Source organism: Zeugodacus cucurbitae, chromosome 4, assembly GCF_028554725.1.
Source record: "Zeugodacus cucurbitae isolate PBARC_wt_2022May chromosome 4, idZeuCucr1.2, whole genome shotgun sequence".
Lineage (NCBI taxonomy): Eukaryota > Metazoa > Arthropoda > Insecta > Diptera > Tephritidae > Zeugodacus > Zeugodacus cucurbitae.
In genome coordinates, this window is record NC_071669.1 from 4,917,524 (window position 1) to 5,205,881 (window position 288,358).

The window sequence follows — 288,358 nt, forward strand, 5'->3', positions numbered from 1 at the left end:
CAGTCAGTAACACGACTTCATTAAAAATTAAATACATTTTATTTTAATTTTTTGATTTAATTAAAAAAAAAAATATTAATAAAAAAAAATATTTTAAAAAAATATATTTGAAAAAATAATTAATTAATTAAAATAATAATTAATTAATTAAATTAATTTAAAAAAATATTTTTTTTAATATTTCCAAAATTGTAACTGGTTATTTTTGGACCAGTTGATAACTAGTTCAATTTTACTATAATAGATATAACTTTTTAGATATAACTTAAATTCAACACTTAATTTAATAAATTTGTATTTCCTGCAGTGATATGTGTATGTCTCTTTTAAATCATATGCGCATGTTATTTACTTCAACTTCAACCCAAACAGCAAAACTGTTATATAAATAATTTATTTCATGCACGACAACACCTATTGTAACTACTTTAACGTTGTTAGCGAAGAACAATGTGCAACAAAATAATAAAGCAAATAATTCAGGCGTGCAAACCAAATGCATTAAAGTATACTTAGTGCAGTTGAAACAAAAGTTGAAACTAGTATGCACATACATCTTTGTTTAGGTACAGTGCAGCGTGGATATATGTAACTTTTGAAAAACTGTAGTATTTATTTAATATAATAAACTAAAAATGCACATAAATACTAGAAATTGTTAAAAACTTAAAGTAAGTTAAAGCACCAACACTTTCAAACATTCAACAGTGCACCACTGCGTATGAGTAACCCCAACTTGAGCGCATTTTCTTGTATATATATTTTTTACTAATAACACAAGTAGCTCATTGCAATATTTTATTGCACTTAAGCGCCTTATATAATTACCATAATTAATTTCAAATCGCCTGCAGTTATTTGGCGCAAAATTATACATTCATCACTGAAAGCATGCGGTTGGTCCAATCGCTTAAGCTGCCTTTGCAGCATTTTAGAATATGCATGTTGGCTTTTAAATGAACGTATGTGTGTGCTGCTGCGTATAAATTCACATCTGCATATGCGTAAAATCCATTGCAATTGTATTAAGTACTTAGGTTATTAAATTTTGTTAGCTTTTTAAGTACAACTGCAGGCAGTTGCCGAAACTGCTGGCTACTGCTGCTAACTAGCACACACACATTCAAGCATATGCACTTATATATAAAGTGAAATGAAAATGTTCCGCTATGCGAATCTGATTTGCACTAATGCATTTCATTGTGCCGAAATGCGAATGCTATCTCCTGAATGGTTGGCTGCTATTTGAGTATTTTGCTATTGTTCGTGTATGTTTATATATTTATAGCGTAATGTTTATGTCCCTCTAATGTTAAAATACAATTCAATAAGTTTATTATTTGCATTATCAGTAAGAATTGTTGCAAGATTAAAACATATGAGGTGTGTTCAAAAAATAACGGGAATTTCGAAAATTCCAAAACGCTTGCATAAGTGCATAATATGGAATGGGGACTATTTTGAAGGCGATTATAAGTTTTCAAAAATTCAAAAATTCCCGTTATTTTTTGAACGCAACTTGCAATTATACGTCTGACTTGAATACTTTAAATTTCTCGTTATAAGTGTACTTATAAAGATATATTATAGTTATTAAACAACATTTTAACTGGAAACAAAGATTTTATTGTTATAGTGAACTTTTGTTTTTTTTTTATACACTCGCAAGAAATGTTGCTAAAGAGAGTATTATAGTTTTGTTCACCGTTATGGTTGTTTGTAACACCCAAAACTAAACGAGTTAGATATAGGGTTATATATACCAAAGTGATCAGGGTGAAGAGTGGAGTTCAAATCCGAATGTCTGTCTGTCCGTCCGACCGTCCGTCTGTGCAAGCTGTAACTTGAGCAAAAATTAAGATATCTTGATGAAACTTGGCACTTATTTATTTCTTGGCACCATAGGAAGGTTGCTTTCGAAAATGAGCAAAATCGGACCACTGCCACGCCCACAAAATGGCGAAAACCGAAAACACATAAAGTGCCATAACTAAGCCATAAATAAAGCAAAATTTGGTATGAGGGATCGTACTATTAAGGGGCATATTTGGATGGATAGTAATTTTTTTGAGGAAGTGGGCGTGGCCCCGCCCCCTACTAAGTTTTTTGTATATATCTCGCAAACCAATAGCGCTATATAAACCAAACTTTCTGCAGTCGTTTTTTTTAGCCACTTCCTAATACAGTCCAAAAATGAAAGAAATCGGATCATAACCACGCCCACCTCCCATACAAAAGTTAGGTTGAAAATTACTAAAAGTGGGTTAACTCACTAACGAAAAACGGCAGAAACACTAAGTTTCACATAAGAAATGGCAGATGGAAGCTGCACGCAGATTTTTTTACAAAATGGAAAATGGGCGTGGCGTCGCCCACTTATGGGTCAAAAACCATATCTCAGGAACTACTCGACCGATTTCAATGAAACTTGGTTTATAATAGTTTCCTTACATCTCAATGATATGTTGTGAAAATAGGCTAAATCGCTTCACAACCACGCCTACTTCCTATATACCAGAACTTTGAAGATGATCTGAATAGTTTACTTTACAATATATAAAGTAAGTATGTACTAGTGAAGATATCGGTGCAGAACTTTGCACAAATAATATGTTAATAGTGTGGCAGCCCCATTCTAAAAATCACCGAAATCGGACCATAGGTTTTTAAGACCCCATATATCGAACACGAGGACCTCGGTGCTTCTAACCTAATATTATGGTTTCCAACTTTCAATGGACGTTATACAATATATATGACGAATATGTGGGTCAAATTGTGTATTATATAATATAAATAAAGTTAAATAAATAAATTGCGAGAGTATAAAATGTTCGGTTACACCCGAACTTTGCCCTTCCTTACTTGTTTAATAAATATTTAAAAAAAAATATGAATTTTTTAAATTTTATTTTTCACAGTTTCCCGCTAAGGAATGTCTTAAGTGTTGTTAAAATTAACTTTTTCCACAAAAAAACATTTTTTCCTCAAAAACTGTAAATACACGCACACATCAAAATTCAACGTACAACAACAACAAACTGCATGCAAAAGTTGTCATTTTACAGCCAAATGAGCGCGTAATAAATCTCAATAAGTCATAAACTGAATTTATGACTCTACTCTACATGTCCAATCGAGTCTGTATACTTGACAATCGACATGCCTTAAAAGGCACGCACAGCGCGCAATTTGCTTCGACAAGCTGAACCAAATGAAATTGAAACTTTCAAATTTACATATAGTTGCTTATGACAGCCGAAGTATGCGTGTGAAAAGTTTGCCATTATTAAAAATGAAAAAGTTTGCGTGTCCCATAAATGACCTTCACCCATAAAAACGTGTCGCCAGTGCTGACAGTTGAAAGGCTTTAATGTCATTTGTGTGTTGAACACACGAAAACACACAAACACACACATATACAAACTTGTAAAGCACGTAAATTCCGTTTTTAATATGCACATTGTGTTTGGCGAGGCGACATGCCACCCCATGTTGCATGCAACGTATGTTAATGAGCCAAGTTGATTGTAGCTTTGACGCAGCTTTTGCGCGCTGTACTTTTTGAGTGTGAGTGCGGCAGTAGAAATTTGCTGGTTGTGTAACGGTTGCAGCAGGGAATTCGTCACAACACTTCGGTGGTAATGAACCAGCATTAACTGCATTAGTAGCGGCTTCATCAATGCTGACTGACTGGCATGCTGGTGTGTTGGCTATGGGCAGCTATAAATTAGTAAAAGTGTTGCGTTTGTGCGCCTAAGCATATGCTACGCATAAATTTGTGCTCTACTACACAAAATATACTTTATGGCAACAGAAACTTTTTCCCGAACACTCTTTATTGAATAGTAGTGAGTGTACATCTGATAAAGTCGTGTAGATATGAGAAGGTCAAGATAGTTATGACCTGAAGAGTTGTCTGTTAAGCAATAATAATCTGTAAAAATAATAGAAGAGGTCACAATGTCAGCTGAAATTCTAAAACCAGATGTTTCTGACAACAAAAAACTTTGCACATGCAATCTCACTAACATAAGCATTGAAGCAGTGAAAACCGAGGAAATGGTCAAAGCCAAAAAGCATGTTTCTAACTATAATAACTGAATATTTGAAAAAAAAACACATATTAATACACATTTAGTTTCATTTTTATTCCTCTGTATGAACGATGTGTGTTCAAAAAATAACGGGAATTTTTGAAATTTCCAATTTTCCAAAATTTAAAATTTTCAATTTTTTTTAATTTCACAACTTTCGACGTGTTTTTATGAGCTTGGCGATTATCTTTTGTTAAAAACTCAAATTTCGTTGCTTGTTCGTGAATTCTTGGCCAAAAATAATATTGTAATGATACCCCTGCCTCCATATTCGTCAGAAATGACTCCGTGTGACTTTTTCCTATTTCCCAAAATAAAGAGAACCTTAAAGTGCCGTCGATCTAAAAGTGTACGAGAAATCACTGAGCCAAACCCGATCCCAAAAATCGAATTTCATGCGTGTGTTTCGATTGGGGACTATTTTAAAGACGACAACATTAATGTAGACGAACGAAGAAATAATTTAAAAAAATAAAATAAAACTTTCAAATATCTAAAATTCCCGTTATTTTTTGAACACACCTCATATGTGAGAATATGCACTCGGCTGGTGACTATTTTCAAGGAGACAACATTATTATAGACGAAATCAAAAAACAATTTTCAAAAAAAAATTTCAAAAATCGAAAATTCCCGTTATTTTTTGAACACACCTCTTATGTGAGAATATGCATTCGACTGGGGACTATTTTAAAGACGACAACATTAATGTAGACGAACGAAGAAATAATTTAAAAAAATAAAATAAAACTTTCAAATATCTAAAATTCCCGTTATTTTTTGAACACACCTCATATGTGAGAATATGCGTTCGGCTGAGGACTATTTTCAAGAAGGCAACATTATTATAGACGAAATCAAAAAACAATTTTCAAAAAAAAAATTTGAAAAATCGAAAATTCCCGTTATTTTTTGAACACACCTCTTATGTGAGAATATGCATTCGACTGGGGACTATTTTAGAGACGACAACATTAATGTAGACGAACGAAGAAATAATTAAAAAAAAAAAATTCACAAAACGAAAATTCCCGTTATTTTTTGAACACACCTCTTATGTGAGAATATGCACACGGCTGGTGACTATTTTAAAGACGACAACATTATTATAGACGAAATCAAAAAACAATTTTCAAAAATAAAATAAAATTTGAAAAAACCGAAATTTCCCGTTATTTTTTGAACACACCTCTTAGGTGAGAATATGCACACGGCTGGTGACTATTTTAAAGACGACAACATTAATGTAGACGAACGAATAAATAATTTAAAAAAATAAAATTAAATTAAAAAATCGAAATTCCCGTTATTTTTTGAACACACCTCATATGTGACAATATGCATTCGAACAAATGCAAACTGCTGTTGTTGCGGTTATGGCAAAATCTGGCAACACCAATGTGCTGCCAATTGTTATAATGTTCATTGCAATGAATACGAGCATTGACACATAAGCGAATTCACAAATTTTGATATACTACGAGTATACAGCAAATACAAACAAACATATGTGTGTACAACTGTCAGTGTGTTATATGCGCTCACACTCTCATTTACACAGTGTACCATAAATGTGGTCATAAAAACTTGTCGCATGTCAGCGGCAGCAATATCAATTGGTATTTTTCACTTTTCACTGGATTTTTTGGCGATTTGTAAATATGTTTTTTCCCCTCAATGGGGGTATACATGTTCGATTGCGTATACGCCATGTTGTACCCAGGCAATGTACTGCAGTCGCGCGCTGCGTTTTGTTTGCTGTTTGCTTTCAGCATGCATATGTGCGATGTTTCACGCTTTAACTTCATTGCTTTTGCCTTTTTGTGGTTGATAAATCTGTGGCATTTGCTTTTTTTTTTGTTTTTCTCTTTTGTTTTGTTGATTTTGCGCTGAAATTTGTGACCAATTGTGGTGGCTGCATGGTGTTGAATGCTCATAATTCAGTCGATTGCACTTGCAATGCTTGTTGCGGTCGCAATAAGTAAAATACAGTTTTAATTGCATTTGACCGGGATTGTGTGTGCGCCATTAGTGTTGTTAGTACGAAGTGTGAATTTTGTGGGTAACAATTATAGATTGCGCATGATGTATGTGCTTCGTACATATGTATGTGTGTATGTATGTGGGTAGTTTTCAATTATGAAGCTGTTGCTGAAAGCAAATAAATATTATTTTTGTGTGAATTTTATTGGCGATTGAAGTATTATTAAATAATTGGGAATTAATGCTACCAAAGAAGTTGAGAGAAATAATTAGAATTAAAGATCAATAACATCTATAACATTTATTCGGCATAAAGTACACTAGAATAACGAAAGTCGGGGCTGGAGTAGTTCCTGAACCAATTTCACTCCTTTTTAGCACTAAGCTACATTATATCCAAGACTCACGTAATTTTGCTAAGATATTTGAACAATTCACCGATATATATATATACAATATAAAACCCATCGGATGTTTGAAAATCCTAATATTAGGTATATGGAAGCTAGGGGAATACCCGATTTCACCGATTTTTGCCAAAGATCCAGATTTTTAGAAAAAGATTCTGTCTGAATTTCCTTAAAACTATTATTTCCGGTAATAAATTTTCCATTGGCACTGAGGTCTTCAAGTTCGATAACTGGGTCCATGAAATTTTATAGTGCGGTTTCGAAAAATTTTAGTGAATGATGCTACACATCAATTTCGTTTAGCCTTAGAACTATAAAAGTGATGTAAAGAATATATATTCGTACGAGTAATAGAGATGCATTATTGTAGTTTATATCCAATTTCAAGACAGTAATATAACGGTAATGGTCGGCAAAAATCTCTCGCCCCAATTGGTGCCGGCTGGTAATAGATACCACAGTGTCGCAACTGGGGTAGGAACTAACCGGTAACGGACTGCCCCTGTCACAGATGTGAGGTTTCTAGCTAAGGTACAGCCACATTATTGAGTGTTTGTTGCTCCTCAATATCACAGCATTCGACGATGAAGTCGTAACTTGGGTGGGGGTCTTTAAATAGCCCAGTTTTTAATGGAGCTTTCGGATAACTGACTAATAAGATAGCTTTGCTTGCGTAACGGGAGCTATGCTCAAGTGGACAGACATTCCCCTATACTCGTTGATCTAAATATGAGCAAATCCAAACACAAACAGGTAAACCAGAGGAGTCCGGTTCTACCTTAATAAAGCCGGAAGGAACGGAATGTTCCCAAAAAAGATCAACGTTTGCAACGGGCTCTAAGACCGTCAGCACGAAGGCAGAAGCTAAGCTTGGTCAGAATGCTAAGGCTGGCACCAGTGCTGAAACTACAGCTAAGCCAAGTTCCAGCAAGTCAAAAACAACAACGGTAGCCGGAGCCAGGCCTACCAACCAGAGGCAGAAGGCAAAGGAAGATGCTGGTGCATCGATCAAAGAATGGCCTGCCTTTAAGGTGGAAGAGCCGTCGAAAGCGAAGTATGCAGAGAGGAAGAGTGCTGCATGCATATTACGAAGGGCATACTTGCATCCACCAACAAGGGAGGAGCTCACAAATGAGCTCCAGGAAACCTTAGCAGGAGCGAAGGCGGTTCTACCCAACTTCAGTTTGGAGCCGCCAGCAGGTGCAACAAAGAGGCAGAAGTCAGCTGAAGAGGCTGAGCCATCAGCTAAGCGGCCGAAATCAAGGGGTCATCTAAAGCGACCATAATCGTCTACAGCATTTGTTTAAATCAGCTTCAAATGCATGGAGACCCAAAAAAATACGCCTAATTTTACCTAATGTTTTTATAAATAACTTTTCGGATAAACATTTTTGCAAAGAATAGGTATAAAGGACAGCGGAAGAGAATCATTTTATACAAAAATATTTTGTGTGACATTACTGCCATTATTCTAATAAATTTATTTAAATAGGATTCTTACACTCATAAACTGCTTACGAAGTCTCCTGAAAAATAAACCAAATATTTCGACTATCTGAATCTGGATCACTTGTGATAATACGAGGGCTGCTATATATATTTCTGGCCTAATAATGAAAATAGGAATATTTATCAACGAAAATGGTTTTATTGTTTTTCAAAATATTCTCCATCAAGATTTGTTCACTTTTACATGCGACCAAACCAATTTTCGAAGCACTTTTTTTGAGCCTTTTTTTGAGCGATTGTCAAATTGTGCGGGATCCAACGAGAACAAACCTTTTTACGGCCAGGTGTTCATGCAATATCGAACGTATGCTGGTGGGAGAAATGCATAGGCATGCCTCTATCTGAAGGTATGTTACATGACGGTCTTGCATTATTAGTTCACGTACGGCATCGATGTTTTCTATCACAACGGCTGTTTTTGGACGACTTACACGAAATTCGTCTTTGAGCGAGCGTCGGCCACGATTGAATTCGTTGTACCAGTTTTTCACAGTGCTATAGGATGGTGCTTCATAGCCATACAAAGATTTTAGTTCATCGCTGCACTCTTGTCTCGATAATCCATGTCGAAAGTTATGAAAAATGATCGCCCGAAAATGTTCACGAGTTAATTCCATTTTTTGGCTGAGATAATTTTTTTAATTCCCTGTAAATAAAACAATTCACGATTAAATGACAAAACGTTCTGAGTGATGTTATGCTAAAAAATGTAAAAATTTCCAATGGAAATGTCAGATTGCACCTGACAACACTTAGTGTTGCCTAGGCCAGAAATATATATAGCAGCCCTTGTAATAGATTCAGTAAAAGCAGAAAATAATTCTCATATTTCGAGTGAATTTTAATTTTTCAAATTCTAGAAAATCATTTTAATTTTCTTTGCCTCCAATTAAAATTTTCCACAAAAATCCATTTGAAAGAATATAATCACTAACCCCACTCTCCCGTTTAACCTCTCAGTTAGACTCACATGTAATTAGTCCCACACATACTCACACTAACACCAAAAATAAAATGAAGAATTATCTCCTAAACAAAGCCAATGCCAAAGCAATCAACAGCAAATACTCACTAAACGCAGCACTTCGTATGCAAAGCTGGCATTAACACACACACACTGACACCCCAACAATGCTTGCCACTAACTAAATGCCAGCCGGGCATGCCTAAAGTGGCTAAGCGCTTGAATGTTGAATGTTTAGTGTGTGCTTGTAAATTTACGCCTTTTAGCTTAACATTTTGCTGGCGACCGAAGGCGCCGGCTGCCACCCACACAAATCACTTACGGCCGGACTTGGCGGTGGAAGCGGCACATTTGGACAATGCGGCCTTGTTGTTGTTTTGGCCCCTTTTATATGTTCTCGCAAGTGCTTAATCAGTTTTCGAAAATGCGATGCTGCTCTTTCTAAATATATCCATGTGTATGTATGTGTGTGTGTGTTTGTGTTGTATGCAATGGTGCATTCATTTAATCGTTTGCTCGTTTATTCATTCATTCATTTTGGCACTTTTGGGCTAACGCCTACGACGTTTCAAGTGTCAAATGCACACAAGCAGCCGCACGATAGCGGTAATACGTATTACTGCGAATTGCAGTACTGAAGGAAGCAAAGAGGGTTGCGGCAGCTGCTGCACTCCACGCAGTTTACAACCCAATGACTGCGCCAAGCAACACCCGCAGCGCAAAATTACAGTACATCGAACTTTATGCTATGCTAGCAGCTAGTAGCTAACAACTGGTCAATGCACATTACAACAACTACAACAACTAGCTTGCTTAAAATTGCAGCGACTGCTGCTAACAACAGCTTTTCAATGCTTCCGCCTCACGCTTTCGCCTACCAATTGCTGCTGCCATTACTTACAGCAAGCAGCTCCCAGCAGTCTTTCAACAAGCATTCCAATGCAATGAAACAATAAAGCGCTTTCCGACGCGCTGGTCAGCTGCTCACTTGCTCGCTCGCTCGCTCCGTCGTCCACACACAATTCGTTTACACGCGCGCAACTGCATTTCATTTTCCACTTCATTGGTTTTATTAAGGTTTTCGGACACGATTTGCCGCCGCCGACGCCACCGCCACTCTTGCTGGCGCTACACACAGTCAGCCAATATGCAAAATTAATGGCAAATATGCGAGAAACTTAGTTGTAGTCTGCAAAGTCAAGTAAAGCAAAGGGCGTCCGTTAAACTTTGTCCTTGCAGTTTGTGCAATTTGTTATTAATTGAAATTTTCGGTGACATTTGCGCGCCGATTACAAATCAAAAGGCATTGAAATCAACACTGTGCATAGTTGTAAAGTTTTCAAAGTTCGAGTCGCTTTGTTCATTCAAATTATGCAGGAATGTCAGTGTCAACAGCATGTTGGACGCAGCGTGACCTACAGACAGAGTTGATTTTTTGAGGAGATATATATACTTTGAATTATATTAACATTCTTCTAATGAAGGACTTCATATTAAATATATTTGAAAATATAGTAGAGATTTGCTCAGTATGTAGGTGGTTCGATAGGTACTTAAATCCAGCTCCCGATGGTCCTGCTGTCGCAAGAGGAATATACATATAGGTGGATGGAATTTTTGTTCGTTTCATGATCGTCGAAGTTACATGGATCCATTGGTAAGCAATTGACTTTACCCGGTAAATCTACTCTGAGGCGAAGGCTTTTCTCAGTTGCCCCTTTCATGATCGTCGAAGTTACATGGATCCATTGGTACACACCCCACAAACCAAGAATCAGTGGAAACAATAGACTTCAGCCGGTAAATCTACTCTGAGACGAAGGCTGTTCTAAGTTGCCCCTTTCATGATCGTCGAAGTTACATGGATCCATTGGTACACACCCCACAAACCAAAAATCAGTGGAAGCAATAGACTTCACACGGTAAATCTACTCTGAGGCGAATGCTGTTCTATCAGTTGCCCCCTTTCATGACCGCGAAAGGTACATGGATCCATTGGTACAGATCTCAACGACTAAGGAATAGGCAGACGAAGACTCTTCTATCGGTTGCCTCGTTTCATGACCTCAAAAATTAAGGAAAAGTCGAAACAATGGAATTCACCCGGTAAATCTACTCCGAAACAGACGAATACTGTTGTATCGGCCGGAAAAGTGATTACCGCCGTTGACTAGAATTCACAAGGTATATCGACATCGACGGCTCCCACCTTCGACAACGCCACGGCCAAGTTGACGAACGAACTACACCACATTCTCCAAATTTCAAGCCTAGATACTATTTTTTTTTGTTTCCAAACTTATAAATATCACACGTCTCTCTTCACAAATTTGCGGCGAATATAAAGATTATCGCCGTCACCGAGGTCGAGATCTTTAAGATATATATATTTGGACGAGTTAAAGATCGTTTCTCTTTAGTAGGTTAAAAACGTAGGCTTCGTAAATCGTTGACTTTGGACGACTTCTACTTCTTCTTTGGTACCATAACCGTGACTCGGTCTGGGCCGGGAACACAAAACCTCGCCAGTTACCTCTATACTTTGCGATGTCACGCCAACAAACAAGTCCTATGAACTTGGTCCATCGATTGGATGAGAGTTCCCTTGCTTCCATTGTCCACTTATAAGTTTCGAATCGAAGGAGGTTTTCACTGGAGCACTGCCTTCCATACGTACGATATGGTTCAACGAGTGGATGAATTTGTATGCACTTAACTATATCCATGTCGCCGTAGAGCTCATACAATTTATGGTTCGGTTGGTCACCCGGACGGCTTCAAAGATATTGGAAAACGGTATACTTTATTTTAACATTACCTGCATTAGGGACCAAGGATTAAGGACTTTAATTCGACAAAATTCACTTTTGTATATTACTGAGTGTTGGAAATGGCCTCGAGTCTCCACAATATGGTCGCATTGTGACCAGCGCCAAGTATGCTAAATAATGCCGACACTTTTGCGGAAAAATGTTATTGAACGCAAGTCTCGTGGCATGGCAGTTAATAGCCTTGTCAGCAATAGTAGAAAGAAAGGATATAAACAATTTTAAGTCAGTGCTAGTGTTACTTGTTTCCACAGAAGTTAAATGAAATTGTAATTTGAGAAGCTTTCTTCTTAAATAAAAATAAAAGAACAAAGACAATTTAAGCAAAAGCTCACAAGCGAACAGGAAAAAATTTAACAATTCACACATATTTAATTACATACGTAAGCGCGTTAAGCATTAAGCTGCTGAGGAACTGAGAAAGTGTATTTTTCTCAATTTTCCCTGCTTCACAAGACAGCGTTGGCAGACATACAGCTTTTGGCTTATTAAACGTATACTCATGCTGGCTTTCTTCCTGGCGTCTTGCATCATTTCTTTAACTTGCTTTCAAGTGAAACGCTTTCTTAGCGCTTGTCTGTAGAATGTAGAATGCTTGTCTGTGGGGAGAAAATGAAATTGAAACCATTTTGTGCAGCTCATTCGTAAGCATTTACATAGAGAAAGAAGAAACCAACTGCGAAAATTGAACGCACACACACACACGCGCGTGCTGTCTCTGCAATTGTGTGCGTTCAATAATGCGTTTCATTTTCGACAGTGGCAGCATTGTCTGCTCCACTCAGCGCAACTCAACTCAACTCGACTCAACGCAACGTAGCGCCGCTCAGTTCCAGTTCAGTGTACTCGACGTTGCCTCTGGCGTTGGTGAAATTTCGCCAAATTCATACATGCTTATATGGAGGAGACTGCGCTAGTGGCTGCTGGCACAACAATGGCGCTCCCAGTGGCGCAGAAAGTGAAAGGAATTTCTGAATGAAATGACTGCGCTCATGAATTGCGCAAGAGCGTTGTTATATTTTCTGCTTAAATACACAATTAACTTGCGAAGCACTGTGTTATGCTGTGCAGCAGTTGAAGTGAAAATGAATGCGTTGAAAATTTCGCCAATTCAATTAGGAGTTTAAGAAATTCGCTTAACAAGCATTTTTGCTTGCTGCTACCAGCTTGCAGTCTTGTAATTTATGTAATTAATACTCGTAGTAATGCTTTGGTGTAAATTGCGAAAATGCAAAAAGGAAGAGCGGAGAAGAAGAGCAGATGTAAGATTTATGCACTTCCGAATGAAATTATCAGGTTAAATTGAGAGAGGTGATGTTCTTAGTAATTGATCCATACTTTCAGTACAAAGTGTATAGCTATATACGGTTTCCTCATATACGGTAACTAGAGTCTTGAAAAGCTGTACTCCGATTTCTACCACTTTTAGACGAGAGACTTTGATTTGCAGCTTTATTAGGTCTACAACTTTGCTTCCGCCGTTTTCTAATCGATGTCTCTAGGGTCAAGCACTGGTCGATTAAATCGATAAAATCGTTTTATATCGATCTTGGACTTTTGTGTCAACATTAACCCCACAAAATATTTGTAGAGATCTGTTTGCATCCCAAACTTATTCTCAACTGAAAATGTCACTTTTTGAGCTGAATTTTCGACATTTGCGGGAAATTTTGCTTTCTTTTTTAATTCCAAGAAAAGTGCGGCTGAGGCTCATCGACATTTGTAACTGTTTTTATACAAAAAAAAACTTAAATTTACAAATATAAAAAAAATGTTTTTTTTAGTTTAAAATTCTGTCATATAGGCAATGTACCTGGTTGTGACGGATTTTGCTACGCTTGACCCCAAATTTGACCTCACGTGACCCCCATCATTGTCTAGGGTGTTACTTTTTATGACCTCTAGGATGACATCCCTTAAACGCTAACATGATCTCGTTTGACCTTTACCATTAGCTTGACCTCGCTTGACCTTGAAGTTGAAGTGTAAATTAACCAACCGTAACTCATGGATTAAACTCATTTGAAGACTAGTTAGTTTTTGCACACTTAATCGCTAGCTTAACCTCTATTGACCTTGTGAAGACCGACTACCTACTTGCTTGACCTCGCGTGACCTCTGTGTTATTTGAAGTCTGCTCTTTTGTTAAAACATGTATAAACGAAAGCAACAACAACGATATGCAGTTGAATCAGTAACCAAAAAACTGTGAATACCTCATTGAAGTGGTATAACTCCTTTCTACACTGTTACCTAGTGTTTATGCCTGTTGTATGTTCGATTCGCTACTCTCAAAAAATTGAGAAATCGAAAGGCAGCTAATAATTTTATAAATGACCTCACCATATATTGTAGGTCTAACCACTATCTACATCTAGCCTAACAAAATCTAACTAAGTAACAACTCATTGGTTTTAGCTGCATTAGCCTTAAGCTTTGGAAAAATAAATTTTGATTGAAGAGACCTTGCAGGAATTCAACACTAAGAAAATTATATCCTCATTAGAGACCAAGCTATCGCTTCTAGCGACACTTTGCTCACTCACTCACTTAACCCTGACCTTCACATTTGTCAAGCAGATAAGAGCACATGAGAGTATATGAAAAATATTTGAGCACGTGCAACAAGAACAACAACCGAAGATGCCTCTAGGCAGTACGCACAAATTTACTCAAAAGCAAGCAGCAAAAAAGAAACGAAAATCAGTGCCTAATAATTACTTACCACATCAAGCCAGCTCCCTGCAGCTACAATGAAAGCATATGAGAATGGAAAAACCATAAGTCAAAGCAAAGGAAAAAACACAATTCATAACAACAAAAGCTTAATTAAGCAACAAACGCAGGCACTTTGGTGTAAATGAAGATGCCACACTGGAGGCGCGCAGAAGCGCCACACTTGAGCGCTTATATGAATACTCTTATGTATATGTATGTATGTATATAATTGTGTTTATCAGCAAAGTCACGTTAGACGCAAGTGTCCTGCGGCAATTTGTCACACCAGCGAAAGCGCTCATTGTCGGCCACAGGCGCACTTACACACACACACACACACTTACATACCTATATCACTTCTCTACAGCTCGCACGCCTCATTTCTCTGTGGCATTTGTCTTAATTTGCGGCGCATAAGCACATAAGTACAACTGTCAACATATGCAGCTGTTTGCTCACACACACACAGACACACACTCATACATAGATGTGTGTCTTTGTTGTGGTTTATCAAGCTGCAAAGACCGCATTGTTCGCTGTTCTTCTGTTTCGCTATGCGCTGTGCCACTATTCTCAAGTGTTTGTTGTCTACCGACACTTTTACTTTTGTAAGCCTGCGCTTATGCGCGTAGTTTCAATTGCTGTTGGCATTGTTAATCCTCTGATGACGCTAACAACTTCTGGTTGCTTACTACATGGCTACAGCAGCTATGCTGGCCGTCATTCTGTAACGTGTCAGCCGCCTCTTCCTTGTGTGTCTCTCATTCTCACTGTGTGTCTACTTTGGCATGCTTTCACAGTTGGTGACGCCCGTTGCATAATGTGCTACAACAACAGTAACAGCAACAATGAGATGAACAGCTGTCACTTGTTCTTGCAAAAGGATCTTTCCTAGTCTCTTACTTTCTTCCATGTAATACATATAATGAAGACCACACTCATTTTTATATTATACATATAAATCCAGCGAAAAGCCGGAAGCTCAGTGGTTGCTTTCGCAGTTCGCTATTATGATAATTATATGCTCACTGTCACTACTGTGTCGGTGCGTCTATCTACTTTGCCGTCTTACCAGCTCCTTCGTTCTACACTCTATGTATATGAGTGTGTCTGTATGTATTTATTCTTAATTGGTAGTCTTGCATATGTATTTGCCTAATTATTTTTTTCACATTTGCCTCAACCTCTCGAGGCACTTTTCGCTGCAGCTTTTTCTAAAGACATAATGACAATGTGTCAACTTCTTATATTTGCCGCTTGAGACTCTTATTGCTGTTTGAGTTAGTAGTTCTTATACATTTTCAATGCTTTGAGTTGTTTCTTCGTTGCTTATTAAAAGTTCTCTTAGAAATATTTAAGCTTAAGAAATATATTTGTCCTTACCATTATTTATTTAGCATAAAAAATAAGAAACAAGTAAGGAAGAACTAAGTTTAGGTTTAACCGTCAACCGTCCAGCATATTCGGCATAAAGTCCACTTGGATAACGAAAATCATCAAAATAGTATATGAGAGCCGTGGTAACTCCTGAACCAATTTCACTCAATCTCACCACCAAGCTACTTTATATCCAAGACTATATGCTCACTTTCTTTGTCTAAGATATCTCACATATTAACCGATATATACGTTATGAAGTCCACCGGAAGTTTGAAAATCCGTATATCAGATTAATAAATACATTTATGGGGGCTAGAGAAAGTATTAACCCGACAATCTATCCCCTAATGTTGGCACAGAGACACAGAATATTAGAATATCTGAGAGATTTACCAATGCTTTCAGTAAACACACCAAAAACACTTAGGTCCTCATATTCGATATCTGGGACCTTGAAATATATATATAGTCCGATGACGACGATTTTTAGACGGGAGAAAGCTTTTCAAAATTTTTCACTGGTGCTTAGCTTATCTATGTATATATTGCAAAGTGAACGAATTAGATGTACTTCAAAATTATGGTATAAGGAAAGTAGGCGTTAAGAACAACACCAATTATGGCTCTGAATGCCATCTTACACGTCGCACCTGTTGATATCGCCGGTAGATGCACTGCGGCAAAGGTTGCTGTCAGACTCAGAGATGCTGGGTACATGATCGGTCCCAAGCAGGGGCATTCTGAAATTCTCCGTCGGTTCGATTGCATCCCCGACTACTTGGACCACTGCACCGCGGAACCTTCCCCTAGAAGTTTCTTCTCTGTACATGTACCTACGAGGGATATGTGGGAAGGTAGAAGTCAATGTAGGAGAAGTGCAGTCAGCTTTTTCACGGATAGATCGAAGCTAAGGGGAAAGGTGGATGGGGGAGTTTTCTGCAGAAAGCTCTCTATCAATACCAGTTTTAGGCTACCTGACCACTGTAGTGTCTTCCAAGCAGAGGTCGCTGCGATTAAAGTGGCAGTGGACGCACTGCCCCGTATGGTGACCGTTTTTAGAGACAGCAGGGCGGCAATACTGGCATTGGATTCGATGACAGTATGCTCTGTGCTAGTTAAGGAGTGTCTTAGCTTCTAGCTATTTTGCGATCCGACTAGTGTGGGTACCCAGTCACAGCGGGATCGTTGTTAACTGTATAGCGGACAAGCTTGCTAGGAAGGGGACCCTAGCTACATTGACGTCGGAATGGGAGCGCATTGGACATGCAGACTACGCATAAGCTCGTCAAACGCTGGTCAACTACCAGTACTTGTGCAGTGGCGAGGTCTTTTTGGCCCTCTGTGGAGCGTAAGCGGTCCGTTCAACTGCTTTCTCTGGACAAGGTCCATCTCAGCGTCATCATGAGTTTACTTACTGGACATTGTCCAATGGGTACCCATGCGATGAGACTTGGGATCGTGACAGATGCAAGTTGCCAAAGCTGTATGGAGGAAGGCGAGATGGAATCATCTAAGCATTTCCTTCTACATTGTCCAGCTTTTGCCAGACTGAGGTTGAAACAACTCGGAAGGTCCTTTTTCGGCGATCCCAGCGAATTGGCTAGAATCGATATTAGCCGTCTTAAGAAATTTGTAACGGATTCCAAGCGTTTTGCTGAATCCTAAAGATCTTTGATCCACAGCTAGTTTTATTGGTACCGCCAGGCTGTCTAAGTGAGATCTTCAGTTTTTACAGAGATCTGCCTACAAACCTAACCTAACCTAACCTAAAGTAGGCGGTGTTATAAACCGATTTCGCCCACTTTCAAACTGTATTTTTAGTTTAGTTTGTCAGTTAAGAACCTAATTGGGTCGAGTAGTTCAGGAAACCTATAAGTAGGCGGCGGCACGGCCATCGTTCATCGTTATAACAATCAGCTTTTCTGTACTATCTTTATTGTTTCTGGTGTTTTTCCTTACTGAATTAGTCGTAGTTTTAATCCGATTTCATCCATTTTCAGGCTGCATAAAGAAATACCAAGAGAAATGACTCCAGAAAGTATGTTTGATATAGCATTATCAGTTTATAAGCTATATACAAACATACTCAATAGAGAACGTGACCATGTCTACTTTCTCAAAACATTCTATCCAAATATGTCCCTCCTCTGTACCATATCTTACTTTCATTACTTTAATTATGGCTTATATAGATATTTATTCATTTGTGGGCATGGCAGTGGTCCGATTTGATTCGAGTTCCATCTACAACTTCAACCAACTTAATTTGAATTTTCTTAATGGCTCTGTGCAACATGTTGCGAGTGTAAAAATATGACCCACAAACTACATTACAACAAAATTATATAGCGTACAAAAGAACTTACTCAGTTCCTGATTAGTTCCCCAACTTTAATGTGCAATTCATGGCAACCACTAACAAGTTTAAAATGTGCATATTTTCATTAGTTTCTCACTTTTACAGGCATTATGTCACTTGCACTTGACTGACAGACTCTTGCTTGGCTCTACTTGTCTGTTTTATGTGCTCTACACAGCACATTCTTCAGCAACCACTCGCCAGCTGCTGGTTTAGTGTCAGCGATTAAATGCTATTTTATCTTCATTGTTGTTCGTGTACTTTACTTAAATAGTAACAGTAAAATAAATTAGTGGAATTAGTGTCATCATGTCATGGCTTGATAGTTGGATTTTTAATGAGTGGATAAAATGTTGCGCATACGCCATGGTGTTTTTGAACAATTTTGAGTTTTGTGATGGAAAAATTCTGTATAATGATTTTATATGTTTGGAAATGAATGTTACTACATTTAATAAGACAATTTTATTTGTTTGTCTTATAGAAAATAAATAATTCTGTAAATTTCTCACGTTGAAACCCACTACTAATATGGGAGTATCTGCAACCCATGATTTACCAATCGCTCAGTATTTAATACTTTTATCTCCTTTCATTTAATTAACACAAAAATAATAAGCGCAACTTGCCTTTAACACGACAAGCGGTCAAGTCGACGTCACTTAACTGGCATACGCACTCAGTGGTGACCGCCTGAGTCAGTGCTAAGTCAGCGCTAAGTTGCCCAACTGACAAGCTGTCACAACAAATACGTCAAAGGAGCGCGAGCACGAAAATAGCAGCTGCTGAAGAAGAAATATAAATAAAACTCGGCGCCTGTTACTTATCCCACACACTAGTGTTATAAATCTCTTCCTTCCATCATCACCCCCGCTGTGCGCCTTTGCGCGGCGCTAAATAAATATAGCAGCAGTTGAGTGCGGATATGACGCAGCTAAAGCGTGAAATGCAGCTATGAAGCGCTCAGCGTTGCGCTTTGTGCCTTTGACACACAAGTTGCTAGCGCCCACACACAAAAATACAAATATAGCCAAGCTGTGCAGTCTAAGAAGTGCATACAGCGCGCGCCTTGCAACTTCAACATTCTTGATTTTTTTTTTAGTTTTTTTTTGTGCGTCAAAATGTTTTTGCATTGCCACTTAGTTACTTTGTAGCAATGCGCCTGCAGTCAGCCACTGGAAAGTTCGGTGCGCTATTGTAGTCAATTCGCAGATGTTACGAGTGCGTCCGTGCTTTTGTATGTGCATGTGTGTGTGTTTGTCACACAAAATGTATTGTATGTTCATTCATTGTTTATTTCTTTGTTGCAACCACATCTTTTCTGGCTTTTGTTTGGATTTCAAAGCCGCTGCACTTGTGGTATTCGACGACTTGCGAAATTCTGTGGATGGAAATTTATTTTAACTGTATTTTTTTTGATACTTCAACCAAAGGTTTTCATCGTTCTAATTTCTTGAGTATACTATATGTAAAGTATATATATTTGGATATAGTTATTTAGGCATACATGTGTGTTCAAAAAATAACGGGAATTTTCAAATTTCCATTTTATAATTTTTTTTATTATTTTTTATTGTGTTGATATACATGCTCCTGAAGTATTATACAAAAATTAAAAAAAAAAAAAAATTTTTTTTTGTTCAAAAAATAACGGGAATTTTTAAAAATTCAATTGTAATTTTTTTTATTTTTTATTGTGTTTATATATATACATACATGCCCCTGAAGTACGAAAAATGTTTCAGCTGATTTTTTTTTTTTTAATTCCCGTTATTTTTTGAACAGGCCACGCATATGGTCTTGCCACATTTCAATAACTGCGTTCTAATTTCTGGAGTATACTCATATATGCAAATTGTATATCTTTATATATTTAGTTAATTAGACATACAGGTTTGTTCAAAAAATAATGGGAATTTTAAAATTTCCAATTTATCAATTTGTTTTATTATCTTTTATTGTATTGATACATATGTATATGAACATGCCCCTGAAGCACGAAAAATTGTTTCAGCTGATTTTTATTTTTTTTCAAAAATTCCCGTTATTTTTTGAACATACCTCGTGTATAGTCTTGCCATATTTAAATTACTGCGTTCTAATTTTTTGAATATTCCCATATATGAAAAGTTCACACATATCCAAAAATACCCAGTTATATGTGTTCAAAAAATAACGGGAATTTTCAATTTCCAGTTTATCATTTTTTTTTATTATTTTTTATTATCTTGATATACATGCCCCAAAATTACGAAAAATGTTTCAGCTGATTTTTATTTTTTTTTCAAAAATTCCCGTTATTTTTTGAACATACCTCATATATAGTCTTAGCTTGCCACATTTTAATTACTGCGTTCTAATTTTTTCAGTATTCCCATATATGCAAATTGTATCATATATCTGGATATATTTAGTTATTTAGGCATACCTGTTTGTTCAAAAATAACGGGAATTTTTAAATTTCCAATTTATCAATTTTTTTTATTATTTTTTATTGTGTTGATATAATTGCCTCTGAAGTACGAAAAATGTTTCAGCTGATTTTTATTTTTTTTTTTTAAATTCCCGTTATTTTTTGAACAGACCTCGTATATGGTCTTGTCACATTTTAATTACTGCGTTGTTTTATTGAAGTAACGACACTTTAGCTCACTTTAATGATTAATATTTCTTATTAAAATTTGAAATGTCATCATGTAGACTCTGTGGTGTCAATTTAAGTATACATTCTTTCGATGAGATTCTACTATATATCATAAGAAATCTGTTTTTGTCTGAAATCTGTTATGTTAGAATTTGTCAACATCTTCTTCCAAACATACAAAAGTTTCATAAAAATGTGCCTTACTCTTTTCAATAATATGAACCTCTTCTTTATGGTAGGAAGGTCAAGTTTTGTAGCAATTTCGAAAAAAAAACTGCAACGAAAGTCTCATGAATTGCATACAAAGTCAAATACACATATGTACATATATGCAAATGTGCGATCACAACTCTAAATGTATTAACCCCACATACGCACTAGCATTTGTACACCAACACTGCTGTGTGTGTGTCTTTTCACATTTCAATTATTCAAAATGTGCCCAGCTCCCCAACTGATTGCACACCAACACACATGCACGCTTATTATCAGCAGCAAACAACGGGTTTTGCACAGTAAATCTACAATTTTTCCATGTCTACCCATCTACAATCTACACTACGTTACTTAGTATAAACTTATTTATGCCTGCATGTGTACTCTGACATTTCAATATGTCACTCATACGCAGCGGTGTACCTTACTTCATTTGTGTTTTGTGTGCTTTGCCTTTATACTTTACGGGTTTGTTTTCTCAACAGCATTGTATCGACTAGTTTCTATGCCTGCATTGTATATGCTGTAACGACCCTGGTGGGGGCTAATATTTCCTCAGTGTGTGCTCAGTCACTGGCAAATAGTATACGAGTACTGGGCTGTATAAGTTACTCCCTTGACACTTTTGATAAATTTAAAATTTTAAAGTGCGACTGCTGTGACACTGCCAACTGAGGGAGCGCGCATCAATAGTAACGACTATAAGCCAGTTCATCCCTTGATGACAGCAGTCAGTGGGTGATTTGTGCGCCGCTGAAGGTCTGCAGTGGATGTTGAGAGTTGAAAAAGATTAAAGTTGACCGGCAGCTTAACAGATTTGAATAAAAAGCTGAAATGATTTAATTTGGTAAATGTATTGAGGCTTTATGTTCCATTTAGAAACTACGGAAATATATATATTGTACAGCAGAGTGCTTAAACAGGCTCTGCTTCGCAGCTCTTAGGACCAGTCGTACTTCAGTGACTCTTAAACCGACTTTCAATAAACTCGTAACAGCTTAAATATGAAACACAAAATCATAAACGGAAATTGAATAATCAGCAGTCGTAATTTTGAGTGGCTGCAATTAATATGAATTATATAATGCACACTTAAGCAACAAGTAAGCATGAGGGCATCATTGTTGCGACGAAATACGAGGGCTGCTATATATATTTCTGGCCTAGGCAACACTAAGTGTTGCCAGGTGCAATCTGACATTTCCATTGGAAAGTTTGGTATTTTTTAGCATAACATCACTCAGAACGTTTTGTCATTTATTCGTGAATTGTTTTATTTACAGGGAATTAAAAAATTCATCTCGGCCAAAAAATGGAATTAACTCGTGAACATTTTCGGGCGATCATTTTTCACAACTTTCGACATGGATTATCGCGACAAGAGTGCATCGATGAACTAAAATCTTTGTATGGCTATGAAGCACCATTCTATAGCACTGTGAAAAACTGGTACAACGAATTCAATCGTGGCCGACGCTCGCTCAAAAACGAATTCCGTGAAGGTCGTCCAAAAATAGCTGTTGTGCCAGAAAACATCGATGCCGTACGTGAACTGATAATGCAAGACCGTCATGTAACATACCTTCAGATATTGGCATGCCTATGCATTTCTCCCACCAGCATACATTCGATATTGCATGAACACCTGACCGTAAAAAAGGTTTGTTCTCGTTGGATCCCGCACAACTTGACAATCGCTCAAAAAAAGGCTCAAAAAAGGCTCAAAAAAAGTGTTCGAAAATTGGTTTGAGCGCATGCAAAAGTGTATAAATCTTGATAGAGAATATTTTGAAAAACAATAAAACCATTTTCGTTGATAAATATTCCTATTTTCCTTATTAGGCCAGAAATATATATAGCAGCCCTCGTACAAGTACCTCAAGGCTTGAGTTTTGGTATGTATATGCTATTGGCCGCTTATCTGTGAAGCAACAGTGAACGTGAAGCAATATTAGTAGGCTTGCCAGCAGTAAGCATCAACCAGCAACCAGCAGCCAATAGCAAACAACAAAATTTCTCATTAATAATTGATTGATATGATTGATTGTTGTGGCACATCAGGTTTTAAACGCACACACACATATTTACAAACGCTGCTACTTACTCTATATTGTACGAATTAGTTTCATATTAAGGTGAAACGCAAAGCATGCACAGTTAGAAAGTCTGTACACATACACACTTCTCTGCCTGTGAAGTACGCTGCACACCATGTCGTATACGTTATCCACTTTTGCCTATCACCAGTATCAGTTTCACAACTAAACAACAAAGAGACACACCATAAAATCCAGCAACATAAATGGCTTTTCAGTGGTTATGTAGTAGAGTGTAGCGGGTTGAGCAGACGAAGAAACTGTCGCATAATCAGCGCCATAAATGTGGAATTATGCTTTGCTATTGTTGTTAGTGATAATTATATTGTGTTGTTGACATATTTATGCGTGTGTTTATGTTAATATACGTGCTTATGCCGCACATATTTGATAAATGAACCTAATCGTACGCTTGTTGTAACAGCCATTGAGACGTGTAAGCAAGCATTTGTTTGTTTGTCTGTTGTCTGAATGTTGCTTGGCTGATATGAATATTCCAATTACGTTCGAGAATTTGTTGTTTGAGAAACGCTTGTTACATACATACCTCAGTCAAATAATTATATGTGCATGAACTTTTTGCAAAAAAAAATAAAGTTTACAAAATTGCAAAATATTTCTGAGTATGCAGGTTTGTTATTATTAATGTATACGATATAAAAAAAAAAAAAAAAATTAACAAATTTCAAAATATTTTTTAAACTATAAAACAAAATTTAAGTTTAGGCTAATAGTAAATATTTATATGTGCTTTTACTAATTTTACCAGTAAAGCCTATACATTTGTGTTTAACTGATATAACGTTATAAAAAAAAAAATAAAAAATTAACAAATTTCAAAATATTTTTTAAACTATAAAATAGAATTGAAGTTTAGGCTAATAGTAAATATTTATATGTGCAGTTTACTATTTTTACCAGTAAAGCCTATACATTTGAGTTTAACTGAAAGAAATGTTTATTTTAATAGTCAGTAGAATTGTGCTTATATTTTAAAACTAAATTAAGCCGCTTAATCAGAGAATTAACTACTGACTGTAGAATAGTTATGTAAATATTGGCAAATTCTTGCTTTATGGCTAATTTAAGGTGACGTACTCTCTCAAACTGCTTTCCCTTTTGGAAAACAGCAGCAGAGAGGTTCCCCCAGAGATCATCAATAGGATTTAGGTGCGATGTAATACCGGAATTTTCCGGCCGGTTAAAGATGTTCTTCGTGTGGATTGAAGCGTTATCCTTTCGATATGTCCAGTTATATGCCATACATATTGCCAGCAAAACATTATTAACTCGCTGTCCAAAAGATCTACTTTGATATTAGCATTCATTTGAGTGAATATAAAACATGTAGATAGCTTTCCACAGCAGCAGAATGCAGCCCATGAAATCAAGGTACCGCTTCCAAAACATCGCTTGTAGTAGGACCATCGTTCCTGGTGCGAATCTCTCCAATATTTCTTGCAATGACCTGGGCCGACCAAATTTAATTTATTTTCGTCACTAAAGACTGTATTCTATCACTCATCGGCATAGAATTGGTATTTATTTGCAAACCTGAAATGTGCTTTATTGTGTCTTTCTTTAGCGTTGGTTTAGGTGCCATGGAGGTGTGTTTCAGAAACTGATTTTTATGAATAATTGGAAACATTTATTTATTGTGATTTTCTGCCTTAACCAGGTTCATATTTGATCGCTGCTTATCAAGTCCGCAACTACTAGCCGTCGAACCATCCTTTCGCACCGCTCATCAATGTTGTTTTTCGTCCGCTGCGTCGCACTATACCATAATTAGTGGGGTTTTTAAGAAATTTTGAGATACAGTTCCGATGTCGCTTTGGTCTAGAGCCATTTTGGAACCGCTTTCATGCATTCCTATGATTATTACTTGTTCCTCGGATGATAAACTAGTACCACGAAGCATTTTAAACTTAAATTTAAATAAATGTAACCAAATTTTTAATAATTCATTAAGTTAAGTAATGCACCCACAATAATTTTGAAAACAAATTATAGCAAAAGAGTAAGAAAGATCCACTAAACTAATTTTGCACATATAAATATTTACTATGCAATACCCAATTCACAAGCACATTCTTAATGTAACTGTACAACGAACGAGAAAAGTATGAAACAATTTTCGTTGCATAGTAACGGTAATATATCAACCTTTTATTCCACATTTACCGAAATCCAAAAAATAACAGTGAATAAGAAATATAAACAAAAGCAGAAATGCACATATAATTATTTGACTGGGGTAAATAATTTAAAACTGAGTTTTCAATATTTATTTTCTTTAATCGCTCAAGCCAATTAGATCATTTAACTATAGACTGATTGTCAAATCACTCACTTAATTACCTTATCTGTATACGAATCGTAGTCTGGAAATAATCACTTAGTCCTTTGGCTTTTCTTCCATTACTTCTAACTGGCTAATTATATATATGTAGGTATATTAGTTCCTGCTACTCCTGCAACGAGTATAGTATAGTGACTAATTAATAGCTTTGAATTATTGACTTTACCTCATGAAATTATTTGCAAATAAGTGTCTTCTTTCAAGCAGTTGCATTGTGAATGATATTTATGATGAGAAATTCAATAAAATCAATACAAACAAAAGAAATCCATAATTACATAACGATAGAAATATATGAAAACAAGTAAGGAAGAGCTAAGTTCGGGTGTGACCGAACATTTTATACTCTCGCAATTTATTTATTTAACTTAATTAATATTATATAATACACAATTTGACCCACATATTCGTCTAGTAATACCATATACTAAAGGACTAAAGTCCATTGAAAGTTGGAAACCCTAATATTAGGTATATGGTAGTTTGGTGAAATTATGACCCGATTTCACTCATTTTTGGCACGGAGACATATTATTAGAAGAAAAATATTCCCTATAAATTTCTTCAAAATATCTGAGAGGCTTACCTATATTTTCGGTAAAAAAAAAATAAAATTAGAAGCACTGAGGTCCTCATGTTCGATATAAGGGACCTTGAAAACCTATGATCCGATTTCCTATATCTTCACTAGTGCTTGTTTTATATATTGCAAATTAAACGACTTTAAAATTCTAGTTTATAGGAAGTAGGCGTGGGTCGAGTAGCCTCGGAGACTACTCGGTTTTTGACCAATAAGTGGGCGAGACCACACCCATTTCAAATTTTGTATACCAATTTAATGCAGCTCTTCTATATCTTCTTTATAATGAAATTTAAGGTTTTTGGTGTTTTTCCTTACTGAATTAAAGTATTTTTATTCATTTTCAACATAACCTTTGTACGGGAGGTGGGCGTGGTTATAATCCGATTTCCGATTGTATAAAGTAGTATCTAAAAGAAATGACTCTAGAAAATTTGGTTGATATAACTTTAGTAGTTTACGAGATATGTACAAAAAACTTAGTAGAAGGCGGGGCCAAGCCCACATCCCCAAAAAAGTTACATACAAATATGCCCCTTCCTAGTGCGATCCTTTGTGTTTCATTTCATAGCTTTATATATGTCTTAGTTATGGCACTTTATGTGTTTTCGGTTTTCGCCATTTTGTGGGCGTGGCAGTGGTCCGATTTTGGCCATCTTCGAAAGCAACCTTCCTATGGTGCCAAGAAACACGTGTACCATGCTTTATCAATATAGCTTAATTATACCCTGAACAGACAGGGTATATTAAGTTCGTCACGATGTTTGTAACACCCAGAAGGAAGCGTCGTAAACCCTATAAAGTATATATATAAATGATCAGTATGTTGAGCTGAGTCGATTTAGCCATGCCCGTCTGTCTGTCTGTACATATACGAACTAGTCCTTCAGTTTTTAAGATATCGTTTAGAAATTTTGCAGATGTTATTTTCTCTTCAAGAAACTGCTCATTTGTCGGAACTGCCGATATCGGACCACTATATCATATAGCTGCCATACAAACTGAACTATCGGAATCAAGGGCGTGTATGGAAAACTTCCGCATTTTACTACATATCCTCACGAAATTTGGTGTGAGTTATTGTTCATAGAAATAATTTAATCTCCGAAAAAATTGTTCAGATCGGTTCACTATAGCATATAGCTGCCATACAAACCGAGCGATCGGAATCAATGGCTTGTATGGAAAATTTTCGCATTTGACGTGATATCTTCACGAAATTTGACATGGATTACTGCTTAAGGTAATAATATAATCTCCGAAGAAATTATTCAGATCGGTTAAATATATAACCTTAATGTTTCTAGCAAACAACCCGGCTAAAAAGATTTAGTAAAATGTTTTCTTTTTTTTACTTACTTTTCCTTACGTCTTTAGATTTGCTTAAACACATAGTTACTAAAAGAAATGCACCTGTGAAGGGTATATTAGCTTCGGTACAGCCGAAGTTAACGTTTTTTCTTGTTTTTACTCAAGTTTCAGCTTGCATAAACGGACGGACGGACAGACAGACATTCGGATTTGAACTCCATTCGACATCCTGATCACTTTGGTATATATAACTTTATTTCTAACTTGTTTAGTTTTGGGTGTTACAAACAACCGTTATGTGAACAAAACTATAATACTCTCTTAGCAACTTTAATTGCGAGAGCATAAAAAGAAATAAGTGTCTATAATTGAAGCAGTCAATTAGTTCTTTGGCTCTTAATTACAAGCAGTCGGCAATTTATATTTTCCTCATTGTGCAGCAACTCCTACCTGCTGTATTTATATACAGATTACACTCCACACGAATTGTTAACGATGAAGGCTCTTAAAGAATAGCAAATATAAGAGAATGCCAAAAAAATAAGAAAAATTCTCGAAAAGCCGCAATTAAGACCAACGAAATTTGTTTTTCTTCTCATTACTCGTAAGAACTCAACAAAGGTAATTAAAAATCTGAAAAATCAAGTTGAGAGCCATCAATAGCGCTGTTGTAGACAATTCACAACAGTTAAGTGTAGAAATGGAAATGAATTTGGTGCTACTGATAATAAAGTGCGTACTGCAAAATGCAATCGGAGTATTTTATTATACTTTTATTTCTTCAAATGCAATTCAAAAGCACTGTCTCGTGTGCATCCACAAATTTATCGCAAGTTATTTGCATATTTTCACAATTTTCAATTTCATTTTAATAAGTTTCTAGAGACTATATACCAGAAATGACTATCAAAATGCGCAAGTAAGCGCAAAGTAATAAAGTGTGGCGAAATATAAAATCGCTTGCAACAATTTTCTTTTTATTGCAACGAATTGAAGAACGTTTCAAACGCAGCGCACTGCTTTTCTGTATGCATTTCAGCTGGGATTTCACTATGTAAATGTGTGACAAATTCTACGCTATTTGCATATATGAGCGGATAGTAGCCTTTGATATTTGCTTAGTTGCAGCAAAAAGAAATATTATTACAGTATAAGTATTGGTAATAAAATTTTCTATGCGTTTTCATATGAAATTGCACTTTGGCTGTTGTAAGCGCAGTAAGTTTGCATTAAATATTTTTGTAGATTAATATTTTTGATGATCTTATAAAAAATATGAAATATTGGAAATATCAACTCATGATTTTTTAAGGGTACTTATATGATTTTTTGTATAAAAGTGTTTAAAATTTGAAATAAAGTTACTATAATTTTATAAAGTAACTAGGAGACCCGACCACACGTTTTGTGGCTAAGATATACAATCAATCTTAGTTTCGATGACGATACAAAGTTCATTACAAAGTCGAGGTTGATTTATGTTATACAGCATGATGACAACTGGTGCTACTTTTAAATGTAAAATTAAGTGGTGATATTCCAGGCAATTCCAATGATTATAAAAATCCTTTGGCATAGTTGGCTACGTCATCCCAATTTGTATCTGTGTCAGCTCTCCTGTAACGAAATTCTAAATTGTCCAATTTCCGACCAATATTGCTCGTTCACTCAGCCAATTATGGTTATTATATTGTTGTTTTACGTCCGGAAAGAGACAGAAGAGACAGAAATCTGTTTGAAATGTTATTAATCCATCGAGGTGTCAACAGTGACCTTACCATTACCAATATCTACCAACTGCTACTACAATTGCAGTTTGATCTTGTTGCAAAAACGCTTATATGTATAAATAAGCAATTTATTATGCGCCGTACTTCCCAAATTATCAACTTGCATATCTGGAGAATCTTCGCTATAGCGCTATTTTTGGCGATTTTGCAAACTGGTGTTTCGTTGATTTGCAATTTTGGAGTCATTTCAATGCCGAATGTACAGTTTGTGTGACTACTAACAGTTTGCCAAGTTGCCCCTATTCCCGTTATGCTTTGATGGTGAAAATGAGTGAAATTGGTTCAGGAATTACCACGGTCCTCATATACAATATATGATGATTTTCATTATTCTATTCTTCTTCATGAATATATGGGTCAGTATTGTGTGTTATATCTTAATAAAATTACATCAATAATTTCCGAGAGTATAAAATGTCCGGATTTTCCGTTAATTCGAGTACTCACTTAGAGGTATTTTTTCCAGCGAAATTATTTAAGTATTCGAACAATGCAGTACAATTAATTAAATTATGAAATTATTTGTTAAAAGTGGAAAACCAACAGGACCATTAAAATGTTGACTTAAAAGAAGTAATATGCTTAATAGCATATTCATGTTATATGAGATCAAAATATTATATATATATATAAAGCTATTTAAAAACTTGATTAATAGGCGTTCGCTTCATTGAAATCCGAAGTATATATTTGATGGCTTCTTCCTGAAGTTCATTCAATACAATAAGATTGGGGAAATTCATATTGTTCTTCTTTGGCGCTCTCATAACAGTCACTATTTCCTTCGATATCTGTCTCCCTAACACTCTGCAGAGTGTATCAGCTAAATTCTTCCAAAATGGATCAATTCAGGAAATTCATCACTGCGGAATGTTTTTTTTTTTTGGTAGTTACAGCTCATATTTTTATACTCTCGCAACAAATGTTGCTAAAGAGAGTATTATAGTTTTGTTCACATAACGGTTGTTTGTAACACCCAAAACTAAACAAGTTAGATATAGGCTTATATATACCAAAATGATCAGGGTGAAGAGTGGAGTTCAAATCCGAATGTCTGTCTGTCCGTCCGTCATACTTATTTCTTGGCACCATAGGAAGGTTGCTTTCGAAAATGAGCAAAATCGGACCACTGCCACGCCCACAAAATGGCGAAAACCGAAAACACATAAAGTGCCATAACTAAGCCATAAATAAAGCTATGGAAAATTTGGTATGAAGGATCGCACTATGAAGAGGCATATTTGGATGTAATTTTTTTGGGGAAGTGGGCGTGGCCCCGCCCCCTACTAAGTTTTTTGTACATATCTCGCAAACCAATAGAGCTATATAAACCAAACTTTCTGCAGTCGTTTTTTTTAGCCATTTCCTAATGCAGTCCAAAAATGAAATAAATCGGATCATAACCACGCCCACCTCCCATACAAAAGTTAGGTTGAAAATTACTAAAAGTGGGTTAACTCACTAACGAAAAACGGCAGAAACACTAAATTTCACATAAGAAATGGCAGATGGAAGCTGCACTCAGATTTTTTTACAAAATGGAAAATGGGCATGGCGTCGCCCACTTATGGGTCAAAAACCATATCTCAGGAACTACTCGACCGATTTCAATGAAACTTGGTTTGTAATAGTTTCCTTACATCCCAATGATATGTTGTGAAAATAGGCCAAATCGCTTCACAACCACGCCTACTTCCTATATACCAGAACTTTGAAGACGATCTGAATCGTTTACTTTACAATATATAAAGTAAGCACTAGTGAAGATATCGGTGCAGAACTTTGCACAAATACTACGTTTATAGTGTGGCAGCCCTATTCTAAAAATCGCCGAAATCGGACCATAGGTTTTTAAGGCCCCATATATCGAACACAAGGACCTCGGTGCTTCTAACCTAATATTATGGTTTCCAACTTTCAATGGACTTTATATAATATATATGACGAATATGTGGGTCAAATTGTGTATTATATTATATAAATTAAGTTAAATAAATAAATTGCGAGAGTATAAAATGTTCGGTTACACCCAAACTTAGCCCTTCCTTACTTGTTTTAATTAATTTCTTTACACAATTCCTACTTTTTTTGTGCTGATCAATAATTTTAAGCTTCTCTTTCAAATACAGTATTTTTCTTCTACTCAATTTTACACTTTGTATTTGCTTTCACATTTAGTTGGAAACGAAAGTAAGAGAAAATGTAAATGAACATTTATATATTCACCGTTTCTTTCGAATTTCTTAAATTTTTTTTATTTCAGTTTTTACCACGATTTTATTTAATTTTGAACTCGTTCTGGTTTTGACTTCTTCATGACAAAAAATCTGCTTGTTCGTTATAAGCGGTTTTAAACGGTTAAAACGAATATTCGATCAATCGGAAAACTACTGTAAATAATGAATTTAAAATTTGTTTACACTTTTATATGTCTGTGCATACACAGTTATATACATACATAAATACAATGTACTTTACATATTTTTTTAATAAAATGATTAATGTGCCTTCTGCTCGCAGCACATCCGAAAACATTTACACATTTGCATACCATCAACTGTACTCCTTATTGTGCACTTTTTTATACGCTCTGTAACCTGTGCCGCCGTTTAACGTTGAAACCAACAAAAACATGCTCCAATATATGCTGGCGTTGTCATTTGTTATGCGCTTATGGCTGAAAATTTGTGTGCTAATGGCATTATAATATGTGACAAAATGAAAACTACAAAATGTAAAGGATGAATTTGGTATTTCTTTCAAATTATACGTTTACCGATATTTTCTTAATAAATATAAATAATAAAACATATAAAAATAAATAGTATGAGAAAAGATATGAAAAAGAGTATTAAGGGGTTACGTCACCCTGAATGCATGAAAATCGGATGGTTTTTTAGGAATTTTTTTTGACAAAACTATTTGAGGACTTCTTTACATTTATTGCTACTTTAATACATAGCTTAAGCTTTATAAATATTAAAAAAAAAAAAATTTTATCAAAAATGGCAGAGATATAAGCATTGGTGTAGATCAATATTGCCAGAGCACTCCTTGATGGTGTACATGATTGGCATTTCAATTTTTATATAAAATAAGTAAAATGATATTAGGTCTACAACTTTGCTTCCGCCGTATTCCGTGACGAAAGAACTCCTCATCTTTCGAGTCGTTCCAAGTATCAATCCAATTGTTGACTTCTTCATAAGAACTGAAGTGCTCGTAAGCTAGACCGTGTACCATCAAACGGAACAAGTGGTAGTCAGATGGAGCAACGTCTGGAGAATACGGCGGGTGGGGTAAGATTTCCCATTTCAGCGTCTCCAAATATTTTTTTACCACTTTTGCGACGTGAGCCGAGCATTGTCATGCTGGAGTATGACTTTATCGTGTCTTTCCTCGTACTGTGGCCGTTTTTCTTTTAGTGCTCGGCTCAAACGCATCAATTGCGTTCGGTATCGATCTGCTGTGATGGTTTCACTTGGCTTTAGCAACAAATTCAGCATCTTCGAAAATCTTCTCCCTTCCACCACCATGCCGATCTTCGATTTCATAAGCACCATTCTTAAAACGTTGAAATCATTCGCGACATGTTCTTTCACTTAGGACAGCCTCGCCGTACGTATCCGAAAGCATTCGATGAGCCTCAGCCGCACTTTTCTTGGAATTAAAAAGGAAAAGCAAAAATTTCCGCAAATGTCGAGAATTCGGCTCAAAAAGTGACATTTTCACTTGAGAGTAAGTTTGCGATGCAAGCAGATTTCTACAAATATTTTGTTGGGTTAATATTGACACAAATGTCCAAGCTCGATATAAAACGATTTAATCGATTTAATCGACCAATGCTTGACCCTAGAGACATTCCCGCAAATGTCGAAAATTCGGCTCAAAAAGTGACATTTTCACTTGAGAATAAGTTTAGGATGCAAACAGATCTCTACAAATATTTTGTTAATGTTGACACAAATGTCTAATATCGATATAAAACGATTTAATCGACCAGTGCTTGACCATTTTTTAATGTATTTCTTAAAAAGTAATAAATTTTGAACAGAGTGACGAAGCCGTTTTTTTTTAAACAATTTTTTACGGAAAAAACAATTTTTTTAAACTAAATACTAATAATAAATTAGCAACAACCACATGAAAGTCTTCAACAGACTTCAACAAAATATATAGCAAATAAGCTTTGATTGTAGTTGTGCAGCTGGAACTTATTTATATGTGACCTGGTCTACGAAAAGGGAGCTAACGAGCAAAAACTAGTTTTTTGTGTTAAAAATAAACAACATCTCATCTTCCATCCGAATCAACTAAAAAGTGAAAATTGATTTTTTGACACCTAAGCCCCCTTTCCGTAGACCAGGTCACATATAATAAGTAAACTCTACTTTACCGATTTTTGATCTCAAATGTTTTTCTTTCGTCAACTATTCCGTGCCTTAAATTGCCATTCGTGCATATTTCCTGCACTTTAAACATTTTTTGAACATATTTGCATTGACACAATTTCGTTGCTGTCAGCTACTTTTACTCTCCCTAACTATGTTATTTTTTTTTTCACTGAAAAAGGTTGTATATCTGCATAGGTGCAGCAGTATATTCATGTGAGCGTGTGTGTATAAGCGAAACTACTCAATTCGTTTTCGTTTGCCAACCATACATTTTCAGCGATTTATTTGCTGCAGGGAGCACACATATCACCAGCGCGCAGACAAACTGGCTGAATTGTGGGGAAGCAAGCAGAAAATGGTGATGGTTTATAGGAGGGAGGTGCATATAAGTGCTCATGTGTGTATGGATGTGTTGTATGTATGTTTTTTTAACTCAACAGTATCATATTGCAGCATTGGTTTTGTACAGTGAAATTAAAAAAAAATATTCGATTCAAATTAATCCATTTGAATATATAAATGCATTGAAGCTGCATATTAACATTTATCAAAAAAATATATTCATACTATATATAAACGTATGCAAGTGCATCAATACTTCTTTTGTAAATACTTAATTGAAATCGCCTCGCGCTTATTGCAATTAATTGAATTAAACGAGTGACAAATATTGACAATTAATAGCTGGCAAACATAATTATGCCATAAAGTTTCTGCAGCAAAATATAAAATAAAAAAATACAATTTCCAGCTGTGCAAAGCGTCAATGACCAAGGCATTTTCGTCGCCGAAACTCAGAATCAGAAACTAGAGTCAGCAGACGCGGCGACGCCACAAACACGACTGTCGCCAACAGTAAGCGTACCAGCGAACCTAACAGGTAGATATCGGTATTGGCCAAATGCCCGCATTTTACACACCCACAGCCAACTACAACTGCATACAAAATGCATGAATACGTAGCAATAAATGGATTTTCTACATAATATCCGCTGCTCACTGCCAATTTTCGGCTTTTATGATGATTTTTATGACATTTTCTGAGGCGCAACTTGGCATACTTTTAGGCGTTGTGTATTGATGTTGGTTCTGAATAAGTTTGAGGGTGGTTTGAAGATGTTAGTGCTGCAAATTATTATTCATTCTACTGGTTGAAGTATTTTAAAGCACAAAAATAATATTGAAATTGAGATAACTTTTTATTATGCGCTGAAGCGAGTAGCATACCTTTAGGCGAAGCTGGTATAGTATAGTTATACGCTTATTGCATAAATAGCGCTATAATTAAGAAGTATCATTGCATTTTTAAGCACGCAAAATTATATGCAATTTGATCACCATGCGCCAAATCTTGGAAAATACCCGTGAAAAGAGGATCGACACACACCATCTCTTTGTCGATTTTAAAGCTGCTTTCGACAGCATGAAAAGGAGTTCTGTCTATGCCGCTAAGTCTGAATTTGGTATCCGTGCTAAATTAATACGGCTGCGTACGCTGACGTTGCGCAACACCAAAAGCTCCGTCAGCATCGGGAAGGACCTCTCCGAGCCGTTCGATACCAAACGCGGTTTCACACAAGGTGACTCACTATCGTGTGACTTCTTTAACTTGAAGCTGGAGAAAATAATACGAACTGCAGAGCTAAATAGAGAAGGTACAATCTTCTATAAGAGTGTACAGCTGCTGGCGTACGCCGATGATATTGATATCAACGGAAGCAACAACCGTGCCGTTAGTTCTGCTTTTTCCCGCCTGGATAAGGAAGCGAAGAGTATGGGTCTGGTGGTGAACGAGGACAAGACGAAATATCTCCTGTCGTCAAACAAACAGTCAGCGCATTCGCATCTTGGCTCCCACGTCACTGTTGACAGTCATTACTTTGAAGTCGTAGATAATTTTGTGACACCAACAGTGTCAGCATCGAAATCCAACGCAGAATCACTCTTGCCAACAGGTGCTACTTTGGACTGAGTAGGCAATTGAACAGTAAAGTCCTTTCTCGACGAACCAAAATCAAACTCAACAAGTCGCTTATCATTCCCGTCCTGCTTTATGGTGCAGAAGCGTGGACGGTGTCAACATCCGATGAGACGGCACTAGGAGTTTTCGAGAGAAAGGTTTTGCGGAAGATTTATGGTCCCTTAAACATTGGCAACGGCGAATACCGCAGACGATGGAACGATGAGCTGTATGTGTTATTCGACGACATAGACCTAGTCCAGCGAATAAAAAGACAGCGGCTATGCTGGCTAGGTCATGTTGTTCGAATGGATGAAAGTACTCCAGCTCTGAAAGTATTCGATGCAGTACCCGCTGGTGGAAGCCGAGGAAGAGGGAAACCTCCACTCCGATGGAAGGACCAGGTGGAGAGGGACCTGGCTTCGCTTGGTATAACCAATTGGGGTCAAACTGGACTCGGCTTTAACCGCGTAAGCGGTGTCTACGCCATTCAAGAAGAAGAATTTTATTTTCATGCAAGTATTCAAACCAAAATCCATATATCAACAACCTTCAGCTGATTTGCAAACACTAACTCAGAGTATTCATATGTAGTTACAAACTATTTCATTAGTTCATGACTACAACTGTAACCCGCAGCATTTGGAAAAAGCACTCACATTGAATTACTCAAACAATTTTCAACTAGTCAATAGTAAATTTTGCCGTTCAAATATTTTTCTTGGCAACGAGTGGGTGGACTCTACCGCTTTGCATCTTCTCTTCAACTGTTGCTAGTGAACTGAATAAAACTGAATCGATTTCATTTGCTGTGGTTTTAATCTGGTCGAAGGTGGATTACAGTAATTGGCAGTAAATGTCACATTAGACCACAATTAATTGTACAAGAGACATGGGTAAAAAGCGAGCAAGCAAGCAAATCAAATTTCAAATGTTAACAAGTAAAAATCTACGTTTGCAAGTATATATGTACTTATATATACACTGTAGAATTTTAATTTTTTTTTCAATTACACTCTTACTCCTCTATATATTTTCCAGCATCTCACCTAGTGGACCGGCTATTGTTTAACTGCAATTCAACAAGCGCGCACTGGCTTTGACACACTTACTTTGGCATACATATACATACATACAGACATGCATACTCAGGCACCGTTATGCAATTACAATTTGATTACACAATGTTGGCAACCTTGATTCACTGTCATATGCTGGGTGAAATGCGGTACCTTCGTTCTACAATTGTATATTTGTATATCGTAAACTTGTTCAGAGCAGGTCAGTGTGACAGCAGTCGGTCTGTTGGCAGCACACAAAGAAGGTAGAAAAAAACTTATTTGCGAATGTAATCGCTTAATCACATACCTGCTGTCCGTCAGCGTTGGCAGTGCTGTGCCTGCCATGTAGTTCTATAAGTATATATTTAGGTGAAAGCGCTTAATTATCGTTAGCGCATACGCTTTCACGCCGCCATTACAGAAAATCGCTAATGACAAGCAAATAAAGAGGTTAAAGAAAATTATAAAAGCACTTGAAACCACTTGGTACTGAGCTAAAATGACAAAATAAGCTTATATATGTACTATAAGTGTATATCTAACTATAATTATATACAACTCTTTTAAAGGTTTTCGAAAAAACCGTGTATTCACTTACCTTTTAATCACAGAGTAAGCGATAAATACACAAAGCATCAATACCCTTTAACAAATATACACATATCTTCAACCCAAAACCCAAAAACAAACCACTTCAGTGAGCAAGACAACCCCAACACCAGCAGCTAATTAAATACGAATATGCATACGGGGGCGTATGAGTAACTAACTTCACTGGCTGGTGCATGAGTGTGTGCGCGCTGCTAGACAATCAAGTGTCCTCACATTTCTCCCTTAATATGCACATATAAACACTTAAGTGCGCAACGAAGTGTCAACAATAAAAGCAAAGGCAAGGCAAGACAAAGCAAATACAAGAGCAAACCGGAAATAAAACAATGAACGTAAAACAAAGGAACCATAAAGCTATCAAAAGAAACACCAGCTGCCCATTGCTGAAGGCTGAAGGAGAAAAAAACTAAAAAAATAAAACAAAAAATATACAGAAATAATACAACAAAATTACAAAAAATACAAAAACAAAAACAAATAAAAATTACAAAAAAAAAATACGAAAAAAAGAAGAGAAACATAAAAACGTTTCACTTGCTTTTTATTGTTTTTGGTCACTGAAGTGTATTTGCTTATTTGTTGTGATCGCATTAAAGCGTTTAAGCGCAAATTCAATATGTCATACAATGACAGAGTAGCAGTATTTCGAAATATTTCGACGGCTTGGGCAGCTAATGCAGTCACTAAGCAACTGTTGGGTCAACAGAGAACCGTTGACTGTGAAGGAAATTTCATTAAAATTGACTTGGCGAGTGTTATTAGCAATAATATATTATGGAATTACAATAGTACAAGTAAGCTTGATATACGAGTAGTGTTCAAAAAATAACGGGAATTTTCAAATTTTCAATTATCAATTTTTTTATTATTTATTATGTTGATAGACATGTCCCTGAAGCTCGATAAAATTTTCAGCAGTGTTCACTGCTTACTTTGTCTGTAAAAGCTTCGTTGCTTGTTCATGAATTCTTGGCCAAAAATAATACTCGTACTGTAATGATTCCCCCTACGCCATATTCGCCAGGCCTTTTAAGGACCGTCGTTTGACAAGCAAACACATTTGAGAAATCGCTGAAAGTAAAAGTTATCTCACAAATCGAGTTTGAGAAGTGTTTGGCCGATTGGAAGAAGCGCTGGCATAAGTGCTTCTTATCGAATGGGGACTATTTTAAAGGCTACAACATTAATGAAGACGAAAAATAAATATTTTTTCAAAACAAAAAATTCCCGTTATTTTTTTAACACACTGTTGATCACATCTTCTTCTTGACTGGCTAAGACACCGCTTACGCGGTTATAGCCGAGTCCACAGCAGCGCGCCACGCACATCTCCTTTTGGGTACTGCATCGAAAACTTTCAGAGCTGGGGTACTTTTGTTCATTCGAACAACATGACCCAGCCAGCGTAGCCGCTGTCTTTTTATTCGCTGGACTTTGTCTATGCCGTCGAACAACACATACAGCTCATCATTCCATCTTCTGCGGTATTCGCCGTTGCCAATGTTTAAGGGACCATAAATCTTCCGCAAAACCTTTCGCTCGAAAACTCCTAGTGCCGTCTCATCGAATGTTGACACCGTCCACGCTTCTGCACCATAAAGCAGGACGGGAATGATGAGAGACTTGTAGAGTTCGATTTTGGTACGTCCGGAGAAGACTTTATTTTTCTATTATCTACTCAGTCCAAAGTAGCACCTGTTGGAAAGAGTGATTCTGCGTTGTATTTCGAGGCTGACACTGTTGGTGTTATTGATGCTGGTTCCCAAGTAGACGAAATTATCTACAACTTCAAAGTTATGACTGTCAACAGTGACGTGGGAGCCAAGACCCGAGTGCGCTGACTGTTTGTTTGATGACAGGAGATATTTCGTCTTGTCCTCGCTCACCAGCAGACCCATACGCTTCGCATCCTTATCCATGCGGGAAAAAGCCGAACTAACGGCGCGGGTGTTGTTTCCAATGATATCGATATCATCGGCGTACGACAATAGCTGTACACTCTTATAAAAAATAGTACCTTCTCTGTTTAGCTCTGCGGCTCGAACTATTTTTTCCAGCATCAGGTTAAAGAAGTCACACGATAGCGAGTCACCTTGTCTGAAACCTCGTTTGGTATCGAACGTCTCGGAGAGGTCCTTCCCGATCCTGACGAAGCTTTTGGTGTTGCTCAACGTCAGCTTACACAGCCGTATTAGTTTTGCGGGAATACCAAATTCAGATATCGCGGCATAAAGGCAGCTCCTTTTCGTGCTGTCGAAAGCAGCTTTAAAGTCGGCAAATATATGGGGTGTCGATCCTCTTCTCGCGGGTCTTCTCCAAAATTTGGGGCATGGTGAATATCTGGTCGGTTGTTGATTTTCCAGGTCTAAAGCCACACTGATAAGGTCCAATCAGTTTGTTACCGGTGGGCTTTAGTCTTTCACACAGTACACTCAATAGAACCTTATAAGCGATGTTAAGGAGGCTTATCCCACGATAGTTGGCGCAGATTGTGGGGTCTCCCTTTTTGTGGATTGGGCAGAGTACAGTGAGATCACATATCACATACAACATAACCTTTTTAGTATTTTAGTTTTTGTTTTAATTGGAACTGGAGATGATATACTTTATATACATATTATTTTTAGAAAACAGGATTCTTCAATGAGTCTATCTCATCTATATATTCAAATGAACTATGAACATCGTTATGTATATACAAATTGTGTACAAAATCTAAATTGTCAAAAAAATGAATTTAGTAAATAGAATGAACATTTTCATTAAATCCACAGTAAAGTAAATTATTTTGTCATTTAAATAAAATTCTGTGGCTAAGAAGTCTTTTATGTAAAGGATTACAATGCGATTATTTATTTTCTAGCATTTAAAATATTTCTGAATAAATTTGAGTGCAAAGCAAATGAAGCAATAAGCCACAAAAATAGAAATATTGTGTGTAATTTTTACTATTATGACGTCTACTGATTGCTAACTAAATAACAAAAATGATTGATAAACTTTTCATACATTTACATACATAGCAACAAAACTATACACATAATATAGTACACATGTACACTTGATATACGAGTAATGCAACAAAAAATCACTACAACAAACATAGCAAAGTACTGATTTGATGACTGGGCGTCTGCTTGTGGGCTGCACTGGTGTTGGTGCTTGGCGTGAATGACGAGTTGGCATCCGTTATGGGATTACACTTCCGGCATTGTTATTTACACAAAATTCGTATACGTTTTTATTTAGTGTAAAGCTAGCCGGCTGACAGGTAAATATGTTTGTATATACATACAGCTTGATAGCCTTAATACAGTGGCTATAGCAGATTTGGTCTTATTTAGCCATGTTGTTTATATGAGTTTGTACATTGAAACTCAAACACTCCTCTTTCATGCATATTTGCGTATACGTGTGTAAATGCAATTTTGTGACACAGATATTATCAACGAAAATCAAATAAGCAAACACTGTGAATAGAGTTTGTTGAATGGGAATATATGCAGACTTGTAGCTATGTCCGAATTAATATTTGTAAAACTATATGAGCTTTAGTCTGGTCAATGTACATATAAAATAAATGCTTAGGCTGACGTTGAGCACAACAAACAGCTCCGTCAAAGTCGGGAAGGAACTCTCTGGGTCGCTAAATACAGACGAGGTTTCAGACAAGTTTAGAATCTCTCTAGTGGGTATTCTTCAATATATTTCTGGTAAAAGTAATACGTGCCGCTAATTTTTGGGGTTATATACAGTTAGAATTTTCAAAAGTCGATTTTTTTTTATTTCATTTTCTTAATGTACATATATTTAAGAATACACACAGAAAATTTCATATCGTTCCGGTGAATATTTCCAAAGTTACAAGCAAATGAAAAATTTGAAAAGGCGTTTCAGAGTGTTTGGAAGTACAAGGTCCAAACTTTAAACGCGTTTTTCTCAAAATGGTGTTTCCAAAGCCGGTGACCAACATTTAGAAAACGGCTAGACTGATTAGTCTCAAATTTTAACACGACCTTCTTAAATATATTTTTTAGTAATTAATCGTAGATTTTTTCTCTCCGATAAATATTTTTTTTTTATAAACAATTTAAGGCCGAAATTTCGGTGAAAAATCGATTTTTGTTTTTTTGAGAAACCGCCATTTTGTCAAAAAATTTTATTTTTCTTATTCCTTCGATTAATTACCAGATTTAACATTATTTTAACGAAATCTGTTTGGTTTTTTCATTTCGGATGATCCAGTTCCGAGATATAGTGGTCACCGCAAAACGTCTTTTTTGAGAGGAGCTCCTGGAGATCAGCTGTAGCTCTTAATATTTAATATTTAAATATTCAAATAAATATTTTTACAGTACTAAGTCTTAAAATCAGTTAAAAGATACCATAATATGTGTATAAATTTTTGGATCAATAAATTAAAAAGTTTTCTCAGAAAAAATTCTGGAAAATTCACTTTTTTTCGGCCGTCTAACTGTATTTAACCCCTTAAATCGCAGAGACACTATCTATTCAAAATAAACAATTAAACCGCGATAAACAGATGTCATTCGTTGGATGGGACAGTTTGTTCCCCAGCTAGAAAAGGCGAAAAAAAATAAGCGAAAGAGGTTGGTCTTGGGGTAAAAGAGAGCACGGCAAAGTACTTGAAGGCCACACACACAAATACGTTACAGTGGACAACTATAAATTTTAAAAAGTGAAGTGCTTCGTCTATCTCGTAATCAGCATACAAATAAATCTGCTCCTGGAGATCAAGCGTAGTTTAAGGGGTTATATACAGTTAGGATTTTCAAAAAATCGATTTTTTTTTTGCGTTTTCTTAATATATATACTATATATATCTGACTATAAACACACAAAATTTCAAGTCGATCCGACGAATATTTTCGAAGTTATAGACACATTAGTGAAAGCGCGCCGACTACATGTAAAGTGCTTTCAAAACTTTAAACTCGTTTTTCTCGAAACGGTGTTTTCAAAGTGGGTGAGCAAGATTTCTCAAAAACGGCTGAACCGATCGGTCTTAAATTTTTACACAAGCTTCTTAACTATATTTTTTAGTACTTAATCGAAGAATTTCCCCATCCGATGAAAATTTATAAACAATTAAAGACTCGAATTTTGGTCAAAAATCGAACCTTTTGCTTTGAGTAGCCGCCATTTTGTCAAAAAATTTTTGTTTGCTAATTCCGATCAATCGCAAGATTATTTATTATATTAATGATATTTATTTGGTTTTTGCCTTTTAGATGTTCCAGTCCAAAGATATCGTGCCCACCGCAAGAGGCCTTTTTTTGCGGACCTCTGCAAAATTGGCAATATCAACGTTCCCGATAATTATTTTTGGCAATAAAAAATATGTGAATATAGTTTAAGGTTGTCATAATATACCTGTCAAGTTTCAAATCAATAAACCAAATAGATTGCTTAGAAAAAATTCTTGAAAAATGCCTTTTTTCGACCTCTCTATAACTGTATATAACCCCCTCTTGCCAAGAGATGATACTTTGGGATCGGTAGGCAATCGAGAAGCCGAATCCCGCAACCGACGTACCTAAATTACCCCGTTCTATTATACGGCACAGAAACATGGACGATCACAAACCGAGCTGAGAAGGTACTTGCAGCTAAAGAACTGAAGTTCTCCGCAAGATCTCTGGAGCCGACCGCATAAGCAAAGAGTATCGGAGAAGATGGAACCATAAACTGCATGTGCTATACGGCCACATGGATATATGTAGTTAAAGGCATAAAAATCAACTGAACGCCTTGATTGGGCTATGTAGTATGTAAGGAAGACTATGCCTCAGTGAAAAGTTCCTTCGATTAGAAACTCATGGGTGGAAAATGGAAGCAAAGGCGACCACGCATGCAACCAAGTGTATAGAGACCTGTCTGACTTTGCAAATGATATAGGTTTTTATTCTCGACCCACGGTTATAGTGAGAAAAAGAAGAAGAAAATCCAAGATCTATTAATATAAATTTTGCATCTCTTGGTGGTTTATGCGGTCTTCTTTCTTTTCACTTTCCTTTCACAACGAAAGTCCAGTAACCATCAAGCTTCAAGTTTCGAATGAGTACCGATCTTTTATTGTCTCAACTTAAAACCGATAACAAACGACTTCTGTCGACCATATTTAAACAAATTTAACGTTTGTGGCCCGCCTGTTGTAGATTTCTTATTTTTTGTACGCTTTCTCGGTTTCTGCCTAGTTGTACTTCTTGGCTTACTTTCATTTTACATTCACATTTTTTGTGATTTCTTTTAGTCTCGGTAGATAAGCAGTTTTAAAGTTTGCATATCTGTGTGTGCAAATAAATTTAAAGACATATGTATGCCGGAGTATTTACTTAAAATGAAACTGTGTACCTTCACATTGTCTTCTGCTTATATGAGTCTGAGTATTTACACTTTGACACTAACACCACACATATCGTTTGCGAAATCTCACCACAATGCGTTAGCGCCACTGTTGCTTTTTGCTATTTATTTTATTTTTTATATATTTTTTATTTCGAGTGTATTCCATTTCCTTGCCATCGTTTGTGAGTGTTTGTTGGCAACTCAATTTTCGTTGTGCCATAAGCCCTGATCCGGTCTCTCGAATTTACATACAAATTTTCGTTTTTATTATTTTCTGTTTCTGCTTGTGGTTTTTATTTGACAACAAAATACGCAAAACTGCAAATGTGTGTGTGTGTGTGTGTGTTGTAGGTGAATGCATTATGCCAGATTTTAGCTACTTGATTTATTTTTATTAAATTTTTTAAACAGTAGCTGCATTTATGTAGTTTATGGTAGGAGCTTCACTACGCTTGGGTTTGCCTTAACACTTTACTTAGCAAAAGTGCTTTGAATCGAAAAATGAATATAAAATTTGATAATAAACAGAAGAGTCTGTAGGGATTGCTCTTTAAAAGCTTATTTTGATAAGAAATCTCCAAAATTGATATGGGTGCAACACGGCGTATGAGTAACATTTTCTGCATTTTTACAAAAGAGATTGTTTTGCGATAGATTATTAAAATCTACTGAATCCATCCAGAAGCGCGGTCAATTCTGCCGTTTTGGTGATAAAACGAATATTAATGAAAATTTTTTTTTCGAAAAAAAAAAAGACATTGCGTATGAGTAACTTTTACTAGATTTTTATGAGGTGTATTTTTTATGACGAGATTCGTATTAGGGCTCTTAAAATTATTCGATTAACCTGAAAACCGATTATTCGAATATCCGGTTTGTAACCGTTCGTATGAATATTAACCGGTTAGTACTATTCGGTTAGTCGCAATGTTCCGACTATTCAAATAGTCGTTCTACTGCGGTTATTCGAATATTTATACTGTCACTATTCGAATAAATGAAAATTGTTTGCAGTCTAAAAGCCTTTGATTTTCCGTCTTCCAGCCACTTTATCAGAATCAGAGAGGACGTTCTCCATAGCTGGAAACATTGTGACACCACGTAGAAGGTGCTTGCAAGCAAAAAATGTTAACCTTTTAACATTCCTATATCAAAATAGACGTTTTATGAGAAATAGTGATATAATACATTCGCCCAGTTGAAATAGTTAAAAACTAGTTTGCCATTACTTAATGGTTCCCGTGAAATCATTCTTATTTTTTGTATTTTAAAGCGAGTTTTTTGTTAGTTTTAATGTTTCACTTTTTTCAATAAAAATAAGAAAATTAATGAACTTGCACTATTCGAATAGTCGACAACGAATGGTTAACCGAATAGTCGAAAATGAACGGTTAATCGAATAGTCGATGACTGAAGACTATCCGAATAGTGCAAACCGAATAGTATTATTCGAATAATGCCCTATTCGGTTAATTCGGTTACTCGATTAGTCGAATACCAAGAGCTCCAATTCGTATATAAAAACTATTGAAATGTATTGGATATTCAAAAGAGCCTTGGAGACTCACTGCTATATTTTGCGAAGATTTTTAACATACTTTCCGGCGCTTTACCAATATTGAGGTCTAGCAGATATGGATGGGCGACATAATTATTTTCGAAAAAGGTTTCCAAGTCCAATTTTAGTGTTCGTAAGCAAAATTTTGAACACACTCAGTCCTCTTTATAAGCGCAAGATTAATTTTGAGCCCTAAAATCTGTAATTTCAAACCTTCAGGTTCCATACACAGTGGAACTTCTCTAACTCGAATTACCATAATCCACAAAAAAACTACGAGTTAGAGAGACTTCGACTTATAGAAACTTTCAAATTATAAATTTTGTATTATGTCCTGGTCGAAAAGTTCGATTTATGGAAGAAAATGTGTATGAAATTTGACTTCTAAACGCTATTAGCAGTCCAAAAGTTCGAGTTATGAAGATCTTCGAGTTATAGAAGTTCAAGTTATGGAAGTTCCTCTGTATTTCTCTTCAGCTTTCTCAAACCTCCACTACATATTTAAAATCCAAAAACAAAAAATACTTTACACTATACTTTTAATGTTTCAATATATATTTACTTTTTATTTATACTCATTTTACTTAATAAATACTAAACTTACAATAATTTTTTTTTTTTTGTAAATGAAACTGTTTTTTTTTCTCTCACTTTTAATTGAAATTTATCAGTTAAAACGTACAGACTTGAAATAGCATTTGCACTGTATAATAAATTCTCACATACACAAGAGAGTGTAAGACAATAATTAAATTGTTAAATATATTAAATACGCACTATAAATGTTGTTGTTGTTTAAAATTTAACATAAATAATTGTAGTATGCACTACATACATATATAGATATCTTATATAAATATGAGTTTTCCATACACATATACATGTACAAATATATGTAGACCTATACAGTTATATAAACATATATATTGATGATAAATCATTTTCAATGAGTTCAATGAAACACTACAACTGACCGTGTGGTCTTGCGTTTATTACAAAGATTGCGCAAGATCACATATTTTAAGAATACAATTCTATATAGATTTAGTCACTAATTTATTTACAGTCTGTATAACTATTTATGTGCCCTATGAGCAAATATAAATACGAGATTCTAGTTATATTTTTTTGGTTGAATTATTTTATGAAATTTAGTTTAAAATTGTTTAAAATCTTTTTTTTTTGTTTTGAAGGTAAAGCCATAAATCATTGTTAAAAGTAACTAAATAAAGATTTGAAATCAAGTTAAACTCAAAATGTAATTGTACAGATTTTTTTTTTTTAATTTTTTTTTTGGAATTTGGAAAATGTGGAAAACCCCGTTTAAAACTAATATATTGAATTTCTTATTAACTTATAACAAATATTTTGGTGTTTTTGTTTGACAAATACAAAAAATATAATTTTTATTGAGCTTTATTTAAAATTTCTTTATCTCTGATACAAATACAATTTTTATTTTTTTTAATTTATTTGCATAATAATAAGTTTTTGACTTTAAACTAGCTTTTAATTAATTTTTTAACTGAATAAATATATTTAAACTTTTTTTTTTCAAATAATACAATTTCACACACGATAATTACACGAAAATAATACACTGGAAACACTTTTTATTAAACACAAGGTTGTATAAGATTGAATCGAAAATAAATAAATTTTTTTTTTATTGTTTTTCAATTAAAATTTTGTTTTATTATTATTTCAATTATTGCATTTTTATAATTAAAATTATTTTGTTTTATTATTATATCAATTATTGCAACTTTATCATTAAAATTATTATTTTTTTATTATTATTTTAAATAAAATTATCAGCTATACTCTGGTAACATGTGAAACTACATTATTAATATTATATCAAATGCTTATTTAATAAAAAAAAATATTTATGAATAAAATTTAAATTAACTGAATCTATTTCAACTATTACTTATATATTTTGTTATTTTTAATTGAAAAAATAAATAAATATTTTGTTTTTATTTTATAGAAAATAGTCGCTTGTTTACCAGAGCAGACCTGTTTATCATTTAATTATATAATAAAAATTTTTTAAAATATTTTTTTTTACTTTATATTTTCATTATTTCTTTAGTAAATCATTTTTATAATATCACACTCATATTATATACAGTTGAACTGCCATAACTTGAAGTTCTCCGTAAATCGTATGCTTGAATTGGCAATATAAGTGACATTTCATACAAATTACCACCCATAACTCGAACTCCCTCTAAATCGTAGTTTTTTGTAGATTACAGTGATTCCGAGGTAAAGTACGTTTACATATAAAAATAAACTCATTCTAAGCTCGAACAATTTTTAATCTCGGATTTACAAGAGAAGCATTTTGTATGTTAAATATCGTTTATTAATTACAGATTAACGAGTTAAACTCGTAAATGTTATATAGTATGTTTACTATTAGGGAAGTTCAACTGTATTTTCCAAGCATTTTGTGCTTTAATTTAATTTAGTTTTTTAATATTTTGATTTATTTTTTAACTCTTTTGGCTTCTTTCTTATTTCTAGCAATTTTTTGTTTCATAATTTTAGTATAAAATTTTTCTTTAACATTATTTTTAAAATACATATTCATTTATTCTTTTTTTAGCTTATATACATATTTTTATTTTATTTTACTTTATTTTATTTTATTTTATTTTATTTTATTTTATTTTATTTTATTTTATTTTATTTTATTTTATTTTATTTTATTTTATTATTGTTTTATTTTATTTTATTTTATTTATTTATTTTATTTTAATTTTATTGCTTTAATTTTATTTTATTTTACTTTCATTTCATTTCATTTCATTTTATTTTATTTTATTTTATTTTATTTTATTTTATTTTATTTTATTTTATTTTATTTTATTTTATTTTATTTTATTTTATTTTATTTTATTTTATTTTATTTTATTTTATTTTATTTTATTTTATTTTATTTTATTTTATTTTATTTTATTTTATTTTATTTTGTTTTATTTTTATTTTATTTTATCTTATTTTTCCTTCTTTAATATTATTTTTAAGATACATATTCATTTATTCCTTTTATTTTATTTTTTGTTTTATTTTATATTATTTTATTTTATTTTTTATTCTATTTTATTTTTTGTTTTATTTTATATTATTTTATTTTATTTTTATTTATTTTATTTTATTTTATTTTATTTTATTTTATTTTACTTTATTTTATTTTATTTTATTTTATTTTATTTTATTTTATTTTAATTTAATTTAATTTAATTTAATTTAATTTATTTTATTTTATTTTATTTTATTTTATTTTAATTTAATTTAATTTAATTTAATTTAATTTAATTTAATTTAATTTAATGTAATTTAATTTAATTTAATTTATTTTATTTTATTTTATTTTATTTTAATTTAATTTATTTTATTTTATTTAATTTTATTTTATTTTACTTTAATTTTATTTTATTTTATTTTGATTTATTTTATTTTATATTATTATTATTTTATGTTACTTTTTGTTTGTTTTATTTTTTTTATTTTAATTTTTTTTGTTCATTTTAATTTTTTTTTTATTTATTATATTACTTACACTATTAAAAAATATATAAATAAATTCTGTTTATTTTACTTGCTCTTAATATAATTTATTTATTTATTTTTTAATTTAGCTCATATTTATAATATATTTATTTCTAAGTATGCACTATTCTGGATTAAAAATCGCACAACTCACTGGCAATTAAATGACCTTAGATATATTTATTTATAATATATATTTATAACTATTTCTTAAATACGCTACAAATTGTTTAAAAATATTAGAATTATAAATTTTCAAAATTTAAAATTACAAAAAAAACAATATTGCGTATTATTGAAAAATTGAAAATTGTAGCAGATAACTTTATACAATTTTTTTCGTAGAATGCAATGAATTAATAAGGATGTAGCACCTTATTTTAATTGTGTTTCCCATTTATTACTATTTGTTTATTATTTTATTTATATTTTTCTATTACTATTTTATTTACTTGTTTTATTTATATTTTATTTATTTTTCTTTTCTTTGAAGTATGAAAATTTTCTACAATAACTTATAACTACCTTACTTATTTACTATTTAATGCGTAAAATTGGGACTATATATATATTTTAGTTACAGCATAATATTTACAATTTTTAGACAATAAAAGTTTCTTATCCATAAAAAAAATTCTGAATCTGCGATTTACATTTAATAAATATTTTTGTTGTAAATTTTATATTCAAAAAGATCAAAATCTCAACTCTAGATTACTAAATATTAATAACTCTGATTTTTTTACTATAAAACTAAATAATTCTGAATTCTTTTTGTACAAAATAAGGTGATACTCCACCACCTATGCGTATATTTACATATGTAAGTATATGATTTATTACTCTAACGATTGTGAAATAAAATATTTGCAACTTGAAAACTGACCTTCATTTACTATTTACAAAAACTATTCAAAACTACTGAATTACTGTCATTATACACATTTTGGATGATTTATTTTCTTTCAGCTGGCAATTAAACTGATCATCACTGCAGTACGCGAAAGCCGCCGCATTCGCTCAATTGCCAACGACGACACTTTCAGTTCAGATAAACCTCCTCCACTTGCTCGCCATCGCATTCCTGTTGGTCCTGCACCTCCTGCAGCTGCTGCAAGTGATGCTCCTCGACTTCCTCTTCGTCGTCATACTCGAGCAACTCTTCTTCGTGCGTCTGCTGTTGCGAATGACCATTGCCGCTGTGATGCTCGATGACTATTTGCTGGTGTTGTTGCTGTTGGTATTCATCTTGATCTTGCAAGTCCAAGGGATCTAGCACCGTTGTTTGTTGTTGTTGTTGCTGCTGGTGTTGTTGCAATTGGCGATGTGTAATCAACTGATGATGTTGTTGCTGATGTTCAATTAGTTCGTGTTGTTGGTGTTGCTGCTGGTGTTGTTGGTGTTGTTGCTGATGATGATGCAGTTCGCTGTGCGCCGTTGTCGTGAAGACCAACGGTGGCGGTGAACTACTAGTCACATGATGATGATGTTGTTGCTGTTGTTGTTGGTGTTGATGTTGCTGTTGTTGTTGTTGATGATGTTCTACCACCGTTTCAGTGGCAATACTATGATTCCGTACAATATGACCGGCGGTCGTTTTACCAGAACGCGTCAGTGTAACCGTCACCTCGGAGCCGAGGCCGGCAAATGACACGGGTGTGGCGGTGCTAACATTTGCATGCGTCGCTGCCGCCGCTCTGGCATGGAGGATTTTGCGCGTGGTTGTCGTGGTGGCCACACCACCGCTACTATTCGCGGTGGCGGTGCTGACCGTGTGCGCTTGGGTTTGCGTGTTGGGCGATGTCGCGGCCGATGCACTGGGCGACACATAGTTGATGAGCAGCACACGTTCACCGGTGGTTGTTTGTGCTGCATGACCGCGCAATATGCGCGTACGATGTGTGCCGCTGCCGGATGCGATCGGTTGGGCGCCAGTGGCAGCTGCGGCTATGGCGGCCAGGCCGCTTGAACCGCTGCTTTGCTGCTGTTGATGGTGCTGCTGCTGCTGGGCACGGCTGAGGCGTGTGCTGCTCACCACACTGCCGCTGATGTTGTTGCTGCTGCTGTTGCCGGTGCTATTGGCGCCACCACTGCTCCCGCCTATCACGCCTATCCCGCCTCCTCCACTACCGCTGATCATATCGTTGGCTCATCATTACGTATTATTACCGCCTTTCAAAATGAAAACTTTCTTTACCAAAATGTTCTTATTGTTACCCTAGAGTTTGTTATTTATTTGATTTTCATTATTATTATTGATGTTTGGTTTTTGTTTGGTAGTTCATTTGTTAGATGTGGTTGAGTATGCAAACATGTAATTTATTCATTTTTATTTTTGTTTTTGTTTTGGTGTTAAATTTGGTGAGATACGAGGCAGCCACAGTAATAAAAGAAAGAGAAGATAAGAATAAAATGCAAAGTTAATGAGATTAATGTTATATTCGCATGAGAAATACATATGCAATAATTAGTCACATGATTTTTGAATAATTTTTCAATATATAACCTCTTCATATATATGGCGTGATATAATAATTTTTGCCGTATGCTGTTCAATATATAGTTGAACTTCCATAACCCGAACTTCTGGAAATCGAACTTCTCCATAACTCGAACTCTTGAATTGACAATAGAGTCAAATTACATACAAATTACCTTCCGTAACTCGGAAGTCTCTCTAACTCCAATTTTTTTTTTTGTGCATTATGGTGAAACGAGTTAGGAAAGTTCAACTGTGGTTTTCAGTAGATTAATTACAAGTTCGATGGAGAGTTATGGGATTGACCTGTAATACTTCGAAAAGAAAGTAAAACTCAGTAAACTAAACTTTTGAGGTTATCTGTTTGACATTTTATGATAATAGCAATTGTGGTCCTAAAAATCAAACCCGAGGGTTTTCATATGCAGGGGGATATGAATACAAATACTTCCGAAAAGTAAATAATAGGAAACAATCGTTGATAGTATGGCCGGTGATCAGTATTTGGTCTGAACTCAAGACAGTCTTGTATGCAAAACTGGACCCTAAAAGGTATATCAACACATCAGATTTGACGAAAATTATTTGGGGCATTAATCAGTGGTTGGTCTGTTCCCATGGCAGTCGAGTCTGTGAAACCAGAATGGACACAGATTTTTATCCGACTAAGGATTATGAACTCGCCAGCATTCCACAAACAATTGGGAAATATTTTCTGTCATAACAACATCAGTAGGTGATGCTGATTTAGATCAGATGATTTAGCTCTATAGCAACATTTCATAAATAAAGGATATTTTTTTCGCAAAATCAAAAACAATTTGAAGGTTATAGTCACATGTGCGAATTGAACTTTGCGGTCATACACAGACGACAGTAAAATATGACCGACGACAGTAAATATGGACGATGCTGGTACTAAATTTTTTGGCCGATACTGGCCGATGCCGATTAATGGACGGGACTCTAAAATATATTTTTAAATAAATACATAATTGAATGTTATTTTAAAGAAAATTTAAGAAATGTTTTTACCAAATTTAAGAATTTTTTTACTCACAATTATCGATAGCATCTTTATCGATATATTGGTCAATAAATTATACTCGATGTGGTCAAAAATTTAGATTTCTTCAAAGAGTTTGAATATTTCTGAATGAATGAGGTGTTTAGATGCAATAATTTGTTGTAATCAATGTACAATGTATAGTATTATCAATCGAATATTCTCTCTAGAATTTATCTCCTCGAGGACCCTTGAACCACGAAGAGTTTGATAAGATAATTGCTCTGAGCTTATTTAAATATTGTTTGGTGTCAGCCCCCTTACACTGCACAACCGTATACATATACAAATACACATGTAGGATAATACAAATTACAAAAAAGTACAAAAACAAACATATGTATGTATTAGAGTTAAGTATACCAATATTTAAGTACACAAAAATATTAGCATGCAATATTAGTTATACATAGAGTTCAAGCAACTACAACTGTTACAAACACACACATTTTAGCATACTTATAGTAAGAAAACTATATTAATGAAAACCAATGCCGCCAAAAAGTATATTGCGTACCAAAAATAAAGGAAAGTACAAGTAACAAAGCAACACAAAATTACATACATACATACAAATACAAATCCAATATGCGTATAAAAAGTATAAAAATAAACCCAAATATACAAAAAAGTAGGAAAATCAATTAAGTAAAACGTACGTAGCGGGATTTGGCAGGGCTCATTGTGAAAAAAAATTAAATCCAAAAATTAGTATTTTTTGTTGGCTTTCAAAATTGTTTTTTTTTTTTATTATTATTATTTTCAATTCATAATTCGCTAACCAAACAAATAAATCAAATTAATAATTACAAGCTAATGACTAAAAGAAATTATATGGATAAGTAAGAAAAATAAGTGTAGATAGTAACTATAGGTTTTTTGTTTTTTTTTTTTCTTCTTAATGCTGTACAACGTTTATGCGATGTAAGAGTTGTTTTAACTGTTTGGGGTAATGGTTTTGAAATTACAAAAAATAAAAAAAAATTAGAGAAAAAATAATAATAATAAAATTAATGTAAAAAAAAAATTTAAAATAAATAAACAAAAAAATAATATTTACAAAAAATTAAAAAAAAAATCATTAAAAAAAGTATAAAAAATAATTTAAAAAAATATAAAAAAATATAAAAAAAATATAAAAAAATAAAAAAAAAAAAATAAAAAAACACAATATAAATATTCAAATTAAAAAAAATAAAAAAACACAATATAAATATTCAAATTAAAAAAATCTTTTAATTAAATAACAAATTAAAAAAAAAAATTTTATATAAAAAAAATATTTTTTTACTTATAAAAAAAATCAAAATTTTATAAAAATATTTTTACAATTTTTTTATAATTTTAAACCAAAAAATATATTTTTGCTACATTTTACTGATCAACTTATTTGTTTTATAAACAATTTAACCCAAAAGCCTTTAAAAAACGAACCATTGGCAACCATAAACATTGTACAGCTATTAATGTAAATTATAAATTTCTATGTCATATTTTCTTGTATGTACTAAATTTTAACAAAATAATATATAAATGTATAATATTTTTTTTTGTTTTTGTTGTTTCAAAATTCTAACAGTGCTTTTGTGTACTAAACCATTGTTTTATATAACCATAATCAATACAATAATGATAAGTAGTATTTAAGTAAACAACCGTTATATGGTTGCAATAAATAAAAGTAAAAACTAAAATTTTAAATTTAAATATGTGGTAGGTAATAAGCGGAAATTTAAAGAAAACAAAAACGTAAATACGCTTTCTATTTAAATTTATGCGCTACTTTGTTTAGAAATAAAAAAAAGAATTTAAAGTTATAGTTTTTTTTTTGTTTACTAAGTAGAAGGTTTTGAGTACCTAGTACCAACTTAAGACTACTTACAACCATTTCATTTTGTAAGATTTTCTAAATTACAAATACCAAATATATATATATATATGTTGTATATAATATGTTTAAATATAAATGTTAAGGCAAACGAATTTTCAAATGTCAAAGCTAAGTTCTTCCATTATTATAATATATATATATATATATATATATATTTTTATTTAAAGCATAAAATTACTTCAGAAAGTTATTGAATGCACGCAATAATATATGTAGTAGCACAGGAGCATAAGGCAGCAAAAATTTAATTTAGTATAGTGCAATAAATTTGAAAATTTTCCAAAAAAAAAATCTTTTTCTACTTTTTAAGTATTTTTTTAAAGCAAAAAAATTGCTGATTTTTTTTACGATAAATATTGTATATATGCGGTAGTTGCAACAGCTTGGGGAAGCACACGCGTGTACTAATTGTATTTGCAGTTATTACTGAATAGATGTATTAGTTGTTTATAATATTTCAAGTTTTTCTAGTTAATTTGCTAGTATTCAATGTACATAATTCAACAAGTGTTTTTGGCTTTGGGTGGGAGTTGCTTGTTTGGTTTGTGTGTATATTTTCTGTAGTAGTAGTACTCTTTCTGTCACGCTGTAGCGTTGAGCTAATTAGTAAGTAATATATTCAAATGCCTCAACGTAGTCAGCTATTTAACACTGGATTTGTGGTTCTGCTGTATAAAATATGTTCCATTTATTTGTAAAAGCCCCGCTAGAAATAACACTTCTTCAACATATCAACTTCAGCATGCTTCTACGTCTCCCTCAACATCATCATTCTTCAACTTCATCATTTTCCTCATCATCTTCCTCATCCATCCAACTTACAACTGTGAATGAGCTTGAAATTCATTCATATTCACCTGATTGATATTGCCCAGTATTTGATGGCCTTGCAACGTTTGCACCTGCGCTATGGACAACGATGTGGTGCCGTCTGTATTTTCCGTTTGTGTGACAATTTGTCCACCAGTTTGTTGTTGCTGCTGTTGTCCACCACCCGTTGTGGTGGCTGTGGTTATGTTACCCGATTGATCGATTATTTGATGATGTTGTATTTGTTGTTGTTGTGCCTGTTGTGTTGTTGCCTGTTGCACCTGTACTTGTTGCACTTGCTGTTGCTGCTGCTGCTGCTGTTGCTGACCACCACCGCCAGCCGTCGTGGTCACTGTCATTGTTTGTTGTCCTTGATTTTGCGCATCCGGATCTTTCTTGACTTGCACGGTGTGCAAGGTGTGTAGCGATTGTACCGATTGCACCTGTGGTATGGTGCTAACTGCTGTCGTGATCGTTGATGTGCCAGCTGCATTGCTGGTGCCAGCGCCGGTGCTTGTGGTTATGACTTTTTTGCCTGACGTTGCTGCAGATGGGTGAAATAATTTTATGAATTAGTTGCTCTCAAGGAAATTGTACAAAAAAAAGTGAAGAAATTGAAATCGGCGTTTTACTGGGCGCGTGGCGACAGAGATAGACAACGTTGAGGAACGTAAAAAATAAATTAAAAAAAATTGGTTGAAAAAGTCAAAAAAGACTCTCAGAAATTTGTGGTAATTTAATGAAATATTTAAAATTTAAAGTTTCTCTTTTTTCTATAAGAAAACATTATAAATATTTATTTGCTCTGCGCAAAAATTTATATAATTTAGCCTGTCATAGTGTCGGAAGTCTTCAATTTGCAGCTAAAATTAGCACTTTTAGTGTCGATTTAGCAACAAACCACTAATTATACCGTTAAACTTTAAACACAAAAGTATTTTATTTACAATATATACAGCAGTAATCTCAAAAGCTTCGCTTAAGAACTCTAACAAGTACAATATTTCTATAAATCTTTCTCAAATACAAGTATTTTCTCTGTGTCAAACAATAAAAAGTCCATAACGCACATTTCCTTGAGAGCAACGCGCAACGTTGTGTTTCAACTGAAAAAATCTAACTACAGAATTAAATTAAAATGAAAATTAAATGAATAATAGAAAATAAACTCAAGGCGTGTGGTAGATTTTTTTTTTTGTTAACAATTATTTCCACTTTATTCAACTCATAACTCGCTATATGTATATGTATGTATATAGTATTTTGGAAAAATCGCCTTCTTTTTGTAATTAATATTTTTAAAAATATAAAGCAAATCCTTAGTTACATATCTATATATATAAAATTAACATCAAATAATATATTGTCGTTTAAATTAAATTTTAGTTTGTGTTTATACAACAACAAAAGAAAAAAAATTATAATTGTTAAGGAAACAGAGCGTTAGATTGAACTTTTTATTGCTGCTATTTTTTTGTTTTTGTTTTTTTTTTCTTAATTTTTGTTTCTTGTTAGAAAATACTGCATATTAACGTAGAGTATGTATATGTATATATTTTTTATATTTGAAACAAAATTGTATTTGAGCAAAGCGTTTATGCTTAATGATACTGCCGCTTTATGACTGAACCATTCGATATAGTTTTTTAACTGAGTACTGAGTAATCGCTATTTCTTGTTTAAACGTCGTCTGCACGTCGTCAAACACTTCAATGATTTAAGTATACATTTGTACAATGTAGCTAGCACTAATGAAAAGCGTGGGGAATGCATAATTAAAAGAACACTATTATTTTTGTTTTTGTTTTTGTGCTTTACAAATCTTACGTACTTTCGAAACGACCTACAATATTAAAAAAAAATAATAAAATAAAAATTTAAACAGCTTAATGCTATTTACGGCTAAGTATTTATCAATTTGTGCGCCTGTGTGTGTGTGTGTGTTTTACGAGCCAAACACCTCTTCGCTGACAAAATGTATGACATTTTGTAAGGACGAACCACTGCTGCTCGCAGCGGCATTGTTCGGTTGTTCCTGCTTTAGCGTCGCCATGTGCGTGACAGTCGCACCGCCCGCACTATTGGCATGCGTCACAATTATGGGTGCATTCGGCGTTGAAACGGCATTGACATTGCCAGCAACAGTTTGATAACTATCGCTTGCCGTCGCTGTTATGTCACTCACATTGGACGCTATAACGCTGTCTGTCTCTGCCGTCGCATTCAAATCCGTCGTGTCATTACCACCAGACTTACTTTTCTTTTCCTTCTTAACGCCGGGTTTAGCGAAATGCCGTAATTCCAAGTGACGCCGCAAGTTACGTGATTGCCGTATGACTGCATAACAGATGGGACAGGTTGCCGGTTGTTCCGATTGTGAGCGTGAACGGGATTCTGTAAAGGGGGGTAAGGGAAAATTAGAATAATGTTAAATTTAAAAATAATTTTAATGAATAAATTTTTGATTTTTTTTAAATAAATTTGTGTAAATAAAAAAATATTTTATCTTAAAAATATTTTAAATATTTTTTTAATTTAAAAATATTTTTTTTTTTATTTTAAAAATATTTTTTTTTATTTTAAAATTATTCTAAAAATATTTTTTTTTTATTTTAAAATTATTCTAAAAATATTATTAAAAATAAAAATTATTAAAATAAAAATATTTTTTTAATTTAAAAATATTTTTTTTTATTTTAAAAATATTTTTTTTATTTTAAAATAGATTTTTTTGATATGTATTTTTTTATTTTTAAATTTCTTGTTAATTTTTTTTTTATTTTTAAAATATTTGTATTGTTTTAAGATATAAAAAAAAATTTTAAATTTATATTTTTTAATTTAATTTTTTTTATTTTAATTTTTTTTTATTTTAATTTTTTTTTTATTTTAATTTTTATTTATTTTAAAAATATTTTTTTTATTTTAAATATATTTTTTTTATTTTAATTTTTATTTTTTAAAAATATTTTTTTTTTTATTTTAATTTTTATTTTTTAAAAATATTTTTTTTCATTAAATTTTTATTTATTTTAAAAATATTTTTTTAATTAATTTTTTTTTTTAATATATTTTTTTTTTATTTAAAAATTTTAAAAATATATAAATTTTTTTAACGGTAAAAACGTTTCTTTATTGTGTGTTGAAATTCGATTTACTCACCACTCTTGGTGCGTTTAACTGTTTTCGTGCTACTTGCTGGTGTCGTACCGCCGGTGCTGACATCGCTTGTATTTACGGTTGATATCGGTGTTACATTCGGGTCCATGGTCACAATTGTCTCTACCTTGCTCACTTCACTCTTAATGTGCGGCGTCGACGTTATTATCTGTGATTCGTTGCCATTTTCAATAGTTTGTTGTTGTACCTGTATTTGTTGCTGTTGTTGTTGCTGCTGCTGTTGTTGCTGTTGTGTAGCTTGATGTACAACGGTAGTAGTGGTCGGTGCAGTGATAATCGTTTCCATTCCCTCAACCTTAGCAACTTTCGGAGCAGAAGCTGTAGAAACAAATACAATTTTGGAAATTTTGAAAATGAAATAAATTTATATTTCTGAAAGTATAGTAATGCAGTAAGCGACTTACGTGACATCTTCTTGACACGTGGCTTGCGTTTGCGTGCGGGCAAAAATTGTTGTATAACATCCTTGGGCGATTCAGCGGTCACAATGGTCTGTTGTTGTCCGGCGGCATTGGTGTGTGTAGTCGTTTGCAAAATCTGGCCAGCTTGATGGATATCATCGACGACATGTGCATGTACGGTTTGTTGTGGTGCGGTAGCAATGGTGGCAATCAGTGGGTCTTGGTCCTGAAAAGCAAACAAAAAAAACAACAAACATCAATATACATTTAGACACAAAAACAAAAAAGGTTTTCATAAAAGCCGCAACAACTTACATGGTGTTGTTGTGGTATCATATGCTGTAGTTGTATTGAATGCGTAGTGTAGTCGTCTTTCGTAACGGTTTGCGGTGCCAGTCCCTGTATATTCAGACACTGTGCAGCCTGTAGCAGCGACGGCAGTTGTGCGTGATCGACGCTCACTTCGCCGCGATAAACAAACTCCAACAACGCTTCCAGGTCGTTGGCATTGACGCCAGCCAACATCACTACCGGATGCTTGCATGGCGTATTCTAAAACAGAAAAAAAGAGAGAAGAAAAGTTAAATAGTATTTCAAAGTGTTGATAAAAGTAGATGAGGGGAGTTGTGTGCTGACATTCAGACACAGCTGAGTTAATTTACATAAAAACGTAAACAGAGAAATTGCAATGCATATTGGCTAAATGACCGGCACAACGCGGCACCATCTCTGCGGCTTGTCTAGTTTAGCTCACCCGTCTGCTGCAATGTCTCATATCTACACTACCGCCCGCGCTCCCTGCTTTTGATTACTCATGCTCTTTATGCTCTTTCACGCGCTTACAAATGCGCGCACGCCGACACACATGGGCACAAGAAAAAACTCGTTTATGTACCCACCAAAGACTTTCCCATTTATAATCTTTATTTACTCAAAAGTATCTTTGTAGATGATTCCACAGCATGATACCTTTTCTCACCGACGCTTCAAAAACGTGTCTGCTGCGATTTTTTGCAGCTCCTGCGCTACTCGCGTACACTCAGAAGTGCGACCACCACAGTAACTGTCATCATGTCAACGCTCAACAAACGCGTTTGAATTGCTTCAGTGGAACGCAGAGCGTAAAGTCAGTCATGTCATTTTGGGGAGAAATTCAACGAATTAGCGATTGCGTTACTCATTGCAATGTTTGAATAGCCGGTGAAATCAACGAGTTTATTTGCTCGTCAATTGGTTAGTTAACTTTTGTATTGTCAACTAGTGCTCCATGGATGGTGGCGACTTTCACATGTTGAGTCCAAATAGAGACGAGACTCGGAGGCACGTCAAAAATGAAATTGTTTGTTTGGAAAGTCTTGTTAAAGCAACAAAGTGTTTATGAAGACTTGTTTTTTTATTATTATAAACAAATATGTAAGTCAATATAAATATTTTATTTGTTTTTCTTGCGAGCGAAAGCAAGAGGAAATCTCTAGAAAAAATTAAAAGCATTTTTAGGTTATAAGAACTTGAGCGAGTACAAACGCTTTAGTTTGAAGATTTTCTTATTCAATACTCAGTTAGGTTCCAACCTTAAGGGGTTCGGTGGATTTCAGAGGCTGTACAATCCTATATTTCACTTAAACACAACAAGCCGACTTGAAAAATTGTGATTTGATAAAAACAGGTTTAAAGTTTTACATTCATACTGACGTGCGCTGCTGGGCGGGACTGCCAAAGGGCATATCTCTTAGCATATTACTTGGATTGATTTGATATTTTTGGACAATATTTTAAACATATTGCATTATATTTAATAAGACAAACATTTTTTTTTTTTCAAATTTTGAAATTTAATTAATTTTTATAATTTAACCTCTATAACAAATGGTTTGTTGACATTTTTGCTCACTTTTCTTGCTTTTTTTCACCACTAAACTAAACTGTTTTGAAATGATAAATGTCGCTCAGCGCTGTTCTGTTTATGAAATTTATGATATTTAGCTTTTTAAACAAATACAGTATCTTCAGCTCTGCCGCTGATCTCTGAGCGTAATAGTACCACGCTCTATTTTAAAAACTCACACAATTCAAAGGCGAATAGTTTTGAGTTATTTGGTCAATATTTATAACGACCTGACCCGTTAAATAATTATAGACACGCGTCTCGTGGAGAAAGTCGAGCGCATTGTTTGTGGCGCTCGTAACGCTAATAGCATTTTTTTTCTGATTATGCTCTGAGCGCACTTAGCATGGGAGGACGACTTTTGTGTTGAGGGTTGCAAGTCTCACATACAGATATACTATATAATGCTTTGATGCTGTTTAACGCTCACCCTATGAACACCTTTATTGTCAAATTGCGAGCATATTTTAATACTCAGCACTACTGTGTGAGCACAAATTAACTAAACAGTGACAGCGCTCTGGCGAAGCCACTGCACTCAGGAAGTCACTTGTTTTTATCCGATATCACGGCGTGTTCTTATTGAATGTGTTTTGTTTCGACAAGTGGCATACCAATTTGCCGGTCTCTATATTTTACACCTGTCTGTCGCTAGGAACTCTTTCGACATTTTTATGCTCTACTGCAAAGTACATAGAGATGACGCGGAGAATTTGCCTCGAGTGAGAGTTGGAATTGACTGCATTTGTTATCAAGCATAGTGTTCTGACCTATTCATTCAAGTGGATGCTCGTGATTTGAAAATGCTATTTATAGAGATTTCCGCTATTTTTAACAGCAAACAGCTGATCGTTTAAAAGACAATACATTAAATACAGTGTTTAAAATTTTATAAAATGAGAAAATTTTAAAATAAATAAAATAGGAGAGTAAGAATAAAACAGTCATTGAACTAATGATCATAATATTGATCCAAAAACAATTTTGAAGATTAATTCGATTAACGGTATTTTTAATGACTTTTTCGAGTTTGGGATTTTTAGTTACAAAAATTTGAACTAGACCACGTGAGCATTATGTGGATTTAAATAAATAATGATTTTTAAAAGTAAAACCGCTTATTTCAAGATATTCCTACGAAATTACAAAGAGCTGTATATATCTAAATATCCGCTTATGCGCATTGTAGCTACTTAGATATGAGGCGATATGTACGTAGTTAGGGGGAAATCACCCCAAACCCAAGCATTTGGACCATATGTAATACCGAATATATTCGAAATGCTTTTGCAATGGAAATTTAACGATTCAACCGAGCGAAACGTAGCACAATGACATGACGCGACGCGGCGCAGCGCACAAAGCCGAAGCCAACGCAACAGCACGATAAACGAAGCATGCGCAGTGCAGAGCAACGCTACCCCCTGACAGCACACCGCTCTTCCGGAGCCAAGCAATACAAGAGCTACTCGTGTGAACACTTTTTGTGCTCTTGTGTATGTGTGCTGTACTCTTGCGTGCTCTCACTCTGACGCTTTGATTTCAGTGCAGTGAAAATTGCGGTCGCTCACCGCTCTCACTCACTCACAAATCGACTCGATACTTCATAAATATGCAGGTAGCGAAAGAGGAGCAGCAGAGTGTCGGTGACCATTTCGATTGCGTGACTTTTATGACTTTGAACATAAAATAACAACAACGTTGAGATACTCGCATACAAATGTAGGTATATACACAGATACGTTTTTAAATTTAGAAATTAAAAAATATATGTATGTATGTAGCATATAATTAACATTTTTTGATGAAATTTATTAGAAATATATAATTTAATTTTTATTTATCACTGTCTACTGTGTGGGCGCGCTTCACCATAGCCGGCATAGTTCGTCGTATGTTTGCCGCTCTGAGCCGAAATTCGAGACAATCAAATTAATTGTAAGCGAGAATATAAAATGTGAATCTCGTTGAACTTGTTCAAGAGCCAACAGCCAACAATAAATGGTGTAATATTCATATGTCACACTGCACGCGACACTTTTAGAGGGAGATATTACCTCACTCGCCTCAATTACTAGTAGAAATCTTTAAAGGAAATCTCTAAAAATCTGCGTGGTAGAAGAAAAGTGGTGCTCTGCTACTCATCTCCAACACCGTAGTCGCTGTTGACACGCTCTACGCTGCCTGCCGCTACCGCCTACATACAACTCACTCGCACTCTTCAAAGCGTTTTTGTACACAATTATAAACAGTTAAGTGGGCGAATGTTTTATATCAGACTTGCATTTGTACCGATATAGGTATGCTCAGTGTCGGTTATATTAACCACTTCCAGTAAAGCATTGACTGACAAACTCCTCCGCAGCACAACAATAGCTGTAGAATATACGCTCCTCACGTTTCTCCACGTTCAGAGCATTGAGATTCAGATACTAGATTTTAAAGCTCACAAAGTATAGCATCGTTGTCATGTAAACATCCATGGTTGCCGGCTTAGCACCAACAAGGGCAGAGGCCATGCCGCCAGCCCTGTTGGACAGAAAGTCTCTGGAGCAGTAAAATCAGAAAAAACAGCATATAGAAGAGCGGAGCGTAAATTGCAAGCGATGTGTGCGGGTGAGTATGTGCGCTGCACCACAACTATTTGTATGCGTGTGTGTTCGGTTAGTGAGTTTAGTTAAGCATACACAGAGAGATTCTTTGGACGCATCATATTGAGACTGAGGTCTAAAATGTGTGCCAATCGTCAGATTTAAAAGACATCCACCTAGAATTAACCCATTTGAAAAATTATCTCTGTTTACAAACAAACTGTTCTTTTTGTTTACTTTTCAATTTTGTTGGTGGTCGCTGGTGCGAGTGGCCGGCCACACAGATTGACAGGTGAAAACTTTATTTCTTTGGTTAGGAATTTGTTGGAAACGATAATGTATTATTCATACTAGAAATACTAAGAAATAATAAATTGAATTTAAATTAAAATAAACAATTACTGATTGCAAATGAGCATATATAAAATAAACATGAAGTTCATAAAAAAAGCATAATGAAACAAATCTATATTAGCATAGGAAATCAATTTGTATGATCTTTTATTCCAACAGATCCTCAACCATATACTATTAAGTCAATCATAGTCAACTTATTCATACTCATTTATTCTATATGAATTAAGTGTAAATTTTCCACATTTCTACATTTAAATTAAATAATATTTAATAAATCTATATATACTTTTTAGTAAGAACTTACCTTTAGTAGCTCCAATAGAAACGGTGACGCTGCACACAATACGATTTTATGCGCTGGAAAACTGCGACCGCCAGCAGCTAAAGTGCAGTCCACCAAGTCGTTGTGACAACGTAAAAGTTGAATGGCCGTCACCAGTGACGAGCCATAGTCCCCCCACGTAAGGGAGTAAAGTGAGTTCATTGGCAATGCCATCATCGAGCCAACGTTACAACGGCGTTAAACGTCGTTGTCGCCGGGCACTTTGTCAGTAAAAATAAATAAAACTTAAGGGAAATAATGATATTCCGTTGATCTACCGCTGCTAGTAGCGATCTAGACTGCCAGCGATTTCAACAATATTGATAGTGTTGTTGTCTTGTCACAAATGTTAAACTGTAATAAAAAGAATAGAAATAAAAATTTAATAATTTTTAAAACATATGCATGCATTACGACTGTATAAATGCTCTCTAATTATCCATTTTGTAAACCTAAACCCACTGGAGATAAGTCGGAACCCCATGCAACAACATTTGACTAACCCGCATATTTTCTAACATTTGACACTACATTGGCACTCTGCTCATGTTTTTTCGTATTTATTTTTTATTTTTGTTGTTTTTATGGTGTAAACCTGAAAGCAACCAAGTGAAATTTCAAAAGGCCTTAATTTTACCACCGCCGACGTCACTTGTTTCCCCCCTTTTCGTAAATAACGTCGTCAATGCGCTGGCAGTCGGCGCGAGTACATCCACATGTCTCACTCGCTCTCATGCGCTCTGCCACACTCGCTATTGACAAGTTGGTAGGGGAAGTTCGGACTTGAATTACACACGTAGACGGCGAAATCGTTGCCAACGACTCTCACACACCCTCCCTGTCGCTCTTATTCAAAACCAGACGGTTTAAGCAGTGACTACGAGACGACGAACGATCAAGCGCCGAAAGACTAGCAGTGGTACCCCGCCGTCGTCGCTGCCCTGAATGTTTTGCTACTGCGCAATGCTCACGTCAAAGCGAGGCAAAGACGTACCAACAATATTACAAACGTCTGTGGCTAAATTCATGCGCTCCAACTCATAAAAAACCACCAATAATCGCGTTGAGCACCGAACGACGTACACACGAACGACGTTTGCCAACGTAATCAAGAGTGGCAATGTTGAATGTATGCTCCCCTCATCTAAATTGTTGATTCAGCTGGTTATGTGAGTGTGCAAGTGTGTGTGTGTGTATGTGTCTGCTCCCAAATGGGTACGACCGATATCGATATTTTGTATGAAATCCATTTGCAAATCCTCAATATTTTTTAATATTAAAAATTTTATTTCAAAAATTAACTTTCTAAATTCGAAACAATGCTTCGTCTGTGCTGTAGAAGTATAAATGTATGTGTATATATGTGTGCATATCCTTCGTTTTGCTATTGACGCAAAGCTTTGGGAGGTTTGGAGCCAAAAGCACTCACACTTGGCAGCCACAAAAGCCACACGAACAACACTGCACACAACCCATCGGTTAACAAATATTTTTCTCTGTATCATTTTTCTGAATACTCATACGGTCATAGCCACAAGCTGTACAGTTTGCACTAGCGCCACGACACGAAATTCTAAATTCCTTAGAAAAATGCGAAATTTTTATTTAATTAATTATTTAACACATGGGCCAACAATTCTACGCTACTTCATTATGATTTCAAAAACGGATTGAAAAATGGAATATGTATTTAGTGCTTTTAAATTCTATGAAAGAAAGACTATAACGAAAATTTTTCCAAATTAAGTTGTACATATTGCATTTTTCCCCAATTTTTCAACACACTTTTTAATACACTCACTTTGTAAATAATAGCACCAAACAAAAGAAAAAAAAAAGCGAAAAACACTTGCGGATTATGTCTCTGTTTTTAAAGTTTCCCGCTTTGCAAAATCTATGAAAGAATCTTCTGAATTTATTTTTGTTCTCAGAGTGGGCACTAAAATGGATGAAAAATCTCACAGAGCAGTCAGTCAGCCAGCCAAAAAACTCTGCTTTTGCTGCTTCTGCTACTGCTTTCACTAAATTTTGTTACTCACGACTACTCGCCAACGTAGAAAATTTCCAACTAAAAATTTGAGTTCGATATTTCGTTGGCTACACTCGCTCGCTCCACGATGCTCGGCGCTCGGCGCTCGCCTCATGTCGCTCGGCGTACATGACAAAGCCACAACGAAGACGACGAACTTCCCCGCCGCTGTCGTTGCGCCGTCGCAGGCGGTAAGCTGTTGACGTCGACAGCATTGTGCAGGATTGCCAACATTGCGCTATAAGAAATAGAGTTTATTACTCACTAAGAACGTGCGCATTTTTTAGCTACAAGTTTGGGTTGAAAAGTGAAGAAAAACCCTTTTTTATGCTTTATAACTGTTATTGAAAGCAGTTTTTCATAAATTATCTCAAATTCAAAAGTGCAAAGCAGCTTGTTAGATTATATAAATTAGAGTTTTCGTAATTTATTATAATTTTCGATACACGGCAACCCTACAGTCAAATCGCTATCTTGGCCAGTTCAACAATACAAGTTTTTTGTCTCTATACGGGGGAAAATTACTCGTACGTTGCTGTGCCACTGCCGCATTGTTGTTTTTGCATAAATTGTGAGTATGCGTTTTGTAAATAGAGCAAGATGGCCGCTCTTCTCAAAGTACAGTTTTCGACAATACAGTGAGAGCGTTACCAGATAGATATTTAGATAGATACTTTAGAGAGGAGAAAAACAAATAATTCCAATTAGATTTTGATAGTTAATCAAAAAATTTTCATTGAATGAATGGCAAAGAGATGAAAATCTTCGTATTGAGATCACTCTCCTCACAGGCTCTTTTGTGTGTTTGTATGTATTTTTACGATTTTTTTTTATATTGAAGAGAAGGTTCTTCGAAAGTTCATAACAAATTTGCAATTGAACCTTGTCAAGTAGGATTTTCCTTTTTTCTTATCACTGTATGTGTGTGTGTGTATGTATATGTTTATATAGATGTTTGTATGTATGTATATATACCACTAAGTACTTGAAGAATACCAGAAAAGGCAGGGATGTTATATAAAATGAACGCATTGAGAAGTAGTTTTGATACAAGTTTTTCTTATTGTAGCTTGAAGCTCCTGATATTTAGTTAGTCCATCATTATCACCAACAGCGAGATCAGCTAAATCTCGCCGATGTAGAATTGCTTATAAATGTATTTTCATACATATGGAACGCTATCAACTGAAATCTACAAGCTACAAGGTAGCCGAAGAAAGGACGACAAGCTATCAACCGAAGAAGAAATTTGGACATCGAAATGTTTAAGGTCCAAAAAGATGAGATCAATGATTTGATTTGATTTGACTCTCTTTGGCCTCATCTTTTTGGACCTTCAACATTTCGATGTCCAAATTTCTTCTCCAAGTGAGAGCGGGTCGGCTCATAATCAATGGAGGAATCTCATTGAGGACCTTTAAAACCTCGCGGAGCCATATTATACTCCCACTAACAGAATTATTTGATTCGAAGAAAGGTTAAATCTAGAACTGGACGTTAAACTTTGAAAACAAGCAAAAGAACTGCGTCTCTTAAGACCAAACACTAATAAAAATCTTTCCCAACGCCTCTATCGTTCTAACCTTAAATCATCTGGCACTTTTATACGCTCGGCGTAGGTTTAGCCGAAACTAGTTGATCTATTAAGGTTCGTAGAATAGCGTATTTTTTGAATAAAAGTAACTTAAAATAACTGTAAATATAATGGTTCATATATGAATACTATTTATGTAAATAAACCGCCATTAAATGGCTGGCAACACCAAGATTTAACTGCCAGTCGCCAACTTACACCAGTCCAAGAAACTACAGCAAATATAATCGAGTACTACCATACAACCGGGTATACTGACAAATAAACATACTTAAACATATTTTATATACATACATATGTACATATATATTTGCTCGTAAAAAAACCCCGGTGATTGTCGTTTGCCGCTACTAAATGCCAACACACACTGCCGCAGCTAATCCCGCCAGCAACAACGTGAAGAGGGCAACAAATAAATATCAACAACCATAACAAGTTGGGGTCTACTCCAACAAGCTCACCGATTTCTTTTCACAAGCAGCTAAACACGTACGCCGACATCGAATGTTCCGTCTCATTCTCATTGGCGCTCGTGTGCCTCCTAACGATGGGCAGTGTGGTGGGGTTATGAGGTGGCAGTCACACAGCCGAAACATATGTACATACAAACATACATTCAAGCATTCATAAATATCATACATACGTACATACATATGCATAGATCGAATTCATTATACACAGCGATTATTGCGAGTGGCGAGTTCAGCAGAAATATGGCCTCGAGCGTATATAAAATCGTATTTATGTATGTAACTGTATGTGTGTTTGCTTTTATAAATGGCTGTGGGTATACTATGTATGACAGCGACGTTGGAGACGAAATTTATACACAAGTTGCTTTTGAACATGCGAAAAGCTAATGGGAGAGTGCACGAACGAGTATCCATTCGCTGGGCATGAACAACCGAGACGAGTTTATGTAGAGACTGTGTGTGTTTGTAGCAGATAAGAAATGAAATTAAAATAGTGTATACTAAAAGCTTCAAGTATAAATGTTATACGCATAAATTACCAACAATGTAAATACGAAACTCACACACAGAGAAGGCAATAGACAATCGCGCAAATCGTCGAATGCAAAATAAAAGGTCTTTAAAGCCAATGGAGGATCATGAATAATTAAAATTTTTGTTATTTTCCATTGCGTTCTATTGGCAGCTATTTAAATGTGCTTAGGTAAGTGCATAAGCACAATACAAATGCAGCTAGTACTAGTTGGCACTTAAATTTTTTTCTTCAAAAATAAAAATCGCTTTAAATCGCTCAAGGCATTGACGCAAGCATGCATAATTACATACATACAAACAACAGTATATATGCATATTAACAACGCGCCACTTCACTGGAGACTGTCGACTGTATTGCGGTTTTGCGGGGGCGTCGTGCTGTGAGACTGACTGATGTTGCACAAAATAAAGCACAAAACTATAATAAAAATACGCAAGCATTATCGCAGCTTATTGCAAATGCTTGCGTTAAATTTTACTCGAAAGTAATTTCACAATTGTTTGTTTACAAGTAATTCGTTCAATCTCCAATTTACGCGCAGTCAAACAACAAACACCTGTTTCCCGCCTTAATCGAACAGCTTCAGTACGTACATTGCGTTGCCTACATTTAAGATTTATATTAGCTGTGCCGTCTCGTGCGCTTTGAACCACTACCACTTTGGCACTCAGAAGCCAGAAAATTTCACGGTCCTCAACTGAAAGTGTTTTGTGTGTTTGGGTGTGTTGATGGACGACAGCAAACACAGCAAACAGCGACAACGCCGAACTCGCACTTGTTGTTATGGGAGCAATATTGCTGTTCACGGAGCGGCCATTTCTAAGTGACAGAGAGTGGCGGGAATTTACACCAAATGCACAATAATAGAGACAGGCCATCTCCGTTTACCGTCTGTCTGGCCCGACTGCCTGCTCCCTGCTGCCTGTTGTCGGCGTGCGCGTCAATTTAAGTCAATCGGAAAGTCTCAAAAAACCACAACAAAGTCCTATTGACAATATGCGTTGCGTTCTCAAACTCATCTCTAGCTAGCTGAGTGCTCCAGCCAGAGCAGGCTGCGGCTTCTCCTGCGGCCTCTTGACATCTCAATCACAAGAAAGTGCTCACCAAAAAAATGTGTTTTCATTTAGATAAAATAAAATCGTGAGCAGCGATTTTTTTTCCGTTTATTATTACTTTTACAGTTAAAATCAAAACAGAGAAAAATCTCAAAATATGCGTATGAGTACGATTAAGTAGATATGCATGTGTGTAAGTACCATGAAGCAGTCACACACAAATATACGCAGTACATAAGTAATCACATAGTTAAATAAGAAAAAAATAATATTTCTAGTAATGCATTAGTATTTGATGCAAGCTTTTGTGCATATCCAAATATTTTTTTAAATAAAAATAGAGCATAATCAACGCCTACGTTGCCACAGTGCATAATTTATGAACAATTCTTTAAAAAAAAATTCTAACATAATCCAAATTGATCGATGGTTCAGAACAACATAGGTTAAATACTGCCATGAAGTTATAGATATAAGTAGCTAGGAGGCGTGAGGTGCAAATACATATATGTGACCTGGTCTACGGAAAGGCGGCTTAGATGTCAAAAAATCAATTTTCACTTTTTAGTTGATTCGGATGGAAGATGAGATGCTTTTTCACGTGATAGAATCCAAAAAGTCATAACTTGTTTGAAAGTTCCCTAAAAATGTAGAGAAAGAAGAGTAAAAATACGAAAAAATTTAATTTTTTTTTAATGAACAAAATACATTGAATTATAAGCTATAAAGACATGATTATACACTAGAAAAACGTATTATGGGCCAAAAAATAATAATGCTGAGTAGTTTATGTATTTTTCTTTGTTGTCGCTTTCCTTGAGATCTTTTTACGTGTTGATCCTGAGGAAGATGGACCTGGTTCCTCGTCTGGTTTGAGAACACCTTCACTAGTTTTTGCCTTCCGTTTCTTCGATGGCAAATCTTTCGGCAATATAATAATATTCCGACCAAAACCAACACTTACTGGACGTCCTTGAAGCCTCTGGAAAGGAGAACAATTAATGAAATAACGAGAAACTGACGAAACGAGTTGTTTATTTTTAACAGCTGTTTCCCAGAAAACTAGTTTTCACACGTTAGCTCCCTTTTCGTAGACCAGGTCACATATGTAGACTGTCATATTTTACTGAAATTTTGACTTTTTCGAGCAACTACCGCCACGTTAGTTCTGCTTTTTCCAGACTGGATAAGGGAGCGAAGCGTATGGGTCTGGTGGTGAATGAGAACAAGATGACATATCTCCTGTCATCAAACAAACAGTCTGCGCTCTCGCGTCTTGGCTCCCACGTCACTGTTGACAGTCATAATTTTGAAGTCGTAGATTCGTCTACTTGGGGACCAGCTTCAATAACACCAACAGTGTCACGCTTTCCAACAGGTGCTAATTTTGACTAAGTAGGCAATTGAAAAGTAAAGTCTTCTCCGGACGAACCAAAATCGAACTCTACACGTCGCTCATTATCTCCGTCCTGATGTATGGTGCAGAAGTGTGGACGATGACAGCATCTGATGGTACGACTCTAAGAGTTTTCGAGAGAAAGGTTTTGCGAAAGATTTACGGTCCCTTAAACATTGGCAACGGCGAATACCGCAGACGATGGAATGATGAGCTGTACGAGTTATACGACGACATTGACATAGTTCAGCGAATAAAAAGACAGCGGCTACACTAGGTCATGTTGTTCGGATGGACGAAAGTGCTCCATTGTTATTATTACATGTGTAACAAGTTACAACGACTGCTCTGAAAGTGTTCGAGACAGTTCCCGTTGGAGGAAGCCGCGGAAAAGGACGTCCTCCACTCCGTTGGAGAGACCAAGTGTAAAGTGATCTGGCAGCTTTTGGAATTTTTAAATGGCGCGCTTTGGTGCATTCAGCTATAATCGCCACAGCGATTCCTACGCCAAAAATATGTATCTGTATGTAATAAGAAGTTACTTCAAATAGTAAGATTTCGGTACTTTTCTAGTTAAAAGATCATAGAAATTCTTTTTTAATGGTACATAAATTAAAATATGTACTTACATATATATTTTTCCAAAATTTTTTTAAATTTCAGCAAATAATTTTGAGTTTGAACCACTGTGCCATACACAGGCTAGCCAATGATTTTTCAATTCCACAACAAATCTCAATACTGAGTATCAAAGTATTTTTATACCTAGTACATACCTACATATCTCTGCCTCTGTAGTACTCTTTGTTCTCTAGTCAGAGATAATAAATACTAAGAAAAATAAAAGCAACAGCTAATCAAGAAAAACAAATATAAGTGAAGAGAATGTACCAGAGCGTTTCTACAGAAAAACTCCCTAAGAAAGTTACCCAATAATTTTCAAAATGACACATACAGTTATGTTGTGTGTGAGTGTATAGCCCGCTCTGTATGCAGTCAACTCCCTTCTGGTATGCTATGAGTACAAGAAGTGGAAGCAACAATGTAGAAAACGAAGAGCAAACTACATACATTAGCGTGTTAAAGCGAATCATGACCATAGAAACTCACCCTATCAACTAGAAAAATGCAATTACTACCTACAAATACAACAACAAAACAATGCAGGTAGAGTCACTCAGTCACGCTCCGTGCGCTCCATGTGACTCTGCAAGACCTATTTGCTCGCTTACATACCTCTCTACATGCTATTAGTAGCTGTCTGACGTTGGAAACTGCAGATGAAAGAAGTTAATAAAAACAGAATGCGACGACCCAAACTGATAAAAACACGCGCATGTTCTCCTTATGATACTTGTATGCTTCGGAGCGTGTGATTTGGAAATCGGCAATATTGAGATTATTCCTATCATTTGAGTAAATATCGAGTGGAGGAATGTACAAAATGCTAGTCGTTTTCCCAAACTCATTCGAAGCTGACGCCACAAGTGATCATGCAAGCAATTGCCATTAAACAACAATTTACTTGGCAAACGGATGTGCTGATGTCAGCGTATAGTGATGACGTACATAGTTCGTGACACACTGACAAAAGCAGCAAGTTGAGTCAATCACTAAGCAAATGCAATGGCAAAGCAGAAAGCGAAGTTCATATGTTTCTGTTGTTGTACTGCAATTTGTAGTTGTTGTAGTGCTTTTTAGTTATTTCTGATAAGTTATAAAAAATTGGCGGCAAATGAGACGTATTTATGTACTGTCAATGTTACTTATGCCGACATTTTGTTGGTCATTTATGGATTTTCCGTCTGACTAAGTAAGCCCTTGCATTTATATCTAACAAATTAAAATCAGTAAACAATTTCCTTAGTTTTAATATTATGTATGCGACTCTTTCCCAGTTCTGTGGAGATTTGCATTCAGGGAACAGCATTATATTCAGGTCACCTTCGAAGAGCTTTTGCTTTTCCGACAGGTCATTTCACAAACGAAAACTGGGTAACGATGTTCGGTCATATGTAATCATATATAACCGGTATTTCGTTTTTGTGATCCATTTACTTTTTGGGGCTGCTAAAGAAGAGACCTGTATGGTACTTGGTAATCGGCTTAAACATTATTCATGTCATTTGTTACCCGTCGGAGGACATTAATTAACTTTATGAATGTCAGAGTTTATATATGTTATTCTTCTGGAATCCTTATTCTGATTAACCTGTACTCAATATAAAGGGTGATTTTTTAAGAGCTTGATAACTTTTTTTAAAAAAAAAACGCATAAAAAATCTCATCGGTTCTTTATTTGAAACGTTAGATTGGTTCATGACATTTACTTTTTGAAGATAATTTCATTTAAATGTTGACCGCGGCTGCGTCTTAGGTGGTCCATTCGGAAAGTCCAATTTTGGGCAACTTTTTCGAGCATTTCGGCCGGAATAGCCCGAATTTCTTCGGAAATGTTGTCTTCCAAAGCTGGAATAGTTGCTGGCTTATTTCTGTAGACTTTAGACTTGACGTAGCCCCACAAAAAATAGTCTAAAGGCGTTAAATCGCATGATCTTGGTGGCCAACTTACGGGTCCATTTCTTGAGATGAATTGTTCTCCGAAGTTTTCCCTCAAAATGGCCATAGAATCGCGAGCTGTGTGGCATGTAGCGCCATCTTGTTGAAACCACATGTCAACCAAGTTCAGTTCTTTCATTTTTGGCAACAAAAAGTTTGTTAGCATCGAACGATAGCGATCGCCATTCACCGTAACGTTGCGTCCAACAGCATCTTTGAAAAAATACGGTCCAATGATTCCACCAGCGTACAAACCACACCAAACAGTGCATTTTTCGGGATGCATGGGCAGTTCTTGAACGGCTTCTGGTTGCTCTTCACCCCAAATGCGGCAATTTTGCTTATTTACGTAGCCATTCAACCAGAAATGAGCCTCATCGCTGAACAAAATTTGTCGATAAACACATTTCGAACCGAACACTGATTTTGGTAATAAAATTCAATGATTTGCAAGCGTTGCTCGTTAGTAAGTCTATTCATGATGAAATGTCAAAGCATACTGAGCATCTTTCTCTTTGACACCATGTCTGAAATCCCACGTGATCTGTCAAATACTAATGCATGAAAATCCTAACCTCAAAAAAATCACCCGTTAGTTGTTTTTCATCATTTTCTTATGGATAAAAGCCTCAACTATTATATGAATGATTTCGTTAGTTTGAGTTTCGGTCTTGATTACACAATATACGAGATGTGTTCAAAAAATAACGGGAATTTCAGTTTTTGAAAAATTTATTCAATAATCTGCATTAACATTGTCGCCTTCAAAATAGGCCACATTCGATGCGATATTATGCCCTTATATTATTCCAAAAATGATAAACTGTGTACGAAGACTTTTAATAGTTAGATACACATTTGAGCAAAAAAAATGTAAATATTTTTTAATTTTTATCACAACTGTTGATGGTTATACTATAAAATTAATATATATATATATATATAGGATATGGGTCCTATACAATTCTACAATTCTATAATTAAAACTATTACTTCACTCCTATCTTCTTAAACCGATTTTTATTTGAATCTTACTATAAAATTCAACTCTGCATATTACGAATTAAGACACAAAAGAGAAATGAAAAGGGCGCTGTCAACAATTGTTGTCATCTTTTTACACACCAAAACCGAATGCAATGCAAAACAGAAAACAAAAAACATATATTACTGCTGGAGTGCGAAACAGGAGTAAGTTAAACGCGGATGGTTTTAATTAAACAAAAATTAGTTTTTAATTACAAGAAAGTTAAATATGCGTGGAATGTGTGTGTGCAAGCGTTAATAAAATATTAAAAACGCTAAATTTAATATGTGCGAGTGAATTAAGTGATAAATGAGAAATAAACAAAATTGAATACCAACACGAAAAACTAATTGGTTATTTTCGATGTCAGCACAAGTAAGTGTTAATTGCATTCAAGTGTGTAAAATTACATTTATTATAGAGAAATATAATAAATGTTATAAAAAAGAGTTTGTGTTAATAGACACTTTTGGTTATATAAAATATGTTTGAAAATTTCGGCACACACCAACAGGATTATTGATTTTTCGTTTGCAAAAATTAATGCGAGCAAATTCGGTGGAAAAATCTCAGTAGATACGCCATGCCACCAGTGCCCAGTTTACATATGTATAACAGCATGCCAGAAGCAACAACAAATACCGCTTTATTGCACCACTTATTTTTAGCTGCAATTGCAAGTAGGTGTTGTTGTTGTTATTGTTGCACTAGAAAATCAATGTTAAACAAGTAACAACGACGATTGGTATTTGTAGCCAAAGGATTCAAGTCAATACACGCACACAAATATATGGATAAACACATATGTATGTAGAAGTGTAAACAAAAGCAAATGCGCAAACACACCTTCCTGCTTTGACCAGCCATCAGTTTTCACACACACCAACTAGTATTTATAGCTTTCATAGTTGTGTGTGTATGTGGCGGCAAGCCGTGAACTTGTGCGTTCGCTGACTGAAGCATTGCCTTTTCCGTTTCCGTTCGGTGTCATTAACCGCCATGGAAAATTTCTACACACACATACACTTCCATATATGTACATATATGCGAAATTTGATTCCCACGTTATTGAGACGTAGTTGCGAAATGAGGTCAAACTTTTTGTTGGAAAATAACTTTTTATACCCTGAACAGGGTATATTAGGTGTGTAACACCCAGAAGGAAGCGTCGGTGGCCCTATAAAGTATATATATAAATGATCAGTATGTTGAGCTGAGTCGATTTAGCCATGTTCGTCTGCGCGTCTGTCTGTATATATACGAACTAGTCCTTCAGTTTTTAAGATATCGTTTTGAAATTTTGCAGATGCTATTTTCTCTTCAAGTAGCTGCTCATTTGTCGGAACTGCCGATATCGGACCACTATATCATATAGCTGCCATACAAACTGAACGATCGGAATCAAGGGCTTGTATGGAAAACTTCCGCATTTTACTACATATCTTCACGAAATTTGGTGTGAGTTATTTTTCATGGAAATAATTTAATCTCCGAAAAAATTGTTCAGATCGGTTCACTATAGCATATAGCTGCCACACAAACTGAACGATCGGAATCAAGGGCTTGTATGGAAAACTTCCGCATTTTACTATATATCTTCACGAAATTTGGTGTGAGTTATTGTTCATAGAAATAATTTAATCTCCGAAAAAATTGTTCAGATCGGTTCACTATAGCATATAGCTGCCATTCAAACCGAACGATCGGAATCAATGGCTTGTATGGAAAATTTTCGCATTTGACTACATATCTTCACGAAAGTGGGTGTGAGTTATCGGTTAGAGAAATAATTTAATCTCTGAAAAAATTGTTCAGATCGGTTCACTATAGCATATAGCTGCCATACAAACTGAACGATGGTGATCAAGGGCTTGTATGGAAAACTTCCGCATTTTACTATATATCTTCACGAAATTTGGTGTGAGTTATTGTTCATAGAAATAATTTAATCTCTGAAAAAATTGTTCAGATCGGTTCACTATAGCATATAGCTGCCATACAAACTGAACGATGGTGATCAAGGGCTTGTATGGAAAACTTCCGCATTTTACAATATATCTCTACGAAATTTGGTGTGAGTTATTGTTCATAGAAATAATTTAATCTCCGAAAAAATTGTTCAGATCGGTTCTCTATAGCATATAGCTGCCATACAAACCGAACGATCGAAATCAAGGGCTTGTATGGAAAATTTTCGCATTTGACGTGGTATCTTCACGAAATTTGACATGGATTACTGCTTAAGGTAATAATATAATCTCCGAAGAAATTGTTCAGATCGGTTAATTATATAACCCTAATGTTTCTAGCAAACAACCCGGCTAAAAAGAATTAGTAAAATGTTTTCTTTTTTTTTACTTACTTTTTCTTACGTCTTTCGATTTGCTTAAACACATAGTTAATAAAAGAAATGCACCTGTGAAGGGTATATTAGCTTCGGTACAGCCGAAGTTAACGTTTTTTCTTGTTTTTTTTTTTAAGAAATAGTATAATTAAGGTGCGTAAATGATACTAATTATATCATAAATATAAAGAAATATTATACACATTTCTAACGATATTGCAGGTGATTATATTAAAATGAGCGCAAATCTAAAAAATTGCTTTATTATGAACTAATTATTTCACCTGCGTTCGTTTTTATTGCGTTCAACCGCCTAATGTAACCGCAATCAATATAAGAACTTGCTAATTTTCGCACTTTTGAGCTTAGAAATCTGAGATTCTTTGTAAGTTTATAGTCACCTAACTGACGTCAGTTTGTTTTTTTGCGTTTAATTTTTGACGATTTCCTTTTATTGTCTGGGGCCAACCCATAAGCGGAAATCAATTTTCATTCATGCCTACCTTAACACGCACACAGTGTTCTCGATTTATTTACTGCGCTTTTGCCAGCAAATCAAATCTGAAGGCGTGTCGTCGTACATTTTATTGCCGATATCCGCGTCTTATCAGAATGGTTAAGGAAAGCAAGCGTGTCTAACAACAATTATACACATAAAGCGCCTCATCACTCATGCCACCTGTCATTCCCGTATATCTTCCTTTTTTATTTTTTTTTGTCCCTAATTTTGTATGTCTTCTTCGGTGTTATGAGCACCACAACTTACACTTGAAAATTGGCGTTAATATGTGTATACGAGGTGTGTTCAAAAAATAACGGGAATTTCCAAATGTTTTTATTTTTATTTTTTATTAAGTTGGTATACAAACATGTCTGGGCCGTCGTTTCACAAGCATACTCGTTCGAGATATCATTTACTATCCCAAAAACCCAGTTTGAGAAGTGTTTCGACGATTGGAAGAAGCGCTGAAGTGCATCATATTGAGTAGGGACTATTTGAATGACGACAAGATTATTGATTTTTTTTTTTTTTCAAAAATGTAAATTCCCGTTATTTTTTGAACATACATCCTATACGTGTATTGACATAAGTACGATTGATAAAACATATTTTCGAAATATATACTTGGAAAATAAAAATTTTCAAATGAAAATAATTAAATAAAAGCCTTCCAGAAGGGGTCAGCAAAAATTAGTTATATGGCTAAAATATTTCTATGAAAATTAATAAAGTAATTTTCAATATTTTTATAAATTTATTATAATTTAATATTTAATAGTATAACTATTATTTACATAAAAAATAAATAAAATATCTTCCGCACCATATTTGCTTTTATTTTATTTCTTTTATTTTATAAATTATTTTTATTCTCCCAAAGTTTAAGCGACCACCCTAAATCCATAGACAAGTAAATATGGACATATAACGCCAACAATCGCTCCATGATTTTTTTATGCCATGCATTATGTCTGCCTCTTACACTGCGCGCCTTTCTTTTTTAATTAATTTAATGTTTTGCATGACATTCTCTGTTTGTGTTGTGTTGAAATTTAAGCTGTCTTTGACTTAGAATTCGACTGTACTATTGGGTAAATGAGCGCGAATAATATACATATGTACATATATATTTTTGGTAATTCTTGACCTAATTACGTTATTTACGCTTTGCGTATTGCGTTACTTCCAGCAAAGGGTTTGTAAATATGACACAGACAGGCGTAGGAATATACATAAGGCAAAGCTATAAGTAGTTTAAAAATTTGTTTGAATTTAGTAATGGTTAAAGATGAGAATACAGGGTGGATATGGAGCCTTTTTTAAGCTTTTGGTGATAAAAGTAATCATAATATGTGTTATTTATATCATATATGGAGTCATAACTGACAAACACAATCCAGTTCCCTCGACGGTTGGGCCCATGGAACCGAAACGAACCCGAACTTTTTTCTGGTAAAGTACTGTCCTCTGGACAGCTTTCCACATTATATGGAGAATGTTTTTTTTTCTGACCACACAACAACTACAAATTAACACAATAAACCAAGTTCTTAAATAAAGGTCTCGTCTTTTTTTTTTTGAAAACTGAAGAATTTAAGTTATTTACGGAATACAACAGTTAAAAAAAAACAAGATGATTGATTTAAGCCCTAAAAATCAGAATTTTTCGAAAAAAATAATGTTTTAGGAACTGTTCCCACTTTACCCAATAATATTTTAAGAACATTTTAATCGATTCACTTAGAATAGCTTAAAAAAATTCATAAATCTATCAAAACCCCAATTTACATTCACAACAAATGATCCTAGTTCCCTAATTTAATTTAGACTAATGGAGTAAAATGTCTTCCTGACAGGTCCAACGACCATTTTTTAATATATTTATTCGAAAATTATTGTCTTTAGCTATATCCATCTAAGTGACACTGTTACTTGGTATATCGTAGCTTCAATGAAAGAAAATAATACATAAATTCTTAACTAAATTGATACAACAACAAAAAATTTCATTAAAATTAATTTATAAAATAAAAAAATTTATTTAAAAAAATTTTAAATAAAATATTTTTTTTTGTAAATAAGTTTTTTTACTCAAAAGTCTCGAGGGTTTTCTCTCCAATCCCCAAAAAACATTTTTTATAAAATAAAACAATTAATTTAAAAAAATTTTAGATAAAATATTTTTTTTTGTAAATATGCTTTTTTACTCGTCTCGAGGGTTTTCTCTCCAATCCCCAAAAATAATTTTTTATAAAATAAAAAAATTAATTTAAAAAAATTTTAGATAAAATATTTTTTTTTTGTAAATATGCTTTTTTACTCAAAAGTCTCGAGGGTTTTCTCTCCAATCCCCAAAAAAAAATTTTTTAATACTATATACGATTTTCTTTACTTCAAAACATTTAAAGACCCACCCTGTATACAAAGCAATTAATAATATTTTTTTTTTAAATAAATTGTTTTTACTCAAAAGTCTCGAGGGTTTTCTTCTTCTTCCGATCTTCAAAATTTTTTTTTTTTTAATACTATATAGTATATCTTTAATCCAAATTGTTCATCGACCCACCCTGTATACGAGGCAATTAATAAATTTTCAACTACAAACAAACACATATGACAATTAGCAAATAGAAGACAAATCCACAAGCGCTCCAATAAATGTTAGAACCCAATGGAAATGAGGTTGTGCATTTAAACAAATTTCTAGCAAGCTATTTGCATGCAAGAGCACAGACAGACATCGACAAATATATACAAATTCACGCAGGCATGCTTAGCTGAGTCGACTGAGTGGGCGGTTGCCAGTGGCCACTTGACCAGTCGGGTTAGTTCTTATGTAGACATATATACATATGTAGGTATGTATGCATGTTTGAGTGTGCAATGTCTAAGTGACCACTTCAGCTGATTTGATGTCATTCGCTCCATTTACCAGCGTCAGCTTGTGTGGTTGGTGTCAGCGCTTGTGCCGTAAGGTAAATACGATACGCAAAGCGCGTCAAGTGTCAGCAGCTCATCATTTCATTTTGGGTTTGACGCTCGGACTGCTAGGCTACGACGTTAGCTAGCGCATTATGAGCACATAAACACGACGTGACAGTTAAAAAAAAATAAAGAAATAAAGAAATTAAAAAAAAAAAATTAAAATAAAATTTTTTTGATCCAAAGGTGGTGCAGTGAATCACTGGTTTACACCAAAAAAAGTGTCTTAAGTACTGTTATATTATGCAGGTTGGTGTCGTATTTTTTATAGCTTTAACTTTTAAGTTAATATTAGTGAGCTTGTGTGCGCTTAACGGCTTATGTGCATGTGCGACGCGCTCGTATGACATTATGCCACTGAGTGCGGTCGCTGCGGCATGAAGTCACTCATGACTCGTTGGGCGTTGGATGCGTGCATAAGTCGGCAAGAAAATAATAATTAGCCAAAAAGTTGATTTTATAAAAAAATGTCAAAAAAAAAATTAACCGTTATTTTTGAAAAGTGAAATATTTGCTCTGCTCATTACAGCGTTCGGCGGTGTAAACTCTTTAAACGCAACGTCAACCGGCAGTGAACATGGTGAAAATTCTGCAGGCCTATAATTTTGCCAAGCAGCACACATACTCGCTGAATGGTGACATTCTCTCCGCCTCATTGATAGATTCCAGTCGCATTGCCGTGAGCAGTGCTGAGCAGTTTATCGAAATCTACGATATTGGTGGCAAGCAGCGACGCAATGAATTGAATGGCATCGATTTGAATGCAATCACCACGGCTAGTGAGTATGCCGCTGCTGAGGCTGAGGCGGCGGCGGCTGCAGCACAAGCTGCCGCAGATGAACGGCTGCCCACGAAGTATACGCTTGCAACGGTGGGTGAGGTGGTGCACTTGATATACTGTGAAGCAGGTGAGTTCGATTGGATCAAAATCTGAAGTTATTGTATTTTCTAACTGTGATATCACCTTATCGATTATTAAAAAGTAAAAAAATATCGATATTTATCGATATCGATTTTAAAATCAGTTATACCCTTAAAAATTCATTTTTTTTCAAAACCAAACTGGAAATATCGCCAAGTTCATAATGGATGATGGTTCAGGCATATACGTAGAGCTTCTCCCAATGGAGATTCGAGAAAATTTCAATCCGTATTTTAATTTCTGCTGAGTACCCGACTCAATTTTCAAATCAATGAGAGAAAGAGCAGTAAATCTCTCCGATACCACTGCGAAAAATTAAAAAAAAAAAATTTCTATCAACATTGAAATCGATATTTATCGATAGCATAAAAATAATCGATAACAATTTAATGTTTCATTAAAATGTGTCACTACGAAAATCAGCATAATAAATTTCTATGAACCTTCCGAATTTTAGTTTGTGCTGAAAGCCCTAATCCATTTCTCAATTCATTAAAGGAAGGAGGCTCATTCGGATAACTGTCACGAATTAAAAAAAAATATCGATATAAAAATAAAGGATTAAAATCAATGATGAATAATCGACACTTATCGATAACTTAATAAAAATAATCGATATTTGTTTAGAAATTTATTTAAATTTAACGCTATGAAAATCGGCATAATAAATTCCAACGAACCTTCCTTTCTTTCCCTTCTCTCACGCAGGCAAATATCTACTCACATTGGAGAAAGAAACACTCGGTACGCCAGTACAAAGTGGCAACACCGGCATTAGCTGCACCAGCAGTAGCAGTAACACCGTTATTTGCCCCGAGGATGATACGAAAATGTTTGTGCGCATTTATGCCAATTTTTGGAAATTCTCCGAAGCAAAATTAATCGATCTACCCATTACTATACGCATAGCCTCCATGACCACACCCAAGGCACCGCTAGTGGAGAGCATCGATGTGATTGAGCTACCGCTGCGTAGTCCACCCGATCTCATACAATGCTGTCAGACATCGGGCAATATTATAGTGAGCAGCAAGGAGCGCATCTATCTGTATGAATACACCCAATGCACACACGAGACCACGCAGCCGCGGTTCTCCTACATCGACTTTCTGCCGTTTAAATTTTTTGTGAATCTCAATTTTGTGCCGCTGCGTCTGTGTCTGGCCGAGAATGTTATAGCTGCGATGAATAATCGCTACTGTGTCGCTTTCAAAGTGGTCGATGTGGTGGGCAGCAGCGCTGCTGGTGGTGTACATTGCAGTCCATTGGATAATGATTACGGCGGCGGTGGTGGTGTCTGTTTGGAGGACGTCGCGGATGTGGATGTCGACGAGGCTATCTCTAGCTCGGAATCGAGTCTAATGAGCAAGGCGAGCGCTGGTCCCTCGAGTCACAACAGCTTTGAAACAGATTCGTTGGAAACGACATCAAGTGGCCGGCCAATGGGTGTGGCCGGATTTCCCGGACGCACTCCAATCGATTTCAATGTGGCACGCATTGTGAACTCGGCTTGTGGACGTGAATTCGAGGTGGATTTAAAATCGCAGTGGGAGTTGGGTGATGCCATAAGTGTTGGTGGTGCGGGTGGCGGCGGCGGTATGGGCACGACCTCGCTTGGCAGTGGTGGCGTTTGTGTTGGCGATACACAAGAGATTATAATTATGCCAGCACGCGCTAACGATATTAAAATTAAGCTGGTTAATGAAGCGAAAGCTATGAATGTGCAGGTGAGTGCGGCAAAAAAAAACATTTTCAAACATATTTAATTACTGTCATTCTCATCACTTTTACAGCGCGTCTCCAGCCATGGCAACATGACGTACGCTTACAACGAGGACACCAGTGTACAATATGATGTACGTAAACTGCTGCAGATCTGCATGAAGTCTTCGGAACCGAATGGACGCATTGTCGATATTTTACGTTGCATGGATCTGAAAGCGATCTACCAACGTAATCCACATGAGGATGACTTGGAGGACTCCGAATACGATATGGGCAATCAGCAGGTACCTGGTGCGGTGACCACTACCAAACACGCCAATCGGCGTACACTCAAATCCGGCAAGCATCAGAGTTGCGTCGGCTATGCTTTGTTGGTGGCAAGCAGCGTTGACGGTTATCTATATCAGTTCTGTGCACAAGGTATATGACTAATGTAATATTTCATGCACAATTTAATAACCGAATCTCTATTTTAGGCAAATGGTATAGTGAGAATGAGAAGCCTATTGCCACGTACTCTTTCACCGCACCCGTTTTGAAGGTGCACATCAACGATTACGTCATCTATGCCATCACCACAGAGTCAGTGGAGACACACACCTCACGTATTGGCCACAAACTCTACAACAATCGTTTTGAATACCCCACACTGGGTGGCCTCTTCCCCGAGGAGTCCAGTCCCGATGTCAATTCGGCCATTGCTGTCATTGGACTCTGCGCTTTCATGCATGTACAATATGTCTGTGTGAATCGCAACAATTTAGTGCTAATTACAAATAGTGCGCTGGCCAACAACAACAGTGAGGCCAATAAGAGACGCAGTGGTGGTGGCGTAAGCAACGGTAATGCCGGTGGACGTAATATTGCGGCGCGCATATTAGGCGAAGCTAAAGTCAAGAATTTGCTACGCAGCAGCAGCAACAATGCAGCGCAGCAAGCGCAACTCAACGAATGGACGCTCTACAATTTGGAGGTGCCACCGGTGGAGCATGTGATTGAGGATTTGGAGGCGATTTCCGAATCGTATCGTGCCGCCAGCAGCACAAACTTTTACGATTTAATGGAGGAGGCGCACGTTATGCTGCGTTTGAGTCTCTCGCTGCAATGCGAGCAGTTGGCCGAGGAGCGCGAACAGCAGCTGCGCAGCAAATTTGTGGAAAATTGTCGCAAATTGGCAGACTTCTCAATACGGTAATGATTTTTTGCACTTAACTGTGTTAATTATCTCTTAAACCATATTTAATTTGACAGCTCGCGCAAGAAGGAGGTTTACCTGCAGGCCACCGGGTTTTACAAAATGTGCAATCTGCAACTTGCCGATATCTACAGCAACTATATTAACTCTTACGTGCAGCCCGCTTACCTTGAGCAACAACAACTACCATTTGGCAACAACTCACCAGTAATCGATGAGACGCAATTGGTTGGACTAATATATACAGTGAAAATGTTCCTACTCGGTTTAGGCACCGATCGTCTATTGGCCGCCTTTCTCAATCAGCTGGTGAAGCCATTTTTCACACCGAATCGTGTTATAGAACAAGGCTACCCGCAAGTGCCGTTGTCATTGGAATTCCTTAATATGTTTATCAAATATTCGCCGGCGGATATACCGCAAATCATGCTGAATTCGCCCGTGGTGGCCGACGCCATAAGTGGCGAGTTGGTTAATTATCTAAAATATCTCGACAAACTGTAAGTTTAATGGTTTAATGGTTAAATATTAAATATTCCGTTTCTTTTATATAAACTTTTTACAGCAATCCCGATGAGAATCTGCTGCTCGCCGTAACAGCCTGTCGCATGTCCAATTATCTGCTCGCGCAGGAAGTAGTCGCACGTCTGAGTCGCCGCGAATTGGCCGTGGCTCTCATTAAACACAAGAATGTGCTCTTCGATGATGGCACCGTACTCTTCCAACGTCGCGGTTCGCAGCATTATGATGCCTTTAAGTATCGTAATGGTGTCACTGCCACAACAGCTAGTGGACAACAACAACACAAATCTACAGCCGCAGCACAAGCGGCACGTCGTCAACACAAGCGTAAACCCTCATTTGGGCAGCCGCAAACGACGAATGCTTTGTTGGCACCAACACACACCGCTCACGGCGTGATCTCTTTCTCTGACTTTACGGAAACCATTTTGTTGGCCACCGAGAATACGGATTTGATTGAGGCTATCAGCGATGTATTTATACATGCGCTTTGCATTGAGCATAGTATTACGTTGGAAATCATTTTACAACTCTTCCTCAACTATATCGCCTCGCATATCGGTCACAAGGGCTATCAGACGTCGCAGAAGGTGTTTGTGAATATTTTACAGGTTAGAAAACACGTTTATATTGGTTCACAAATAATGGTTGATAATATTTTCCCTTACTCTAATATTTTTTAAACATTTCTAATAAAATATTTTGATTTTCCAGGTCTATTACTATGATTACTTCGATGTCAATCCCATGCACAATCCACATGACATGCCTTCAAACTCACCGCCCCACTTAGTGGGCGGCGATGAATACGATGAAACTTCCTCGAAAGCGCCCTCATTGAATAGCGAACGCGACAACGAATCGATCGCTAACTCATTGCCCGAATCGAATTCCGGCGCTAGTTCATCCATGGACGAACGTAGCTATTCGCATGCCACAAATCGTAATCGCATCGTCTACGATCAACTGCACGAACACAACTCACCATATAAGCGCAACACAACGCTCTCACCAATACAACTGGACACAAATGAACAGCAGAGCTCCTCACAAGGCAGCAACGATGCCGAAACGAATCTAAAGGGACTCAAAATACTATTCCGCATGTATATGGGGCGGCTGAAGTCGTTGAGTGATCTCATCACCGATCTACAATCGGCCGATGTTGAGCAACAGCCGGTTAATGAGGATTGTGTCAGTCTACGTATGGAATGCATTAAGTTCATGATACGTCATTTGCAAGAATTACGCGTACAACAACAACAACAACAACAAAATAATTTATTGCGTCAAAACGTGGGCACACAGTACTATTATGCGAAATCGGCCAGTTACAGCGGTGCACAGCCAACGGGCGCGCCAGAGGAGCGTAAGATTATCTATGTGCCATTCATACCGGATTATAAATTATGCGGCGAGGAGTTTGAACGTCATATAAAAACCTATTTACGTCCAATACCCTGTCTGTTGGAGCGGCCACAATATCTAAATCGTTTGCCGCCATTTAGGCGTGATGACTTCAGCTTTCCCAATCGCGATGAGGGTGAGTGTGAGGTGCGTTTCTTGGGTTGGCATAACGAGCTGTTGACGCTAACGCTGAAGATACAGGTGGGTTTACTGGGATATTATAGCATTATATATGTATGTGTCTATGAAAATATATTTATTTTTATTTTTAGTCACTTTTGGCTTCTACGAAAATCGATCGTGAGATTATTGAAGAGTTTATTGCTTTCATACAAAAGACGCCAGATTTGATTGGTATCGATAGTTTTCTGGTTATTGTTTTACCCAAACATTTAGCCATCAATTATATGCTGAATTTCTGTCCGGAATATATGTGGCAGTATGGCAAGGTGAGTCTTAGATATTTTATTATTATACCCTGAACAGGGTATATTAAGTTTGTCACGAAGCTTGTAACACCCAGAAGGAAGCGTCGGAGGCCCTATAAAGTATATATATAAATGATCAATATGTTGGACTGAGTCGATTTAGCCATGTCCGTCTGTCTGTGCGTCTGTGTGTATAGTCCTAGTCCTTCAGTTTTTAAGATATCGTTTTAAAAGTTTGCAGATGTTATTTTCTCTTCAAGAAGCTGCTCATTTGTCGGAACTGCCGATATCGGACCACTATATCATATAGCTGCCATACAAACTGAACGATCGGAATCAAGGGCTTGTATGGTAAACTTCCGCATTTTACTACATATCTTCACGAAATTTGGTGTGAGTTATTGCTCATAGAAATAATTTAATCTCCGAAAAAATTGTTCAGATCGGTTCACTACAGCATATAGCTGCCATACAAACCGAACGATCGGAATCAATGGCTTGTTTTTTACTTACATTTTCTTACGACTTTAGATTTGCTTAAACACATAGTTACTAAAAGAAATGCACCTGTGAAGGGTATATTAGCTTCGGTACAGCCGAAGTTAACGTTTTTTCTTGTTTTATGCTAATTTGGGTTTTGAGTGAAAATTTTATTAATTTTTTTTAGTCTAACGGCTTTACGCCCAAGCACTGGGAGTCGCTACTGAAGAAAATCTTAAGTAAACAACATTTGGTGCCCAACTGGAAGGCGCATATCACTGGTAAGCTGTCATGCTATCCACTACATAACCTCTAAATCACTTCTACATAACCTCTAAATTACTTTAACATAACCTCTAAATTACTTCTACATAACCTCTAAATCACTTCTATATAACCTCTAAAACTTTTATTACATAACCTCTAAATGATTTTTTAACTCCACTTACAGAGATTCTCAACAATCTGGTGGCCGAATTGTCATTCGAAGAGCTACTACAATGCTTCCCGAGTGAAGCAATCAAACACCAGAAAACCGAAGCTTTTCTAAAGGAATTCAACGATAACCGCATCAATTATGTCAATGACAAACTCACATTCGAAGAGTTCAATAAGCCAACACAAGACTTGTGCGACAACGAAACACTGCTGCCGCGCGAACATCTGCCCATGGACAACATCGATGAGAATAATGTGTTTGAGCTAACATTACGCAAAGCCGTTTCGAAACAGCGCAGCATTGCATTGCGTTCGATGATCGAATCGACGGGCACACAGCTATTCGATGCTACTAGTAATCCGATGTATAATCTTTGAGTTAAACGTTACACATAGAATAGACGGCAAAGACGGCATATAATTGTTTGAGATTATATACGTATGCGTACAACAACAACAAAATAATATGAAAATTATTAATGAACACACACACACACATTTTAGTATAGAGTAATAGAAAAGTATATCAAATGTTGTAAAATTAGGCGCTTTGAACTATGGAATATTTTTATTAATAGATTTGAAGCTAAAAATTAAATTACTGACAGGCACACACACACACAGACTACTAGCATAATTGCGACATTAAGAAATTTATTTATTATACTAGTAGACAAGCCATACATATACATACAGACATACATTTATTATTTTAAGATTAGAAGTAGAAATATTATTTTTAGAGGTTAGGTAGAAGCACAAGGCATTGAGTCTGCTTGTATTACTCGGTTTTAAGACTTTTTATTTTTGATTTAAGGGGCTATACCAGTGTACACCATGAAAAATTAGGCGATTTTCGTGAATTAGTGAAAGTACTCGATTGATTAACGGAGCTATGCGCTGTCTTGGGAGGTGCAAAAAAAAAAAGATCCTTAACTGATGACATGATTCCGGCCGAATGAGTAGCTGAAGCTAAAAAAATCAAAAAGAGTATTAAAGTTGAAGGTATTTCCTATACAATGACCTATGATTTTTGAAAAATATCAAAAATTAACAAAATGGCGTAGTTCTGAAAAAAATTTAATTTTTTTAGGTGAAAAAATTGTCGTTTTTTTAATGCCAAATTTACTAATTTCAACAAATCAAAAAGATCGTAGTTCTTTATATATTAAATATATTCAGGAATACTCATTTTAAATTTAATCGACCGATCGGTCAATTTCTCGTTGAGTTATGATGTCAGCAATTTTGAGAAATGTCGTTTCGAGAAAAAAGTTTCAACTAGAACGCTGCCATTCATAAACTATTCAAGATACGACCTTACCGCTTTCACAGGATATTTTTGAGGCTGTTAACTATCAAATAAGCAAAAAATAAAAAAAAAATCAATATTTTGAGAATGTCACACTGCTATAGCCCCTTAAGTGAAATTATGTGTTTGTGTGGTATTAATTTGACAGTATTTGTTGTATTTTTCACAGTTAGAAGCTATATACTCGAAAAAAAATTATAATATAATAATAATATATATATAATTTTATTTTAATTTTTTTTACTTTTTTTAATTTTTTTTAATTTTTTTTTACTTTTTTTAATTTTTTTTTTTTATAATATTTCGCGTCAAAACTTCCATAAACTCAAAATCAATTTTTTTAATTAAAAAGTTTTAAGAAGAAAAGTTATAAAACTCAAAATAATTTTTATTTAATTTGAGATTTTTAAGAAAAAAGTTGTAAATTATGCTACCAACAACAAAGATTTGTTGTTATACAAAATACTCAAGCGAAAAAACCAACAAATCTGTGATGCTATCACGTGGCTATTGTTTAAGCGTTAAATATAATAAAATTATTACATTTATATTTATATTTAAATTGCATTTATAGGCTTATATATAAAATAATTTCGTATTATTAAACAGTATTTTATGATTTAACTAACTTACAGTAATCGTATAGTTTTTAAGCATTTTTACTAAGCATGCTTGCTGTCTGTGCAAATTATAAATTATATTGTATTACTATATACTTTTACAGTTATACAAACAAATGCAGCTTATATATTATATATATATATATATATATATATATACAATTAAATATTGTACATATTACACATACTACGCTTTTACATACATACACTTTCACTTCATCAGCGTCTAGTTATTTAAGTGCGTTTATTAATTTTTATTGCAAAATTTATCACTTTTATACATACATACATACATACAGACATACATATGTAGTTGCATACACATTATATACAAGTACTATACAAATACAGTGACATTCTTCAATTGATATTCAATACATATGCGCAAAAATCAAATATTATGTAAACGTTTGTTAATAGTATATATATGTATAAGCTACTTACGTACTTCATATATACATATACTACAGCTGTAAAGTGCGTATGAACATTTCCACGCTTTTTCTCCAAATAAAGTGATATTTTAAATCAAATTAAAAATTACAAAAATTAAAAAAAAATGTGTTTTTTTTTGGTTGAACTGGGTTTGTGGAATTCCATTTAGAGCGACGGAATTGTTTTTATGTAACTCTTATTTTAACAATAAGAAAATATAGTGAAACTTCCATAACTCGAACTTCCATAACTCGAACTTCTATAACTCGAACTTTTGTACTGGCAATGGAGTTTAGAAATCAAATTTCATACAAATTTCCTTCCATAACTCAAACTTCCAATAACTCGAAGTTCTCCATAACTTGAACTCTCGAATGGGCAATAAAGTCAAATTTCATAAAAATTTCCTTCTATAAATCGAACTTTTGGACCAGGGCATAATACAAAATTTAAAATTTTACTATCGAGGCAGAATTTTAAAAGAGTCCCTCTATATCGTATGGCGGCGAATACAAATTTTGATATTACACTTATGGATTGCATAATTCATGTAACAAAGACATGGGATATAGACGTCAAGAGCCAAACAATAGCTACTAAAAATGACCTTTAACGGTCCTTTAAGGTTATCTTTATTTCTGAGGCATCGTTACAGTATTGTTTTTGGACAAGAATTCACGAACAAGCAACGAGGTGTGAACTTTCAAAAATTGAAAATCGTCAAGCTCATAACATACATATAACCTTAGCGGCTGACAGACAGGCTACAGAGAAAGTAAACAATAAATACATCTGAAAATTGGATCGATTGATATAGATATATTGATATAGATATATCGACATGATACCAAATATCAAATAATTGAAAGTCGGACTTTGGGACAATTTGAAATTCTAAAATTCCCGTTATTTTTTTAACACATCTCTTTTAGGTATATTTTTCATTCTAATAGAGAACTGTCTTAGTGGAGAAATTTAGTATATTTTTATACTCTCGCAACAAAGTTGCTAGCAACAAAGTGAATCGATTTGGCCTTCTTAATGAAACTTGGAACACTTATTTCTTGGCACCATAGCAAGGTTGCTTTCGAAAATGAGCAAAATCGGACCATTGCCACGCCCACAAAATGGCGAAAAACGAAAACACATAAAGTGCCATAACTAAGCCTTAAATAAAGCTATGGAAATAAAATTTGGTATGAAGGATCGCACTATGAAGGGACATATTTGGATGTAATTTTTTTGGTGAGGTGGGCGTGGCCCTGCCCCCATATAGATTTTTTGTACATATCTCGCAAACCAATAGAGCATAAGAAATGGCAGATGGAAGCTGCACTCAGATTTTTTTACAAAATGGAAAATGGGCGTGGCGTCGCCCACTTATGGGTCAAAAACCATATCTCAGGAACTACTCGACCGATTTGAATGAAACTTGGTTTGTAATAGTTTACTTACATCCCAATGATATGTTGTTAAAATATGCCAAATCGCTTCACAACCACGCCTACTTCCTATATACCAGAACTTTGAAGACGATCTGAATCGTTTACTTTGCAATATATAAAGTAAGCACTAGTGAAGATATCGGTGCAGAACTTTGCACAAATACTATGTTTATAGTGGGGCAGCCCCATTCTAAAAATCGCCAAAATCGGACCATAGGTTTTTAAGGCCCCATATATCGAACACGAGGACCTCGGTGCTTCTAACCTAATATTATGGTTTCCAACTTTCAATGGACTTTACGAATATGTGGGTCAAATTGTGTATTATATAATATAAATAAAGTTGAATAAATAAATTGCGAGAGTATAAAATGTTCTGTTACACCCGAACTTAGCCCTTTCTTACTTGTTTAATTTTAAATTTTTATATTTTTATATTTTACAATTTTAAACTATCTCTAAATGCATGCGAATATTTCTTATAAAAATGATATATGTAACTGCCTTTCCGCCTTTTCTACAAAAAAGTAAGCAATATAATTATTTTTTATTGACCAATAAATAAAAGACTCACCGTTAATTGAAACCGAATCATGACGACAGCAAAGTGCAATTTCAAACTGGCACGTGACTGTTATTTACTTATTATGATCTATGCTATTATTAGATCTATGTTGAAAGTTTATTACAAGGTATGTTACGGATGTCTGCTTTATCAAGAACGTAATCAATTCAGGGAGAGAGATTTTATTGAAAGATATAAAAAAATGTATCTTGAAAATTGTGGTCGATATAGGTATATATCCGTTCTGAAAAAGCTCGCTAAAGTCTACGGAGACCATAAAAGGAAATTTGTTTAGGAAACTAGAGTTAATTCCAAGAAAACCCTAAAACGTGTTGTGTTCAAAAAATAACGGGAATTGAAACATTTTAAATTTCACACAAATTTCAATGAGTAAATATTTTTTTTTCAAAAAAACGGAAATGATCGTTACTTTTTTAACACACCTCGTAATACGTTGGCCTTTCCCACAGTCGGGTCTATGTAAACAGAACAGACCAGGATTTTTATCCGACCGAGACAAGAAGAAGACAGTATTTTTCAAAATTATATCGGGCATGTTTTTTCAAAAAACGGAAATTACCGTTATTTTTTGAACACACCTCGTAATACATTGGCCGTTCCCACAGTCGGGTCTATGTAAACAGAACAGACCAGGATTTTTATCCGACTCAGACAAGAAAAATACAGCATTTTTCAAAATTATATCTGGATTTTTTCTACCGCTATTACAACAACAACAATAACAAGGTGAAACTTGAAAAGATTTGTCTTAATTGTCTGTCACCAATATAGAGAAGAATACAACAATTGGTGTACACTTAAAAGCCAACTCTCCGGAGTAGAATTTGTCCTTGCCTTAATTACGTATTTGCAGTAATGATCCAATAAAAGAAAGCGAGAAGTGGGAGTTGATATTGACGACCGTTATTGTGTATATATTATATGTACTCGTACACGAAGCAGCTGCAAGTATTTTTGATTGATAGGTATCATTCTTAATAGCTATAAATGCGGGTTCATATGCATATGTTTACTTATCATTAATGTCATTTTATCATTACATATGTCATATAGCTAATATTATTTGCATTAACAGCATTTTGGGGAGATAGCAGTTAGTTGGCACTGTATATCATTTGTTGGTCACAATTTGCTAGGGTTGGTGTATTTTTTATTTGGCTACTAGAGTAGTTGTTGTATTACAAATATGTTAGATATGACAGCTGTCAATTTTGATTTTTTTGTTGTTTTTGCAGTGTTAAAACTCATAAAAGAAGTCTACAAATTTAAAATTTCTCAAATTATCTACAAAAATTATAACAGCACCACAACACCCACCGGTTATCTTATTTTAAATTTAAATTTAGTTTTTGTTGTTGAACAATGGTATAGACATTTATACGCAACGATAACTTTGTCTGTATACAGATTATAAATAGCACTACACGTAAAAGTGAGTGGCGGGAAAAACCAAATATTTTTTATATTAATGGTTTTTCAGCACCCTTATGACGTGATACATATATCTACTTAGATATACCAAAATATGCATATTATTGTCCGATTCACAGACATTTTTTTACAATTAAACGACAGTTGAAGATATATGATCAACTAATTGCCTGTTGTCTAAACAATGTATGTGCGATCTTACCTCACGAATTGGCGATTAGCGCAGCACACGTAGAACGACGCGACGACTACCTGTCGACGAAATCATGAAATCACATACTTGTCGATTTGTATGTACACTTGTAGATAAATAAGTAAGTACAAATGCACAATTTATGGCCATAGTTTCGTGCTGATAAGCCGAGTGGCTGTAGAAGAAAAATGGTATGCTCTTGAATGAAGCTTCCAAAATAAAGCAAGAACGTCTAAAAATAGTGATAACAAGAAGGCGCAATCAACAACTATAGCCGCCCATATGAGAGAGAGTGTACAGATTATACGCACATCATTTTAAATAAGAGCCGTGGATATGCGCTCTTTAGAAGTAAGGTGCTTGCTCACGACATCCCAGTAAGCATTTGAAAGACGATTTGTCATTGTTGGAAATTTTTTTGATTTTTTTTACCAAAAATAATACTGTAACGACAGTACAGCCGACGACACAGCCTCCATATTCGCGAGATATGACAAAGTGTGACTTTTTCCTTTTACCAAAAATAAAGAGAACCTTAAAGGTCCGTCATATTGCAAATGAAAGAGCCAAAGGCTACAAACATCGAGTTTGAGAAGCCTTGAAAGAAGCGCTGGGATTAGTTACTAATATTGAATATATGGACGACAGCATAAATATAGACGAATGGATTCAAAAAATGAACATACCACTTTTGGAAAACTTAATGCATGCGAATAAAAACTCAAACTAATTATGAGTAATTACTTTTTTTCAAAAAATGAAAATTCCCGTTATTTTTTGAACACACCACTTTTGGAAAACTTAATGCATGCGAAAAAAACCTCAAACCAATTATTAGTAATTACTTTTTTTCAAAAAATTAAAATTCCCGTTATTTTTTGAACACACCACTTTTTGAAAACTTAATGCATTCGAAGAAAAACTCAAACCAATTATGAGTAATTACACATTTAAAAAAAAAAAAATGAAAATTCCCGTTATTTTTTGAACACATCACTTTTGGAAAACTTAACGCATTCGAAGAAAAACTCAAACCAATTTTGAGTAATTACATATATTAAAAAAAAAATGAAAATTCCCGTTATTTTTTGAACACACCACTTTTTGAAAACTTAATGCATTCGAGGAAAAACTCAAACAAATTTTGAGTTATTACATTAACACAAAAATTAATTTAGAGATCATTTAATAGGGACATATTTGAGGTTATAAAGAGGCGATACACTGTTGCAGAAGGTTGAGAACGCTAATTTAGAAATTTTAGATATATTTCGACACATGTAGAGTGATTCGGTGGGATTGAAAGAAGGAAAAGAAAAGGGGTCAGATAATAGGACTCTATATCCTCAAAGAGGTAGTATCGCGTCCATCAGCTCTAGACTACTGTTAGGGTTTCTTAACGTGATGGGGTTGGATGGTATATTGTGATAATTGGAGAGGGCACAATAGACCTTAGGTCGCAGTGCAATCCTCAATCTGTAATATAATCTAATTGAGACTGCTTGGGTGACACTAAACAACTTTGCCACTAAAGTAATACAACTAACACCGTTAAATCTCCGGATTCACAAAAATTAATACTACTAATACTTGAAATACTATACTATAGACTATAGACTACACCAACCACTATAATACAGTAAATAACCAAGCTGAAATCGTTGCCATCGATTTACAGTTCTCAATCATCGTTCAAAATGCTCGCTGGGTGCTGCCAAAGCAATTAAACCAATACGTCGATCCCAACAGCGCAATCAATAAGGAACTGAGCAGCGTGAGATTAACAATGCCATGTACCGTGTCTCTTTATTCGTCTGCGGAACGTCGCGCTATTAGGTCGCTTTGGCGCGCGTCTGCCGTGTGCTTTTGGATAATTTCGTTGGAGTCGAAACAGATCAGTCCGAAAAGAGATCGCATTACTTAAAAACGAAAAACTAAGTTTAGCCACGGCATTGTCAAAACAAACATGACAACAGAGAGTGGTGCTATCAATCACGCAACACCTGAGACGCTTGCCAATGAAAACAAAGCATCCGCCAAAGGTGACGATGATTGCACGTTGGATGGCATTTTGGTGCGTATCGGACAGTTCGGACGCTTTCAACTCTTCAATTATGTGCTACTCTGCATACCGATGATCTTCAATGCGTTCTTCTCCATATCGTATGTGTTTACGGCGAGTACGGTGGTGCACAGGTGGGTGAGAACAGTTTTGGTAGAGAAATTAAAAATACAAAAATTAAAAATAATTTCAAATTTATCCGTCTCTGCAGATGTAACGTAACGCAGTGCGACAGCGCGTCGAGCGCTTACTACGAACCCTGGCTCAACTACACCATACCCATGAAGGGCGCTAGCTATGATCAGTGTACACGCTATGCTACAAACGGCAATTCGGAAAGTACTGCGACGCATTTCTACTCAAACCCCTCAAGTGAGTACTGCACGCCGGCGTATTTTAATCAAAGTGTTACCGAGAAATGTGGCAATGATTTGAAGTTTCGTGATGCTGAATATACGATCTCGAATGAGGTAAGAATAGCAGATCAATAAGTTTTTAGGATTCTTCTCTAAATATATAAATTATTGCAGTTTTCCATCTTTTGCTCGAGCATATGGATGCTGACTATGGTTGGTACGGTGAATAATATCGGGCAGTTTGTGGGCATACCACTGGGTGGTTTCTTTGCAGATCGGTAAGTACAAGTTTTGAAAAGACCGACTATAAGATTGGTGGTTAGATTAGATTAGAATACAGATTGAGGATTGCTCTGCGACCTAAGGTCTATTGTGTCCTCTCCAATTATCACAGTATACCATCCAACCACGTCACGTTAAGAAACCTGTGTTCCAGGGCTGAGGGACGCGATACTACCACTTTGGGAATGCAGAGCCCCAATTATCTGACCACTTTTCTTCGCGAAAGCCGGGCAGTCTCCTTGTAAGTTCTCGGTTATCTCCGCTACTAGATCACAGAATCGGCAAAGATTGGTGGTGCTCAACTACAGAATTGATTCAGCGATTCAGTTTATTGTCACTCTTAATACCATTGGAGTTGGTGCTGATGTTCCCAATTCGATAGTCGGACACAGTCAAACAACTCTTCGCATGAACTCCCCAAAAATACAATGGTTAGGAATCAACTTATCAAAGGATAAAGATGAGTAATCACGATTTAATCCTAAACCCGGAAATCCTTCCAAACCAGACAATAACGAAAACAACAATTTAATACTAATCGGCTATCCACCACTACACACCACATTAACAGGTGATTTTCCTCCACCTACTGCTACTGCAATATTGGCCGATGATAATACCCAAACAGATATCCATAAATACGATATGATTACGCGATAAGCTCAAAGGTCAAACGATTATCTATTATTATTATTTTTTTTTTTTTCAAAAAAAGTGAAAACATATTCAAACCACAAAAACAGTCAGCCAAAATTTCCATGAAACATATTTTGATTACGATTTAATCTCTGTATATATCTGTCCTTCTTTTTATCCCCTTTAGTTTCGGTCGCCGCACAATGCTCGCCATCGGCGGTTTCCTCAGCGCCATTATGGGTATACTGCGTTCGATATCCACGAACTATTACATGTTCATCGCTTTCGAATTCATCGACATGGCTGTTGGTAGCACGCTCTTTCCAACCGCCTTTCTGCTGGCCATCGAATTGGTGGGTCCAAAACGACGCGTGGCTGCCGCTACCATCATAACGATTTTCTATTCGCTGGGCGAGGCGTTGTTGGGTGTTTTGGCACAACAATTCCAAAATTGGCGTAATCTGTTGCGCGTGCTCTACACACCGGCGCTCTTACAGATACTCTTCCTCTTCATACTGCCCGAGAGTGTGCGCTGGCTGCTGAGTCAGGGTAGAGAGGAGGATGCTGCACGCTTGTTGAAACGTGCTGCGCGCATAAATAAACGTGAAATACCGGAGCATGATTTGAAAGCTTTGGTGGCGGAGAATCAAGCGAAGCTCGAACAGGCGCACGAAAGCCACTATCCAATAGTGAAAGCGTTGAAGCTGTTTCGTTGGCGTTTATTGAATTGTTGTTTCTGTTGGTTCACGCATACGCTGGTTGCATTGGGCTTGAGTCTTACCTCAGTGACGTTGGGTGGTAATAAATATACCAATTTCCAGTTGAATGGTCTGGTGCAAGTGCCCGGCTTAATTTTGCCACTACTGATTATGGATCGCATTGGGCGGCGCTATTCGCTGTGTGGCTCTATGTTGGTATGCGCGCTTTGTATGGGCGTTACAGCGGTGGTGGGCGGCGGTAAGCTTGTAGAAATGTGCTTTTAAGAGCTTTTGAAGTTAACAGTATTTTTTTTTTTAATTTTGCTGACAGATCATGAAGCCGTCGAGTTGGTGCTCTTTTTAATCGGCAAATTTGCCATAACATGCAGCTTCCAAATTTTATACTTTTTCACCTCGGAAATATTTCCCACAAATGTACGCAACAGTCTGCTGTCATTTTGCTCTATGGTGGGACGCATCGGTTCAATGTTGGCGCCACAAGCACCGCTTTTGGTATGAATTTTTGTTACATATTTTTGTGTCTTCTATATTTATTGAATTTCATCTGCTTACAGGTCAATTACTATGAGTATGCGCCGCAAATATTATTTGCAAGTTTTGCGCTAATCAGCGGTACATTAACGCTGCTCTTCCCTGAAACGACTGATAAAGTCTTGCCAACAACGCTACAAGATGCCGAACAATTGAATGATAAAAAACGCAAAAATAAGGCAAACATCGTTGAATGAGTTCGATTGTGCGCGTTGAAGTGAAGTGTTTTCTTGTTATAAACATATTTAGACAAATGTGCTTTGTAAATTTAAATTAATTTAAATGTATATTAGTGTATTATTTTGTATGTGTAGAAATGTGCCAAAGGACAGGTTAAAAATAAAAATTTGATGAAAAAAAATATATGCTGCATTGCCAACAACTGCTTATGGTCAATAAAGCATTGAAAATCAATTATTTTAGTCAATACTTAAAAAAAATTTAAAGACGAAATAAAGCAAAAATATTTTCAAAACATAATACATTATGAGTATGTACTTACACAGTCGCCTTGTGATAGATTTGTGCATCCATATTATGATTGAAATGAATAATGTATGACTTTTATCAATTTCAATGGATTTCTCTGCATTATCATTGCTTTGTATTACTTCTAGCTTCTGAATAATGTATGATTTTCACAAATTTCAATGTATTTCTCTGCATTATCTGTGCTTTGTATTACTTCTAGCGGATCTCTTAATTTAATGTTAGTTTTTTTTTTGTTAAAATGTTGATATACTTTGTTTATTATAATTGCTCGTTTTACGTTCTAGATACTTGTAAATATTTAATTTTTTCAGTAATGTTATAATTTCCTTTGGGAATGCGTGAAGATGCGTAGTTTTTATAATTTAAATTTTAGTACAACTTAATCTATCACTAGGTCCTGCTGTACGTTTTAGTACAATTTGAAAATTTTCAGTAACTACGTAATCATCCTTAAAAATTACCAACAAATTTAATTCAAACTCTAGAAAGAAGACAACATATTAAATTAATAAGTTAATACCGTTGTGTGGAGTGTGCAAATTTACCTATTTTAAAGTTCTTTGTAATTAATGTTGGACAAGTGAATAAACGCGGTAGTATCATATAGATGGGTATTTCGAGTTTCGGACAAATATTACCGTCTGCTATTTGTATAGTTTGGATTTCTGTTGCATCTTTCGAATAGCCCTCCGCACAGCCACATGTTTCCACACGCAGTAATTGCAGTTCAATTGATTTGATAGCTACTTCAGTGTGCTGGACCGTTAACTGAATATATAAAAAATACAGATATTAGTATTAAATTTTCAATATTTTGCTATACACCAACCTCGCCAGTCAACGGCCGTGTCACACAACACTCCGTCTGATCTAATTTACCGGTTATCAGAAATCGTGGTATATTTATACGTTCCTTTGCCGATTTTTGTATTGTTTCTGGGCTTATACTGAAATTCACCTCTGTTGAGGTGAGCGCTTTTGTGTCCACCGCAATTGGTTTATTTTGTATGCAAAATTGCTGTATTTTCTGCAAGGATTTGGCTAAAAAGCTACGTTTTACGTCACAACGTAACTGGTAGTTAATGTTGATAAAAACACCATGATATGTTTCATAAAGCACACGCGGTTCTTTGTTACACACTAATGGTAGCTCGAAGTGGAATTCCGAGTTTCCTGCAGCCAATTTGCCGGGCGCAGCCAATTCAAGCGTTGTGTTGAATAGTGTTATTGGTTTCACCGAATTGTAGAAAGCATCAAAAACTCCGACGTTTTTTGTGCTTAACTGTAAATTTACTACACCATCTAGCGTAAGTTGGATACCTTCATGTTTGGCTTCGGTGGTGCAATTGAAATGCACGCAACCCTTCAGTAGTTCCTGTAAAGATTTTAGTTTTTCTCTTTGATATTTGTACCTTATATATTGTTATTAAATAACTTACACCTTCATAATATATTTTATTTTCCTTATTTAAACGTATTTCGAAATTAATTGAACTCATTGTGGCAGTTTAGTTTAATTAATCAGGAAACAAACTTCTGCAAAATAATTCAACAGCTGTTTATATGAATGGGAGGCATTGTTTACGTTGGCACTCAAACTGTTTAAATAGTGCATCAGTGCAGATAATTAAAAATGCAATTAATTTATAATAAACTTCAAGATAAATTATAAAAAGAAAACATATTTTTATTTTTTTGCTTTACATTATTTTTTATATATAATAAATATGCCTATTCATACATAAATTTAGCTATTTCTTATTGTAGCAAAATAAATATAATCGATAGTTAACTTCGATTTCTTGACAACTTTCTCACATTCCAATGATATCGAAATATATCGATTTTCCAATCAACACGAATGGCCTTTGATTTTTGTTATTTTCCCAATAGTTGGAGCAAAGTGCTTTTCTGTTAAACCAGTTTAAGATTAGATTAAGATTTTTAGAAACGTATAGATTTGTTGCAACCGACATACACATATATTATGGAAAATTTGAGGAAGATATTAAAATCATACGAAAAATGGGTGGCTGCAAACCCAGAAACTGTCTGCGATGTTGAGACTACCACAAAATGGATATCGTATTTCATTGCTGGCATGTATATTTTCATTTACATATAATTTCATATTTAAACAATTCTTTTATAGGACGTATCTCGGATTCTAATGTAGTTTCCGAGCTGGTGTATACGCTATCTAATATATTGGTGCTCTATAATGACCGCATAATCGACAAATCACAACAAGGCAAATTGATCTCCGATTTGCAACCTGTGCAGCTCGAAGCGAGTACTAGTGCATTTGCGCGCAGCAACAACAAAAAGGCAAAGTATATTTACCGACTAAAGGTCATGTTGACCACATTGGAATATTGTGAAGTTTTCATCGAAATATCAGCTAAACGAATTTTTGGTAATAAAGGCAAATGGTTATTCATTGCATTTGTGCAATTTGCAAAAGCTGCAGGCCGATTCTTCATACTAAAACATTCAACAGAAAAACTTATCACAACGCCTACACTTCCGGCACTTAATCGACGTGCAATTATAAAGAAACAAAAGAATGCACTCAAAAATGGTTTAATAGTTGAAGACTCATCTGAAAGAAATGGCAATTTGAAATCAAATGTATTTGGCGAAAACAGTTCTACATTCCAATTGAAACGTTCCGGCCGTGTAATACGTAAAGTAGAAGGTGCGCCACCACTACAGTATCGCGATTTTAAATTAGCAGAGGAACAACAGCAATTAGAAAATGGCAGAAATGCGGTCGATTTTCGTTTGATACAAGCAGAATATATCTATATTGTCAAGCCATTAATACACTTAGCCACAATGGGTTTGTTTGGTGAAAAGCGTTGGAAACAATTTGTAGTCTCACTGACATTGGATTTGATCAGTATACGCATGTATCACCAGCAACGACAACAGATGAACAAAGAACAGAAACTTGAGCTATCACGCCGTTGCATCAACTTACTGTTATATTTAGTGCGTTCACCATTCTATGAACGTGTCACACAATCACGTCTAGATCGTATGCTAGGCTTTGTGGCTGACAATGTGCCGCTGATTAAAATGATTGCAGGACCATTACGTGACTATTTACCCTACTGGCAGGGTACTTATTTCTATTTATGGGCAACGTAAAGCATATATGGAGATAACAAGTTTATGAATTTATATTTTCGATACATAACTTACAAAAACCGAGTATTTACCTAAAAAATATAAATATATATATTTTATTTAGGCGTGGAAAGTATTTAGTTAGGGGACTGAGCATAAATGCTATTTTGTATAATAGTTAAGGAATAAAGCATACACTTTTGTAAAATGATCATATATTTGTTGTATTATTTAAATGTACAGTTAAACTTCGATAACACGAACTCTTGAATTGGTAATAGAAGTCTAATTTCATACAAATAACCTACCGAAATTCGGAAGTATCCCTAACTCGAAGTTTTTTTGTGGATTATGGTGATTCGAGTTAGGGAAGAAAAAATATTTCTATGTTCAGCGTGTCATTCAATCAATATCAGTAACAGTTCTAATAGCTCAAGTAAATCTTTTTCCAACATTGTTATTGTAGCGACATAAAAGGTTCCTCAAATAGTTCCCATTGTGTTGACGGGACTACTTGAAAATATTGATCATAAATATTATTGTATTTGTTATTGTAGTGGCGGAATAAAACATCTCCTCAATAATTTTGACGAATGAATGTTGCCGATTCGACAGTTCTTGGCCGAATAAAAATCCGGGTCCGTTCCGGTTAGAACCGACTGTCGTGGGAACGGTGCTGTTATTGTAGTAGCGGCAGAAAGCATTCCCCCCCAAGTAATTTTGACGAAAGTTGCCAATTTAACAGCCCTTAGGCGAATAAGGCATCGCGTCCGTTCAGCTTACGTACAACCGACTGTCGTAGGAACGGTAAATATTCTTCTTACACCCTAATGTTAAAATAAAATGCAGACTTTGTTTTGTTTTTTTTTTTTTGTTGTAAAATTATATGCTTGTATTTCTCTTATAGGTCTTTTTCCAGCGTTAGGCTTCTTTCCATTCTTATAAACATTCATTTTTACATCCGGTCTTCTGTAGTTAAGTATTTATTACATCTAGAACATTGTTTTTTTTTACTCAAAAATTGCTTAAACCTATCCAACTATTGTTCTATTTCTTGTATTTATGATTATTTTGCTTGTCTGACTCGAACTGCCTTTGTAAATCTTTAGGTGTAAATCTGCAGCCAACTCGTAATGTATGTATGTAATTTGTACAATTTCAACGATAAATTTGTATCTAATGTTATTTAGATATTAATATTAATAGTTTCTAAAATTACCAGTAAATTTTTCTTTTACATTAAGCTCACAAGGATTCTTTTCTTTTCATTTTTGGTAAAATCGTTTAGTTTGCCCATATAGTTGAACTTCTTCTTTAATAATAATAATTGTATATTCAAATGATACAAGTGACGGTTTTAACAATTTTTCTGGACTGTAGCTTACGAGCTATATATGTATGTATATATATAAGAATAATTATAAGAATTGTTTTTAACGAAAATTAATAAAACTGGATCTTATGCTCGTAATTAACTAGAACGGTTAATTAATGACTAAAATATATATTGTAAAAGCAATAGTCATATTATTAAACGCATTACACCCAAATATCAGTTAACAATAGTGAGTTGCAAATGGTTTATTAAAATTTCAAATTGAATCCCGGACCCATGGCCAATTGGCGCTGATCAATGCCTGCATTCAGTACGAAACCAGTATTCGCAGCAGTTTTCTTATTACCTGTTATAATGCCCGATATGACTTTACTATTGCTATTGGCAACACCGGCCGCACTGCTGCCGCCGCCACTACTGCCCACAATGATTTCGTCACGACCCAATTGTTTAAACTGCGAACCGCCCGAGGGTGGTTTGGGTGATGAGGCGAGCGCTTTGCGTGCACCCAATTCACTTTTCGCCGGCCAGGTAGGAAACATAGATGGATCGATTGGCAGAGGCAGCTCATTGAAGTAGTTGTGTTTTAACGCCGCTTCAGCGGTCAGTCTTTTCTTGGGATCATAGGTAAGCAGACCCTGTAGCATGTCAATGCCTAAGTCGGTGGTTTTGTCGGCGTAACGCCTACGTAAATTTGAAACTGGATAGTCGGCGAATTGGGAGTTCTGACTTAACATATTCTTAACGATCGGCAAATCCTTATAACCGGGCCAAATGCGTTCGTTCGGTGTGCCGAGCTCCTGTGGAAATAATGGAAAGAAATTATTAGTAACACAATGGTATTCATAGAGCTGTATAATATTGGCTTACCTTGAAAATTTTGTTTAGTTCATCTGTCTCCGTTTTGCCGGGAAATAGCGGCCCCATCTGTAGGAATTCGCCAAAAATGCAACCCACCGACCAGACGTCGATGGGCGTTGAATATTCCAGTGTGCCGAGCAATAGCTCCGGTGCACGATACCACAGTGTGACAACCAATGATGTGTAATTTTTCAATGGTGAACCATACTCGCGAGCCAGACCGAAATCACCCACTTTGAGAACACCCTTGTGCGAGAGCAACAAATTGGAGGTCTTCAAATCACGATGTAATATCCAATTGTCATGTAAATGGCCAACCGCACGCAATAATTGCTGCGCCAGACATTTCACCTCGCCGGGCAGGAAGAATTGTTTGCGCGCCTTCATCGTCTCCATCAACGATTTGAGGTCATGTTCCACATAGTCCATAACAATGAAAATCTTATCCATATTGGAACCAACAACTATTTCGCGCACCGTCACTATGTTTGGGTGCTGGCCTTTTAGTAAAGTATTGATTTCGCGTAACGATGTTATGGGGAAGCCTTCCTTTTCCTTCTCCATTTTTAAGCGCTTCAATGCAACTATCTCGTTGGTACGTTTATCCTTGGCGCGGTACACCACACCGTAGGTGCCCTCCTCAATGCGATTCAGGCATTGGAATTCTTCAACAGAACGACATCCCTGTATGCCCGGGAAATAGTCTGGCAGTGGTGCACCTTTGTCATCGCGTGCTGGCGAGTCGTCTCGGCTGCCACCGTCTACACGACGCTTACTACCAGCGGTAGCGGCTTCTGCCTCTGATTTATGTGCGGACTTCATGTCGCGTTCTTCTGAACGTGAGCGTGAACGTGTGCGTGACTTCGAACGGGAACGCGTACCTACAGATCGCGAACGGGAACGTGAACGCGAACGTGAGGACTCTGAACGTGAATCATAATGCGAATCTGAACGAGAACGAGTACGTGAACGCGAACGTGAATGTGTTGTGCGGTGTCGTGAAGAGTCACGTGAACCTGAATGGGAACGTGAACGTGAGTGTAGGCTCTTTCGGCGTGGTGATTGCGAACGAGAGCGTGAAACAGAACGTGAGTGGGATAGTGAATGGGCGGAATGAGAACGCGAACGTGTTAAACGTTGATCGCCATCATCTTCATCATCGTCTCCTATATGCTTTTTGCCTTTCTTCTTCTTGTGTTTCTTTGTGCGATGTTGACGCCGTGGCGATTTCGAAAGCTCACCAATAGAGAGTGGACTCTCGGGTAGTTCTATGTCATCTTCATCATCCTCATCGTCGTCATCGTCATCGTCATCCGTATTGTCGTCATTATCAACGCCATTGTTACGCATCCTGTGGTTATGATGTCTTTCCTTCCTTTTCCGCTTCGCTGCTTTGCTATGTTTGCGGTGTCGCTTGTCGTGACGTCCCTCAGCATCTTCCACCTCAGAATGGCTTTCGCTATCACTGTCACTATCACCACTGCCACTATCCGTCTCCATATCCTCGCTGTCATTATCCTCATCTTCGTCATCACTGTCTACTGCCTCGCCCTCCTCCTCTTCGTCACTACGCTCTTTTGCAGCTACAGTTTTTTTTGCGCGTTTAACCTTCACCGCCACCGCAGCTTCATCTTGTTTTTTACGTTTCATAACGTTGAGTCCAGCAGTAACCGAAGCTGCCACTGCGCTTGGACTAAGCGCATTTCTAGCACGACGTCTTGCTTCCAATTCTTCACGTGCTTTCTCTTTGCGTTTTTCCTTCTCACGTTCCACAGCTAGTATTTTCTCACGTCGCGACAATACTTCCGGATCTTCAGGCGATTTACGCTTCTCTATGCGCTCGACCCGTTCCGTCGTCACAACCGTCTCCACTTGCACCACCTCACGCTCTTTGTTGCGCCTTTTATGCTTGCGTCGTTGGCGATGCGCTTCTCCTTCTTCTGTGGTCGCGCCCTCCACTTCAGCCAACTCCGGACTGTCGAGCACCTCAATTACGGATTCTCGCACCTTTTCACGTTTCTGCCGATAACGTTCGGTACGCTCGCCATCGCTATAACGCTGCCGCTGCACTGTAGACGTTGTCTCGTAACTTTCTGTCAGCTCGATGACATCGCCGCTGCTACCTTTGACATATTTATGTCTTTTACTTAGCAGCCGCGAACGCAAATCTTGTTCGATGCTCTCCGAATCGTTCGGCGCGTCGTAGTTTGTATACTTGTGACGTTCTCGTTGTACCTCATAGTTGACATCATTGTACTCAAGATGTGAATGCTTGCCACCAACAGCGTATTGTTGCGGCTGTTGTTGGTGTCGATTGTTATAGTAGTCCAAACCGCCATGATGGTAGCCGCCGCCGCCACCGCCACCAGCGCCGCGTTCATAATAATCTTGCCTTGGACGTTGCATATGTGAATGTTGATATTGTTGATGATAAGCACCACCTCCGCCGCCGCCACTATTTCGCCGCACCTCATTGTTGTGTGGTTCATATTGCTTGGCATAACGGCGTTCGCTATTTGACATCATATCTCTGTTGATAACGTCATCACGCTCATAACCGCTACCGCGTTGATGGTAACGTAACAGTTCTTCGCGTTCCTCACCACCACGCCGATGATCTCGTCCACGCTCCATATCGCCTGGACGTGGACCTCCGCCGCGATCGTTGCGCATGTCGCGCTCTCTGCCATGCGGCTCCCGTGTGTCATAATCGCGTGGATCGCGCTCCCTTTCGCCACGCTCTCGACCACTTCCACGTTCTCGCTCGCTGCGATGTTTCTTCTCTTTGGAATGTTTTTTCTCTTTGGACGACTTGTCTTTGCGTCGGGAGCCTGTGGAGTCGCGCGAGTGCAGTACGTTCGCTTGTGGTGGTTTAATGTCCAATGAATCCGCATCTTCCTCACCGCTAATTAATTAATTAATTTTGATGAAAATATGAAATAAAATCGGTAAAACTTGGGAAGAGAATAGATATTTGTGTTTGTTTGATTGTGATTTTTTGTTTTTAATTAATTTCTAATCATAACTGTGCAATTGTATTAAATTAAGACGTTCAATTTTGCAAAGTAATAAAAATAATTATGTATGCATGTGAGTGATGAGAAATTGTTTGTGATATTTGTTAGTTATAGAAATTGATGATGTTTGCACGCTTCCTCGCATTCAACGCCTTTACCGTTTTGAAAATATGCTTTCAATGCAATTCAATTTATGTTCACTGCTTTGCGGCCGTGTTAGTGTACATACCGCTCCATGCTCGGTCGGCGCAGTCCAGTGTGCAAGTTCAATAAGCATACATTTTGGCGCTTTGCAATGACCAGTCGAAACACATTAACTCAATATTTTTTTGCGAAAGTTTATAGTTTGTAAATCTAGTATTTTTTTTTTTTGGTAACTTACATCCGTAAAAAATCAAGGAAATTTTTTTAACGCCTCGATGTCAATTTACTTTTATGGCTTGGTCTGCTTGAGATTGTTTTAAGGAGCTTGCTATATTCGTAGAGAGCAGATCAAAGTAAAAAATATTCAAGATCAAAGTGTAGTAATGATGGCTTTAGAAAATTGAAGATTGTTCTTAATTCTATATTATTACTACATAAAGGCTTACGAGCGAAATTTTACATAAAAAAACATTAAAAGCTATGCTTGAACTTTTCACGTTTTAGAAGTTCAAAAAGTATTAGAAGTTGTATCATTTTCGAAAAAATTAACACTGTTTATTGATGAGTGCGTACAATATTGAAGAAATGTACAACTATACATATATTTCTTCTTGCGAATACTAATTAAGGAAGTAAAGAAGAATTTGAACTTTGAACTTTGCAATTTTTTTAACAAGTTTTGTGTCGAAATATTTGTTAAAAAGTTGAAGTAGATACAGTCGTATGACAAAATAATATTACGTGAACATTTTTATATGTCCTTTTTTTTTCGTTTTGCATGACTTTCGAATGCTCACATAATTCGTGAGAAACACTCTAATTTTACTATTACAATGGGGGCTCTAAGCTTAGCGATCATTCGCCGATATTCTCGTACATTGTAAGACTTATAGTGAATTAGTAAATATTTACAAAACTAATTTTACTAAATTATTGCTATTTAGGTTGGATATTTAAGGGGTTGGAGTAGTCAGGATTTTCAAAAATTCATTTTTTTTTCATTTTCTTTAAATATAATATCTTAAAAATATTCTCTGAAAATTTGAAGTTGATTCGACAATTTCTTTTCGAGTTATTCGACAAATAACACAGAGCGCTCGGGCACTCCAAAACGCTCGGGTGAAAATGGGTTTTTATCAAAAATATGTTTTTTGAACTGGTGACAACTGTAACTCGAAAACTGCTGAGTAGATTTAATGAAATTTATACAGCTTTTAGAATACATAATAACTTAGGACTGATCGAAGGATTTTTTTTTCCAAAAATTTCGATTTTTTCCCCAACGAAAAGAGAAAAAATTTCCTGAGGTCGCTATTTTGTTAATTAAAAAAATTAAATTTAAATAAAAAGAAGTTAAATTTAAATAAAAAAAATAAATTTAAATTAAAAAAAAAAAATAATTTAAATTTAAAATTAAAAATTAATATATATTTATAAAGCTATTTTTTCTTATCCGATCGATTTTGAATGAATCTCCAAAGGCTTATGATAGTCTCCACAAGAACCTCCACAAGAACCTCAAACAGCTATAACTTTGGAAATTTTAATTTTTTCTTCAAATTTTCATGACTTCAAGTCAACTCAGTTTGCAATAATGCCATATTATTACTTTTGTAAAAATCATGATTTAATAGCAAAAAAATACTGAAAATTCTCATTTTTTCGTGCCTCTGACTACCCTTAACCCCTTAATAGAAGTTTAATAAGGGTTTTAAAACAATTACATGGGTTAAATTGTGGTTTAGTAATACAAAAAATTTCCGTTTAAACAACTTTCCAATAAATACTAAATTTATTAAAGGAATTTTATATTAATTTTGATATGAACTGCAATAAAATTGAATTCATTTAAATTTTTTAAATTTTCGGACATTTTTTTAACACAATATACTCTAAAAAAAATAATTCAACTTCATATATAAAATGTTAGAAATATACGCTATAGTAAGTATGAAACTCACTTCAAATATTGTCCAAAAGCGCTTTATTACATATGCTAGTATGGTTTGTTAAGGTATGACCTATATACACTTTTGATAGCTCTGACATTCACTTAATGTAAGTAAAATGACTTATTGAAGATTATAAAAAAGATATGTGTATGCACATACATAGGTACATATCGGTATTTCACGCGTAACTAATATTTTGCATACTTGACGTTTTCTGCATACGTTTTAACAATAAATTGTACTGGTATACTTACATAAGCAAAGTCATCTCTCCTTAAAAATAGAGTAACATACAATAAGCACGTTGATCGTATTAAATATTTCTACTTAATATGCAGTACTTACGCACACTCACCTTGAATTCTGTTTTTTTTCATGTTTTAATTTACCTTGCGAAGCCCATTAAACAATTCAGTCAAGCAAAGTGTCCAAGTCGCACAAAAAGTAAATCGACATCAGCAGCTTTTGCCTAAGAACTCAATTTAAGTTTGGAAGAAAAATTGGAAATAGAAATATTTCTTTTGTTGTATAGAGAAAAGAAATAAATACTGAAAAATGTTGCGTTAAATGTAAATAGACTTTTTAACAAAAAATAAATTTACCAAACCAACAAGTATGTTGTTGTCCAGCTCATATTTGTCGTACTCTATGTATGTATATATTTTTGGTGTGCAGTGCGGGAGCGCAAAGCGAGAAGAGTTGGTACGACTCGTAGCCAGAGTAACAATAGTATTATCTGCCTATTCGTCTGTCACACCCACCTGCATGGACGACGTCATTACAGTTAGTAGTATGCACACACCACTCAACTAGTGGGTCTTTCAGCTTTTGCGTATTACAAGCAGGCGGTCAGCTGGCTAAACAGCACAGTATGTTACATTGTTGATATAAAATATAATTCTTTTCGCCAAAACTTCCGGCTTAACACGCAATAGAAATGTGATAAAGTGGACTTTCTTCCTGTTACAGTCGTTTCAACATCATCTTTTGTGCCTTATTGCGTTACCGACGTGCATGCGCGCGCACCATCGCTGTCTGGACGAAATACGATGTGACGCGTAGGGTATATGTATATCAAGCTGCTATGCAAACATTTCACATTTCGTTTCGACTAATGTGCACCAAACCGTTTCAATTATTTATTTTTGCACCAATATATGCGAAATTTAGAGTTCATGTTTACTTTTTTTATGATTTTTTTTAGGTATTTTGGGTGTAATTTATTTTTTAATATTCTTTTATATTTTATATTATTGTTTTTTGATTTAATGTGATTAGATGGTGGCCATCGCGCGCATCGTTCTTTGGACATGTACACACTTTTTGGCCTATTTGCAATGAAAAAACTTGAGTAAATTAAAAAGTACATAATAAAGTGATATTATGTTTAGACCTAATGGGCTGGAGAGCGGATATGTGGTAATTATTTTGGTTTAATGATTTTGTTTAGGAAAGGTACAAGGTAAGCTGAAAATGTGGGTAAGTAAGGGAGTTGTTAGGGTAGGGTTGTGATGGAATTTTTCGTATATAAAAATATTACAAAACTAAGCAATTATATGTAAATTGTATTCAATTAATGATTTTAACATAAAATAGTTAAAATCTATATTTATTATTAATATTAATATTGATTATTATAATTGCTTAATTTTGCAAACAAAGCTGCGCCATGCTATACACATTTCTTTTAATTACAAATGCAAAATTTTTATACGTGCTTTTACACTTTCAATAATTTCCTAAAAATCACAATTCAACAATCTTCAAAAAGTAATGCGTAAATAATATTCCATGGAAATTTGTTTTCAGTGCCCTTCAACCCAAAGAATCTACATGTATGACTGTGACTAAAGACACGAGTTATACACACAATGTGATTTCCCTTCTACTCTCCCCAACAATAAATACATTGATTGGGCAAACAATTTTCCATGGTTTTTCAAGACATAAAATACACACCTTAGTCCAAAATTATCATCGCCAGGACTTTGTAATTGTCCGTCTTCACTGCCAGACATAATGCAAAATCTGGTAGGTTATCAGTTAAATATAATCAGCAAAATTATATTTGCTGAAGTCTGCGAATTACTGTCGTTCTTTTGTCTCGGATTTGGTTCGTCCTTCACACGACAGAAGTGCCAATTTGCTTTGCTCAACGTTTTATTTCACAAATTCTAGTTGATTTACACCTTTTTACAACTGGATATTTATAGTAATCGGTGAAATACACACGTTAAAGTTGATTTCAGTTATTTTGGTGCAATTATATTTATTTCATTAAGTAATATCTTGATTTTTAAAGCATTACTAAAATCACACTATGCACCAATTTAGAAAATATTCTGGAGAAAAACCAGAAAAACGTTTGTCAACGTCGTGTGAAGAGAAGAAAGAAAAAATGGCGTATATCCAATGAGGCCAAGTTTGTATAGTGGAATTTCAGTGCTACCAATCAGACAGCATGTAAAACATCTGATTGTCAAAATATTTATTCTATGAAAAAGGAATTATGTGTTTATGAAGTTCACAAATAGAATGCAATTTAGTGATTTTTGAATAAATAAAATGTTTCGACATATAATAACTACTACGAATCGACAAACTGGCTTAGCCAATGTGGTCTTACGTTTACAACATATGTCTTCGCAACCTAATTCACCTGAAGAAAGTAAGAGAAGTGCCACTTTGGACCGTATAAGGGAAGAATTAATTGCTGATAAGGAGAGACTACAATGGCGAAAACCTATAGGAGAAAGACCCGGTGATTGGCATAGTAAACTAAAAGTATTTGAGAATTCTGAACAAACTTCCGATTATATCATTATGATGCAAAAACCGATTAACCTCAGTCCAAGTGCGCTAAAGGAATGGTGGCGAAAACGCAATGAACGCGTTGAAAAACATATGCAAAAGTATGTGCAGGAGCGACATGAAATATTAGGAGCTGAACTAGCCGCTGCACATTTCCTTTTATATCGTGGCGGTGCAGTTAAATTCTTACACGAACGTGGCTGGATGCGTGCAAACGACGAAGGCGAATTCAATTTGCCAAATAAATACCATCCGGCTTTTAAAATTGAGGGACTTCGATGTGACAACATGACCCTATATTATGAAGGATTGGAAAATATACGTAATTTGCAGGAATTGAAATTTCTATCATTTCATAACGTGCACACATTTGATGATTGGTGTTTAGATCGTATATCTAGTTCTGGTTTTCCTAAACTGGAAGTTTTGGATATTTCTAAAACAAGTTGTACGGTAAATGGCCTCTCGTGTTTATACCGCATACCAACCTTAAAACTATTAATTGTCAACGATCCTAAAGAATCATTGGAGTTTGAATTGGCATGCTCCATGCTAGAAGAAGTTATACCAAGTGTAAAGATTGTCGATGCGGCATCAATACATAATTTATAGTCAAAGTAATGTTATATATTTTAAATTTGATATTAAAAATTATTTAAAAAAGTAACAACATTTTCAAATTAGTTTTTATTGCTTTGTTATTATCTACTCTTTTGGTGGTTTGGATTTCATATATTCGGACTTGATATCCTCACGTTCCTCCACTGGGGGTAAGTAAGGTGCAATACCCTTTGCTCGACGGTCAGAACGCACTTTATTCTGAAAAATGTTTGCAATATATCGAAATTTTTTTAATTTTTAATTTATAAATACCCAAAAGTCTTTGCAGTTGTTGTAGTTGGCAAAATATACTTCACATTTATCCCTGTCGTAGTTGTATTTGCTGAGGCACTTATAAGACAGTTCCTGTTCACGAAGGCAGGGGTTGTCACGTTCAGCATTTGGATTTCGCGGCATTTTAATGTATAATTATTATAATAATAGCAAAAGTTATATAAATTAAAGCATATTCTTTCCCTAAGGTAATGTGTTAAATGTTTAGAATGTGTTGATGAAGGAACAGAAAATTGCGAATGTCAGAATAATAAACAGAATGTAAAGCGGCGAAACGGTGTTTCGAACAATGTTGTAAAACTTTATATTTCTCCTACTAGAAATATAAATAAAATATTTATTATGTACGTAAAAGTTATCTTATGGATGTGTTTTTTTAGTTAGTTTTTATCCGGCTTCATTTTTTAAATACAAACTAAATATGACTGTTCTGCAAATACAAACAGAATTTATACACTAATGTATATTATGTGCTTTACAACACTGTTTTCACAAATTTCTTCTTCTCTTTTTTACTGTTTCACTGTCAAAACTTCAGAATCAGCAATTGATAATTCTTGTGATAGTTGTTAATGAGTGATATATTTCATCTTTTTACCCAATGTGCTATTGAGACACATGCTCATTTCCCCAAAAACTTGCATAGTCTACAGTTGGTTTTAAAACGCGTATGGTGTGTTAAGAAGTAGTGATAAGACATCAGTTGTTTTCATTCAAAATTGTTCAATGAAAACCTTGGAGATGTGCCAATTATCAAAGCAGTTCACTAATTTTCTTCTCTAATTTTTCAGAAACTATAGTTCTATTGGTGTTAACACTGAACGTTTCGTGTGACAAGGGCGCGCATTGCGCAACTCCAAGCAAAAAGCAACAGTGACATCTGGATGGTGTGGTAATCGGTGGTGATTGTATGGAGATTGTGTGAAAGTACACGTAATTCTAAAAAAGTTAAAAGGAAATCAACAAATAAAAATAACATAACATAAAAACTATGAAGAAACGAGTTGGTTCAGACGGCAATAGTTCGGGCGATGAAAGTGGCGCTGAATCTCAAAGTGCAAGCAACAGCAATGCTGCCACCGCAAAATCCGCGAAACCACGTAACTCTTCGTCCATCTCAAAAGATAAGGGACTGGACGAATATGCGGAGACGTTTGTGATTGTAAATGAACGGCCCGTAGACGATATTTCGCTTGATTTCTTCTATAAACCGCATACAATAACGCTATTTGCAATATCTGTACTATGCATGATGTTCTTCGCCTATGTCAGGTGAGTGCTAAAACATAACAATAACAATATATATGATGTGAGAGTAATGTTAGCAATTGGTTGAACCAAAAATAAAATCACAACAAATTGTAATAAATATATGTGCGCAACTGCTACATCCTTTATTTATACATACATACACACAAAAGAAATTGTAATTCCGCCAATTGTTGTTATTGTAATGTGTTGACATTTTTTGCGATGTTTCATGCATTTGACGGTACTTGTATTTTATTTACCTTTCCTTGTGCAATAAGCAAATCAGTGCTGATGATGCAAAGTAAGTTGTTGCACAAAATATATATGTGCTCATATATATATACACACATTCACTTATTGCCTTTCTCCTATCTACTGTCAGCAGCATTTGATTGATTCTACATACACATTCAGCCGTACAGTGTTAACTCTCCATTCAATATCCCACAACAGTGTTTAGCCTATACAAGTTAGAACAAAAAGTGCTTCCGAAAAAGTAATCAAAATTAAGTGAAAAAACTCAAGTAATTTTTTTTTTTTGAAATGTCTATAAAATTATTAGCCGGTAAATTTTGACTTACATTAATTACAAACCACAGCAATTGATGGTGACAAAAAAAGTTTTGAAGCAAGCAAGAGGGGATATCAAGTAAACCAAAAAAATGCATTTGTAATGTCAAAAAATTTGCTAGTACAAAGTGTGGCGAAATCAATACAGGATATGCAACAACAATTTAATGAACAATTTCACAATCAATTAAACAAGTTCCTTCCCTATAAGTCCAAATGGATGCGTAAGTTTCTAAAAACACGCAACACATATTAGATTATTTTCTTAGAAAATGCATTACAGTGATTTCGATGCGTTAGAAATTAATTAATTGTTTCTTATTTTTTGTGCTATTGTTGCAAACAAATGAATCTTATGACAATTTCGTAATCTTGCTAAAATTTATAGTGGTATTGATTAAACAAAAACGTAGGTCTTTATAAATTTTATGCGGTTGTTGAATTTGGTGTATTTTTTTTGTTTTTTGAGAAACAATTTAATTCAGATTTGTCTTTTTTGTGATTATTTTTTTTTACTTATACATTTATTGACCACACGTGCTATCCTGTCAATTCGAAATCCGTTAAAATTCGCAGCAACGGAAGCTGGAAAAATTTGCATTGTATTTTAAATTGTGCTTTGAATAATTTTGCTGATTTTCTATGATTAAAAATTTATATTAAGTTGTTTTAATACTTAATGTTTTCAATTATTTTTATAAAATATAAAAGAATTGTAATGTTATTAATGGAAGTTTGCTTTTTACTTGTTTGTATGTTTTTTTAATTTAAAAAATCATGCGATTCATGTGTCTTACATGTTCTGTAGAACGCTACATACATTTGTATTCATTAAATCGTCAGCTTATCTGCCACTGTACATGGAATTTTATAAATGCCAGCTTTGTACAATAATGATCTATATAAGAGCAGATTGTACGTCATAAATGCGTCCGTTTTTGTAGAGGTTGCTGACCTCCAAAACACAATACATTTACTAATCTCAAAAATGTTGAGTATTTAAATGCTCGCAGCAGGCACAAACAAATAACCAAACAAAGAGATGCGGATCTTCGCTCAACTGATGAGTTTCAGTAATTCACAACTAAACATTTTTTTTAATGTTTTCCATTTGCGTTTAATTCGGCCATGTAATATTAATAGTAATTTTTTTTTTTAGTACATTAAATGAACTGGCTCGATGCCAATATTTAATTGCAGTATATATTATAATATGTATGTGCATATATACCTGTATATATTATTAATGACACGTGATTTTCCAATGATATTTACTCATTAGTTAGATATATGTGTACCTAATATAGACTTCCTGATTATATGATTTTTCTAAAGCCTAAATTACTGCCGCCTACTGAACACGAAATGCAATACAGCTGAACTTCCATAGCTCGTACTTCTATTACTGGAAGTTCTCCATAACTCCAACACTTGAATTGGCAATAGAAGTCAAATTTCATACAAATCTCCTTCCATAAATCGAAGTTTTTTAGTGGATTATGGTGATTCGAATTAGGGAAGTTCAACTGTGTATCAAAAAAATACTCAAGTATTAAAATTAATAAATAATTTATTTCAATTAATTACAGTTAAATTTTTTTTAATTAACACGAGTTGTAAGTGATACTTTATGAAAAATAGAAGTTCAATTTATTATTATCTAATTTTTGTCAACTTCATGCCAAAAATTTTAATTAAAATAAATGTTACAAATAACTTTAAAGCAGTATTAATGCTTTTGACAGTAAAAAGATAAAAAAAATCAAAAATGACGCTGTAATCAGTAATATCATTATAGTGAAGGCGATTACTCACTTCTAGCATATGAATTTTTGATGCCAAGCGCAATTGTTAATAAATATATTTCAAATATAAATCGTAAAATATAATTTGAAGTTAGCATTAAGCCTTTGTTGAGCATACAACATTATAAATTAAAAAAAACAAAACAAATATTGCACAATTCGTTGATTTGAAGTGGCCACAGCAGTTCAAAAGTCATTTCAGCTGATAAGGGCAAACTTTTTCAATACAGCAGCAATAGCAGAAAAAAACGGAACTTTCATTTGACATACAACGTACTTCGAACTCTCTCTCTCTCCACGTTAAATTATACCGACGATAGATAGAACTTTCAAACAGACTCAGAATTATAAGCTAACTCAACTGTATAAACTACAACTTGACTACTATCAACATAACATAACAACAAAAGAACTAACCACACACTCATCACAGTCTCTCACATTGTAAATTGTATCAAGTTCTTCAAAATCTAACTTTGTTTTTCCTTATTTTGCAGAAATGAAACAAATATCGAGGATAACATTTGGGCTGGTATCTTGTGTGCGGTTTTCTTCTTTCTAATCATCTCATTATTGGCGTTCCCAAATGGTCCATTCACCCGTCCACATCCGGCAGTATGGCGTATTATATTCGGCTGTTCGGTGCTGTACCTGCTAATGCTGCAGTTTTTCATGTTTCAAAATTACAAGACGATCATGAATATATTCTATTGGCTCGATCCGAAATTGGAAGATTTTCACATCAACATGGAGAAGGTTTGTGCCACATACATGGATATGAAAGCAAGCAGCAAATAAATAATCTAAATTTTTTTCGCTTTTTTCCAGGAATATGGCGCCAATTGCTCAGATCTCAGCTTTGATCGCATATACAGCACAATTGACGTATTCGCTTGGGGTCACTTTCTCGGCTGGGCTTTTAAGGCTGTGCTCATACGTCATGCGGGCATTTTATGGGCCATATCCGTTATGTGGGAAATTACCGAAATCACTTTTGCACATTTGCTGCCGAATTTCGTTGAATGTTGGTGGGATGCGCTCATCTTGGACGTGCTCATTTGCAATGGCCTCGGTATTTGGGTGGGTTTGAGAATTTGCAAAGCGCTCGAAATGCGCGAATACAAATGGGCGAGCATTAAGGATATCTCATCGACAACGGGTAAACTGAAGCGTGTTGTCTTGCAATTCACACCGGAGAGTTTCACATCCATACGATGGCTGGATCCAAAGTCAACAGCGATGCGTTTTGCGGCTGTATGCCAACTGGTTATATTTTGGCAGGTACTTTCGATTGCTTTTCCACCGATTTCGAATTTCTAGTAATACGTTCCAAATTTGCATAGGTGACTGAGCTGAATACATTCTTCCTGAAGCATATTTTCGAAATGCCACCAGATCATTATCTAGTCGTTGGACGTCTGGTATTCATTGGGCTCTTCGTAGCGCCGTCAGTGAGGTAGGCTTTCATTGTTACCAATTTCTATAAATATTTTTGACATTTTGTGTTTTTTTTTTGTATTTGCAGACAATACTACACCTACGTCACAGATACGCGTTGCAAACGTGTCGGCACACAATGTTGGGTGTATGGCGCTATTATGGCCTCAGAAGCAATACTCTGTCTGAAGAATGGCAAAGAACTGTTCGAGCGTACACAAGGCATTAATATTGTCTTGTGGCTCATTACACAAGTTATCTTATCCGTGGCCTTTGTTTACGGTTGCATGTTGTGGCATGTAAGTGTGGCGCACTACAATTGTTTCTATAAAATATGTAATTAATATATATATTTCTATATCCTCAATCTCTTTAGCGTGCTCAAGACAAATACAACAAATCAACAGAATCGCCTAGCAAAAAGAGCCATGCCAATAATTCGCCGAAGAAAGAAGAGAAAGGTAAGCGATTTATATGAATATTAATTAGCGTTACAATTGGTATTATATAATTGTATGATTTGGATTGGTATATTAAGCGTTCGATTGTTTTTTTTTTCTGTTTTTTTCATATAATTTTTCTTCGTTACTTTTAGTTGATGTTTTGTATTAAGCGCGCAATAACTAGCTTAATATACTTTCATATTTTCATTTATAAGTTTCGGCATGAATACATTTTTTTTTAATAAAATTTCCGTACCTTTAATACTAAGGGGTTTTCAAAAGGAACGCTACAAAAGTAGACCGATAGGGACAGCAAATGACGCCATATTTTCTCCGCTCTTGTGACATTTCTCTTCAGTAAGGTTTGCCATTTCATCATGTAGAGATATACGATCCAACAAGAGTCGAAATTATTAAAATTTACTACCGAAATTCGGAGTCAGTGGCTTCAACATTAAGAGCGCTACGTCCAATTTATGGACGTCATAATCGTCCTGTCAGATCAACAATTGGCGTCTAATGGAAAAATTTGAATCCACAGGCACAGTACAACATGTTCCCATGCCAGTGAGACAAAGAACTGCCCGTAATGTCGAGAATATTACTCCCGCTAACGCATCAACTGAGGAAGACCCAAATCAGTCTTTCACACGTCGTTCTCAAGCGTTAGGCATCTCTGTGACGTCTTGGTGGCGAATTTTGCGAAAAGATCTTGGCCTACATCTTTACTAGATCAAATTGCCGCTGGAACTGAAGCCGGTTGACCACCACCTCGTGGTATGTTCATCAATTGGGCTCAGCAACAACTTAAAAATCATCCGGATTTTCATTGAAAAACCGTCTTCAACGATTAGGCTCATTTCTGGTTGAATGGCTTCGTCAATAAGCAAAATATGCCTTATTGGTCAGACAGCAATACTGAGTCATCATTGTATCTCGAAAAAATTACGTTTTGGTGCGGTTTATGGGCCGGCGGATCTTCCGTGATGATCAAAACCGGCACGTTACTGTGAATGGGAATCACTACCGCTCAGTTATAACCGAATATTTTTGGCCAGAATTGAATGAGTTGATGAAGTTGGACAATATTTGGTTCCAACAGAACGGCGCCACAAGCCACACAGCGAATATCACAATCGATTTATTGAAAACGAAGTTTGGTGAACGTGTTATCTCACGAAATGGCCCAGTCAATTGGCCGCCACGGTCGTGCGATTTGACGACGTTAGACTATTTCCTGACTATTGAAAAATTTAAGCCAACAAGCCAGCGACGATTGATGAACTTCGTACGAATATCGAATGTGAAATTGCAGCAGTATTGGTCAATTTATGCTTAAAAACCGTCGAAAATTGCGTTTAGCGTCTGGACTTCTGCATGTGTGCCCGTGGTGGTCATGCAAAAGAAAACGAGTTCCATACATAATGGCATCGAATGTACTTTCGCAGGAATAAAGAATTGCATTGATATACTAACTTTTTGTAGCGCTCTTATTGAAAACCTCTTTATATAATATTATTTTCCATTGCACTCTCCACTCATTTCTATACCTTTTTAATACTATGTGTGTACTTTGTTGTATGTTAACATTAAAACTTTTCTCTTACTCACCAATTCGCCGCTTTTTGTGTCTACGTACAGTTCACAACCAAATTTTGCACCTATTAAAGTTCACCTTACATCTACTGCGCGAGCCAAGTCTTGATGAAGACGACATTAAAATAAAAATTGTATAAACATAAATATTTAATTAAATTATGAATTTATGGCGTTTACTTGCGCTAAATTTAAAAGCTTTTTTTTACGTACAAAATTCGTTTTGCTTAAGTTTGCTAAAGTTCTTAATGTTTATGCGAAGTGTGCTTCAATATTGTATATGTATGGAGAACTATAAATTAGTGTTTAAGCATTGCCATTATTTTTTTTAACACCACATTAGTTGATATTTATATTTTATATTTGTGCCTATAATTGTGATTTACACATTCTCCAGTCTTCTTTTAATTTATTTTAATTTTCTCTTATTTTCTTCTATTTTATAGGCAAGAAATCACCAAAAAAATCTCCCAAACGCAACGCACAGAAAATTGAATAAAATTTAAGAGTCAAACATAGAAAGAGACAAACTCTAAAATATAAAAAACACCAAAAACAAAATAGTTTATAAAATTCGACTACGCTTCCCTGTATGAGAAAAAATGTATGCGGTTAATACATTAGTAAAAAGATAACATGAACACAGTGTTGTTTATAAAAATAACACTAGTTTTGTAAAAAAAAAAATGGCAACAGAATTTACAAACTTAATTTGTGCGTTATTTTTTATTAGATATTATATAAAATGGGGAAGTAATAATATATAATGCACGCAAATGTATGTATGTACTGATTAAAGTAATTGTAATTTACCGAAAAGCAAGATGACAAACAGTTTGTTGCGAACAAAATAGATGCATATATCAATGAATGCTAAAGAATTGCAAAACTCTAAATTTAAAATTAATTTAAATGTAAGAAATATATATATAATGAAATATATATATATAATAAAATATATATATAATAAAATATATATATAATAAAAAAAATGAAAAATTTACAGAAATCATTAATTAGTCAGTTTTTTAATTTGTATGAGCGCCTAAAAAATAAATTTAAAATAGTTTTCATATACACATTGTATATATGAATTTTTTTAAAGAAGAACAAACCAACGTTAAAAGCAAATACGCTTTCAAATTGCAAACAAACTATACTCAAACGCAAATGCGCTTTAAAAAGACAAATTAATTATTTAAGGCAAAGTTTAAATGATAACAAAATAAATAATAAATGTTTATAATAATACAGCATGAAGTTGTATATAGATATTAGCTTATTTATGGTTTTACCAAAGGTTAAGCGAAGCAAAAGAAATGTAATTCTAATTTTTTAGTAATAATTTAAATATTGTGTGAGATGAAACTATTTGAGTTTAAAAATTATTAACATAAATACTTTTACTTTTTTTAATTTTTAAAAAATTTGTTTTTTTATATTTTTAAAAAATTTTATTTTTTTATAATTTTTTATATATATTTTTTTTTAATTAAAAAAAAATGTTATTAAAAAAATTTATTTTTTATATATTTTTTTTAATTAAAAAAAAATTAAAATTTTTTTTGTAGAATTGTTTGTAATTCTTATTTTATAATTTTTTTGTAATTTTGTAATTCTGATTTTTTTCTTTTATTTTATTTTTTATATATATATATTTTTTTTAATTAAAAATAAATTTAAAAATTTTTTTTTCTAATAATTTAAAAAATATGTCAGATGAAGCTATTTGAGTTTAAAAATTAATAACATAAATACTTGTTTATTTTTTGTATATTTTTTTAATTTTTAAAAATTTTTATTTTTTTATATTAAAAAAAAATATTTTTTTATAATTTCTTTATATATTTTTTTTATTGAAAAAAAATTTAAAATTTTTTTGTAAATCTTTTTTTTTATAATTTTCTTTTATATATATTTTTTGTAATTCTTTTTTAATTTTTTTTTGTAAGTTTGTAATTCTGATTTTTTAAAAAAACTATTTGAGTTGAAAAATTAATAACATAAATACTTGCTTATTTTTTGTATTTTTTTTTATTTAAAAAAAGTTTATTTTTTTATATTTTTAATTTTTTGTAAATCTTTTTTTTTATAATTTTCTTTTTTATTTTTTTTCGTAATTTTGTTTGTAAATCGTTTTTTATAAATTTCTTTTTTAATTTGTATATTTTTTTCTAATTTTTTTGTTTATTTTTTTATATTTAAACATTTTTTTTTTAATTTTCAATAGTTTTTTTTAATTAAAAAAAAAATTTTATTTGATATATTTTTTTTTATTTTTTTTTTAATTTAAAAACTTGTTTGTAATTATTTTTAAATTTTTTTTTCGTAATTTTGTTTGTAATTCGTTTTTTATAAATTTCTTTTTTAATTTTTATATTTATTTTTTTTTTCTAATTTTTTTGTTTATTTTTTTTTTAATATTTAAACATTTTTTTTTAATTTTCAATAGTTTTTTTTTAATTTTTAAAAAATTTAAAAAACTTGTAATTTTTTTTTATAATTTTTTTTTAATTTTTATAATTTAAAAAAAAATTTTTTTGTTTATTTTTTTTAAATATTTAAAATTTTTTTTTAAATTTGAATTTTTTTTAATATTTTAAATTTTTTATTTATTTATTTTTTTTTTGTGTTTTTGTTGGTTCAGTTAAAAAGCGTTTACTTTTCAAATACTGTACTTATTTAGCCTAAAATTGTGGTGTTGGCACATACCGAAATGCTCATAACTGCAATCCACTTATTTATTTGAGAATTTGAAAAGTAAAAGCGCGTTCTACAGTTGCTCTCTGTAGCAGATTTGAGTTGGCAAGCCATGCGAGAAGTGTTACTTTTAAGAATACTATTAAGTTAAACTTAAGGCGGCGGTAATTGTTATGGCAAAAGAATGCTATGGAGTAAAACATACAAATTACTATAGAAAATATAGAAAAACAACACAAAAGCAATGTTGCAACTAAATTTAATAAAAAAATAATAATAAAAATATAGCAAATAGGTTTGTTATATACCATATAGAGTTAGCAAAAAATTATATAAATGAGAATCTAAATATGAAAAACTATAATATGCAGCAAGGAATTCGCAAAACGAAAAACACTCAAAAATGTGTGTTAAAATAGCTAATTAATGTAAAATAATTAATGCTATTAATTTGTCACCTTTTCAAACGAAATTCCACATGCCATACACGCCACATATTTCAAATTTGTTATTTGAGTCTCGTTAATATTATACTAGCATAAGTAAACTTTCAGGTGTTAGCATAAATTCATTAGTTGATTTCATATATTATGAAATCGTAAATATATTTATACTATATAACCAAAGTTTGTCCTTAATTAAGTTTAAGCTCGTGGCAAAAGTGTTTGTACTTTTGAAAAAAAAACAGTCATAGTTAAAGTAATTGTTTCGCTTAAAAACCAAAATATACAACATTTTAACTATGAATATGCGCTTATATTGTTTTTTTTTTCGTAAAAACAACAGAAAAACATAGACAAAATATGTGTGTCATTTTGTTTGATATTTGTTAAGGCATTGATTTTCACTTGAAAATAAATAAATAAAAAATATTTTTCTTAAATGTGAGCGACTACGCTTTTTTATTATGGAAATGAAAAATAAAACACAGTTAAACTTCCCTAACTCGCATCACTCTAGTTCACAAACAAACTTCGAGTTAGAGGCAACTTCGAGTCACGGAAGGTAATTTGTATGAAATTTGATTTCCATTGCCGATTCAAGTTATGGAGAACTTCGAGTTGTGGAAGTTCAAGTTATGGAGAACTTCGAGTTGTAGAAGTTCGAGTTATGGTAGTTCAACTATATTTATTTTTACTGAATATTAAGTGGCTATACCAGTTTAACCGATGAAAAAGTAGGCGATTTTCGTGATTTTTTTTTAAGAAATTAATGGATCGAATGTTCCGAAGTTTTTTGGACATAATAAGGTATATTTTCAGCTAAATTTAGATATTTTGTTTTTACAAAAATATTGAAAAAATAACGGAGTTATGTGCTGTCTTCGGAGGCGTAAAAAAAAAACATATGATTCCGCCCTGAAACAAAAAAAAAAATCAAAAAAAGTTATTTAAGTTGAATCTATTTCCTATACAATGGCCTACGATTTTTGAAATATATCAAAAATTAAAAAAATGACAATTTTCAAGAAATAATTTTTTTTCTTTTATAACCTGCTACAAGGCGTTGCTCCAATGACGTACAACTAGACTTAAAACTAATCGATCCAAACAGGGTTAGATCTCTGAAATGGCAGCCCTTGGCCGTATAAAATCCGGGTCAACTCCGGTGGCGTAGAACCGGCTGCCTTGGGAGTCGTAGGCCATGGTATAGTAAATATATTCAAGAACACTCAGTTTAAATGTGAAGTCGATCGTTGAGTTATGATGTCAGCAATTTTGAGAAATGTCGTTTCGAGAATAACGCGTTTCAAGTTTCGGCCATAGAGCAGTTTAGTTGCACTTTAGAACCCTGTCATTAAAAAACTATTCAAGATACGACCTTACCGCTTTCACAGGATATTTTTGAGAGTATAAACTTAGAATAAGCAAAAAAAAAATCGATTTTTGGAAAGTGACACACTAGTATAGCCCCTTAAGGCAGTAGTCTGCTTTAGAAGCCGAAAAAAAGCGTTTTTTTAGCAATATTTTTTGAAAGGGAAGGAAATGATTGCGGTAAACGGAATTTTAAGACGATAGTGTACTATATTTAAGGCTTAAAAAACAATATTTATTATTGAAAAATATGGAAATGTTTCAAAGTTGTAAGTATTTTTCTGGAGCGCCTGGAGTCTGCACTTGTAAATCGGTGCCTGTGATGGAAGTCGTGCGATGCATCTGAAACAGCCGAACCAATTTTTTTTTAATTTTTATAAGTTTCTTTTCTTTATGAACTAAAAAAATACCGAAGAAATTATACAATTCCAAATTTTTTCGAAGTTTGAAAAAAAAATTCACTTTTTTAAGAAAAATAATTGACTTTAAGTTGCAAAACAAGTAGTTTAAATAATACTTTTGTCCAATTTTTTTAGTTCAAATAGAAGATAATTTAATACTGAAGCTAGATCACTTTGGTTTTTTTTCGATCGGACATATATTGTTTTTGCTATCGCCGGCACCGTTTTCTAACACTTGTGAAAATGAAAATTCGAGAAAACGCGCTTTAAAGTTTTCGGAGAGCATTCGCACCTACTCGACGCTCGGCCACTAAAACTGCTCTAGCTTCGAAAATATGTCGAATTGGCCTCTGGAATTTTTAAAAGACATATTCTTGGATAGTTTTGGAAGAGATTTAAAACAAAACAAAAAAATCGATTTTTTGAAGCCTGTAAAGCAGACTACTTGCCTTAACTGTAACAAAAAGGTGGGTTCAATGCTTTACTACTTCATATACATACATATAAAAACATAAATTTTTTCACATTTTAGTTTTAGGTTTTTTATTATAATTAATACAATTAGATTTATCAAAAATATACATAAATATATATGAATAAAGCATTTTGTAAATATCAGTGTAGGTTTTATAAAGTTTAGTTTAGTTTAGCTTAAAATTATGCCAATTGTCATAATGAGTCATATATGTATTTATATTTTAAACAGTTGATATTATTTTATGAGACAAGTGTAGATATAATATTTTTTAAATTTTTATTTACTGTGTGTAAACTAATTAAGTTACACTTGCCGTTTATAGCATTGTTTAGGTTGTAATACATGATACATATATACATAATAGTCACACATGTCACATATATACATGTATTTAAACCGACTTATTGATTATATATTTAAACTTTGTTTTTTTTTATTAAATTTTTTGTAAAATTTTAAATTACACTGAAAAGTTTTCAGTAAACTATGTATGTTGATAATAAGCCAAGTCACGTACAGCAGGTAAATACTGTTTCACAAAATTTAGGTTTTGCTACGCTTACTTATTATAGATTTTCATTATGATTACGAAAAATATATTACCGTTATGGATGTATGCATATTTGTAGCTAAACACCATGTATGTAATGTGTGCATTTAACTATTTACGACATAATAAAAAAACGTAAACATTATATGAGGTGTAAATGCTGAATGGCTAAAGGTATATATTTTTTATCAATTGAACTGAATACTTCTGCAATATTAAATTAATTATTAAATAATGAAGAAACCGCTATGTACTAGCAAATTATATGTAGGTAATAATAGCTACTTGCTGTCTTTGCACCAAAACAGAAATCATAACTTTTGAATAATCTGCTGCTTATACATCAAGGCAAGCAGAAACGGTTTTCTTTACGGCATCACGAGCATATGGTATGTAGGACAGGGAATACCAGGTCATGGCTAATGATTGTATGATGATAAAAATCAAAGTCAGTCCGGCTTTATGAAGCTGCGTTGTTGTTCAAAAAAAGGAAAAAGAAAAATATAATACAAATAAAACCATTTCAAATAAATAATTAAAAGAAAAATATGAATATACCACAACAGCAGCGATAAAGGTCATGACAATGGACACAAGTACTATGGAAGTGGCTATTAAGCGCGTGGATGAGAACATTTTTTTAATCTGATTAACTGGGCCCATAAGAAAGCAAGTACTGTAATAAAAATGTTGTGATTAAGCATCATATATGTGCAAGTCAAATTGCATTTAGAGCGTAAATGTTTTGTGGATTACATACCTAGCCATTGATATTACATTACCGAGCGTATAAAAGACCGCAAACACTACAATACCTCTGTGCAGAAATAGGGCCAGCGAACCGAGAAACGACAGTAAGATGCCAACTACGAAGCAAATGCAAAAGCCTTTGATGCGTGTCGACCAGCTAAGCGTTGACATCTCATTAATCTGCATTGAAACGAATATTTCATTGATTAGAATGAGATAAGAACAATAAAATAGATTCAAACACTGTTTCTATAAATACGTCAAACAAACAACGCCCACCATATTGCTCCTGGGACTTAAATTTGTCATGTTCTTCGTAAAAACAATTAACTATGACGTTAGCTCCTCTTCCTACTAAACTTGCGCACACTTGTTGAGTCAACAGCTGCTATTGCAACAGGCAGTTCGCAGTAACTTTTCAATATTAATATTACACTAAAATAGTTATGGCCCTTCACCAGCTATTTTATTTTTTTTATTGTATTAGCTAAGTTTAGATTTATAAACTAAAATATTTATATTTACATAGCGTATGATACCTTACCTGTGTGATTATGCTACTCTCCTCCTCCGGTGTGGAATCATTTCCGTTAAGCACTCGTCGTAATTTATCCATTTTATTTGTAATTATTTAACAATTATTACGTATTTATTTCTAAATAGAATATCGGTAAAACGCAAAAGGGCCAACACGTAAAATTAAAAAACAAAACCGAATATAAAATTACAACAAAACGAAATGAAATTACGGAGGAGCAACAATCGCTTCTGATTGGAATGTCACTTGACACATGTAGATACACACACACATATATTTATTTTTGAAATGTCATAATACTAGTGTTGCTGATGACTTCGTTTTTTTTATAACTTTTATATTTTTAATATAAATAAATTATATTTTTGATTAAGTAATTTATATTTGTACTGTATAATTTTTTTAAATTTCAGCTTAATTATGGAGTAATGAGTCAAACTAAATGATAAATTATTAACAATCTACTTTACAACACTACAATAGATGTGATGCAATTACACCAAATGCAGTCCCAGTCATATGCGCACATGTCCTTCAAACGTCAAAATCAGCTGTTAATTGTTTTGATAAAATAGAAAAATGTTAATTTTAAGAAATTTACGTTTTATAACAAAGGTTGCAAAAACTGATGTCAGTATTTTAAATTGTGCGCCACTAATTATTAGGGAGTTACGTAGTCAATCAAGACAACGTCCTGACATACAGGTTTCCAAAGAAGAAGATGAACAGACTACTAAACCACCGGCACAAGTAGCACAAGCTGAAAAACATGCACAAATCGGCATTACGGAGGCGGTACATAAATATTTAAAAGATGAACTAAGACAGATTGAAAATGTGCAGTCGGAGGATGCTAGTACCAGCATTAGCAATGCCACCCACAAAGAAAATAAATCTGTTAGCGGCGTGGACGCTGATAATTCATTGGCCATTGGCGAGGCTAAGAAAGATTATGTGCCGACTTTCAATTTAGCAGCTTACGTAAATAAATCGCCTACGTTACAGCAATTTATACAACTTGGCGTAGATTTGCATAGCATCGAAAGACGTAAAGGTTTGGCGAAATTTGTGTTGGGTTTAGATTTTGAAAAGGATGTGAAACCACATCTGTACTTTCTACAAGATCAAGGCGTATCACCAGATGTATTCGGTGAATTCATAACAAAAAACCCGCTATTTTTCAAAATAGATTTAGATGATTTGCAAACGCGCGTTAACTATTTGGAATCGAAAAATTTTTTACCTGAACAAAGACTACGTATATTTACGCGTAACCCCTTCTGGCTGATGTTCTCTACGCGACGCATCGACCAACGTCTAGGTTATTTCCAAAAGGAATTTCGTTTAAACGGCGACGATGTGCGATTTTTGTCATCGAAACAACCACGTCTGATAACTTACAGTATGGAACATATACGCAAATCGACATTTTGTATACGCGAAGAGATGGGCTTCGATGAGGACGAACTTAAATGCTTGCTATTGAACAAGCCACGTTTATGGATGATGAGTGAGTTGTTTGCTGCTGATTTCCATTAGTTATACTTGCTATTGTATAATTTTTCACCTATTGTATAATTTTTCAGATTCTGATCTGCTCATTGAACGTTTCGCGTATGCTCACGAAACTATGCAGCTTTCACATGATATGTTAATACAATTCCCTGAAGTACTTTCATCGCGCGAATTCCGTTTGCGGCAACGTCACGAGTTTCTTGTTACACTTGGGCGCGCACAATATGATCCGGAGAAGGATTTATACGTATCGCCAAGAGATTTGGTCAGTGGTAACGACTATCATTTTGTGCGAAATGTCGCTAAGAGTGATCTGGAGACTTATGAACTTTTCCTTAAGACGCGTTAGTAATTAAAGCATAGATTTGTAATTTAATTTTTAATAAAATTAATGAGAGAGTAAATGTTAGTGCAATTAGTTTAGAAAAAAAAAAATAAATAAATAAAATAAAAAATATTAAAAAAAAATAAAATAAATAAAAAAAAATAAAATAAATTAAAAAAAAAAAATAAAATAAAATTAAAAAAAAAAAAATAAAATAAAATTAAAAAAAAAAAATAAAATTAAAAAAATTTAAGAAAAAATAAATAAATTAAAAAAATAAAAAAAAATTAAATAAACTGTTTAATACTATTTGGTTTGTTTTTGTGTGTAAGCATATCTACTGTATTATTTAGCAGTTTTTAAGCAGAAAATTTAAAAAAAATGGTTAACAAAATAGTTGCGAACAATTGAAAACGCAAATAAATTTCCATTATTCTAAATATTATTTAGCCATTTTTATTGCATTTTTTTTACAGTTTTCCATTTGTCGTTTCTTTATTATATCAAAAATGTCTATAATATATTTAATAATATAATTATGCATATACATAGGTATGTAAATATATAAATATATGTATGTATATATTAGTTATATGTACGAATTTTATGTATGTATATAGGGAAAGGAGTTTTTTTATATTTTTTTTAATTTCGTATTTTTTTTTATTAAATTCAATTGCATTTGTTTTAATTTTAAAAATAAAATTACAAACGTTTTTCTTGTATTCTGGATAGATATATATATATATATATAATATAGTTTATATGTATTCAAAAGGACATTGAGGTTATGACCACAAGCCATACTTGCACTAAAAGCTACAAAAAACAAACGCGTTCTGGTGGTACTGGTAAACTCGACTCAAGCGAGTACCAAACATACAAATATATATAAATACAAAACATATACGATTTTAATGAATTTTAATTGTTAAAATAATTAAAAAAATTAAGTCTACATATAAACCAGCGAGCGAGAGATAAAGTAAAAGGAGCAACATATATTGGGAGCGTACAAAATGAAAAAAAAAAAAATATATATATATATATATTTTTGGGGTTCCAAACATTTTGTGAGCATACAAAATGAAAAAAAAAAAATATTTTTGTGTTTCCAAAATTTTTTTTAAATTTTTTTTCAACTACATTTGGTTAAAAAATATTAAAAACCGTTTTTGTAAGTTAAGAAATTCTTTCAAATATGCATATAATATTTATGTTTCACATTTATTTTTTGTATGTATTTTTACTACTAAAATATGCTACAAACTAATTGCTAGTGCATTTCCTTTGTTACACACACATTGTTTTGTTTTCGCAGCGTAAAATCATTAAAATAGTTTAGTTAGATATATATATATATATATATATTTAATAATAAATGTTGTAAAAAAATTGCAAATACAAAGCACTTTCGTAAGAATAATAAATCGCATTTTAAGTTTGAAAAATTCGGGATAATATATATGTATGTATGTAATAATAAAAGACCTGAGCCCACACTTGTGTCGCACGTTTCGTTCAGTTAGTACATTTTTAAATAGGTTTGTTTGTATGTATATCAATTTTTGTATTATTTTGAAATACATAGTTCTACGCCGCATGTGTGATTTGTAAAATACTTTTGTAAGAGCTTATTTGCAAAACAAACCAACTGTTCTGCTGACAAACAAAAGACAAGCAATTAAATGAAATCACACAGCGTTAATTTTGCTAGTATCTTCGAACGTACACATACATATGTATGCGTGTGTGTGTGTGTAATTACAATACAATTTCTTTTCAATTCAAAACATTGCAATATAAAATGTAATTCGCGCTTTCATCATCAACAACTGCAATGATTATCATAGCTTCCCCACACACACCTCACATGTATGTATGCAGAACACATTAGTATGTATGTGTGTGTATGCAAATTGTTTTTTATGGTATACACAAATAAAAATTAACGGTATTAAAAATTATTTGCTTATCTTCTTGATACCGTGTCAAATGTGCATTTTTTTAATCGTACGCTTTGCTATAAATAACTTCACCGCCTTTTTAATTCCGCTTTATTGTTTTGTTGGTATGAAAATATGTTTTGTTTATTGTTGTTTATTCCTTTTTATGCATTATCTTCATTGTCTGTTAGCTCCCTCCCTAACAATTTTCAATTACATCGCGTATTTTGTTTAAATCTTCAATTTCATATTTATTACAAATATTTAAATGTTGCTTTTGTATCATTTTTTTCGCTCCTCTTTAGCTTTTGCTTTACGCTCCGTTTAAAATTATAAAATTAGTATAATATGTATGTATATAGATCACTTTTCTTTAACATTCAGTTCAGTCAATGACGACACGGGTCAAGAGTATGCCACGTTTGCTGAGCCATAAGCTGTAAAAAAAAACAAAAATCATAATTAATTATAATATTTCCACTAAATAATATATAACAAAAAAAAAAAAAAAAAAAAAAAAAAAAAAAACATGTCTGCTTACCCAAGTCCAGCGCCCAATAGCAAGGATAGTACATTCGACAGTATGAGCGAGTATAGTATTTCTCTGGAGAAGAGCGAATTCTTGCCTACACGTGTCAAACGTATGGAATAACCAGAGCTCTTCTTCTTTTGTGGATGTTCAAACTTCCAATCTCTAAAAATTTAAAGAAAAAAGAATTAAAATTTATATTTTTAATTTTAAAATTAATATTATCACGCATACTTTGGTGGTTGTTGATCCGGTCGACTATTCCATTCATCCAGCCAATCGGTGTCTTTGTGACTATCGCCATCCTGAAACGTGTAAACATACATGCAAAATGAAGATACTACTTTCATAACTTATAACCAGTGTCACAAACCTTGCTCCAATAATTTATGTAGACATTTTTGAGTTCCTCGTCAGGTGTGAGTTCGGTGTTTGGACTGTTTGGTGGTGATTTCGGGCTGCAAAGTAGTTAAATATTGTTTTTTTAAAACAAAAGAAGTTAAAATTATTTATGCTAAGCACATACCTATCCCTGGGTGTATCACGTCGCGAGCTGGCTAGGGAGACAACACGACTGGATTGATTTGATTCGCGTTGCGCCTCGCGCAGCAAACGTAAATATTCTTCGCCACTTGCGAAAGGCAATGGTGTGATTCTATCGGGACTCTTCACGCCAGCCATTGTAGCGGCACTGCTCAGCTCAATCCAAGATTCTGAAAATAGGATTTAAAAAAAAAATGGGAAAAAAATAAAATTTAATTTTTAAACAAATTCTATTATAATACAATGAAATAGTTAGAATACTTTTCCAAAAACAGCTTTTGTGGTTAATGCGCACAAATTCAATGCGAATTTAACAACAAAAACACAAAATAGTGAAATTGCAGCAAACAAAGAAACTGCAGACAAGTAAATAGGAAAAACTCAAAAACACTGCGAGTGCAAGTGTGCGCTTTGTGTGGATTTCAACGAAAACAGTTACACGATATATATAGCCAGCTGCACCGCAATAAATTCACTGCCAGACTGACTGTATCTGTCTGTTGCCTGCTGACTGACGCTCCAATGAAGACACTCTTTCCCCAACAGCAGGCGCGCTTATCGTAACGACTCAAGACTGCTCGCATATACAATCACAATAAAATTGTTTTTGTTTGCTTCATAAATAACAAAGAGAATTAACAACAGCTGACCGACGACCAACAAACAAACAGGATGACTAACTTATATTCACGCAGGTACACAAATTGACGTGGAGGTAGTGGTTCATCAACAGCAACAAAGGTGGTAAAAAATATTGAAAGCAAACTGCAAAGTAGTAGCACTTGCACATAGAGAAAAATATGTAAATATATGTAGATATGTATGTATTATAGTAAACAATAAAATATATGCATTTGAAATAATACAATCGTACTCAGCAAATACATATACTCATTTGCTCAAATAAATGAGTATAAATGTTTGAAAATCACTCATATTGAAAAATAAAAGACGCAATTGCATATAAATGAATGGTATTAAATATCTGCAAACATACATACATACATACATTCATTGTATCTATAGAAAACGTAAACAAACGCGAGCTTTTATCGACTTGCAATGTGCGCGATACGAACGTACTATAAATTTATAATAATGCCAAGAATTTAATTCATGAAAAGAGAAACAAGGAAAAAGCGAAAAATTTGCACCAGTAAGATAGTAAATATTTATAGCAATGAAGAGAGTATTTATAAAATTACGAAACTAAATACTACAATATTATTATATATATTATTAATTAATTTAATTATTATAAATTGGGAAACCTACGAAACCTATTTCTGTCAATAGAATATGCCGCATTAAATCCATATGTATGTAAGTGGCGTCTAAAATTTGGAATCTTCCTTGGTCTTGGTCTAATAACACCCAAGCACATACGAACTCGACAACCATGAAGGGGTTATTGGTAGTCAGGATTTTCAAAATATTATTATTATTTTTTTTTTTTTTGAAATTTCGTTAAGTATAATACGTAATTGCACATATCCTTAAGGGGTTAACGGTAGTCAGGATTTTCAAGAAATCATTTTTTTTTTGTTTTTGCATTTTCGTTAAGTATAATATCTTAAAATATTCTCTGAAAATTTGAAGTTGATCCGATAATTACTTTTCGAGTTATACGACAAATAACAAAGAGCGCTCGGGCACTCCAAAACGGCCGATGAAAATGCGTTTTTCTCAAAACTAGGTTTATTGTACCGGTGACAACTGTAACTCGAAAACAGCTCAGTAGATTATAATGAAAGTTATACTGCTTTTAGAATACATAATAAACTCAGGCCTGACAAAGGATTTTTTTTATTTTTTAATTTCTATTTTTTTAGAAAATCTAGAAAAAATTTCGTGATGCCGCCATTTTGTTAATATTTGAAAAAAAGCTTCGATCGGACCCAGGACTATCTATTTATAAAACTATTATTTTTTATTCGATTGATTTTAGACGAATCTTTAGGACTTATGATAGTCACCGCAAGGGCCTTATTTGAAACTATGTCAACACAAACAGCTATAACTCTGGAAATATAATTTTTTTTAATTAATAAAATAATGCCACATTATTACCTTTGTAAAATAAAACATGATTTAATAGCAAAAAAAATTACTGAAAATTATAATTTTTCGGGCCTCTGACTACCCCTAACCGCTTAAGGTGCAAAAATCAATTTCATACGCATGTGTAAACACAGATCAGCTGATATTCTAGACTAAGAACTACTAGTTTAATTATATACATACATAAATATATATAAAGTAGCTAAGGAACTGTCAATAGCGAAGTAATGCCAGAGAAACAGTAAACAAACAATAATTTTGCATGAAAATATATACAAATGCAATAACAAATACAACTTTTGATTATACAGAAGTGAATGATAACTGCAAATATGTTAAACAAACAAACAATAAAGATTAGCAAATAAAATCGGAAATTAAGTTGAGTAAAATAGGTGTGTATAGTGGTACAAAAGTACAAAAATGTTAAATAAAATAACATATTGTGGTCAAAAACCTCAAAAAGCTATATACATGCATACAAACGTATTAATAAAGGAGACAGACACATAATGGCTCCTGTCTCCGGTTGTCATTAAATAAAAATTTCAATGTCGATTATCAGTGAACAAGCCAAAGGAGTCACATACATAGGTAATCAGACAATAAAGGCTTGCGGAGACAGGCGAAACAGTTGGCGACGTTGGGCATTAGTGTTGCTGTCTAACGCAGCGGAAACCGTCTTACTTTACACACTTTCTATTGCAATCAAGACAGAGCTAATCACATTATTGTCTGTATGAAACCAAGGACACTGAACGAAGCGCAGCTAAATGTTGATGACATTACTCTCATTGTATAAGCGTAAAGAAAACCATAAATAATCGATTTTAGTTGTAAGGTGGCACTCCTCACTACAATTGAAAATTTATTTTAATTTGCAATAAAAATAAAAATAAATAAATAAATGAACACTCCTTTACACACCCTAACAATAAGTTAGCAGTTGCAGTAAAATATATATTTTGCTTCCCAAAAACAATCTCACATATTGATGATGCCACTTTTCGAGCAAAAAAATGGTTCCATAAATCAATGATGACTTCAATAATTCATAATTTCAATAATTTTGAAAGAATTTGAATTCATTAGAAATGCAGTAGCCAACAATCTTTATAATCTTTTTAACCCCGTGCAAATACTTTAAATCACACCTTAAATGGGTTAAGCCCCGGCCAGCGAAAGATATAATACACGCTGATTCATTGTTATCAAACGCAACTGCGTAGGTAGCTTTGATTTGAATTTCAACGTTTCAGCTTTATTGTATGCAATTATACTTTAGTAGATAAGTGGTGCACATGTTTTCGCTGCAAACTGATATACGCTTTGTAAATAAATAACAATTACGCTTTCCACACCTGACTGTATACGCGAATTGTTGGGTGCAATTTCGTATCAGCTGACGCTGGCAGTCGTGTTAATTTAGTTATATATTTTACTTAAATGTATTTTTTGCACTGTTATGACGCTTGGCGATAACGACGATAACAAGTTTAATGACCACTAAATAAGTGCGAATCAAGTGAAGGGCAATGTTTAAAAAAAAAGAGGTTATGGAAAGTAAGATAAAAAAGAAAGTGAAGCGTACTAGTATAAAATTTACGCAGAAAACGAACTTAACAGTTTTGAACAGTATTCTGCGGGAGTGTTATGCCTTTTGAAGAACTCGCGAACACATTTCTTATTTAAAACACATATGATATATATGTATTTCAAATATTGAATAACAAGTTGTTAGCAATAGCATCGAACAATTGACAATAAAAGCTAGTTTTCATGCAATAAAAAAAAGTGTCATAAAATATGTCATAGTGTAAACTAGTCGTTATTGCTTTTGCGACAAACTAATATTACCAAGTTTGTAAGCAAGCTAATTAATTAACCTGATTTATGGTAGTGATTAAGAGTTGATGAATATGTCTCTATGACTAATAAGAATTCAAATGTATATCAAATGAAATTTTATAATGCTTAGATCACACTGTAATGGTTATTTGAATTTTTTCTTTTGTTGAAAATGTTAGACTAAAGTTGGTTTTAATTTAAAAATATTTGCAATTTAGCTGAATTAGCTGTTTTTACATTAATCGTAAAAAAAATAAGTAAATAATATTTCAAAATAAAGTAGAGATTTAAAGTAATTTTTTTCTTAAATAATTTGTACAACAAATTTAAATTAAGAGGTTAGATGTAGTCAGAGACAACAAAAAATTAGAATTTTCGGTATTTTTTTTGCAATTAAATCATGTTATTTTACAAAAGTATTACAAAGGCATTATAACACAATGTTTTGACTTGAGGTCACGAAAATTTGAAAAAAAAAAATTATAATTTCCAAAGTTATATGTAGCTGTTTGTGTTGAGCCAGTTTCAGAAAAAGGTTCTATCATAAGTCCTTGTAGATTCATCTAAAATCAATCGGATAAGAAAATTTAATTTTATAAATAGATAATCCTGGGATAATCGACAGTTAATTGGGCTTGAACATAAAAATTTTTGGTAAAAAAAGCTTCCATCCGGCCCAGGATAATTGCTGTATAAATTTGATTAAAATCTACTAAGCGGTTTTCGAGTTACAGTTATAACCAGTACAAAAAAACATAGTTTTGAGAAAAACGCGTTTAAAGTTTCACACTAGTGTGTTGAAGTGTTGAAGTGTCTTTGTTATTTGTCGAATAACTCCGAAAAAAATTAACGGATTAACTTAAAATGTCCAGAGAATATATTTAAGATATTAACCTTAACGGAAATTAAAAATAATATACTTTTATTTTAAAAATAATATTTTTTTTTTAATTATGACTACCCCAACCCCTTAACATATTTAATATTAAATTTTCATTGTAAATTATATTCGCCGTAATGTGGTAATGTGCAGCAAAATCGCAAAATACTGTTTAAGAAACAAGTAACACAAGAAAAACAAGGTGGGCGAGTAAAACTACATATCAATTAATATTTCTATAGCTTTTTACATACGAATGATTTTGAAAAGCTTAATAGCAAAACAGTCGTTGGTCGACTGTATAAGCGATCGTGGCGTCAAGGACAACAACTGCGCTTAAGAGCAAAAAAAAGTCGCCAATAATAGGATGCATTTCCATACATATGTACATATGTGCATAAATACAACCTTTAGTTTTACAGAATGTCACGCTAATTGCGCATGCACAAAAGCTGCGTTGACAAGCTACAGGGCTACAGCACACTGGCGTGGTCGTCCCATACAGTTGGCAATAAAACAGCAGTCTTTATCTACATACGTTTCGCGCGGTTGCAAATGGCAAAAACACAATAGTTAAAGCAATTTTTTGCTTCCGAAGTGTGTGCGAATGTTTACTCCGTACCCACAGAGTGCATAAAACAAAATCACTTCCATTAAGTTAAACAACTACTAGTAATGCATATCATTTACTGTACCATATATGTACATATGTGGAGTATATTTTAAATACAAGCCTCCATATATATCGCCTGTGTATTGTTATCTCAAGTGTTGTTTTGTACGGCGTGAGCCAAGAGTGCAGTAACTTTTGCACAAAACTCAATGCCACACAAAAGCACGGCGATCACCCCGGCGATCCAGCACACAACACAATTCATTTGCCAGACAACGATGCACCCGCTGAACACAAGAATCTACTTTATACGAGCATTTATGTACTCATGTCTTTCCCCCGGCATTCAGTCAATTAAATGTAGACCCAAATCGCTGCTTTGTTGGCGCTGATGCTTTGTGCGTGTCCGGTATTTTTAGTTGTGCTATTTTCCAGTGCATTTATTTTAAGCATTTAGCGCAGTTTTATAAATTTAGCATTTAAATGTTTGCCATTTTAAATTGAAATTTATTTACGTATGACACAATGCAACGTGCGTTATGGGTCAGCGGATGTCACAAGTTAAGCTTAGACCACACTTTGTTGCCTACATTGAGAAGAATGTGCGTTGCCATATTTATTGCAAACTTAATTTTATAACAAGAATAAACTTGAACTTCGGCTGTACCGAAGCTAATATACCCTTCACAGGTGCATTTCTTTTAGTAACTATGTGTTTAAGCAAATCTAAAGACGTAAGAAAAAGTAAGTAAAAAAAGAAAAGTTTTCCATACAAGCCATTGATACCGATCGATCAGTTTGTATGGCAGCTATATGCTATAGTGAACCGATCTGAACAATTTTTTCGGAGATTAAATTTCACCAAATTTCGTGAAGATATGTAGTAAAATGCGGAAGTTTTCCATACAAGCCATTGATTCCGATCGTTCAGTTTGTATGGCAGCTATATGATACAGTGGTCCGATATCGGCAGTTCTGTCAAATGAGAAGCTTCTTGAAGAGAAAATAACATCTACAAAATTTCAAAACGATATCTTAAAAACTGAAGGACTAGTTCGTATATATACAGACAGACGGATATGGCAAAATCGACTCAGTTCAACATACTGATCATTTATATATATACTTTATAGAGCCTCCGACGCTTCCTTCTGGGTGTTACAAACTTCGTGACAAACCCTGTTTAGGGTATAATAAGCAAGTCTTGCAATAGAATTTACATGATTTCGCTCAGTGTTGCTTGTAGCTACCACTATGTATTTGAAAAAATGTGCTTGGAAATATTTTGGAATATAAAATGGTAAATAAGTACCTCACGATACTGTATTTGACATTTCGCAAACATAACCTTATTTTTTTAAAGTAATTTATTTATTTATTTACACTCTGTTTGGGTTGTTAAACGAAACTTTGGTGAATTCTATAAACTCTCCTAACGGACAGACATTTTTCTTATGGTATTTTGTATGTAATAACCGTAATAGCTCTTATAAAATAGTTTAGTATGACTAACTAGCTAGCTTTATTCGCGTCTTGCATCAGCTACAACATTCTAAAAATACCTTAGCTATTAGCATCAATAGCTATTGTAAGTAATTATTTCACAGCACTGTGTATATAACGGATATAAATGTCGGCGTGAATTGCAAATAATTACCTTATAATTTTAATTATAGCAATAAATAGCGAAGCGAAATGAAAAATGCGCTATCTCACATATACTCGCTGCTCCAGCGCTGAAATCTCGACACGAGGCGCTCAAACCATTACATACTCGAAAACGACTAGTACTGAAGTCATGCTGACATATTTTAAAACAGTGTGCCTTTAAACGTTTCATACATACTAATATTGATTGAAGGGTTTGCAATGGGTGAAGTACAGCAACTAAGCGTAATCAAAATACATACATATGTATGCACGTGGGTCTATGTACGAGTATTAATAATATGAAACGCGCAAAAATACAAAACAATAAAAAGAGGAATGTATGTGAATGTAAACAAAAATGGCATCAAAGGCCTGGGAGCGCTAGCTGATTGACAAGCCGCTTGATAGACATGCTGTCACGCCATTGCCGATCCATATGTAGTGCAAAACCGGCGAGCTTACGCCTCAATGTGTATGTATGGATGTACTACGAGTATGTGGTGGCAGCGCTTAACAGCTTACTGACATATGGATGTACTCATGCGTACATATGTACATACATCGGTTTGTTTAATCTCACAGTCTTGTCTTCTATTACATTAGCTCCATCATTATGGCTTTCGACTATGGCAACTACTTACGCGGCTAGTGTGAAAAATATGGTATGTCTGCAGCCCCCCTATTTGGAAAGTTGCAATGCGTTGGAGTGTGGGACAGATGTTGGCGCACAATAATCACATTGGACGCCATGAAAACCATGGGCAGACATACACTTGAGACATTATAGAAATTAATGAGAAACGGGTGTGTTATAGGACGCTACAAAAGTAGACCGATAGGGATAGTTAATGACGCCATATTTTTACCCGCTCTTTTGACATTTCTCTTCAGTAAAATTTGCCATTTCATCATGAAAAAATATACCATCCAACGACGAGTCGAAATTATTAAAATTTATTACCGAAATTCGGAGGTGGCCTCAACTTTAACTCATTTCTGCCTAAATGGCTGCGTCAATAAGCAAAATATGCGTATTGGTCAGGTAGCAATCCACACGTACTCCATCAGTCACCATTGCATCCCGATAAAATTACGGTTTGGTGCGGTTTTTGGGCCGGCGGCGTCATTGGGTCGTACTTCTTCCATGATGATCAAGATCGGCACGTTACTGCGAATGGGTATCGCTACCACTCAATGATAATCGAATATTTGTGGACCGAATTAGATGAAATGAACTTGGATAATATGTAGTTCCAGCAGGACGGCGCCACAAGCTACACAGCGAATGTTACAATCGATTTATTGAAAACCAAGTTTGATGAACGTGTTTTTTCTCACGAAATGATCCTGTCAATTGGCCGCCTGGGTCGTGCGATTTGACGCCGTTAAACTATTTCCTGTGGATCTACGTAAAATATATGGTCTATACCAAACAGGCGAGCACGTCAATAAAGATACAAAATTGTTACTTCGATAAGCTTAAAATGATTTGACGTCGGATGTGGTTAATAGCAAAATGTACCCTTAAATGTTGGATCAAATCAACATCCAGACTGCGTGATCACTCGAACGTGCGATATATGGAAAACAGTACACATATACATAAGTATATTTTCCAATCAACTGATCACAATCACGTATGCATTGCAATGTGACTATTACACCCAAATGCACATGCAACTATTTAGACGACAAGAGATATACAAAAAAAAATACAAAATTACATTGATAGTATATATGGACATATGCACATATGCTTATTACACTTTTATCGCACTAATTTTGCTGTATAAAATTTTTATGGCTACACTTCAGTTAGATTTGCAATAGAGCAGATGTATAAAATGTATACAAACAAGCATACAGTTACACATTGTGACTGTAGCGTTGTCAGTTGATGAAATGGTATGACACAATTCCACAGCGGATAACAGTTAAACGTGATCAATGTGGCGTTTGAATTGCTGAGATCAGTTACAATTATCACCGTTGAAGATAACTGTTATAATAAACAGTTATTATAATTCTAATGATTTATTTTGTGTTTTCGAGCATTATTTACTTTACACATCAAATCACTTAAAAGCTTATAATTTACAACTTCGCAGCTTTTTAAATTGCGCATAGTTTTCTAAACACGACTTTTGTTAGCTACAGGCTATAACGCCTAAATGCACACCCTATAATTATACGAACTGTAATTTTCACATAGTCAAGCCTTATTAATTCGGTTTTTTAATTTGCATTCTTTCTTCGAAACTGAAAACGTGAGAATATGTGCTAAAAAAAAACGCTGTGCAATTATTTGTTATTAAGTAATTTATATAACCCAGTAAGCGAATTCGCGTAAATTTGTTAGATTTGCTGGAGGAAGTACTTTTCCGTTGGGAAACATAATTTTAGTATATAACACGCGCTAACTTCTACTTTAAATTATCTTAAAAAGTAATTTCAAAATATAAAATGTGCTTAGTTCAGCTTTAAATAGATAGAAATATGGAGATAAACCAAGTGATGCATTTTAAAAATTAAATTTTAGTTTTTTTTATTTTTTTCTGAACCATCAACATTTCAAGAATATTGTGTTAAAATTTTAGGTCATTCGGAGAAAAACTAACGAAGTTACAGCAGGTTGAATAACGGTACCTCCAGCTATCTGCGCTGAGTGTACACAACTTTGAATCGATTTTCCCAAATATGTCATTTTTAAAGTCGGTGACCAGCCTACAGAAAAAACTACTGCATCGATCGTTTTGAAATTTTGAACAAATATTCTACATATTGATAGCTCTCGAATGATTTCCAAAAAAAAAAATTTTAATTACTAACAATTTTACAAATTTTATCAAATTTAACAAATAGGTCGATTTTTTCGTCTAAAATCGTCATTTTGGCTTGAAAATGGTACCAAAAATTTAAAAATTGAAAAATTAAAAAAAAAACTCAACGTCAATTGAAAGATAAACTAATCAACTAAAGAAAGCATTTTGATTCTTTGGTTTCGGATGATCTAGTGATGCTGTAGGCTGGTCACCGCACAAAAACTTCTTTTCGAGGTGCCTGCAGAGATCGACGATAAATCCGTTATTCCTCGTTATTTTTCAATAAAACTTTTTTTAAGTATCCTTCAAATGTTGTACTTTCATATAATAATAAGCAAAATAAATCTACAGCAATAAATTTTTCTAAAAAAATTCATGAAAAAAGGTCTTTTTTCGACGAAGCAAACCTTACCCCCATTAATGCCTCGATATTATTTGTAGTTTGTGCAAAAAAATAACTTGAGGCTGAATACTTTTACAGAAACAAATTATTTTGACACTACTTACATACTAGTTCTAATCAGAACTAGTTACACTTTCTACAGTTATTATAATTAATATTCATACATACAGTTGAACTTCCATAACTCAAACTTCTATAAATCGAAGATCTCCATAAATCGAACTTTTGAATTGGCAATCAAAATCGAATTTCATACAAATTTCCTTCCATAAGTCGAACTCTTCGGCCCAGGCTTAATACAAAATTTCAAACTTTACTATCGATGCACAATTTTAAAGGAGTACCTATATTCGTATGGAGGCGAACAAAAAATATGATATTACACTTATAGATTTCCTAAATCATGTAGCAAAGGCATGAAATACAGACGTCAAGAGACAAACAATAGCAAACTGTAACAAACCAAATTACAGAATACTACAGTGGGTAAATCTATATTTTACAGCTTTTGAAAAAATTATGTTTTGATGAAAATTTCTATACTTCGAAGTCTCTCTAACTTGAAGTTTTTTTGTGGATTATGGTGATTCGAGTTAGAGAAGTTCCACTGTATTTATGTGTTATTACAAAGGTTTTTATTTTCACAATTACTAAAACGGCACGCATTCCATATGAACATGTAGTAAAGTAGCACAGAAAACAGACTGTTCAACTGTGTACAATGAGTTCCGATGCATTCAATTCAGTCACACGATCACAATTAGTGTTGGAATGCCTAGTGTGAGACAGCTAGACGACGATTGGAATATTTCTTTTAATAGCTTATAAGTCATAAGTTGAAAATTTTTGCGTCCGAAGTTGGGTTTATTTTCCGAAAAAGACATACCTGTACTTTGGTTAGAGCAAATTATTAAATTACTCAATGTTGTCACTCATAAAATTTATTACTTTTGTCATATATTTTAAGCTAAAAACACAAGAAACAATGTCATACATGTACATATACAAATAAATAAAAAAATACATTTTAAATACAAGAAAAATAAATATATCAAAAAAAAAATTTGCAGAAATTCAATAATTTTAATGCTGCTGACATTGAAAAAAGGGTTACAATACAATACAAAGGCAGCTGCAAACAAGATGACCTCTAAAATGTTGTTGGTCTTTAAAAAATATATATTTTTTGCTACTGCAGCAGCTGCAATATGAAGACAGTACTGGCAAATTGTGTTACTACCCTTGACAGATAATAAATGGAGGCTGCCTGCAAATGAAGTACCTAGAGGCAAAAAGTAAATGATTATGATTAAGAGGAAAAGAAGAAGACGAGCGCTGCCGCACAAGAAACGCGTAGCACACAATGGAAGCGGATACACGTTTCTAGAGATAAATATATAAGAAATAATAATAATATGTAAACAAATAAACGAGCTGCGGGCATAAATAGCACAAAAATGCCGGCTGCAGTTGATTTGCAACACGCGCACAAATCAACGCACAAATACTAAAGCAAGTAGCATTATAAATGAAAGAGAATGTGTACAAATCCACCGGTCACGTCGGCAAACTCTTGAATGATGCGCATATAGAATGCATGTTAAAAATAAAAAGTGCTCATCATCCAACAACACTAACAACTACAAAAAATTTTACAAAATATATTGTATATTAGTGTTGTTTGTGTGGCTACTACCACCACCACCACAACTACCACACAGACCCACAAGTGTCGACGACATTGACCGACCCACGCCATAATAGACGCTATTTACAAATACTTTTTCCGCCGACTTCGTCACTTTCGCAAATTGCGCGCGTAACAAATCTAAATTGAATGTTGCTCATACGCCAGAGCGGTTGCAAAAATCAAAAACCAAAACAATGGCATACACGTGTATGTACATATGTATGTATTATATATAAGTATGTAATAGGGCACATAAAATCCACAAAGTCTAAGCAAATAAATTAAACAATTGCGATTGCGTCGTTTTAACATTTGAAAATCTCAGCAACGCAAATTTCACTTAATTTATCTTCACCTTTGCTTTCTACAATCTGCCTGTTTGTGCGTGTTTTTCTTTATCTTTTTGTAGGAAAAGATTTGCGCATCACTGATATGTAGCAATTTCGCAAAAAATTAGCGCTTGTCAGCTGAAATTTTTGTTTTAACGGCAGGATTAGTTTAGCTAAATTGACATCAAATTGGGGCGAAGTCTCAAAGTCTATGAATTTGTTGTACAAGTCCGTTTTATTATTTTAAATGTTCTGCTACATAATTATGGTACTTTATTGAATGTGGTACAAGTGGGACTTCATTGTGCTGGGCATAAATATCTACAAAAATAAAAAGTTAATTTAGCAGTTTTAACTGAAAGGTTTTTCAATAAGGTAGCTACAAAAGTAGACCGATAGGTACAGCAAACGACACCATATTTTCTCCCGCTCTTTGGACATTTCTGTTCAGTAAGTTTTGCCATTTCATCATGGAAAGATATACGATCCAACAAAAGTCGAAATTATTACAATTTACTGTCGAAATTCGGAGTCAGTGGCTATAACGTTAAGAACGCCACGTCCTACATAACGACGAAGCTCATTTCTGGCTGAATGGCTTCGTCAGTAAGCAAAATATGCGTTATTGGCAGGCAGCAAATCACACGTACTCTATGAGTCACCATCCCGAAAAAATTATGGTTTGATGCGGTTTACGGGCCGGAGGTGTCATTAGGCCGTACTCCTTCCGTAATGACCAAGACCAACACGTTACTGTGGTTGGGAATCGCTACCGCTCAATGATTAGCGAATATTTTTGGCACGAATTGAATGATATGGACTTGGACAATATGTGGTTCCAACAAAACGGCACCATAAGCCACAGCGAATATCACAATCGATTTATTGAAAACCAAGTTTGGTGAAAGTGTTAACTCACGAAATTTTTCAGTCAGTCGGCCCCCTCGGTCGTGCGATTTGACGCCGTTAGACTATTTGCGGTGGGGCTACGTCAAGTCTATGGACTTCGTACGAATGTCGAACGTGAAATTGCAGCAGTATCGGCCGATTTATGCTTGAAAACAGTCGAAAATTGGGTTCAGCGTCTGGACTTCTACAGGCGTGACCATGGTGGCCATGCAAAAGAAAAAATATTTCCATACATAATGGACTTTTTTTTAACATTTCATATTAAATATTTGTGTTTCCACATAATTTAAACTTTTATTTAAAATGTAAATAAATTCAACTAAAAATTGTCTGTAATTAACATATGATTAATAATCTGTATTATAGAGCTAAAGCAAATATTTTCTATTCTCAATCTAAAATATATGCAATAATTTAAATTAATCGCGAGTATTATATAGGCTTTCGTTTACTACTAAATTCCATTCATAGTGCAGTGAAAATTTGCATACAGATGTACTTGACGACCTTTCAACGAAACGAATTAAGCAGAATTAATATTAATAATAAAAGTGATAATCAAATGAAATGTGAGAAAGACTGAGAGAGATGAAAGAAAATGTAAGAGCGCAAAAACTCAGACAGGTTAAAGGTGAAATGCAAATATAAACATAGACTTTACATTAAATAATATGGAAGCAAAAAAAAATTGTATAAGAAATGCAGACTTTAACTTAATTTCAAATGCAAAAGAAAGCAATTAGAACAAATGGAGATAATATAACAAGAAAAAATGCCTATACAAATGTATAAAGGTAGATAGGGCAGTTTAATTATATTTAATATGCATAGCAAAGAAAAAATTATAAAAAAATGATAAAGAAAATTGTTGTTGTAGCGGCATAAAACATTGCCCAAATAATTTTGAAGAATGCTGCCGATTTGACAGTCCTTGGCCGGATAAAAATCCGGGTCCGTTCCGGTTACGTAGAACCGACTGTTGTGGGAACGGCTGACAGAAAGAAAGTAATAATAAGCACTGTTTTAAAATAAGATGAATGAAATATAGTACTAAATTAATTATAATTTATTAAATTACCAAAGCTGGATTTACGTGTACATATTTCTATAGTCACAAATTTGCAGAGAATTAAAAATATTATTATATCAACGCAAAAATATTCAATAGTACAACAACAACATTAATTTTAGACAACGAATAAATTACATAGCACTGCACAAGTTGTACGTGATGAATGTCTGGCATTTTTGTAATTTTATAGCGTTTTATTTATATACATAGTTGTCAGAATTTTGCTAAACCAGAAATAACAAGAAAAAACGTTAATTTCGGATGTACCGAAGCTAATATACCCTTCACAGGTGCAAATCTTTTAGTGACTATGTGTTTAAGCAAATCTAAAGACGTAAGAAAAAGTAATTAAAAAAAGAAAAGTTTTCCATACAAGTCATTGATTCCGATCGTCCAGTTTGTATGGCAGCTATATGCTATAGTGAACCGATCTGAACAATTTTTTCGGAGATTAAATTATTTCTATGAGCAATAACTCCCACCAAATTTTGTGAAGATATGTAGTAAAATGCGGAAGTTTTCCCTACAAGCCCTTGATTCCGATCGTTCAGTTTGTATGGCAGCTATATGCTATAGTGAACCGATCTGAACAATTTTTTTCGGAGATTAAATTCTTTTTATGAACAATAACTCACATCAAATTTCGTGAAGATATGTAGTAAAATGCGGAAGTTTTCCATACAAGTCATTGATTCCGATCGTTCAGTTTGTATGGCAGCTATATGCTATAGTGAACCGATTTGAACAATTTTTTCGGAGATTAAATTATTTCTATGAACAATAGCTCACACCAAATTTTGTGAAGATATGTAGTAAAATGCGGAAGTTTTCCATACAACCCCTTGATTCCGATCGTTCAGTTTGTATGGCAGCTATATGATATAGTAGTCCGATATCGGCAGTTCCGACAAATGAGCAGCTTTTTGAAGAGAAAATAACATCTGCAAAATTTCAAAACGATATCTTAAAAACTGAAGGACTAGTCCGTATATATACAGACGGACAGACAGACGGGCATGGCTAAATCGACTCAGTTCAACATACTGATCATTTATATATATACTTTATAGGGCCTCCGACGCTTCCTTCTGGGTGTTACAAACTTCGTGACAAACGTAATATACCCTGTTCAGGGTATAATACAGTATGAATGCTTAGAACAGCTTTCGGTGACAAATTAAGGAATTATGTAACGGGTGATTTTTTTGAGGTTAGGATTTTCATGCATTAGTATTTGACAGATCACGTGGGATTTCAGACATGGTGTCAAAGAGAAAGATGCTCAGTATGCTTTGACATTTCATCATGAATAGACTTACTAACGAGCAACGCTTGCAAATCATTGAATTTTATTACCAAAATCAGTGTTCGGTTCGAAATGTGTTTCGCGCTTTACGTCCGATTTATGGTCTACATAATCGACCAAGTGAGCAAACAATTAATGCGATTGTGACCAAGTTTCGCACTCAGTTTACTTTATTGGACATTAAACCAACCACACGAATGCATACAGTGCGTACAGAAGAGAATATTGCGTCTGTTTCTGAGAGTGTGGCTGAAGACCGTGAAATGTCGATTCGTCGCCGTTCGCAGCAATTGGGTTTGTGTTATTCGACCACATGGAAGATTTTACGCAAAGATCTTGGTGTAAAACCGTATAAAATACAGCTCGTGCAAGAACTGAAGCCGAACGATCTGCCACAACGTCGAATTTTCAGTGAATGGGCCCTAGAAAAGTTGGCAGAAAATCCGCTTTTTTATCGACAAATTTTGTTCAGCGATGAGGCTCATTTCTGGTTGAATGGCTACGTAAATAAGCAAAATTGCCGCATTTGGGGTGAAGAGCAACCAGAAGCCGTTCAAGAACTGCCCATGCATCCCGAAAAATGCACTGTTTGGTGTGGTTTGTACGCTGGTGGAATCATTGGACCGTATTTTTTCAAAGATGCTGTTGGACGCAACGTTACGGTGAATGGCGATCGCTATCGTTCGATGCTAACAAACTTTTTGTTGCCAAAAATGGAAGAACTGAACTTGGTTGACATGTGGTTTCAACAAAATGGCGCTACATGCCACACAGCTCGCGATTCTATGGCCATTTTGAGGGAAAACTTCGGAGAACAATTCATCTCAAGAAATGGACCCGTAAGTTGGCCACCAAGATCATGCGATTTAACGCCTTTAGACTATTTTTTGTGGGGCTACGTCAAGTCTAAAGTCTACAGAAATAAGCCAGCAACTATTCCAGCTTTGGAAGACAACATTTCCGAAGAAATTCGGGCTATTCCGGCCGAAATGCTCGAAAAAGTTGCCCAAAATTGGACTTTCCGAATGGACCACCTAAGACGCAGCCGCGGTCAACATTTAAATGAAATTATCTTCAAAAAGTAAATGTCATGAACCAATCTAACGTTTCAAATAAAGAACCGATGAGATTTTGCAAATTTTATGCGTTTTTTTTTTTTTAAAATTATCAAGCTCTTAAAAAATCACCCTTTACATATGTATACATATAAGAAAAAGTTCGTGATAAGCTTGAAAGTGCGCACCTAATGTTATTTTTGTTTTAGTTATGGCGTTGCTATTCCCCACCAAAACGATGCGCTCCTCTTGGTCTTAGGCATTTCGAAATATTATCAAATACTACATATTTGGCATGTTTGGCAGTTGACACAATTAGATAACGTTTATAAATAAATAGAAAGTACATATACTTAAGTGATAATAACTACATAAAATACATATATATGTGTTGAAAATAAATATTGTATTTTGAGTTTAATTTGGCGAGTTTTTTAACCTTAAACTGTTTACCACAGTTTTATTATAGTTTATACGAGTATATGATTAACAGAAAGAACAAGTGAACAGGCATTTATGAGACCACCCCATAGGAAAATACCACCTACATATGTACATATTTACAAAATTATTCAGTGATAAGAAAAAGCATCCCTGCAGAAAGATTGTTAAAGTAAATATAGATAACTGTAAAAGTATTAGCAACTCATTTGCAAAGTAATTAATTCGCTTGAACAAATAATAATAAAAAAATGACTTTATCAGCCGATCGTTTTGAATATTAATTATATGCATATTTATATACCACTTATATGTATGTATGTACATTCAAATGTTGGTTTATGTGCTTGAAACGGAAAATATTACACTTTTCTGAAATTTTCTAGTTTCTGACTGAAATCCAACTAGTTCGAAAAATAGCGGATTTGGAACAAGTATAGAACGATTTTTTGATTAGATTTAGATTAGATTAGTTGTTAATTTGCTCTTCAATCCTACTAGACATTTGACTATTTTTGAACTGGTGTAAGGTCTGGTGAGGTCAATATCAGACGTTCAACTATTTTTGAACTGGTATAAGATCTGGTGTGATATATCTGAAATCTGACATTTGTCAGCTTGTTTTGGCTTGTAGTACATACTAGTTGTAAATTAATTTTTAACCAGTTGATTCGACTGCAGAGATACTATATATACACTTTCGTATGTACAAATGTCTACATATATGACAGGGAAATTGATACTGTTGTGCGGTCGTATCACTATCACATTTTGTTGTTGTTTATTGTTTTTGGTTTCATGTAATGTGTGCACATTGATAAGATTTCTTTCATTTATACACATACAGTATACTCGATTTTTGTTTTTTAATGCAAATGAAAACGTTGCGAGTGGAAATTAAATCGAAACTGAAATCTAACACATGTTATATATACATACTTAGAGTATGTAGTAGATTTAAGCACAGCAACAATATGCAAATGTATGAGCAGCAAAACGTTCTCAATACATGCATAAGTAATGTGTAACGTTTTAGAGTGCCGCAAAAACCGTTTATTAAAGAGAGGGCGTACATAAGTCGCTAGTACATTTATCTGCCTCATTTGCTTGCTTTTCATTTCATGTAGGGAAGTGTCTGTTTTACATGTATAGTTGATAGGGAAAAGTTTGAGGTTGTTGCTCCTCCTTTATAAAACATTTTTATTAGTCCAAGTTTTAGCCTCTAAGCTCATTTCATTTTTAGATAACAAACAATAAATAACAGGCTATTATCACTACTACTATTTACGCCGTGAATACCAAAAAGAGAGTTAGAAAAGCGTAGCAATCTCAGTAAGCGATTTCTGTGTAGTAAAGCTAATAGTTTTTCATTAAAAATTTATTTATTTGAAATGAGCAAGAATGAATGAATAATATTTGCTATATTTATGCACACGTAACATTTAAATATGTATGTATATACACAATAGCAGAATAATACAATCGACTATGAATGAAATATAGAAATATATCATAATATACATATACACGTGTGTACACGCAAAGTAAATAAAATATACTACATTCCAGTAATATATATTTAAACTGTTGTAAATATGTACATATTCACTTTGCTTTTTGAACCACTTAAGCTTAACGAATGGAGAAAATTTGCTCTAAATAAGACTGAGTGGGAATAATGACTGTCAAGCAGACGTAAGCAAGATTTAATTGTGACTATAATTTCTTATTCTAACGACTACTTTCCGAAATTACAAACAAACTTATGTACATATGTACACATATACAAAAATTGGCGGCAGCCAACGCATACAAACAGCTATAAATGGGCTGATCAGCAATAATAAAAGTTGTAAAATTGTAAAATTGTTTGTAAATGATTTAAAAAGCTTCGTTAAATACTATATATGCATTAAATTTATATATATATATGTAATAATATTTAACATGAAATAAATTGAATGCGAATAGTTAGAAAGCACGTGTTGCAAGTTTGCATAAGACGTAAGCAATAGAACACAGAAAGTAATTGTTGTTGCAAATAAAAATTAACATACATATCTACGTAATTGCACATTTCCTTAAGGGGTTAGGGGCAGGTAGGAATTTAAAAAAATTAATTTTTTGATTTTTGCATTTTCGTTAATTGTAATATCTTAAAAATATTCTCCGAAAATTTGAAAATTACTTTTCGAGTTATTCGACAAATAACAAAGAGCGCTCGGGCACTCCAAAACGATCGGGTGAAACTTTAAGCGATGTTTTTCGAACCCGTGACAACTGTAACTCGAAAACCGCTCAGAAGATTTTAATAAAATTTATACAGCTTTTAGAACACATAATAATCGTGGGTCTGATCGAAGTTGTTTTTTGTTTTTCAAAAATTTCAATTTTTTAAGACCAATTAACTGTTGATTTTTTCCCGAAAATCTAATAAAAAAATTACTGAGGCCGTAATTTTTTTAATTTTTGACAAAAAAAGCTTCGATCAGCCTTTAATCTATTTAATCTATTCTATTTAATGAGCTTTAATCTATTCATAAAACTAATTATTGTTATCTGATTGATTTTAGATGAATCTCCAAGGAATTATGATGGACACCACGAGCACATTGTTAGAACTGTGTCAACACAAACAGCTATAACGTTGGAAATTATAAATATATATTTTTTTTTAATTCTCGTGACTTCAGTTTAAAACATTGTGTTATAATGCCTTATTAATACTTTTGTAAAATAACATGATTTAATAGCAAAAAAATACTGAAAATTCTTATTTTTTCGTGTCTCTGACTATCGCTAACCCCTTAAGCAGCATGCCAACTACTACAATATATTGTCTAACATACTAAATATTGTAAAAACCAACTAATTAGAATATCCGGTACATACATATATTTATATGTATGCATTGAATAGCAATCACATGTCACGATCAATCAATTTTCATATTTCTATCGATTGTATGTGGGTGGCAGAAAATAAAGCGAAATATACTACAAGGACGCAATGCAGTTGAATGTGCAATAGTAAATATAATTAAATAAAACTAAATACATATGTATGTGTATTGCATTACGCAAATAGCATGTTACTAACAGGGTTAATGGCTGACCAATTTAATATTATTATTAAATGAATTAAATGAAAGTAGGTTTAATGATAATTTATCGAATACCAATATCTGATAATAAATATTAGAAGTGCTGCTTTGCGTTTATATTTAGATTGCATGCATTAAAGCACATTAATACAGATTAAATGCAAACGACAATAGTCCATAACCAATTGCGTGGTATCAATTACTATAGAACTATAAAGCACTGTGGTTTGACTACTACTCAAATATCGAGGTAAACAACAGGTGTCATAATATCCATAGCTCATTCAGTTGTTTTCAGCAAAATCATGCTATCAAAATATTTGCATTTGATTTACTTTAGCTATAGTTAATACCAGATTATTACAATTTACTCGTTACGTGGTAATTCAAATGGAAATTGAGCACGGCAAATAAGAACATGTCTATGGATATTTACATGAGCTGCATTCATTTGCTACCCACTTGTAAAAGATTACGATGCGATTACCAAGCTAACAACAGTGAAGGTCGCCAATAGTTGTCCAAATCTAATATAAGTATAATACACTTCGTTAGACAATGCAATATTTTTACCTAAAGTGAATACTGAGAGAACGGAACATATGTACATATAAGATCTATATTTTGAAATACTTCTACTAAACTGCGATTCATAGAATTATCCCAAGTACCACAAAATGTTTCAAACTGTTTTTAGTATCACCTTCGTCTCTCGCTGTGCCTAAGTGATTTGTCGCAGACAGAGTTAATACTTCAGATAAGTTAAAGCATACAACTTAAGTAGTCATATTTTCTTTCATTATATGCATAGCATTTTGAGTTTATTGTTTCGCTTTGTAGGTGCAACAGGTGACAATTTCTTTGTTCTATATTGCAAGGTAATCGTTGAAATATTAACTACATAAGTACTGTACCTGTTTGGACAATGGTGATAGCTATGCGAATTTCTTAATCTTTACCTAGCTTAGTACGCAAAAATCTAGGCGAAAAAATCATTAAATATCTTTAGGCGGCTGAAGGACAAAAGGAAGATCGAATACTGCCTTCAATGTTGTTAATAGTCGCTGAAGAAATGAACATAATTAGTGTTACAGCGAAATTTTTTTTTGGATTTTTGGATGAAAATTTCTCTACAGTTTTATTTATAATGGAAGATAACCCTAAAAATACTTTCTTTTGATAAGCTGTAGGAAAACTATTAGAATTGATTACTGTTAAGCTTACAAAGTTCTGTGAAATATTTTATCCTATAGAAACTCTGACTTTAAACACTTCAATATAAATTTATCATTTCATCTTACCAACGTACGAAGTTTGATTTATTATTTGCTGTTTATAATATGCATGATGCCGATCAGGTTTTCACTTAGCATTGACGTAGGTAAGGTAAAGGAAGTATACGTCAAACAGGTATCAACTTTTTCCTGTTAAAATTAAAAAAAAAATTGCAGGTAGGCATTTAAACCCAATTGCAGACATGCGTTTGCCTTAGGAGAAGCCGCAAAAAATTACATTCAACACGTACAGTCAGTACAGCAACTATACCTAAGAGGCAAGGTGACAACTACTGCAATGCATTGAAAGCGTACGTGATGTCAAACAACAAGACCATAATGTAAACATTATTTACACCTGCACATGGCGAGCAATACATACAACAAATGTGCAAATGCAATGAGTCGCGTCTATAGAAAACGTGGCTCGTAACATCTACAGGTACTCGTAAAGAGTATTAGCAAAACAAACGTAAATGTTTATATATACATATATGTATGTATATATGTATATAAGTATTCGTCAATTTGTTGTGTCTAAAAATAGTAAGGTATTAATCACACATTGATTTGTTCTTCTACAAAGCCAAGAGAGTCTATCGCGCAGCGCGTGGAATAGTGATGAAATAAAAACACTTAACTCGCTATCAATGGACTCGCTAAAAACGTGGTGGCGATTTACTACGCAGTAAACAAAAATTTATACGCGTTTATTGAAATGGTGAGCAGCAAAGGAAGTGTATAAAATAGCCACACACATTAGTATTGGAGCGCTAAAAAAAATAAATAAATATATGAATATATAAAAGAACGTGCTGATTTGTATAGTTTGAATTTAATAACAAAGCGTGCGTTTAAAACAATATAGCTTAAATACATATACATACATATGTATATAAATTTGTATCTATGTAGCTGTATAACCGGTTGATACACGCCCATAAAAAACATAAATATGTGCCAAATAAACCGCATACGCTGAAAATATCGCTAAAAACCGGCTGTGCTATGTTTTAAGCATACATAAGTATCCACCATATACAAATACACATAAACAAAAGTTTTATATGAGTAGAAAAAAATATATGTTTAAGTGGCAGTAGCAAAATAGCATGAATGAATTATTGTGAAAAATGCGCATGAACTAGTTTTTAGTTTAGCTATGCGCCAAACGGGTAATTACAAATACTACGTATGTATATGCGCTTCGCGTTCATTAAACTCTGCTGTTAACAAGAAAATTGTGGTAAACATAAACATGACTGCAAGTGCTAAAGCATCAACGAGAAGTAAACAGAAGTCAAGTTGAAAAGAGCAAAAATGAGGCAGAAATTTTGTAAACAAAGTGTTAGAAAAAACTGAAATGCCCCAAAAAAGCGATGTTTACATTACGAGCGGCGACGTCTCAAGCAGTTTCTGCCACATTGAGACAACACCGCAGCGAAGGCAACTAAAAAAAAGCGCAACGTCAGAAATGTTTACACAAGTGAATGGAGCAAAAGAAGTGAAAAATGGACATTGAAAAACACATGCTTTCAAGTGGAAAATCGATAATAACATATGAAAAAACTACAGACAACAATAACAAATACAGCAGACGCGAAAATTGCCTCGTAATGTCAATAAATAATGCAATTGAACATTTACCATAGTGTGGGAAACACATTAGATACGCTGACGTATTGACGAACAAAATACGTACGTTTACGTTGCATACGTGATTTGGTCAAATTTGGAAATAAGCGATGAAGGAATATGGAAAGAATGCATTTATATATTAAGATGAATTAAAAGTAATATAATGATGGAACTCCAGAAAACGGGAAGTTGTATGGGCATCATAGATACTCTCTTTTTAAACTGAAATAATAGGCTTAAAATTACGGCAGACGTTAGTAATTGAAAACTTCTTTGAAGTTGATACTTCGTGACTGATTGCACGAAAATAATATAAAAACAAACACTTCCAACTAAAACCAATTTTACAATTTACTAAAAATGTAAATTTTGTCAATAATGAATCATTATTTCTCCTTGTGGAACCTTCACCACTGATATGGTGAAATTCGTAATACACTTTTTAAGTACGTACTTAACGCTATACACTTCAGATATCGTACCTTTATATTTTGATTTAACGAATTGCAAACCAAAATGACGAAGCTAAATTATCATATTCGCAGCAAGTTTATTAGCACATCAAAAAAAAAATTAACAAACAATAACAATAGTCAAGCGGCGAAAATATGAAGAGAGGAGACCGCATTTTAAAACAAATAAACAAAGGAAGTATAGTACGTCGACAGCTGGTATCCGATTGTAGACATTAAAATCGTACACAAATACATATGCAAGTGTACATATATTAGATGAATGAAAACATGAAATCGAATTAACAGATATACTATACAGAGGCGTCAAATGGTAGGAAGTAAGTAATGTGACGCATATGACAAAAAGAAAATAAACAGATCAAAATTATAGCACAATCGGAGAAAGGTCATACCTACTACATACATATTGCGACAGCAGTATGTAGAAATGACTGCAATGTATTACGCATTATGAATTTTTAAGATATGCTAATTTGTTGCTTACGAAATACATTAACAATACAATATATGTAATTTATAATTTGTAAATATATATATTTTGAATTTATATATGTATACCCGGTAGCCGTAAAGAATAAATTAAAACAATAAGTGGCGCCTTAACAAATTTGTATTATGATCACTAAACGATGGAAATGATTTTTTACGAAGCCTTAGCATATAGGAACAATATGCAAAAGTGAGATTACAAGTGCATGTAGAATGGCCTACAAATGTATTCATATTCATAGGTGAATAAACTTTCTATTTTGTGATGTGAATATCCAAATTTAAATGCATTCATAGGTGGAGTGATCCACCAAATGAGACATTGACTTATTTTAATAAATATACAAATATTATTTATAAAAATATATTGCACAAATTGTTAAATTTTAAGCCAACATTAACATTTAACATTATTATTATTAAATGTTCTGCACCTAAAAATATCTTAGATGTTACATTGAACCCTCACTTCGAATATTCAAGAAAACAAATTTCAAATGTAGTGGTTTGTTTGGTAAATAGTAAATACCATAAACGTACGTACTATGTATTTACATATATAGTATAAAGCTATGACGTCAATGGATGTTTAATTTATAATATAATTTATGCATTCGTATAGACGGAGAATTAAAGTGCGAAGAATGGAGGGATGTGTGTAATAGAAAGAAATAGAATAAAAATTCTACAATTTGTTTAAATTTATATTGATTATATGTACATATGAATATTATATCAGGAAAAGTAAAAAAGTAGAAATGTTAAAAAATTCGTTTTTTTTTTTTAATAAAATCAGCATTAGAGGTAGCTTTTATCTGTTAAAACTCGCTTGCTGCACAAAACACTCATTATTTCAAATATCTATATATTTAGTTTGAAAATTTTGTTTTGCTCTTTGACTGCGTTTTACAGAGTCATACATAAGTGACTACGTGCCGTTGCAACAGCACAAAGCAACTGGGCAGACGTGTGTGTCGACAACAGGAAAATGGCGTCAATGCAAAGGTGCAAAAAAAAACCGGAACCAAAGAAAGATGCAGAGGTGGTGGAGTCCGACAGCTTAACAATTGTGATACTTATGTATATGCACATATGTATGTATGTAAGACTATGTACTTCACATTAGTCTAAACAGAAATGAATATCAAAACAAAGAAGCCAAAACACGAGCATATGTACAATTTCCAACAGTTCAATTCGAGCAACAGCTAAAAAAATACACCCTGAACTGAAGTAGGAATGCCTGTGTTTACTAAAACAGTGTAATATGCGCCTGCGCCACTTTTCACTTTTCTAAGCTTATTTTTCAGTTGAGTAAAACAAGTGAATTTTATTTTGATTTTGTTTTCTATGGCTTGCATTATGTAATATGAGAAAGACTTTCCATTTCTCAACAGTCAAACCTTCATTAGCACATTATAATCTCAAAAGGTACCGCCGTATACAAATAACGTTCACTTAACCATTTAATTAACAATTATTTCATTATGTGTTCTTATTTGTACATACTTCATTATGCACTTAATTTTAGGCAAATAAAAGACATAAATTAAAAACCAATAAAGGACACGCAATACGCACAACAGTGTGGTAAAGCAAATAAGAAAAACAACACCATATTCTACCATTCGCTTAATAACTTAAAAGTCAACAAATACAGAAGTAAATAAGAAAACGCAAATGCAAAAACATGAAACTAGATAAGCAATTGGTAAGAAAACTGGTATGTACCTACGTAAATGAAACAGAAACACAAATATACATACATATGTACATACAAGAGTTATTCAACGAGAGATACTCGCTGGTTTGACGCCGATAAAAGGTAAACAACATTTCAAAATAAAAACTAGCAACAACACCTTAGAAAATGTAATTGGAAAAAAAAATTGCCAGACAAAATGACGAGAAAGCTCTCAAAAATGGCTGCTGAGTTGAGTGGCTTCTAAAATAGCAACGATTTTCAAAACGTGGCAAAAAACATGCCATTGTTTTGCGATTTTTTCACAGATAATATGCAGACTGTTGTTTATACAAATATACTTGAATTATATACATGTAAATAGTAAAATACTCACCGCCAAGCAAATCTTCGCCCATTTTTGGTGGAGTCGAGGTCATCTTGTTGGCTTTTAGTATGTGTACTTTCTGGGCGCTTTTTATACGCGTTCTGGTTGTAAATCTTCACTTCTTGTTTATTTATAAATATAACACTCAACGACGGACGGCTGGATATGTGCGTTGTAAATTTACGTGATTTGTAGTGAGCGTAGTATATAGAAATATACTTTTTTTGTGTTTAAAATGTATTTAAAGCAAGTGAATACTATTAAAACGTCTATGCTCACAAACACAAACTCAAACAATGAAATTATAAGAGGGCTCCAATCAACTAATAACTTGATTTAATATCGGTTGGAACTCCCACTATTCAAATTATCCGTTTGAAATAAAAAAACAAGACTGTTTTAAGTAAAAAACTTTGCCTTATTTGATTTTGCAGACTTGTGCGAACACTAGTATTTCACCAAATAGTTATTTATATGCAAAACTATAGTATGCTATAGAACTGATACTGCAATTTTACTTTAGTTTAGTAAAACGCCTATAATATCCCTAATGCGTTTTAAATAAAGCGTTCGAAGCGAACAATATATATGTATATATCGCGAATAATTAGGAGTTTTGCAAATATTACCGTTCGCGGCGAACGAATAACAACGAATGGCACAAAACGGCGACTGCTGCAAAGAACGAGCAAAATTATACAAATATATAAAATATGGCCACATAGCGAAAAGTCAACTTCATTAGGCCATGTTCGCATGTTGAGAAATGGTGTGAAATTTAAAAATTATATGTTTCCAGTTTGAAAGTAAATTTTACATAAACATAACGATGTGAACTTACTAATTGAGATTGATTTCATACAAATGAAATATGTATGCAAAATGAATATATATAATCTGGCAACACTTTTCAAAAGCATCAAAATTTCTTTATAATTATTTAATAACAACTAATTTATAACACAATGATTGTATATATTATATATAATAAATATATTTATGTATTGCGGGTACTTCTAATTTTAATATTTTATATATAGTATAGTGAACAGAATTAGTTTATCAACTTGTTATCCTATCGTTCTATGCTTTATTTGACATTCGTAAATATGCATACATACATACACACAGAAGGGAATTAGCAGAAGAAGCAAATAGCAAAATAACAAACGTGCCCTTTTTCTTTACCAGCGCAGCAATTTTGTTCCGCCTTCAAATTTATTCTAAAAAATGTTTTATAAGATTAGTCATTAAAAAGACGACGATTGAAGTTTATTAAAAGCAAGCACTTGAGTTTGTGGCCATTTTAATTTGTTGAATTACAGTAACTGTGGAACTACGGTAAACATGAGAGTCGGGGATGTGCTCCGCCGGTTGGATGCATATCCACGTACGCTTGAAGATTTCAGTGTACGCACTCTAAGCGGTGCTTTAGGTAAATATTTGATCAATATATATAAAAAGCAAATCAAATTAATTTCACCATTTCGTTTCAGTTACTGTAGTTGGTATCTACATTATTTTTACGCTGATAATTCTAGAATGTATGGCATATTCGCGTCCGAATCTCACAGAGGATCTGTTTGTAGATACTACCCGCAATCACAAGCTACGTATCAATTTGGATATAACGATACACAATCTAGCTTGCAGCTGTAAGTAATTTTTGTTCACTATTTGCTTGTGATTGACAAATATTGTTGTGTTAGACGTGTCATTGGATGCAATGGACTCTTCCGGTGATCAACACTTACGAGTTGATCATGACATATTCAAACATCGTCTAGATTTGCAGGGTAACCCATTGAAAGAAACCGAACCCATAAAAGAAATTGTTGCTGTGTCACCGTCAAATAAAAATACCACCTGTGGTAGTTGCTACGGCGCTGAACATAATAGCACACAGTACGTTTAATGGATATATAAAAGCGAATGTGCAAGTTTATTATGATTTTCTTTATTGATTAGGTGCTGCAATACTTGTGAAGAAGTGTTAGAGGCGTATCGCCACAAAAAGTGGAATGTACAATTGGATAAAATCGAGCAATGTAAGGATCAGTATAAACGCAATGATATCGATGCATTCAAAGAGGGCTGTCGTGTGCAAGGGCATTTAGAAGTAAATAGAGTAAGTACACAAGCCAATAAATCAAATATGTTTTATGAAATATCGGTTGTAAACAAATTTCAGATGGCTGGTAGTTTCCATATAGCACCTGGAAACAGTTTCTCCATTAGACAATTTCATATACATGACTTTCAATTCTCCGAAGTGAAATTGGATCATACAATTAATCACTTGTCTTTTGGCGACAAAATCGCATTTGCCAAGACGCATCCGCTAGATGGACTACATACCAAATCGGACAAAGGTAAGTTCAAGAATATTTTCATTTATACAAGGTGTGAAATGTAGCATAATGAATCACATATTTTTACAAAAGAATTGTATGAAATTGACTGAACCGTTCCACAAATAACGTATAGTTATGCGTAAAAAAAAAACTTTCGCAAAAACAAAAGAAATAGTTATTTTAAAAACATTTTTAATATATGTATGTAATTGGTAAATGAAGTCCATTAAATGTTTACACAAAACTTAGTATTACGTAAAAATCCCGAAAATATGTTTGGCATGTCGTTGATACATGCATGCCTTTACGAAATGATTTATTCTAGCAACGAATACCGGTACCAATAGCCATGAAAGTGCCAAATGTTCCACCACCCTGCAACATCACTTTTCCCACATTATTGATTAACTCGCGGCCGCGCAAACCATACCTGCAAACGAGACAAACGAAACAAGTTAAAAATCTATATTCGTTCATATAAAAAAATCTTTGAGCCGCATTTCTTTAGCGCATTATGTAATTAAATGAAGTTGCATCAGCCGCTTGCCTTTTAAGCGCAATACTTACCGCAATGCGGAAAAGCCACCGAATAGTGCACCACTTGCCATGCCCACGCAGAAGCCAATTGTGAATCCAGTCTTCATTTTATCAAAACAAGTTGGGCCTTGTGCTTGGCCATAAACTCCACTAGGCAAGGCTGGCATTTCGAGTAGTTAGATGATCTTGCTTGGGAAAGTACGTTTATTGCACTTGAAATAAACGGAAGGCAAATGATAAATTTGGTTTATTCCACAATTAAATATTAAAGTTATATTATTCGCAATAGTCTTATTGCTTTTAACCGATATTACAGATTCTAGAATTTCTTTGCATGCGAATTACACGCGATTTCGTACTGTGTCGTTTTTTTTTACTGTAAGAAATGTCAAAAGACAGAAAAATGACAGCGAATGTGTGATAAGAATGCACAAAACACAAATAACTTCGGTTTGCAGTAGAAATTTAAATGTTTGTGTCTCAGAATTATCTTTGAAACTTTGTTTAAATATTTTATTGTGTTTGTTACGCATCCTTAAATAAATTCTATATTAAATACATAATAAACAACATAAATGAAAGTTTTAAGCACTTGAAAGGGTTAATTATGACACAATAAAATTCAATGAATGCTACACAGCGCCCTCTAGTTGTGATTTAACGTATTAGTGTGAGGAAACAACAAAATTGAATATTATTTATTATTACACTTCCTTTCTACTAGTGATACTTTAATAATTTGTATTCCTGTAAATAATTGTACAATGATTTCTCTTTATAGATGCTAAAAGCGAAATGTATAATTACTATTTGAAAATTGTGCCTACAATGTATGCAAGATTGAACAAACCACCCATACATACAAATCAGTTCTCAGTGACGCGCTACAAGAAGGACCTTTCAACTAGGGAGCGTGGCATGCCGGGTATTTTCTTCAGTTATGAATTATCGCCATTAATGGTGAAATACGCCGAAAAGCAAAGGTAAGAAAAAATATTTAATTTTTTAATTTATGCATATGCTTGAATTTATATACCTTTTTACGCAGATCTTTTGGTCACTTTGCCACGAATTGCTGTTCTATAATCGGTGGGGTTTTCACTGTAGCCGGCATTATAGCAGTCTTCCTGAACAATTCGTTAGAAGCACTGCAGCGTAAATTGGAAATAGGAAAGCTGAGTTAACAACACACGCACAATGCACAATATTCCCCGAAAATTCCGAATTTTCTTGATTTTCTTATCACTTGAACTTATCAGACTGCAGGCTATATACATATATTGACCTACTACAACTAATTATCGTTTCCCCTTAAATATATATGTATGTATGTATGTTTGGATACGTTTTTTGTGCACATTCCGTTGCTATGTTTTTAAAGAATCTCACCATTGTAACATTTGCATTTAATTAAGCTTTGTTTGCAGAATTTATTATTTTTGTTTAATTTAATTTGTGCTTTGCCTCCATTTTCTATACCGAATATTTTTTAATGTATATTGACAATTCAAAAGGTGTAAATTTTATTTTATATTTTAGCCCAAATTCATATAATATAAATATTTATATAATATTCAATAACTGTTGTTTTTATTTGAGACTTTATGTGGTACGTTTGCCGACAGATATGAAACCCGAAGTATTGGAGAAGTATTTAGCATTATTTTCAGTTTGCGATTTCTCCGCTGCCTGTGGGTTAACAATTTCCAAACCTTGCAATGGTGTGAAAGCGACACTTGAAGCTGTACCGGAGATTTGGCGCTTCACTGTAGTGCTACCACCGTAAACTTGTTGTTTCTGTAAATTCTTTTGCAGCGTTTTGCTAATGCGCACTTTGGTCTTCTCATCCACTTGTGGCAAGCGTATGCGACCTGTGCCCGTTTTGCCTATAGTGCCACGAGAATAGCCCAGATCGCCTTGGTAGGCATCCTCTTCGATCTAAGAGGTTTTTAATTTTAAATTAATAGAGAATTTGCAGTTAATTTTAAATTCTTTTCACTTACATCACCAAAGTTCATGCGATTTGCTTGTTTACGGAATTCCGTAAGCGCGTAACGCTCCTTCATCTTGCGTACACGCTTGCCACCACGTTTCTTCTTGCTGCCCTCGATGGGTTTGCTTAACGGTTTGATAAATTTGACTGGCGGTGGTTCTTGCAACTTATCCAACTTTTTCTCGATATCCTCCTTGAACTTTAGACCCACTTCACCATGTACACTCTCATGACAAGCGTCAACACGTGCGGCGAGCACAGCCTTAGCGGCAACTAAACGTGCTGCTTTTCGTCGTAGATCCTGTAAATATATACATATATGTGTGTGAAAATAAAAAAATAAAATTCATATTATTTAATTTCTACAAACCGGTGGCGTATCTTGCACAATCTGTGAGAAGTAAACATAGCCAGTATGCGGTAGCATTTGTGTTTTGGAGAAACTGTAAATATTTTTCATGAACTAAAGTTTTGACAAAAATTCAAACAAATCTTTACCCTGCTAAAGTTTTCTTTTGTGAGCCCAATACTTGCACATTGCAAGCAGGCATTTTCGAAAGTTTGGTTAAACCGCCAGCTATACCCAGTAGTTTTGCAGCAGTGGACGCACCAACGATCATTGATAAATTGGGCGCTATAAATGTCATGCGACTCTCCACGTATTCATAAATATGAGATTTGTAGTTATTTAAATCAATCGCCATTTCGCAGGCTTCATCAATCTGCGCCTTTTCGTTGGCGGTCAACTCAGTGCTACAAGTAAATATATTATAATCACTATATGTTGATATACAAGCTGTCATTTCCACTTACCCTTGTGTGGTCGAAGCTGTCACCGAAACGATCATAATGGTTGCTTGCGTCAGGATGGCTTGCAATTTCTCATTATTCTTTACCTGCTCTAGATCATTGCCCAATTCCTTTACAGCGTACAAATATTCAATTTCCCCGACAATCAAAGAATCTAGTTCAGGAAAGCGTTTTTGATACTTTTCTTTGGCAAATTTGTGTATTATGGCTAAAAATATTAGAAAAATATTTAATATTTAGCATAAAAATGTTTCAAAATAACTCGCGCACTATCTTACATATTTCATTATCGATATCAACAGCGATTGCATTGGCTTCAACAATTAATTGATATTCTGGATCAGACTCCACATTTCCTAGCATCTCCGCAGCGGTACGTTGTCTACTGCCGTACTGCTCGATTTGTTTCAGCACATACTGCAAACGTTCGGAATCACGCAGTTTACAGAGATCTCTTACGGATTGTACCTGCACATCAACTTCCATGAGATTAACTTGTGGCTTCAGTAGCTTCTCTGCTATTTCTTGTGCCTTTTCTGGCTCATCTTCCTCGTCCATCTGCGAACGATCAGGCTTGTACTGTGTTATTACAGAATTTAGAAATTTTTACTTACATTTTGTAACTCGTCCAAATCATTATCATTGTCTTCCTCTAGATCAGCAAGCAGTTCATCGGCTAAAGACATTTTTAAATGTTTTATTTACTTTTTAAGAGAAATATTAGTAAAAACACACTATTTGTAAATATTGCTGAAAAACGTTTACAAACGCGTTGTTTGACAAATAATAATGGCACAGCTGAGCAGTGTTTTGACATTTGCTCGTGTATGTAAACAAAAACAAACAACTGTGTTGCCAAGGTCCCAATTGAAAGCGTAATAAAATAAATTGTTGCGGCTTAATCATTTTCTTAAAAGTTAACAGTAATTTTGTGTTAAATAAATGAAAAATAACGTTTATTAACAATAAAAAAATGATATTCCATTATTTTATGTCTTCAATGTGTTAAAACTAATTGGTTATTTAAGCGAGGTATTACTGTTGCACAGAAATTCAAATGTCATCAAATTGCGCGGTTCTTTTTCGCATTAAGCGCAAATAAAACAAAAGCTTTGGCTTCATTTTGCGCAGGACATCACATTCTTCCAATTTGTTAGAGTGATATAATTGATACAAAGAAAAATGTCGAAGAAATTAAATAAAAGTGGTAGTGCCGGTACACCCAATAATAATCTCTTCAAGTACTTCTCACGTTCACCACGTACGCCAAATAATATACCAAAAACACCCAGTGAGGAGGAAGCAAACAAATCTGGAGCAAATGCAGAGAAAGAGAACCTACAAACTGGACATGGCAATGAAGATAATCAGCCTGTAGCTAAGCGTAAGTTGGACGTTGAAGCAAATCTTAACAAGAGTAATGCAATGGAAGTTGAAGAGGATGAAGAAAGTATTACGATTAAACGTCCGAGTAATAAAAGACATCGTATAATATTGTCTGATGATGAAGAGGAAATTACTATCCATAAAAATGGTAGTGGGAAAAATAATAATGGAGATGATTACAAGCCAAGCGACGAGGAAAATACAGACAGTAGTGTTGATGAGAAACCGTCGAGAGTTGGAAAAACACACACCAAGGTTAGCAATCAAGATACATATAACTTTGAAAACCCTTTTTAATATATTTTCATTTACTTTGTTAAGAAAACCGATGAACCAACGCAAAAGAAACCTAAATTGGAAAAGGGTAGTTTCATGGAAAAATTAGCTTCTTTGCAAGCATCAGCAACTATTACAGATGCTAAAGCGTCTGCCAAAAACGATGCAAAATATGAGAAAATTGTATGCACAACGTCCACGCTGGACGAGCCGGTAGTTTGGCCACATCAAAAGCTTGATTTTTTGCAACCAGATAAGATAAAAGATAAGAATGGCAGACGCCCTGAACATCCGGACTATGATCCCACTACATTACATGTACCAGAGAAATATTTGAATTCTTTATCACCAGTAAGTAGTGTAAAAAGTGTAATAATTCCATTAATTCTTTACTATAATAATATATGCATTTTCAGGGTGTACGTCAATGGTGGGTCTTAAAGTCGGATAACTATGATTGTGTGCTCTTCTTTAAAGTGGGCAAATTCTACGAGTTATATCACATGGATGCGGAAGTTGGTGTGCAGGAGCTCGGTTTCGTCTATATGCGTGGGGAATTCGCACATTCTGGTTCGCCGGAAGTCAGTTTCGACAAAATGTCTAGTATACTGATCGACCGCGGTTATAAAGTGGCACGTGTGGAGCAAACTGAAACGACCGAAATGATGAGCGAACGTTGCAAAAAGACCAAACCTACGAAATTCGATAAAGTGGTGCGTCGCGAAATTTGTCAGATTTCCAATCGAGGCACACAAGTATTTGGTACACAATGTCAGATAACACCACATTACCAGCCCAACTATATGCTGGCTGTCGTTGAAAAGGTAGTCGTATATAAGATATTTAATGTGGCGTAATATTAAAATTTGTTTTTTGTTTTTTTTTTTTTTTTTAGAATGAGGTCAGTTCAAGCAAATATGGCATTTGTTATGTAGACACTTCTATTGGCGACTTTTATGTTGGCGAATTTGAAGATGACAAAAACGGTTCACGTCTGTTAACATTACTCTCCCATCATATGCCAGTTTTGGTAAGCCAATGAAGTGAAATTACACTAAAGTCAATTAACATGAATCCTCACTAAATTTCTAGTTAATTTTTGAGCGTGGCTCCGTTTCTGAGCGTACACAGGAAATATTCCGTACCATGCTCTCTGGCATACTCAAAGATCCATTACCCGCCAATGGCACCAAAGTATGCAGCGCCGAAAAGACCTTGAAGTATCTCGCTGAGAATTACTACGCGAAATTTTCAGAAGACTCAACTAGTGCAGACCTTTGGCCACTGACGTTGCGTACAATGCAATCCGAATCTGATCATTTGGGTTTAACGCCACGAGATGACTGCAAGTTAGCTTTAAAAGCGCTTGGTCAATGCATATTCTATTTGCAACGCTGTCAACTAGAAGCAAAGGTGCTGCCAATGGCACGCTATCACCACTACACGCCGCCGGATATGTTAAGTGAGCCGGTAAATGCTGCAAAGCTACAAACAGTGAAGCAACAAGCAACTCGGCGTCGTCATATGGTCATCGACGCAACCACACTTGCTAATCTACGCATTACCGGCGAAGAGTATTCGCTGCAGGCTACGCTAGATAATTGTTGTACGAAATTTGGTAAACGTTTGCTGCACCATTGGATATGCTCGCCGAGTTGTGAGTTGAATGTGATTGTGGAACGACAGCAGGCGATTACCGAACTAATCGAACACAATATGGAGTTACAGGATTTGCGCGCTTTGTTGGCGCCAATGCCAGATTTTGAGCGACATCTGGCGCAAATACACTTATTCGGTAATAAGCGTATATCGCAAGATCATCCAGACGGACGTGCCATACTCTTCGAAGAGAAGTTGTATAATAAAAAGAAAATACAAAACTTCATTGGTATATTGAAGGGATTCACTACACTCATGCAAATACCAACACTATTTAACGGGTTTGAATCAACACTTATGAAACGTTTGACACAGTTGCAGCCAGCTGGCGGCTTCCCTGATATGGCAAAGGAATTGGATTTTTTCAAGGTATTTACGTGTAACACTTTTTCTGTTGAGTTTATGTAATGCTAGTTCTAACATCTGTGAAATAGAATGCTTTCGATCATGCGGCTGGTGCGCAAACCGGTGTGATTGCACCCGAACAAGGTGTGGACGCGGATTACGATGAGTCATTAGCGAAGATTAACAACATTAATGACACCTTTAAGGACTATCTTATTGAGCAGGAGAAATTCTTTGGTTGTCGTTTAACGCCTGGAGGCGAAAAGAATCGCTTCCAACTGGAGGTGCCCGAAAATGCGGCTAGGAAGGCGGGCAAAGCCTACCAATTGGAGGGTCAGCGTAAAGGCAACAAGCCAGTGCGACGCTTCTCAACGAATGAAACGCGTGTAGGTTACTTTGTTCTACCACTATACGGCAAAATTGAATTTTTTTTCCGGCTATTGGTCCAAACTATTTTCTTTCAGGTAGATTGACTCATAAGTAAAAAAAAGTGTATTCTCCGTTTTTTGAAGTTAACCTCCAAAATCGAAATATTTTCGAAGTTTGAAAGAAAAGTTTTTGAAATAATAATAAACATTATTATGTCTATAATCTACATGTTCATCTTAATTCTATGGTGTATATCATTTTTCAGCCAAGCTTATATGATAATTACTACAAGGGATTCAGTATTTTTCGATACGTAAAACTTTTATTTTATTTGAAGATCTAATTTTGACTCTTCATATCTTCACAGAAAAATTGTATACACCATTGTATTATGAGGAAAATTTAGATTATATCCATATTTTGAATTCTATGGTAAATTCAATAAAATTATTTAAAAAAAACTTTTTTCGAAATATTTTGAAGGCTAACGAAAATCGAAGAATACACTAAATTTACTTATGACTCAATCTTCCGGGAAAAGTTAGTTTGCTCCAATACCGAGTGTTGTACAGTGTAATTAATCACCTCAATTCACCAACTCACCACACCTCTTGTACATTTCAGTCACTGCTAAAGCAATTGCAGCATGCCGAAACTGAACGTGATGTCATATTGAAGGATTTATCGCGACGCATTTTCGAAAAATTCTCCAAACACTATGAACTCTGGAAGCAATGCGTCGATTGTGTGGCAAATCTTGATGTTTTAGCTTCGCTGGCAGAGTATGCGCGCGCACAGCAAGTTATCTGTGTGCCTGAGCTACACGAGCAATGCGCCGAACAACAGCCGTTCATAGACATTGACGAGGGTTATCATCCGTGCGCATTAGCGGACACCTTCATACCGAATGGACTCATACTCGGCACGGGTGAGACAACAGCACCGCTTTCCATACTGACCGGTCCCAATATGGGTGGCAAGAGTACGTTAATGCGGCAGGTGGGCTTGTTGGTGGTGATGGCGCAAATTGTAAGTTATAATTGATATTTGAATTTTTGAAATTTTTGAAAAATTTTGTTTATTCTTCAACTTCAAGGGTGCGCATGTGCCAGCCGCGCATTGCCGCATTTCGCTGGTCGATCGTATATTTACACGCTTGGGTGCGCAAGATGACATCATGGCTGGGCAGAGCACATTTTTGGTTGAACTCAATGAGACATCGCTGATTTTGAAGCATGCAACGGTTAACAGTCTGGTGTTGCTCGATGAATTGGGTAAATTTTTGTAGTTATTCATTATATTTGTTATGTGTGTATATGGAAATAATTAAAATTATTCATTTAATCGCTTTAAAACAGGACGTGGCACGGCCACCTACGATGGTACTGCTATCGCTGCTTCGGTAGTGAACTATTTGGCCGATTTGAAATGTCGTACACTCTTCTCCACTCACTATCACAATCTTATTGAATATTTCCACAAAGACGCACGCATAACATTGGGTCATATGGTAAGCTAAATGCATATACAGTTAAACTTCCATACCACGAACTTCTATAACTCGAAATTATCCATAACTCCAACTCTTGAATTGACAATAGAAGTCAATTTTATTCAACCATCCATTAACTCGGAAGTCTCTAACTCGATTTTTTGTGGATTATGGTGATTCGAGTTAGAGAAGTTCTACTGTAATTACCACAATTTTTCTTCTTTCAACTTAACTTTTTCACCACAACCACTTCTAGGCTTGCATGGTGGAAAACGAGGACACCGAAGATCCCACACAAGAGACCGTGACTTTCCTTTATAAATACACCGCAGGCGCATGTCCCAAGTCGTATGGTTTTAATGCCGCCAAGTTGGCTGGCATGCCACAGCCGATTATAAAGCGCGCCTATGAGGTGAGTTGGCGGCACTTCAATATGATATGTACTATTTTTGCAACTAATTTTATTTGATATTTCAGCTTTCTAAACGCGTGGAGGCTATCGCTTTGAAACGCAAGGTCTTGTCTAAAGTGGTTGCTGGCGCTGTTGGCAACAGATGCAATGAGCTTAAAGAAATTAAAAATTTACTTTTGCAGCTAAAAGCTTGTCATGTTTGAACTATACGTTTTTGTTTTGTGCTGTATGCTTTTTGTTTGTTCACCCCTTCCATATGCACCTATTTGTATACGAAATTTTCAAAAATATACATACCTAAAAGAAGCTATGATTCCATAAACACGAAAGTGGACTGCTATTATGCGTAAATGAAAGATGATTATCTTCTGCGAAATGGTAAGATTTTTTATAATTTGTTAAGAGAAATAATTAAAATGGATTTCGGTCGGAATTTGTATTTTCAAGCGTATGGGCGAATGGTACAAATTTTTAAATGCGCGTGGCTCTGTCCATTTATGGGTTTGTTACATTTCAATGGCGTCACAATGCTATAATTTGAAAATGGCAGAAATCGGTTCACAATAACGCCTAGTTTCCTTATACCACAATTTTGAAGTCTTAACTGATTCGTTCACTTAGCAATCTTTAAATTAAGCACCAGTGAAGATATGGGCATAAAACTTTGCACAAATACTTTATTTCTAGTATGCCATAGTCAGTATGGAAATCAAATCCGAAATCGGACTATGACTTTTCAATGCCCCATATATCGACCTCAGTGTTTGTGGTGTGTTTTTACTGAAAACAACGGTAAATATCTCAGATATTCTAAAGTACTTTAAAGGCCAATCAAAGCCAAGAATCAAGCCAATATTTACTCTAGCCCCCCTAAATAGAATATAAGGATTTTCGAACTTCCGGTGAGCCTTATACTGTATATATCGGTTAATATGTGAGAAATCTTAGAAAAATTAAGTGAACGTAGAATATTGGATATAATGTAGCTTGATGGCAAAAAAATAATATGGTCTACAACTTTGCTTCCGCCGTGACATTTTGCGAGAATAAGTGTGGGATGCAAACAGATCCCTATAAATATTTAGTTGAGTTAATGTTGACACAAATGTCCAAGATCGATATAAAACGATTTTATCGATTTGATCGACCAGTGCTTGACCCTAGAGATATTCCCGCAAATGTCGAGAATTCGGCTCAAAAAGTGACATTTTCAGTTGAGAATAAGTTTGGGATGCAAACAGATCCATACAAATATTTTGTTGGGTTAATGTTGATACAAATGTCCAAGATCGATATAAAACGATTTAATCGACCAGTGCTTGACCCTAGAGACATCTATTGGAAAACGGTGGAAGCAAAGTATATATCGACCTAATAGTTGAAATCGGTCCATAAGTTACCCTAGTCCTCATTTACTATATATGTTATTCTAGTGGGCTTTATTCCGAATATGTGGCTCAAATTGTGTATTCTCTTAATAACAATAAAGAAATAATTTGCGAGAGTATTAAATGTTCGGTTACACCCGAACTTAGTAACCTTCCTTACTTGTTTAAAATTTTTTGTCTAAAGAGTGAATCTTTTTTCACTTAATACATTAACGCCATGCTTACCATTGAAAATAGTCGGGGAATTCCCAAAAGACGATTTAGCAGCGGAGTTGTCAAACATGAACTTTATGCCGAATATATGGTGTGAGCTTTTGTTCTTATCGCAGAAAAAGCGCAATTATACTCAACCGTGTGACTTATTCGGTCGAATGCTTTGAATTCGTTAAGTCAACACTTCGGTGCGTTCTTCTATATTTCTTTGCCGCGCATACAATAATTGTCGAAATAAACCAGCTGAGCTAAAGATCGAACGTAAAGTTTGGATAATATTTGAGGAAAATTAAAGTAAGTGTATTTATAAACATACTCACTTACATTCTGTTCTGTATGATTATAGAGACTCGTCTTGTTAAAGGGTACTAGAAGTTTCTTCTACAGATATTACGAACAAAATCGCAACAATGAACGTGTCAGCGGAACAAGTGGACGATAGTTCATTATCAAGTTCTTCAAGTGGTAGTACTGATGATGAACATAATTTTGTTGGTAGATATCGTAGTTGTACAGCAAACATGGCCACTGATCGAGATGCAGTTGAATATAATATGCGACACAAAAATCGTGGATTGGCATTAATATTTAATCATGAGACTTTCGATGTACGGACAATAGAACCTCGTACAGGTACAAATGTGGATTGTGAAAATTTGACAAAGGTCCTTAAAAAGTTGGATTTTGATGTGAATGTGTTCAATGATTGTAGATTGAATGAGTTAAAGCAGCAATTAGTAAGAGCTTCACAGATGGATCATAGCGAAAATGATTGCATTTTGGTTGTGATATTGTCGCATGGCGAACATGGTTATATATACGCAAAGGATGTACAATATAAATTAGATGCCATTTGGTCTTACTTTACACCACAAAAATGTCCCAGTTTGGCTGGTAAACCGAAACTATTCTTCATACAAGCTTGTCAAGGAGATGAATGTGATCCAGGTGTCACTTTGAACCGTCATACCGAAACCGATGGTGACTCATCAATGAGCTACAAAATTCCTTTGTATGCAGATTTTTTGATTGCCTACTCAACCATACCGGGATTTGTCTCATGGCGCAATCCTGAATTGGGGTCTTGGTTTATACATGCACTTTACACCGAGTTGGAAATGAATGGCAAACGTTTGGATATCCTTACATTATTGACATTTGTATGCCGACGAGTCGCTATAGACTGGCAGTCCTATGCGCCGGATACTCCAAAAAAGCATGAACAAAAGCAGATACCATGCTTTACATCAATGTTAACACGCATCTTACGTTTCGGCGAGAGGCGGGCATCGCAGTAAACCAGAAAATGTTTTTTGGAAATTTTTAAAACTATATACATATTAGAGCTCTTGGTATTCGACTAATCGACTAACCGAATTAACCGAATATTAGGACATTATTCGAATAATAATATACGGTTTGCACTATTCGGATAATCGTCAGTCATCGATTATTCGATTAACCGTAGTAGAACGATTATTCGAATAGTCGTAACATTTCGACTAATCGAATAGTACTAACTGGTTAATATTCGTGCGAACGGTTACAAACCGGATATTCGAATAATCGTTTTACAGGTTAATCGAATAATTTTAAGAGCCCTAATACATATGTACATGGAACATAGCCACGTTAGATTCTTTCAATTGCTGACATATTTGTTTATCTGTATAATTTGTTTTAATATATTAAAATCAGAATATTAATACGCAATTGTTTGATTGGATTTGTTTTATTCAGCGTTATCTCTCGCTAATTTAAATGTCTCGATAATTTACGAAATATTTATCACATTATAGGATTTAAACAGTATTTTGTGAAAGTTATAGTACGATTTCTGCGATACTTTAAAGTAGTATAGTAGTAGTAGGCGTTGTTAACTGATTTCGCCCATTTTCAAACCATACTATTGGGATTCATGAACCGAATTTTGTCGAAATTGGTCGTGCAGTTCCTGATATATGGTTTTTGATCCATAAGTGGGCGGAGCCACGTCGATTTGATATCTTTTATACTAATATATTTCAATTTAATATATTTTCAATCTAATTGGAATATCCAAAGTAAATGCTTCCATGAAGTTTGTTTGATATTGCTTTAGTAGTTTATGATATACCAAAAACCGATTATGGGGCGGGGCTCACTTTCCCAAAAAAATGTCGTTCAAATATGGCCACCTCTAATATGATCCTCCATACCAAATATCTTAATATATAAAAATCCAATGTCCGTGTGTATGTTCCGAATGAACTCAAAAACGAGTCAACTGATATTCATGAAAGTTGGCAAATACATGTAATTTGGTCAAACTTAGATGATAGGATAGTTATTATTCGTCTCTACAATTAATAATTAACATTTTGTTTTACTTCTAATTTACAGTTATATAAATACAGGCAAATATATAATCTAAAAAATCAGAGAACAGTGAAATTCATTTGATGAAATTTTTTGTGTGTATTCCAGTGGGTTTGAGGATGATTCTTACGGAGAGAAAAATTAAAAAAATGACAGAAAAAGTCTAAAAACCACACTTTTATAATCTCCCATAAAAACAATTTGTATGCTATAGATATAAAAATGAATTTCTGTTCGTTAGTCTCGCAAAAAGTCGAAAACGGCCACACCGATCTGGCTAATTTTAGTCTTGAAATATTCGAGCATGGCCAAGAAAGGTTTAGAAAGTAAGTAAATATCGCTATAGCGAAGATTCTCAGATAATCAAGTTGAAGAATAACGGCACATAAAGAATCGCTTCTTTAAGAACTAACATACAAATGTTTTTGCAACAAGATCCAACTGCGATTGTAGCAGCGGTTGCTAGATATTGGGAATGTTAAGGTCACAGTTGACATCTCGATGGATTAATAACATTTCCAACAGATATCTGTCATTTCACAAACTCGAAAGAGGAGCTTATCCATCGTGTTTTCTCGACATCAAACAACAATATAATACCCATAATTGGCTGAGTGGATTGCGACAATTTAGAATTTCGTTTCAGGAGAGCTGACACAGCTAAAAATCAGGATGACGTAGTCAAAGGATTTTTATAATCATTGGAACTGCCTGGACTATCACCATTATTTTGCATATAAAAGTAGCATCAGTTCTCATCATGCTGTATAACATAAATCAACCTCGACTTTGTAATGGAACAACATAACATTGGCTGTGCAGAAACTAATATGATGCAAACGAATATCTGTACGAAGTTTCATTGATACATATATCCAATTTTTACACAAATTATCGATTTCACAGACAGACATTCAGTTTTCAACTCTTCCTCGTCACCCTCATCACTTTATGGTATATGGGCATTTCCGAAAGAAGGTCCACCACAGACAAAATATTGAACATTATTAGAATTACAAAGTATTGTATATTTTCATAGCAAAACATTTACAATTATGTATATTAAATTAATTTAAAATTAATTCATAACCAATTACGAGATATACGAAAGCCAAGTCGCATAGGAGCTACTTTTCTCATTTCGAATTTTCTACTGCATTTGTTTTTTCATCAAAATTGTTGAAGAAACATATCATGTATTAATTTTTGCTTTGTGTAAAACCTTTATAAGTTTAAATTTAGGGTATAAACAGTAAATTTTTATACAATTAAAATAAAAAACCTTGTTCAAAAATCAGAAGATTTGTGGTTTTGGTAACTACTTAAAATTGGTCCCGTGCGACATCGTAGGTGTGGAATTTAAAAATTGAAAATTATTTTGTGTCTTATAAAATTGACTGAAGTATGTAAATAGATACATTTACATTAATTATTTACATATGAGCAAAAACCGCACTTTAAATTCTACTGAAATAGCTATTCATTATATAGATTTTGGCGAAAATTATAGGCTTACAAATCAAAATAAGGTGCTCATTTTAACAAGCTTGTCAGGAGAAAATCGTTTGCTTTTAAAAGTGACAAGTTAACGCAGGACATATTATTTTCTTGATAAACCTCTTAACTGAAATTAAGAAATCCTTTTGTTGCTTTTCTAATTTTTTTAATTTTTTTTAAGGTAACTGTTCTCAGTTTAAAATCAATCTTTTTATAAATTATCAAAAGGAAAGTCTAGCAGATAACGAGATCCAAACATTTTTATATCCGAGGACATCATTTTCTGAAAAAACTGTATTTCACATTCATAATACTATTTTCATTTCATACTATAGAATTTTTGTTGTGTTTCTCGTTGGATGTTGGTTAAAATAAATAAATAAATACATTTACTAATTTTTTAAGCCATTTTATTGGACTTGTTGTTAAATAATTCCGTATTATAACAACAAAATCAACATAAATATTATGATGATTTTTTTGTGGATTATGGTGATTCGAGTTAGGGAAGTTCCACTGTATGTCTATAGTACATGAATAAATCTGGTTAATGAACGAAGGAAAAAAGAAAATATTAAAATATAATTCAATTTTTAATTTTTTAAATTTAAATTTCGTTTATTAACTAGATAATGTTATTTCAAAGATGTGTAATAATTTGTGGAACAGAGATACACAATTAGGAGAAAAAAATTTCCTCTGAATTAAATTAATTAATTAATTAATGAAACATTTGCCGATTTTACCCTTAAGCACTGAGTTCTTCAAGTAGATATCCGGGATTTTGAAAAGTTATAGTCCGGTTTCGAAAAATTTGCCATAAGTGAAGCCACAGATGATATACAGTATTTGTGTAAAGTTTTATTCCGCTATCTTCATCCTTTTCCTATGTATATATTATAAAGTGAAGGAATCAGATGGAATTCAAAAATCGAATTCGCCCATTTTTAATCCGTGTTGTCAGGGTGTCAAGATAATATTATATTATATATGCATGTAATATATTATATACCGAATTTCATTGAAATCGGTCGAGTAGTTCCTGAGATATGGTTTTTAACCCATAAGTGTGCGACGCCACGCCCATTTTCCATTTTGTAAAAAATCTGAGTGCAGTTGCCATCTGCCATTTCTCATGTAAAATTTAGTGTTTCTGACGTTTTTCGTTAGTGAGTTAACGCACTTTTAGTAATTTTCAACCTAACCTTTGTATGGAAGGTGGACTGTATAAGCAAATGTCTAAAAGAAACGATTGTAGAAAGTTTGTTTTGCGAGATATATACAAAAAACCTATTTGGAGGCGGGGCCACATTAAAAAACTTACATCCAAATATCCCCCTTCCTAGTGCGATCCTTTATTCCAATTTTTACTTTTATAACTTTATTTTTTGATTTTGCCCATCTTCGAAAGCAACCTTCTCAGGGTGTCAAGGAATATGTGTTCCAAGTTTCATTAAGATATCTAATTTTTTACTGCCACACCGACAACATGGTGTTACTCGACAAGCTATCAAGTGTTATAACTAAGCCATAAATAAAGCGGTAAAAATTAAATTTGATAATTGGTCCAGTAATGACTCAAGCTGCGACATACTATATATAATGATTTTCATTATTCTAGTGGGCTTTATGTCGAATATATTGGTCGAATTGTGTGTTATCTTAATATATGTAGTGTCCGGTTACATTGAATTGCTTTTTCTCGAACACGGTAAAGTCAGCTGCAAAGATTTTCTTTTACGAAATTCTTATTATACCTACTTTTCATGTTTTTGTTTTTGTTTTTATCGCTTAAACCTCATATAAACTCAACGACGTGCAGTTTCATGGATTAAAGAATAATTTGATTTCGTTCGAAAAACACTTCCTCAACAGGCAACGCAAACGATCGGTAGTGAAGTATTAAAATAAATTGGTTCAAACTAAACAAATTGTGAACTTATATAGTACATAATCCCCATAAGGGGTATCAAGGAATTTGTTTCAGAAAATACTATTATACAAATATTATGAACACAGCGTGACAAAGGCTACTTAATACTAGCTTCCGAAGAGATTAATTCAGGGTCCGATCCTTCTGAATTAGCTTGTACAGCAAGCATGTCAATCGATAGAGATGCAGTTGAATATAATATGCGACACAAAAATCGTGGATTGGCATTAATATTTAATCATGAGAATTTCGATGTACCGACATTAGAACCTCGTACAGGTACAAATGTGGATTGTGAAAATTTAACACAGGTCCTTAAAAAGCTGGATTTTGATGTGAATGTGTTCAAGGATTGTAGACTGAATGAGTTAAAGCAGCAATTAGTAAGTGCTTCACAGAAGGATCATAGCGAAAATGATTGCATTTTGGTTGCGATATTGTCGCATGGCGAACATGGTTATATATACGCAAAGGATGTACAATATAAATTAGATGCAATTTGGTCTTACTTTACACCACAAAAATGCCCCAGTTTGGCTGGTAAACCGAAACTATTCTTCATACAAGCTTGTCAAGGAGATGAATGTGATCCAGGTGTCACTTTGAACCGTCGCACCGAAACCGATGGTGATTCATCAATGAGTTATAAAATTCCTTTACATGCAGATTTTTTGATTGCTCACTCAACCATGCCGGGATTTTGCTCTTTTCGTTGTCCAATGCAAGGATCTTGGTTTATACATGCACTTTGCACCGAGTTGGAAATGAATGGCAAACGTTTGGATATGTTTACATTATTGACATTTGTATGCCGAAGAGTCGCTGTAGACTATCAGTCCTATGCGCCGGATACTCCAAAAAAGCATGAGCAAAAGCAGATACCATGCATTACTTCAAGGTTAATGCGCATCTTACGTTTCCGGGAGAAGCGAGCATTGCAGTAAACCAGAAAATATTTTTTTCATGTTAAATTTTGAAATCTATTTACATTCATGAAGCATTAACACATTTAATCTTTTAATTGCTGATATATTTGTTTTATGTGTGTATCTTGATTTAATATATTGGAATATTAATACGCAATTGGTTTTTGTTTTGATTTATTTTATTCAGCATTATCTCTCGCTAAATTTTACATGTCTCGATAATTTACGAAATATTTATCACAGTAAAATAATATTACAATTAAATAAATACTTAAAATATTGCTTTTTATATAATAGAAACGAAAGGAAATTGACTATTTGAAATCAAAAAGTTTGTTAAAGCATTTGTGTATCGTATTTATATTGAATAAATCACAAATATAAAAACACACACTCACGCATATCATATGAATTCGTGGTACATGGATATATTGTTCTATATAATACATATAGAATATGGGTGTTGGTTTGTGTGTGTGTATGTATGCGCGTGTATATGTATGTAATATTGTCAAATATAATAGATTGTAAATTGTGTAAACATTAACTTAACAAAGCGGCAAAGAAAAATAGGAATTTGAGTTTACTGATTGTATTGTGTTGCTTATGTAGGTATGTACGTGTATGTGTGCTTAACAATGAAAAGCACAAATAACGGTTTATCTGGTAATATTGTTGCAATTGAACGTAATGCTCATATTTTTCTTATTTCATATATTAACTGTTACGCATGTGTGTGTGTGTATATGCGTTAAAATATTTTAAGCTCTTTGTTTTAACATAATATTAATACTAAAAATAATAAAATTCTCAGTGTTGACTAACTCAATCTGAAAGTATATGTATTATATAAGTAAACTCGGTTTTATCAAAACAACTGACGACACTTCAACTTCGCACTTTTTAGCCGGAAAGGGTTACAGAATCATGCCTCCAATAATTCGAAAATAAAAATTAGTTTTTTATTTATAATTTGTTCACTATTCACGAAGTTTTACGATGCTTAAATCGTAAGTGTAATGTGTGATTACACTGTGATAGTCGAAAAAAAAAGACAAGACCAAATTCGACGGTTCTACGAATCGATAAGTTGAATAAGTATCAAAGGGTAAATTAAAATATTGACGAAACGTGAGGGCAAAAACATTAAAAAAATGGATTAAATTTCAGTTTTTTCGACATATTGGCTATAGGGACACAAAAAACATTGATTTTGGGGTTTACAGTCATCTAAGAACTTAAAGACAGACTTATTCTGAGAAGCTTTGCCAAAGAAAGTTTACCAAAAAAGTCAACATTAAAAAAGTTAGAGACCGAAGAAAAATGTGCCTTTCTCTTACAATGGGCCACTTTGATGAAAAACTTCAAAAAAAAATTTTGTATGAAACCATGATTGTAACTCAAAAAAGTAATGATGCAGTTCGATTCGTAGGACCCGAAATAGGGGGAAACCGTCGAATTTGGTCTTGTCTTTTTTTTTTTGGAAAAAAACTATCACAGTGTTATCGCTTGAGGACTTCTTCAAAACTTTTTTAGAACTCTTTTGGACAGTTATAAAATGTGGATTCAATCAGTAAGGATTTACATAAATTAATTTGAATTTATATGCATTTATGCTCACTTAAAAATGTCCGCTTTAGACTTAGTCGACGGAAGGTACGGAAGCTAGATATGTCCCAAATTTTTTGCTGAACATCACAACATTTTGAAACTGTTTTTGCATATCAGATTTTGATTGCAGAACGAAGGAATAGACGAGTTGACAGTCCTGGGCCGCAAAAAAATATGTGTCCAATCCGAAATAGACTGGTAACGATTTCTCAAAATTATTTGTGAAATAATGCTGTTTTTGTCAAGATTCCATTTAAGATTCCATTTAAGTATGGGTTTCAAAATTTGAAGAAAAAAAAATTGTTTGTCTTATTAGATAGTGTCCGAGTAAGAGTCTAAGAGATATACTCTTTGCATCCGTCCGTCCATCAGGCCACGTCAGTACGAATGTAAAACTTTAAAACTTTTATTTTTCAAGTCGGTGGACACGATTGCTCGAAATGTTATGAAGCGATTTCTTTCAATTATTGCACACATCTTTGGAATAATAGGTAATAGATAATACCAACTAATGAACGAAGGATTTTTGTACAGAATGTCAAGAAAGTGTTTTGACAAGACTACTAAAATACTTTCTTGACATACTGCTTGTTTATTACAACTATTTTTTCGAGCCAATATATGCGAAAATTTGACAAAAAAGTGAGTTTTTTGGTTAAAATTCTGTAAAAAATTCAAATTTCAATATTTTCTTTTTTTTCTTCGTTCATTAACTACATTTATCCATGTACTATTGAAATATTTTTGGTTTATTGCTCTTAGATGAACCAATCACGAGTTGTGATGTCCACGACAAGACCGTTTTTTGGACACGACATGGAAGATCAGCTGCCATGGTTGAGTTTTCGGATTTCATGAAGTTTGTAACACCCAGAAGGAAGCGTCGGAGGCCCTATAAAGTATATATATAAATGATCAATATGTTGAACTGAGTCGATTTAGCCATGTCCGTCCGTTTGTCTGTCTGTATATATACGAACTAGTCCTTCAGTTTTTAAGATATCGTTTTGAAATTTTGCAGATGTTATTTTCTCTTCAAGTAGCTGCTCATTTGTCGGAACTGCCGATATCGATCATACAAACTGAACGATCGGAATCAAGGGCTTGTATGGAAAACTTCCGCATTTTACTACATATCTTCACGAAATTTGGTGTGAGTTATTGTTCATAGAAATAATTTAATATCCGAAAAAATTGTGCAGATCGGTTCACTATAGCATATAGCTGCCATACAAACTGAACGATCGGAATCAAGGGCTTGTATGGAAAACTTTTCTTTTTTTTACTTACTTTTTCTTACGTCTTTAGATTTGCTTAAACATATAGTCACTAAAAGAAATGCACCTGTGAAGGGTATATTAGCTTCGGTACAGCCGAAGTTAACGTTTTTTCTTGTTTAAATAAAAATTTCACAAAATACAGTTTATAAATGTATCTTATATATGCTGAATTGTTTAAATGAAAAATTAAAATGCCCTTCTTTTTAATTAAAAGCAAACTTTGTGCAACCAATATCAAAAAAATTAGGATTGTTAATCATGTAACTGGCTTATTATATTTATCGTTGGAAGATTCATATGCACATATATGTACATATACGCACACAAGCGGCAACTGCACACACACACACTCTTTCGAACACTCACACTTTGCCTACAAACTAATACAACTGATGTGTCTGTATGTGTGTGTTTTTTATGTGTTGTAAGTTAAAATTTGATGGCGATATTTGTAATTCGTAAGTATAAATGTAAAAATTAGCTTATGTTCACTTAAATTAACGCAGTTTTACAGAAATATTTAATTTTTAATTTTTTTGTAATTTTTTTATTTTTTTTTTTTTATTTACGATTTTGGGGATTTCACGACCTTCGGTTGATACGTTTTCAAATACGCGCTAACACAAAAACATATGTACATACGTACGTATGTATATAATACTTGCAATATTTGCATATTTATGTACATATGTATCTATGTGCATTTACGCTAGTGCTTAATGCATGTATGTATGTATGTATGTATATATTTTACAAATACATATTGCTATTGTGTAATTTAGATATTTTTCTTTACGCACATCTATAAAAAAAATTGTCTATCTTAGCGTACAATTTGCTTACTTAGCTAAGTACATGTAACTTAATTATATATATATGCTAATGTATGTATGTATCTATGTATATGTATAAGCTATGTGCACGATTTGTGTTAGTAAAATTTTGAATTTCACCAAAACTCAGCAATAATCAGCACAAATATGGTTGGAATGTGTAAAAAAAAAAGCGCAAACAGACATTCGTTGGTGCCTACAGTTCTATGTGTGGTATGTACAGCTGTGTTCAAAATAATAATAGTGCTAAGAAGTCAATATTTGAATTTCTTATAAAAAGTTTATTAATTTTTTTTTCAGTATTAAAATTGAGTATGAACATAACCGAAACATTAATTTTACATTTTATATTGGTCTACAACTTCCGCCGTTTTTTTGGAAATTTAAGTTTTTTTGTATAAAAACGATGGTTCGATGAGCCTCACTTTTCTTGGAATTAAAAAAGCAAATCTCGAGAATTCGGCTCAAACAGTGACATTTTCAATTGAGATTAAGTTTGCGATGCAAACAGATCTCTACAAATATTTTGTTGCGTTAATGTTGACACAAATGTCCAAGATCGATATAAAACGATTTAATCGATTTAATCGACCAGTGCTTGACCCTAGAGACATCTATTGGATAACGGAAAGTTGTAGACCTAATAATATATGGCTTTTGTTAATATAAAACCGGAAATTTTTTCAATAAAAATAATGGCCTTAATCATTGAATTCGTATCGAAAATAAAATTTACGATCACATTGAACTCACTTACCGACTCGAAAAAAATACATTCCGCTGCTAATAGATGTCGCTAATTACGAAATCATTGAATCCGCAAAATCGAAAATTTTGCTCGAAATCTATCCGTTGGTGAATGAGTTGCGGAAATGTAAAAGAAATAAACCATTTGGAAGTTTTTATGTAAACAATTAAATGCGTATTTTAGAGACGAGAGACAAAAACGGACTAACAAAAATGAATTAAAAATGTTTAAAAGCGATATAAAGTTGCCCACTCGAAATTGCGAAAGAATTTTCTCAAAGAGCCTCAGGCGAATTAAATATTTCTATGGAAGAAATTTCACAATAGTTAAAGGTCAAATTTTTAATTTTCTTTTAATAAAGCAAAAAGCACAGACTTTTTTTAAATTTGTCGCATTTGTCGATACAACAGTTTTACGTTCTCACTTTGTGGTAAAGCAGTTTATCGACGGAATCATTGATTGCATGAACATTTTCGATTGAAAATCTTTATCGTATCGAAATCGAATTCGCTACGGATTCAATGATTAGGCCCAATAAAACTCAAACAGCTCGAAAATTAGCTGTTCACAAAATTAGTAGTATAGATATAAAGAAATGGGTTCAGTACTTGGTGGAAAGGCTCCTATTAAATAAAACTGCCTCACAGCGACGCATAGGCATAGAGTTGATTAGGCCTTCATAATGGGTTTTAGGTATTTCTTACCAAGAATACTTAAAAATACTTCAATCCAAGGCAGACATGATAGAGCAAAGAAGATATATACCAAATTTTCGAAGGAATCGGTTCAGTAGAACTTGAGATATCATGTCAACCACCTCAAAAAAAGTGGTTTCGAGAAAAACGCGTTTAAAGTTTAGGAGACCGCTCGGACGGCTTAGGCGCCACTTCACAAAATAGAGTGTATCTCCGAAAATAAGTCGAATTTTGAAAAATCCTTCCAAGGCCGTATTTTTGAAAGTCTAAACTTTCAAAATATGCAAAAAAAAAAATCGATTTTTTCAAAATTCTAGACCAGAATACCTCCTTAACTATTTCCCAAAGTTCGCGATTATTGCTTTTCTGAATATCACCGCATAGGTTCTTTATGGAATTGAGGTCGGACCACCACCACCTTAATCACTTTGATACGAAACCACTACTTGGCTAGCCGTCTTGTATGTTTCGGGTCATTATGCTGCTGGCAGACCTATTTCAGCGGCATTTCGTATTCAGTATTGTTACCTTATATGTGTTATTCAAAATATCAACGTAGACATTTGGAGCCATGACAGTGTAGATACTAAATAAAAGATAAAAGACAAGCCCAAACTAATATTTTTGATCTCACATGTTTTACCGTTATCGTAGTGTGTTTAGGTTGGTATTCAGTCTTCGGTGGACAATGCACCACATGCTGTCGTGAACCTCTGACTCCAAAGCGAACGACTTTACTTTCATCTGTTCATAATACATTTCGTCTCTATTTCAATTTCAATGATAAGACTCTAACACACGCACTATTATTATATTGTACACAGCTGTATGTATTTATGTATGTATGTATGCGTGTGTGTTATCAAATGTATGTATGTATGCAATTTAATTTAATTTATTATAAAAAAATGAATCGCAAAATGTGTTGCTAAGCGCATAACTCGAGAACCACTGAACCGATTTCGCAAATTCTTTGTTTAGAATGTTTTTAGAGGTACCGGGATGGTTCTTACGGAGAGAAAAATTAGAAAAATTGCCTGAAAAAGTCTTAAATCCACAATTTTCTAATCACCCATACAACAATTTGTGTCGTTAGTCTCGAAAAAAATCGAGAAGGGCCAAACTGATCTGGCTAATTTTAGTTTTGAAATATTTATGGAAGGCCAAGGAAGGATTAGAAAGTAAGTATATATCGAAAAATTGTGAGGAAGATAACAAAAAGATGATTTTATTTGAATTGACAACAAAATTATAAAAAAAAAAATATAATAATATTTTGAAAGTTGTCATTGTTGCTTTGTTAAAATATTTTTATCATTGTTCAATTGTATAAGGCTGTGTCGATAGCCCAAAATAATTTGTAACAAGTAGGGAAAGGCAACCAAACATTTTATACTCTCGCAATTTATTGATGTAATTTTATTACACAAAATTTGAAATAAAGTCCAATAGAATGACGAAAATCAGCATATATAGTACATGAGGGTTGAGGTAATTCCTGAACCGATTTCACTATTTTCAACACCCAGTTATAATGGGAATAGGGGCAACTTGGCACCTGTTAGTAGTCGGCATTGAAATTACTCCTAAATTGCAAATCAATGAAACACCAGTCTGCAAAATCGCCAAAAAATGAGAGAGAGCTATAAAGAAGATTTTCCAGATATTCAAGTCGTTGGAGGTACTGCACAGGACTTTAAAAGATTTACGCGACAACGAAAATATTTTTGGTGAAGCCATGATTCTGTTGGCAGGTGATTTTCGCCAGACTATTCCTGCATCAACTGTTGCTGACGAACTAATCACATTCCTAAAATCATCTAATTTGTGGCGACACATAAAGAATCGCCAATTAACAAATAACATACGAGTGTTTTTCCAACAATATCATACTGCGATTGTAGAAATAGTTGAAAATGGTAGCGACGCAGTTGACACCCCGATGGATTAATAATATTTTTAACGGGTTTCTGTCACTTCATGGCCTCGAAAGAGGAGCTTATACATCGTGTTTTTCCTGACATGAAACCATAATATAATAAACATAAATGGCTGATTGAATGACCTATATTGGTGGTAAAAAAACAAGGATCTCTTTGATCTTATTGCGACAATTTGGAATTTCGCTCCAGGAGAGTTGACACAGCTACAAAGCAGGATGACGTAGTCAATTATCCCACAGACTATTTTAAATTGCTGGACTATCCCCACTAACTTGCAATTAAAAGTAGTGTGAGTTGTCAGCATCCTGCGTAACATAAATCAACATCAAACTTTGCAAAAGAACAAGACTGGCTGTGAAGGAGGTAATCCATATCGTACCAAAGCCAAGATAAAGCTAACTATAAAATTTGGTCATTTGTTACTTTCTCCAATATACGATTAAAAAAATCAAAGTTTTACAAATTATGATGATTTACGCTTAACACAGATCCTCAATAATGTCTATCAATCATTTTAAAAATTTATCGGCTATAACGTTTTCGTCTTTATGCGTAAGCATTTTCTCTCTGCATTGAAAGATTTACTAATTTAATGTATAGTATACCTTAGCCACAAAAACGTGTGGCCGGGTCTGCTAGTTTGTTATAAAAAATTTATTTTCTTTGTGTACGCTTTGAAATAAAAATAAAAAAAATTAAAAAATTATAAATTTCTGAATTATTTTATTATTATGAATTCTTACTTCCTGATTTCCACAAGCGCATAACTATACATATATGTAGGTGTGTGCATGTGTATGTATATACAAAATGCTGCTACAAATTTGAATTGCTACAATCTTTACGCGCTCTTTATCTAATATTAGTAAGCAATTTGCGGTTTCTTTCTTTTAATTTTTTTTTGCTAAATTTTTTATATGTACAGTCATGTGAAAAATAATAGGGACACTTGCTTGAAAATAGGTAAAAAATAAAATAAAAAAATTATCAAAAATGTAACATGCAATTGTTTGCTGGGATGTCAGTGAAGTAAAGAACCGTTATCAAAGAAAAAATGCTGATCATTTTGTGAATTATGATCGTTTTTGAGTGTGCAAAATAATAGGGACATGTGTCATGTGTCCCTATTATTTTTCACATGACTGTATGTATGTATGTATATGTATGTGTGTTTGTAAGCTCTTCCTGCCATCGGCTGACTTTCTGCTGGCAGCTAAACGTGACTGCTGAACTCAGCTGCTAGCTTTGTCCAATTTGTTAGTCACAACAACAAACAAACACACACACACACACATATATATTACATATATACACATGCATATACATATGTATATATATGTATGTATAAGTATACAATATAACCATTCACCCACATCCACACGCATCACACACATTCCATCCATCCATAAGCAATTCAGCATGCTTTTATTTTTGTTTTTGTTTTTCTATTGTGTTATTGTTGTTGTTTGTTGTTGTTGTTTGTTTGTTTGTTATAAATAAGCCTTAAACTATTACTTAACATATTCAATAACAATGCTTGCAGTAGCCAACCACAAACCCAATTGCGTTCGCCACTAATCGTCGCGTATGACATCTTTGCGCGCCTTAAAATTACGCCACGAACCATTCGTACAGACGCCAGCACCGCGCCACCAATCATTTACGTCCGTGTACCAGCGCGGCTTACGTAATGACTCCTCATCGTGGAGTGCGGCACAAACGCGACACCAATAATACGTGTTGATAAACTCACCGGTGCCCTTCCATTTGAAATATGAATTGTAGAGTTCGTCGTCTTTATCGAGTATATGCAAGTATTCGGCTAATTCTTTGGGCGAGGCAAATTCATCGACATGGATGTAGGAACGATGCGGTGAGCTCACTTCATAATCCTCCGGACGTGCACCCATAACAATTGGTAAAATATTGCGTTGTAGTGCGTTGACGAAGAACTTTTCGGTGATGTAGTCTTTGCAATTGGAATTCTCGAAGGCGAGGTAAAATTTGTATTCATGATCGAGTAGTTCGAAGCATTTGTCGGCGGTGCTGCGTGGACATTTGTAATTGCCACAAACGCCATAGATGTCAACCTACAGAAGATGTGAGATGAGGGAGTGATGGATTATAGACAAGTTAGAAGCATAGTTATAGTTAGCGCAAGCAATGGAAGAATTGTAAAATGGTTTAAACCACAGACTTGTATTGTATATAGCAGACAGTTCCTAATAATTAAAAAGGAATATGATTGGCTTATAGAGTAAAAGCCGAACAAGCTATCCCTTCAAAGGTACCAGCTACATTTTAGTTTTGGAATACTGTGGGATGTTATATCTGACTAGAGAGTACCATATTACAGCGCCAAAACTTGAACCTACGACGCAGCAAATAGTATTAACACCCTCAGCTCACAACAATTCCTAACTTGCGGAGTGTCTTAAGAACGTTAAATCAGATTAAATTATATAACTGATTACTTAGATGGAGTTCACACTTGGACTACTACAGACAATCCGTGGTGAAGACAGAAAAATCTCATATAATACGATTTTAACTATGGACAAAGCGTCTTGAACTCACCACATTTCCACTTGAACGTTTAATTTTTATTACTGGTAGGCCAATTGGATGTCTGAAGGTTTGAAAACAGATGGAGTTCACGCTTGGACTACTACGGACAATCCGTTGTGAAGACAGAAAAATCACTTATAATACGATTTTAACTATGGGCAAAGCGTCTTGAACTCAACACAGTATCTACTGGATGTCTAACTCAACTGGATGTCTAAAGGTTTGAGATTTTGAGGACGGCCTTCTACTACTGGTAACCGATTTTTAACTTTACCACGTGTACACCGATTGATCGATAACCAGCGATGAACCAGCTTCTTTAGCTTCTCTACTTTTAAGCACTCTCATTGCTATTTCTTCTCTCCCGTACGGTTAGCTGCTCACAATATTCAAAGTGAACCATATCAAATAAGTACTTACATCTATGTATTTTTGCAATTCATGCGCAAACTGTAGACGTCCATTGCGTGCGCCACAATTCGAGACGAACCAAGCGACTTTTTTCGTTTTATTCATAGCATAATTGTGATCCTGCTCCACTTGATTGATTTTCGCATCATAGTAGAGCCATTTCTCATAAGGCGCCATAATATCGCTGTCACGCCTACAATTGAACGCAAACACAATGCATTAGCTAGCAGTTAGCGCAGATAAATAAATAACGAATTCGCGTTTACCTGTAGGTGGCCGTCCAATTAATGGCGTCCGGTACTTTTACGTTTTGCGTATGATATGGACATTCCAAATAATACAACATGCTAACCTGCTGTGGGTTTGATGGTCGGCCGAGGCCGGTTGGTATGTAATGATCCTTATATAGTATCATATCGGCCTTGTCGGCGAGACCGCGATTCGATGTCAGTTCGCAGGTATCTACAGGACATTTCGAGCGTAGGAAGACATCACGACCTGCATTATATGTTGCAATTAAAGAATGTTAGCCACAATATGTTATCAGCATTTCACTTACCTTGTTTCACATTCCACGGACCGAGTCCATTGTAGAGCAGTATGACTTTCAGTCGTCCGCTGGCGCGCACCTGCTCATAATTCGGCGGCACATACATCAACTGATTGACGATGCGATCACTGTGCGGGTTTTGATAGGGGAACAGTCCGGCACCGCGTGGATCGTGCTTCTTGCCACGCAACGCACTACCGCCGCCTTTACCAGCCCCCGTACGTGTTGGCGCGGCATGCGCTGGCTTCGGGTAGTACTCACCTTGCCGGAAGAACCAGGGGCGTGTGGCGGTGTTCTCCAGTGGCACCTGTCCTGGATGCAAATGTTCTTGCTGTTGTAGTTCGCTTAATTCATTATTTACAAGGTCGTTGAGGGGCGCATTGTTGGCGCCTTGCGCAGACGCTTTATTCGCCCGTTCATTGCCATCGTCGTCAGCCGAGTCGTCACGCTCAGCGTGTGCTGCAAGCTGCGATGCCACGGTGTTGGCGCTGTGCGTGTAAGCTTGCAACGATTGCGCTGCTTGCTCGTCTTGTGTACGCTCGTGTGTTTGTTGTGCTGCGCCTTTTGGTTTCCAAATTTCATGTTCACTAAAGAAAGTTCAAAAATTTGAAACACAATAAATGACAAAGTGAGCCTCTGACGGTACTTATCGCAATGAGCAACAAATCATGCAGTCATATGTTCAAAGTATGTGCTTCGACTTACCGCAAATTAAATCCGAATATCAGCAGTAGCGCACAGAATAGTGTAAAATAAAAATATTTCTTTAGCGAAAATTTCGGACGACGCATTTTTTTGTGTCGTTTCTCCGCTGAGCGTGTGGTTCTCTAGCACGTTGTCGTCGAACCGCTTTGGAAGGCACTTCTCAACCGCCGCCTCGTCTCGTCAACGACATTTACAGAATGCTTTTCATTTCCCTATAAATACAATTGTTCTGAGAATATAGACTTTTAGAGTGTACATTTGTGCTTGTGTGAACTCAGTTATAGCTGCTCTTGGGGTATAAATACACTTTGATATATTTTATATTTGAGTCTGGCGTGTAAGGTATATTTATAATTGTTTTTTTTTTTTCGTTTGACACTTGTTGACTTTAGTTTTGCTGAGCGGTATAAACATATGTTTCAATTAAACTAAATACAAATATTGTTTTTTAGAAATATTGTTTGCGGTTTCTCAGCCGTTTCTGACTGCTCTCCGCGCCGACTGCTGGTTACGCAGCAATAAGCTGGAATTTGGAGTGAGTTATATGGTTAAAATATCTGGCTATTCTTGTTGTATAAATAATATTTTTTTTTTTAATTTTTTTGAGCGAGCTTTTTGCTAAGAATCGTTGTGTTAATTTTAAATTTTCGGAAGTGACTAATCGTGCACTAAATCCCTTGTTATTTTGAACTCTTGTTCGTCATATCGAATAATGAACACTCAGGTTTTTATTTCAAAATTTGAAATCTTTTTTGAATCATGATGCGTAACTATAGCCTACATTTAGGCGCCATGAACTAATACCGGCAAGTCAAAAATCTTTTCTTTCCGAGTTGGCATGCGCCTTTCTTTGGCACTTAAAAAAATATATTATTACTGTAAACTATATTTCCGAAAATGATATTGTGCTCATCAGCTTCCGTGAGTTTTCGACTAAAATGACCTTCAACACTTCTTAGGTGTTTCGTATGCATGTATTTTTATCTGAATATTTACTTATTATTTAAGAGATCCGTCAGTGGTTTAAATATTGTTATGCTGTGGTGTAAAATAACCGATTTTCGAGATTTAAAATTTGTGCCAATTATGGTTCATAGAAAAAAATCATATAATATAAAGAGGTATAAATATGTTGTTATTAGGTCTACAACCGTTTTCCAGTAGATGTATCTAGGGTCAAGCACTGGTCGATTAAATCGATTAAATCGTTTTATCTCGATCTTGGACATTTGTGTCAACATTAACCCAACAAAATATTTGTAGAGATCAGTTTGCATTCCAAACTTATTCTCAACTGAAAATGTCACCTTTTGAGCCGAATTCTCGACATTTGCGGGAAATTTTGCTTTTCTTTTTCAATTCCAAGAAAAGTGCGGCTGAGGCTCATCGACATTTGTAACATAAATTCGATTACCTTTGAATTTACCATAAATGGTGGACTATTAACGGGCTATTCTTGTAGCAAATAGTTGGTCTTAAAAGTAACTTTGACAAGAGTTAAGTAACTTGAACTTGAAATTTTATTAAACTCTTTAAGTTTAGGTTTATAAATATATTATATTACCATTAAAAATATTTAGTAAAATTTGTAAAGTAACTCAAGTATTCCAAATATTATACAAAACTATATAAAAACCACAAATTTCTGAGACAATACAATTCGGCATTTTAAATGTGATTTAGGTTGCACGGCTCATATATATGTATTTATTTTATTTTGCGTCACACAAGACCTTAGCGCATGACTATTTAATGTTATTATTCACTACTTTTGGCGGTTTTGTTTAAACAGCTGTCACAAATTTCCCAAATATTTCAATTTCAATAGCTTTTCGATGAACTAAACTTGAGAAATTTATAAAAAAAAAAAAATTAATAAAAGAATAATTGTACTCTATAGGGCTCTTAAGATTAGTCGAATAACCTGAAAACCGATTATTCGAATACCCGATTTGTAACCGTATGTTCGTATGAATATTAACCGAATAAGATAACTTGGCGAGGTCACGAAGTCTACTACACCTTCCAATATAGCATAATTCTAATTTCTTTCAGGGCCAATGTCGATATCAGAATAAAACGTGGAAAAATATTTGCTACGATAAGTTTTCTAAGGGGGAAGGGGAGGGGTTTCAACAGCGTGGTCATTATCGACAAACTTTATCTAAAAAATTTTTGATATTGATTATATTTTCAAATGATTAGTGACTCCCTAAATAATTTCATTTTATCAAATAGTTAACTAGAGCATAATTTAACGATCAACTTAACCATAGCAACACGTGGTCCGTTCAGTAAATGCATATATAAAATTTGTACATGTCTCCGCAACATTTTTCGTGAGTTTCACTTTTTTTCAATAAAAATAGAAAATTAATGAACTCGCACTATTCGAATAGTCAACAGAGAACGATTAACCGGATAGTCGAAAATTAGCGTTTAATCGAATAGACGACGACTAACGACTATCCGGATACGGCAAACCCAATATTATTATTCGAATAGTGCTCTATCCAGTTGACTCGGTTAGTCGAATACTAAGTGCTCTAGTATCTATGCTCAAAACGACACTCTCCGCTCAAAACAAAAAAAATCAAACTTTAAAAAATTCTTATCTGAACAAGCAATTAATTCATGCTTAGGTTATCAAGTCGAGATTAAACTGGCCACCGTGATCTTATGTTTGTTTAATATATATATATATATATATATATATATATATATATATATATATGTATGATAATGTATCTTGTTGTATATAACCATTTATAGCGTGTAAATATCTAAGAAATTGTGATCACAGAATCGAATAAAAACGAATAACTGTTTACGCTTAAAATTTGGAATTAAACTAAGCGAAATATTTTTGCTTTTTAAATGCACCCAAATAATGAGAGCCGAAAACGTGTAACTCTGTTACTGATCTGTGGTATGTCTCCGATTTTAACGACTAATGTTAGTTTCAACTGACTTTACGCCACGTTTTAAAGGGTGACGGATTTCGTAGCAAGATTTTTCGGGTGGGGTTATATGTGGAAGTTCACGCAAGAGAGGAAAGTTTCTGACTGTTATTCACTTGGGAGTGGCCCGGAACGATTCTTTTGCAAATGACTCAAGTAGCTGACGACTTCCGGTTTTAGACCATGTATCCCCTGCGTTGCCAACAGTCATCCGTTTGGAGGCGAAGCCAGATTCTGCGGTTTTGCGTAGGGTTTGGGACCCATCTCTCCAATGAAAGATCGTAAGCGGTTCCTACGCCAAATATATATATAATATATTTGGAAGTTGGTCAAGAGCTGTCAAGCAATTTTTTTTTTTTGTTTTTTAGACTTGATCTCAGTTATTTCTAAACAGTTTTTTCTTTGCACCAATCATTTAAAACCAGAAGTAGTTGCTTCCATGATGATTTCAATATTTATATTTGCATTTTTAACCCACCACTTTAATTTCTTCTGCTTGTTGTTTTTATTTTTTATTTTTTGTTTTATTTTAGTTTAGTCTTCCTTTAATAATACGAGCACATGCCTATTTACCACTTCCACTAAATTTATCTCTTTTTAACTATTTAAATGTATTTATTGTAATTGCTAGTAAATTGTCCAAGCGTTTAATTACAGTGAAAACTCCGCACCGTTTCGTTAAAAATACGCAACTGATTGGAAAAAAATGAATGCGCATTCGAGAACGCTTTGACTTGTGGTTTAACACGCAACTCTATACCCTCCATGAAATGCATTACATACACAGACATTTATGTATTAGGTCTACAACTTTGCTTCCGCCGTTTTCCAATAGATGTCTCTAGGGTAAAGCACTGGTCGATTAAATCGATTAAATCGTTTTATATCGATCTTGGACATTTGTGTCAACATTAACCCAAGAAAATATTTGTAGAGATCTGTTTGCATCCCAAACTTATTCTCAACTGAAAATACCATTTTTTGAGCCGAATTCTCGACATTTGCGGGAAATTTTACTTTTCTTTTTGAATTCCAAGAAAAGAGCGGCCAAGGCTCATCGACATTTGTAACTATTTTTATACAAAAAAAAACTTGAATTTACAAAAAAACGGCGGAACCAAAGTTGTAGACCTAATATTTAAATAGTAAAAGACTTGCTAAAATTAATAAAGTTTTTTATTTTAGTAATTTTGTTTATTTTAAAACATTGTAGCATACAATTAGGCGCATATATATGAAAAAAAACGAGCTCGGTTTTTGTCATGCTCCCCTATTAAAGTTCGGTTTGGTTTGCTTATAAAAAATGCTCTTCTACAAATTACTATGAAATTAATTCATGAAATTAAATTTAATTCTAGATATGCATGTATATCCAAAATCATTCAATATTTAGACAAAATATATACAAAGAAATATAATATTTACAGTTATTAGTAAACGTAGATACAAAATATAAAATAGTTATATTTACAGTTATTAGTAAACGTAGATACAAAATATAAAATTGAAATTAGCAAATGTACTAGATAATTATCGCGTACATTTCAAAAATTATAGTTTTAGGCATGCGAAGTGGTCATAATATATACATATATCGACGATATCATAATAAATATATATGTACATACATATGTATATACTGTATTTAAACATCGCTCTGCTTGTCATATATGGTATAAACACACAAAAGTCGTGCTAAGCTGTGTGATAAAATGCTTTGCTATATGAATTTACGGGCGTTTATTACATTTCTGCAATTGCTGAATATTTTCCGTTTTTGTTTAATTTTTTTTTTTGCGGCATATATAGATAAGATTAAAAGTACACATGGGATATTTTTGAAACATAAATTCTTTATTGGTTTTTTCTATCTCAGTGTTAAGAGTAAACGATATAACGTGTTATATGATATACGAGGTGTGTTCAGAAAATAACGGGAATTTTAAAATTTCAATTGTTCAAAAGTTCAATTGTTATTTTTTTAAATTATTTAAGTTGAATTTTGTGCTGTATTTATTGCTTACTTTGTTGCTAGTCGCTAAGGTTAAACGTTTTTTTTTTAGCTTGGCGATATTCGTTTGTTAAAAGTTCACACATTCGTTGCTTGTTCGTGAATTCTTGGTAAAAAATAATTCTGAAATGATGTGCCATGCCTTCGTGTAACTTTTTTCTATACCCAAAGTTACAGAGAACCTTTAAGGGTCAACATTTTACAAATATACGAAAAATCGCTAACCCAAAAATCGAGTTTGAGAATTGTTTCGACGATTGGAAGAAGCGCTGGCATACGTGCATCGAATTGAGACTATTTTGTGACATTATTGTAGACGAATAAACAATATTAAAAAAAAAAACGAAAATTCCCGTTATTTTTTGAACACACCATGTATACCCAACAATTATATACATACGTACATACCACATTTGTACACATCAATATAAAAAGCTCATTAAGCTTTACGTCAAACGCTCTAATCATCGTATTCTTGGAATGCATTCACATTAAGTGAGTTTAACACGTTGTAATTTCTTCAATTCTTTTCATAACAAGACATAAGTTATCATGAGCCTCTACCGAAGCTGCCCTGAATTCATATTGTGAGCACGTAAACGTGAAAATATCGGTAAGTAACTAAACTTATGCAGTTCGAACTTGAGTTATTGACACTCGAGTGGTGGCCATAAAACTAGCAATTGTGTTTCGAATATGATTGGTAACTCGTTCAAACCTAGAGTGCTTTCATTCATTCGGAATATGTGAACTAGCCAGCATGGTCGGTGGCTTTTTATTATCTGAACTACATGCATAATAACTCATATAACTCATTGGTTCATCGTCTGCGGCATTCGCCGTTGCCAATGTTCAGAGGACCGTAAATCTTTCGCAAAACCTTTCTCTCGAAAAGTCCTAGTGCCGTCTCATCAGATGTTGACACCGTCCACGATAAAGCAGTAAGGGAATAATGTGTGACTTGTAGAGTTTGGTTTTGATACGTCGAGAGAGGACTTCACTTTTCTATCGCCTAATCAGTCCTCAGTAGCACCCGTTGGCAAGAGTGATTCTGCGTTGGATTTCGAGGCTGACATTGTTGGTGTTGTTAACACTGGTTCCCAAGTAGACGAAATTATCTACGACTTCGAAGTTATAACTGTTAACATTGAGGTGGGACTGTTTGTATGATGACAGGAGATGTTTCGTCTTGTCCTCATTCACTGCCAGATTCATACGCTTGGCTTCCATATACAGTTTTCCAGGTAAAGTATTCAGCAGGTTAAAGAAGTCACACTGATAGTGAGTCACCCTGTCTGAAACCTCGTTTGGTATCGAACGGTAAGGCGATGACTTTTCGAATCTGACGGATCCTTTTACTAGCTAGACGACGCTAGTTTACTATTACAATAGCCATCAGAGATTTACGCTTTCACTGCATGCTATCTTAGCATTGAGTACTGCTGCTGTCTTAGAAAAGTAAGAACAACGTTAGTTAATTCAATACAAGCAAGTATGCTGATACCTCATTAATGAGCTTCCATCAATGCGAGTAAGCTTTTCTTTATATATTAGGTCTACAACTTTGCTTCCGCCGATTTTTTGTAAATTTAAGTTTTTTTGTGTAAAAACGATTACAAATGTCGATGAGCCTCAGCCGCACTTTACTTGGAATTAAAAAAGAAAAGCAAAATATCCCGCAAATGTCGAGAATTCGGCTCAAAAAGTGACATTTTCAGTTGAGAATAAGTTTGGAATGCAAACAGATCTCTACAAAATTTTGTTGCGTTAATGTTGACACAAATGTCCAAGATCGATATAAAACGATTTAATCGTTTTAATCGACCAGTGCTTGACCCTAAAGACAGCTATTGGAAAACGGCGGAAGCAAAGTTGTAGACCTTATAGCTTAATAGTCTTCAGCGATTTGGCATTTCACTGCTTGTTAGCTTAGCTTCGAGTGCTACTGTTCTCTTGTAAAAAAATTACTTGGAAAAGCAATAAAAATGTTAGTGAGTTGAATTCGTACGCTGATATTTCATTAAATTGAGCTTCCATCAATGCTAGCAAGTTTTATTTTATATATTTTCGGCAAGTGTACTGTGGTGAATGGTTCAATTGCTGGTATAGGTTGTTCGATTCGCTACTATCTAATACTCAAACAGAGAATAGGTTTCGTTTTTCAATAGCAAAGTAAATCCAAAGTGTAATCACTCCACATCTCTCGCTTATATACCCAATATAGTGCAACCACCTTTAAAAAAATCCCACTTTATTGAAATTTCGTTGCAATGATTTGACATGAGCTGGAGTGTAAATATCAGCTTTTTCGCCTTTTTCTGCAGAAATATGTCAACAGTTTCCGTATTTACCACCACCGCCATTTGACCAATGGGAATATACAAACACGGCGCCGCATAAAGCAACTACTTTATCTAACTTATAAAGTGTACAAAGTACACTCCACCCAATTTTCTGTTTGTTTAATAGAAATGCAACCGAAAAATGAAGGGAAAAAAATGCGCTAGCAAGTGCCACTTTGCCACAAAAAGTTCCATTTACAAGTGATTTTGTGTTGAATGTAAGTAAACAAATTCCCGTTGAGCCTACAGGCTATTGCCGAAGATGAGAAGATGTGGTTTCCATGCACCTTCTTTTGCGCAATTGCAGCAGCGGAAGTGTATAGATAACTGCCTGCCGACTAACAAATATAACAAGCAAAGGGGTATATACATATATATATACATATATATGTTTATATATGTATATATGTATGTATATATATATATGTATGTGTGTGTTGGTGTGTTTAAGTAGAAAACTCGTGCCAAATTGTACATGTTATTTATATAGCACAGCGCTTGTGATATAAATATCATGCAGAATATATATACCATACAGTTATATATATATATATATGCAGCCCTATATGTTAGCCCTAAGTAGTGCCACTCCATATTGGGGTTTTGCGCTTAAGTGTTTTCTTTCGCGTCACATTTTTCCTGTGTCAACTTTAATTTGGTTGCATCAAAACAGGGATCTACACGGCGTATACGTCACTTCACTTTGTGCCGAACAGCACAACGCACATCTGCACAGTCTCTCTCTGAAGTCTGCCACTGCGTTTGTGCGTGTGTGTGTGTATGTATGCGTTCAGTGCGCGTCAGTTGGCGCTTGAAAACTGCGTTCACATTTTCCAGGTAATCAGGTTGATTGTTCGCTCTAAAACCACTTGTGTGGTTATGCATGCATGCATGCATGCATGTGTGTGTGCGTGTGTTTGTTTGTGTCTCTTGTTTATAGTTATGCATCCGTTGCCTTTTGCCACTTTAGCATACTCAAGTGTTTTATAAGTGCACTGGGATGACTTAGTTGTCGCTAAAGTTGTTTTGTTTATATTCTTTTTAATTTGTCCCCTTATTCACATTTTCTGTATGCACACATACTCAGATTTGTGGTTTCATTGATGCGTTTGCTGCGGGGACACACACACATACAAATGCATACATACATACATATGCAGCTTTGCATTTACGTCTTCATTCATCAATTGTTGTCTCCTGAGTCATTACTTGATTGCTCGGTATTGTGTGTGTGTGTGTGTGTGTGGAAACATTTGCAATGCAAAGAAAGCGAGAGTTATTCTACAGCTATTGATTAGTAATGCATGAATGCGACAATATTCAGCTAACTGTAGTGCTATGCAAGTATACGGGGGGTGGCTCATTAATTATTTAGTGCCACACTGCAATTACCGCTTGATGGCGTCATTAACGCAAGAGACATTTACTATTATATAGTACATTATGTGGTTAGTCTTAGTCAAAACTTCACCAAATCGATCCAAATGTCTTGACGTCTTTACATAATGGAGGGCTCCACACTCATTTTATAGTTAACAAGTAAGGAAAGGCTAAGTTCGGGTGCAACCGAACATTTTATACTCTCGCAATTTATTGATATATTTTTATTAAGAAAACACACAATTTGACCCATATATTCGGCATAAATATATTTCACATATTAACCGATTTATAAGCTATTATGCTCATCGTATTTTTGAAAATCCTATAATTAGGTATTCTCATATATTCATATATAAGGGAAGTTATGACCCGATTTTAACCTTTTCTGGTACAGAGACACACTATTAGAAGAAAAATATTTCCTCTGAATTAAATTAAGATACCTGAGAGATTTACCGAAATTTTCGGTGAAAAGTTACCATAGGGCTTTGAATTCTTCATATTCGATTTTCAGGGCTTTGAAAAGTTATAGTCCAATTTTGACAATTTTTTCACAAGTGATGCCACAGTGTTGTGTAAAGTTTTATTTTGCTATCTTATTGGTTCCATAGGTATATATTATAAAGTGAAGGAATAAGATGAAGTTCAAAATTGAGTTACATGGGAAGTTTTCCTGGTTGTGAACCGATTTTCCACACGTGTCATCAGAGTGTCAAGAAAATATTATATACCAAATTTCATTGAAATCGGTCAAGTAGTTCCTGAGATATGGTTTTTGACCCATAAGTGGGCGATGCCACGCCCATTTTCCATTTTGTTAAAATATCTGAGTGCAGCTTCCTTCTGCAATTTCTTCTGTAAAATTTAGTGTTTCTGACGTTTTTTCGTTAGTGAGTTAACCCACTTTTAGTAATTTTCAACCTAATCTTTGTATGGGAGGTGGCGTTATCCGATATCAACTATTTTTATGGTGTGTGGTAGGGTACGTAAGAGAACCGACTGCGGAATGTTTGGTTTATATAACTTCATTGGTTTGCGAGATATATAGAAATAACAGATTTGGGGGCGGGGCAACGTCCACTTCCCCAAAAAAATTACATCCAAATATGCCCCTTCCTAGTGCGATCCTTTACTTTGCGAAATTTTACTTTTATAACTTTATTTATGACACTTTATGTGTTTTCGGTTTTCGCCATTTTGCGCGCGTGGCGGTGGCAGTTCGAAAGCAACCCTTACACAGTCCCAAGGAACATGTGTTCCAAGTTTCATTAAGATATCTCAATTTTTACTCAAGTTATCCGTTGCACGGACGGACGGACGGACAGACAGACATTCGGATTTTGACTCGTCTCGCCAACCTGATCATTTTGATATATATAACCCTATATCTAACTCGTTTAGTTTTAGGACTTACGGAACGTTATGTGAACAAAACTATAATACTCTCTTAACAACTTTTGTTGTGAGAGTATAAAAATGGAAAAGAAATCGCATGGTCCAATCAAAGGTGTATTGGGATCTTTCTTTTCAATGGCGGGCATCAATAATTAATGTAATGAGTTCAATGTGGGCCGATATTTTTTAAGAGCCACACCCCGGAGCTCAAAAAACGATACCACGAAGGATTCAATATGTGCAAAGTCTCTGATCTCGAATTGGCAGACCCTCGATGGTAGGTGCCCCAAATAGATGACACACTAGTCATATTAAAATACCACATGGATCATATTTTGTATGCTATATTTACCTAGGGAAAGCTGTTGTCGCGATGGATTTTGAGTTTGCTCATTCCAGATGACAAGCGGAACGGTGGGACCACTTCACAGCTGTATTTCACGCTATTTAAGTGAAATCCGAAGGAGTTTCTGCATATTTTTGTGTTCGAGGATGAAATAGGGATCCACTAGTATACACTTAAGACCAAGAACTCTTCAAATTGTGGATTTCACCGGACGATCCTGATCCGGGGAAGGTGAAAAATATCCTATCGGCTGGAAAGATAATGATTAGCGCCTTCTGTGTTCAACGTTGCTCGAAGCACGGTAAAATGGTCACAGAGCTTTGTTATGCGGATTTATTGGAAGAAAAGTCTTGGCTACGAAAAAGTGAAATGATTGACGGGCTTAAAATTTGCAACGTCATCGTTACAATCGATAGTTTCAGTTCATTATGAGCCTCGAGACCCTATAGACATGAGATCATTACTACGATTAATCGCAATTCGATTTTCTAAAAATAAAAATAGTCACCCATTTTCCGATTCATGCTGTGAGAGGTGTTTCTGGCAATTATCTTAAAAGTAGCATTTTTTGGACACTCTAACCCTAGTTTTTGGACTTCCCATATATTAATCAATACAATTCCAATTCTAACTGCATTGCGCATATTCAGCATTAATCTATTTTTAATGCTGGTGTCGCTCTACTTTTAGGTTTAATTACAGCGACAATTGGTATTCACCTCATGCGTGCATGCATTATGGTGAGTCATTAGCGTAATTAAGTTTTAATCGTCGATAACACAACAAGCCATATGGGTATTAAGTCAGAAAGATAATAACGTTAAGTGTTTAGAATGAAACTATAGTGTGATTAACGCTTACTAAATGCCAACAACAACAAAGGTAGATAGTACTTTTGATTAATTATTTTATCAATAACCACAATTGTGCACTGTGTGTGTGCATGCGATGAACTTAGCCAAAGTGTAAATACTTAGTATAAAGGGTGGTCACTCTAGGGGACACACTTTAAAAATGCTATGAAATGAATAAACACCACCATTAACATGCCTCTATTGACTAAACTGTAGCTTTGTGGTTAGAAAAATTTAAATTTGCTGAGGATTGTCGGTTACATGTTTAATTGATCGATATTGATGTAAAGCACATTAATATAGTATCTCTACCGGACCACCCTTTACTCAATATTTTTCCTAATCTGATAAAGTAGTTGAAGAGATACATACATACACCCATATATATATATTAATATCGAGAAGCGTATCGCAACTTTAAGTATTCGGTAGCAAGTTGATGGCGCTGACAGCCCACCTTCCGCCCAAATAGCCCAGTTATCGCCACCCCCGTCTTATAATAACTTGGGTAATGACTCGCACATGAGTTCGTCAACTTTTGAGTGGGTGTGTTGCAAATATTTTTATATAATATCGCAATATCGCTGCTGCTACACTGCACCCATTGTGTTGACAACAATAATACCAACAACAATAGCAACAATGCCATACAAGGCTACACAGCTGGGTGTGCACGGTGGTGAAGGATGTCTTTGTCGAAATTGGTGCAGTGGGGCTCCTTGCTGGTATAAATATTGTTAAAACTTTACTATATGTCTCCCTCCCCCGCTCATCGGTGCCACACCAGCAACACATCTTCTCTGCTCATCACCAGTTAAAGTACTTGACTCTTGTATAGATATGCGAGGCACGAAGAAGAAAAACAATAACAATGGTGGCAAAAACAAAAGCGGTGGAAGAAGAAAATAAAAGAAACAAAAACAAAAACAAAAACAAAAACAAGTGGAAGCTTACAAACGCATGAGAATGCATAAACAAGTGAAGTGCATGTGTGGGAAATGTATATGAGATTGTATACAAGTCGAGCATGCTAGAGATGAGCAGCAAGGTGCTATAATTAATCGATAAAAAGTTTAATTGTCGATAACATACTTATTTTTGTATTATATATATATATGTATATATATTATTTTAATTAATGTTATCGATTTATCAAAAGTATAATCGATAACTGATATCGATAACAATTTAATTATCGATATTTTAAATAACATTTTTATTTTTTTGCAGTTAATTCCTTTATTGAGAAGAGAAAAATCGATAATTTCGATAACAAAAATCAATGTAATATATTATACGCTATCTTTTGAATATTTTTTTGATACACTTTATATGAATCCAATGTTTAAAATTGCTTTGCAAACATCAAACAAATATTTTCAAATGTTTCAGCTTTCTAAAACAGCGTTAATTATCGATAATCGATTGTTAAATTTAGTAATCGATAATTATCGATCAACAATTAATTCTTATTTCATTAGATTAACGTAAAAAATCGATTTTTTAAGTAGAAATCAACTTCGATAAACATCGATTAATCGAGCATCTTCTCTTGTAATTTGCAAAAATGACATAAATTACGCAAAATAATAGCAATAACAGTAACTGCGCACAAATAATAAATATAATTAAGTGCAGTATATGTAATCACATCCAACTCAAAAGTATTACTAAATTGCAACAGCCATCTCTACCGTAGCATAACATAACGCATAATCCTTTAGGGTACGAGCTAAGCGTAAATAAGTTGGATAAACGGCAGGCGAGTTGGACTCTTCAGTGAGATATGGCTGCCAAGTGCACTTTAATTAAATTTCAATTACTTCTTGCATGCATTGCACACCGAACAAAGAATCCATGGACGTGGGTTTGTTGGCGTTAGCCAGTAACGCCCACACAAGTAATCCGAGCACATAACACATAGCCTTGTACGCAAACTTTAACCTGCGTAGAGTTGCCATTGTGCGTTCAGCTATATTGACCACAGGCCAGAAGTAGTTATATGTATATATCACAGCATATAACTACTTCTAGCCTGTGGTCAACATAGCTGACCTTTAAAAAAAAAGTATGAGTTGGCATGACTAAGGCTAACAATGGTTTTTGGTGAACATATTTCATTCATATTTTATGTGTTTTATGTTTTGCGTGATAAATGGGTGTTTCCAACGAATTTATAATTTAATTTGTTACGAATGTCGGAATATTAAAATATTCTTGAACTTCAGTGTTTTGAATTTCACCACTATCATTCAGCCAATTGGATTCAATTTGCGATTTCTCTTACGAAGCAGTGTAGCAACTTTTATTCGAAATCGAAGTTTTCTTCTTCTTCAATGGCGTAGTCACCGCTTACGTGATTTTAGTCGAGCTTACAACAGCGCGCCATTCATTCTTCTTGGCAGTTTGGCACCAATTGTTAATACCAAGAGAAGCCAGGTCTTTGGTCACCTGGTTCTGCCAACGGAGGTCTTCCTCTTCCTCGACTTCCACCAGCGGGTACTGCATCGAACACTTTCAAAGCTGGATCGCTTTCGTCCATTCGAACAACATGACCTAACCAGCGAAGCCGCTGTCTTTTTATACGTTGGACTATGTTTATGTCGTCGAATAATACATACAGCTCATCATTCCATCTTCTGCGTTATTCGCCGTTGTCAATGTTTAAGCAAAATCATAAATCTTCCGCAAAACCTTTCTCTCGAAAACTCCTAGTGCCGTCTCATCGGATGTTGACATCGTTCACGCTTCTGCACCATAAAGCAGGACGGGACGGGACCTCCTACGCAGCTGATTGTACGATAATGACGTCGGGCACTGCCATCGATGACATGTGTTCGAAAGTGAACAGCTACCTCCCCGAACTTTCTCGCTTCTTCTCTGCGAGGAGCCTGGCACTCGCACCCACTAAATCCACGGCGACCCTTTTTACCAACTGGACGAAGGAGTACAGACTAAGTCTTAACATTCATGTCGATGGCTTACAAATTCCGACAGTAAATAACCCCAAAATTTTGGGAGTTACATTTGACAGTCTGCACTCCTTCACTCCACACACGACTGCGATAGTCACTCAAGTACAGAGCCGCAACAAAATCATCAAGTCACTAGCCGGTAGCACTTGGGGAAAAGACAAAGAGACGTTGCTGGCCACTTACAAGGCTATCGGCCGGCCGGTCGTAAATTACGCAGCACCGGTATGGTCGCCTGGATGCAGTGACACGCAGCAGAAGAAGCTACAGACGTGCCAGAACACTGCACTCCGCACAGCAACAGGATGTCTCTTGATGTCACCAATGACACACTTACATAGTGAGGCCATTATGCTTCCTATTAAGGAGCATAATGAACTGCTTACCTGCTAGCAGTTTCTACTCGGGTGTTTTCGTAGAAATCACCCTTGTAGTCACTTGCTGGAAGCAGAACCGCCCCCCAGGTGCATCAAGAGATCGCTCCTTCAATACGTCGACGAACTAAACCCCTATACCGACCAAACTGCGGACGCAAACAATTTTAGACACGCCCTAAACGCCATTCACAGTGGAGCTATTAACACCTTCATTGACTCCCTTCCGGTGAATGGCAGACGAAGAGCTCGAGTTGCCACGTGAAACCAGAGTGACCCTTGCGCAGCTTCGATCTGGATATTGTAGCAGGTTAAACTCCTACTTATCCAGACTGAACCCCGACATACAAAATACATGTCCCGCATGCAACGAGTCCCCGCATGACTCTAACCACCTCTTTGTGTGCCCAATGAACCCTACTCATCTAACACCCCTCTCCCTTTGGTCCAACCCTGTCGAAACAGCACGTTTCCTGGGCCTCCCGCTAGATGATTTCGACGACAACTAGACTTAAGCTTCTCATTTCAGGCAGGGATAGATAACCGTTACAACAACAACAACAACGGGAATTATGAGTGACTTGGTGAGTTTGGTTTCGGTTCGTCAGAGTGGTCTTTATTTACTGATATCGTTATAGAGTATTGTACCTTCTCTGTTTAGTTCTGCGGCTCATATTATTTTCTTGAGCATCAGGTTAAAGAAATCACACGATTGTTAGTCACCCTGTCTGAAACCCCGTTTGGTATCGAACGGTTCGGGGAGGTACTTCCCGATCCTGACGGAGCTTTCGGTGTTGTTCAACGTCAGCTTACACAGCCGTATTAGTTTTGCAGGGATACCAAATTCATTTAAATCGACAAAGAGATGGTGTGTGTCGATCGTACGACCAGTCAGTGTTATATACACTTAAATTTAAGGCTTGTTTAGTTCAAATTTTACTAGTACGGATTATAACCAATGACAATAATCATCCGTAATATTCATTTCATTCACTTTTTCCAATTAGTCACTATTATCTAGTCACACTTACAAAAGTTGAGCAATAGCTAGTTAACTTTAAATGACACTTTTATTAGCTACAGTTAATAAAGTCATATTTTAAAATCTTTATTACCATTGTTGTGTGTTTTTTGTTTAAATTTTTATATCACATAACTTTTAGTAAATATATTTACTTTGTTCGACTCTTATTGGTTTATTTTGAATTGGGTTGTCAAACGATAGATGCGTTGGGGAGTACGACGGGACAAATTGAGGAATGTTGAAATCGGTTGTTATATTAGCAGTGATAATAAAGATAAAGTATGCTTACTTTTGATAGCATTTATCGTCTTTCGGAAATCCCTGAATCCATTTATTGCCGCTGATAATACTTTTAGAAAATCTATATACTTTTTAGAACACATAGGAACTATCATAAAACATATTTTTACAGAAATTCAAAGCTTTGCTAGATTTTTTTTTTAATAAAGACTTCATGCTGTAATTCTAAGGCTCACAGATTTCTTCAGACAAGACGGACCCCCGAGTATGCATTCGAGAGATTCTGCGAGTTCTTTGGACTGTTTTTTAGACCCGTTTCATATTAAATATTTTCTGTAGACTCTATAAATGAACATACCTTCAGTTATATAGTAAGATCTCTTCTGCTTCACAGAATCTTGAACTTTTTCCAGTGCTCTACAATACAAATCTTCCATCAGTGGTAAATGATGATAAGTACCCCGAAGAAATTTAGAATTATACAGTGTATAACGATTTCACTTGTTTCTCCGAAATACTATTTCAGTTGAAAATGCGAACACGCCGTGCGACAAGTTTAGTTCCGGAGAGTGCACATAATATTATGGTATACATAAGTAAAACAGTTACATTTAAACTGCAAAGCTTAGCGGCAATTAGACACAGTTACGTCACAACTAATTGCGTAAAATTTGTAAAAATCCGCATTAGCTCTACAGACCTACATATGAGAATATTTAAAAAGCAATTATCGATACTGTTGTGGCATTAAATTTTACAATTATTTTTTATCAGAATAACATTTAAGCTGAAATTGCTTTTAGGCCATTAAGCTGATAACAAATACACCTGCCGACACGGTGTGCTTTATGATTGTAAACTGTAGGGATGGAATGGAAAAACTATGAACAATATGTCGTTAAAATAATATCGAATGGCAAATAAATTGACTGAAATCATGTAGGAAGTGGAAGTCAATGAAGGAAATTATTAAAAAAATTTAAAGAAATATGTTTGGAAAATTTTATTTATTTTTTTTCTATTAATTTTGTTTTTTTTATAAATAAATAATAGTACCAAATATTCAATGAAATTAAAAAAAAATAGTTTTTTACAAAAATATTTTTACTGTAAATATTCAACAAAAAAAATTAAAATGTCAAAAAAATCGAAAAATAAAAAAAATATGTATGTATATAAATAAAAATTAAAAAAAAATATTAAAAAAATACAAAAAAAAAAAACGTTTGCAGAAAATAACGTTGAACGAGGAACTCAATGTGAAAAATATTTGGAATTTTCTTTTTAATTTTATAAAAATTGTATGTTTTTTATAACTAAATAATACTACGAAATATTCAATAAAATTTTAAAAATTTAATTTTTAACAAAATATTTTTATTGTAAATATTCAACAAAAAAAATTAAAATGTCAAAAAAAAATCGAAAAATAAAAAATATGCATATAAAAAAAAAAATAAAAAAAAAAATTATTAAAAAAAATATTCAAAAAATACAAAAAAAAACTTTTGCAGAAAATAACGTTGAACGTGAAACCCAATGTGGGAAATATTAAAAAAAAAGTTAGAAAAATTTATTTATTTTCATAAAATTTTATATATTTTTATATCTAAATGCAATAAAAGTTTAAAAAATAATTTTTTAACAACAATATTTATATTGTAAATATTCAACAAATAAATTAATGTGTCAATAAAATCTAAAAATATACATATATATAAATAAAAATTAAAAAAATATAAAAAACAAATATTTCAAAAATAAAAAATATATAATAAAATTTAAAAGATATCTTTTGCAGAAAATAACGTTCAATGTGGAACTCAATTTGGGAAATATTAAAAAAAAAATATTTAGAAAAATTAATTGGTTTTTATAAAAATTTTATAATTTTCATATCTAAATAATAGTTCGAAAAATGCAATAAAAGTTTGAAAAATAAATTTTTTTAACAAAATTATTTTTATTGTAAATATTCAACAAAAAAAGTAAAGTGTCAAAAATATCTTTAAAAAAAAATATTTAAATAAAAATTATAAAAAAATCAAATAAAACTTTTGCAGAAAATAAAGTATCTAATTCATTAAAATTTTAAAAATGTTGTTTTTTTTTATAATAACAAAATAATTTTATGACAACAAAAAAATTAAAACATAAAAAAAATCGAAAAGTAAAAAATTATATATACGTAAAAAAAAATTAAGAAAAAATATATACATATAAAAAATATTTTAAAAAATTATTACAAAACTCTTTTGCAGAATATAAAAATATTCTATATTATGAATAAAAAAAAAATTAAAAAAATATTTAAAAAACCATTTGCATATAATTCATCATATAATTCGTTAAAATTTAAAAAATGTTGTGTTTTTAACAAAATAATTTTATTATAAATCAACAAAAAACAAAAAAAAAATCGAAAAATAAAAAATATATATATTAAATAAAAGTAAAAAAAAATATTAAAAAAATAATAAAAAAAATTTAAAAAAATCTTTTGCAGAATATAAAAATATTCTATAATATGCATTAAAAAAAAAATTAAAAAAATCATTTGCATATAATTCATTAAAGTTTTAAAAATGTTTTTTTTTAACAAAATAATTTTATTATAAATCAACAAAAAACAAAAAAAAACAAAAAAAAAAAACAAAAGAAAACATCAAAAAAATCGAAAAATAAAAAATATACATACATAAATAAAAATTAAATTTTTTTTAATGATATTAAAATTATTTTGCAGAAAATAACGTTGAACATGGTAAACTACGCTTAACACACCTATCTGTGTGTGCATATGTAAGTAATATAAGTCATTGTGCAGCGACAACGCGTCTAGCATTCACCAGAAGCGCAGATAAGCGCCTACAACTACAACTACAACAACTACACAAATGTACATATGACGTTTGACCATCGAAAAGAAATATATTCACCAGGAAGTAGCGAATTACATTTGACGCACTAAATGCGAGTTTATAAGAAATTACTGCCACTGCTGGCCACCACCCACGGGGTACACATGTCCTTAAATGCACACACACACACGCACATATATAAATACAAATTTAATTTACTTAAGCAAGCACATATGCATGTATGTAAGTGTGTGTGTTGTTGTTGTACAACAAAGTCTACCAACTCGACTACTTGGCACATGTCGTTTGGTTTAAGTTGGAAAATACCAACTAATGAAGCGCAAAGGAGTGTTTGTAGTTTTCACACGAGTATGCTTGTTGTTGTTGCTGTTTTGTTTTTTTTTTGGTTTACTCCATTTTTTGGGCAATCGATATTGTTAAGGTTAAAAACTTGAAATTGGCTGCTGGCGTGTGTCGAACGCTGGCGGCTTGCCTGTGATCCTGAGCCCACCGTGCGCCGTGCACCATCAACCGTCAGCCGCTTGACTGCCACATTTACCTTATTGGCATTTGTACATACAGAAACATACATACATACATACAATATTTGGTGATTATCCAACCCTCGCTGTTTGGTTATGAAACTTAAATTATTAATAACACTTGTGTCTTGTACACAGTTCTAAATATTTAACCTCAATTTTTTTTTGGCTTTTGGATTTTTCGGTTATGGCATACTGCGTTGGCAGCGTTTGTTACTTACAATTAGTTTTTTTCTTTTACTATTTCAAAGGATACACAAGGATATGTGCGTGCGTTGCGTTGTTTGCGTGCTGGTGCATGCACATACATACATATATACATGCGTTTATGTGTATGTGTTTGCGTTTTTCATGTCGTACATACATATATACATATACATACTCGCGTACACTTTTATCACTCACTTAAGGATGTGTGCTTTAGAATTTTCAAGGTACACCTTTTTGTGCGTTTTCAACTTTTCATTTTCGTCCGTCCGTATTACTATGCCTTAGTAATTGCAGTGTAATTTTGCAAAATTTCGATTTTCACTTTGATTTTGTAATTTCAACAGGATAATAATTTCTGCAGTGTTAATGCGCGAGCACCGCGTACTTTTGGCTTGTCGATGTGGCGACTTTTCACGTAACTTTCTAACTGAATTTTCCTTCTGCTTCAGCGACTTTTATTGCCGTGCAATGCTCGGGTTTGGCGTTCGTTAATTCGCTCACTGGTTATGTGCCAACTCTCGCGTCGTTGTAGCTTTGGCACAGCAACACAGCTGTCATTCCATTTCAACTCTCAGCGAATCTCTGCCGGCACGCCGCTCCGTATGTATGTATGTATGTATATAACTAACGGTTATTGCTTGTTTGCTTGCTGTCTTTCAACGCTTTGCACCACCCCATGTCCAACCCATGGTAGCGGCAAAAACAACCATTCAACGATATCAGCTGCTGTAGCGCGCTTTTGGGCGCACATACAACCCCTTGCAGTCTTGTTGTGGCTGCATGCATGTGTGTGTGTGTGTGTGTGCATGTTTGTGTTGTCTATGTTGATGTCCTTTTTCGTTTGTGTTTTGTTTTGCGAGAGACAGAGCGGCGTCGTCGCTGTTTTCTTCGAAGTCTCCCAGTCGCCACTGTTGTTTTCACTAGAGAGTTGTTGTTGATCATTTCTCATACAGTTAGGCGTGTTGTAGATGCACATTACAAGGGTTGGACGCAGGTTAAAAATAATACATAATAATATATACAAATAAATATAAAGGTGGAAGCTCAGTTATAACTTTTGTTAATATTATATTCAATTAATAAAATTTTCTTAATTTAAAAATTTTTTTATAGATATTTAATATAAATTTTAGTATTAAACACATTATAATGTACCGTACAGCAAAAGAAAATATTTTTTCAGAATTTTTAACCACAAAAAACAAAAATCCTAACCTCAATAAAATTAGTTTTTAATTACTACTTAGGCATAACCGCACAACCAGAAAACTATATAATTACATGTTACTGCATAATATGACATGATATTAACAAAAAAGTGTGTTCGAATTCCGAAACAAAGCACCTAACTCTTGCCGTTCTGCCCTCCCCCTCCTCTTACCAAGAAAACTAATGACAATAGCCGCTTTTTATAAATTACAAGTTTAAATATATTTCCCAGTCACAAAAATATGCTGTTACATACATACACATATTGATTTATATAATACATATTTTTTTGAACAATTTATAGTTAGCGCCAAATAATTACTTATGTAATGCATTACAAATAATTTCGGTTATATAATTAAAGCAATAAATAAATTATGGTGGAAAGTTCTTTGTTCCTTGTTCGTTTAGATACGTTTTTTGGAATGAATGGTTCTTTTTTCGTTTTATTTTCATACAAAATATACCGTTATTTTTTATATGTCACTGCAACGCTGTTTACTATTTTATAGAAATGTTATATTTAATTATTTTTAGTTAAAAAAATGTTTTCAAAACCAGCTTATTGCGTTTAAGGTCACAATGAATTTGAGTAAATAAAATTGAAAAAAAAAATTATGTTTACTCCAATACCATCTGCTTTAGTGAATTTATAAAATTCTACCTGGTACTAACTAATCTTTATAAGATCTGTTTTTAAATATGTTTTCTGCTGCTATGATTTGTTATCTTTAAAAAGCTATTTTTTCATGTTATAAGTGTTTGTAGGTACATTTTTGTTATTGCAGCACAAAATATTGAAAAACTTAAACTTCGTTGAACAGCAGTCGAAAGTTGGTTTGCGTTTCAAAGGCCTCCTATTTGTTGTAGTACATGTCACAATCAAACGATTTATGTGGAGCTAAACGTTTCATACACATTCGCACCGAATACTTTGCTCTTTTCATCCACCAAATAGAAAGTGATCAGCGAGGTGGCTAAATTCTGTGGACGCGATTTTTCATCAAAACCTTGCGCTGTTAAACCACTTACAACCGGTATAAGTTTAGCTAAAGCCATTTCTATGCTATTTATGCTGAGCACACTATTTGCGGCTAACGCATCGCCACCATCGCCATTTGGTTTGCTTTTATTTTCTTCATTGGTTGCACTTTTTTGCGCTTGTGTTAATGTTTCACCCATACTTTCGGCAATGGCATCTACTGTTAACGAGAATCCACGGCAGATGCTGTTTGAGCACACACTGGCAGCATCGTCGCTCTCCAGCAAGTCCAAGGTTTCATTGTACATTTTCTGCAGCAGTGGTCCTACTGTATTGTATTCTGGTACTTGCGGTGGCAGCAAATATGTTGCCATTTTTGCATTGGGATCACCAACATCGCTGTTGATTGCCATTTGTAGTGTCCAGAAGAGTTGTTCGATATCTGAGAGACTAAAGCGTTTCATCAGCGGTAATGTCTTCATAACAACAAGCACTTTTGCACGTATCACACGTATTAGCTCACTTAAGCCACCATCATGTATGAAATAACCAATGAGTGAGAGATACTGCTGTTTCAGTTCTTCCGCGATCTGTTTTCTTTCCATGGTGACGTCCTGGTATAAGTAGCCACCGAGCAAGTTCATTTGTACACGCAAGGCAATGACTAGCATTGATGAGGCGTAAATAAATGTTGTGAGACGCGTGAAGGCGACAATCTTCATTTCTTCCCATAATTCTAGTTTATTAGTTGGATTCTGACGTAGTTGTTCGAGCAATGCGTCGGTATTGCATTCACGTATTATGGCTGCATACAATTCGGTGCCCATACCAATGATTACCTTATTACAGGTATGTTCTGTTGTCTCAAAATGTTGCATACGCCTTGTCTTTTCGAAAAACTCGCGTGCTTGTCGCTTTTGATATTCGATAAGCTTTTTCTGTGCATATTTGATGGCTACGTATGTGCCTCCAACTACAACGCCTGTAACTATGAATTTCCGACGGTGTCGTGTAACAAAATCTCGAAGTCTACCGAACATTTTTAGTTGTTGGTGAGCTTGTAACGATGTTCCGAAAATACTTCAAATATCTCCTTTTGCTGGAATGGAAATGAGCGCTTTTGTCATATCATAAAATCTAAAGTAGTGTACAAAGTGCAGCGGGTCTTTAAAACGATTTAACATTGAAGGGAACCGGTTAAGATTAGATTATCTCACTTTCTTTAAACCACTTTTGATGGTTATCCACCCATTTTGTACACTCAAATCAATACAAATACTACTTACTTTGATTTTATTTGGTTAGTATAGTTTTACAATTGTTTCGTTGCCTCCTTCTTTCACTGCCCACACATTTATCGTCTCATTACTAGAAATATTTAATTATTCATATCGTTTATTGATTGGCACTGATTTATTTGCTTCTTGAAGCAATGCTATGTGTACATACAGATATACAGCACTTGTATCGTCAGACTTTATGTGAAATGTTGTACTTCTTCCAAAGGATTACTTAATGCAATATTATTTCATAAAGTATTTCTTTAAAACTGAAGTAAATCAGTAAAGTGCGAAGTCCGATGTTTATTTATTCAATAAGTTGAAAACCAGCAGAGCGAAATATCTTCCACTGTCAAACAATTGGTCAGGAATTGAAATAATAACAACAAAAAACAAATGACATTTCTTTCAATTTTTTTTCTACTGAATTGGAAAAAAGTCAGAGTTGCTTCAAAAGCTTAACCTTTCGGATACCGCTGGAAATAATTCCGTAATAACTTTATTCGCATTACTACACAAGGGTTAAGTATTTTGACAGTTGAAACAACAAGTAGGGGGTGTAAATAGATAAAACTTAATCATATCTTAAGTGGTAAATAAATATAATTTAAGTAAATAAGCAATTAACGTTGAACAAAGAGTTTTATCAATATCACGGCATAGTTAAAGATACACTTGAAGGCATCAGACAATATGGCTCAACCGCAAGTCAAATCTGAAGCAGCTGTCGAGGTAGCTAACAAGAAGTTAATTATAGTAACTGGATTTGGCCCATTTGTTGGACACGAAGACTTGAATGCCAGTTGGGAAGCTGTACGTCTCTTACCAGATGAGCTTACTTGGCATGGACACCATTTTAAACTAGATAAACGTGAAGTACAAGTAGAGTATGAAGCGGTGGACAAAGCTGTCGATGAAATATGGTCACACAACCCAGAGGTAGGAAAAATCAATCTTTATATTTATTGCAAAAATGTAACATTTATATTTTAAAAGCTTGTTATACATTGTGGAGTGCATGGCAGTGCAAGTTGCATTCATGTTGAGAAATTGGCTTATAACCATAAATTTACACGACCGGACTATGCTCGCCAACATCTACCAAAAGCTTCAGCATGCTTGGTGAATTGTCACTCCACTATTGACGATAATCACACTTTACATTGTGGCTTAGATGTGGACAAAATCGTTCAAGTAGTTGCTGAATCATGCGAGTGTACTCCAACTGCTATCAATGACGCGATACAGAGTACTTTCAATGTTGAACCGGAAACATTAACGGTCCTCAAAAGCTCTGATGATGTCGGTAATTATTTGTGTGGATACATATATCTAAAATCTCTCGATAGAAATAAGGATCGCACATTATTCATACATGTACCACCTGTAAATTGTCCATTCACATCAGAAGAGACGAAGGAGGTTGTGTTGAGAATAATTGAAGAATGCATTCGTCAAGTTACGGAAAACAAGAATAAACTTTGCTGATGCAAAGATATGCTTATATAGCCTTTTTAATCTTTTGTGTCTTACGATTTTATTAACATGATAAAATATAAAAGTTTGTAATTTATATAATCTAGCTAAGTACTATAACTCATTTGCATATCAATTTACTAATATGTATGTTTTACTAATTTTACAAATATATTGAAAAATATTTAATAAAATGTTAGTTATTTTATTTTTTGTTGTGGTCAGCGATATATGTAAATTTAACTAGTAGAATTGTAAACACTTTTTTTCGGAATTTGAAATGATTGGCAGCATTTAAATCCTAAATCCACATGTAACTTGGCAGTACTAAATATTGTTATGGTTTTTCCTTTTCTATTTTCACACTCCGTAAATAATTTTTACTGAAAATACCTTCAAAGAGTTTGGTATTTATAAAAATCTGTAAAATATTATTTAAAAATGACGCGGCACGCTCGCAACTGCACCGCCGGTGCTGTGTATACATACAATGAAAAGCGACGTGATGCTGCTGAATCAGGCTATGGCACCAACGCACAACGCCTTGGTAAAGACTCAGTGAAGTCCTTCGATTGTTGTTCTTTAACTTTACAACCTTGTCGGAATCCAGTGATAACTAAAGAAGGCTACCTCTTCGATAAGGAAGCCATTTTGCAATATATAATTACAAGGAAAAATGAATACAGTCGTAAACTGAAGGAATACGAACGTTTGCGACGGCTCGAGGAGACCGAGAACGCGCAGGAGTTAAATCTTAAGCAACAAAAATGCATTGAAAAGTTTGTTAACGCTGGCAAACCAGTCAATGAGAGTGCCAACGATAAAAAATTAGCTGACGTTATAACGATAACTCCAAGCACATCGGCAGCTGCCGTAGCTGCGGCCGGCGGCTCCATCTCTAACATGACCAATGGCAATGAAAAGAAGTTACCTAGTTTCTGGGTGCCATCCGAGTGTCCAAATGCTGGTGTAGCAAAGGCCAAAAAGCCTGATTCAACTATTTATTGTCCAGTCTCGGAGAAGCCATTAAAAGTAAAAGATTTAATAAATGTAAAATTCACACTACTCAAGGATGGTGATAATAGTCGTTCGCTTATAGCAAAAGAAGCGCGTTACATGTGTCCCGTAACACACGATATACTCAGCAATGCTGTACCTTGCGCTGTGCTGCGCCCAACGTATGTAGCAATTGTATGATATACAATATAAGTATTTTACTAATAAGTCATTTACTTTTCAGTGGCGATGTGGTTACTATGGAATGTGTAGAGAAATTAATTAAGAAAGATATGATACATCCATTGACGAATCAGAAGTTAACGGAAAAGGATATTATACTCTTGCAGAGAGTGTGTTTGCGAATAGTTGTTTAGTGTCATACATATGTAACATGAAAATATTTTTTCTATTTATAGGGTGGTACCGGCTATGCGATGACCAATGACAATTTAAATGCCAAGGAAAAACGTCCAATGTTGCAGGTTTAGAATATTTTTTATATAAGATTAGCGAGTTAATATTTTTAGTAGCTTGTGTTCAATAAAAAAACTCCACAATTAATATTTTATATAATATGTCTTCAAGTTTTGAAATTAAAGAAAATTCATATTCACGTTAGAAATGAATACATATACATTTCTAGCTGTAGATAAAAAATCACACTTGTTTTATGTTTCACTTATCTTTGCATTTGGCCTTAACCTAAATAAATGCTGCACACTTGAAATATTTTCTAAGTTCATTGACTGCGATAGGTAACAGAACTATCGGTCAAACCAACTACAAGATAACAGCATCCATCAATGCCAAGTATAAAGTCAACAAACGATATTAAAAACGCAATACGTTCAAAGGTACAAGTGTCAATGGCGACCTTCTACTCAATCGCATATAAAAGCGCTGAAATGCTACAGAGACATTAGAAAGCAAGCAATTGCAAGCGCGTACAAGAAAGTGCATAATTTGATTAAAAAACTAAAAAAAATAAGTGTTTTTATATAAGCAAAAAATAAATCCTTAAAATGCAAACAACTTTTGTGAAAATCATCTCACTTTTGGCACTCATCATTACTCACACTCAAGCAGTGTCATACAAGGAGTGCAAAAATGCCGCTGAAGGCACATTTGTGGCCATCGAGAACGATTGTCTATCCTACATTTACTGTTTGGGCGATGAGTCCTTCACCGATCTGTGTCCTGTCGGCACCTACTTTGATGTAGAGCAACAACAATGTGCTATAGATGATGATGGTTCCAAGTGCACAAGTTCGAAAGCGCAGCCCGCAGCAGAGGTGCAACAACAGAGCGTTTTACCAGCGCAAGCGCCTGGTGAGTATACCGCCACTACGACAATTGGCACGACAACAAGCGGCTTGTTGTTGCCAAGCACTTTGTCAACACACCCACAATGCAAAGCCACGGTAGATGCGTATTTTCCATACCAACAGCGCTGTGAGTACTACTATCGTTGCATGAGCGGCTATTTGAGCATTCAGCGCTGCAGCCTCGGTTACGGCTGGGATTATCTGCAGGAGAAGTGCATGCCACTCAAAGAGGCGCAGTGTTTTAAGGCGGCGCGCGCGCATGCGTTTAGGTTTTAAATAATTTTTTGTAATTTTAATTTTAAGTGTTTTGTTTTTGTGAATAAACATTGGAAATGTGCATGTGTTTGTGTGTTTTTAATTCCATTTCGCTCGAAAGTATGCTAATGTTAATAAACTATATTGAGTCTGAGAACGTAAATTTAATCAAAAAAACGTATATTAATCAGAGAACGTATATGTATGTATATTTATAAGTGTATATTCTCTGTCTAAAGCAACTGCTCGAGGAAGTAGCCGTTATTATTTTTTTTAGCGTAAAATTTGAAATAATGTTTAGAATTTTATGGCTTAAAATATAACGGGCTTTTGAACTTTTTTTTTTCTAGTGGACCTAATCATTGAATCCGTTTTTCGAAAAAATGGTTCGTTAGGATCGAAAAATATGACATTAAAATCATTGAAACCGTATCGAAAAAAATCGATCGAAATGAACTCACTAACCGATTTCATAAAATATTATACTTTCGGCGGCTCATAGATATCCGTTGGTGAGTGAGTCTTTATGTAAACCATCGCTGATGAGACACTAAATTTTGTTTTAAAATGATATTTTAGAGACAAGAGACAAAAAATCACTAACAAAAAACAATTATGTACATATGTATAGGTGAAGGGTTTTTCAAAAGGGACGCTACATTTTCACCGCTCTTTTGGCATTTCTCTTAAGTAAGGTTTGCTATTTCATACTGGAATGATATACGATCTAACGACGAGTCGAAATTATTAAAATTTACTACCGAAATTCGAAGTCAGTGGCCTCAACGTTAAGAGCGCTGCGTCCAATTTATTGCCGTTCTTATTTCTGACTAATTTCTGGCTGAATGGCTTCGTCAATAAGCAAAATATGCGCGATTGGTCAGGCAGCAATCCACACGTACTCCATGAGTCATCATTGCATCCCGAAAAAATTACGGTTTGGTGCAATTTAAGGGCCGGCGGCGTCAATGGGTCGCACTTCTTTCGTGATGATCAAGACATGGACGTTATTGTGAATGGGAATCACTACCACGCAATGATAACTGACTCTGTTTGACCCGAATTGGATGATATGGACTTGGACAATATGTGGTTCCAACAGCACGGCGCCACTAGCTACACAGCGAATGTCGCAATAGATTTATTGAAAACCAAGTTTGGTGAACGTGTTTTTCCACGAAATGGCCCAGTCAATTGGCCGCCTCGGTCGTGCGAATTGACGCCGTTAGACTATTTCCTGTGGGGCTACATCAAGTCTATTGACTATGCCAACAAACCAGCGATGATTGATGAACTTTCGTACGAATATCGGACAGGAAACGATTTATGGTTTATGCTTGAAAACAGTATTAAATTGAGTTCAGCGTCTGGACTTTTGCAGACGTGCCCATTGTGGCCATGCAAATGATGTCGAGTTACATACACAATGGCATCGAATGTACTTTCACAGGAATAAAGTATTTCACATTGTTCACCGGTAACTGCAACAGAACATATATACGATGAGATTTCTATAACAAGTAGCTTAACTAACGCAATTGTAATCATTTCAAATATTTACGGAAACAAAACAAACAGCTCAAACAATTTCATTTATCAAAATTGTCGACAAAGCAGTTTTGTCTTTTCACATTGTGGTAAAGCAGTTTATCGATCGAATTCGAAAATTTATCGATCGAATTCGAAAATTTATCGATCGAAAATCCTTTTCGAACTGATTTCGAATTCGCTGCGGACTTTTACTAAATGGACTGAAAATATTTGGCCTAAAAATTTAAAGAAAGTTATTCAATGAAAATACGGCTTAATTTTTCAACAGAATTTCCAACTAGAGTATTGCTTTTGTTGTAACGGTAGCATGTTCGAGGCCTTCCAAAAAATTGTTTGACTTCCTATCTTGATCACTTTATGTCAATCAAATCTTTTTCGAACGTGCTACTTTTTGAGTCTAAGAAGGAAGAAAATGATCGATAGCAATTTTTAAGATTTTTGGTATTTTTATCTCTTGTGGCTTTCCTGCATGGTGTTAATCATTTAGGCTAGTACGACGAAATACAGATTTGTCGAAACACTTATCAAGCCATTGTTTTGCATCGACGATTTTTTTCATAAGTTACAATGTTTTCTTGAAACACGAAATTCACAATTCTCAACACTTTGAGACCAATAACAGGACAACTGTTGGAGCAAATGTCATGAAATGTTGACAGTGTTCTAGGTTAAGGTGAATGCACTGAGCTAAGTATATTTTTATACTCTCGCAACAAAGTTGCTAGCAACAAAGTTAATTATTTTGGGAGAGGTGGGCGTGGCGCTGCCCCCAAATAGGTTTTTTGTACATATCTCGCAAACCAATAAAGCTATATAAACCAAACTTGCTGCAGTCGTTTTTTTAGCCACTTCTTAATACAGTCCAAAAATGAAAGAAATCGGATAATAACCATGCCCACCCCCCATACAAAGGTTAGGCCGAAAATTACTAAAAGTGGGTTAACTCACTAACGAAAAAAGTCAGAAACACTAAATTTCACATAAGAAATGGCAGATGGAAGCTGCCTTCAGATTTGTTTACAAAATGGAAAATGGGCGTGGCGTCGCCCACTTATGGGTCACAAACTATATCTCAAGAACTATTCGACCGATTTCAATGAAACTTGGTTTGTAATAGTTTCCTTACATCCCAAATATATCTTGTGAAAATAGGCCAAATCGCTTCACAACCACGTCTACTTCCTATATACCAGAACTTAGAAGACGATCTGAATCGTTTAGATTACAATATATAAAGTAAGCACTAGTGAAGATATCGGTGCGGATCTTTGCATAAATACTATGTTTATAGTGTGGCAGCCCCATTCTAAAAATCGACGAAATCGGACCATAGGTTTTTAAGGCCCCATATATCGAACACGAGAACCTCGATGCTTCTAACCTAATATTATGGTTTCCAACTTTCAATGGACTTTATACAATATATATGACGAATATGTGGGTCAAATTGTGTATTATATAATATTAATTAAGTTAAATAAATAAATTGCGAGGGTATAAAATGTTCGGTTACACCCGAACTTAGCCCTTCCTTAATTGTTTTCTATTGTAAATAATTCTCATTACTTTGAGACCAATAACTGGAGAACGGTTGTTGCAAATGTCATGAAACGTTGACAGTCTTCTAGGTTAAGGTGGATGCACTGAGCCAAGTATATTTTTTATTTTTGGTTTATGGCGCGATATCCCTTATAACATTTACTCAAAGACAGTCGTGTAACCATTTTCCATCTCTTGAACCATCTTAAAATCAGACGGCTTCTTTATATGCAATACCGCTGGTTCCCTGTAGTCGGAGGACGAGGACAACATACAGGTGATCTTACAAAATTTTTGAAATAGAGTTTTGAAATCAGTTTCACGATCGATTTTTGACACTTTTATACTTATTTCAAGTTTTATTACATTGTTGTTTATTTTTATTACACATTTGCTGATTTTCTTCATATTCTTCTTAAGTCATATTTTCAATATTTTTTTATTTATGTAAGTTTTATAGAGTTTCGCTTAAGTCAAACTATTTTTCTTCCAACAACTTTTTATTTAGCAAACTTTGTATATATTCCAGCATAGAAAATACAACAAACAATATAATTATTATTGTTATTTCAGTTATTTATTGCGCCGTTTGGAAAATGTACTTTCGAACACTTTTAACAGACAGTTATCGAACGCATCAATGTACGCAACAAATAACTACAGACAACTTTCGAACGAAAATTGTTTATTTTCGCGCCTAAAAACTAAACTAAAGCGCCCGTTTTGGAGAAAACAAAAAAATTTAATAAGAAAGTGAAATTCAACACAGCTGATCGGCTATCAATGGAATGTTGTCAGCAAAATCAAAACAATGTTGACACAACTCAGATGGACTCAGCAGCGCGGGAATGCAATGCGGTGAGTGAATGATACAAAAAGATAAGATGCCAAAATGAACGCGATGTGCTTATCAGCCGGCTGCTCAGCATTTATCATCATCATCTGTGAGCGATATGCGACGTAGTTCGTATGAGCGCGCAACACGAGCGGCTATTTAAAGCGCGCGAATGCCATCGAAACAGCACAGTACGCCACGGCACGCAACAAGTTCAAGTGCAGTTCAACAGCTGATTTTCATACATATATAGAAAATAACAAAATATTTGAGTTATACTCTTTTTTTGTTAAGCATACACCTTTTACTGAACTCATTTCACTCACTCACAACCGAAGATGTGCGCTCAGAAGCTAAATTCTTGCTCAATTCAACTAAGCGCTATCACAAGTATACTATTGGCAACATTGTTGCTGCAACATGTTGCTGGCGCACCCGAATTTGTTTCGCACAAAGATTGCAATGATGCGGTGAAGGGCACTATTGTCGCCAATCCAGGCAATTGCAGTCAATATATCATTTGTGATGGGCTGCGTTCCACGCTCGGCGAATGTCCCGCCGATACATATTTCAATGCGAATGTCTTGTCATGCGATAAGACGTCTTTTGCCTGCAGCGGCAATAATACCAACAGCACCACCACAGCGATGACAACAACAACAACAGCACCCACAACAACAACAGTTAAAGAGGTTGCAGAGTTGACTGCCTCCAGTCATCTATTCGCCACGCGTCGTCCACTCAACACCTATCAGCGTCCGCTGGGCAATAAGCGCCCGGGCAGCACTGCTCTCTTGCAGAATCCGTCCTTGGCGTTGACGCCCACTTACGGCCGTCCCGTCTGCACCAGCTGGTACGATCAGCAATTCCCGCATCCCAACAACTGCGAATACTATTTCCATTGTGTCGGCGGCTTTCTCAGCGTGCGCCGTTGCTATTTCGGTTTTGGCTGGGACTTGGAGCGTCAGCAGTGTGTGCCCATGCAGCAGGCGAAATGCTTCCGCGCAAAGCTCGTGCGCTAGTTCGCTGCTGCGTACGCTTGTTCGGTTTTGTTTCGATTTTTTTGTTGTTGTTGACATTTTGTTTAATGCACAAATTTGTTATTTGCATGCTTTTATTATTGCGAAATGCTTTTGATGCTCTTGATGCATTACATTCACACGCCAGTGTGTTTGCGTGTCTTTATTTAGTTGTATGAAAATAATTTAAGCGTAGCATTAAGTGTTTAAAAATAACAATTAAATTGTTTAAATAAATTAAATTGTTTGTTGAAATAAAATTTAAATAATTTAAAAAAGATTTTGTGATAGAACTATTAATTATTCTATATACATTTTTGGTATAGTGGGGAGACCAGTAATAAATAGTTTTTGATACCTTGATCAATGTAACTTCACAAACTATAAAAGAGATAATATTAGAGTTACCTCTGTGATAACTTGTACTAATAATCTTTTTTAACTAGTCTATACTAGCACTTGGGCTCTCAGTAAAGTTTATCTCAGTCGACAATCCATTGTTCCAACGGGACTCACGCTATAGGGTTAAAATTTTACCTGATGCTAGCTTTAGAAGCTGAATCGAGGAGGACGAGGTGGAATCATCTCACCACTTTCTTCTAGAATGTCCCGCCTTATCGAGATCAAGAAAAATATATCTCGGATTTCACTTTTTCGAACAAGCTCGTGAAATAGCGAATATGTATGTATGTATGTGATTGGCGTTGAACCGTTTAGCCGGTTATAGCCGAATCGATGAGAGCGCGCCACTCCTCTCTTTCCTTCGCAGTTCGGCGCCAGTTGGAGATTCCAAGTGTAACCAGGTCGCTCTCCACCTGGTCCTTCCATCGGAATGAAGGCCTTCTTCGAACACTTTCAGAGCTAGAGTGTTTTCGTCCATTCGGATAACATGACCTAGCCAGCGTAGCCGCTGTCTTTTTATTCGCTGAACTATGTCAATGCCGTCGTATAACTCGTACAGCTCATCGTTCCATCGTATGCGGTATTCGCCGTTGCTAATGTTCTGAGGATCATAAATCTTGCGCAAAATTTTCCTCTCGAAAACTCCTAGTGTCGTCCGTTACTTTCCAATTATCTACTCAGTCCAAAGTAGCACCTGTTGGCAAGAGTGATTCTGCGCTGGATTACGTGGCTGACATTGTGTGTTGTTGATACTGGTTCCCAGGTATACGAAATTATCTACTATTAGCGAATATAGAAGTTAAAAATCTCTGCAGATTTGTAGTAGATACACGGCGCTTTGTTGACTTCTAATTGCCAATCTTTGGAGCACCCAGGCTTCACAAAGAACTGTCTTTTATAGTCTAAGTGTGTTTCTCTTTGGGAAACAGCCTTACAAACTAACCTAACCTAATCTAGTCTATACCGAGTTGGGGCTATCTCACGCAAAATTCCACTTTTATTTTTAGTATCATGGTAAAAGAGTTCGTAGTTCTGTATCTCCAGAATTTCAAGAACTTTATCATAATTTCTAATTTTATACAGAGACTTTTCCACAAATTATTGAAAATATAGAATTTTAAAGATAAAACTGGTCGAAACGTTTGTACTTTTGATCACATATAATATTGTAAAACAAGGCGTGTTCAAAATATAACGGAAATTCCGTTTTTTTCAATTCAATTCAATTTTCAGTTCGTCAATAAGCAAAATATGCCTTATTGGTCAGGCAGCAATCCGCACGTATTCCATGAGTCACCATTGCATCCCGAAAAAATTACGGTTTGGGTCATACTTCTTCTTTAATTAATAAAATCGACACGCTACTGTGAATGGGGTGAATGAATCGCTACCACTCAATGACATTCGAATATTTGTGGACCGAATTAGATGATATGGTCTTGGACAATATGTGGTTCCAACAGGACGGCGCCACAAGCCACACAGCGAATGTCACAATCGATTTATTGAAAACCAAGTTTGGTGAACGTGTTATCTCAAGAAATGGCCCGGTCAATTGGCCGCCTCGGTCGATTTGACGCCGTTAGAGTATTTCCTGTGGGTCTACATCAAGTTTGTTCACAGTAACTGCAACAGAACATATACATGATGAGATTCCTATAACAAGTAGCTTAACTAACGCAATTGTAACCATTTCAAATATTAACGGAAACGAAACAAACAGCTCAAACAATTTCATTTATCAAACTTGTCAAAATTGTCGACAAAGCAGTTTTGTCTTTTCACATTGTAGTAAAGCCGAATTCGAAAATTTATCGATCAAAAACCCTTTTTGATCTGATTTGGAATTCGCTGCGGACTTTTACTAAATCAACACTTTGAGACAAATAACTGGAGAACGGTTGGAGTAAATGTCATGAAAATTTCTTTTATGGCGCGATATTCCTTGCAACAAATACTAAGAGGCAGTGACGTAGTTATTTTTGAATCTCTTGAACTCTCTTGAAAGCAGACAGCTTCTTTATATGCAATATCGGTGGATCTCCGTAGTCGGAGGACGAGCACAACATACAGATGATTTAAAAAACTTTTTGAAATAGAGTTTTGAAAACAGTTTCACGATCGATTTTTTAACACTTTTATATTTATTTATTCATTCGTAGCAGCGCTTCAATTGTTGAAACACTTCTCAATATCGATTTTTGAGATAGCTTTTGGTTTTTTCAGCGATTACTTGCATGCTTGTAAAACGAGGGTCCTTTAAAGTTCTCTTTATTTGTGGAAATAGGAAAAAGTCACGCGGAGTCATCTATTGCGTATATGGTGACTAGGCCATCGTTACAGCATTCACGAATAAAACAATGAGGTGTGAGCTTTTAAAGTAATGAAAATCGCAAAGCTCATAAAAATACGTTTACCCTTAGAGACAATGACTATAGCTGAAAATTGTATCGTACTTCAGGGGTATGTACATATATCAAAATAATAAAAATAAAAAAAATTACAATTGGACTTGTGTATTTTTTTTATGAATATTAAAATTCCCGTTATTTTTTGAACACACCCCATAAAACAGAATTAAGGATAAGAATTATGGTATTACTTCTTTAGTTAAATTTTAAGTTCATATCGCGCTGTCAAACTCAAAACTGCGAGTTGCCGCAACGCCCTCGTATGAACAGGCCCTAAGCAGTACTTGCATATTACTCATACGCCGTGGTATTCAATAAATATGTATTTATATTTATAATGTGGACGACTAATAAATATCTGTTATTTAAAGAATATGGAATTTTAAGTTTTTTATGTATATGTAACGGGTGATTTTTTTGAGGTTAGGATTTTCATGCATTAGTATTTGACAGATCACGTGGGATTTCAGACATGGTGTCAAAGAGAAAGATGCTCAGTATGCTTTGACATTTCATCATGAATAGACTTACTAACGAGCAACGCTTGCAAATCATTGAATTTTATTACCAAAATCAGTGTTCGGTTCGAAATGTGAAATCCGCTTTTTTATCGACAAATTTTGTTCAGCGATGAGGCTCATTTCTGGTTGAATGGCTACGTAAATAAGCAAAATTGCCGCATTTGGGGTGAAGAGCAACCAGAAGCCGTTCAAGAACTGCCCATGCATCCCGAAAAATGCACTGTTTGGTGTGGTTTGTACGCTGGTGGAATCATTGGACCGTATTTTTTCAAAGATGCTGTTGGACGCAACGTTACGGTGAATGGCGATCGCTATCGTTCGATGCTAACAAACTTTTTGTTGCCAAAAATGGAAGAACTGAACTTGGTTGACATGTGGTTTCAACAAGATGGCGCTACATGCCACACAGCTCGCGATTCTATGGCCATTTTGAGGGAAAACTTCGGAGAACAATTCATCTCAAGAAATGGACCCGTAAGTTGGCCACCAAGATCATGCGATTTAACGCCTTTAGACTATTTTTTGTGGGGCTACGTCAAGTCTAAAGTCTACAGAAATAAGCCAGCAACTATTCCAGCTTTGGAAGACAACATTTCCGAAGAAATTCGGGCTATTCCGGCCGAAATGCTCGAAAAAGTTGCCCAAAATTGGACTTTCCGAATGGACCACCTAAGACGCAGCCGCGGTCAACATTTAAATGAAATTATCTTCAAAAAGTAAATGTCATGAACCAATCTAACGTTTCAAATAAAGAACCGATGAGATTTTGCAAATTTTATGCGTTTTTTTTTTTAAAAAAGTTATCAAGCTCTTAAAAAATCACCATTTATGTATGTATATTCATTGCCGAAAAAATATAATAATTTTTATTTATTTTTTTAATTAGAAAAAAAAAAAGCATTTTACATGCCCCTTTGACACAATTTCCAATGAATATATTTGTTTTTGCATTTGTTCATATTTATTATTCCAATTTCTTAGCATTCCTGCTGCATAATGCGACGAAATCATTTGCATGCAAACTTTTCATAGACGACAGCGATTAGAGGAGTGAAATGCAATTTATAATTTTCGCCGCCATGACTAATGGGCAGCGAATACCTTCGCGTACATGTGTCTCTCTCTCTGGGCAACAACTGACCAGACTAATGGCAAAAACAACAACAACAACAAAAACAAATATTTGTTGTAAGCAGCCACACAACAAGAATTGCTCGTGGATAAAGTGCCTGGCAAAGGCTGTGAAATCAAAATAAATCACAACAATAAATTCGTGGCTGGCCAAAAAGTACAATTCTGCAAAATAAACCAACAAGCATGCATTTAAAGCTGAATGTATGTATGTGTGTGGAGCGAACTGCCTTGCATTGGCGGCGGCGACACTTCTGCTGCCTAATGCTCCTGGTGTTGCCGCCGCAAACTAGTCAGCCAGCCCTGACGGCCCAGTTGGCCACTTAGACAGCCGACCGACTGGCCAGCCAGCCAGCTAGTCAGCCAACTAAACATGCACACACACATACATATGTGAGCGTTGCGGCCAGCCTAGATCGACCGATCAACGCCCTGTCAGCCACCTCCATCCATTCATTTCCATTTGTATGTGTCACACGGCTGCTGTGGTCAACCCAAAAGCAAACACACACACACACTCGAACACACGTGCACAGTTATGCTATGCCTGCTTGTATGCGCAATCGATCAGGCGAACGAGCAGACAAGTAGCCAATCTTTTAGGCCAACTGGTGTGCAGATTCTTCAACTGGGGCTGTCGTGTCGGCTCTAAGTATATTTGTAGGCACATATTTTATTTTGGCCACAATTCAAGCATACTCAACGGCAAAATGTAAATAAGTAACAACAATAACAACAACAACAGCGTTGAATCGGAGAAAATCCGCATTGTAGCCGCTCATTTGTGGTTGGAATAGTGCAGTTCTTGCCTACAGTACTCAGCGCTAGGTAAACATGGGCATTTGTCTATAAACATGTATATATATTTGTTTGTTGGTGTGTTCGCACTTAGATTCCCGCTGCAAAAGTGTATTGTAAATTAATTTCACTTGTCCTCTCCATTGTTGTTGTTGCTGTATAAAATTCATTTTTGTATAATTATTTCGCAATCAAAATGCACTGACAACAACGGCAGCAAAAACAATAACAACACTGCAACTAGTTAGGAAATTTAGGAAAGAAATGAATATGAATGCAGAAAACAAATAATAAGAAATTGAATGAAGTGACAGAAAATATGTTGAAATTTGTTGGATTGCTAATTATGCGAAAATACAATATGTATACCACATATACGAGGTGTGTTCAAAAAATAACGGGAATTTTGAAATTTCAAAAAAGCTCACACTTTGTTGTTGTTGTCGCTTGTTGCTGTAACAACGCCTCAGCCTCCATATTGGCTTTTTCCCATTTTCCAAAATTAAAGTCAACCTTAAAGGACCTTCGTTTTACAAGTATACGAGAAATCGCTGAAAGAATTAAAGGCTAATCCAAAAATCGAGTTCGAGAAGTATTTCGAAGTTGCGCTGGGGACTATTTGACGGCAACAGCATTAATGTAGACGCTTGAATAAATAGTTTTCCAAATAAACGGAAATTCCCGTTACTTTTTGAACATACCTCCTATATCCGTTATTTTCATGGCGAGCAGCTAACTTGATTGTGGAACTTACCGTGACAACAAAAATAAAAGAATACTGAAATAACAGTATTTATATAACTTTTTACATATTTAAGGACCCCCATTATATAGATCAAAATGATCCGAGAGAGCTTATTTCTTAAAAGATTCCGTCCCGATCATATTCTTTAGTTCCTTGAGAAAAATGTTTCTCACTTTGAAGCTTTAAGAGGTAAATTCATTTACTTCCGACAGAAGACATGTCTCGCATATTTAAAAGTGTTAAGAGAGGTCTGAGATTTTGATGACTTCCAGATGAAGTCAACAGAAAAGAGATTTTGACCATTCGCGATTATTAATATCTATAGAAACTCTTGTAGTAAAATGATAAAAGGAATAATCACTTAATGTATATTAACAAACAGCGGAAGAAATTGTCTCCCATCCAAACAACACTTTCCAAAAAAGACATTTCTAATAGAAATCTAAAGTATTTAGTACTGCCTGCGCTTATGTCCAGTATTCAAAAATAGTACTCCCTTACACATTACCTCCACTAAAAGCGCTACGTAAGCTTGTCTACGTCTTTCTGACGTCCTCAAACAGTTCGACGGTTAGTCATTTGTGGAGGAGAAACATTTCAGAATATTTTCGAAACCAAAACGATTTATTGCCTCTCAAACAGCTCAAACAGCAGAAGTAATGGCACCAATAATCATCATAAGCTCATTCATCGACGGCATTGATCTTTGCCGGTGAGGCACAGTTGCTCACTTTTTCAACTCTCACAATAAAAGTACGCTTCTAGCTAGCCGCCAAAATTGCGAGGCGAAAAGTGTCAACAGCACAAAAAAGTGCTTAGAGCACGAGAGACGACAGTTTTCGCTTTGAGCACTGTGAGTATGTACCGCTGTGTAGATCGTTTGATAGAGGACGTTTTCGAAATTTTGTTGGCGAAATTTCAAAAATACCGACAGAAAAAAAGTGGAAAATCTCAGCCAAAGCAATTCTAATGATGCTGAGTGTATTTGATTTGGAAATTGGAAATACTACTTGTGCGTTTTAATGCAAATGTACATTAGACGAATCTCTAAGCAGCAGCGAGCTGGTCATTCAGTTGCGAATCGAACGGTGTACGGTAAATGTAGAAATCGCAAACGCTTACAGTTTGAACGTTCTGTTCAGTGAGTGACAGTAATGGGAGTTGAATAAATATTTATTTGAAATTATAATTATACATGGATATCGTGTGTTATACTAGCGGTAATATATAGTGCGTGAAATGCAGTGCAGTTTGAGAAAATAATAGAGGTTATAAATGGAAAATATTTTATGAAAAAAAATCTAAAAAATAAAAAAATATAGTTGAATATAAAATAAAATAAAATAGTGATTTCTAAAAACTATTATATACTCTAATATGTTCTATAAAACTAAAGATTTTTAAAATCTATAAAACAAAAAAAATTCTAAATATAATATAAAGCAGTGAAAAAAAATTTATTATGTGAATGTGTTTGAAAATAAATTAAGTTTAATGAAGTAGAAAATAATCAATTCTATAAAATTAAAAACAAGAAACAAAAGCTGTAAGATTGCAACTAAAAAAATTCATAAATCGTTGGAAAATATGATTCTTTTAGTGGGGATGAGTAATGAAAATACAATTAGAAGGGCTTTTCAATGATAAAATTTGTATGGAGTATTGAAAACAATATTTTTTTTAGAAATATTTTTTTTTATTTTTTTTTAGAAATATTTTTTTTTTAGAAAAAAAAAAATAATTTTTTTAGAAAAATAATTAAAAAAAAAAGATAATTTTTTTGAGAAATAAATTTTAGTTTTTTTTTTCAGAAAAATATATATTTTTTTAGAAAAAAAAATGTTAAGAAATTTCTTTTAGAAAAAAATTTTATTATAGTTTTTTCAAAACAATAGAGAACTCCATTTTTTTTAACTTTATTTATATTATTTCGTTTAATATGTCTTTGAAATTTGTGTGGAGTATTGAAAAAAATATTTTTTTTTAGAAAATAAAATATAATATTTTTTTTAGAAAAATAATTAAAAAAAAGATAATTTTTTAGAGAAATAAAGAAAAAGAAATTAGAAAAAAAAATAGTTTTTTAGAAAAATAAAAAAAAAAATATTTTTTTTAGAAAAATAATTAAAAAAATAATTTTTAGAGAAATAAATTTTAGTTGTTTTTTAAGAAAAAAGATATTTTTTTTAGAAAACAAAATTTTAAGAAATTTTTTTTAGAAAAAAAAAATAATTTTTTAGAAAAATAAAAAAAAATATTTTTTTAGAAAAATAATTAAAAAAATAATTTTTAGAAAAATAAATTTTAGTTTTATTTAAGAAAAATAGATATATTTTTTAGAAAAAAAAAATTTTAAGAAATTTCTTTTAGAAAAAAAATTTTATTATATTTTTTCAAAACAATAGAGAAATCCATTTTTTTTTTTTAATTTTATTTATATTATTTCATTTAATATGTCTTAAATAATATTTTATTCGGAAAAATTGAAAAAATACTGAGATTGGTTTATCGAACTTTTCGTAAGATTCCATAAAATAAAATCTGTGTTGAAAACTGCCATGAAAAGCACAATTTGTTTCTACTCTTTAACCTTCATAATTTTCGGAGCATTTTTGAAATTAGAGCTGGATCTTAATTTAGCTGGAAATTTCGTCTAAGATTTATGCGATTTCTCTGAATGTTGAGACTTCGCTGCTCTTTTTCCAGCTTCCTCAGTATGGAACAAAATTATACCATGTAAACTATTGAACTGTCTTATATAAATCATTTGAAGATTATACGCGATCTTGAGAAGAGTATACATACTATAAAATTTGCCTCTAACGACTTGAGTACAACTGAACTGTTTTCTGTTCTCGGAAGAACGTTATAGAGTCATATTTCCGTATTTCTGAATTTAGAAGAAAGATCCTTTCGTTTTGGGTCATTCTCGAACTGTTTAATTTCTCATTATCTCGTATTATGTCTGAGTTCAGTTTTCTTCTAACGATCTTCTACAAGCGAATTTCTTGGCCAGCTTATTTTCAAACCAAAATTTTACTTTATTCTGTTTAAGATGATGAAGAGGTGAGGGGAGTGATTTTTAAAGCAAGGAAGTTCGCTCGATACGCTGTAATGAGTTTACATAATCCCTAGGACTACTTCACTTGTATAGGTAATGGACAATGATCTTGTTCTTCTATAGAGAAATTAAAAATATCTAATACTCATGAAATGAAAATATAAATCAAATTCTCCACTGTTGTAAATATGAATTTCTATTTTCAAAGCATTCTCCAACTAATCTGCATTCAAGGATATTGTGTGCGCATTCAAATTCCAGCGCTTCACAAAAATTATTTGCGGTGGTTGAGGCTTCCAACTATTTATTAATAGCCAACACAATTGGCTGGGCTGGATTGCTTAAAATTATAATTTTCGGACCACAAAGACGACGACAGCTGCGTCGTCAAAGTGGAACCATTAACGTGTAGAAAATAATCACAAATATACAAAAACAAATACCTTTGCTTACATACACATATGAATGTATACCTACACATGCCTGCATATATTGTGAAGAGGCAAAATAAAAAAAAAAAATCGAAGAAATTGTTGAAAATATATTTCAGCGAAACGGAATTTTAAATTTGGAAATCCAAACGGAGAAACGGAGAAAGTGTTGTTTGTGTCAGCGCTGCGCTGGCCGCTTAGTGAAAAGTGGAGAAAATTTTGCGGAGAACCAGAAATGAAAGGCACACGGTACAAAAACAATACTTGTTTGTGAAATAAACACAGAAAATGATTTTTGTCACATAAAATGAGTAAAGCGCAGAAAAATTATGTGCTTTTCACAAAGTGAAAATGTGAAAATATTTGAATAAAGTGGCTATTTTTAGTGTGTGTGCGAAGAAACGCAGCGCAACGGCCAACGGCTGAGCTGGAGAAAAGTGCTTTCTTATTTTGAACGTATGACAAACAAACAGGCAAAAAGGCGATAGTGAACGGTAAATGTTGTGCGAAGATACAAAAAAGTAATCTAAAATTATTTTAAAGTGTTGAATTAAAGAGAAAATGTGAAAAAAATTGTTGTTAAAAAAGTTTAAAAAAAAAAATTAAAAAAATTAAAAAAGTAAAAAAAAATATAAATAAAATAAATTAAAAAAAAAATTATAAAAATTAAAAAAAAATATTCACTATTTATACAGTTTTAAAAATAAATATCTAAGCTGTACGCATTGCAATTTTACATGCCACCAATCATTTAAACACCCACAACACACCGCACAGTCAGTCCACACTCCATCAGCATAAATCTAAAATCTCAAGTAAAAAGTGAAAAAATAGACAGCGCAAGCAAGTAAAAAAAAAATGCATTCGCTCGCTGGCAGTTGCAGTGGCCTGCCGAAACCTCAAAGTTAAATTTAAGTGACAATAATGCAATACATTTCAAATGCCACAACAACAACAACAATTAAATGCAACAGCATCAACAACAATAATTCGTATTGGTTTGCAGCGACGCAGCTGAGAAACGCTTGCCAACACAATCAGCACCAGCAACAGCAACGGCACTAGTCACAGCAACAGCAACGGCAATAACAACAAAAAAACCCATAGCCAAATCGACGCTGACAACGACATACTACTAAAACGCGAACGATCCACTCGTAATCCGAAATACCCTAAATTCAAATATTGGAATGAAGAAAATTCCTTAAATTAGTTTTTCACGAAATGCGCGCGTAAATAGACAACAACAAGAACAATACACGTTTTTTTCTAGTTTTTTTTAACCCACACATGCATGAACAAGTAAATGTAGCAATACTTTGGTGAAAGCATGTAAATCTACACCCAGTGGGTAAATTGAAGTGAGGAATAGTTAAAAATAGTTATAGACAATTGGATCCTTAAAATATGGATTTTCATGGCAGAAATGCTCGTGGTGGTTCACCAAGGTCTGGAGGGATTTTTAATATTTCATACTGCACCACGGATTTAACTCAGGTCATGTGTAATCGAGGAGAGTCTCCAAAACAGCACTGTTAAATAAGAAATTTACTTTTTACTATATTAATGGAACTGAGTAGTTAAAATGTAATAAGAAAGAATTTGGAACGAACTCTGGTTATGCTTGGTAGAAGAGAGTGTCTCGAATACAGTTATCTGTAAAATTTTCCATTACCGGAATCGACGTGGATTAATATTCGTCCAGGAACTGATCAAAAAAAGCATTTCTCGAGACTAGGGATTCAACTCAGGTCCTGCGTAGTAGAGGAGAATCTCCAAGACAGCTGTTAAATAAGAAGTTTTCTTTTTGGTATATGTCTATTAATAGAGCTGAGTAGTTAAACTGCAATAAGAAAAGATTTTTAATGAACCCGGCTTTGTTCAGTGTAAGAGTGGGTCTCCTAGACAGTTATCTGTACATTTTCACTTTACGGAAAATGACGCGGATTAATATTGTCTAAGAACGGATCAAAAAAACATGCCGCGAGTCCACTGGAACTATATTTAGAAGCTAAGAACTCAGCGTGCGGTTTTAATACAGAAATAGGTTCATTCGAAGGGCTCTGTTTTTTACATATTGCGAGAGACTTCCAATGGTTACTTATTAAAAAAATTTAAATGAAAAATTATTGGGAAATCTATCGAGGAATCTGCTTTCCTTGCTTTCGAAATCACCCCAGACTCTATTCGTGGTAATAAACTACAATATTTTTACATGAGAATAAGCCCATTAAGACGTTCCTTGTAAAATATCGATATAAGATAACTAAGCTCAAATCTAGTACGATAATGAGAAATTAATTAGTTCGAGGATGGCCCAAATCCAAAGGATCTTTTTTCTAATTCAGCAATACAAAAATATGACTGAATAACAATCTTCCTAGAAGAAAACACAGTTCAGATGTTCTGAAGATGAAGAGACATGAGGAATTGATCAATTCGAGAGTGATGCAGATCTGAGTGATCTTTCATTTAGCCCAGTATTAGTGAGAATTGATTGCAGATTACTGTCTGATCGAAAGGATCTTCTTCTAATTCAGTAATACAGAAATTTTGCTTTATAATGAGCTTCCTTAAAGAGAACACAGTTCAAAAGTTCCGAAAACAAAGAGACGTGAGGAATTGATCAATTCGAGTGTGATTTATATCTGAGTGATCTTTCTTTGATGAGTGATCTTTCACTCTTGCCAACAGGTGCTACTATGGACTGAGTAGGCAATTGAAAAGTAAAGTCCTCTCTCGACGAACAAAAACTAAACTCTACAAGTCCCTCATCATTCCCGTCCTACTTTATGGTGCAGAAGCGTGGACGGTGTCAACATCCGATGAGACGGCACTTGGAGTTTTCGAGAGAAAGGTTTTGCGGAAGATTTACGGTCCCTTAAACATTGGCAACGGCGAATACCGCAGAAGATGGAATGATGAGCTGTATGTGTTGTTCGACGACATAGACATAGTCCAGCGAATAAAAAGACAGCGGCTACGCTGGCTGGGTCATGTTGTTCGAATGGATGAAAGTGCCCCAGCTCTGAAAGTTTTCTATGCAGTACCCGCTGGTGGAAGCCGAGGAAGAGGGAGACCTCCACTCCGGTGGAAGGACCAGGTGGAGAAGGACCTGTCTTCACTTGGTATTACCAATTGGCGCCAAACCGCCAAAAGGAGAGATGCGTGGCGCACTGTTGTGGACTCGGCTATAACCGCGTAAGCGGTTTCTACGCCAGTTAAGAAGAAGAAGATCTTTCTTTTAACTCAGTCTCAGTGAGAATTGATTACAGAATACTAATCAGTTTTTAAAACTAGGTTAACGAACATAAAATTAAAGAAAAGCTTTTACTTTTGAAGGGAATTTCAAACCTACTTCTCATAAAAACCGTTCAGTGTTTCGGTTCAGTTCTTGAAACCTGGAGAAAAGGCTCAGCCAAACTTATAGCAAAAATGGTCAGCACTCATTATTTAACCCGAAGACATCACTTACTAGCAATGCCGTTCCTCTCCAATGCCCTACTGGGTATAACCCAAGTGCCATTTGTTGATCTTGCGCGCTTTTTGTTTTCCTTGATTTGTTGCCTTTGTTGTCACACATGCTGTAACGTTAGTTGGTCATTTTTTGTGTGATTGCTGTTGATATTGCTTCCAAGTGGCTACATTTTGGCGAAATATCAGCGGGGACTGTGGCAGTGCTCCGGCGGCGCATTTCCACCGCCACCTTCCCAGCCATACGTCCCGCACTGAGGTGACGGACTGATTTCGCAATGCCGACGAACGGTTGTTTGTACCTACTTATTTTTTTGATTATACGATACAAATGTGATTTTTCAACTTGTCACCTACTTGTAGACATATGTACATCCATAAGTATGTATGTGGATATATGTTACACGGGCAAAGGCACACAAGTGAGGTAGCCGGAGGGTACATAACTATTCCAACAACAATACAAATTAAATACAATACAACTTTAGGTTTTCTGTAATGATGATGCGACATGGCAACTCAGGTTGCAGGGGTTGCTAGCGGGGTGTCGCCTGAAGGTTGAAAAAAATTGCAAATTTAATTTTACCGGTAAAAATAGCCCTCGGACAAAAACAAATCGACTGACGAGCAGCTGAAAGTGGCGAAATTCGAAAACATGCAATTCGTCTAATGGCTGCCAGGCAATTTAACAAAACAATCACAAGCGGTCCACTAAATTTTACCTTGTATTTGCTATTGTTATTGCTACTCGCTTGTAGCGCTACCCATAGTGCAGTTAGTTAGTTAGTAAGTGTGGACAAAGGCACTGATCTTCGGTTTCTCATTACGTTCAGTTCAAAGCTGCCAAAAAGGTGGAGAACAAGGCGAATCTATAAAATGCTATAAACGCAACGCCCGGCTGCCCAAGCTGTCAGGTAGTCAGGTGGCCGGTCGATTCACGAATGCCACAAATGCCACGAAAGCGTGACACAATTGAAAAATTGGAAGACGATTATATTTTGGTAGCTGTCTGTCGCTGTTTTCTGATTCTTCTTCTACTTGAATTAAATGCCTTTTTCTACAAATGATCTATCATTCCTTGCATTGACAACAAAAGCAAGCAACAACAAATTTACTAAAATATATATTTATGTATGTGGATATGTATGCTGCAATTGCACAAGTTTAAAGCAAATCTCAAATAAATTTCATTTAATTGTCAGCGTTGAAATGCTGGCCAGTCGTTGGTATGTCTGTTGCTGGCTAGTTTTCGCCTGGTTGGCAGACGCCTGCTAAATTGTGCAGCGTAAAGGGATTTATTTGCCAGGCATCCCAGCGCAGTAGCTAATCAACAAGCTAGCTGTGTAACCTTTTATTTATTTCGGTCCATTTCGTACTCGTTCTTCGTACAATAAAATGCGACGTTCGAGAATTTTGCAGAATTTGTTGTAAATTAATGTTATTTCCTCAAATGTAAACATTCTTGTTGCTAATGTTCACTTAGTTGCTTTTATTTGTGGCATACGGCTAGACCTTCCCTGCTCAATCGAGGTTTGAGAAGTCCTCCGTCGTGACAATTTCTATTAAAAACACTTTTTATGCGAACCCATGCAACAGGAATGACTCGAATGTCCTAAAAAGAATTATCAAATCCTGATGGTTTCTCAATTTCCACCAAACTCATCTAATGCTGGATTGGTGTTAGTAAAGACTTGACTGGAGCAATTACCTTCGATTAGTCTTTGTCTGGCAGTATTTTCAATAGAGCCTACTCTTACTATGAGAATAGTGCATAACAGGCTTGCGACGTTCATGAGATGATCGTATAGAAACTAAGGTAGTTGGTTGGAAAAGAAAGGTCTTCTATCCTCAAAGACTCTGGAATACTAGGTTGCCATTCTTTTTACTGCGAATCAATAATAACGGGCTTTTCTCTCTTTTTCTCGCAATTTGGCGCCATTTGAAAATACCAAGCGAAACTAAATCGCTCTCCACTTGATTTCCCAACGAAGTGGGGGTTCTCCTCTTCATCTGCTTACACTAGCGCGTACTGCATCAAACACTTTCAAAGCTGCAGTGCTTTCATCCATTCGGACAACATTACCTAGCCAGAGTATCCGCTGTCTTTTATTCACTCAGATATGTCTATGTCCATTGTTTCATCGTCTGCAGTATTCGTTGTTGACAATGTTCAGAGGACCATAAATATTCAGCAAAACCTTTTTTTCGAAACCATCGCTTGTTGACATCGTCCACGCTTCTACATCATAAAGCAGAACGAGAATTATAAGGGACTTGTAGAGTTTGGTTTTTGTTCGTCGGAGAGGATTTTACTTTTTAATTGCCTACTCAGTCCAAAGTAGCACCTTCGTGACGTAAGAGCCAAGACGCAAATGCGACTGGATGAATTATCATCGATCTGTCATTGCCTGTGGGTATTTTCAATAAAACCTTCTCATGCAATGAAAATATTGCTTAAGGCAATCAGTAGTCTGCTTTACAGGCTTCAAAAAATCGATTTTTTTGTTTTGTTTTAAATCTCTTCCAAAACTATATAAGAATATGTCTTTAAAATTCCAGAGGCCAATTCGACATATTTTCGAAGCTAGAGCAATTTTAGTGGCCGAGCGTCGAGCAGGTGCGAATGCTCAGGCAGACTTTAAAGCGCGTTTTCTCGAGTTTTCATTTTCTCAAGTGTTAGAAAACGGTGCCGGCGATAGCAAAACGAATATATGTATGTCCGATTGAAAAAAAAACAAAGTGATCTAGCTTCAGTATTAAATTATCTTCTATTTGAACTAAAAAAGTTGGACAAAAGTATTATTTCAACTACTTGTTTTGCAACTTAAAGTCAATTTTTTTTTCTTAAAAAAGTGATTTTTTTTTTCAAACTTCGAAAAAATTTGGAATTTTATAACTTCTTCGGTATTTTTTTAGTTCATAAAGAAAAGAAACTTATAAAAATTAAATAAAAATTTGGTTCGACTGTTTCAGATGCATCGCACGACCTCCATCACCGGCACCGATTTACAAGTGCAGACTCCAAGCGCTCCAGAAAAATTCTTACAACTTGGAAAAATTTCAATATTTTTTCATAATAAATATTGTTTTTTAAGCTTTAAATATAGTACACTATCGTCTTAAAATTCCGTTTACCGCAATCATTTCCTTCCCTTTCCAAAAAAATTGCTAAAAAACGCTTTTTTTTCGGCTTCTAAAGCAGACTACTGCCTTAACAGTCAAAATGCAGTGGTTCCTTAAACTCACAGGCATTTTATCTACTGTGACCTATTCCTCAAATAAGGGGATTTGGTTATTTAGACACTAAAGTAATATATTGCTTTTTAGAGTTTGGGTACCGCGAATGTATCAAGAAAAAGAAGGAGAAAATATTTATTTTATCAAAATTTTGATATTTTATAGATTCTATTTCTTTGTTATCAAAACAACACATAATATATTTTATTAGATTTCGAAAATCAAAAGGTAACATCAAATAATTTGAAAACCAAAAATAAAATAAATCAACGTCAACCGGAGCGTATGAGTAACATATTTGAGTGAATACCTAAACCACCTGCTCTCTGCAGCAGTAATGCCATCCTTATGCTCTACTCTCTCAGTTTTATTTAGTCCCTATCTTTTTCTCCTCAGTGCTAATGCTCTGCCGCTCTCTTTGATCTCACCGCTCACTTTTGCACATCATTCATCCGACCGACCGACGCTTTGCGATCCGTTTATTTTTGTTTACAATTCCGTTTGTTTTCGAAACAAGTGTCCCAAAATTAAAACAATAAAAATTGCCACAATCAAAATAAACACGAATAATGAGCGTACAACAAAGGCAACAACTATCAAAACAAATACAACAATTAAAATGCAATACAAAGTTTAGCGGAGAAATGAGTGTAATCTCTTTGTGTGTGTGAGTGTGTGTATTTTTTATTGAAATTTTTGTTTTGCTTTCGGCGCACACACATACGAACGAGTACATTAGCGCTAAGTTAAGCCGCAAGACAAATCACGCTGACAGCGATGAGCCATCGGTGGCGTATTGAAGTGACACACGTACAAAAACGCAGAAAGCGTTGCAGCTGGTCAACGCCAGAATGGAGGACGGACGGACGGTCATTTAGACCTTTTTGGATGAAGACGAAATGCTGACGAAGCAGACAGGCGGTACGACGATCACGACTGTGACGATGTTGTTGCCGAGGTGTTGCCGAGGTGTTGCCGCTGTGTTGGCGATTGTGTTGTGCTGGCGATAATTACGTTGAGCTGCAGCAAACACATACACACAATTACCGTTATGTTGCTGCGTGCGTGCTGTGTGCTGAGTGTGCCAAATGTGAGCGCGTAGCGGCTGTAGTGTGTTGCCTGGTATTTTATGCGCTCATAAAAATGGAAAAGCAAAATATTTTTGGGCAAATGAAATGTGAAAGAAAAACATTAAACACAGACACATGCATACATACATACATACATACACAATGTACATAAATACAAATAGCAAAAGGTGTGAAATGATTAATTTTACAAAACGCTTTTGTTTACAATTTTAGCAATAAAATAACAATTCTCGGGTGCTTAACGTGAATTGAGGAGGAAGTGTGTGAAATTAAATTAAATTTGAAATTAACTAAAGCAATAATTTTTATAAATTTACTATTAAATAAGTAATTAAATACTAGCGGTTATAATTTCGAAAAAAAAAATCTACTTTTGAGTGCAGAATTAACTGATATTTATGTGCCTTTAAACGGAATACTCGTGTGCACTTCATTTGGATTATGGAAAATGTTACTGCGACCGCAACAGCAGCTAACATACGTCAGCAACAACAACAATTACAACAGCATCAACAGTTGCAGCAACATCATCAAGAACAACAGCAACAGCATGAACATCAACAGCAATTTTGTTTGCGTTGGCACAATCATCAGGTAAAGACAATATTAAATTTATATATCAAAAAAAAAAATTCCTATAAAATACCGTTAGCTAAAGATTTGCCCCGATTTTGGTCATCAAATTCATATAGCAATTACCAAAAACCGAAATTTAGGTAGATCACTAATAAAAAATTTAAAAGTAAGTAAGGAAGATCTTAGTTGGGGTGCTTTGAAAAAAAAAAAAATATTGTACGAGGTGTGTTCAAAAAATAGCGGGAATTTTCCCTTTTGGTAAATAATTTTTATTCACTCGTCTACATTAATGTCGCCGTCTTCAAAATAGTATCCATTCGATATTATGCACTTATGTAAGCGCTTCTTCCTATCGTTGGGGTGCTTTGAAAAAAAAAATATATATTGTACGAGGTGTGTTCAAAAAATAACGGGAATTTTCGTTTTTGCAAAATAATTTTTATTCACTCGTCTACATTAATGTCGCCGTCTTCAAAATAGTATTCATTCGATATTATGCACTTATGTAAGCGCTTCTTCCTATCGCCGAATAAATTCTCAAACTCGATTTTTGGAATAGCCTTTGGCTCTTTCTGCGATTTCTCGTATGCTTGTAAAACGACGATCATTTAAGCTTCTCTTTATTTTCGGAAATAGGAAAAAGTCACACGTAGCCATGTCTGACGAATGTGGATCGGCTCGGACATCGTTGCAATATTGTTGTTGGTCAAGAATTCATAAACAAGTAACGAAGTGTGAGCTTTAATCGCCAAGCTCATAAAAAAATATAACCTTAGCGGCTTCGACAGATAAAGCAAGCCATGATTATTGGACTTTCCAAACCCGCAATTTTAATTCTAAATTCACGTTATTTTTTGAACACAAGTTTTTATCAACATAATAAAAAAATTGGGACAATAGATTCTCCAATCCGGTAAAATCCGTTATTTTTTTAACACAACCTAAGTTTAAGGCAATGGATTCTGAATCATATCTTCTCATTTAAATTTTAAAGGATGGACCTATCTATTTTTAGTATAGTATAGTCAATTATGTTCAAGAATATCTTCAAAATCAACTTCATTATGTTTTTATTTAGGTCAAAGTAAAAGTCACGGCTTAGGGTCAGTACATGTACTAGGTTGAGATTTAATCGGGGAAGTCAAGAAAAGAGCAAATACCTGGTGAAACATATTTTCTTTCAATACTTGAACTTGTAAAGTGTAAAGAATAAAACTCAACTGAAAAGACCATTCTAAAATCTCCACACATCTCTTTCCTATACCAAAGAATTTCGAATAAAAAAACAAAAAACACAAATGTTACTCCCATTCCTAGAAAGAGTCCAGATCCAAAAATAAAACTTCTAAAATTATCGCAAAATCCGTTCTCGCAGAAAAGAAAAAGTACAGCAAATGTGACTCGCACGCGCCCTGCTGTCAATAAAACATTCCTTGCACTTTTCCGCTTCACAAAATTGCACACATTTCAGTCAAACACATTTGGGATCCGGAAGAGATATGGACAACGGCAACTGACAGCCAGCCGAGCAGACGAGCGAGCAAGTGAATGCGAAATAAAACAAATTACACACATTAATTACAACAACAACATGCATGCAACTCAATGCAAATGACAACAAAACAAACGAAATGTCAAAAGTGGAACTAACGGCTCATTGAAATAAGCCGCGCCATTGCTAATGCCAACTGAAATGTATAAATGCACCTCTGTGTGTGTGTGTGTGTCGGATAAAGGCAAGGAAGAAATTCTTTGGATTTTGGCAATTGCATGAAACATGCAATTATTTGGAAAAAATGTTTTTTTTTCTGTATTAATGTAGAAATTTATATGGATGTTTGCATTCAGATTCAAACTTCAAAAGGTTTATTTTTATTTCAAAGTAAAATTGCCACCAATGATTCAATTTTTCTGCTATGGTCCTACGAGGCTGAAAAGTGGCGTGTGACCACTTAAATTTAGGCAAGCCAGTCAGCAAATCGCATAAATATGTATATATATAGGGCTGTAGGTATATCTTATAAAAAATCATACTGCAGGAATTTTTCGCTGGTGCATTCAGAGTTTAGAAGTTGCTGATAGAGTAGTGGCTGCTACCATAATTCATATTTTTTTTTATAATGGATGGAATTCGACCTCTTGACTCACCTTGGTCTCATACTGTCCCAATACTTATATATCTCCATCCTTCTTTACAGACTAGTCTACTGAGCACACTACCAGTGTTGTTAGATCAATCCCACCTCACCGATGTCACCATCTCAGCAGAGGGACGTACATTGCGTGCGCATAGAGTTGTGCTCAGCGCATGCAGGTAAAAAAACTTCCAGTTAGCAATAATTCCAATATTTATACCACATTTCCACAGCACTTTCTTTCTGGAGCTCTTTCGCACACTGGACACCAACAGCCATCCAATTATTATCATACCAGGCGCTTCGTTTGCCGCCATTGTGGCGCTGCTCACCTTCATGTACTCCGGTGAGGTGAATGTGTATGAAGAGCAGATACCGATGTTACTCAATCTGGCAGAGACTTTAGGCATTAAAGGTCTCGCAGATGTGCAGAATAATGTGAGTGTCCGCTACGGCCTTTTAAGAAAAATATTTCATTAATTCCAAATGTTTTATGAAGTTACAGAAAGCGAATAGACGCGCTGCAACAGCACCTCCGGCGCCACCGCCGCCTGCGCATGATTTCTTCGATGCACTGCGTAAAGAAGAGTCCGACACACCGCCTACACCATCCTCACCACCATCAGCGCCCACCACTTCCATGGCACCACCGACGCTGCCACCACCTTTAGCCGTCACCGTACCACCACCGAATGCACAGTTACCGTTACTCTCTGCCGCCACAGTACCGAACGCATTCAATACAACACTACTTGGCAGTAAGCTGCCCACACCGCTTGAGAGCTTGTTTCTCAAGTCCTTGCAATTTTATCCGAATTTGCTGCCGCAGCCACTTAATTTCTCACAAACAGCGCTAAATAAGACCAACGAATTGTTGGCTAAATACCAACAGCAATGCAACAGTTTGTATCAGGATGCGCTGAGCTTGTCCGCCAAGGAGATTTCTCCACCTTTCGCCACGGAAGACTATACACCAACTGGCAGAACAGAGTTTACTGCAGCGAACGATGAGGGTGGCCTTGCTTATGGCGCTGCTAAACGTTTCTGTTTGGCTGAAAAACAGCGTACATTAACGCTGTCAACGGCGTCGCATCTACACTATCAGCAGCAACAGCCACAAACACCGTCACCACACGCGCACATACCTCATACACTAACACATACACAAACCAACTTACAACAACAAAAAGACATTAAACGTATTGATAAGATTGTAGAGAATTTGCGAAAGACGCCAACAGTCGTCGAAAGTGGACTACAGGGTGCACAATATGCACAACAGTCCATGCATCAGCAGCGACAATCGCCACAGCAGCAGCACCAAAGCCTACATGGTCAACTGCAGGCGCCGTCGTTGAGCGTAAAGACATCCTTGGGCAGCAACTACACACCTACCTTGCATTCACCACATTTGAGTGACAATAAATCACCCTGGTCTTTGACGGCGCCATTGTCTTGCGGCACGACACCAGGTCAAATACAACAGCAGCACCACCAACAACACACACACGCGTTGTCATATTTGAGCGCGGAAGAACAGGTGGCCAAATTGCAGCAACAAATAGATCAGTTTGCTAGCTGTAGTCGCAGTGTTGCAGCGACTGCAACCACAGCCAGCGGCGCGAATTACAACGAGCCTAAAGCTAATGCGCAGTCAGATACGAACTTGTTGGCTACTTTGTCAGAAAAGCTAACTACGGGCTCAGCGCATGCGGTGAACGCCACGAATACATCGAATACTAGTCCACAGCAGAAACCACCATCAAACTCGAAGTTGTATGCGACCTGCTACATATGCCACAAACAGCTCAGCAATCAATACAACTTGCGTGTGCACCTGGAGACGCATCAGAATTGTCGGTCAGTTGAAACTTTATTGTTTTTTATAAATTTATTTATAACACATTTTTCTCTGCCAACAGCTACTCTTGCAGCGTCTGTTCGCATGTGTCGCGTAGCAAGGATGCGTTGCGTAAGGTAAGCGTACATGTTCTGCTTTACATTTTTATATTTCAAATTTCAAATTCTTATTCTTTCTAATCAAGCATGTCTCCTACCGCCATCCCGGCGCACCTTCGCCCTGCGAATCGGAAGCGCGTCGCAAACGTGCCTCTAAAGCGACTAATGCCTCACCGCCGGTCATTACCGTTACCACACCAACAAGCGCTGGCAATTCAAGCAGCGGTAGCGCCACGCCCACCTCACCAGCTGCTGCAGTCAGCGCACCATTTCAGTTGAATCCACTCAATACGATTGCCACAACAGCGGCGACAACGGTGACCAACACAAGCGGCGCTGTTGGCAGCACGTCTGCCATGGACGCGGAGGCGCAAATGGTGGCGGCAGCACAATTGAGTTCTGCATACATGTTTTTACCAAATCAATTTCACATAGCGGCGGCAGCAGCTGCAGCTGCACAACAACAACAGCAGCAGCAACAACAATTGCAAAATGCCTTAGATGCTTCAAATACCGCAGCAGCTGTTGCAGCTTTGAGTTTCGCTGCAACTTCGGCGACAACTGCGCCGACCACTACAACTGCAGCGAATGGCGAAGATAGCGCTGCTGGCTTATTGATGGGCAATACGCATATAAAACGTGAACCCAGTCCAGGTATATGTAGTCCCGGTGCGCGGCAACAAATTAGCAGTAATAATAATAGTCTGGGCGGTGGTGGGCCAGATATGAGTCCAACAAATATGCCTTAATTCGAATGGTTGTAGTAACTATTTTAAACACACCAAACACATTATATTTAGTAGCACACACACGCACTTTCACTAGCTTATTTATATAACAATTTTAATTTCATCTGTATTTTATTATAATTATTATTGCTTATTTAGAGTAGTTAAAAAGCGGCTATTAGACATAAGTCCTTTAAAGACCTTTGAGTTCACAACAATCCCATCGTTAGCCCCGGCTGTGATAATTAGTGAAAACTGTTTTATTTATTTATTTTATGCAAGTTAATGTTATAAGCTTTATTTAATTTTTATTAGCAGCAATATTTATGTCTTTCCAACAATCAGTTAGCACCATTAAGTATTGTCACTGACAACCGAACAGCTGTCACTGTTTGTATATATATAAGTGTTTGCAATTTTCAAAATCAAATATTAGAAATTTATAGTATATATTATTTACTATTAGAATTTTATCAAGAACTTAAATTGTATAGGTTTGATAGCAACAAAAAATCAGAACTTACCAATATACCGCTCAATTTGCGTCAATCTGCTTTGCAGTCTGCTTGAAGATCGCTTTTGTCATTGTTTATTGACTCACTAACTTTAACGTTATTTCTGTATATATTTATATAGAACACTTCTAATTACCATAAGCCACCTTAAATGTGCTAAAAACACACTTGCTGCACACTTCCAATGCAGAAATTAACACTTTGGTCCAACTGCTTTGCCACTTCTAAATGGCCTTTGCATGCAGCAGCTGCATATTATGCACTTCAAACACCTTTCTTTCAGATGCCATTTCACGCCCTAAATATGTTAAGCACATACTTTGTACACTTTAAACAAAGAAATTAACAATTTACGCCCATCTGCATCGCCACTTCGCCTAGGCTTTTGCTGGCAGCGGCCACACATGCTTATCTAGGTTATTTCTTCATCATTTTCACACAAATCTTTATGCACATAACACAGAACACTTACATTTGCAAATACACACAGTGTATTAAATAAAAAAACACATTTTTGTACAATTTTAACAAAGAAATTAACAATTTGTCTAACTGAAGTGCACAAGTAACGCTTTTTGACAGCGAAAGGAAGCGGAAAACTGTATATTGTGAACAGTGCTGCCATACGGACAAGTGGTGATATTTAATACTACAGGGTTGTATTTTCCTTATCACAAAACTTTGAAATGTGGTGAATTTATTTTTTATTGAAAATATTTTATATTTGTTTTTGTTTTTTATTATATTAAAAAAAATGTAAATAACCTTTGCACATTATACAATTATTATTGGAGGCTTTTTCGAAAATAATATTTTTTTGACAAACAACCGAATGTTTGGTTAATAAAAAAAATATAATAATAATAAAATAGTTAAAATATTTGTATTTATAATATATTATTATTATTTTTTTTTATTACAATTATAAATAATATTAATATTATTTATTTAATATTTTTCTTTCATATATTTATTAAAATAATTTTGATTACTAACATTAATTGCTTAAAAATTATAATTTAATTGTTATTGCAAATGCAATTATTTCGAAAGACAATTAAGATAAACAATTATAAAATGTATGCAGCCATATTGTATAGGCTCCCAAATTTACTCTAAATTAGACTGTAAGTTAAAAAGGCACATTTTTATACAAAGAAAATGACTTTTATACACAAACAACATACACACACAAAAGACAAATAAATTTATTTAATGTTTTAAATTTTATATTTTAGGAATGTTTAATAAAGATATGAATTTTGAAAAAATGTGGCGATTTATTTTCGAAAGAATTAATAACGGAATAGTAATGGTATGGAAAGTTAATGGAATATTTACGTGAAACGTAGTTTTTTCTAGGGGTTAGGAGTAGTCAGGATTTTCAAATAATCAAATATTTTTTTTGCATTTTCGTTAAGTGTATCCTAAAAATATTGTCTGAAAATTTGAAGTTGATCCGATAATTACTTTTCGAGTTTCAAAAGGCTGGGGTGTAACATTAAATGCGTTTTTCTCAAAACTAATTTTTGAACTGGTGAAAACTGTAACTCGAAAACCGCTTAGTAGTTTTTAATGAAATTTATACAGCTTTTAGAACACATAATAATCCTGGGTCTGATCGAAGAACTCTTTTTACCGATTTTTTAAGACCAATTAACTGTTAATTTTTTTCCGAAAATCAAGAAAAAAAATTCCTGAGGGCGCCATTTTGTCAAATTTTGAAAAATAACTAAATTTAAATTTAAAATTAAAAGGATTAAATATTTATAAAACTATTTTTTCTTATCCGATTGATTTTAGTTGAATCTCCAAGGACTTATGATTGTCATCGCAAGGATCTTTTTTAGAACTGGGTCAACTAAAATCTATAACTTTGCAAATTATATTTTTTTTTTTCAAATTTTCGGACTTCAAGTCAAAACATTGTGTAATAACGCCATATTATTACTTTTGTATAATGACATTATTTAATAGCAAAAAAATACTGAAAATTCTCATTTTTTGTTGTCTCTGACTACTCCTAACCTCTTAAATTACATATTTAACAATATTTCATTTTCACCACTTATAATCTATAAAAATATATTTCACCACAAAATAGTTGAGAATCATTGCTATGTTGTCTTTTTATAGTCATTTGAATCACCTTGTGCCTACTAACTATTGATCCTAAAGGTATGCAACAAATATTTTTGAATTTATTATTAGTAACGGCAATTTTATTTTTATATAAAAATTAATTTAATTAAATTTTAAAATTTAGTGTGGGCAATAATATTTTTGTTTATGTGCCACCCACATCTTTTTAAGCTTCTCTGAATATTTTCAATATGAAAAAAGAACAATTTTAATAATTTTTTTTTTTTGCAAAATACTTTCTTTATTTTAGTTTGCGTACGCTTGCGCGACAATATTTTTACAAAATTTCACGCAATATCATTTTGTTTCTCTATTTTTATTTTTATATTATAATGCAAAATAAATAGTTTTATATGTAGTACAAAGTTGTTATATAAATGAAATTTTACACATTTATTCCTACACGACGTTAATGTAAATTTTATAATTTTTGAAGAGAATTGTGTGGTAAATGATTGACTACCAATCATACAAAGTACGTGGGCAAGTTGCTGTTTGTCCGAAAATAAAGTACATAATAACTTGTTGTACAAACAAATACAATTATATAGAAAGAAAGCTTGTTAAATATACTGCATTTAGCAATACAAAAAAATAGGCTGTCACTATAGAACTTAATTAGATTAGGCAAAATTTAGACTCATTTTTTTGGCAGCTGATAAAATCAGCGATTTGTTAGTTTAGACTGCAGTTGGGCGTATTTGAATACAGATTGGCGTAGGTCGGTGTGTCGGTGGGGGCAATGCAGGACCGACGACAGTAGTACTATTTAGCAACGCTGTGTTTTTGTTTTGTGTAGAAAAATGCATAGAAATATCTTTGGAGCCAACCAACGTATTGCTACTGCTACAGTATAACATTTTTGAAAAATATCATACGGAAAGCAAACGGCGGCTAAAGTGCGGTTAGTCATAAGCTATTAATGTAGTCGTTGCGTTTTCTCCCTCTCTTCCTCTCCGCTTTATTTTAAAGTTTTCAACTTAAATAGTCTCAACTTCCCATACTTTGGTATTGCAATCTTGACCAGTTGAGATCACAGTGTTGTTGTCCAACCATACTAAGCGTGTAATCTGCGATTGTGGATGGGCATCTAAACAAAAAAAAAATAAATAAATAAACATATTAAATTTAGCTTATAACAATGAAGAGAGGTTATGCTCACTTTTAATGATGGTGTGCTTGGCCGGATTGGCCACAGACCAAATAATAATGGTTGTATCCAGCGAACCACTGGCAACCAAAAGCGAATTTGGTGACCAAGCGACAGTATTGACACGCGCATTGTGGAAGCCCCATTCCTTGTTGTGCGCAAGCTAGGAAAAAAAATGAAATTATTAAAAAAATAATAAATGAAATAATTAAAAAAAAAAATAAACGAAATTATAAAAAAAAAATAAACGAAATTATAAAAAAAAAAATAAATGAAATAATTAAAAAAAATAAATGAAATAATTAAAAAAAAAATAAACGAAATTATAAAAAAAAAAATAAATTAAATAATTAAAATAAAATAAATGAAATTATTAAAAAAACAAATGAAAATATTAAAAAAAAAAATAAATAAATAAAATTATTAAAAAAGTAAATGACATTATTAAAAAAATAATTAAATTATTAAAAAAAAAAATAAATTTATTAAAAGAAAAAAATTAAATTATAAAAAAAAATAAATGAAATTATTAAAAAAATAAATAAAATTATTAAAAAACCAAAAATAATGAAATTATTAAAAAAATAAAATTATTAAATAAAAATTAAATTATTAAAAGAAAAATAAATGAAAATATAAAGAATAAATAAATAAATAAGATTATTAAAAAAAAATAAATTAATGTATTAAAAGAAAAAAATAAATTATTAAAAAAAAAATTAAATTAATAAAAAAAATAATTAAATTAAAAAATAATAATTTAATTAAAAAAAAAATATAAAATTAAAAAAAAATAAATAAATGAAAATAATAAAAATGAAATTATATATTAAAAAATCATTCATTTCAGTCACTCACATTATACCCCTCGACGGCATAGAGTATGACTTTGCGATTCGCATCGCATGCGACCAAATACTTATTATCTGGCGAGTACGAGCAATCGGTTACCGGTCCCAAATGCTGCAGTTCGATTTTCTCCTCCAACGATGTGCCCTTCAATGTGTACACATGCACTTTGTGATCGTCACCGGTCACAGCAATATCCAATGTCTCAGGATTGGCAGAGATTGAGCTTGCCTCATACTTGATTGGTAAAGAGAATACTTTCTTATTGTCCTGTACAAGTGTCAGTTCTTTGACGCAAGCGAGCGCTATTATGTTTTCGTTGCGGAAAATCGCCAAACCGCGTGGTTGGCAATTGAGTTTGACAACAAAGTCAGTGTAGCTGTTGCTTTCGACACTAATCTGACGCAGGCTGTCATCGATGCCGCAGGTGTAGACGAAATCGCCCCAGGCGACAATGCCGTTGATCTGCCAAATATGAATAAGATGATTTATTTTTATGCAAATAACTTCTAACGCTTATATATTACCTGGTTGCCGTGTCCAGCGCCACCAATGCGGTCATTCACACCACTACCCGAATTCCAGTTCGTTACGACGCCATCGTGACTGCCCGTATAGATGGTGCTGCGATCATCGCTCAAACCGAGCACAGTGATGGGCTTATTGTGACCCTTAATCACACGCAGTGGCTTCGAGGGGTCTTCCACATTCAAATAGCTAATGTTGCCGGACAACGAAACGGTGAGCAAATGTTCGCCTTGCCATAAGCAAGAGACCTGCTGATCATCAACGGTGGTGCCCATAATAAATTCAGTGACCAATTCACGTGTTTCCACATTCCACAAGCGACAAGTCTTATCACCGGAGCAGGTAAGCAATTGTGTGCTATCCGGCTTCCATGCCACAGCATAAACACCACCCTTGTGAGCAGGACTACCGAATTCGCCAATCAAATCCGAGCTGGCGCCATCGTACAGAAAGACTTTGCCATCGAAACCGGCCGAGGCGAAATATTTACCGTTAGGTGAATAACGTACAGCCTGCACGAAACGCGAATGCTCCTGTTTGGTCATTTTGAATTTGAATGGTGGACCCTCGAAGATGCCAATGGTGTTGTCTTCGCTGCCTGTGTGTATAATAAGTTATTAAATATTTTATAAAAGAAAAAATAAAACTATTTTCCTTACCAGTTACAATACGGAAGGGACGTGCTGGACGAAAATCGCAAGAATTAATCGGTTTCGATTGTCCACTAATCTCACCCACCGAAGTGCCAGTTTCGGTCATGAAAACATGTCCGAAACGTTCACGTCCCTCGCCCACAATAACAATACGTTGATTGTCTTGCGACCAGGCGATATCCTTAATAGGACCACCAATTGGTTGGTATTCACATTTCAATATGTGCTCCTTGTTCACCGTGTCCCAAATGCGTATCTTGCCGGAGGCGTCTGGAAAGGAAGTGAGGTTAAATTATTAATTAGAAAATGTGAATGTGAAAATGTGGAAAGGAAGTGAGGAAAAATTATTTATCGGAAAATGTGAGGAGAAACATTAAAAATGTTTAAAAATGGGTCTTCAGCATTCATATTGGCCATTTTAAATTGTTAAAAAATGCTTGTTTGTTTGAACATTATTTGTTACGCTCGTTATCTAGCTATCAGTGTGTAAACGGCGTCACTGATAACTGCGTTATCGCTGCCATAAAGAAATCGAAAATGCAAAAATATTTTTTTATCGTTTATTTATAACTTTTAATCTTGCATTAAGCATATTCACATAGTTTTGATATCAAACGAAGCCAAATACATGGCTAATATGCATGAAATGCAATTCCGGGAAAACCTAAAGTTTCTAAATGAGAAATCAGAGCTTATTTCTAGTAAAGTATAGTAGCGGAAATACATCTGTATACCATTCACACAAATTGTCCAAGTTCATTAACTTTGAGAATGCAATTAATCAGCAATTAAACCGCCAGCATTTGTAAATATGTATGCACGAGATGACTACATACAAATCCAGCCAACTACATATGTATGTATTCAAGTGCACTCCTAACTACCACCGTACTGTTTACCGTTGCTCTTAATCTCAACTATGTTTAACAAAAACGTTAACTAAATACTTAACTGTAAAATTGCAATAAAAAGTAAATTATGAATGAAAATGGGTAATAAAAGCTTTGTTGAATGGTTGAGCGCATATTAAACCTTTGGGGGAAAAAAATATAGAAAGTGGATAAATAAATAAAACACGAAAGGTACAACAAACCGCTGAGACGCGCATCAATGACTCATTCATACAAAAGATATAAAAAAATTTATAGAAAACATAAAAATAAATAAAAAAAAACCAGCACAGTTCACGTACAACAACAAAGTCAGATAAAGCAGTCAATCGAAAGCATCATCAGCTAAAGAATGGTGGCTGTTGTTTCTATGCATTCAAAACGGCGACGTCTAAGTGCCAGTGCGTCGACTATTACATACTACATATACAGACACTAACTGTGCTTTATGAATGCAAGCGTTTTAATGCGGGTTAAGCATAGCAATGCAAGTTCTTCGGATGGAAATATAAAAGAAATGCAATTAAATTGCCAGTTGATACGATAATACCCAGCAGTGGTGGAGACAAGCATACAGTTTAAAAAAAAAAAATACTTGTAGGACGCCCCCAAATAAATGCACAATATGGGTAGTATTTAAAAAGCACAAAAGAGATTATTATAGCAATAACCACCACAATGCATTCACTAAATTTGATGTATAATCATTTGTAAAACTGTAGCAAACAAATACTGATTATTTTTCACAAAAATTGAAAAAGAGAAAGGCTGACTTGTTAATGATTAGGCGTTGAAAAAAATATATAAACAAAAGTAGCAAATGTGCTTAAGAGAGCGTAACGATTGCGGCAACAAAGCAAATTAAGATTAAAAATCACAAAAAACTGCGAACCATATACACACAATTCATAAGTAACCGTTAAATTTTATAATATAAGCAGTTAACGCGCTGAATCATTGAATTGATTTTTAGAATAAATTAATAATAAATGTTCAAAATGTGGAGTTTACAGTTTCAAATGAAAATTATTTTTATTATTTTTTTTTTATTTTATAAAATTATATTTTTCATTTTTTATCTTTATTGCATTATCATTCATGCTTTATTTACCACTGTATACGTTTTCTAGTCTCATAAATGAATAATCAAATTCATAAAGCACAACAAAAAATGATTATACCGTTACCTGACTTTTATCAATATTTACATTTATCGATACGAGCGTGAGTCATTCGGTGATTTTAGTGTACAAATTATAATTATAAGTTGAAAATACCGGCAGTATAACCCAAATAAGGTGTTAACTAAACGCAGTGGCAAGTTAATTATGCGCTGCCCATGTAACAGCTGCCAAAGCAGAGTAAAAAACATAACTTGTAAAACAAAAAACAAAAAAACAAATGACAACGCGTTCTGTAATAATAAAACTGGATATTTACTGACAACATTTATAATCTGATTTTTGTTATTTCTGTGCAATGATTAATGCAGCTGTGATGCTTTCAAAACAAATGGTATTTGTTGGTTATTTATAGCGCGCATACATAAAATGTGCACTAAGCTAACACAAATTTACACACACATTATAAACCATATTACACTAACGCAACGAAAATCTCCGACAGCAATGTGTGCTTATAAATTTAACTGTATGTGGTAGCTACTTACCGCCTGATGCAATGTAGAAGCCACTTGGCGAATATTTGGCTACATTGACGGCGCATGAATGCTCCGTGTAGACATCAGCGATGGCTGGATTCTGTCGGCGACAATCAGTGCATGTAGCCGTTGTACGAGTCAAAAGAAAGCGCACAAAAATAAAATCAAATAACAACAACAACAAATGTTATTGTCAGTGGAAAATTTGTTGGTTGATAGAATTGGACAAATGGACCGGCAATTTTTTGGTGTATATACAGCATTCGGTTGTTGTTGTTTGTATGAAGCAACCATCCACACAATTCATTTTTATTTTAGGCCAAAATATGTGTGTATGTGTTGTAGTAGAGTAGCAAATCGGCGCAAATAAAATTAACGTTGAAAAATTGGCGATGACAATGTGTACGTTGTTGTATATAATTTTTGGCAAAACGGTAACAGCCGGTGTGTAGGAATTGGAAGGAAGGCATGAAAGTAGAAGGAAAAAATTCTAATTATTACAAAAAATGTATTATGACAGAAAATTTCATAATTTTATAGCTTATTTATTAAATTTCATTAAATATTTACTAATTTTGTATATAGACACACACATATATAAAAGATGTGCATATAATTGAGTATAAAATAAAAAAAAGTATATTTTTTTATTATGCTTTCATATTATAAAGTATACATTTTACCCTTTTCTATATTATCACTTATTTACATAGAAAAAAAAAATCAAAAAAAAATATTATTCGTAAAATAAATTTTTAAGCGTCTAGTTGTGAACATTTGTCTACATTTGTGCGTGGGATTTATTGAAATAACATCTATTTATACACATACATATGTTTGTATATTGTATGTATTCTCTTAAGTATATACTGTATTCCCAAAAAATGCTTTTGTTTTACTTTGAGTTGCTTGTTGGTATTCTTACTTATAGCCTTACTGCAGATGAAGATAATTTGTTAAAAATAGATGAAACAAACAAATGAAAACGGGAACACCATTGGAATAAATGTTGGAACGACTTTCAGCTTGGCAGCGAAGCGTTTAATAAATTTTCATTTGAATGCAGCTGCCAGAAACCAAAAATAAACATTAAGCACATAGGCGCAAGGAGGAACACTAAATTTGAGATGATACAAAGCTTGTGCCGAAACAACCGTATGCACATAATGGAAATGATACCATAAATGTAGTTGTTGTTAAAAGACAGATATTGAATGAAATAAATATTTACTATATTACTAAATTATAATACGTAAAAGATATACTAACATTATGTTTACTCTAATAAATTTTCGAATAATAAATATAATTAACGTTAACTCACCTCAATATTTCTAATAATCACAGAATTTCCATTAGTGTAGAGGAAATTCTTACCTTTAGGATCACCACCCAATACAATAGGTTGGCCGCGTTGGGTGCGTGGCAAGGTGGCATATATGAATTCTGAATTTGAAAAACACAATGAAATAAATTAAACACCGTTTTTTTTATCTATTTATGCGAACATTTGTAGTATAATTAATCCGTATGTACAGTGGGCGCTCAACAGGAAGTGGCAGTTTCATAAATGTACAAAACAATCACACACATACAGATAAATATTTTTTTTTGCTTATTTGTCGCTGAAGGATAGCGAGGGGAGACAAATCAGTGTAGCAAAAGCCGGCTATATGTATGTCCATTTATTACTCTTCTACAAATCAAATTGTTGTAATTCGTTGCTTCCGCTTTATGTACGTTAGCGTATATAAGTTTAATTTTTGCCCATATAAGCACATATAGTGCTTCAATGGAATATGTTGTTGTCGCCGTCATAGCCCCTCCGTAACCGATAGCGCCCACTGACTCATACTTTTTTTTCTGCATTGTGTTTTTTTTTCTTCAGCAAAATGTAACCGGCCAACTCACTATTTTGATACGCTGGCTTTTGAGGTTGTGCCATTGTTGAACTTTCAAAACACAAAACTTCGGTTAATTTAAAGCACTTTATAAAAAATAAAACTGCTTTCTGATAGAAAAACTATATTTTTAAGCTACTATTTTTCTATAAAAGAATTGACACCACCAAAATCAGACCGAACAAAAGTTAATAAAATTGTTTGCCTTGCCACAGTGCAGTGTTGCCGAAGACTGATTGAATTCTACGTTGAGCAGAGTTGCCTGACAAGAACTCTCAACAAAAAACGATAAAAAGAGCCAATGAAGTATTTTACTTTGGTGTAACTACTTGACGACAGATGGCGCTGATATACCGTTGCATAAAATTGAAATTTGGACAATTATTATTAGTCAAATATGATTTTGTAAACTTTTTGTATTGTCATTAATCCTTTTAATTTAATTATTTTGATTTAAAAACAAATATTTTCCACAACATTAATTTCCAATCGTTTCTTCAACCAAACTTACTTTCGGAAGACTTCCTATTGGAAATGGACGGTCAGCTGTTTTTGACACAACGATTTGTTTATAAAATAGTCAACAAACTATTTGCAAGCTAATTTTTCGCACAAATATTTTAACTAAAAATGCTGCAAACACCAGCTGTGAAATTCGTCAATCCACGTTATGGACAACTGATTATTGGCCCACCTGGTTCTGGTAAAACGACATATTGTCATCACGCTTACAACTTCTATAAAGAGCTTGGACGTGATGTCGGCGTTGTGAATCTCGATCCAGCGAATGAGAATATGGAATATAAACCAATAATCGATGTCATGCAACTTATCACAGTGGAGGATGTTATGGACCAATATCATCTGGGGCCAAATGGTTCACTAATGTACTGTGCAGAGTTTTTGGAAGCACATCTCGAAGATTGGTTTTTGCCAGAGTTGCGCAAAGCAGCTGCAACATGTAATTATTTTCTATTCGACTGCCCGGGACAAGTCGAGTTATACACACATCACACAGCTATGGCTAGCATCTTCGAGCGTCTGCAAAAGGAAGGCTACCATTTGGTTACGGTAAATCTTATCGACTCACATTATTGTTCGGAGCCCACAAAATTCGTTTCAACACTGCTGCTTGCCTTAAACATGATGCTGCGTATGGGTTTACCGCATGTGAATGTGCTCTCCAAAGCAGATCTCCTGCGTAAACATGAATCAAAACTGCAATTCAATTTAGATTACTACACAGATGTGTTGGATTTGAAGTATTTATTGGAATCACTTGATGACACGCCAACAATGAAGAAATATCGCAAATTGAACGAAGCAATCTGTTCGATGGTGGAGGATTACGCATTGGTCTCCTTTCAACTGCTCAATGCGCGCAGCACAGCGAGTATGCTGCGTTTACGGAATCACATCGATAAGGCTAATGGTTATATATATAAAGCGGGTGAAGAGACGGCGGTTAATTCTTTGATGGCATGTGCAGTTGGCGCAGAGGCAGAGTCGATGCGGCAAGCGCATGATATTGATCCGTATGTTACATGAGGTGGAAGTGATGTTCAAAATCACAATAAAATAATAATATAAATATATTTACGCTTTTTTATACAAGTAAAACGTGCGTGTAATATTGTATATAACAATAATGCAAATTTTAATATAAATATGTGTGTATTTACACATTTTGTGTGCTTGCCAATTGTTCGACGTAGTGGTGTCAGTTCGTGTTTTACATAATTTAGTTTTAAAATGGAAAATTTGTTTTTAAATTTGTCAGCGCGCCTTCCAATCAAAAACCGTTTAACATTCGTTGCAACATAATAAACAGGAAAACACAACCATTAAATGTAATCAAGCCCAAGCACGACAGAAAGACAAGCTGCAAGTGAATACAAGACATACAATGTAAACATGCTCCATGTGGACACATAAACATGGGCGAGTTTTCACTAAGTTTTAACAAAAAACAAACCAAGTGTCTTTCTGCATAAAAGCGTCAGTAGGGAGTGGAACGTAGTACGTTCATTTGAGTAGCTCTATGTCTTGAGTTGCAGTAAATCCAATTTACATACAAACACGTTTAAATATTCAATATGTAGCCTTGCAGCAAAACACACCTTTCAACGAGTTGTGACTTGCATGCACCTAACCGTCAAGCGAAGTTGAGACTTTTAAGCCACACGCCATTGCCAACGCTTGCACTTTGTTTTGCCGGCGCGCATTATCATTTGTAAAATCAAGCACCACCAGCGTCATAATAACAATAAAATGGGCAATATGACTCGTTGCTGCCTTTAACAAAGGAAGTGGCCAATGACGTGCATAAAAGCACACACAAACACATATTAACATATTTATATATATGCATACAAAAGCACAAACATGGCAAGTTGAAACCCTTCATAGCGACTTGTCGTCGTCGCTGAATCTCTGCACCTGACAGTGACTTAAGCTGTCTTTCACAATGCATATTTATGAACAACTGTCGGCGCCTGCATGCGCGCATGTGTGTGTGTGTGTATGTGTTTGTGCATATAAATGGCTTCAATCACGCAATATGGTTATTAAATCCTTGTTGCACATTCAACTCCACCTGCCGACTGCATATACATATGTATCAAGTTTATCCACCTGTCGCCTGTTTGATTCACATTCATTGCATTAAAGCCGATATTTAAATGTATTACAAATACAAATACAACAACAACAACAGCAATAATGTCTATATGTATGTAGCAAGGGGCGTTACACATTGTTGTTGTTGTGTGGAGTAAAGTGCATAAATATTATTTAAGTGGCAAATAAAAGTTGAACAACTCAACGAATAAAATGGCAACATTTCTTAATTGCATAACATTACAAGCGGCCGCAAGCAGGCTACATACTTACATACATGTTTGTGCTTTTTTCTACATTCACAGCATATATATATATATATATTTATATTTGTATATGTGTGTATGTATACGTTTGTGTGCGTGTATTATGCAAATGCAGTTTGTTGCACTTAGTGAAATAAACACTGACACGTTAAGGTATTTTGTTGGCGCAAAGTGTGCGCCTGGAAATATGCAATGTTTTTTGTTAACTGTGAAGAGTTAAAAATTAAAGCAGCGTGTTAAAAACTTGTGGAATTTACGAAGTTATAGCAAAAATACCTCACATTTTAATAAAAAAAAATAAAAGTGAGGTTAGGAAGCATGATGTTGTTCCAAGAAAGTGTTTGGCGCTTAGCTCTCCTTCTATTTATAGTGTGAGGCTTGTTGTTATCGTTGAACTGAGAGCTTAAAGCCACATTCAAGCGGCTGAACGATTTTTGTGAATTCTTAACGGGTCACAAAAAATATGGGATATCTCAAATTTGTGAATTTGGATCTAGTCGGAATCTGAATACACGATTTTCAGAACGAAAAACGAAAAACAAATTAAACTTGGATCAATTTACCAACAAAGCCTTCTTTTACTCAAAGAACTTAACTCCGTAATGCTCAAACTTCGTTTATCCATCAGCAAAATATGTTATGTGGAGGTTTGAAAAGGAGGCCTTCCCCTGACACTGATAACCTTTCCGGCGAGAAACTTCTTCAAGTTTTCAAAAGATAAGAAGTCGCATGAGAACAAATCTGGAGAACAAAGTGGACTCATCCAACCTGCAGTATTGTTATCTTGTAGTCTAATTCGACCAATTTGCTCGTGGTAACGGTGGAGCTGTCTGCCCATGTGTTGTCATGGCGGAAGAACAACCGACGCAATAATTCGGCGGTGTAGAAGCTTGTGATTATTTTGTCCTCCAAGTAGTTTATGTAGATCAATACCCAGTGGAAATGGAGTCATTATCTTTCCGATCAGACAGTTTTGGTATTCTCCAAGTTGGTTTGCTGGACGAAGTCCAATTTTTCGGCTATTCCTTGGTCTCTGGGATGTATCGGTGTAACGTTGCAGAAAGACCTTTGGATTGTTATCTTGGTGGAAAATGGACCACCCAATAATTTGGCGCTAGGAGCTTGTGATTATTTTGTCCTCCATTTGTTGATGTAGACCATACCCTGCGGATATCATTATCATCCCGATCAGACAATTTTGGTATTCTCCAAGTTGGTTCGCCGGACGAAGTCAAATTTTTCGGCTATTCCTTGGTTTCTGGGATGTATTAGTGTAATGTTGGAGAAAGACCTTTGGATTGTTATCTTGGTGGAAGAAGAACCGACGCAATAATTCGGCGCTGTAGGCGCTTCGGCGCTTGTGACCATTTTATCCTTCTTCAAGTAGTTGATGTAGAGCACACCTTGTGGAATTGTTATCATTACCCTCCCGGTGAATAGGACAGTTTTCGTTTTCTTCGGATTTGAATTGCCGGGTGAGGTCCGCTGTATCGAATATCCCTTGGTCTCTGGAATGAACCGGTAGATACATGCTTCGTCAAACGTTGCAGAAAGAACTTCGGATTGTTGTCTTGGCGAAAGAAGGACTGACCCAATAATTCTGTGATGTAGCTTGTGACAGTCTTCACTTTCTAAGGAGCAAAGTTGCCACTATGCATTGAACTCTGGGTTATAGCGGTGGATCCACGCTACGTCAAACGATGCAGTATCGGATTGTACTTAAACTTTGTCACAAACTGCTGTGAAGTGATCTCTTTTCAATTGTGCCAAAAATTATATGTTCAACGGTTTTCCAGCGGATTTTATAATAGAAGCTGCAACCATATGACCCATTAACAATCTATAGCACCACGATTCAATTCATTTAGGGAGCTAATAAGCTCACAAACTACCGCAACAACCAATATTTGCATGCACTAACGATTATAAAGAGATTTTAAAACAAAACCTCGCTTCAACAAGAGTCGGCAATTTATAAACGAGCCGAACCGCTGCAAAGTACTGTGAACCCAAACAAGCTGAAACGCATTGCTTTTACTTGCGCTGCTTGAACTCACAGCTGAGTTGTAGAAAGACTTCCGCTTTAGCCAACTCATGACATAATTAATGAAAATTAATTAAAAGCATAAATTTCGCACTTAGCCGCTGGCGGTTTTGCAAATAACTTGGTAAACAACAGGATATGCAACAACAAAACAGCAAGCAAAAAAAACTACGGCAAACAACAACAATACTCATAAGCAATAACAATAGCAAATTGTTGCAACGCATGACTAACGACGATAACATTTCCTTAGAAGCGACAACGAAGTCGTAGAAGAAGACGACGGCAATGAAGAAAAGTGCGCACGAAAGTGGGGGAGAGCAGAATAAGAGTGTGGCATGAGTGGTGTGTTGTGGGGGCGAAGGCGCAGTTATATGCTTATATGGCAGCCTTAATGCACTAATCTAATAAACACATACTTGCCACCATATATATATGCATCGTAGACCCATAAAAAGCTCAGGCGCCTAAATGTCAACTATAAAAAATCTTATTTATGCCACAAATACGCCGGTGCGCAAACAAAGGTGCATAGAAACACACACAGACACACACAAACTTCCATAGTACTGTATATATGTATGTACGTGCGAGTTTGCTTCCGTTTGGCTTTTCCTGCACCTGCATAGTTGAGTTGACATAACGACTTGGCCTGTTTGCCATTTGCAATTACGCATTAATTCTAAAACATCACCCAAAGCACCAAGCGCCAGCAACCACCAGCGTCACCAACATAATCGACTGTGTAGAACTTTTGTGCATGTTGTTGTTGTTGTTGTTGTTGTTCTTGTTGCACGGCATATTGCATTGCAGTTGTTTAGAGGACGAGTGGTAGAACAACAACAAAAAATTGTTCACATTCAAATGTTAACGCACACAGCAAAAACACAACAAATTACAAACTAACAACAAAAATTGTCGCCACCAACGCCAACGCTAGCGCCAGCACCAACGTCAACGATGACGACAACATTAATTTATTTAGTGCACTTTATGACTAAACACGAACCCCGGCAAACCACAAATGTACGTTGCACTAACCATTCGCTCCCTCTCGTTTGCTTGTTGTTGTTGTTTTTCGCTTTTATTTTTGTTGTTGGCATGTTGCACCGTTGGCTTGTACGACGCAAATTGCAACACTGCATACCTGACTGTCGCCTGTGTGCTGCCTGTCCAACTAACCGAGCAACAATCCACAGCGTGGCATATTTGGGTGGTCAGTTGGGAGACAGGTGGGCACAGTGTGTGGGATTCTTTCGAAATTTTTTTATTATATTTTTTTCTGATTCAGCGTTTTGTTCCTAAATCTTTGAAGAAAAGTTACTGTATCCATTACTAGATCCCCAAAATCTTCGGTACTCGAATAGATTGAGGTCTATCACTCCATGACCTCTGATTTTGTTCTTCCGCGACTTCATATTTCTTATGGTGAAGCGCTCCGTGGATATCCATTTCCAGATCTGGTAAAGTTGGTCTGCCTCCGGTCGAACTCGTCATCCGCATAAGTTTTGTAAAGAGGTCGTCTTCCACATACGCCTGGCAACCTTTCCTTCCCCTTTATTATTCAGTTTCGGTAAGGATACGTAAAGAAATGTTTTGGTATCATATTTCAACGCCTGAAAGTATGCAATGAAAATAAACTCAAAATATACGACTTTAGAAGTATACCTTTAGATGTTAATAAACATTGTTGGATGGCCAGGAAGAGATGATAGACTCGTATTCGCTTTAGAAGGCTACCTTTAGATGATTCTATCCATTGTTGGATGGCTTCGAGAAAATAGCGGAATCATCTTCCCCGTTCTTAGACAGAATTATACTTATAAAGCGCTCAGGCGTAGTTTACGGAGATATACATCGAGCCAATTTTGATCTTTTAAAGATCGAGGTAATTTGGATCTTTTAAAGATCTATAAACAGTGTAAGAAGTTTTTCCTGCATCTTGTCAGTTAGCCCTTCTAGAATTATTTGGTATCACCCGAAATAAAATAGAGGTCCTTTCAACTGCATTCTCTGCGCAAGGTCCATCTCAGCGCGATCATTGGTGTATTTACTGGACATTGTCCAATGGGTACCCATACGTTGAGACTTGGGATCATGGCAGATGTAAGTTGCCAAAGCTGTATGGAGGAAGGCGAAGTGGAATAATCTAAACATTTCCTTCTGCATTGTCCAGCTTTTACCAGACTGAGGTTGAAACAACTCGGAAGGCCCTTTTTCGACGATTCCAGCGAATTGGCTAGATTCGACCATAGCCGTCTTAAGAAATTTGTAACAGATTCCAAGCGCTTTGCTGATTCTTAAAGGTCTTTGATCCACAGGGAGTTTTATTGCTATCACAATGGACAGCCTGGCTCTTTTGCAGAGATCTGCCTACAAACCTAACCTAACCTAACCTTCATTAGTCACTTTAGAAATACGGAACACGGTGCCGCACGCATATAATCAACATCATTACCACTGCTGTCGTCACAAATTGTTGTTGTTGCTATTAAAACAATGGAAACCTGTTGGCATTCAGTACTAGCTGTAACAAAAGGGTGAAAATGCAGGTGAAAATCGCAATAAAGTTGGTGAGTCAGAGTCATGTGGGGAGAGCTGAGTGTGTGTTTGTGCAGCCGCACCACCCACAACGTCTAGTCAGAAGCCAAAACAAATAACTCCTTTTACGCCACCAGTTGCACGTTGTAAGTTAGCCACCGCCTAGCATCGTACTCCCTTAACTGGCTTGGCTCACACATGCATTGTTGCCTTGGCATTTCCGTTTGGTTTGCTTGTTGGCTCGCATTTTTCTGTCTCAATCTGGGGAACTTATGCTCCCTCATTGTGGGGTATTTGCGAACTTACATACTTAACCACTTGCTTACGTACTTGTATTGTTACCTTGTTGCGTGTGCCTTCTTTTTCCTTGTAATTCTTTTGCTGCCTACTGATTCTTTAATATACACGAGTGGGCGACAAGCGTCATTGTGGGTTTTTATTGCAATTTCTGCGCTCATTTGTTATTGTTGTTGTTCCAGCAAGTTTACAAATACAAAATACTTAACATTACAACTAAGCTCCTTTGTTCATTTGTCTCACGGGAAATGTACCATATATACAGTTGCATGCATGTGTGTTCTCATTTATATGCCCGTTGCCTGTATTTATGGTTTTTATCATTTGCCATGAGACTTCGCCTTGGCTATAAAATGCAGTGTTGCTCCATTTGGCTCATACATGTCACTTGTTGTGCCCACATACACCTTCATCTCTCTCTCTCTCTATCTCCTCCACATCCACACCCTCGAGTTCGCCTATTCCCGTAAACTTGTTTTTTTGCATTTCTTAATTTCTGATTTTTGCAACCGCAACCGTGTCGCCTATTTGCTGCCTGCACAATTCACACATTCTCATATTCCCACTGTTGCATTGTTGCTCCCGTGTTCGCCTGCATTTGTCAGCTGCAGTAGTGTTCTTTCGCCAGATAAAACACATTATCATAAATTATAATTAAAATTTATACGGCGACATCGGAGGTGCTTGGGTTTGTGGGTATACTTATACTCATATGCATTCATTTCTTTCGTCGGTTGCATTGTTTTGTTTTTGTTTTTTGTTTTCCTTTTTTTCGCTTCAGTTATAGTGTGTGGCTGCCCATTTTTGTCCTTGGTTCCCACATGTGCATTTGAAATATGATTATTGTGATATTTTTAATTGCCGGCTAAATAGCAGAAATTACCCATTAATTAAGTGCGCCACCGTTGAGTGGGTCGGTGAGTATTATGTGTGCACCAATAGTTACCGATAAACAGATTTTATTGTACAAATGGACTTGAGGAAGAAAAATGCTCACCAACAGAGGTCAACATTCAACTATGACCATATTAGATGTGACCTTTATGGATTTAAATACTTTTTCTAGAGTTTTTGATAAGCTTAATTACTAAATGTAATGCTAATCCTAGGGAAGCGAGACACATTTGCGGACGTAAAAAGAAAGAGGCCGAAATGTGAGAGTAAGAAAAGCTTGAAAAGCTGGCCGACATGGGTAACGCACGATAATTTTATGAAAAGATGAGGCGATTGACAGCAGGTTTCAAGACCGCAACATTATCATCTAAGGTCCAAGGAGGTAATCTGCTAACTGATTTCCAGAGCATACTGGGATTATGGAGGGAACACTGCTCCGACCTGCTGAATGGCAGTGAAAGTACAACAACAGGAGTTGGCGACCCGATTTCCCATTCAATGACGATGGAATCGATGTTCCATTGCCCGACTTTGAAGAAATTCGTATAGCAATTACCCGCTTGAAGAACAACAAAGCGTCGAACCGATGGACTGCCGGCGAACTATTCAAATACGGCGGCGAAGAACTGATAAGATGCATGCATCAGCTTCTTTGCAGAATCTAGCCGGACGGATGCATGCCCGACGATTGAAATCTCAGTGTGCTCTGCGCAATCCATAAAATATAAGTATAAGTCTCCTCAATACCGCATATAAGGTCCTGTCGAGTGTATTATGTGAAAGACTGAGGGCGGGCTCAACAAACTGATTGGACCTTCTCAGTGTGGCTTTAGACCTGAAAAATCTACAACTGATCAGATATCAACTAGGCGCCAAATATTGGAGAAGACCCGAGAGAGAAGAATAGATACACACCAACTTTTCATCAATTTTAAAGCTGCCTTCGGCAGCACGGAAAGGAGTTGCCTCTATACCGCGAATTCGGTATTCTTGCAAAACAAATACGGTTGTGTAAACTGACGTCGAGCAACACCAAAAGCTCCATAAGTATCAGGAAGGACCTCTCCGAGACGTTTTATATCAAACGAGGCTTCAACATCATCATCGATTGGGGTTGACTCAGTTCATTGTGACTTCTTTAACCCGATGCTGGTGAAAATAATACGAGCCGCAGAGCTAAACATGGAACAATAATTCGGTCTATCGTATACAAATAACCTTTCCTGTTTCGTCGCAAGACTCAAACTACTCGGAGCCATAGCGATCAAGTTCAACATTGGATTAAATTCGAAAGTATAAAAACTAAAATCATCCCTGGCCTAAAAACATATTTCCCAGTTCGTACTATATCTTTTTTGTTTTTTTTTGATGCCTGGATATGACAATATCCCATGAGTTGACACTTTGACACAGATAGAAAGATTCTGTGAATGATTTATGGACCTGTCACTGTTGGAATATATGTGTAGTTCGAAAGGATCCAGCTAATAATATCACTAGAAATATGTGACCTTTGCTGGTAGTGAAAGTCCAAGTATAGAAGGATTTGTCTATAAAGATACATAATAGATATCAGTCTAAAGAATGAACCGGATATGTTGTTTTTGTTAATGTTGAGAAACACATTCCTGAAATTGTTTTTAAGGGCTGTTCTAAAGGGATGATTTTTAATAGTATATAAATCATAGTCTCTTGCTTAACAATCTCGATTGTTTTAGAAACTTGGTCACTACTTTTGGTCGCTTTCGTGCTATCTACAACGCTCCGATATTCATAAATCTAAGCTAGATATTATACTTTCAATATGAATAGGCTCTAACCAAGTATAGTTTTAGGCCCACAAATTGAAATCTAAATAAATGGGCAAAATTACAATTAGACTTTTGGACAATTATACATTTAAAATATGTGACCTGGTCTACGAAAAGGGACTTGGTCTAACATGCGAAAACTAGTTTTCTGGGAAACAGCTGTTAAAAATAAACAACTCGTTTCGTCAGTTTCTCGTTATCTCATTAATTGTTCTCCTTTCCAGAGGCTTCAAGAACGTCCAGTAAGTGTTGTTTTTGGTCGGAATATTATTATAGTTCATCGTGTAAGTTGCTAGTGTGGAACATTTAAAAAAGTAACACAGACGCGCAGCTTCTGTTGTCTTGTTTTTATTCTCTCTTTCCGAATGTTCTGTTATCACATTTGTGTAAGTGTTTCTGTTGATTATCGTCTTCGCATTTCGCATGAAATGAAACAGGAGTGTTGATGAGGAGTTCAGTGCCGTATACGGACAATATTTCCATGAAAAGGATGATGAAAACAATGAAGAGAGCGATTATGATGAAGACGAAGTATGTGTATCTCAGGCAGAAGATGATACCGAACAAACTTTTGTTAAGATTTACCTGTCTGTTGTTGAAGTAAAGGAGGAGGAGCTGGTAACAAAATTTCTGTCAAAAGATTGTTGTAATAATAAATGTCATACACTGATACCACGGAAAATGATCGAGAGTACGCGGAACAATTGTTTAGAGATGTCGAAAAATGAACTTGATTTAGTGATACTAAGTCACATGGAATTTTAGGGAACTTTCAAACAAGTTATGACTTTTTGGATTCTATCACGTGAAAAAGCATCTCATCTTCCATCCGAATCAACTAAAAAGTGAAAATTGATTTTTTGACACCTAAGCCCCCTTTCCGTAGACCAGGTCACATATCAAGTTTTTTTGCTTTTTGTGTTCCAGAAATCCAATAATGTTCATCAACAGAAATTAAAAAAAAAAATTCGATACCAATGTGTATAATTCTGCTCTCAAGCAAGTATAGTTTTAGGCGCGCCACACACAATATTTTATTCGTAGTGGCTACATATTTGCAATTCTCAAACGCTATATAATGTGCATATGGGACTATAAATAGTAAGCAAAGCACTTACCACTGGCTACTATTTGGTGCTTTAGAACCTTATAGGAACAGAGGCGGAGGAGCGAAAGCGTCCGTTCGGTAGAGTAAAGCGTCCGCTTGAAAAAAAATTTTAATATTAGTGTACTATTTACATCATGATATAGAAAAAACTCGAAAAGAGCACTAACATATTAAGAGTTTCCAAAAAGAAGCAAGAAAGTCAAATAAATGAGCATTGAAGCTGATGATAAAGCTAAACGAACTGGGTGTCTATGGTATATATACAACAACTACCTGTAACGAGCAAATCATACGGCACTTAAAATGCTCTTTAAATATGAATAAACATATGCTGGCGCGGTAGATATGAAATTGGCTCTGCAAAACTGGAAAGGAAAGACATGGCGGATACGTAACACGAAGAGGTTCTCGTACCAACAAATGTTTTGATTTTATATATAGCATGACTGTGTCAGTAAATAACAGGTTGTGGAAGAAATGCATATTAAACACTGAGATATACTTATATATATGTATTTAAGTATACATATATCCTATATACATATATATGTATGTATATGTATACATACATATATGTGTTCGAAACAGTTTGCATGCGCCTAAGTATTTGTTTAAGTGCATGATTTTGGAAAAATCAGCCCATTTAACGGCAAGTGTGGCGAAATTGCAGTGGAGTGGTCATTTTAGTGAAAACTCTACTTGAAAACTTGTACATGCAGAAAATTGAGGAAATCAACTATTATGCATACACAGAGAGATTACTTGATTTCTGAGTGTGTGTGTGTTTCATGCATTTCCTAGCAAGCGCATAAATGAACGAGCAACTAGCATTTACCGGTAGGCAGGCGCTGATATTTACACTAACACTTGCTTTTGCACACATTTCTGCTTTTCATAGATTTTATTTTATTTTTGTTTTTTTTTTTTTGCATTTTACATTTCATGTAAGTACTGCCTCTTGACTGGTAATTTTTGTGCAAAGAGTTGAAAATTTCCGGTTGTTTATTTCGTTTATGTTATGCAAATGTGCAGATGGCAAATAATAAATAAATAAATAAAGTTAAAATTCCATACAAACTGGATTTCAGTTGTAAGTAAGTGATTATGGCAGAAAGCTGAGCGCAGATAAACACACATACATAGCAATGACTTGCTTAAATGTTATTAAAGAAAAAGCAGATTTTATTTTGGAAGGCAATAGGAAGCTCAGCTGATGATTTAATAAGTGCATATGAGTGTTTTTGGTGTTGAAAAACGTATGCATAGGCATTTAAATGAATTTCCGTGCATTGCATAGCTGTCAAGATTGCTTTGGGTTGTTAAAAGTATGTAAAGATATCAAAATAAAACATAAAAAATAAATAAATTTAATTTTAAGACATACTTTTAGGCGTTGAATTCGATTCGATTCTGAGTTTTCATAGAAATGACGGCTGCTATTACCTCTTGAGGCGGCATTCAGTTATTCCAAATGACAAAACTTCAACTCATTTAGGTTCAAAGTGATTCCTAAGCTTCGAAAACTCTGCTTGGTAGTCCACAGAGCAGGCTACAATTCAAACCAAGTTCTCCAACTTCATATAGTCTGCACAGTTCTTCATCAAAACGCAATATCAGTCCCCGTTTCACAAATTTTCCCGTAGAATATGTCTTTGCCAGTGGAATATACGCTTGCATAAACCATCTCAATAATATTTCTTCCCTCCACCGCGTACAAGGCATTTTAGGCAATATTCAAATATAAAATATGTTGGCTGATATCGTATTTCGGCACAGCAGGCAATGCCATAAAAAATACTCATAAAATTGTGATATCAAATAATCGAATAATAACAGCAACGGCTGGCAGATAATACATACACAAACAATATTTGTGTAAAAACACGTAAAGAAGTAGTGAGTTCGTGTGAAACACGATTTCACTCAATTCTGAAATTATAAAGCAAAACTTAGGCCATGGAATCATACACAATATATGTCAACCCAACTTCACACTATCCCTCAAAATATAAGCATAGCCAACTACACTCGATCTCTCAAATCATAAGCATACCCAACTTCACCCGATTCCTAAAAATATAAGCATGGACAACTTCACCCCATCCCTTAAAATATAGGCATACCCAACTTCACCCGATTTCTAAAAATAAAAGCATGGACAACTTCACCCGATCCCTCAAAATACAGACATACCCAACTTCACCTCATCCCCCAAAATATAAGCAAATCCAACTTCACACTAACCTTCAAATTTTAAGCATACTCAACTTTTCCCGATCTCTCAGAATAAAGGCATACCCAACTTCACCCGATCCCTCAAATCATAAGAATGCTCAACTTAACTCGATCCCTCAAAATGTAAGCATAGCCAACTTCACCCAATTCCTCAATGACCTCTGCCAAAAGGTAAACAAACCCCAGCCAAAAAGTAAACAAACCCCAGCCAAAGGTCAATGACCTCAGCCAAAAGGTAAACAAACCCCAGCCAAAGGTCAATGACCTCGACCAAAAGGTAAACAAACCCCAGCCAAAGGTCAATGACCTCGACCAAAAGGTAAACAAACCCCAGCCAAAGGTCAATGACCTCGACCAAAAGGTAAACAAACCCCAGCCAAAGGTCATTGACCTCGACCAAAAGGTAAACAAACCCCAGCCAAAGGTCAATGACCTCGGCCAAAAGGTAAACAAACATTTGTAGAGGTCAATGACCTTCGGTCGGCGTTTGTTTACATTTTTGGTGAGGGCAATGACCTTTGACATGAGTTTGTTTACATTTTGGCCATTGTTGGATTTAATTATGAGCGAGGTCGAAGACCTTTGGCTTTTTTTTAATTTTGGGGCGATCGCGTGAAGTTGGATTTTTCTATATTTTGAAGAATCACATGAAGGGTCAGTTTATATTTTGAGTAATCATTTGGTGTTAGGAATTGTGAGTCAATTTCATAAATATTACCAAGGAGGTGTAATAAGAAAGATGTGGAAACGAAGAGAGGCTGATTTGGAGGTCAAATCAAGGAATTTAAAAATTTCGTGAAGGAGAGTAGCTTGATTAAATATCATATGATTTATAAGGTATACCTTAATATTTTATAAGGCTCTTGGAACTCTTTGAAATGTTGAAGATAACTAATAAAGAATTCATGTGGGAGTTATCTAATATCTATTTTTTTTTTAAACAAACAAGATAAACATTTTAGTTACCCTATAGTGCTTCATTGCAATGGGTTTCATCTCTCTCTCTATCTCAACTGCTTGAAGCTTGTAGAAAAAAAAACGAAAATAAACCGTTTTCATTTCATTGAAGGGTATACAAATCAAAAATTGCACGAAATCATACAAGCGATGGAGAAGCAATTGAAAAGCATTTTGTAGCAACAGCAGTTCAAATCAGGCACAACATGACGACCATTTGTTGCAGGCAACAGTAACCAAACGACAACGACAACAACAACAACAATCGAAACAGCAGTTCAATTTCTGCTTATTACACAAAAGTGTATTGAATTTCACAGCAAAAAACAAGTCTCTAAACGCCGACGTCGTCGTAAGCATGATGCCACCACTTGTGTATATTATATATACATACGATATAAGATTGTGCATGTGCGCTTGAGTTGCAGACATTTCAACACACATGCACTCGAGCGCAAAAGCGCACAACTGCTGGAGCGCGCAGGTTCACGAATACAAAATGCCAAATGCAATACCAGCGCACACACACACATGCAATCAATATGCTCGTAAGCGGAATCAAAAAGTACATGTGAGAGCGGAAAAATTGTAGAAAAAATAAAATAAAAAAATAATAACAACATCGAGTTTAGGCTGCGAGCAGGCAGGCAGGTATACAACTGCAGTGGAAGGCATGGCGTATGAGCAACATTCGCGGCAGTCAGAGTTGAGCTGGTGTATTAAAAGAGTCATTGGGAAATAGCAGGTGGTTATTGGTGAGCGGTGTAGATTGTGTGTGCGCTGAATATACCATTTGCTACGTGCATGCACTACTAAATACAAGTACATGCCACATGCTGCAAGCTTTCATGCCACACGCTGTTGCATGAACTATGTATGTGCGTAAATGTTTGTGTGCTGTAATAGCAGCGCGCATATGCGTCATTGCATAAAGTGAAAGATGGCAACAGCTGTGTGAGCATACAAATTTACTATCAAATCGGTAGTGTATATGAACATAAAGCGCATGGAGGCGATGTGTGGACACGTGTAATCACATTAGGGTGGTTCATATTTGTATGAGTGGGCAAAGAGATGGGGTTATTATTGGCTAAAGGCTAACGAGGAGGCTAAAAGTTATTGAAAATTGATTTTAAAAATAAATATTATTATCATAACTTGCTTGGAGTAAGCGAGAAAATTCTTCTCGTGCTTTAAAAGCTCTCAAAGCTTTTGGGAGGTGTTCTTGTAGCTGTCAAAAGTAGCTTGTAGTTGACTCTGTCTTCAATATGGCTAAATTGTTGTTGTAAAAAGACAAACTTCAAACCTTAGAATTTCATTTCACAGGCTAAATCTAACGAATTTATGAGCTGAGCGTTCAAATCTTCAAGAATTCCTACATCAAAGCTTTAAGCTTCAATGCTCGAGGGCTAATATTTCCTTACAATTGAGTATCTAGTAGGATTGAAAATACTTAAAAAGGTCAAGTCCAAGCTTTCATCTACGAAGAGCTTTAGTAGTCCTTGAAAATTTCTTTTTCTTTTAGAAACATCGGACATCCCTAATGTACAGGTATGATTTCTAACAACCTCATACCTGCAACTGCATACCTTGTACTATTATATTGTATATAGGAATTATCAGTATGACTGTTGCATTCAATTGGCTCAGCACACTGTGCATTTAAGCTTTATCTTTGCAGGCGTTTGTATTTTTAAGTTAAGTCACAAGCTTCGCCGACTGACTTTTAACTGCTTACTAATGCTGATATTATGCTGTTTAGAGTATTTTAGATCGTAGTTTAAATGCATTTTCTATTCCATTGAAATAAGTTTTTGCTTTGTCAGCACTTTGGTGTGTGGGAGAGTCACAAAATACAGTTTTTTTTACCGTTATTTTATTTCAAAAAATGTCTATTTTGCTAAAGGAAAGCCTCTGAAAGCTGGAACTTCAGTAATTTTTAAAGAAAATTGTGTCCATAAGGTCTAAAGCAGTTGGTATTTGTCTTTAAATGCAATATGTGCCTAAAAGTATACTTCATTTAATAATTATCGGTTTTTACTGTTGCTGGAAGCTGGGATTTTGTAATTTTTCAAATTGTGTCCATACGGTCTAAAGCAGTTGGTAAATATTTATAAATGTAATATGCGCCTAAAGGTATACTTCATTAAATAATTATCTCTTTTTAATTGCCTCTCTATAGCAGTTTCAAATCAAGAATTTGTTTCTTTTAGAAAATAAAGTGTCAGAAAGCTGGAACTTCAGTAATTTTTAAGGAAAATTGTGTCCATAAAGTCTAAAGCTAAAAAGTTCGTAATTGTCTACAAATGCAATATGCGCCTAAAGGTATACTTCATTGAACACTTATTGAATTTGTATTCATCATGTGACTAAAATTCATTGATTTAACTGGATTTAATTTTAAATTCATTATGCGCCTAAAGGTATACTTCATTTAATACTTTTTTGATTTTTGAATTGTCTCTCTGTATGAGTTCTGACATCAAGAAGGACTGTGCCTTTCGATATGAAGTATGAACTTATATTTTGGGAACCAGTAATATAACCTAACTTAATCTTACCTAATTGTCTCTATTATATTTCTGATTATATTGAAAGTAATTTTTGTTTAAGCTTAAATTTTTTTTTTCAAAAGAGCATAATTTAAAAATAGAAAATATCGATTTCACACAACACAAATGCTAATGCTAATAAAGCTAATAAGTCTCCCACGTGCAACCTGAATAATTCATAATTGTATTGCAATTAGGAAGTGATGCATGAAATTCAACACCCAACAACTAATACAAGACCACGGGGAATTTGTACTAAACAACACACACATACATCAGCAATAATATTGCACAATCTATTGGCATTTTAATTGTTCGCTTTTGATTGTAAATTCACTCAATTTAGCGTCGGCAATTGCAACTAATTTACAATTAAAATTATTTTTGCCGATACGTTATACACATACTCGTAAATAAGCAGCTATCAGATTACACAAATCATTAATGATTGATGTGAAATTAGGGAATTGCATACAAATAATAATGCAGTTTTTTTTGCAGATTGGCATTTCGCTTGATTATCTAAAGGGCCGTTGGCAGCCAAAAACTTGTATTGTTTTAGCAATAAATTTTGGGCGAATTTTTCATTGCCAGCAGATAATAAATTGTATGGAATTCCAAGCGATTATGTAATGAACTGATATGAATTTAAATTAATTGAGTTTTAAGGGGGTTTAATGCGACGGAGTTTTGGCGTAATTAAATGTTGTGGTTGAGTGGATGGTGTTTTAAGTGTAAAGCTAACGGCGAAAATTGCAAATGGAGGATTCTGAGTAAAAAAGACTACTGCTCAAGCCACTTGTGAGCTGTAGAAAGAAAATATGCAAGGATAGAGCTTCATATGTAGAACACTTGTAACTGAATGAAATGACTGTGGTGTTGATGTTGAGGCACATACAGTGGTTTTCTTCGGTAGAATTGGCATTGTCGGCAACTCTGGAAAATTACTTTATAAAAATATATTTGATACTATATTTCGCCGAATTTCATAAGTTTGTTATGTTTAAAAACTAAAAAAAAAAATAAAAAAATAAAAAAATGTTTTTAAATAGGTGGCAATATTAAATAAATAAAAAAAAAAAATAATAGAAAACAAATTATAACGTTTTGGTAAATTTAAATCATTGCAAATGAATTTCTTTAATTTCTCAAAGTTTAATATAAGTGGCAACCCTGTCTAAATTATTTTAATAAATAAATAAATATTATTATTTTTTTAATTTTCAGGTCAATTTAAAGCCTTTAAAAAGTATTGATTTTTTTAATTTTTTTTATTTTTAATATAGGTGGCAACTCTGTTTGTAAAAAAAAATTTTGAACATTTTTTATGGCTACGTAATGAAGTTTTAGTTGATGATTTTCGCTGAACTGTATCACTTTTCGCTTTTTTGCATCAATAGACTCAATAGAAAAATTGGTGGCAACACCATAAAATATTTTTGTACAAAAAATCCAAAAATTTATTTTTTTTAATTTTCAGGTGAATTTAAATCACATAAAAAGTATTTAATTTTTTTCAATTTTTATAAAATTTAATATAAGTGGCAACTCTTAAATAAATTAATATAATAAATAAATAAATATTATTATTTTAATTTTCAGGTGAATTTAAAACCCTTAAGAAGTATTGATTTTTTTTAATTTTATGAAATTTAATATAGGTGGCAACTCTGTTTGTAAAAAAATAAATTTCGAAATTTTTTTATTACTACGTAAAGACATGTCTCCAGTGTTTTTGATGTGCGTACGCTTCGTGGTCCCAACATCGACTCGGACCACTATCTTGTAGCAGCTAAGATACGCACCCGCCTCTGTGTAGAAAAGCGCACACGTCAACAAACACAAGGAAGGTTCGACATCGAGAAGCTGCAATCACAACCGACAGCCGAACGATTTTCTACTCGACTTGCACTCCTGCTCTCTGAGAGCACTCATCAGCATCTCGGTATAAGGGAGCTGTGGGACGGCATATCAAACTCCTTACGTACAGCTGCAACCGAAACCATTGGCTTTCGGAAAAGCCAAAAAAACAGCTGGTATGATGAGGATTGTCGTCTCGCAGTGGAGAGAAAACAGACTGCCTACCTCGCAATGTTGCGATCGACCGCAACACGAGCGGGATGGGAAAGATACCGAGAGCTGAAGAGGGAAGCGAGACGCATTTGCAGAAAAAGAAAGAAAGAGGCAGAAATGCGTGAGTATGAAGAGCTTGACAAGCTGGCCGACAGGGGTAATGCTCGAAAATTTTACGAAAAGATCCGGCGACTAACTGAAGGTTTCAAGACCGGAGCACACTCCTGTAGGACCCCCAGCGGTGATCTAGTGGTTGATGACCAGAGTATACTGTGTTTGTGGAGGGAACACTTCTCCAGCCTGCTGAATGGCAGTGAAAGTACAACACCAGGAGATGGCGAACCCGATTCCCCAATCGACGACGATGGAACAGATGTTCCTTTGCCCGACCGTGAAGAAATTAGAATAGCAATTACCCGCTTGAAGAACAACAAGGCGGCGGGGGCCGATGGATTGCCGGCCGAGCTATTCAAATACGGCGGCGAAGAGCTGATAAGGTGCATGCATCAGCTTCTTTGCGAAATATGGTCGGAAGAAAGCATGCCCGACGATTGGAATCTCAGTGTACTCTGCCCAATCCACAAAAAGGGAGACCCCACAATCTGCGCCAACTATCGTGGGATAAGCCTCCTTAACATCGCTTATAAGGTTCTATCGAGCGTACTGTGTGAAAGACTAAAGCCCACCGTCAACAAACTGATTGGACCTTATCAGTGTGGCTTTAGACCTGGAAAATCAACAACTGACCAGATATTCACCATGCGCCAAATCTTGGAGAAGACCCGTGAAAAAAGGATCGACACACACCATCTATTTGTCGACTTTAAAGCTGCTTTCGACAGCACGAAAAGGAGCTGCCTTTATGCCGCGATGTCTGAATTTGGTATCCCCGCAAAACTAATACGGCTGTGTAAGTTGACGTTGAGCAACACCAAAAGCTCCGTCAGGATCGGGAAGGACCTCTCCGAGCCGTTCGATACCAAACGAGGTTTCAGACAAGGTGACTCGCTATCGTGCGACTTCTTTAACTTGATGCTGGAGAAAATTATAAGAGCTGCAGAGCTAAATAGAGAAGGTACAATCTTCTACAAGAGTGTACAGCTCCTGGCGTACGCCGATGATATTGATATCATCGGAAACAACACCCGCGCCGTTAGTTCTGCTTTTTCCCGCCTGGATAAGGAAGCGAAGCGAATGGGTCTGGTGGTGAACGAGGACAAGACGAAATATCTCCTGTCATCAAACAAACAGTCAGCGCATTCGCGTCTTGGCTCCCACGTCACTGTTGACAGTCAAAACTTTGAAGTTGTAGATAATTTCGTATACCTAGGAACCAACATTAACACCGATAATAATGTCAGCCTTGAAATCCAACGCAGAATCACTCTTGCCAACAGGTGCTACTATGGACTGAGTAGGCAATTGAAAAGTAAAGTCCTCTCTCGACGAACAAAAACTAAACTCTACAAGTCCCTCATCATTCCCGTCCTACTTTATGGTGCAGAAGCGTGGACGGTGTCAACATCCGATGAGACGGCACTAGGAGTTTTCGAGAGAAAGGTTTTGCGGAAGATTTACGGTCCCTTAAACATTGGCAACGGCGAATACCGCAGAAGATGGAATGATGAGCTGTATGTGTTGTTCGACGACATAGACATAGTCCAGCGAATAAAAAGACAGCGGCTACGCTGGCTGGGTCATGTTGTTCGAATGGATGAAAGTGCCCCAGCTCTGAAAGTTTTCGATGCAGTACCCGCTGGTGGAAGCCGAGGAAGAGGGAGACCTCCACTCCGGTGGAAGGACCAGGTGGAGAAGGACCTGTCTTCACTTGGTATTACCAATTGGCGCCAAACCGCCAAAAGGAGAGATGCGTGGCGCACTGTTGTGGACTCGGCTATAACCGCGTAAGCGGTTTCTACGCCAGTTAAGAAGAAGAAGAAAGAAGTTTTAGTTGATGGTTTTCCCTGAACTGCAAAACTTTTACCTTTTTTTGCATCAATAGAAAAATTGGTGGCAACACCATAAAAATATTTGTGTACAAAAAATTCAAAAAGTTATTATTTTTAATTTTCAGGTGAATTTAAATCACATAAAAAGTATTTAATTTTTTTTTAAATTTTTATGAAATTTAATATAAGTGGCAACTCTGAAATAAATTAATATATATATATATATAAATATTAATTTTTTTTTAAATTTTCAGGTGAATTTAAATCACATAAAAAGAATTTAATTTTTTTTAATTTTTATGAAATTTAATATAAGTGGCAACTCTGCCTCAAATAATTTAAGAAAAAAATAAACATTAATTTTTTTTAATTTTCAGGTGAATTTAAATCCCTTAAAAAGTATTGATATTTTTTAAAATTTTTATGCAATTTAATATAGGTGGCAACTTTGTTAGTGAAAAAGTTATATATTGATAATTTTTTTATTGCTAGAAAATGTAGTTTTAGCTGATGATTTTAGCTGAACTGTGTTTTTTTGCTTCAATGGCGTCAAGGGAAAAAGGTGGCAACATCATAAAAATATTTTTGTACAAAAAATCCAAAAAGTTATAAGTTACTATTTCTTCAAATTTTCTGGCTTATTGTAAATATGATAGTGGCTCAAAGCGAATTTTTTTAATTATCGCTTGAGGACTAAAAATTGCATTTCTACCAAACGTCGTCAAACGGCGGCACTCTGTGTGTGCTCACTCAAACATACTCTATTGCAGTCGCTCAGCTTTTCAGCTGCTAAGTTATGCCATTTGTTTGTGCAACATTGAATCATACAAACAGACAGGCAAGCGCAAGTGCTGCTAGATAAGTGGCACTCGCTTTGTTGGCGCACATTCGGCAGCTGCAATTTGTAGTTTTGTCAATTCCAGTAATTTCAACATATTATATACAGAAAATTATTTTTAAACTCACATTGCTTATATTGTTATTGTTGTTGTTGAATTGACCATTGCACTTCATTTTCGACAGCATTTGTTAGCTGTGTGCACCCACTTTGGTTGTGCTGCAAGCGACGAACACAATTTGTTTTCAAAAACTGTTGCGAATGCACCGCGTGCTTGTGTGGCTGCGAATGGCGGCAGCTGTTGCCACGCGGCCACAAACAGCTGCTGTTAGCCGAAAGCTGGCAGTTATGCGTGTTGTTGTTGTTGTTTTTGGTTGGCATTTTTATCAAATAAATAAACTTGATGCTTATACTATGCCGTTATGCGTGTTTGTCTCTGTGTGCCTTGTCAATTTATTGGCTAGCGTAATGGAAATTTGTAGCAAAACATTTGTATGCCAGCTTTCGGCTCAGCAAAATTTAATTTCATGCAAACGTAAATACTTTTGCACAAATTTCGCAACTAAGCGCTGCACAGTGTACTCACAGCGAAATTATGAGAAAAAAAGTCAGTTACTTATATAGTACATATGAGTGCAGCATGGCGTATGAGTGATGCGCCACCACACATATACATACATATATGAAATTTTCATTAGATTCGCCGACATTGCGGCTGCATAAATATGCAATATTTACTTTGGCAAATTAATTTTGAAGTGCATAACAAATGCAAACAAGCAGCGACATTGAATTAATTTATGCAAGCGCACTCACATGCGCATTTTTATTTGCCATATCTGTGTGTGTGTTGGGAGCATATATGTGTGTTGCATGCTTCATTTCGTAAGAAATAATGCTAATAATTGCAAACGTTTTACTTATCAATTTTCATTTGTTTGCGAAAAATTATAAATTCATAAGTCATTAGCACAATTAAAGTGATTATTTTAAGTGAAAATGTGGTGTGTAGTAGCGTGGTTGCAAGTAAATAAACATTTCGGTCGGGGCGTATACGTAACTTTTTTAGAAAATCGATGTAAAGCCATTCTTGTGGAAATTAATTATTTAGTGAAATGAAAATGACAATTAAAGCTTTAAAGGTAATTGCCGGAAGTAAAATATTTCCAAGTGTGTGGCAAAAATGCATTAATATAATTTTACCGTATTTTTATAATTTGGTTGGGGCGTATACGCAACTTATGAGTAACATGTTCATGATAACCATAAAATTCCTATATATTTATGCAAGTTCAATTACTAGAATCGTTGATAGCCGTATCTTAAGCTTAAAATAATTGTTTTAAAACGAAAATATACCTTATATATTAAAAAATAGGATTGTAATAGGATGAGTAACATTTTGTGCGAATTCAGAAATTCTTATTTCTTAGTGCAAATTGCATTCCTCTTTGAACGGTAATCGCGTCTCAAGCTTAAAATTAAGTGTTTTAATACGTTAAAATTGAGTTTAGAAAAATATTGGTGGGGGCGTATGAGTAACTTTTTCCATATTTCATATTCCATGGTTTCTTTATGATAATTAAGTGACTCTAAGAAACGGTAATCGTGTCTTAAGCTTTAAATTAGTTGCTTTAAAAAATTTACATTGAATTCGGAAAATTAAAAGCAGGGGCGTATGAGTAACTTTTTCCATATTTCATATTCCATGGTTTCTTTATGATAATTAAGTGACTCTAAGAAACGGTAATCGTGTCTTAAGCTTTAAATTAGTTCTTTTAAAAGGTTTACATTGAATTCGGAAAATTTTTGGTAGGAGCGTATGAGTAACTTCTTAGTTAATTCATCATCCAGTGTTTCTTAATGCAAAATTCATTGTTCTAAGATACGGCAATCGTATCTAAAGCCTAATATTAGTTGCTTTAAAAAGTTTACATTGAATTCGGAAAATTATTGGGAGGGGTGTATGAGTTACATTTTATTTATTTCATATTCTGTGGTTTCTTTTTGCTAATTAAGTGACTCTAAACGACAGTAATCGTGTCTTAAGCTTTAAATTAGTTGTTTTGAAAGGTTTACATTGAATTCGGAAAATTATTTGTAGGGGCGTATGAGTAACTTTTTCGTTAATTTATCATCGGGTAGTGTCTTGATGCAAATTTCATTGTTCTAAGATACGGTATTCGTGTCTAAATCTTCAAATTAGTAGTTTTAAAAGGTTTACATTTTATTCGGAAAAATATTTGTAGGGGCGTATGAGTAACTTTTTCCATATCTATTTCATATTTCATGGTTTATGCTAATTAAGTGACTCTAAAAGATAGTAATCGTGCCTGAAGCATTAAAATAGTTGTTTTAAAATGTTTACATTGAATTCGGAAAATTATTGGTAGTGGCGTATGAGTAACTTTTTCGTTATTTCAACATCTATTACTTGTTAATGCAAATTAAATTACTCTAAAGGTAAGAAGTAGTGTCTAAAACTTAAAATTTGTCGGTTTAAAACGTTTACATGGAATTTAGAAAAATAGTTGTAGGGGCGTATAAGTAACTTTTTCGTTATTTCATCTTCTATGGCTTATTTATGAGAACCATATCACTCTAAGCACGGGGAATTGTATCTAAAACATAAAATTAGTCGTTTTAAGCCATTAACATTGAATTTAGAAAAATATTGGTAGGGGCGTATGAGTAACTTTATCGGTATTTCAGCTTCTATGGTTTCTTTATGAAATTTATATTACTCTAAGCGCAGTTAATAGTGTTTAAAACTTAAAATTAGTCGTTTCAACACATTTTCCTTGGATTTAGAAAAATATTGGTAGGGGCGTATGAGTAACATTTTCGCTATTTCATATTCTATGGTTCCCTTATGCAAATTATATTACTCTAAGGGCGGGTAAACGCATCTAAAACTTAAAATTAATAATTACAAAAGCATTAACGAGCGGTTGAAACAAATTTTGTAATACAGGGCGTATGAGTAACTTTTAAGATGGCTAATTATAACAATTATTGCGCCGTTATGCAAATTAAACTATTTAAAATTGTTAATGTAAGCTACAAATAGTATGTAAGACTCAAATTGGTACTACCGTCAACAGCTTGAAGGTTAAACTGAAGTGTATTTGCGAAGTACATGGCGTATGAGCAACATTTTACAAAAATTTAGTTAATATTAACTGCAGTTTAAGTAGTTAACATTAAATTGCATAAGTTTTTGAACTAAAACTTTATACAAATGTATTACATATAATGTAGCAAATCAATTGCTGAAAAAACTGCGCAAATTTTATACGCAACACTTCCATACATATTACATTTGCTGTGGTGTTGTGCAAACACAAACATTGCATAGCCGCCGCACGCTATGTCAATGCAAAAGACATTAAAACTAAAAACAGCAAAATGTTGGCAACGCGACAAGCTGACAGTGTGTAAATTGTTTTAAATTTGCCACAAAATACACATGAATGAATAAGTAGGCGAAAAAAATGGGCACTGTGATACAATGTGCAAACACACGCACACACAGAGAGGCGCATATGCACACACACACCCATTTAAGGCTGCTTTTGACCGACGCCAAAATCAACAGTGTGCTGAATGGCGTTTATCGCATATTGTGCGGGTATTTGTCAACTCTTACACACACACACATACACAACTGAACATACATATTCACATGTCAGCTTACGTGCTTGCATGTTGTTGCTAGTGTTGTAACGCCTTTCATTGTTGTCTTTGTTTTGTTGCTCGTTTCGAGTTTGCCCGAGTATTTGTTGCATGTTTGCTTACGGCAGCATGTGTAGCGTGTCACACACACATATACATGGAAGCATGTTTGCTATGTTTTTGCATTTGCCGTGCTATTTTATTTCGTTGTGTGTTTCCGTGGTTGTCTTGTTGCTAGAAAAATTATTATTATGCTTGTTGCGGCGTTAAAGTACACTCGTTACACATACACACATACACACATACCCATTCAGTGAGCTTATGCAAAGGCGTGTTTAATGGTGGTGTCTATGTCTACATTTAGGCGCATTTTCACACTCTGCTAACACTTGCGTGCCGTGTAATCACTCTATGCTGTTTTGCTTGCACGTTGTCGTTATGATCGCTATTGTGCTGTTTGTTGTTGTGTTTGTTCGGCACATTAGTTACAGTTTTGTAGCAGGCCATAAAGGGTATTAAAGAAGAAAAAACGAAAAAATATAAAACAAAATTTGTTGCATGTAGAATTTGCATTTTTGTCGAAAAATGTTGTAGCAAAATTTTTTAAATATTTTTTTGTCTCATATACACTCTTTGCTTTACACGAATGCTAATTTTTTGGTTGAATTTTCGCTAACCAATTACCTAAACATAATTTTCAATATTTTTTCTGATTATTTTTCATACTTTGGCTGCTTATAGGTAGTTTAATCCTAACTATGTTTACTCATTTGTATACCAATATTGTGTAGTTATATATTTTTCCTTCCCTTTTTACTCTACTGCATATTTTCAGCGTCATAATTTCTAATTTACGTATGCTTTGCTCAGTCGGTTTCACTGATTTCTTATTGCTTTTTACTTCGCTTTTTTATTGTTATTGCCAGACCACTCCAGGTCCACTCCTCATATCCACATGCTCTGCATTTAGAATTTTTCCCGTTTTGTCTTGTTTCGTTTATGTGGCTTTGTTTGCCTCCAGCTTTTGTTTCAGTTTTCTGTTTTGGCCTTAGTTTTTGGCTACACGATTTGGCACAGAAAGCATAAATTCAATACACATACACTTATAAAAGGGGGAAAACAATGCGCCGAACTATTAAAAAGCATTTACAGCAAATTTAACAAACATTAAATCTCTTTGTTTGGGTTTAAAAAATGTAGTTGAAAGGTTCAGCAGTGCGTATGAGTAACAATTTATGTCAAGTTGTGAAATATGAGTGGAAAGAATATAATATTTCTGTTAATAATGCATATTTATAATATAATATAATAACTTATATAAAAATAAGAAATATTTACTGTATTTTTAAAATGATGTGTGTTCAAAAAATAACGGGAATTTTGTCCAAAAGTCGAATTATCAATTTTTTTTAAATTTTTTATTGGGTTGATATCTGATGGCTAGAGTGATAAAAATTTCTGCTATATGCATTGCTTACTTAGTCAGTCGCTAAGGTTAGACAATCACAGGAGAAATCGCTGAAAGAACCAAAGGCTATTCCAATAATAACAACCAATGGGGATTATTTTAAAATTATTAAAATTATAAATTCATAAATTATTAGCACAGTGATAATTTTAAGTGAAAATGTGGTGTGTTGAAGCGTGGTTGTAAGTAAATAAACATTTCGGTTTCGAATTTCGGTCGGGGCGTATACGCAACTTTTTAGAAAATCGTTGCAATTCCAATCTTGTGGACATTAATTTTTTATTGAAATGAAAATGACATTTAAAGCTTTAAAGAATGACGAAAATGTCATTTTTTATTCGGTTTCGGTGAGTTTTTCCAATTTGGTAGGGTGCGTATACGCAACTTTTCTATAATGCTTTGCGAAGTTGATTAGTTGCATACATTTTTTTAATACAGTATTTAAAAAACACAATTCAAGAGCTGAGAAAATATATTTTTAAGTCAATTGAATTTTTTAAGAGTTGGATAAACTTGTTATTTGAAAATAATGCGGGTCGTATGAGTAACTTTTTTAATAATTTTTGAAATAAAGTTGAACTCCCAAAACTCGAACTTCTATAATTCAAAGTTTTCCATAACTCAAACCCTTGAATTGGCAATATAAGTAAAATTTCATACTAATTACCTACCGTAACTCGAAAGTCTCTCTAACTCGAAGATTTTTTGTGGATTATGGTGATTCGACTTAGGAAAGTTCAACAGTACTATAATTTGATGGAAGGTAACAACAGTTGACGAGTCAATAATTTTTTTTTTCAAAAAACGTAAATTCCCGTTATTTTTTGAACACACCTCGAAAAAAAATTATCATTATTAGGTTACAAATTTGAATCTAGCAGTTTTATATTCTAGCAGTTTGCTTCGAATTGCAGTAAAAAAATCACCTTATAGCACTGAATTACTATAAATAAAGAACTAAATTGTTCAACACTGCGTATGAGCAACATTTTTTGTATAAAAATATCACTTATAATTCTTAAGTTTCAACCACCTTTAAGCCTTTTAAAGATTATTGGAGACGTTTATATCGTTCTTATGAATAAAAATGAAAAAAAAAAATAGTTTGAAAGATATTTCAGTCAAATAGCCATAAAATCTTAAAGATCCTTTTCTTAAAGAAATCAAGAAAAAACGTTAACTTTGGCTGTACCGAAGCTAATATACCCTCCACAGGTGCATTTCTTTTAGTAACTATGTGTTTACGCAAATCTAAAGACGTAAGAAAAAGTAAGTAAAAAAAACCTTTTACTAATTCTTTTTAGTCAGGTTGTTTGCAAAAACATTAAGGTGATATAGTTAACCGATCTGAACAATTTCTTCGGAGATTATATTATTACCTTAAGCAGTAATCCATGTCAAATTTCGTGAAGATACCACGTCAAATGCGAAAATTTTCCATACAAGCCATTGATTCCGATCGTTCGGTTTGTATGGCAGCTATATGCTATAGTGAACCGATCTGCACAATTTTTTCGGAGATTAAATTATTTATATGAACAATAACTCACACCAAATTTCGTGAAGATATGTAGTAAAATGCGGAAGTTTTCCATACAAGCCATTGATTCCGATCGTTCAGTTTGTATGGCAGCTATATGATATAGTGAACCGATCTGAACAATTTTTTCGGAGATTAAATTATTTCTATGAACAATAACTCACACCAAATTTCGTGAAGATATGTAGTAAAATGCGGAAGTTTTCCATACAAGCCCTTGATTCCGATCGTTCAGCTTGTATGGCAGCTATATGATATAGTGGTCCGATATCGGCAGTTCCGACAAATGAGCAGCTTCTTGAAGAGAATATAACATCTGCAAAATTTCAAAACGATATCTTAAAAACTGAAGGCTATATATACAGGCAGATGGACGGACGGACATGGCTAAATCTACTCAGTTCAACATACTGATAATTTATATATACGCTTTCTTCTGTGTTACAAACTTCGTGAAAAACTTAATATACCCTGTTCAGGGTATAAAAGTTGATGGTTTTAAAAATTTTATACGAAAATATCTTTAAAAACTCACATGAAAACTCAATTGTTGCCTGCTAGTACAATCCTTCATCCATTACCACTCATTTAGGCCTATTGCACCATTTCACGCATGCCACATATGGTCGACGCCATACTCCATTACTTAATTTCAGATGTTGGGCCTGTGAATGGCAGCAGTAGTCCGAAAGTGTTGCCAACACTATGGCGCCTAATTATATATAATTACAGCTCATTAAAAAGGAGTAAGGAGTGCTGCAAATGGTCGCACAAAGGCATAAAAGCACAACAAACAGCAATGGCAAAAGGATGATGGCACACTTTGGCGCTGAAGCGACAGTCACACATTGTCATTGTTTGTTATAGAGTTATGGAGGGGAGAAGAGAGAAAGAGAGAGGAGTGCTTGGTATGACAAAAGACTTCAGGCACACAAATTGTGTACTTGCTTTCTTTTTTTGGCACTCAACGCCATTGTGACCGTCCATTGTAGGCATATGTGTTGTGTGTCGCGCCACCGAATTGTCAGCACAAAACGCTTCATTAAATGATAAACTCCATGGCAGACAAAAGGAGCGAAGTGGCGCAAGAGTAGCGAGTTGCGAGTTGTACTGCTTTGCATTGGCGCAAACACACAAACAGTCAGTGAATTTTTATGACACAGTCACAAGCGGCAGCAGATAATGGCCGAGAGCGTTGTGTGCTTTGTTTGCCAAATATGCTGCTGCCGCTACTTAAGTGCGCCGAAATTGTTTGAAGGCTTTCGCTGGCACACACAGAGATACACATGAAGATAAATAAATGCATATGTGCCTGGCAATGCTTTGAGCTCACGGCCTGCTGCCACTTGTTGTTGTCGCTTGCTTGTGGAGCGCTTTGTTGTTCACCGCCGTTGAATGGATGTTGTTCGCTTGTCGCTGGCACTGTTAGAGTGATAACTTGCATTGCTGCTGCCACTACTGTTTAACAATTCAGCGCGCCACTTGCAACAATTGCTGCAAAATACAAACGGCAAACAAAAGGCAACACTCTTTGGCAATCGTTCACTTGCTGCACTGGCTGCAGTCCAACACTAAGTGGATAAGCAACAATTTTCGTCGATCAAGCGCCAAGCAAGCGATTATCGCTGTCAATGCTGGCTGTACATTGCTATTAAGCGCGTCCGCTCTGCATTTGTACTCATTCTCACTCTATACAAAGTTGTCTATGCATGAACTGCTTTATGGTGCTGCTGGAATGCCTGGCACGCGCCTCAGGTCTATTACATTGAGTTGTGGAGGCACAGCATGAGCTGAAAGTGATATATTTTGGAAGTGAGCAGTGACATTAGCTGTAATTGATATTTCGTAAAGATGTGTTAAAAAGTTGAGATAAGTGAGATATGGACAATTATTTAGTGCATTTCTTATTGTGACAGAAGTAGGCTCTTTGGGGTGATAGAAGAGTGGAAAGTCGTGTTCTTTTTCTTCTTGACTGGCGTAGACACCACTTATGCGGTAATAGCCGAGTCAGCAACAGCGCGCACACATCTCTCCTTTTGGCAGTTTGGCGCCAATTGATAACACCAAGTGAAGACAGGTCCTTTTCTACCTGGCGCTTCCATCGGAGTGGTGGTCTCCCTCTTCCTCGGCTTCCACAAGTGGGTGCTGTATCGAACACTTTCAGAGCAGGGGCATTTTCGTCCATTCGAACAACATGACCTAGCCAGTGTAGCCGCTGTATTTTTATTCGCCGGACTATGTGTATGTCGTCGAATAACACATACAGTTCATCGCTCCATCGTCTGCGGTATTCGCCGTTGCCAATGTTTAAGGGACCATAAATCTTCCGCAAAATCTTTCTCTCGAAAACTCCTAGTGCCGTCTCATCGGATGTTGATATCGTCCACGCTTCTGCACCATAAAGTAGGACGGGAATGATGAGGGACTTGTAGAGTTTAGTTTTTGTTCGTCGAGAGAGGACTTTACTTTTCAATTGCTTACTCAGTCCAAAGTAGCACCTGTTGGCAAGAGTTATTTAGCGTTGGATTTCAAGGCTGACATTGTTGGTGTTGTTATGACTGTTATAAGTTATAACAGTGACGTGGGAGCCAAGATGCGAATGCGCTGACTGTTTGTTTGATGACCGGAGATATTTCGTCTTGTCCTCGTTCACCATCAGACCCATTCGCATCGCTTCCTTATCCAGGAGTCACCAGTAACTGTACACTCTTATAGAAGATTGTACCTTCTCAGCTTTAAAATCGACAAAGAGATGTTGTGTGTCGATCCTTTTTTCACGGGTCTTCTCCAAGATTTGGCGCATGGTGAATATCTGGTCAGTTGTTGATTTTCCAGGTCTAAAGCCACACTGATAAGGTCCAATCAGTTTGTTGACGGTGGGCTTTAGTTTTTCACACAATGACCTCGATAGAACTTTATAAGCGATGTTAAGGAGGCTTATCCCATGGTAGTTGGCGCAGATTGTGGGGTCTCCCTTTTTGTGGATTGGGCAGAGTCTGAAAAGTTATTTTTTAAGGGAAAACTTGTTCACAGAAAATATCGAGCATACACCTCTCTTTAACTCTTCTTCTTAACTCTAGACGTCTTCAAAGTAAAGGGGGGTTTCAATAAGAGCTCTACAAAACTATGTAAATTATACACATTATTTATTCCTGTGAAAGGACATTCGATGCCATTATGTACTCCATTTCTTTTGTATGGCAACCATGAACCAAATTTTCAACGGTTTTCAAGCCGATACTACTGCAATTTCACTTTCGATATTCGTACGAAGTTCATCAGTCGTCGCTGGACTGTTGGTATAGAGTCTATACTATAGACCATATATTTGACTTAGACTCACAGGAATAGTTTAACGGCGTCAAATCGCACGACATTCCATATGAAGCTTGTGGCGCCGTCCTGTTGAAACCACATATTGTCCAAGTCCTAATCATCCAATTCGGGCCAAAAATATTCGATTATCATTGAGCGGTGGGGATTCCCATTCACAGTAACGTGCCGGTCATCACGGAAGAAGTACGGCCCAATAACGACGCCGGCCCATGAATGACTCATGGAGGATATTTTGCTTATTGACGATGCCATTCAGCCAGAAATGACCCGCTGATTTTTTTTTTCGATGAAAATCCGAATCATTTTCAAGTTGTTGCTCAGCCCAATTCACGAACATACGACAATTCTGGTGGTCAAGCGGCTTCAGTTCTTGCGTCAATTTGATCTTGTAAGGAATCTTTTCACAAAATTCGCCACAACAACGTCACGGAGATGTCCAACGCTTGAGAACGACGAGTGAGGGACTGATTTGGGTCTTCCTAAATGGATGCACCAGCGGCAGCAATATTCTCGACGCTAATGCGTAAATTGTTGTGCGCGCACAAAAGTATGCTTTAATTTAATAAACATTGCTCTGCACGGCGTTAAGTGCTGATGACGGCACAAGTGTTGATGGTGACCTTTTTATGTGCGCAAATCCATGCAACCACTGAAGGTGTTGACTGTCACTTGTTGTTATTATTGTTTTAATTAGTTGTGTGTGCGTGCAAATCTTTTCACTCAGCGCCATACAACGCGTATTGGCAAAAGTTTTTTTCTACACAATTCTTTTACTGTAAATGAGTGGCATAGTTTTGCTGTTGTTTTTGCCGCACTGCTGCTGCTTACAATTAATTTATGGTCGCCGAGTTTTTGTTTTGTGGTTCGCGTGATACTTGCCACCATCTCTGGCCATTTCAAGTGCCTGCGTGAGCTTGTTAAGTTTCTAACTTTTATGCTTTTGCGTATGTGTGTTCATGTGTTCATGTGCTGATTGTCCCCTTTTTCGCAGTATTCTCTAAGTTTTCAATGACCCTGCCAAAGCCAAAGCGCTGTGGTTTTTGTTTGATTTCGCCTTGAAAATGTGCGATTGTGTAGGTAAACAAATGACAAACTTTTCCTATTCATTGCCAAACACAAAAGGAAAGTGATGCTGGGAAGTAATGCAAACGAGGCTAGAGGTTTCTGAGTTGTGGTGGAGGTAGAGGGGTGCCTGTTTTAAGAAAAGCATTATTTCGAATTGTTTGTAAGAAAACTTTTCAGCGCTGGACGTTTACCTGGATATTGTGTGCTGGGATGATGTGGGTACTCCTAAAGGGGAGGAGGGTGTTTTGGTTGAATTTTTGTAGGCTTTGAAGGCTAGTAGAAGTAGGGAGAAGTATGAGGAGTAATACTGGACAACTTGTTTGAGGTTTGCGATCTCCAATTCGAGTCTCGAGTCCATCCCTTATCCAATATAATCGAAATTTTGGTTTAGGGATTCGATTTAGTCCATCATTAGCTTTTTTATCTCTCAGTGAACGTAAATATACTTATTGTTGAAACTAGATCCCACTAATTAAAGTTACAACATTATTGAAAGCCACCACGTAGCCTCGTTTGAGACCCATTTTTTTAGAGGGGTTGATTCACTTAAAGTCACAGAGGTACTAAGGTATTGAGTACGAAAAAAGTTACGGGATTTCCGGATTCAAAAATGATCAAAACGGGATCCCGAAAATTTACGGGATTTAAGATTATTTATTGTTGTTAAGAGTAATTGTTGTCTAGATTCCAAGGCCCACTATAATCACCGTATTGAATATAGGTGATCTGGTCAGTGGTCCAACTGAAGACCCGATACTATGTGTTCGGTTATTTTCAAATATGAATGAAGGTAAGTTTATATGAAGCAAGTTCCTAGCTTTCGCCTAAGGGACTGTGCGGCCTTTTATCTCTTTTATAGCTCAGCACTTGATTGCCTATAAATCCTTTGCTTGCTGCGAC

At 34.8% G+C, this 288,358-nt stretch overlaps 27 protein-coding genes across 57 annotated transcripts; 16 read left to right on the forward strand and 11 right to left on the reverse strand.

Moving 5' to 3' along the window:
* Positions 1-49,807: 49,807 nt before the first annotated feature.
* Positions 49,808-50,595, reverse strand: LOC105210645 (G-box-binding factor). The gene is made up of 3 exons (XM_054229036.1): positions 50,537-50,595; positions 50,312-50,462; positions 49,808-50,152 (listed from the first exon to the last, which is right to left on the reverse strand). The coding sequence occupies exons 1-3, from the start codon at positions 50,593-50,595 to the stop codon at positions 49,808-49,810; spliced, it is 555 nt and encodes a 184-aa protein (XP_054085011.1).
* Positions 50,596-50,756: 161 nt separating this feature from the next.
* LOC105221033 (transcription factor GAGA) lies at positions 50,757-100,045 on the reverse strand. 9 transcript variants are annotated; one of them, XM_054229679.1, is made up of 8 exons: positions 65,549-65,824; positions 63,730-64,101; positions 58,908-59,144; positions 58,596-58,818; positions 58,174-58,509; positions 57,268-57,405; positions 55,059-55,555; positions 50,757-50,937 (listed from the first exon to the last, which is right to left on the reverse strand). In XM_054229679.1, the coding sequence occupies exons 2-8, from the start codon at positions 63,922-63,924 to the stop codon at positions 50,902-50,904; spliced, it is 1,662 nt and encodes a 553-aa protein (XP_054085654.1). In that variant the 5' UTR covers positions 63,925-64,101; positions 65,549-65,824; the 3' UTR covers positions 50,757-50,901. The 9 variants fall into 9 exon arrangements, 8 of the variants coding, with proteins under 8 accessions (XP_054085654.1, XP_011196005.1, XP_054085656.1 ...); XM_011197703.3 differs by having other exon boundaries at positions 50,777-50,983; positions 65,787-65,936; XM_054229681.1 differs by having other exon boundaries at positions 50,777-50,983; positions 57,166-57,405; positions 65,549-65,825.
* Positions 74,509-89,426, forward strand: LOC105221055 (uncharacterized). 3 transcript variants are annotated; one of them, XM_054229674.1, is made up of 12 exons: positions 74,509-74,790; positions 80,773-81,151; positions 81,874-82,892; positions 82,959-83,310; positions 83,367-84,081; positions 84,142-84,585; positions 84,651-85,218; positions 85,322-86,215; positions 86,287-86,463; positions 87,110-87,203; positions 87,374-87,715; positions 88,178-89,425. In XM_054229674.1, exons 2-12 carry the CDS (start codon positions 80,821-80,823, stop codon positions 88,207-88,209), a joined length of 4,968 nt encoding a protein of 1,655 aa, XP_054085649.1. In that variant the 5' UTR covers positions 74,509-74,790; positions 80,773-80,820; the 3' UTR covers positions 88,210-89,425. The 3 variants fall into 3 exon arrangements, with proteins under 3 accessions (XP_054085649.1, XP_011196018.1, XP_028894654.2); XM_029038821.2 differs by lacking the exon at positions 74,509-74,790 and adding an exon at positions 80,370-80,492 and having other exon boundaries at positions 88,178-89,426; XM_011197716.3 differs by lacking the exon at positions 88,178-89,425 and having other exon boundaries at positions 74,510-74,790; positions 87,374-88,051.
* Orct_14 (organic cation transporter protein) lies at positions 95,181-98,331 on the forward strand. Its single transcript, XM_011197728.3, has 6 exons — positions 95,181-95,578; positions 95,656-95,914; positions 95,975-96,078; positions 96,906-97,675; positions 97,748-97,929; positions 97,992-98,331. The coding sequence occupies exons 1-6, from the start codon at positions 95,349-95,351 to the stop codon at positions 98,163-98,165; spliced, it is 1,719 nt and encodes a 572-aa protein (XP_011196030.1). The 5' UTR covers positions 95,181-95,348; the 3' UTR covers positions 98,166-98,331.
* A 271-nt stretch (positions 100,046-100,316) lies between the features above and the next one.
* On the forward strand, positions 100,317-101,803 carry LOC105221083 (peroxisomal membrane protein PEX16). The gene is made up of 2 exons (XM_011197752.3): positions 100,317-100,559; positions 100,613-101,803. Exons 1-2 carry the CDS (start codon positions 100,448-100,450, stop codon positions 101,611-101,613), a joined length of 1,113 nt encoding a protein of 370 aa, XP_011196054.1. The 5' UTR covers positions 100,317-100,447; the 3' UTR covers positions 101,614-101,803.
* Positions 101,804-102,544: 741 nt separating this feature from the next.
* On the reverse strand, positions 102,545-111,256 carry LOC105221100 (serine/threonine-protein kinase PITSLRE). Of its 5 annotated transcripts, none has more exons than XM_054229675.1 (4): positions 110,862-111,256; positions 109,505-110,230; positions 103,799-106,694; positions 102,545-103,728 (listed from the first exon to the last, which is right to left on the reverse strand). In XM_054229675.1, exons 2-4 carry the CDS (start codon positions 109,534-109,536, stop codon positions 103,177-103,179), a joined length of 3,480 nt encoding a protein of 1,159 aa, XP_054085650.1. In that variant the 5' UTR covers positions 109,537-110,230; positions 110,862-111,256; the 3' UTR covers positions 102,545-103,176. The 5 variants fall into 5 exon arrangements, with proteins under 5 accessions (XP_054085650.1, XP_054085651.1, XP_011196105.1 ...); XM_054229676.1 differs by having other exon boundaries at positions 109,664-110,230; positions 110,862-111,255; XM_011197803.3 differs by lacking the exon at positions 109,505-110,230 and having other exon boundaries at positions 110,862-111,255.
* Positions 111,257-111,317: 61 nt separating this feature from the next.
* LOC105221094 (distal membrane-arm assembly complex protein 2) lies at positions 111,318-112,387 on the forward strand. The gene has a single exon (XM_011197780.3). It carries the CDS (start codon positions 111,468-111,470, stop codon positions 112,323-112,325), a length of 858 nt encoding a protein of 285 aa, XP_011196082.1. The 5' UTR covers positions 111,318-111,467; the 3' UTR covers positions 112,326-112,387.
* Positions 112,388-112,393: 6 nt separating this feature from the next.
* On the reverse strand, positions 112,394-112,869 carry LOC105221089 (coiled-coil-helix-coiled-coil-helix domain-containing protein 7). The gene is made up of 2 exons (XM_011197766.3): positions 112,587-112,869; positions 112,394-112,532 (listed from the first exon to the last, which is right to left on the reverse strand). Exons 1-2 carry the CDS (start codon positions 112,728-112,730, stop codon positions 112,419-112,421), a joined length of 258 nt encoding a protein of 85 aa, XP_011196068.1. The 5' UTR covers positions 112,731-112,869; the 3' UTR covers positions 112,394-112,418.
* Positions 112,870-113,122: 253 nt separating this feature from the next.
* LOC105221111 (phosphatidylserine synthase) lies at positions 113,123-120,657 on the forward strand. Of its 2 annotated transcripts, XM_029046089.2 has the most exons (8): positions 113,123-113,280; positions 113,399-113,879; positions 116,731-116,989; positions 117,062-117,514; positions 117,577-117,689; positions 117,759-117,969; positions 118,047-118,131; positions 120,156-120,657. In XM_029046089.2, the coding sequence occupies exons 2-8, from the start codon at positions 113,599-113,601 to the stop codon at positions 120,206-120,208; spliced, it is 1,455 nt and encodes a 484-aa protein (XP_028901922.1). In that variant the 5' UTR covers positions 113,123-113,280; positions 113,399-113,598; the 3' UTR covers positions 120,209-120,657. The 2 variants fall into 2 exon arrangements, with proteins under 2 accessions (XP_028901922.1, XP_011196139.1); XM_011197837.3 differs by lacking the exons at positions 113,123-113,280; positions 113,399-113,879 and adding an exon at positions 114,311-114,652.
* A 4,691-nt stretch (positions 120,658-125,348) lies between these two features.
* Positions 125,349-127,199, reverse strand: LOC105221121 (vesicle transport protein SFT2A). Its single transcript, XM_011197848.3, has 4 exons — positions 126,947-127,199; positions 126,413-126,582; positions 126,211-126,328; positions 125,349-126,120 (listed from the first exon to the last, which is right to left on the reverse strand). Exons 1-4 carry the CDS (start codon positions 127,016-127,018, stop codon positions 125,989-125,991), a joined length of 492 nt encoding a protein of 163 aa, XP_011196150.1. The 5' UTR covers positions 127,019-127,199; the 3' UTR covers positions 125,349-125,988.
* A 265-nt stretch (positions 127,200-127,464) lies between these two features.
* On the forward strand, positions 127,465-128,892 carry LOC105221130 (transcription termination factor 3, mitochondrial). The gene is made up of 2 exons (XM_011197860.3): positions 127,465-128,450; positions 128,527-128,892. Exons 1-2 carry the CDS (start codon positions 127,520-127,522, stop codon positions 128,802-128,804), a joined length of 1,209 nt encoding a protein of 402 aa, XP_011196162.2. The 5' UTR covers positions 127,465-127,519; the 3' UTR covers positions 128,805-128,892.
* Positions 128,893-130,794: 1,902 nt separating this feature from the next.
* Positions 130,795-158,581, reverse strand: Bnip3l_0 (BCL2/adenovirus E1B 19 kDa protein-interacting protein 3). Of its 4 annotated transcripts, none has more exons than XM_011197870.3 (6): positions 157,936-158,581; positions 131,782-131,968; positions 131,629-131,713; positions 131,490-131,560; positions 131,268-131,420; positions 130,795-131,163 (listed from the first exon to the last, which is right to left on the reverse strand). In XM_011197870.3, the coding sequence occupies exons 1-6, from the start codon at positions 157,976-157,978 to the stop codon at positions 131,112-131,114; spliced, it is 591 nt and encodes a 196-aa protein (XP_011196172.1). In that variant the 5' UTR covers positions 157,979-158,581; the 3' UTR covers positions 130,795-131,111. The 4 variants fall into 4 exon arrangements, with proteins under 4 accessions (XP_011196172.1, XP_011196196.1, XP_011196181.1 ...); XM_011197894.3 differs by lacking the exon at positions 157,936-158,581 and adding an exon at positions 132,238-132,385; XM_011197879.3 differs by lacking the exon at positions 157,936-158,581 and adding an exon at positions 132,060-132,229.
* A 469-nt stretch (positions 158,582-159,050) lies between these two features.
* On the forward strand, positions 159,051-162,116 carry LOC105221163 (endoplasmic reticulum-Golgi intermediate compartment protein 3). Its single transcript, XM_011197919.3, has 7 exons — positions 159,051-159,361; positions 159,423-159,581; positions 159,636-159,831; positions 159,895-160,054; positions 160,118-160,298; positions 161,599-161,800; positions 161,866-162,116. The coding sequence occupies exons 1-7, from the start codon at positions 159,274-159,276 to the stop codon at positions 161,999-162,001; spliced, it is 1,122 nt and encodes a 373-aa protein (XP_011196221.1). The 5' UTR covers positions 159,051-159,273; the 3' UTR covers positions 162,002-162,116.
* LOC105221154 (reactive oxygen species modulator 1) lies at positions 160,456-161,223 on the reverse strand. The gene is made up of 2 exons (XM_011197907.3): positions 160,848-161,223; positions 160,456-160,710 (listed from the first exon to the last, which is right to left on the reverse strand). Exons 1-2 carry the CDS (start codon positions 160,982-160,984, stop codon positions 160,602-160,604), a joined length of 246 nt encoding a protein of 81 aa, XP_011196209.1. The 5' UTR covers positions 160,985-161,223; the 3' UTR covers positions 160,456-160,601.
* Positions 162,117-162,137: 21 nt separating the features above from the next.
* LOC105221174 (U4/U6 small nuclear ribonucleoprotein Prp31) lies at positions 162,138-164,451 on the reverse strand. The gene is made up of 7 exons (XM_011197929.3): positions 164,235-164,451; positions 163,899-164,178; positions 163,624-163,828; positions 163,309-163,563; positions 163,181-163,253; positions 162,821-163,111; positions 162,138-162,755 (listed from the first exon to the last, which is right to left on the reverse strand). Exons 1-7 carry the CDS (start codon positions 164,304-164,306, stop codon positions 162,420-162,422), a joined length of 1,512 nt encoding a protein of 503 aa, XP_011196231.1. The 5' UTR covers positions 164,307-164,451; the 3' UTR covers positions 162,138-162,419.
* A 153-nt stretch (positions 164,452-164,604) lies between these two features.
* Msh6_1 (probable DNA mismatch repair protein Msh6) lies at positions 164,605-169,862 on the forward strand. The gene is made up of 11 exons (XM_011197933.3): positions 164,605-165,261; positions 165,328-165,633; positions 165,699-166,106; positions 166,178-166,312; positions 166,375-167,310; positions 167,376-167,672; positions 168,280-168,684; positions 168,752-168,929; positions 169,014-169,165; positions 169,404-169,559; positions 169,625-169,862. Exons 1-11 carry the CDS (start codon positions 164,803-164,805, stop codon positions 169,760-169,762), a joined length of 3,570 nt encoding a protein of 1,189 aa, XP_011196235.2. The 5' UTR covers positions 164,605-164,802; the 3' UTR covers positions 169,763-169,862.
* Positions 169,863-171,287: 1,425 nt separating this feature from the next.
* LOC105221186 (caspase-like) lies at positions 171,288-172,873 on the forward strand. 5 transcript variants are annotated; one of them, XM_011197981.3, is made up of 2 exons: positions 171,288-171,421; positions 171,507-172,873. In XM_011197981.3, the coding sequence occupies exon 2, from the start codon at positions 171,571-171,573 to the stop codon at positions 172,456-172,458; it is 888 nt and encodes a 295-aa protein (XP_011196283.2). In that variant the 5' UTR covers positions 171,288-171,421; positions 171,507-171,570; the 3' UTR covers positions 172,459-172,873. The 5 variants fall into 5 exon arrangements, with proteins under 5 accessions (XP_011196283.2, XP_011196266.2, XP_011196255.2 ...); XM_011197964.3 differs by having other exon boundaries at positions 171,292-171,454; XM_011197953.3 differs by having other exon boundaries at positions 171,292-171,454; positions 171,533-172,873.
* Positions 172,874-177,028: 4,155 nt separating this feature from the next.
* LOC105221209 (caspase) lies at positions 177,029-178,265 on the forward strand (the record flags this gene model as incomplete). Its single annotated transcript, XM_011197994.3, has 1 exon — positions 177,029-178,265. A coding segment is annotated over one exon (864 nt), but the record flags the coding sequence as incomplete, so codon positions are not given.
* Positions 178,266-185,679: 7,414 nt separating this feature from the next.
* LOC105221218 (glycoprotein 3-alpha-L-fucosyltransferase A) lies at positions 185,680-209,155 on the reverse strand. 5 transcript variants are annotated; one of them, XM_011198050.3, is made up of 6 exons: positions 208,928-209,155; positions 189,219-189,430; positions 188,523-189,100; positions 188,230-188,461; positions 187,973-188,156; positions 185,680-187,074 (listed from the first exon to the last, which is right to left on the reverse strand). In XM_011198050.3, exons 2-6 carry the CDS (start codon positions 189,302-189,304, stop codon positions 186,559-186,561), a joined length of 1,596 nt encoding a protein of 531 aa, XP_011196352.1. In that variant the 5' UTR covers positions 189,305-189,430; positions 208,928-209,155; the 3' UTR covers positions 185,680-186,558. The 5 variants fall into 5 exon arrangements, with proteins under 5 accessions (XP_011196352.1, XP_011196341.1, XP_011196325.1 ...); XM_011198039.3 differs by lacking the exon at positions 208,928-209,155 and adding an exon at positions 208,744-208,888; XM_011198023.3 differs by lacking the exon at positions 208,928-209,155 and adding an exon at positions 205,478-205,811.
* A 983-nt stretch (positions 209,156-210,138) lies between these two features.
* LOC105221248 (peroxisomal biogenesis factor 3) lies at positions 210,139-212,575 on the reverse strand. The gene is made up of 3 exons (XM_011198063.3): positions 212,373-212,575; positions 212,210-212,291; positions 210,139-212,022 (listed from the first exon to the last, which is right to left on the reverse strand). The coding sequence occupies exon 3, from the start codon at positions 211,961-211,963 to the stop codon at positions 210,833-210,835; it is 1,131 nt and encodes a 376-aa protein (XP_011196365.2). The 5' UTR covers positions 211,964-212,022; positions 212,210-212,291; positions 212,373-212,575; the 3' UTR covers positions 210,139-210,832.
* Positions 212,576-212,654: 79 nt separating this feature from the next.
* Pgpep1_1 (pyroglutamyl-peptidase 1) lies at positions 212,655-213,873 on the forward strand. Its single transcript, XM_011198084.3, has 3 exons — positions 212,655-212,795; positions 212,867-213,142; positions 213,200-213,873. Exons 2-3 carry the CDS (start codon positions 212,897-212,899, stop codon positions 213,689-213,691), a joined length of 738 nt encoding a protein of 245 aa, XP_011196386.2. The 5' UTR covers positions 212,655-212,795; positions 212,867-212,896; the 3' UTR covers positions 213,692-213,873.
* A 111-nt stretch (positions 213,874-213,984) lies between these two features.
* Positions 213,985-215,251, forward strand: LOC105221270 (nitric oxide synthase-interacting protein homolog). Its single transcript, XM_011198095.3, has 3 exons — positions 213,985-214,857; positions 214,920-215,028; positions 215,095-215,251. Exons 1-3 carry the CDS (start codon positions 214,121-214,123, stop codon positions 215,164-215,166), a joined length of 918 nt encoding a protein of 305 aa, XP_011196397.2. The 5' UTR covers positions 213,985-214,120; the 3' UTR covers positions 215,167-215,251.
* A 221-nt stretch (positions 215,252-215,472) lies between these two features.
* Positions 215,473-216,342, forward strand: LOC105210654 (uncharacterized). The gene has a single exon (XM_011181744.3). It carries the CDS (start codon positions 215,701-215,703, stop codon positions 216,277-216,279), a length of 579 nt encoding a protein of 192 aa, XP_011180046.2. The 5' UTR covers positions 215,473-215,700; the 3' UTR covers positions 216,280-216,342.
* Positions 216,343-219,873: 3,531 nt separating this feature from the next.
* Positions 219,874-221,411, forward strand: LOC105210662 (uncharacterized). The gene has a single exon (XM_011181751.3). The coding sequence runs from the start codon at positions 220,522-220,524 to the stop codon at positions 221,203-221,205; it is 684 nt and encodes a 227-aa protein (XP_011180053.2). The 5' UTR covers positions 219,874-220,521; the 3' UTR covers positions 221,206-221,411.
* A 6,830-nt stretch (positions 221,412-228,241) lies between these two features.
* LOC105221279 (mucin-2) lies at positions 228,242-244,399 on the forward strand. Of its 5 annotated transcripts, none has more exons than XM_029039975.2 (7): positions 228,242-228,351; positions 238,718-239,098; positions 241,279-241,394; positions 241,449-241,653; positions 241,715-243,075; positions 243,138-243,192; positions 243,261-244,399. In XM_029039975.2, exons 2-7 carry the CDS (start codon positions 238,946-238,948, stop codon positions 243,921-243,923), a joined length of 2,553 nt encoding a protein of 850 aa, XP_028895808.2. In that variant the 5' UTR covers positions 228,242-228,351; positions 238,718-238,945; the 3' UTR covers positions 243,924-244,399. The 5 variants fall into 5 exon arrangements, with proteins under 5 accessions (XP_028895808.2, XP_028895737.2, XP_011196411.2 ...); XM_029039904.2 differs by having other exon boundaries at positions 228,291-228,430; XM_011198109.3 differs by having other exon boundaries at positions 228,330-228,478.
* A 2,712-nt stretch (positions 244,400-247,111) lies between these two features.
* Positions 247,112-254,425, reverse strand: LOC105221289 (actin-interacting protein 1). The gene is made up of 8 exons (XM_011198130.3): positions 254,201-254,425; positions 253,614-253,735; positions 252,299-252,389; positions 249,746-250,009; positions 249,086-249,684; positions 248,568-249,023; positions 247,722-247,872; positions 247,112-247,649 (listed from the first exon to the last, which is right to left on the reverse strand). The coding sequence occupies exons 1-8, from the start codon at positions 254,232-254,234 to the stop codon at positions 247,540-247,542; spliced, it is 1,827 nt and encodes a 608-aa protein (XP_011196432.1). The 5' UTR covers positions 254,235-254,425; the 3' UTR covers positions 247,112-247,539.
* A 123-nt stretch (positions 254,426-254,548) lies between these two features.
* LOC105221295 (GPN-loop GTPase 2) lies at positions 254,549-255,785 on the forward strand. The gene has a single exon (XM_011198143.3). It carries the CDS (start codon positions 254,821-254,823, stop codon positions 255,736-255,738), a length of 918 nt encoding a protein of 305 aa, XP_011196445.2. The 5' UTR covers positions 254,549-254,820; the 3' UTR covers positions 255,739-255,785.
* Positions 255,786-288,358: the final 32,573 nt, after the last annotated feature.

What these genes read in the sequence shown, in the direction of transcription:
- LOC105210645 (XM_054229036.1), bottom strand. Translation starts at nt 50,595, where the DNA reads ATGTGTCGCCCAGTGCATCGGCCGCGACATCGCCCAACACGCAAACCC. An exon ending in CGCAAACCCAAGCGCACACG is followed by an intron (nt 50,463 to 50,536) that starts GTCAGCACCGCC and finishes CCTCCATGCCAG; the next exon opens with AGCGGCGGCAGCGACGCATG. An exon ending in GTATTGCCACTGAAACGGTG is followed by an intron (nt 50,153 to 50,311) that starts GTAGAACATCAT and finishes CAACAACACCAG; the next exon opens with CAGCAACACCAACAACACGA.
- LOC105221033 (XM_054229681.1), bottom strand. Translation starts at nt 63,924, where the DNA reads ATGATGGCATTGCCAATGAACTCACTTTACTCCCTTACGTGGGGGGAC. An exon ending in TGATACCACAACAACACCAT is followed by an intron (nt 58,819 to 58,907) that starts GTAAGTTGTTGC and finishes TTTGCTTTTCAG; the next exon opens with GACCAAGACCCACTGATTGC. An exon ending in TACTGGGCAATATCAATCAG is followed by an intron (nt 50,984 to 55,058) that starts GTGAATATGAAT and finishes AACAAACTCTAG; the next exon opens with GGTAACAATAAGAACATTTT.
- LOC105221055 (XM_054229674.1), top strand. Translation starts at nt 80,821, where the DNA reads ATGGTGAAAATTCTGCAGGCCTATAATTTTGCCAAGCAGCACACATAC. An exon ending in TTGGCAGACTTCTCAATACG is followed by an intron (nt 84,082 to 84,141) that starts GTAATGATTTTT and finishes TTAATTTGACAG; the next exon opens with CTCGCGCAAGAAGGAGGTTT. An exon ending in CGCTAACGCTGAAGATACAG is followed by an intron (nt 86,216 to 86,286) that starts GTGGGTTTACTG and finishes TTTTATTTTTAG; the next exon opens with TCACTTTTGGCTTCTACGAA.
- Orct_14 (XM_011197728.3), top strand. Translation starts at nt 95,349, where the DNA reads ATGACAACAGAGAGTGGTGCTATCAATCACGCAACACCTGAGACGCTT. An exon ending in TACAGCGGTGGTGGGCGGCG is followed by an intron (nt 97,676 to 97,747) that starts GTAAGCTTGTAG and finishes TTTTGCTGACAG; the next exon opens with ATCATGAAGCCGTCGAGTTG. An exon ending in CGCCACAAGCACCGCTTTTG is followed by an intron (nt 97,930 to 97,991) that starts GTATGAATTTTT and finishes ATCTGCTTACAG; the next exon opens with GTCAATTACTATGAGTATGC.
- LOC105221083 (XM_011197752.3), top strand. Translation starts at nt 100,448, where the DNA reads ATGGAAAATTTGAGGAAGATATTAAAATCATACGAAAAATGGGTGGCT. An exon ending in GATATCGTATTTCATTGCTG is followed by an intron (nt 100,560 to 100,612) that starts GCATGTATATTT and finishes ATTCTTTTATAG; the next exon opens with GACGTATCTCGGATTCTAAT.
- LOC105221100 (XM_011197793.3), bottom strand. Translation starts at nt 107,083, where the DNA reads ATGCTTATTGAACTTGCACACTGGACTGCGCCGACCGAGCATGGAGCG. An exon ending in GAAAGCATATTTTCAAAACG is followed by an intron (nt 106,695 to 106,964) that starts GTAAAGGCGTTG and finishes TTAATTAATTAG; the next exon opens with CGGTGAGGAAGATGCGGATT. An exon ending in AACTAAACAAAATTTTCAAG is followed by an intron (nt 103,729 to 103,798) that starts GTAAGCCAATAT and finishes TTATTTCCACAG; the next exon opens with GAGCTCGGCACACCGAACGA.
- LOC105221094 (XM_011197780.3), top strand. Translation starts at nt 111,468, where the DNA reads ATGTTTCGACATATAATAACTACTACGAATCGACAAACTGGCTTAGCC.
- LOC105221089 (XM_011197766.3), bottom strand. Translation starts at nt 112,730, where the DNA reads ATGCCGCGAAATCCAAATGCTGAACGTGACAACCCCTGCCTTCGTGAA. An exon ending in ACAACTGCAAAGACTTTTGG is followed by an intron (nt 112,533 to 112,586) that starts GTATTTATAAAT and finishes AACATTTTTCAG; the next exon opens with AATAAAGTGCGTTCTGACCG.
- LOC105221111 (XM_029046089.2), top strand. Translation starts at nt 113,599, where the DNA reads ATGAAGAAACGAGTTGGTTCAGACGGCAATAGTTCGGGCGATGAAAGT. An exon ending in TTCACATCAACATGGAGAAG is followed by an intron (nt 116,990 to 117,061) that starts GTTTGTGCCACA and finishes GCTTTTTTCCAG; the next exon opens with GAATATGGCGCCAATTGCTC. An exon ending in GCCGAAGAAAGAAGAGAAAG is followed by an intron (nt 118,132 to 120,155) that starts GTAAGCGATTTA and finishes TCTATTTTATAG; the next exon opens with GCAAGAAATCACCAAAAAAA.
- LOC105221121 (XM_011197848.3), bottom strand. Translation starts at nt 127,018, where the DNA reads ATGGATAAATTACGACGAGTGCTTAACGGAAATGATTCCACACCGGAG. An exon ending in AGAGTAGCATAATCACACAG is followed by an intron (nt 126,583 to 126,946) that starts GTAAGGTATCAT and finishes GTTTCAATGCAG; the next exon opens with ATTAATGAGATGTCAACGCT. An exon ending in CCTTTATCGCTGCTGTTGTG is followed by an intron (nt 126,121 to 126,210) that starts GTATATTCATAT and finishes ACAACAACGCAG; the next exon opens with CTTCATAAAGCCGGACTGAC.
- LOC105221130 (XM_011197860.3), top strand. Translation starts at nt 127,520, where the DNA reads ATGTTAATTTTAAGAAATTTACGTTTTATAACAAAGGTTGCAAAAACT. An exon ending in GCCACGTTTATGGATGATGA is followed by an intron (nt 128,451 to 128,526) that starts GTGAGTTGTTTG and finishes ATAATTTTTCAG; the next exon opens with ATTCTGATCTGCTCATTGAA.
- Bnip3l_0 (XM_011197870.3), bottom strand. Translation starts at nt 157,978, where the DNA reads ATGACCTCGACTCCACCAAAAATGGGCGAAGATTTGCTTGGCG. An exon ending in ACATAAATTATTGGAGCAAG is followed by an intron (nt 131,561 to 131,628) that starts GTTTGTGACACT and finishes TACACGTTTCAG; the next exon opens with GATGGCGATAGTCACAAAGA. An exon ending in CTATTGGGCGCTGGACTTGG is followed by an intron (nt 131,164 to 131,267) that starts GTAAGCAGACAT and finishes TTTTTTTTACAG; the next exon opens with CTTATGGCTCAGCAAACGTG.
- LOC105221163 (XM_011197919.3), top strand. Translation starts at nt 159,274, where the DNA reads ATGAGAGTCGGGGATGTGCTCCGCCGGTTGGATGCATATCCACGTACG. An exon ending in ACACAATCTAGCTTGCAGCT is followed by an intron (nt 159,582 to 159,635) that starts GTAAGTAATTTT and finishes TTGTTGTGTTAG; the next exon opens with ACGTGTCATTGGATGCAATG. An exon ending in ACATACCAAATCGGACAAAG is followed by an intron (nt 160,299 to 161,598) that starts GTAAGTTCAAGA and finishes TTCTCTTTATAG; the next exon opens with ATGCTAAAAGCGAAATGTAT.
- LOC105221154 (XM_011197907.3), bottom strand. Translation starts at nt 160,984, where the DNA reads ATGCCAGCCTTGCCTAGTGGAGTTTATGGCCAAGCACAAGGCCCAACT. An exon ending in GGTGGCTTTTCCGCATTGCG is followed by an intron (nt 160,711 to 160,847) that starts GTAAGTATTGCG and finishes TCTCGTTTGCAG; the next exon opens with GTATGGTTTGCGCGGCCGCG.
- LOC105221174 (XM_011197929.3), bottom strand. Translation starts at nt 164,306, where the DNA reads ATGTCTTTAGCCGATGAACTGCTTGCTGATCTAGAGGAAGACAATGAT. An exon ending in ACAGCTTCGACCACACAAGG is followed by an intron (nt 163,564 to 163,623) that starts GTAAGTGGAAAT and finishes ATTTACTTGTAG; the next exon opens with CACTGAGTTGACCGCCAACG. An exon ending in TTGTGCAAGATACGCCACCG is followed by an intron (nt 163,112 to 163,180) that starts GTTTGTAGAAAT and finishes ATATATTTACAG; the next exon opens with GATCTACGACGAAAAGCAGC.
- Msh6_1 (XM_011197933.3), top strand. Translation starts at nt 164,803, where the DNA reads ATGTCGAAGAAATTAAATAAAAGTGGTAGTGCCGGTACACCCAATAAT. An exon ending in CCCATCATATGCCAGTTTTG is followed by an intron (nt 166,313 to 166,374) that starts GTAAGCCAATGA and finishes CTAAATTTCTAG; the next exon opens with TTAATTTTTGAGCGTGGCTC. An exon ending in TGGTGGTGATGGCGCAAATT is followed by an intron (nt 168,685 to 168,751) that starts GTAAGTTATAAT and finishes TTCAACTTCAAG; the next exon opens with GGTGCGCATGTGCCAGCCGC.
- LOC105221186 (XM_011197981.3), top strand. Translation starts at nt 171,571, where the DNA reads ATGAACGTGTCAGCGGAACAAGTGGACGATAGTTCATTATCAAGTTCT.
- LOC105221218 (XM_011198050.3), bottom strand. Translation starts at nt 189,304, where the DNA reads ATGCGTCGTCCGAAATTTTCGCTAAAGAAATATTTTTATTTTACACTA. An exon ending in TCCGTGGAATGTGAAACAAG is followed by an intron (nt 188,462 to 188,522) that starts GTAAGTGAAATG and finishes CATATAATGCAG; the next exon opens with GTCGTGATGTCTTCCTACGC. An exon ending in AATTGGACGGCCACCTACAG is followed by an intron (nt 188,157 to 188,229) that starts GTAAACGCGAAT and finishes GTTCAATTGTAG; the next exon opens with GCGTGACAGCGATATTATGG.
- LOC105221248 (XM_011198063.3), bottom strand. Translation starts at nt 211,963, where the DNA reads ATGTTCGGTAGACTTCGAGATTTTGTTACACGACACCGTCGGAAATTC.
- Pgpep1_1 (XM_011198084.3), top strand. Translation starts at nt 212,897, where the DNA reads ATGGCTCAACCGCAAGTCAAATCTGAAGCAGCTGTCGAGGTAGCTAAC. An exon ending in TATGGTCACACAACCCAGAG is followed by an intron (nt 213,143 to 213,199) that starts GTAGGAAAAATC and finishes ATATTTTAAAAG; the next exon opens with CTTGTTATACATTGTGGAGT.
- LOC105221270 (XM_011198095.3), top strand. Translation starts at nt 214,121, where the DNA reads ATGACGCGGCACGCTCGCAACTGCACCGCCGGTGCTGTGTATACATAC. An exon ending in TGCGCTGTGCTGCGCCCAAC is followed by an intron (nt 214,858 to 214,919) that starts GTATGTAGCAAT and finishes TTTACTTTTCAG; the next exon opens with TGGCGATGTGGTTACTATGG. An exon ending in ATATTATACTCTTGCAGAGA is followed by an intron (nt 215,029 to 215,094) that starts GTGTGTTTGCGA and finishes TTCTATTTATAG; the next exon opens with GGTGGTACCGGCTATGCGAT.
- LOC105210654 (XM_011181744.3), top strand. Translation starts at nt 215,701, where the DNA reads ATGCAAACAACTTTTGTGAAAATCATCTCACTTTTGGCACTCATCATT.
- LOC105210662 (XM_011181751.3), top strand. Translation starts at nt 220,522, where the DNA reads ATGTGCGCTCAGAAGCTAAATTCTTGCTCAATTCAACTAAGCGCTATC.
- LOC105221279 (XM_029039975.2), top strand. Translation starts at nt 238,946, where the DNA reads ATGGAAAATGTTACTGCGACCGCAACAGCAGCTAACATACGTCAGCAA. An exon ending in TCGCAGATGTGCAGAATAAT is followed by an intron (nt 241,654 to 241,714) that starts GTGAGTGTCCGC and finishes TGTTTTATGAAG; the next exon opens with TTACAGAAAGCGAATAGACG. An exon ending in GAGACGCATCAGAATTGTCG is followed by an intron (nt 243,076 to 243,137) that starts GTCAGTTGAAAC and finishes CTCTGCCAACAG; the next exon opens with CTACTCTTGCAGCGTCTGTT.
- LOC105221289 (XM_011198130.3), bottom strand. Translation starts at nt 254,234, where the DNA reads ATGGCACAACCTCAAAAGCCAGCGTATCAAAATA. An exon ending in AAAGCCAGCGTATCAAAATA is followed by an intron (nt 253,736 to 254,200) that starts GTGAGTTGGCCG and finishes TTTCAAATTCAG; the next exon opens with AATTCATATATGCCACCTTG. An exon ending in CTTCTACATTGCATCAGGCG is followed by an intron (nt 250,010 to 252,298) that starts GTAAGTAGCTAC and finishes CTTCCTTTCCAG; the next exon opens with ACGCCTCCGGCAAGATACGC.
- LOC105221295 (XM_011198143.3), top strand. Translation starts at nt 254,821, where the DNA reads ATGCTGCAAACACCAGCTGTGAAATTCGTCAATCCACGTTATGGACAA.